This window comes from Tripterygium wilfordii, chromosome 21, assembly GCF_013401445.1.
Source record: "Tripterygium wilfordii isolate XIE 37 chromosome 21, ASM1340144v1, whole genome shotgun sequence".
NCBI lineage: Eukaryota > Viridiplantae > Streptophyta > Magnoliopsida > Celastrales > Celastraceae > Tripterygium > Tripterygium wilfordii.
In genome coordinates, this window is record NC_052252.1 from 5,285,602 (window position 1) to 5,556,741 (window position 271,140).

At 37.6% G+C, this 271,140-nt stretch overlaps 43 protein-coding genes, 4 long non-coding RNA genes and 5 pseudogenes across 78 annotated transcripts in view; 30 read left to right on the plus strand and 22 right to left on the minus strand.

Annotated features, from left to right (window-relative positions):
• Positions 1-2,759: 2,759 nt before the first annotated feature.
• On the plus strand, positions 2,760-6,251 carry LOC119988584. Its single transcript, XM_038833666.1, has 9 exons — positions 2,760-2,937; positions 3,170-3,297; positions 3,379-3,447; positions 3,591-3,620; positions 4,367-4,399; positions 4,699-4,769; positions 5,274-5,355; positions 5,709-5,798; positions 5,953-6,251. The coding sequence occupies exons 2-9, from the start codon at positions 3,193-3,195 to the stop codon at positions 6,007-6,009; spliced, it is 537 nt and encodes a 178-aa protein (XP_038689594.1). The 5' UTR covers positions 2,760-2,937; positions 3,170-3,192; the 3' UTR covers positions 6,010-6,251.
• A 654-nt stretch (positions 6,252-6,905) lies between these two features.
• On the minus strand, positions 6,906-11,006 carry LOC119989290 (serine/threonine-protein kinase D6PK-like). 2 transcript variants are annotated; one of them, XM_038834722.1, is made up of 4 exons: positions 10,768-11,005; positions 10,616-10,655; positions 8,841-9,927; positions 6,906-7,983 (listed from the first exon to the last, which is right to left on the minus strand). In XM_038834722.1, the coding sequence occupies exons 3-4, from the start codon at positions 9,785-9,787 to the stop codon at positions 7,137-7,139; spliced, it is 1,794 nt and encodes a 597-aa protein (XP_038690650.1). In that variant the 5' UTR covers positions 9,788-9,927; positions 10,616-10,655; positions 10,768-11,005; the 3' UTR covers positions 6,906-7,136. The 2 variants fall into 2 exon arrangements, with proteins under 2 accessions (XP_038690650.1, XP_038690651.1); XM_038834723.1 differs by lacking the exon at positions 10,616-10,655 and having other exon boundaries at positions 10,768-11,006.
• A 986-nt stretch (positions 11,007-11,992) lies between these two features.
• LOC119989328 (DNA-directed RNA polymerases I and III subunit RPAC1) lies at positions 11,993-15,927 on the minus strand. The gene is made up of 9 exons (XM_038834771.1): positions 15,632-15,927; positions 14,940-15,125; positions 14,620-14,749; positions 14,435-14,515; positions 14,145-14,332; positions 13,680-13,775; positions 13,476-13,569; positions 13,119-13,235; positions 11,993-12,426 (listed from the first exon to the last, which is right to left on the minus strand). Exons 1-9 carry the CDS (start codon positions 15,779-15,781, stop codon positions 12,323-12,325), a joined length of 1,146 nt encoding a protein of 381 aa, XP_038690699.1. The 5' UTR covers positions 15,782-15,927; the 3' UTR covers positions 11,993-12,322.
• A 1,148-nt stretch (positions 15,928-17,075) lies between these two features.
• Positions 17,076-19,317, plus strand: LOC119989326 (pentatricopeptide repeat-containing protein At5g66520-like). Its single transcript, XM_038834769.1, has one exon. The coding sequence runs from the start codon at positions 17,176-17,178 to the stop codon at positions 19,033-19,035; it is 1,860 nt and encodes a 619-aa protein (XP_038690697.1). The 5' UTR covers positions 17,076-17,175; the 3' UTR covers positions 19,036-19,317.
• Positions 19,318-19,428: 111 nt separating this feature from the next.
• LOC119989327 (coiled-coil domain-containing protein 22) lies at positions 19,429-23,074 on the minus strand. Its single transcript, XM_038834770.1, has 6 exons — positions 22,747-23,074; positions 21,422-21,850; positions 20,986-21,209; positions 20,672-20,818; positions 20,003-20,227; positions 19,429-19,921 (listed from the first exon to the last, which is right to left on the minus strand). The coding sequence occupies exons 1-6, from the start codon at positions 23,005-23,007 to the stop codon at positions 19,681-19,683; spliced, it is 1,527 nt and encodes a 508-aa protein (XP_038690698.1). The 5' UTR covers positions 23,008-23,074; the 3' UTR covers positions 19,429-19,680.
• Positions 23,075-23,759: 685 nt separating this feature from the next.
• LOC119988630 lies at positions 23,760-26,647 on the plus strand (annotated as a pseudogene).
• Positions 26,648-26,696: 49 nt separating this feature from the next.
• Positions 26,697-29,930, minus strand: LOC119988631 (protein CWC15 homolog). Its single transcript, XM_038833737.1, has 8 exons — positions 29,780-29,930; positions 29,401-29,561; positions 28,653-28,759; positions 28,491-28,532; positions 28,334-28,418; positions 27,565-27,664; positions 27,103-27,203; positions 26,697-26,995 (listed from the first exon to the last, which is right to left on the minus strand). Exons 2-8 carry the CDS (start codon positions 29,529-29,531, stop codon positions 26,872-26,874), a joined length of 690 nt encoding a protein of 229 aa, XP_038689665.1. The 5' UTR covers positions 29,532-29,561; positions 29,780-29,930; the 3' UTR covers positions 26,697-26,871.
• A 644-nt stretch (positions 29,931-30,574) lies between these two features.
• On the plus strand, positions 30,575-32,961 carry LOC119988557 (E3 ubiquitin-protein ligase At4g11680-like). 3 transcript variants are annotated; one of them, XM_038833636.1, is made up of 4 exons: positions 30,575-30,919; positions 31,002-31,781; positions 31,997-32,369; positions 32,491-32,637. In XM_038833636.1, exons 2-4 carry the CDS (start codon positions 31,282-31,284, stop codon positions 32,635-32,637), a joined length of 1,020 nt encoding a protein of 339 aa, XP_038689564.1. In that variant the 5' UTR covers positions 30,575-30,919; positions 31,002-31,281. The 3 variants fall into 3 exon arrangements, with proteins under 3 accessions (XP_038689564.1, XP_038689566.1, XP_038689565.1); XM_038833638.1 differs by having other exon boundaries at positions 30,576-31,155; positions 31,329-31,781; XM_038833637.1 differs by lacking the exon at positions 30,575-30,919 and having other exon boundaries at positions 31,282-31,781; positions 32,491-32,961.
• A 721-nt stretch (positions 32,962-33,682) lies between these two features.
• LOC119988297 (farnesyl pyrophosphate synthase-like) lies at positions 33,683-37,550 on the plus strand. The gene is made up of 12 exons (XM_038833279.1): positions 33,683-33,900; positions 34,797-34,821; positions 35,011-35,126; positions 35,244-35,330; positions 35,541-35,657; positions 35,737-35,825; positions 35,932-35,983; positions 36,172-36,267; positions 36,637-36,681; positions 36,778-36,867; positions 36,960-37,031; positions 37,209-37,550. The coding sequence occupies exons 1-12, from the start codon at positions 33,790-33,792 to the stop codon at positions 37,335-37,337; spliced, it is 1,029 nt and encodes a 342-aa protein (XP_038689207.1). The 5' UTR covers positions 33,683-33,789; the 3' UTR covers positions 37,338-37,550.
• Positions 37,551-38,239: 689 nt separating this feature from the next.
• On the plus strand, positions 38,240-38,731 carry LOC119988970. Its single transcript, XM_038834239.1, has one exon. It carries the CDS (start codon positions 38,240-38,242, stop codon positions 38,597-38,599), a length of 360 nt encoding a protein of 119 aa, XP_038690167.1. The 3' UTR covers positions 38,600-38,731.
• Positions 38,732-38,937: 206 nt separating this feature from the next.
• On the minus strand, positions 38,938-46,182 carry LOC119988967 (actin cytoskeleton-regulatory complex protein PAN1). Of its 3 annotated transcripts, XM_038834236.1 has the most exons (11): positions 45,864-46,182; positions 44,789-44,881; positions 44,109-44,239; positions 42,869-43,346; positions 42,601-42,760; positions 40,988-42,444; positions 40,196-40,275; positions 39,973-40,068; positions 39,824-39,897; positions 39,451-39,586; positions 38,938-39,234 (listed from the first exon to the last, which is right to left on the minus strand). In XM_038834236.1, exons 1-11 carry the CDS (start codon positions 45,946-45,948, stop codon positions 39,151-39,153), a joined length of 2,874 nt encoding a protein of 957 aa, XP_038690164.1. In that variant the 5' UTR covers positions 45,949-46,182; the 3' UTR covers positions 38,938-39,150. The 3 variants fall into 3 exon arrangements, with proteins under 3 accessions (XP_038690164.1, XP_038690162.1, XP_038690163.1); XM_038834234.1 differs by having other exon boundaries at positions 42,601-43,346; XM_038834235.1 differs by having other exon boundaries at positions 42,601-43,346; positions 44,518-44,881; positions 45,864-45,919.
• A 142-nt stretch (positions 46,183-46,324) lies between these two features.
• LOC119988969 (calcineurin B-like protein 3) lies at positions 46,325-50,467 on the plus strand. Its single transcript, XM_038834238.1, has 10 exons — positions 46,325-46,508; positions 48,162-48,262; positions 48,350-48,504; positions 48,868-48,950; positions 49,070-49,129; positions 49,268-49,376; positions 49,602-49,654; positions 49,737-49,817; positions 49,962-50,074; positions 50,243-50,467. The coding sequence occupies exons 3-10, from the start codon at positions 48,381-48,383 to the stop codon at positions 50,298-50,300; spliced, it is 681 nt and encodes a 226-aa protein (XP_038690166.1). The 5' UTR covers positions 46,325-46,508; positions 48,162-48,262; positions 48,350-48,380; the 3' UTR covers positions 50,301-50,467.
• A 157-nt stretch (positions 50,468-50,624) lies between these two features.
• Positions 50,625-51,913, plus strand: LOC119988971 (protein RALF-like 4). Its single transcript, XM_038834240.1, has one exon. It carries the CDS (start codon positions 51,330-51,332, stop codon positions 51,669-51,671), a length of 342 nt encoding a protein of 113 aa, XP_038690168.1. The 5' UTR covers positions 50,625-51,329; the 3' UTR covers positions 51,672-51,913.
• Positions 51,914-52,387: 474 nt separating this feature from the next.
• Positions 52,388-56,154, minus strand: LOC119988968 (heat shock cognate protein 80). Its single transcript, XM_038834237.1, has 3 exons — positions 55,904-56,154; positions 54,605-54,746; positions 52,388-54,503 (listed from the first exon to the last, which is right to left on the minus strand). The coding sequence occupies exons 1-3, from the start codon at positions 56,024-56,026 to the stop codon at positions 52,669-52,671; spliced, it is 2,100 nt and encodes a 699-aa protein (XP_038690165.1). The 5' UTR covers positions 56,027-56,154; the 3' UTR covers positions 52,388-52,668.
• A 1,839-nt stretch (positions 56,155-57,993) lies between these two features.
• LOC119988500 (regulatory protein RecX) lies at positions 57,994-61,455 on the minus strand. Its single transcript, XM_038833560.1, has 7 exons — positions 61,282-61,455; positions 60,679-60,938; positions 60,179-60,386; positions 60,003-60,095; positions 59,101-59,188; positions 58,535-58,822; positions 57,994-58,439 (listed from the first exon to the last, which is right to left on the minus strand). Exons 1-6 carry the CDS (start codon positions 61,353-61,355, stop codon positions 58,541-58,543), a joined length of 1,005 nt encoding a protein of 334 aa, XP_038689488.1. The 5' UTR covers positions 61,356-61,455; the 3' UTR covers positions 57,994-58,439; positions 58,535-58,540.
• A 621-nt stretch (positions 61,456-62,076) lies between these two features.
• On the minus strand, positions 62,077-62,934 carry LOC119987777. The gene has a single exon (XM_038832693.1). It carries the CDS (start codon positions 62,932-62,934, stop codon positions 62,077-62,079), a length of 858 nt encoding a protein of 285 aa, XP_038688621.1.
• A 543-nt stretch (positions 62,935-63,477) lies between these two features.
• Positions 63,478-69,592, minus strand: LOC119988112 (kinesin-like protein KIN-14F). 2 transcript variants are annotated; one of them, XM_038833034.1, is made up of 18 exons: positions 69,340-69,592; positions 69,050-69,245; positions 68,261-68,424; positions 68,002-68,145; positions 67,465-67,824; positions 67,248-67,316; positions 66,945-67,160; positions 66,781-66,862; positions 66,607-66,702; positions 66,349-66,528; positions 66,164-66,270; positions 65,911-66,089; positions 65,654-65,818; positions 65,307-65,560; positions 65,050-65,213; positions 64,761-64,955; positions 63,962-64,680; positions 63,478-63,856 (listed from the first exon to the last, which is right to left on the minus strand). In XM_038833034.1, exons 2-18 carry the CDS (start codon positions 69,219-69,221, stop codon positions 63,676-63,678), a joined length of 3,447 nt encoding a protein of 1,148 aa, XP_038688962.1. In that variant the 5' UTR covers positions 69,222-69,245; positions 69,340-69,592; the 3' UTR covers positions 63,478-63,675. The 2 variants fall into 2 exon arrangements, with proteins under 2 accessions (XP_038688962.1, XP_038688963.1); XM_038833035.1 differs by having other exon boundaries at positions 63,478-63,838; positions 69,340-69,591.
• A 2,672-nt stretch (positions 69,593-72,264) lies between these two features.
• LOC119989709 lies at positions 72,265-74,258 on the minus strand (annotated as a pseudogene).
• A 124-nt stretch (positions 74,259-74,382) lies between these two features.
• Positions 74,383-82,503, minus strand: LOC119989708 (uridine kinase-like protein 3). Of its 2 annotated transcripts, none has more exons than XM_038835382.1 (15): positions 82,345-82,503; positions 81,883-82,046; positions 80,643-80,734; positions 80,220-80,289; positions 79,506-79,624; positions 79,310-79,406; positions 78,506-78,585; positions 77,592-77,786; positions 77,334-77,417; positions 77,172-77,232; positions 76,529-76,589; positions 75,634-75,727; positions 75,463-75,535; positions 75,097-75,179; positions 74,383-74,984 (listed from the first exon to the last, which is right to left on the minus strand). In XM_038835382.1, the coding sequence occupies exons 2-15, from the start codon at positions 82,034-82,036 to the stop codon at positions 74,793-74,795; spliced, it is 1,455 nt and encodes a 484-aa protein (XP_038691310.1). In that variant the 5' UTR covers positions 82,037-82,046; positions 82,345-82,503; the 3' UTR covers positions 74,383-74,792. The 2 variants fall into 2 exon arrangements, with proteins under 2 accessions (XP_038691310.1, XP_038691311.1); XM_038835383.1 differs by having other exon boundaries at positions 81,883-82,038; positions 82,345-82,483.
• Positions 82,504-83,539: 1,036 nt separating this feature from the next.
• LOC119989711 (sufE-like protein 1, chloroplastic/mitochondrial) lies at positions 83,540-84,902 on the plus strand. The gene has a single exon (XM_038835384.1). The coding sequence runs from the start codon at positions 83,625-83,627 to the stop codon at positions 84,699-84,701; it is 1,077 nt and encodes a 358-aa protein (XP_038691312.1). The 5' UTR covers positions 83,540-83,624; the 3' UTR covers positions 84,702-84,902.
• Positions 84,903-87,371: 2,469 nt separating this feature from the next.
• LOC119989712 lies at positions 87,372-88,778 on the minus strand. The gene has a single exon (XM_038835385.1). The coding sequence runs from the start codon at positions 88,354-88,356 to the stop codon at positions 87,490-87,492; it is 867 nt and encodes a 288-aa protein (XP_038691313.1). The 5' UTR covers positions 88,357-88,778; the 3' UTR covers positions 87,372-87,489.
• A 3,862-nt stretch (positions 88,779-92,640) lies between these two features.
• LOC119989714 (BTB/POZ domain-containing protein At1g55760-like) lies at positions 92,641-94,899 on the plus strand. The gene is made up of 4 exons (XM_038835388.1): positions 92,641-93,143; positions 93,255-93,403; positions 93,862-93,980; positions 94,153-94,899. The coding sequence occupies exons 1-4, from the start codon at positions 93,025-93,027 to the stop codon at positions 94,753-94,755; spliced, it is 990 nt and encodes a 329-aa protein (XP_038691316.1). The 5' UTR covers positions 92,641-93,024; the 3' UTR covers positions 94,756-94,899.
• A 999-nt stretch (positions 94,900-95,898) lies between these two features.
• On the plus strand, positions 95,899-97,886 carry LOC119989715. Its single transcript, XR_005465888.1, has 3 exons — positions 95,899-96,037; positions 97,556-97,660; positions 97,750-97,886. It is a non-coding gene; the product is annotated as an uncharacterized LOC119989715 (long non-coding RNA).
• On the minus strand, positions 96,037-99,227 carry LOC119989713 (COBRA-like protein 6). The gene is made up of 6 exons (XM_038835386.1): positions 99,151-99,227; positions 98,963-99,042; positions 97,782-98,232; positions 97,523-97,676; positions 97,062-97,336; positions 96,037-96,917 (listed from the first exon to the last, which is right to left on the minus strand). The coding sequence occupies exons 1-6, from the start codon at positions 99,194-99,196 to the stop codon at positions 96,634-96,636; spliced, it is 1,290 nt and encodes a 429-aa protein (XP_038691314.1). The 5' UTR covers positions 99,197-99,227; the 3' UTR covers positions 96,037-96,633.
• Positions 99,228-100,575: 1,348 nt separating this feature from the next.
• LOC119987778 lies at positions 100,576-105,770 on the minus strand (annotated as a pseudogene).
• A 1,042-nt stretch (positions 105,771-106,812) lies between these two features.
• Positions 106,813-114,201, minus strand: LOC119989350 (protein DNA-DAMAGE INDUCIBLE 1). Its single transcript, XM_038834800.1, has 16 exons — positions 114,042-114,201; positions 113,905-113,937; positions 113,297-113,424; positions 112,209-112,317; positions 111,627-111,743; positions 111,052-111,117; positions 110,784-110,846; positions 110,639-110,683; positions 110,396-110,457; positions 109,588-109,681; positions 109,168-109,260; positions 108,986-109,055; positions 108,726-108,793; positions 107,726-107,783; positions 107,446-107,471; positions 106,813-107,130 (listed from the first exon to the last, which is right to left on the minus strand). Exons 1-16 carry the CDS (start codon positions 114,105-114,107, stop codon positions 107,002-107,004), a joined length of 1,227 nt encoding a protein of 408 aa, XP_038690728.1. The 5' UTR covers positions 114,108-114,201; the 3' UTR covers positions 106,813-107,001.
• Positions 114,202-115,230: 1,029 nt separating this feature from the next.
• Positions 115,231-123,348, plus strand: LOC119988901 (enhancer of mRNA-decapping protein 4-like). Its single transcript, XM_038834144.1, has 12 exons — positions 115,231-116,074; positions 116,713-116,762; positions 116,843-117,002; positions 117,140-117,358; positions 117,775-117,903; positions 118,240-119,838; positions 120,785-121,144; positions 121,215-121,334; positions 121,482-121,652; positions 122,282-122,446; positions 122,583-122,708; positions 122,872-123,348. The coding sequence occupies exons 1-12, from the start codon at positions 115,397-115,399 to the stop codon at positions 123,178-123,180; spliced, it is 4,086 nt and encodes a 1,361-aa protein (XP_038690072.1). The 5' UTR covers positions 115,231-115,396; the 3' UTR covers positions 123,181-123,348.
• Positions 123,349-123,899: 551 nt separating this feature from the next.
• On the minus strand, positions 123,900-128,913 carry LOC119989481 (vacuolar cation/proton exchanger 5). Of its 7 annotated transcripts, none has more exons than XM_038835034.1 (14): positions 128,693-128,913; positions 128,492-128,543; positions 127,808-127,933; positions 127,436-127,696; positions 127,294-127,361; positions 127,183-127,211; positions 126,361-126,557; positions 126,055-126,267; positions 125,828-125,965; positions 125,159-125,275; positions 125,020-125,073; positions 124,689-124,805; positions 124,359-124,455; positions 123,900-124,252 (listed from the first exon to the last, which is right to left on the minus strand). In XM_038835034.1, the coding sequence occupies exons 3-14, from the start codon at positions 127,850-127,852 to the stop codon at positions 124,242-124,244; spliced, it is 1,347 nt and encodes a 448-aa protein (XP_038690962.1). In that variant the 5' UTR covers positions 127,853-127,933; positions 128,492-128,543; positions 128,693-128,913; the 3' UTR covers positions 123,900-124,241. The 7 variants fall into 7 exon arrangements, with proteins under 7 accessions (XP_038690962.1, XP_038690964.1, XP_038690963.1 ...); XM_038835036.1 differs by having other exon boundaries at positions 128,677-128,913; XM_038835035.1 differs by having other exon boundaries at positions 128,672-128,913.
• A 4,187-nt stretch (positions 128,914-133,100) lies between these two features.
• On the plus strand, positions 133,101-135,535 carry LOC119988388 (probable amino acid permease 7). 3 transcript variants are annotated; one of them, XM_038833409.1, is made up of 8 exons: positions 133,101-133,235; positions 133,720-133,818; positions 133,889-133,956; positions 134,043-134,136; positions 134,214-134,437; positions 134,510-134,631; positions 134,743-134,970; positions 135,073-135,535. In XM_038833409.1, exons 2-8 carry the CDS (start codon positions 133,787-133,789, stop codon positions 135,472-135,474), a joined length of 1,170 nt encoding a protein of 389 aa, XP_038689337.1. In that variant the 5' UTR covers positions 133,101-133,235; positions 133,720-133,786; the 3' UTR covers positions 135,475-135,535. The 3 variants fall into 3 exon arrangements, with proteins under 3 accessions (XP_038689337.1, XP_038689335.1, XP_038689336.1); XM_038833407.1 differs by having other exon boundaries at positions 133,720-133,956; XM_038833408.1 differs by having other exon boundaries at positions 133,720-133,956; positions 134,223-134,437.
• A 1,412-nt stretch (positions 135,536-136,947) lies between these two features.
• LOC119988559 (probable amino acid permease 7) lies at positions 136,948-139,529 on the plus strand. The gene is made up of 7 exons (XM_038833641.1): positions 136,948-137,079; positions 137,617-137,853; positions 137,938-138,031; positions 138,131-138,345; positions 138,450-138,571; positions 138,685-138,912; positions 139,020-139,529. Exons 1-7 carry the CDS (start codon positions 137,007-137,009, stop codon positions 139,419-139,421), a joined length of 1,371 nt encoding a protein of 456 aa, XP_038689569.1. The 5' UTR covers positions 136,948-137,006; the 3' UTR covers positions 139,422-139,529.
• A 126-nt stretch (positions 139,530-139,655) lies between these two features.
• Positions 139,656-141,290, plus strand: LOC119988560 (transcription factor MYB80-like). The gene has a single exon (XM_038833642.1). It carries the CDS (start codon positions 140,532-140,534, stop codon positions 141,168-141,170), a length of 639 nt encoding a protein of 212 aa, XP_038689570.1. The 5' UTR covers positions 139,656-140,531; the 3' UTR covers positions 141,171-141,290.
• A 78-nt stretch (positions 141,291-141,368) lies between these two features.
• Positions 141,369-155,482, minus strand: LOC119988558 (proteasome activator subunit 4). Its single transcript, XM_038833639.1, has 35 exons — positions 155,312-155,482; positions 154,373-154,475; positions 154,164-154,276; positions 153,684-153,806; positions 152,479-152,580; positions 152,217-152,382; positions 151,933-152,049; positions 151,775-151,842; positions 151,584-151,685; positions 151,281-151,497; positions 150,820-151,053; positions 150,595-150,713; positions 150,339-150,456; positions 150,027-150,251; positions 149,793-149,948; positions 149,579-149,655; positions 149,216-149,424; positions 148,873-149,089; positions 148,703-148,782; positions 148,429-148,546; positions 148,165-148,335; positions 147,265-147,433; positions 147,139-147,182; positions 146,989-147,031; positions 146,761-146,906; positions 146,467-146,561; positions 145,455-146,353; positions 144,599-144,880; positions 144,422-144,517; positions 143,763-143,941; positions 143,371-143,452; positions 142,961-143,085; positions 142,509-142,601; positions 141,636-141,789; positions 141,369-141,538 (listed from the first exon to the last, which is right to left on the minus strand). Exons 1-35 carry the CDS (start codon positions 155,470-155,472, stop codon positions 141,497-141,499), a joined length of 5,445 nt encoding a protein of 1,814 aa, XP_038689567.1. The 5' UTR covers positions 155,473-155,482; the 3' UTR covers positions 141,369-141,496.
• A 2,001-nt stretch (positions 155,483-157,483) lies between these two features.
• Positions 157,484-158,514, plus strand: LOC119989584. Its single transcript, XM_038835200.1, has one exon. The coding sequence runs from the start codon at positions 157,673-157,675 to the stop codon at positions 158,342-158,344; it is 672 nt and encodes a 223-aa protein (XP_038691128.1). The 5' UTR covers positions 157,484-157,672; the 3' UTR covers positions 158,345-158,514.
• A 1,741-nt stretch (positions 158,515-160,255) lies between these two features.
• LOC119989797 lies at positions 160,256-161,326 on the plus strand. Its single transcript, XR_005465896.1, has 4 exons — positions 160,256-160,301; positions 160,418-160,488; positions 160,591-160,633; positions 161,269-161,326. It is a non-coding gene; the product is annotated as an uncharacterized LOC119989797 (long non-coding RNA).
• A 1,389-nt stretch (positions 161,327-162,715) lies between these two features.
• On the plus strand, positions 162,716-170,608 carry LOC119989044 (KH domain-containing protein At5g56140-like). Its single transcript, XM_038834335.1, has 7 exons — positions 162,716-163,027; positions 164,158-164,243; positions 167,105-167,250; positions 168,072-168,191; positions 168,269-168,385; positions 169,674-169,817; positions 169,919-170,608. Exons 1-7 carry the CDS (start codon positions 162,879-162,881, stop codon positions 170,066-170,068), a joined length of 912 nt encoding a protein of 303 aa, XP_038690263.1. The 5' UTR covers positions 162,716-162,878; the 3' UTR covers positions 170,069-170,608.
• Positions 170,609-181,438: 10,830 nt separating this feature from the next.
• LOC119988323 (ubiquitin-conjugating enzyme E2-17 kDa-like) lies at positions 181,439-185,614 on the plus strand. Its single transcript, XM_038833316.1, has 5 exons — positions 181,439-181,523; positions 182,358-182,436; positions 184,210-184,337; positions 184,897-185,001; positions 185,203-185,614. The coding sequence occupies exons 2-5, from the start codon at positions 182,367-182,369 to the stop codon at positions 185,344-185,346; spliced, it is 447 nt and encodes a 148-aa protein (XP_038689244.1). The 5' UTR covers positions 181,439-181,523; positions 182,358-182,366; the 3' UTR covers positions 185,347-185,614.
• A 4,545-nt stretch (positions 185,615-190,159) lies between these two features.
• Positions 190,160-195,547, plus strand: LOC119988322 (phosphatidylinositol/phosphatidylcholine transfer protein SFH13-like). 4 transcript variants are annotated; one of them, XM_038833313.1, is made up of 15 exons: positions 190,160-190,500; positions 191,180-191,331; positions 191,489-191,795; positions 191,915-192,014; positions 192,187-192,453; positions 192,825-192,902; positions 193,035-193,139; positions 193,229-193,278; positions 193,358-193,457; positions 193,603-193,701; positions 193,795-193,908; positions 193,989-194,151; positions 194,332-194,726; positions 194,809-194,883; positions 195,159-195,547. In XM_038833313.1, the coding sequence occupies exons 2-15, from the start codon at positions 191,325-191,327 to the stop codon at positions 195,177-195,179; spliced, it is 1,881 nt and encodes a 626-aa protein (XP_038689241.1). In that variant the 5' UTR covers positions 190,160-190,500; positions 191,180-191,324; the 3' UTR covers positions 195,180-195,547. The 4 variants fall into 4 exon arrangements, with proteins under 4 accessions (XP_038689241.1, XP_038689240.1, XP_038689243.1 ...); XM_038833312.1 differs by having other exon boundaries at positions 191,238-191,331; XM_038833315.1 differs by having other exon boundaries at positions 190,161-190,500; positions 191,238-191,331; positions 194,344-194,726.
• Positions 195,548-196,139: 592 nt separating this feature from the next.
• On the plus strand, positions 196,140-199,135 carry LOC119988324 (GPI-anchored protein LLG1-like). The gene is made up of 4 exons (XM_038833317.1): positions 196,140-196,379; positions 196,466-196,522; positions 197,502-197,815; positions 198,192-199,135. The coding sequence occupies exons 1-4, from the start codon at positions 196,292-196,294 to the stop codon at positions 198,249-198,251; spliced, it is 519 nt and encodes a 172-aa protein (XP_038689245.1). The 5' UTR covers positions 196,140-196,291; the 3' UTR covers positions 198,252-199,135.
• A 1,564-nt stretch (positions 199,136-200,699) lies between these two features.
• Positions 200,700-205,511, plus strand: LOC119989621 (uncharacterized WD repeat-containing protein C2A9.03-like). Of its 2 annotated transcripts, XM_038835261.1 has the most exons (11): positions 200,700-200,928; positions 201,661-201,741; positions 201,910-202,071; positions 202,211-202,378; positions 202,521-202,607; positions 202,854-202,988; positions 203,097-203,207; positions 203,899-203,990; positions 204,072-204,177; positions 204,525-204,611; positions 204,701-205,511. In XM_038835261.1, the coding sequence occupies exons 3-11, from the start codon at positions 201,931-201,933 to the stop codon at positions 205,112-205,114; spliced, it is 1,341 nt and encodes a 446-aa protein (XP_038691189.1). In that variant the 5' UTR covers positions 200,700-200,928; positions 201,661-201,741; positions 201,910-201,930; the 3' UTR covers positions 205,115-205,511. The 2 variants fall into 2 exon arrangements, with proteins under 2 accessions (XP_038691189.1, XP_038691188.1); XM_038835260.1 differs by lacking the exon at positions 201,661-201,741.
• An 884-nt stretch (positions 205,512-206,395) lies between these two features.
• LOC119988349 (high mobility group B protein 10) lies at positions 206,396-211,651 on the plus strand. 3 transcript variants are annotated; one of them, XM_038833352.1, is made up of 6 exons: positions 206,396-206,736; positions 208,859-208,937; positions 209,395-209,545; positions 209,648-209,734; positions 210,628-211,038; positions 211,416-211,651. In XM_038833352.1, the coding sequence occupies exons 1-6, from the start codon at positions 206,555-206,557 to the stop codon at positions 211,454-211,456; spliced, it is 951 nt and encodes a 316-aa protein (XP_038689280.1). In that variant the 5' UTR covers positions 206,396-206,554; the 3' UTR covers positions 211,457-211,651. The 3 variants fall into 3 exon arrangements, with proteins under 3 accessions (XP_038689280.1, XP_038689279.1, XP_038689281.1); XM_038833351.1 differs by having other exon boundaries at positions 206,397-206,736; positions 210,628-210,992; XM_038833353.1 differs by having other exon boundaries at positions 206,491-206,736; positions 208,840-208,937; positions 210,628-210,992.
• Positions 211,652-212,518: 867 nt separating this feature from the next.
• Positions 212,519-219,614, plus strand: LOC119988157. 2 transcript variants are annotated; one of them, XM_038833095.1, is made up of 4 exons: positions 212,519-212,862; positions 213,616-214,052; positions 214,601-215,777; positions 216,154-219,614. In XM_038833095.1, the coding sequence occupies exons 2-4, from the start codon at positions 213,877-213,879 to the stop codon at positions 219,220-219,222; spliced, it is 4,422 nt and encodes a 1,473-aa protein (XP_038689023.1). In that variant the 5' UTR covers positions 212,519-212,862; positions 213,616-213,876; the 3' UTR covers positions 219,223-219,614. The 2 variants fall into 2 exon arrangements, with proteins under 2 accessions (XP_038689023.1, XP_038689024.1); XM_038833096.1 differs by lacking the exon at positions 212,519-212,862 and adding an exon at positions 212,972-213,429.
• A 2,764-nt stretch (positions 219,615-222,378) lies between these two features.
• On the plus strand, positions 222,379-225,709 carry LOC119989364 (WPP domain-interacting protein 1-like). 2 transcript variants are annotated; one of them, XM_038834835.1, is made up of 3 exons: positions 222,379-222,493; positions 222,740-223,951; positions 224,865-225,709. In XM_038834835.1, the coding sequence occupies exons 2-3, from the start codon at positions 222,820-222,822 to the stop codon at positions 225,572-225,574; spliced, it is 1,842 nt and encodes a 613-aa protein (XP_038690763.1). In that variant the 5' UTR covers positions 222,379-222,493; positions 222,740-222,819; the 3' UTR covers positions 225,575-225,709. The 2 variants fall into 2 exon arrangements, with proteins under 2 accessions (XP_038690763.1, XP_038690764.1); XM_038834836.1 differs by having other exon boundaries at positions 222,389-222,493; positions 222,621-223,951.
• Positions 225,710-225,911: 202 nt separating this feature from the next.
• LOC119988187 (COP9 signalosome complex subunit 6a-like) lies at positions 225,912-229,219 on the minus strand. The gene is made up of 9 exons (XM_038833145.1): positions 228,794-229,219; positions 228,606-228,694; positions 228,399-228,492; positions 227,958-228,019; positions 227,792-227,870; positions 227,599-227,691; positions 227,105-227,205; positions 226,720-226,775; positions 225,912-226,288 (listed from the first exon to the last, which is right to left on the minus strand). The coding sequence occupies exons 1-9, from the start codon at positions 229,065-229,067 to the stop codon at positions 226,207-226,209; spliced, it is 930 nt and encodes a 309-aa protein (XP_038689073.1). The 5' UTR covers positions 229,068-229,219; the 3' UTR covers positions 225,912-226,206.
• A 2,162-nt stretch (positions 229,220-231,381) lies between these two features.
• On the plus strand, positions 231,382-236,151 carry LOC119988918 (probable protein phosphatase 2C 6). Of its 5 annotated transcripts, none has more exons than XM_038834171.1 (6): positions 231,382-232,356; positions 232,893-233,263; positions 233,997-234,263; positions 234,521-234,638; positions 234,804-235,027; positions 235,232-236,151. In XM_038834171.1, the coding sequence occupies exons 2-6, from the start codon at positions 233,000-233,002 to the stop codon at positions 235,772-235,774; spliced, it is 1,416 nt and encodes a 471-aa protein (XP_038690099.1). In that variant the 5' UTR covers positions 231,382-232,356; positions 232,893-232,999; the 3' UTR covers positions 235,775-236,151. The 5 variants fall into 5 exon arrangements, with proteins under 5 accessions (XP_038690099.1, XP_038690098.1, XP_038690097.1 ...); XM_038834170.1 differs by having other exon boundaries at positions 231,483-232,356; positions 233,880-234,263; positions 234,527-234,638; positions 235,232-236,085; XM_038834169.1 differs by having other exon boundaries at positions 231,860-232,356; positions 232,874-233,263; positions 233,880-234,263; positions 235,232-236,085.
• Positions 236,152-236,310: 159 nt separating this feature from the next.
• On the plus strand, positions 236,311-239,858 carry LOC119988919 (uncharacterized protein At3g52155, chloroplastic). Of its 2 annotated transcripts, none has more exons than XM_038834174.1 (5): positions 236,311-237,011; positions 237,277-237,376; positions 237,475-237,654; positions 237,943-238,060; positions 239,297-239,858. In XM_038834174.1, exons 1-5 carry the CDS (start codon positions 236,723-236,725, stop codon positions 239,360-239,362), a joined length of 753 nt encoding a protein of 250 aa, XP_038690102.1. In that variant the 5' UTR covers positions 236,311-236,722; the 3' UTR covers positions 239,363-239,858. The 2 variants fall into 2 exon arrangements, with proteins under 2 accessions (XP_038690102.1, XP_038690101.1); XM_038834173.1 differs by lacking the exon at positions 239,297-239,858 and adding an exon at positions 238,198-239,278.
• A 424-nt stretch (positions 239,859-240,282) lies between these two features.
• On the minus strand, positions 240,283-250,226 carry LOC119987779 (annotated as a pseudogene).
• LOC119988456 lies at positions 244,750-246,129 on the minus strand. Its single transcript, XR_005465616.1, has 3 exons — positions 245,923-246,129; positions 245,801-245,851; positions 244,750-245,702 (listed from the first exon to the last, which is right to left on the minus strand). It is a non-coding gene; the product is annotated as an uncharacterized LOC119988456 (long non-coding RNA).
• Positions 250,227-250,322: 96 nt separating the features above from the next.
• LOC119988454 (snRNA-activating protein complex subunit) lies at positions 250,323-254,617 on the plus strand. 2 transcript variants are annotated; one of them, XM_038833500.1, is made up of 12 exons: positions 250,323-250,588; positions 250,657-250,706; positions 250,777-250,843; positions 250,932-250,987; positions 251,335-251,512; positions 252,195-252,283; positions 252,369-252,459; positions 252,621-252,686; positions 253,126-253,221; positions 253,683-253,808; positions 253,891-254,151; positions 254,252-254,617. In XM_038833500.1, exons 1-12 carry the CDS (start codon positions 250,430-250,432, stop codon positions 254,534-254,536), a joined length of 1,524 nt encoding a protein of 507 aa, XP_038689428.1. In that variant the 5' UTR covers positions 250,323-250,429; the 3' UTR covers positions 254,537-254,617. The 2 variants fall into 2 exon arrangements, with proteins under 2 accessions (XP_038689428.1, XP_038689429.1); XM_038833501.1 differs by lacking the exon at positions 252,621-252,686.
• An 853-nt stretch (positions 254,618-255,470) lies between these two features.
• LOC119989333 (ras-related protein RABB1c-like) lies at positions 255,471-262,389 on the plus strand. 3 transcript variants are annotated; one of them, XM_038834776.1, is made up of 7 exons: positions 255,471-255,793; positions 256,071-256,210; positions 256,528-256,610; positions 257,106-257,310; positions 257,418-257,486; positions 257,965-258,886; positions 258,973-259,127. In XM_038834776.1, exons 1-6 carry the CDS (start codon positions 255,748-255,750, stop codon positions 258,055-258,057), a joined length of 636 nt encoding a protein of 211 aa, XP_038690704.1. In that variant the 5' UTR covers positions 255,471-255,747; the 3' UTR covers positions 258,058-258,886; positions 258,973-259,127. The 3 variants fall into 3 exon arrangements, with proteins under 3 accessions (XP_038690704.1, XP_038690705.1, XP_038690706.1); XM_038834777.1 differs by lacking the exons at positions 255,471-255,793; positions 256,071-256,210; positions 256,528-256,610; positions 257,106-257,310; positions 257,418-257,486 and adding exons at positions 259,242-259,460; positions 260,720-262,389 and having other exon boundaries at positions 258,067-258,886; XM_038834778.1 differs by lacking the exons at positions 255,471-255,793; positions 256,071-256,210; positions 256,528-256,610; positions 257,106-257,310; positions 257,418-257,486 and adding an exon at positions 259,242-259,657 and having other exon boundaries at positions 258,067-258,886.
• A 947-nt stretch (positions 262,390-263,336) lies between these two features.
• Positions 263,337-266,617, minus strand: LOC119990036 (annotated as a pseudogene).
• Positions 266,618-268,494: 1,877 nt separating this feature from the next.
• LOC119988379 lies at positions 268,495-269,847 on the plus strand. The gene is made up of 2 exons (XR_005465589.1): positions 268,495-268,971; positions 269,577-269,847. It is a non-coding gene; the product is annotated as an uncharacterized LOC119988379 (long non-coding RNA).
• LOC119988378 (DNA-directed RNA polymerases IV and V subunit 4-like) overlaps positions 269,834-271,140 on the minus strand; it is a 4,078-nt gene continuing 2,771 nt past the window's right edge. Inside the window, exons 8-10 of the mRNA XM_038833397.1 lie at positions 271,056-271,089; positions 270,900-270,968; positions 269,834-270,141 (exon numbers count right to left, since the gene is read on the minus strand). Of these exons, the coding sequence (XP_038689325.1) occupies positions 270,067-270,141; positions 270,900-270,968; positions 271,056-271,089 (178 nt within the window). The 3' untranslated portion in view covers positions 269,834-270,066. The remainder of the gene's footprint in view (positions 270,142-270,899; positions 270,969-271,055; positions 271,090-271,140) is intronic.

Sequence of the window (271,140 nt, forward strand, 5' to 3'; positions counted from 1 at the left end):
CTTCCGTCTTCTCCTTCCTTGTGCCTCCATAAAGTAAGTTTGTCGTACGGTCATCGTTCCCAAGGAACAAACCACCAAAATGAAACACCATGACAATCCGACCAAATCCCAATCATCACCTACTGTCGATGATCACTTGAATCATTGGAAAAGCTTGGTAAAATTGCGGACCACCGTTTGAAAAATAGTTCGATCCGACTGATGTGGCTTCATAGAAACCCAAATTCCACTCTCTAAACTTTCATGTTACTCGTCTTAATTAATGTGATACATTATCATTTATGATACATGAATATATAGAATTAAATATTTTTTTTAAAATAACAAATGACACTTGTGAAATATGTATAGAGTGTTCATACTTATGTGGTCTCATAGAAAACTCACATTGCATTCGTTAAGCTTCCATGTTAGGTTATACTACGGATGTTTTATGGTTTACTTGTGGATTTTCAATAGACAGAATCCAAATCAAGGATTTACTATTGAAATTAGTAAATAGCTAGATTTTGATGGTTGTGGACGAGAATATTTGCTTTTTGCATGATTATGGTCAATGGTGTTTTGCAAAGCCTCATTTTATATTTTTCAGAACACTTGTAAATATATAATGAATATAAAAAATAATAATTTAAAACTATGCAAAAAATAATGATGACAAATCATTATATTCTACTCAAATTATTACATTAAATATATGGAAAATTTAAAGATGGTGTCTTTTTCAAATTATTACCTTGTATTATCAAAATGGGCATCTTCATATGCACATGTAAATTAGGGTTGTGGAAAGAATTTCAAGGGTTCCCTAAAAAAAGGTGTTATTTTAATGTTTTGTAGGGCACTAATTAAAGTCTTGTATCATTAAAATGGGCATCTTCATATGCACATGTAAATTAGGGGTGTGGAGTGAATTTCAAAGGTTCCCTAAAAAAGGTGTTATTTTAATGGGTTCTTTTAGATGCACATTATTCATAGATGCAAATTTGGTCATTTTGTCGAATGGGAATAAAATAAGATTAACCAATTCCAACTTAATTTAGTGAAAGTTGTCCATCCATGTTTTGTTAAACAGAAAAAGAAAAAGACACAATCTTCCATTGGCATTAAACATAAGAATCCAAAGGGCTTTGGATTGGTTTTTAGGTTATGAATTTCTAATTTCTACATAATTTTTAGCATACTCATAATAAACAATTATTTTGCTTACTTAATTTTAAACAATAGTTTATATGTTTATTCTACCTTTAAAGTGCCACTTGGGTACCACTTAACAATATAATTAGGATTTAGAATTTGCAACTTAGCCATTATTGAACATAGTTGCTATGGTATATAATTCATCACTAACTTTTAAAACATTATTGTAATGTTTTCATTAACCTTTAACCCATTATGATTGGTACAAAATAATCAAATAACTTTTTTTTTAAAACAATGTCATAGAGAGAATTATATTCATTTACTCAATAATTTAAACAAGAGAATTTGAGAGTCATATGCACTCAAGCCACTATAAAGATGGATTACATCTGAAAACTACAGAATGAGTGAGCTTAACTGTAGATGTTGTGCACTCAGCATGGGGCACCCAGAGGGCACTATAAACCGTGACGGAAGAGAATGATTGAGAGAGAATGATTGAGTGACCATGACATTAATGGAGTTTGGTTTCTTCAACGAAACTTTAGTAAAGGTTCAAGAGGAAGGGTGCAAATTGTTTTTTTTTTTAATAAAAAAACACAAAATGGATGTGCTTGATAATGTTATGTTTTTTTTTTAGAACAAAATACTATTGTATTAAAGCATCACACCACAATACAAAGAGGAGTAACCTCCTCGAGAGACATTACAAGATAAAAATACTCTTAAATCAAGAGCAAATTATTTACCCAAAACAATAGTAGGTGCCACAAACAGGCTAAAATAGAGATAAATCTCGTTTGAAGAGGCATGCAAGGGCCTTGGAGCAACAAAAGCATGATTAGGGACTATCTTAGAACCTCGCCAGAGAATGAAGTATGTGCTGCAGCTTTGAGACGAATCCTTCACAAACTTTATCAAAGTGGCCAAAAGGCGGCTTTCATCGTCGACGTCGGATAAAACCTCATCGACGCCCAGAAAAATCAAATCTGAGCTAGAGATGGGTTAAAACACCTGATCGGTGGGGAGAAACATCATATCTAAGGAGAGAATCATCAGATCTGGAAAGAAAACCATAAAACAAAAGAAAAAATGCACGGAAAATAACAAGGTGGAGGTGGAGGAGGAGGAGGAGGAAGGTCCTCTCCTCCAGGAGAATGACTGATAATGTTATGTTTTTAAATGAGGTGTATTAAGTTTAGGGTATACTTGTTAACATATAGGATGTATAATGCTTATCCAGTCCCCTCAAAAACACTTTTATTAAATTTATTAGGATTAAAATAAGAGTATTAGAGCAAATGCAATAGGACATTTTTGTTGGATCAACAAAAATCTCTCTCTATTACACAAAAAACCAAGTCAAACATATATTCCAATACAATCACATCAACAAAACACAAATTCATATACATTATTCATTCCCACCCAACATGAAGACCAACAACATTTCATATCTCCATGTTGTCGTCAACAAAACTACACAAAAACACAAAATCTCAATGCATCCACAGTAGTAAAACATATTTCCCAATACAATTACATCAACAAAACACAAAATTCAATATAATTTTGTTGGCCGAGCAAAATTTTACTATTTATGCAAGCAGAGCTCGAGTTCATGGTTATTGATTTCTAGTCCCTCAAATTTCAAAAACACTTTTTTCCCCCACAGTTTCTCTGGAAAAAAATCGAAACTTTGACGGGAAGCTCCGACCTTCCGGTCTCCAGACTCCTTTCTCCGGTTGATTCGCCAGCGAGCTGCACTCTTAACGCTGAAATTATCGATATCCGGTGAGTTTTCTTACTGAAACGCTCTCTCCATTGTGATTTATACGCAGACGGAGAAGCTTCTTCTCCGAACTCGAAAACATGCTTAGGCGTGTTGAAAACTGGTCCTGGTCCATAGAATTTCTTTTAAGCTTTTGCTATTGTGTAGAAGGGGAATTGGAACTGTTGTTTCATTCATGAATTGTGTGCAGAAACTGAGTTAGTCATGTTTAACATTAATGTTATGGTGCATTAGGTATTTGAGTGATAAATTGGTGTATGATGGAGAAAAATGGAAGTACTTTTGTGGGATCGAGGCAATCTGATTTGAAGAAATCCTTCAAACTTGCGCTTCGTTCTCTTCTAACAACCTGTTCTAAGGAGGTACTGCATTTATATTGTTTTGATTGGAAGCAAGTAATAATGTGAGGGGAATACCGATATGATATATTAACAATTGTATAGGAATTTGGCAAAGTATTTTCAAGGTTCACTATTGCTGAGCAAGAATGTCTCCACCGGCTCTTTGTTCAGGTATTTACACCTTTTTCAGGGTTGGTTTGAGGTTATGGATGGGAAAAAAACTCTATTTTCGTATATTATGTATTTCCGTACACATTCCTTTCAAAAAGAATATTTCTTTTTGACGACTTCGGCTTCTGTTATGAAACTTTCAGGTCATTACATCGTTGCATGAAAGTATGGAGGTACATTTTCTCTATGCCCTGCTCTTGGTTAGTGTTTTTTGGTAATCCTGTTGAATTGAGGCACTTAATTGTGGAACTTCTTGATTAGTCTCTCTTTTCTTGTGGATTATATATTTCTTTAAGTATCATTTACTTAATGCTTAGTGAAAACGCCAAATTGGTTTAAGCTTGATTTTCTATTCGAGATGATTTGTAAAATTTTGTATCTTTGGGGTTAATTGTGGGACTTTTTGGGTGAATGGTAAAAGGTTCGAGTCTAGGTCTCAAATTTGTCCGCGTGGACATAGTATGTTAGTAACCAGCAGAATTTGGCTTCCACATTATAGTCTATATGTCAACCAAATCTCCAGGTCATACCCCTAATTCTCAAATGGCTTTTGTTGGAGCAAAGTCATTTTGAAAATGAATATAGCCTCATATTGCTATGGATTTCAAAAATGAGTTTGCCCCAACAAGAGATGTTTAGGAAGTGGGGACATAACGTGGAGGTTAGGTTAACATGTAGACTAACATGGAAGGCAAAGTAAGTGGGTTCCTTGTATGGGTTGGACCGGAGCTGCATACTATGTTTTTTTCGACAATTTTTACCTTTAGACTTAACAGTGTTAAAATTTTTTAGCTGGGTTAGAGCACCACCTTATTCCCATGGGGTGCACTTGAGTTTTGAAAGGTTCATGCATGTGAGATTGAAATTTTGGATTATATTTCATTCCGAGTTATGGCATTGCCTCTTTTGAATATTACAGGAAGAGTTCGAGTCTTTGTTCCTCGAAACACAGGTACTGTTTTCTATTGTCTAACCTCTTGAAATTTGTAACATTTACTTCTATGTGGATTTTTTTAAACTGATGATGAAGAGGTCCACGTTAATTCAGTTTAAGAGGTTCCCTGACTTTTTCACAATCGGTGAATTAGCCATCAGTGTAAGCAAAGTCTGAGACTTATTTAATTTGTTGCTGTGATGATACAGCTTCTCACCCTAAAGAATTATCTATTATTGCCATACATTTTCTTGTTAAATGTTTTTGGACTGCATTACTGTTTGTCTGTGATGGAAATGCTGGTTATCTCTTTTCAGGTCGGACCTGCTCTCAATACTGTGGAGCAACTTGTGGAAAAGCAAGCTCTGGATCCTTTGTTTTCAGAAAAGTACGCTTCTTTAGAATATGCTTGGTGACTGAGATAACTGTTAAGAACAAGTCTAAAATTTAGTAGTTCCACTCTATCAGTAGATCTTGTAACTGGCAAATGCAATCATGGTATATCTTGTGTCTTTAGTTTTCCTTTAATATTTACTGTCAGTGATATAGATAGTTAGTCAAAACCATTACATGCCCACAATCCACATGAACATTTGTGGAGGGACAGGCAGCAGAACGAGTGAATACTAGAATTCTTCCCTCAAAAACTTCAATTAGAGGTAGAGGGCAGTGGATAGACAAGCTCCAAAACCACACTTGGTGTTAGAGTTCCTGAAGTGTCCTAATGACAGTACATAAGCTGATAAGCATAGTCTCCTGGCCAACATGTTCTTTGTGATCCTAGTTATTGAGTTCATCAATGATCTTTTATTTGTTTCATGTTATGTAATAGTAATGACATGAAGTCTAATTCTGAGGAGTCCTTAGTTTGAGAAAGCGAATTTGAATGCAGGACTAACTTCATTGATGTTGCACGTGATCTATCCATGGCAAAGAAGAATGAGATCCATTATCTGGAGAGTATGCTGAATAGGGTAAGTAACTCGTTGTAGGACTGTATCACCTTTCTTTGAAATATGACTAAAGCGAACGTGATCTTTTAGTTTAATGAAGTTATAGAACTTTTACCAATGCATGTTACGCTACCCTGAGAGTGTTTGAATTTATGTCGAATGATCACCGAGATCTTGGTAAACTAATGAGTAATGACCGACTCTTTATCAAAACAACTCTCTAGGACTAACTTGTCAAATTAGTTTATTTGTTTTCGTGAGCTTATTGAAACTCTTTTGGATCAAATTTACCTTTTTTAATCCGCGCTCTGCTAGAATCCTATCTAATACAAAAAATGCTGGAGTAGAATTTCTAATTTTTCTTTGTTAACTAGGCAATGGAACAGAAGCGCATCATCGAGGCTCAGATCATTGAACTGAAGAACGGAAGGAATGATGTCCCAAAGGCAGTAGATATTGAGAAGGTGCAACAAATGCTTCTTTTGGATTTTCCTGCCAACTTCAGGGGAAATGAAATAAGTTAGCATAGATGAACCTATTTCGATGCTGTTGGCGAGCGTCTTGCTGTTTACGTTTTAAAATTGGGTGCTAACTCTTGTTTATATGCTTATATTGCAGCTGAGAAGCGCAGTTGCAAGTTACGGGACATGCTGTAATGGGATTCAAGGTCCATGATGGAATTAGGAATATACACCCATTTCAAGTGCTTTCCTATTCTTGTGATGTGCATTTAGCGTGTATGGGAGTCCTTGTATAATTCTGAAGGAATGCATTCTCATGACTGGACCAATATATTCTTCAATTCTGTTTGTTGCTTTGTTGAAACATGATATCAACTCATAATTGCTTTTATCTGCATTATGGGTTTCATGCTGATTGGGGATTCTTATTGCTTTGGTTCTACAAGTTAGTGATAATTCACATTCTCTACTCACTCATCATGACATTTCCCTTTTCTATCACAGTACAAACAAGTCTTATAGGCCAAACTATGTATGCTGGTCATGCCCGACGTGGTTTTCTTAACCACGAGGAGGAAGGAATTGGGTGTCGAAGGTAGCCACCCAATTGGAAAATGCGACTGGATCACCTCCTTCTCGGGGAAAAGTATTGCTTGTTGCGTATTTTGGTTTAACAATGTTTTACACCCAAAAATAATAATAATAATACCTTGCATTACTAATGGACGACTTCAAGTCTTCAACATTGCACCAAGGCTCGTCCTTTGCAAGTCTATTACACTCATAAAACGTCCATGGTGGAGTATAAACTATGACCGGATATATATTGTATATGTTTGGTAGTGTGTTTGTACTATGTATGGTGCACCTCACAGTACCATAGTTTTTTGTGACACGTCAAACCCTTATATGCCGATAATGAAAGGCAGATGTATTATAGTGGGGTTTAAGCTCCATGGATGGCTTCTATCATCAACTACTAAAACTTCAATCAAAAGTTCAAAAGCCGGCTCCAATGCAGTGATAAAGTTACTGAATTGCAGTGATAAAGTATACTGCATAAAATGCAATAAGTGTAAATATTTGCTCTCCACTGGACAAATGAAGACATGGCAACCAACTCTTGTGCTATCATTCGTATGGCAAAATGAAAGCTAAACCCACATCATAGATTAACATCATTATCACTGACTTCTGAAATACAAATGTGAAACTGTTCTGAGGACAACATCAAACATGTGACGACATTATGAATGTTATGAGACCTAATTTCCACGTCATCAACATTGCAGAAAATCTATATCTCCATTAAGAGCGTAAAGAACTGAACAATTCTGAGAGCTAAAAGAAATCAAATTCAAGATAGTTACTCTGATCAGGTGCAGGAGTGGAGGCAGATGTTGGAACAGGAATTCGCTCTATTTCAACTGGTTTCGGGATATCAGGTGGGCTTGCACAACGAATTAAAGCCCAGTTTATCCCTTCAAAGAAGGGATGCTGTTTGATCTCTGTTGCCCCTCGCTTGTACGCCAGCCTATTTTGTGGTTCTTTCACCAGTAAACCCCTGATCAAGTCCCTTGCTGAAAAACTAACGACCGGTGAATCTGGGAATCGTAGTTGCTGACCGACAACATTGAAGAGGGTTGCCCGATTACCAGATCCTTTGAAAGGAGTTTTACCAAACAACAGCTCAAATAGAAAGATCCCAAACGTCCACCAATCAACAGCACTTCCATGTCCTTCACCTTTGATAATCTCAGGTGCCAAGTACTCATGTGTTCCGACAAACGACATGGAGCGAGCATTTGTTGGCTCAGCCATAAGCTCTGGCAATGGACTGACTTGGTTCCCCATTTCGACCTTAGGTTTTTGGCCTTTCTTCGACTTTTTCGAAAAGAAACGTGGGGAGAAGCACGTCGTAGGGGCCACACATGATGGCTGGATACAAGATGGCTCAATGCAAGCAGGCTGAGCACAATAAACTGGGTTCTTTTGCAAGAGTCCAGACTCGGGCATTGAAGACTTGACTAGTGTTGGGCTGACGACACAACGAAGGGAAAGATCAAAGTCAGAGAGCATTATGTGGCCATCTTCCCTAACCAGAACATTTTCCGGCTTGAGGTCTCGGTAAACAATTCCAAGCATGTGAAGATATTCAAGAGCAAGGAGAACTTCTGCTACATAGAATCTGCACATTAAGATCAGAGACAATAATTATAACTACCAAAACCCATTTTCTGAATTGACATGTCAACTACAATCAATAATGAATAGAAGACACAACATTGTTATTTGGTTTATTTTTAAGAGAAAAACCATGTCCACTTAAAGTTAAAGAAGAATTAGTACTGGCACGACCAGTTGAAAAACTCAACCATATCTTGAATGACACAGGCTTGATAATGCATGAAACAAAGTGTCATATAATATCAAAGGAGATAGCTGTTAAACAATGGTCATGAAAGAAGAAAAGGTCTCAAATGGTCAAAGACTCAAAGTTATTTTGAAACCATTGCATTTTTATGGCCTTGATTGCTAATAAAACTAGTCACAACTAGATTCAGCCAAGTTGGGGTTATCCTCAAACAAAGAGATTATTTAGAAGATTTATCTAGCCATATCACAATGTTTTAATACCATTGCACTTTTCATCGATTCCTCCAGTTCCTATCTGAAATTAGCTCTCACTCTATTAAGTTGGGCATAATCAGTTCCTAGTTAAGTGTAAGGATTCAAATACGTATTATACAGAGAATAAACCCATTTTTTTACAAACCTCAACATACTAACAAAGAACTTAATGCATGCAAACATATAAAGAAGATCCCTTTTTGCAGTATAAGACAAACAGATTATCTAACCCGACAATCCAAACTCCACCTATTAACAATTGCAGAGTGATAAGAACTACAATGCAGGACAGAGGACTAAATTCAATAAAAATAAGAAATTTCCACAGAAAGCACAATCAAAATAAAAAACACAGATGTGATTACAAATGCACAATTAGATACAGAGAGATTACAAAGAGGAACAATTTCATACTTCACCGCTTGTTCTGTAAAATGCTTCCCTGGTTGCCGCTGTCGAAGTGTGTGCAAATCACCTCCAGGGCAGAACTCCATAACCAAGCATGAGAACTTGTCAGTCTCAAAATGAGTATACAAGGTTGGAAGGAAGGGATGGTCCAGAGACTGCAGTATTTCTCGCTCTGTTTGAGCTCGAAGTAGTTTCTTACGGCCTGCTAAAGACGCTTTGTCCATAACCTTCATTGCAAAATAACACTTTGTTCCTGTCAACTCTGCGAGATATACACATCCTATATCCCCACTGCCCAACCTCTTGAGCAGTCTGAAATGATGTAAACCCAAAACACCATCTTTTGCCCGAAAAGCCTGTATGGCTTCCCATTGTATATTGTTCGCCTTGTGAGGTTTGTTTGCACTGCTAAATAAGCTGCTACAAGTACTCTCGTCACTCACATCAGTGCCAGTGCTACCTCTACAGATACTGCTCTTGCCACTCTCACCAAGATCAGCTCGATCACTAATCTTAGCACTTTCACTCGTCTTGGCAAGGCTGCCAGTCCCATTGCTGACCTTGGCTGAAGCTCCATGGTCTGTGTTTTTTTCTTGATCAGTAGTAACCTCTGGTGAGTCCCTTGTCTCAATAACTTGAGTTCCCACATAAGCTAGTACTTGCTTTGGGTCCTCCAAGGATAAAGTTGAATCCAACTTATTGCCTAATGAATCAACATCCCCAGTTTTATGACTATTCAAAAAAATTTCATCCTCTTGGGTTTCAACACAAACCAGCTTTGACGCAACTTGGTGAGAGCTTTTTGGTGGTACTCTAGGGGTAACCGGTTCCGATTTACTAGTCTTTGTAATCTGTAGCTGTGAGGGCTTCCGAAAACTCCCTTCAGTTGTCTGACTATGGAGAGTATTCCTCTGGTTTTCTAAGCTAATTCCAGCACCAGTTCTCGCAGCCATCGGAAGAAGAATTTTTTTTTATAAAAATCAGATCAAACATGCCCATCACTCTGCCCTTGGCTTCAGCTCATGATCAGCTCCATCAATGGAGCTAACAAATTTCATTTCGGATTCCCTCAACACCAGGGCAACTCGTACAACTGATCGAATAAAAAGGTCATGAGTGTGCAATACAAGATACTGAAAACTGATAGCATATTCAACTGAAATTTCCAGAAACAACCAGACCCAATATCTAAAAAATCATGCAAATAAAGAGGAACTAAAAAATGAGACAAGTTAAAGTCACCATTTGATTACATGATAAAGGTAGTGGAACATAAAATCAAATTGAGTACAACATTCAAAGATTCATAGCAGCAAATAAAAGAATAAAACCGACAGATATCTAGTTCAAGTCTTCAAGAGGCAGTGAATCTCTTGCCCTAGACCCAATGAGCCAAATTTCACAATTTGTATATATTTACGCAAAATGAAAAGGCCTTTTGGTGAGAACAATGGATATAAGACTCACAGCAATTGCATGCAAACCTAGATCAAAGACCATCTTTCCCAAAGCTAAGATATCCAACTATGAACTGGGAATTGTACCCTAAAAGCAATTTAGCAATAATCAAAGCAGCCAACAATCAAATGGCACTCAGGAACCATGAAAAGTGGAACTTTAGATGAGAAGCATAAAGAGCAATAGAAAATCAAATTAACTCACGAGGAAATGTATTTTTCTCAAAGAGCTCTAGAAAAACACGAGAAACCCAAATAACAGAAGATAGAGAGCAAAGTAAAGAAGATTCAAACAGATCTCAAGAAGAGAGGGGCTTTGAGTACCTAGCACCGCGGATCCAAAAATCCCAGAAAAACCCAGATGCTGAAATACAAAACAGCATAGAGTGCCCAGAGAGACTAGCTTAGAACCCACCAAGCAAATCACGGGACCAGTTAAAAAGTGCAGAGAAAAGGAAGCCCAAAAAAGAGAGTACCTGATGGGGGAGTTTCAAAGATCAAGACTTTGCTTTAGCTTGCAGACAGCGGGCCAAAAAAGATACCACTCAACCACCCACTACTGAATAGAGGGATAGAAGAGAGCAATGTGAGAGTCCCCTCTCCCTGAAATGTGTGGAGAAAGACGAAGAAAGAAAGATGCTTTGGAAGTGTTAAAACGAAATTTGGGTCTACCATAGAAGGGGAGAGGGGGGCGAGGGGTCAAAGCAAAAGTGGTTATTGTTTCAACAGTGTTGGCTCTTGGCATTTTCTATGCAGTATAACCCTAACCTCGATAAAATCCTAGTCTTGGACCAAAAAAACATTATTAATTAAGCAAGGTATTAAGTAATCAATAAATTAAAAAATTATTAATTAGTCAATTAATTAGTTTATCGATGTAAGTATGTAAGTACATTTTATGTGCAATACATTTATGTTATTTTTTGCTAGGTGTATTATTGCTTTAACCAAGTGAAGTTCATGAATGTATTTATTATTTCCAAATATATTGTTTCATATATTACATTATTTCATTTTATGCACATTTAACCAAACAAAAACTCTATTTAAATAAACAAAAATAATATATTGTTCCTTATTATGTGGGAGGAAAAGGTCTACGTATATCATTGCATATTCCTGACTTCGCACACTACGAAAACATTGTACCCACCCATGAATTTTTTGTAGACGGTATGTTAAAAGCATCTTACTATTTTTATTTGACATTTTTTATATTGCAAATTTGTCCTGTTAAATTCATATATATTTATATACACATCTACTCACTAAAAATCCCTTCTTTTAATTGGGGAGTAGTGAATACACCCAGATTCATAATAGCACCTTGAAATTATCTGGCACATTTGCATAACTATTAACAACATACTTTGGTGGTTGTAAGCAATCGGTGTACAATTCAATATAAGGCCTTGTATGTGTGCTGGATGTCTTTCTTTCCAGGGGAGGAGGACCACGGCTTGTGGCAGGCCTAAGGGCCCTAGCACTTTCTGGTGTCCCAGAGACAGTATGTTCCTTCACTTTTGGGTAGAGGATGATCCAGTTGATAATTAACACCCATCTGATCCAGATGGAACCAAGAAAAAGTACTCAAATCACTCAACCTTCAAGTATGGGTAACATAACTCAAAAGGTCATTGTCAAGTAAGCAGAACTGCAGAAGCATGTGGATATAAGCAGTCTTGAGCTGGAACCAATGTGAACTCAAATCTCACTCCAAGAGTGAAAGTAAATTGTCCAGATTTTCTTGCTGTAACTATATGATTAAATGCCTTGAGTCATAAAAGTTCTGTGAAAATGCAGCAGCATGTGTTTTGTAATAAACTTTACAGATTATGATTCTCTAAATTCACCCACAAAGGGGAAAAAAAGTTTCACAACAAATGAGGGCATAGCTTCAGAAACTCTAGCACAATGAGGGCATCTCCGGAAACAGCTGATAACAAGAACCTCTGCAATCCCATCAACTTCATGTCTTGTATCTTTACAGTCCTTAGCTGCTTCATTTGTATTCTTCTGACTAGCACAGAATCAAGAGAGTTCAGAAATAACGCGCTCACACTTGTCTTCCAAAATCTTGACAGCTTCAGTGAACAGCATTTCCGGAGGTAATGCTCCCGTGGATTCGATAGTAACTAAAGAGTGAGAGAGACAGCAGATGAAATAAGAAATTATGATCTTGAAACCTTTCAACAAATAATAATATTCAAAACAAATGTAAATAATTCCATTTGAGCAACTACAAACCAATTGGTGGTTTGTATCATCATAAAGTTCCGTCAATATATACATATATATATATATATATATATATGAATAACGCCCGTGCGGGGTCGAGGACAGGTAAGATGTATGCAAACCTTACCTCCACATAATATGTGGAGAGGCTGTTTCTAGAAATTGAACTTGTAACCTCTAAGTTGCACCCCCGCAACTCTACCACTGTCTACATCAATGCAATACTGAAAAGACTGATTCCAAGCTACTGGAGATGTATAATCTGATTCCCATTCATGTGGTAATTGCTTTATACGCTTAAAAACATAGACAAGTATGGACGATGGTGTGCATAGCCCGAAAGGTAAAGGATGAAGTGGGTTGGATAGCTCCTAGGTTCAAAATTTTCCAAGCAGTAACCCAATAACATAATTCATATGTTACTTGATGAGTAGATAAACTCAGAAGCTCAAACTGTTGCAGGCTTTTGGACTCTTCGCTGTGCCACTGATAATGGGTGTATCATATTAGAGACCTTGATATTCAAGATAAAGCTTGTATCAAAAAGAGACCCACAGAATCACGAATACATGCAAGCCATAAAACTTACAAATGAAATGATCTTTAACACGACGTAGAGCCACATGCTTCTCCCATTTTGCCTCCCTGATGCACTCCCTACATAGTGTGCATTGTCGTGGACGGGCCACAGTTGCCTTCTTCTTACCTGCTCAATCACCAAAACAACATTCATGGAAGTGCAACCGACCAACATAAGCAAATCAAATGGTGAAAAGTTACGTGGATGTATCAGTTTAACAATAATGTGATTTATAGGCTTCTAGCAAATAACAAAAGACACAAGCATGTGAAGAGAACATATATCCTGTTCACAGAAAATGTGCCAGTTTCCTTTTCATATTCACCATGCATGAAGCAAATACTGAAGGGAGATTAAAAACTTTACCATTGCCAAAATCCTCAATATCGAAAACATTTACTGGGCATATTTTTTTCAGTTCCTTAGCATCCCCATCTTCAATATCTTCCAGTAACACAACCTATCGCAGATTATTTTATTCAGAAAAATAATTATAAATATTATACTAAGAGGAAATAAATGAGTAAAATGTCCGTTTCCAGAGCCATCAAAGATTAGGTATGCCCTGACCTCGGGAAGCATACGATACCAAGCAGTAGCTACAGGCGACCACTTTGCATGTGTTTTGCCAATGCCTTTGACTGCATGTGCTTCCAGTTCAATTTCCTATATGAAAACATGCTAATTGACATTGATGAGGGGTTCAATAATTACATCTTTTAACTACTGACAAGTTTAACAACAATTTGCTGTGATGAAAATTAATATAGGAAAACTTGTCCCAGATATGTATCTATATCATCCTGACTTTTGATAACAAATCAAGAGGCACTCTCAACAATATATGAATTCTGTATAGCAAACACCAAGTCCAGGTTACAAGTTTGGATTGATAATTCAACCTACTAATAGTAGTAATATACTCAAGTCAATGCCATCTAAACCTGGACTCCAAATCTGTAGAGTATTCCAGTGCAAGTGTATGCCAAAAGGCCTAAACAAACACCTAATAGTAAAACTGTAAAAGATCATTACCTGTCCCGGGCCAAGCTTGGCAATAATGATATTATCTTCAGTAGGGGAAATTGGGTTGTTGGAAAATTCTGGCATGGAATCTTGACTGGAACTAAATGAAGTGTAAGTTACTGGCTTGGCATTGGGATTATCTGATTCCTGAATAAACTCACTCCCTTTTGGTAACCACTTCAGTTCTTTGGAATATACTGCATTAAACATTGAAACAACCAGCAGCAGGAAAAGGGATCAGAAAATAAATTTATTGGGGAAAAAACGGAAAACAAAAGAGATGATCACACTAAACGCACCTGTCATACGGGGGTCGCCTCGTTTGCACCGTACATGGAGTTTAAAAACGATTGTGTTCTTTTCATTTGGCTGATCATTTGCTACAGAGTATAGGGAAACTAAATAAGAGCTTCATAAAATTCAGGCTTTCTGACTTTTGTTTAAACAGCCGGAATGTTGAACAATGCAGATCAATATACCAGACCTGATAGATACTCAAACAGCCTTGCATCGACATTGAGAGGAATGAGACCCAATCTGTGGGCAAGCACTTCATCTTGGATTACTGATGTGTTGTTAGCAATCAGAACCTTTTCAATGGCCATGGTAGGAAGCTGCAAGCATAATTATCAAGAGTGAAAAGTTTTGATGTGGAACAGGCATATAATGTGTCTCCACATGTTTAGCCAACAGAAAAGACCCAAAGTTAGTCGTTTAAACCCAGATGAACAATGTGAAGGATAAAGAAATCAAGCAGTTGAAGGTTTTTTTCTCTATCCCAGCCATTTTTTGTCCCAGTCATACCTCTGCAATCAAGATTCTCCGAAATGCATTAGCAATTGCTGCATCAATACCAATCATATCAAACTCCATATCTTCCTTATTAAGTCTTTTAACTTCAACTCTGAAATTATCGCGAAAATGATCCAGCCGCAAACTATTATCAACTCCCATCGATGCATAAGCACCAGAATACATTATGTTTTCAGTCTGCGTGCAACAAGATCATAAAATGTGAGAAATTGGAAATAAATCACATTAACCAAGAATATAACTGTTAACTAGAAAGAACAAAATTCTGAGAGGTTTTGTAGGTTGCAATGCTTGCTTACCTCATTTCCAAGCAAAGTAGAAAGCTTACTACACCAAGTTATCAGTTAAACCATCAGAAGGATTTAAACTATGGACTAAGGTACCATAAAATTGACAAAACTTCAAAAGAGTAACTGTTTCAATAAAGGAAAAACCATTATACCTCAACGCCCAACAATTTCAACTCAACAAGTTTGATGACGAGCTATGAGATACTTAAATCAGTGGCTCTTGAAACTAAGATGGTAACTTACAGATTGAGGTACAGAGAATCAAACAAACAGTTATATATTATACATCGAAAAATTCAGCAGACTCATCAACACAGAGACTAAAGGCGGTCCATAAAGCAATGGTCTTTTCAAAAATAACCAGAGAGAGTAGGAAGGGTAGGCGAGATATACGTGAATTGGAGCATCAGGGTTGCAAACAACTCGAGTTCTTTGAAGCTCCAGGTGTGGCGGGAGCTTGCCCATTGGCACATCTGGCAAATCCCATATGGAAAATGGCTTCTTTTCTTCTCCTCCTTCATTCCCTACGTCTTGCTTATCCATTGACGATGATCGAAACAGGACACTCCTCCTTGTAGAATTCGGTGGTGTTAGGGTTTTAAGGTTCAGTTGGGCGAGGGAGGGAGAGAGCGAATGTCTTAACGGTGGTGCTAGGGTTTAAGGTTTAGCAGACACTAACTAAAGGCTGTGTTCTTCTCAAAAAAAAAAAAAAAAAAACAACTGAAGGCTGTGTTTGTGGTAAAAAAAAATGGAAAATTTTGAATAAATGCCACCGTATTTTTTTTTAAAAAATAATTAAATTTGAACATTAAAAAAATGCATATCAATTTTAGACCATCAAATATATACTCTAAAATATTTGATTTTCAATCTCAATGAATTTGATCTGTGTTTATGATACAAAAATATCATTAAATTCATCATGCTAAATATTATATATTTAACATTTTAAAAATTATTTTGGTGCACTGCTTGTAGTGTGTGGAGATGTACATTATAACTTAAAAGGTTCATTTTTTCGTCATTATTATTAATTTTTTCTGTTTTCAACTAAATTGAAAATTGAAATCTACTATATGCATGTCATAATTTGATTTTACTTTTTTTTTAAAGAGTTTAAACCCAATACTTAATTCTATAATAGCAAATATTGCATCTAACGCCACGTTAGCAGCATAGGAATTTACAAACTTTGACACAAGAATTACAAACCTAAAGAACAAATGTCGGACTAACGCCGGGCAACAATGGGATGTACCCAAATGACCATATTTTGAGATAAATATGGACAAACTAAAGAAAAAACAAAAAGCAAAAATAACACGCATGGATTAGATCAAGATTATTGGTTTCCCCTTCATCAAAAAATATATATCTCCACCAAATCTAGGAGCCCCATCACTGTACACCAAAGTTGTGGAACACATTAGTAGAACCAATGTTGTGGAGAATCCACGCCAGATGAATGATAAGAACCATATTTCATCTCTATGAGAAATGGTTTGGTGAAGAAAATTTACATATTTCTTTTTGAATAGAACATAGAAATTGTAGACTAAATCTACAAGTCAATAATAAAAAAAAAAGACATACTATAAAAAGGTGTATGGAGGAGGATCCTCTTCAGATAGATATGTATTATGAAAGAAACTTTGGTTAAGAGAAACTTTAAAGAGAGAGGTGCGACTTAAAACTTTAAGAGAATAATAGAAGCTATTAGTAGTTTTCAAATCTTTTTGGCCAAAACAAGTTTACTAAAGTATGCATTTTGAATATCTTTTGAGAAATAATTTGTTGTTCACCATGTGATGAACCATGATAAGGGGATATGTGAAATCTTTGCCAAAACAATTAGTTGGATTTATGTTGCATATTTGGTGATTTTTACATCTCCAACAAAAAGTTACAAAACAACCGTTCTTCGCTAACCACCAAAAATGGTGTCTTTTATGTCGTCACTACACCTTTCCCTTCCTCCTCCTTCACAGCCCAGCAAAGCCAATCTTCTACACAGCTTCAGCTCTCCATTTGAGCTCAAACAAGTCCATGCCAATCTCATTAAAACCAGCACTCCCCTCTCTGTCCTCCCTCTGCAGCGAGTGGCGTTGGTTTGTGCTCTTTCTTCTGATCTCCCTTATGCCCACCTCATCTTTGATCGCTTACAAAGACCCGCGATTGTTCTATGGAACTCTTGTTTGAAATTTTTCGCAGAGAGTGAGAACCCATTTGATGCAATTTTGTTGTTTTACATGTTGCGCGAAGTTGATGTCTTGCCTGATTGTTTCACTTGCTCGTTTGTTTTGAAAGCGTGTACAAAGCTAATGGATGTTATGAATTGTAGAATCGTTCATGGGTATATAGAGAAACTTGGGTTTCAATCGAATGTGTTTTTGCAGAACATGATTGTGTATTTGTATGCAGTGTGTGGGGAGATGGCTGAGGCTGGGTTGTTATTTGATAAAATGCCTGAAAGAGATGTTGTTACATGGAATATAATGATTACCCAGTTTGTGAAAAGAGAGGATATTGACAATGCATACGCTTTGTTTGCGAGGATGCCTGAGAGGAGTGTAAGGTCGTGGACATCTATGATTGCTGGATATGTTCAGTGTGGGATGCCAAAAGAAGCTATTGATTTGTTTATGGAGATGGAAGAGGCTGGGTTGAGGCCTAATGAGGTTACTGTTGTGGCTGTGCTTGCTGCTTGTGCTGATTTGGGTGCATTGGATTTGGGGAGGCGGGTTCATGAGTACTCAAACAAGAGCGGGTTCAAGAAAAACGTAAGGGTTTCTAACACCTTGATTGATATGTATGTTAAATGTGGATGCTTGGATGATGCAAGGAGAGTTTTCGATGAGATGGGAGAACGAACAATTGTGTCGTGGTCAGCCATGATCGTAGGTCTTGCAATGCATGGAGAAGCTGAGGAAGCTATAAGACTATTTTCTATAATGATAGAGAGGGGGGTGAAGCCGAATACAGTTACTTTTATTGGCCTCTTACATGCTTGTAGCCATATGGGGTTGGTTGATGAGGGTCGTGGGTTTTTGGCCAGCATGTCTAGAGACTATGGTATAATTCCGCGGATTGAGCACTATGGTTGTATGGTTGATCTCTACAGTCGTGCAGGACATCTTCAGGAGGCGCATGAATTTATCATGAACATGCCTATTAAGCCAAATGGGGTTGTGTGGGGAGCTCTTCTTGGCGGATGCAAAGTTCACAAAAATGTAGAACTGGCTGAAGAAGCAATTAGACACCTTGCTAAGTTGGATCCTCTTAATGATGGATACTATGTGGTTTTATCAAACATTTATGCTGAAGCACAACGGTGGGAAGACACTGCAAGAGTAAGACAATTGATGAGGGATCGGGGGGTGAAGAAGACTGCCGGGTGGAGTTCAATCACAGTAGGGGGAATGGTTCATAAATTTGTCGCTGGGGATGAGTCGCACCCTCAGATTGAAAAAATATACAAAACTTGGAAAAGACTACTTTGTGAAATGAAGCTGAGAGGTTATGTACCTAACACTTCAGTTGTTCTTCTGGATGTGGACGAGAAGGAGAAGGAAAATTTCTTGTTCCATCATAGTGAGAAATTAGCATTGGTGTTTGGATTAATAAATACTCCACCAGGAACTCCAATTAGGATTATGAAGAATCTCCGCGTTTGTGAGGACTGCCACGCTGCTATGAAGTTGATATCAGCAATTGTTAATCGTGAGATAATTGTTCGAGATCGGAACAGGTTTCACTGTTTCAGAGAAGGTTCTTGTTCCTGTAGGGATTATTGGTAGAATCGACTTGTAAACTCAGATTTTCTTTATCAGCTTTGACGCAAACACATCCAATTGAGATCCTGATCGGTAATTTTTTGCGCTTCTGGTGAGCCAAACGAGTAATCGTTTTGTTGAGAACATTGAATTTGAATAAAGAAAATTTAGCAATGCAAACTGTGATCGGTTGTGAGGCTATCTTTGAGACTATATACCAGTCTGTCTTCTCTACTTTGTCAGTCATTTGTCTAAACTAGGCTAATAGTTTCCTATAGTTAACATTTGAGATTGTAGTTTAATATACAAGCAGAGAGTTCCCTCAAAGTCTCAGTTGGATAGGGTTGTCGAGGATCAAAATCTAATACAATTCTAGTCTCCAACAATAAGTTACTTGCATAATAAGAAAACTGTAAGTGACTGGAATTGTATTTGTATCATATAATAGGACAATTCAATAAACAAGCCTGGTATGGAAATTTGTTGTGATGAAAACTGTCACATGAATCTGTGTATGAGAACAGATAAAAATTACTCGAAAGGAGTCTCCGGTAACGAGTCGAGAAACAGAATGTATAATACACTGTTAAGTGTTAACCAGGGAAGTTTGTTGTGATAAATCAAGCAAACTGCAGAAATGATGTAATAACGGATTCTGAAGGAGGGTCATTAATCTCGAATGCGTTGCTCAAGATACTCATTTTCCTTTACAATGGCATCAATATCAGCTTGTAGTTTGTGCATATGCAAGCTTTGGGATGTCATGGTAGATAGTTTTTTTTCATGTTCAGCAACTTCCCTTCTTATTCTATCAGTGGCGAGGATTTTGTCGGAGATCTGTTCAAAGGTATCGTGTATGCTTGTGAGGAGCTTGTAAGCCTGTCGGCCAACTGGGTCTTTCTTTGCCTCCCTGCAGAAACATGATTCTTTTCAGCAAAGCAAGTAACAGACTAGATGAGATTTGAATATTTTGACGATGAATGATGAATACCTGAACACTAACTCATCGACAAATGCAAATGTTCGATGAAGGCTTTCTTGGATAGAATTACTCTCTAACTGAAGCTTCCGAGTTTCTATCAAGATCCTCTCTATGTCAGCATCCTGCTTCCGACTGTTCTTGGTGATCTCTTTTATCCTCTGAATATACGATCCTCTGGATGCTTGCTTGGGCTGCTTCTTAAGGTCTGAAGAAAGTTTGGCGTGTTCTTCTTCCCTATCGGATGACAAGATAGCCATGTTTAGGAACAAAAAGAAGGCAAATGATGATAGTAGTTGAATGAAACAACAATATTCAAATAATCACTCAGCAGAAAATTCATGGGTTTTGCAAGAAGATTTGCTAGGTAAAATTTCAACCACAAATCAAAAGCTATAACCAATGGTATGGGGAAAAAAATCAGGTGCGACACTGATGTCAAATCCCCTCCTTATAACTAAAAGTAACTAAATAAAGCTTGACCAGCAAGGTTAGCATGCAAGATTAATTCACAAAAGGCCCCCAGATAGTATTCCCAAAGATAAAGACATAAGAAAGTTACAAACTTTTACCATTTCTGACAAAAATATATAAAAATAATATACACCATCCACTCTCCGTTAGAAATAGCATGGACAAGGAAGATTTAACGGATTTCAGACATCAATTTCAACGACATACCTCTTTTTAACTTCAGATAAAACGGACTGCTTTTCCAGCTCGACTTCACTCAACTTATGGAATATTTCCAGTGCTTCTGGATTGTTCACACACAAGGACTCCAGAAGACTTTTCTTTTTCTCTGCCAAGGGCTTTTTAATTGCTTCCCTGCAAAATATTATGGGTGAAGGATACAAAAATACATCAATATTCTTTCAATGAACGAATATAATGTGCTATTTGCAGGCACGATTGGAAAGAAATCATGCATCAAAACAGTTGCAAAGCAGATAGCATCAATTTCAAAGAGAAGTAATAGCACAGCCATATCCTACCATTGCAACTCCATTTCAGTAATGTTTTGCTTCTTCGCATCTATTTGCTTATTGAGCTGCTCAAAGTAGTGGTCAATAGGATATTGGTCATCAAATCCCATTTCAGCTGCTTCCCTCAACAGTTTTAACTCTTCATCTAGATGCTGTAGTTCTGAAGTTTTAGCCGTCAGCTCCTCCGTGAGATCCTTTCCTTGATTCTGTAACATTTCAGTCTCTTCTATTATCTGGAAAGAAACATTATACTGTGAGAAAAATGGTAGAACTGTTCCTTGGTCTTAAAGAAGAAAATTATAGTCTTTCTTATTTCATTCTGACTATTCCTCACTATCACAATTAAAGTTCACTTTTCATACTGTTGAAATTCCCGGCCCAGAACCAATGGATCACAAAGTAAGTTTACTGGTGCCACTCCAAATTTATATTTATTCAAACATACCTCCGAAGCCTGTTGTTGAAGAGAAATTACTTGCAATTTATTTTCCACCACAGTTCCTTCAACACCAAATGCACCTTGTCCTGACTCTGGAGGGTCTTCAGTTGAATCATTACCTCTACCTGAACCTTGAGTTCCAGAATCCACTATACTGTTAACAGCCAAAGGATCCTCATAAGACCCACTGAGAGAGGAAACTTTGGCCTTGAAATTTGTTGATGGTTGCCCTTCAGTATTCAATCTAAGGTCTTCTAATCTTGCTCCAATTTCAAGATGATTTTCAATATCAGCCTCCACTATTAAATCCTCCGAGGCACTCTTCAATTTATTCTCCTTTGGTTTGACAATCTCAACACCTTCAGATAACTTGGGAAGCCTTTCCACCAAGAATCTTACCAATTTGTACAAGTCCTCTTCAGTTGGATATAGGAACTGCCGTAAGCAACAGATACAATCTGTTCTGAGCAATAATTTAAAAACAATAAGAAGAGCAAGGCCTAGTCTCAACTCTCAAAAAAAGAAACAGAGGAAGAATAGGCTAAAACATAAAATAAATATAACAACCAAGAGATAAATAAGAAGTTCCATCACACACAATTGCAAACTTCCTCAATACCAAGATAGTCCTGCCTCTCAAAAGTTCGTTTGCATAGATATACTAATGACGATCTGAAAAAACAAGAGGTCCCAGATAAAAGAAAACTCATATCAGTTTCCAAGAGCTCAATATTCTGCTTAGCTTCCGACGCATATATTAGCAAGTTACACAAGCAAAGGCAAATACAAATGGGATGTAAGATACCCAAAACTGGACACTGTTATGTGGACACGAATCCTCGAAATGTATAGATAGGTAACCATAAAACATGATTAATCAACACTTTTAATAACTTCGAACACGGAGAAAAAGACTCGGTCACCAATTTCCAATCTATTTCTAATCAAACTTTCAAAAACTTTAATTAATTTTCTTTAAGCTATGCCTGTTAACAACACAAAGTATACATTAACAAAGAACACCATCACACAAAAGCAATATCATTCAACATCACTGGGCCCATCAAAAACTTGAATTAAAGCAATCAAAAATTATTTCATACACTGATAAGCTCCGATCTCGCCAAATGCATATAATAGAAATACGATCTTTACACTAAAACCAAAGCAATCAGGAACAGAACTTCACCACATAGCACCATAACGCTAAACCCATTTGATTAAACATAACTGGGCAATCGGAAACTAGAACAAACAAAAACACAAACAAATTTCATATCTTATATACATCTATGCACAGACATATGTGTATATGAATTCACTGAAAGTACCTTGTAATAGCTCATATCTCCAGAAAAGCCGAGCTTTTTTACTGCTAATGCCATGTCCGTGCAGACCTTGAACTTGTCCACCATTGAATCAGGAAGAGTGGTTGGAAACGTCGCCGTTCGAGGTTGGATTATATTCAGACACTGAGCGCAGATCGACGCCAAGGCCATCGGCGACAAGTCACGGATCGAAGCGACGTCATCGGGGACCAAAACGCCGGCGTTCTCGAGCGAGTTCAACAAAATCTCCTGAGACTCTTCCATCTCTGCTCGCAAGTATCGAAGTGTGTGTGTACGGCTTCTGTTAATTTTGTTTCAGAGCGATCGTTGAAAAGCTTCAAACGGTGTCGTTTGGTCAATGACTTCTACAACCTAGGAGTTCTAAAATAAAAGGTTTTTTTTTTTTTGAAAAATTTTATTATTCCTATTTCTAGGACAATTTAACTAATTAAAAGGCTTTTTATCTGAGAAAAACTCAATAGGCGAGCTCTTTGGAGTTTGGACATTCCACTAAAACCAAATTCCAGTGGGGTTACACATGAGTAAAACCACCCAACAGGTTAGTTGATCCGAGATCCAACGCAAATCACTTGAAAATAACTGAGCTAGCTTTGAATCGAACTTCCGACCTCGGGACGAGATTCTTCACATTGTAATGAGGTTACTTCCTTTAAAAGAAAAAAAAATACACCAATTTGTTGTGCTCAATAGTTAATACATATACACTTGCTTTGTTGTGGTTCTCTATTTTGACAAGTAAAAAGGGAAGACGACTACCAAATGCTTCTCAATAAGCCACTGAATATTGCCATGACCTTGGCATGTTCAATTGGTTGGTTTCAAAGCCAAAATGGGCTAAAAGGGCATATGAGAACTAATACAGCCCTTTACATGGTTCTAAAACACCAGGCACTGAAAGCATGTCTATATTAAGTTTTATATCTAGGCAAGTTTTTGGTTTGGTACAGTTGATTCACTTATATATTGCAGGTTTTGGGAAGTTTTGGGTGTGGAAGATGGAAATAGAGAGAGTGACTGAGATTGAAGACATGCCATTGTCTGTTCCAACAATGGGGTCTATGCCATTTGCAGGAAGCACTGATTTTGGTCGCAACATTGAGTTCATGTCTCAAGTTTACCTCAGAAACAGATTCTCAGAGATTGACATAGAAGATGACTGCTCAATCATCAACAAAGATCACCCTCTTCCCATATTTCTCAAGGTACGTAGCGAGCGATCCATCATTCTCCTTGTCAAGACTAAAAATTTCATATTGGTCTGCCATAACTCATCCGAGTGGTTTATAAGTAGAACTCAGCTCCTCCCACATTGAAAACGCATTTTCATGCTTACAATAAAATGCCCCAAATCCCCATTTGTGCCGTAATGAGCCAAATCCCACATATTCATGTTTTACTATTGATAATGCAGTTTGAAGATGTGGAGTATAAGGTGAGAAACAGCCAAGCTTCCCCTATAAACCCAGTGAAGGCGGTAGTTTCAAAGCTGAACTTGGAACAAGACAATTACAAGCACATCTTGAAGGGTATAACAGGAAGCATTGGACCAGGTGAAATCCTTGCTCTGATGGGTCCTTCTGGTAGTGGTAAAACAACCTTATTGAAGATCATAGGAGGGAGATTAACAGATAGTAATGTTAAAGGAAATGTGACTTACAATGACATCACATATATTCCAGCTCTTAAGAGAAGGTTTGCCAACTGTTTGATAAAATGCTTCTGAAAATTCTTTATATTCAATCTGTTATAATTAACTTCTAAACCACACAGGATTGGGTTTGTGACACAAGAAGATGTGCTATTCCCACAGCTTACAGTGGAAGAAACCTTGGTTTTCTCTGCATTTTTGAGGCTTCCAGGGAACATGAGCTCCCAGCAGAAGTACGCCAGAGTGGAGATGATTGTGAAAGAGCTTGGCCTTGAAAGGTATATAGATATGTCACAGATGGGAATGTGAACTACAGCAGATTGGTAGAAGTCTTGTTTTAAGTGATGATGATTTGAATAATTTGCAGATGCCGCCACACGAGAATAGGAGGAGGATTAGTCAAGGGAATATCGGGAGGGGAACAAAAGAGAACGAGTATTGGTTATGAAATTCTTGTTGATCCTTCATTGTTGTTGCTTGATGAACCTACTTCTGGCCTTGATTCTTCATCAGCAAATAAACTTCTCCAAATTCTTCAAGGAGTTGCCAAGGTTTTAGTACTACTACCATAACTAAGTGAATGTGCTTTGAAGTCTCTCTCTTTACAAGCGTAGAAAGTGTTACAAGGATTGCATTTTGGTCTATTCCAGGCTGGAAGGACTGTAATCACAACGATACACCAGCCTTCGAGCAGAATGTTTCACACGTTCCACAAGTTATTGCTGATATCGGAAGGGTACCCTGTTACTACGGGAAGGCTAGAGAGTCCATTGAGTACTTTTCTTCATTGAGGTTCATCCCGGAAATTGCCATGAATCCTGCAGAGCTTCTTCTTGATTTAGCGACCGGACAAGTGAAGGACATAAGTATTCCTGATGATCTATTAGCAGCACAAGGGACTGGTCTTGATTCTGAGAGGACAGTAATCAAAGTAAGAGAGTACTTTCACAACACTTCATACATAGACTGTCTGATCTTTCTTTTTCAAATTTAAGACTTGTATTCTGTGTCATATTAGTATCTTCAACTTAAGTACAAGACCAAGTTGGAACCAAAAGAAAAAGCAGAGAATCATCGGAACACGAAAGCACCAGAGCATCTTCAACTGGCAATTCAAGTTAAGAAAGACTGGACATTAAGTTGGTGGAAACAATTCACAATACTGTACAAGAGAACATTCAGGGAAAGATATAGAGACTATTTTGACAAACTAAGATTAGTTCAAGCTCTTGGAGTAGCCATCCTGTTAGGCCTTCTTTGGTGGAAATCACAAACTGCAACTGAGGCTCAACTAAGAGACTAGGTAACATTTGCATAACACAATCCATATATTTCAATCATAGTAATGCGAGCGTAAATTGATGCCTTTTGCCTCCGCTGAGTAATTAGGCTTTTCATTTCAGGTTGGATTACTATTCTATATCTGCATTTTTTGGACATCTGCATCAATCTTCGGAGCAGTATACGTATTCCCATTCGAAAAGATCTATCTGGTGAAAGAAAGGAAAGCAGACATGTATCGGGTAAGCGTGTATTATGTTTGCAGTACTTTAAGTGACATGGTTGCTCATGTATTCTACCCTACATTTTTCATGGTCATAGTCTACTTCATGGCTGGTTTTAAGAGGACAGTCCCTTGTTTCTTCTTGACACTCTTTGCTATACTATTGATAGCCATCACAAGCCAAGTAAGTAGTAATGCAAAACCCTAATTTGGCATTTTGGTATGACAATTGAATCAATTTGTTCTCATAAATAGGGAGCAGGAGAATTGTTAGGAGCTGCAGCTTTGAGTATCAAAAGAGCAGGCATGATTGCTTCTTTGATACTAATGCTGTTTCTCCTCACAGGAGGTTACTATGTCCAGGTATACACATCAAAACTCCACAGTTAAGTGTGTTTGGGCCGATCTTCATACCGGACTAAATGAGTCTGAATTTTTTTTTGATAACAGCATATACCAAAATTCATGCAGTGGTTGAAGTACTTGTCATTCATGTACTATGGCTTTAGACTGCTATTGAAAGTGTAATACTCAGGAGAAGAGTACTACACTACTACGAGTGTGAAAGCCATGGTGGTTGCAGAACACTACAGAGTTCTCCTTCGTTTGACACTGAGAACTTGAAGGATGGATTGCAAGAAGTGTGGGTTTTGCTGGCAATGGCTCTAGGGTTTCGCTTGTGTGCATACTTTGCCCTAAAAAGGAGAATCAATGTATGCCATCTTTGAATCTCTCATTTGATGATTCAAACTCACTCAACACACTACCATGTAAAATGAATAAAGCAAAACATGAGCTTCACTCACAGGACCACAAAATAAGGGCATTGATTAGCCAGTGAAGACTTGGATATGTCTTATACATGAAATGCATTGGACTTCCCCGCCCGAATCCACTGCCCATACCCTTTTACAATTCATTGTTACTGGGGTTTCCCCACCTTGACTGCCGTGAGTTATTTCATGTATTTCTGGAGGAACTTCCGGTGAAAGTCGCTCCTTATGGTGTCATTGATGAAGCGCTTGGGAGTTTTGGTTTCACCTCGGGCCTGGTTCTTGAAGACCACATCATCGTCCCACCTGAGCCAGGAAAGGAAGAATTGGGACATGAGTATGCTGAAATTTGCATAACAATTTGTACACGTGCATACACCATTAGTGGGAACTTAGATCGTAGAGCTACTTACCTCCTCTTTACATTAAATGAGGTTGCATGATTTATTAGCGGGTTTCCTCGAAGAACCTCTGTCTCCTTGGCTTTTAGTTGTTCCTCCATCTGCTCTTTATCCTGCATAACCATAAAGCACATTATCAAACGTGTTATGCAGGGTTTCGTTATACATTTAAAGGCATATTACTAGTTAGCTTTATGCACAGTATTCACCACTAAACAAGGGCCCATCAACATAAAATAACTCCAATGCTTTCAATGTAAACAAACTAGTCCCAAAAAGGAGATATTGCCTGGCTTCAATTTTATCGGACGTTCCTATATTGCAAGTTTGACAGCATGAGCATGCTAAGTAGTTGATAAAGTAATCAAATACCACAGAATGATAGATAGCACAAGATAATGTCTTGACAGCATATCAAACTCCAACCAGCAGCAACACAGAGAATACGGCATTCCTAAATTAAATAAAACTTACCCTCCGGGCCTTTTCCTCTGCCCTTTCCTTCTTGATTTGTTCAAGCTCAGCCAGAAGAGCTTCTGTGTCATCCTCATCGTCGTCGTCATCCTCATCATCACTGACAGGAATGAGAGAAAGGTGTTAATAGATGAAACTGTGACCCAAGAAGGGAGACCATTCCAACCCGAAAAAGATAAATTAGAGGTAAAGTCAAACAGCAAAAGTTTAAAGGGGGAAAAAAAACTTCCAATCTTAATGCACTTTCAAACAAATATCTTCAAACCACAGTTCAAAAGCAACCTACTTTCGCAAAGGATTTTGTCTAAGACATAATATTGCCAGTGACTTCCGAAACTGAAACCATGGCACAGCAGGCCAAAAAAAAAAAAAACCATAGGCACACTGCACATGCAAAAGAACCCATCTGAACCAAAAGAAAGTACTTCAAAAGAAAAGAATAAAGGAACACTGAGACTCGGCCGTTGGGGTTATGTACATATGCATATGAATAGATCTCTCAGTTCCAACAAACACCAAACAGAAAACAAATAATGGAAAGCAAAAGACAAAATCTGCAATCAAGCAACACAAACTCAAGTAGATAACAAGAAATGGTTTTTAGTATCTTTTCTTCAACATAGTAAACAATCACACTAACATCATGTGGTAGAGCATGCTCTCAACACCAAGTCAAAGATATTAAAATAAAATGGTTCCATTCAGAAAATTCCATTATTAGAAAGGTACCACTGTGTATAATTTAGAAATATCGACCAAGGACAACAACCTCTCGTCACTTTTGACTTCAACATCCGAATCATCAGCATCCACACTTCGTGGAACAATGCGGTCTTCAGAATCCCTCTTTGTTCCTACAAAGTAACTCCATCAGTTAGTAAGGTACAGTTATCCGATATCTGACTTAGAAGAGTTAGTAAGCTCACCTTCCAGTAAAAGATGATTTGCTTTCCTGCGATCTCTGTCATCTGCACCAATATACCACTAGAGTAAATTAGAGGCATGCTAATATAAAGAAGTAATAACCCGGACAAAATTTTTTTTATCAATTTAGTCACAATATAATTAAGGATTCTTAAAAAAAATACCATCGTGAGATTTATGTTTTGAGGAGAAGTGCCTGCGTTCACGCTCTTCAAGCTCATCACGAAGATTTCTATTCTGCAATTCATCATGGCTGGCCTGTCCTTCTCTCCTGCAGTGTACACATTGAATAAGACTAAAAGGTTCCCATGCAGAAATCTAAAGAATACACAATGCCAACTCAAACAAAGAGACTCATAGGTACCAACGGGAGCATCCCAAGTACATAGACAACCAATTTACACGGATCTACAGGAGAGAAACTTCATCACAATTAAAGAAGAATTTCACCTAGATTACTTAGATTCCATGCCAAAAACAAAGACAATGCAACCAAGTACCACAAAAGCATGACAAGTGACGAAATACGAAACATCTTAAGTTGGAATGATACACATCGGTATCTCTTCCTTTACCTGCTTACCATGTAAGGAGGGCTATAATTGCTACATCTTGTTTATTTTTACATTCTCTTAAGCAATTTTTCTTTAATTAAGTTAAAATTACTTATTCAAGCAAAACATATACTTGCTAAAAAAAGAAAGAGAGATAACACATACAAGCAAAACAAAGTCCAGCTAACATGAACAATTTACAGAATCTAATCCTCATCTTCAAACCAAAATAGTACCTTCAAATAACATAAAACACACAAACATTCCAAACACGCTCAAACAGATAACAGCATGAAGCTCGTCTATCCAACCAAATATCACACAAGCACATCCACATACTCCCACAATATCAACTTACCTGGGTTTTAGACTGGTATGAGCCGCAAGGTCCCTCGAGGAATACTTCTGCGACGGGCCAAAAATCCGAGTACCTCCCTGTTCGTTGCCACCTTTAGCAGGTGCCCATGTAGGTCTAGCTGCAGTCGTCATTGCTTCTTTTCACAGAATCCCTAAGATTACCTGAATATATATGTATATATAAGCAATAAAAACCCTAAAAAGAAAAGAAACCCACAAAAATATAGCCAAGAAAACCCTAATCCACAATCAAGATTCCATTGTTTGATCGAAAATAAGTTTGGTATAAAGGGAATAGATTAAGGTTTCGATGCAAACGCAGATTCTATATAACAACGGAAAATTACACTAAAATTCAGGAAGCAGAATTGGATACTTGCCTGTAAAAGGGAGCCCTTGAGAAAGAAATCGGAACTATTGTAGTCAGATGAAGAGGTATGGGTCTCTAATTTCTATCTGGCTCTGTCTCCTCTTCGTCGATTTCTAGCAAAACAAAAAGAGATTGCTCCACTTTAAACCGACAATAGAGGAAGCCGGAAGGGCTTCTAGGGCCTAGATAGGCCCATTAGTTGTGGGCTATTAGGCCCAGATAGTGGTGGTTGTGGGCTGCTTTGGGGTTGAGATTTGTTAAACTTCTAGGGTTGATAATTTTACTCCAATGTGATGCCAAGTTTTTTAGAAGGGGATGGTAACGAGATTATATATTCTTATAAGTTATAATCAGATAATTTATAAGAAAATTCCTATATATATATATATATATATATAAAGTTATTTTATCTTGAATGAATGAATTGATCATTTTTTGTGAAGTTGTAAGCCCTAAAGGGGTAGAAAATGACTGTTTGTCCACCAAACCACCCATACATGACACACACAAAGAGGGACATGGCTTTTCTGTGACAACAAATGTACAAACTGCTGGTTGGAATTAGGTGGCCAACCAGACTATACCCGCCTCAATTCAAAACACATTTCTTCATTTTCATTTATGAATCATTGTTGTTTATTACTCCACTATTAAACAAGTATTTTGCATACTTAATTATCAAATAATCTCTTTGCCTCTTATCCAATTAACATCCAACTGATGTTAACTTGACTACTTATTATATATACCATTACCATGTATATATTTATTTATTTATTATAATATAAACAAGAAACTGAAAAAGAAAAAAACTTGCGTTTATCCTAATTTTCTTTTGAGTAGACAGAAAGAGAGAGAGAGGGGAAGTGATTTGCAGTTTTGAGGAAGCTGTTGGGTTTCTCAGCTTTGCTTCTATAATAAACAAAAACCTGAAGGAAGTTAGGCCAACAGTTAGCTTCCCTCCAAACCATCTGATTCTCTTGGAACCAAAGCAAACCCCTTTTGCAGTTTGATTCTTGGTCACCATCTGATACCCAAGCCTCACCTTCTTCCTGTCTTATTCATCCAATAGTTTGCTTTCTATTGGGGCTCTATCCATAAATACCCAATAGAGGTTTTCTAGTTGTGTCATATGGTGTTGTGGTTTCAGGTGTGAATTATTTCTCAAACTTTGAGTTTGGTTTCTGTGTTTTTTTTTTTTAACAGTTGGGGTTTTATTGATTTGTACTAAGGTTGTTCACTTAAGGGAGTGTTCTTGAAGTTGTGAGCTTTTTCAAGCTAAGAGGTATATAAAGCTTCAATATCCACAATACTTGGCCACAGCTGCCACACCTTCTAGGTGTTTGCATATATGCTTAGCCCAGATGAATTTTCATGATTATTCAGGTTTTTCGATCAAAACCCTGTTGTCAATTGTCCAGCTTTGTTTTTCTTATTTGACAAAAGTTCATGCTATCATAAAGACTATTTGAAAGCTTGAATCTTGCTTGGATCAATACAAGTTTTGTGCCAATGAATAACCGTTACTTTTTTGCAACGGATACCTCGTGTAATTCAAGTTCTGCAGTTCCATCAATTTCTTCACCTGAAGAAGAAGATCCTATGGTTTTAGAGGCACCGAATGGTCCTTCCCGTGCCCCGCCTCCTTCGTTCTTGATAAGATTGGCCATGAGGGTATCTAGAGCAAGGTGGTTCACCTTCTTAAGGAGGGTTTTCCACTATCAGAATGGATCAAGATCCAATCTTGGGTCGAACCCTTTCAATTCCAGTACTTGGATGATGCTTGAATTGATAGCTTTAGTTGTTCAAATAAGCATCACAACCTTCACCGTGGCTGTTTCCAAGGGGGAGCAGCCTGTTTGGTCTATGCGAATTTGGATTGTTGGTTATGATATTGGCTGTGTCCTTAGTCTGCTGCTGCTCTATGGACGTTGCCGGCAACTTTATGTTCCTCAAGGAGATGGTCTTAGCCTTGCTGATTTGGAGCAACAGAGAATCAGTGAAGAATCAAGGTACCCTGCCCTTTCCACTCTATGTGAATCATTTTAGTCGGCTTAACTTTTATACTTTCTGATTGAAAAAGTAGAAATTATATTTTGTCATTGAATGACTCAAAAGGTGTAGAAGCCTTCGTTCCGAGAAAAGTTTTGTTAAGGGTCTTATTACCCACAAAAGACACAGAAACCTAAGACAAACTTCTGATCTTATCAATGGAAATTTTTTGTAGGAATTCACATTTGATGAACAAGTGCCGGACTTCATTGGAGTTGTTCTTTGCTATATGGTTTGTGATGGGTAATGTCTGGGTGTTTGATTCTCGCTTTGGATCATTCAATCGAGCTCCAAAGCTTCATGTGCTCTGCATCTCTCTTCTTGCTTGGAATGCTCTCTGCTACTCATTCCCATTTCTCTTGTTTCTACTGCTATGTTGTTGTGTGCCACTCGTTAGCAGCTTGCTCGGTTACAACATGAACATGGGTTCTGCTGAAAGAGGAGCTTCCGAAGATCAGATTTACGGGCTACCCAGTTGGAGATACACAGAAGTTAATACCAAGTTAGCACTTGACAATGATGTTGAGTCCAATTCAACTGATGATCCAGTAAGTTACAAGCTTTAGATTAGTACCATTGCATATGTTCTCTACACATATTTAATATATGAAAAATATATGTTCTCTAATTAGTCTTTGCTGGGTTGTTTTCTTGTGATGGGATTGACAGGAATGCTGTATTTGCCTGGCCAAGTACAGAGCAAAGGAAGAAGTGAGGCAGTTGCCATGTTCTCATATATTTCACCTCAAATGTGTGGATCAATGGCTCAAAATCATTTCTTGCTGTCCACTGTGTAAACAAGAATTGGAGAGATAGAGAAGTAAACAGAATGCAAGAAGATTAAAAAAGGCTACATAGTTTATAATTTGGTTTTATTTGCATTTTTTTTATATATGGTGTGATTGTTGTGTACTCTTATAAGGTTCACTTGCGTGAGTTGTATTTGCTTATACAGTTGATGCTCACCAGGGACCTAAACTATACTAAACTATACCATCTTTGAGTTCATAATTGTACATGTGTCAGAGGAGAATGTGTTAAAATGGCCTTTTGCTTCATAAAGGGGGCAAAGTCCTCTCTACTCCTCAAGAAGGTTTGTTTATGAATACACAAAAATAATGCGAAGCTATTTATTGTGTAGATTTGTTGTGCTGTTCTTTTAGTATTGATATGTTGTGTCAATGGTTCTGATGTCTTTTTTTAACGGATAACGATGTCATACAAATTTATCGTTTAAATATTTAATATGAGTTTAAATTCAAGTCGTCAGGGTAGCGCACACAAAAGTTGACCACCTAAGGACATGGTAAGTTAAGTAAAAGATTAGTGTATGATCACAGAAATATTGCTCCTAATGTAAATCAAACTCAACTCAAGAGTAAGACCTTCTAAGTTCATATAATTTAATAAATTTATCAATTAGAGTATGATTTTTCTTTTGGTGCTTTCTTGTTACTCTATATTTTGATCCGTTAGTAGTCACTTGACTAACAGTTGATAAAAATTAATGGGTTGTTTGAATTTTTAAGACACTTTACTTTTGAGCAAACTTTGACTTCCTCAGCAGCCTCCTTGGACCCCTTTTCGACATAAATCTCAAACACCCAAGTTGTTGTGACCATGGTGACAATAGCATTATTGGAACTTTGATAAAATAAGGTTAACGTCCAAACCAGTAGTCACAAAGGACTACTCTGCCAATTGTGTTAATCAAATCATGGAATTAGAGATTGTGTCCAAAATTCCAAAATCTTGCCTAACATTTGATGATTTTCTTGAGATATACTGATATATGTGGCTAAATAGTTTATTATAAAAGAATTTTCTGTACGGTTGAAAATGAGACTTCCGTATATTAGCAGACGTTTGATCACCATTTACGTCTCCATCGGCAGCCATACCATCAATTTTGTTCCTCTCTCTTTCTCTATCCACACAGACGAAAGTACGAAACCCAGAAGGGGAAAGATGAGCGACACCAAGTCCAAGTTCTTGGAAGTGTACTCTACATTGAAATCAGAGCTTCTCCACGATCCTGCTTTCGAATTCACTGATGAATCTCGCAAATGGGTCGAGCGGGTATGGCCTTGTATTATTTATTTATTTTGGGATTTTTTGAAGTAGAATTCACATGGTTCATTTCTTTATGTGTATGATTTGAATCTTTCTCTTGATCATGGAGCTTGTGTATCTGCTTTTTGTTTAGCATTTGCTTCAAAGCGGTTCAATTTCGTAGCTTTGCTTTCTGGGTTTTCAGATTGCACTGTCATTCACTGTTGCTTGTTGACCCTCTGCTACTTGAGACGGCCCTCACAAAAATTGGGGTTTATTTGGGTGAAAGCTAAGGGAAGTTCTGACCTTCATTTATGTAGCTCAAATAAAGTATAAACTATCGATATGGCTTACTAGAGCAGAGAGATGAAGATGACGACTTTGATTATAAATCTATAAGGATCATATAGTGGAAGCACCCCCCAATCTAGAGACTGATAAATCATCAGTTTAGAGATGACACTACACGAGATAGAGTGAATTTTGTATGTATTGACCGAATTTCTGCCTTTATGGGGTCAAATTTGATGCTTTACATTACGGCAACAAGAACAAGCCTCCACTTCCCCTGGCGCTGGGAATGCCGGGCATTGTTTTTGAACCCATGTATTACATGAATAACTATCAAGGTTTTGTGGATGTAAGAGCTATTTCCCTTGCTATGACTGAGGCTGTGTATGGGGAAACATTATACATGTGTGTCTGTTTGCATGTATGCTAAATTAGACTGCGGTGTGAGCTTTGTCTTTCCCTGACTTGGTTATTGGAGCTTATATATGTACTATTTTACGGTTAATCTATTACTTTGAGTTCCATAACTTCCCTTTTTTTATAGCTGTAGATTGTAGAGTGCTCCATCTTTCTATCACATCTTGCAGAAATTATGAGTTCTGAAATACGTATGTAAATATTTTATCTTGCAGATGCTGGATTATAATGTTCCTGGAGGTGGGGATAGAAATCTTAGATCTTGTACTAATTAAGATATATTCTTGGCTTTTTCATTAGCTCAGCTGCTCAGGTCCAATGGGGTTTCCAGTTTCCACCCACAAAGGAAGAGGAACTGAATTTCATTGATGTTGTTCATGTGCAGAGTTTTCTGCTTATTTTTGCCGATACTGGTTGTAATGTTTGCAGGAAAGCTCAACCGAGGACTCTCTGTCATTGACAGTTACAAGTTATTGAAAGAGGGGAAAGAATTGACCGATGATGAAATATTCCTTGCATCTGCACTTGGTTGGTGCATTGAATGGGTACAATCACAAACTATATCTTGTTGTTTTTCATTAAGCCTGGTTCTATTAAATGGAAGTGTGACTAGAGTGATTGTTTTACTTTGTTGTATGTGGGCCTTCATGCCAAATTTGCAGCTTCAAGCATATTTTCTTGTTCTTGATGATATCATGGATAAATCTCTTACTCGGCGGGGTCAACCATGTTGGTTCAGACAGCCAAAGGTACGTAAAAGAAATGTAAACAATTCCTCTGCACACTCCCACATCATATGTGGAGAGACTTATTCCAGTAATTAAACTTGTGATCCCTAGGTTACATCACTGCAACTCTACCACTGGGCCACATAAAACAATTCCTTTCAAAATCTTAATGATTGTCTTTTTTTATGGTGTTGAAACTTGAAAAGTGACTTTATATGTTCTTTGTTGTAGATTGGAATGATTGCTGTAAATGACGGATTGATTCTTCGCAACCATATTCCCAGAGTTCTCAAGAAGCATTTTGGAGGGAAACCTTATTATGTGGATCTGCTTGATTTGTTTAATGAGGTAGGATTATCTTTGTGTGAATTGTAGAACTAGCCAGTTGATTTTCATTATGGCACCAATCATGAATTATTCTGTGTAGGTGGAATTCCAAACTGCCTCCGGACAAATGATAGATCTAATCACCACACATGAAGGAGAGAAAGATCTATCAAAGTACTCTTTGCCTCTGTAAGTGATAGTGTAGATATTTGTGATGTCTAATGTTTCAATTCCCATCAAATTAGTTTCTCTTTTGTTTTGTAACACGTATCAGTTTTTCCTTCTTGTTTTGCAGTCACCATCGCATTGTTCAGTACAAAACTGCTTATTATTCGTTTTATCTTCCTGTAAGTGAAATCATATGCATTCATAAACTTTTCATTTTATCTTTCTAGTGAAGTTATGTCTTGTATTGTCATCTAAACTCCCACAGTGTATACAGTGAGAAAAAAATTATAATCTCTTTATTTCTCTGCTCTCAAAAACTGTTTGATTATTTCTTTTCTAGGTTATTAAAATCTCTTTACACTTGCAGGTTGCATGTGCTTTGCTTATGACCGGTGAGAATCTTGACAATCATATTGAAGTGAAGAGCATCCTTATTGAGATGGGAACCTATTTCCAAGTACAGGTACTAATAGTTGTGCATTAAATTCATGACTTCTTTGCCTGATTGCTGAGAAATCAAAGTGAAAGAGTGCAAAAGGAAAGGCTTCTGATATTGTCGTGCTTCCAAGGGCCAATGTATGCATTCTGAAGAGGGTATTCTTGTATGTGGAAAGGGTAGAGTCACCTAATCATTCTATCGAGTCTCACCCTCGTAGGAAGATAGAGGGATTGTGGAGTTCCACAAATGCCAATCACATTATTAGTCTTTACACCGAGTTCCACTTCTTTTATGTATGATTACTTTGTTGAAAGAAGACAATACGTGTTTGATATTCCAAAGTTCCCTATTTTATCAGTATGAATGATGCGCTGCTGTATTACTATTATGTAGGATGATTACCTGGACTGTTTTGGGGATCCTGAAGTAATTGGAAAGGTAGAGTTTTGAGACCATTTACCGGCTGGCATGTTGTAGTGCATTTTGATATATTTTATGTCGTTTTGTATAGTTTCTTACTCACTGTCAAACCAGGTTGGAACTGATATTGAAGATTTTAAGTGCTCGTGGTTGGTAGTAAAAGCACTTGAACGGGCTAGCGAGGAGCAAAAGCGATTGCTACATGTAAACAAGAAACTTAATCTTCTGTACGATCAACTTTAGGATGATAGTAATTCGCCTTGCTTATCTATCTCTACTGTCTACTGTGTTTCCAGGAAAACTACGGGAACGCAGATCCTGCTTGTGTTGCAAAAGTTAAAGAACTTTATATGGCTTTAGATCTTCAGGTTTGTTTCTTTGATTTGGCTATTTGCTTCTAGGTTGAAATCGTCAACTCCGAGATGGACCCGACTTATCACTAAAACTAGTACAATTAATCCAAAACTGTGCTCATATTCTGATACCGAAAATGTCATTCAACTTCGATTATTTGTTTGTAATTATTTTCATGGGTTATTCTATAGGGTGTATTTGCGGAGTATGAGAGGACGAGCTACGAGAACATAATTAAACGCATTGAAGCTCATCCAAGTAAGGCTGTGCAAGATGTGTTGAAGTCCTTCCTGAAGAAAATATACAAGCGAGAGAAGTAGCAACTTTTGACAGAAAGAACGAAGACTGGACCGTATAAATCTCAAAATCCTGTTAACCTCATTTAACATCTATGTTTCTCCATTAGATTCTGCCGTAGCTTCTGAGACATTTACATGCTATGGATATATATATAGAGCGAACTACTTTCTGCATGTTGCTGAATAATGGTTATGACTTGATATTGAATAAGATTTTGATATGGTTCTAGTAAATTTTATTCTCTCTGTGCTTGTACAAACAATATGCCTTTGATGAAGATAGTAAGCTAGGACTGTATCGGAGCACCCGGCTCGAGTGGACGGGGCCACAAGACTTTGCCGTGTCAAGTTTGGTGGTACTCGATGAGCTACCAAGTAACGATGGGGCTAAGTCCGAAGATGTGAAGTACATAATAATAAGTCAATACGCTTTTCTTAGGCTCAAACTAATATGGGTTGGTAGTGGGCCTAGGAAGACAAAGTCTTGTATGAAACCACACAAAGCGGACAACGTGTTACTAATACGAAGGAGCGAGCTATTACAGCATCTCCAAGAATCTCACAACCAATTTAAGAATGAATTTGTTCTGTACTGATTAACAGCATATTCCCATAATTAGAATAGAAAGCTATTATTACGGAAGCAAGAATTAGTGGCTATAAGTTGATTTAAGTGTTAACCACATATTTGCAACCACAAACAGAACCCATAACCAAAAATCAAATCTCTCCCCTATTAATCTTCATTGCAAGAACCAGAAAGCTCAAATCCTCATCTGGGTTCTCTTGCCAATTCCTTTTAATGATCAGGTACTTTAATTTCTTTTCTTGTTCATCAAGTAATGTAGTTTAAGCAATCAAATTATTGATCATATATACACTATATGTATGTATATATATATATGCAAGCTATGGAAGCAAACATGGAGGAGAAGATGAAACCATTGATATCAGTGCCTAAAATCAGTCTGGATTTGCTCAAGAAAGAGTCAACAATGCCACCAATATCACCAAGATCATCATCAATTCATGATGGAACCAGTAATGCTTCTGCTGCTGCACAGCAAATGGCAGCTATAATTAAAAGGACTACTTCATTGCAGGTATCACCAAGAGGAGGCTCGACGAAGGGGAGGTCGAACTGCCTTTGCTCGCCCACGACACACGCTGGCTCATTCCGGTGCAGATACCATAGATTTTCCGGCATGCACCGGGGAGGTTCTGTTGGTTCCAATCTCTCAGAATTGGCTGCTAAGCAGCAATCCATAAAAGACTTGGCTTAATTTCAATTTTAAGTTAATTAATTATGTGATTATTTAGAGTTCATTAACTATCTATGTCATATTTTAAGATTCATATCCAATGTATGAGTGAAGAGAGAGCATAAGGCGTTCTCATTGTGTTGTAAATTTATTACCTTTATTAAGGTTTTTTTCGACGTTAGTGAATAAGGAGTTAATTATTTACGACATCCGATATGGACATAAACTTGGTCTGTCTCTCGTATACATAAATTTCCCACCTAATGACAGGATAAACATAAAGATAAGAACTGAACTCCAAGATCTTTTTGAGTCAATATGATTTGGTACACGAGAGATTCACGACTTGGCTATCCAAATTGATGATGGAACTTGTGGTGTATTCTCCTTCCATGGTACCATCCTAAGACTCCGAACGTAGTTCACAACCATGTCCCATACAAAAATGAAGGGTAGAAAGAAAGCATTTAACCCGAGAAATAGAATCCTCTGGTTTACAAACTAGATCCCAAAATTGAATATACAACCAGTAACAAGATGATTTCAATCTATCTGCTAATTTCACTTATGGCTCATTTTGTTGGTCTGGTCCAAGATGTCTCTGAGGTGATTGTATTTCCATAATATACCTGTTTTGTAGTTTCATCCCAATAAGCCTGAAAAAGAAGAAAACAAGTTTATAGTTCAGACAAACATTTGCGACCAACAAATTTTATTTTCCATGGAAAAAATGTCACAGAAGCAAAAGAAGCTTATCTCAAACATCAAAGTTGATCAAAATAGCAAATAACTCTTCAGATAGTACAGGAATGATAACAATGATTTGCAGCACTTCCAGTTTAGTTAAAGAAAGCAAGGTCAGCAAATAATACCTGCCATCCAGAAGGAAGATTCCTCGAGACTTCGGCTAAATCAGGTTGCCGGTTTTCATGAATAAGTGTCTGTGGTGGACTCTCATTAGCTGTTTCCTTGGCTGCTTTAGCTCTCCTACGCTTCACCCGCTCACGCCTATTTTAGAAAAAGAAAGAAAGAAATAAGTGCATCATGGAACTCGCTCATGTCCTAACAACGAAAGCGTCATATAGTAACCAAAATATATGACTTTTAATTCCTATTTCGAGACAGTAACAAGAAGTTTATAGTTTCAAACATATTCCACGAGTAATACATTTTTTTTTTGTTCCATACTTCCATGCCATGTGTGAAAATGAGGAAATTGTAAATAGAGATGACAGAACACCATACCAATCTCCTCCCAGCGGCTGAAAATTTGCATTGTCCCTGGCCTCTCCACTTGCAATTTGCTGAGCATACCATTCCTATAATAAAATATATGTAAGGCACCAAAAGCAGGAACAGAGCAATTTAAAAGCAGAAAAATTCTACGTGCAGACCTTGATTTCTCTTTCCCGCTTATTCTCTAAGATCTCAAGAGCATTTTCAGGTTCATCTTCCTCGTCCTCATTCAACTCCTCTTTGGCTGCTTTCCACTGAAAAATATAAAGGTATGAACTTAATTAATTTCAAAAACTAGCAGTAATTTCAGAAGAATATCTCTAATTAATCATATTGAGCAAAAAACTCAAAATAAGTAACGAACAATGGAAAATAATTTACCTTGTCCACCAAACTAGATACCTTCTTATTAGACCTCAAGGAGGATGCAGAAGCTACTGTCCGCTTTTTACTTCGCAGAACTGATACAGAAGAAGAAAAGACAGTCATCAACTCACTACAAAGTCTTATCTGCAGCAGAAATAAAGCTAACATCCACGTTTGGGACAAGGCATACTTAGTCACCACACTATTAGGCAAATATTTTTGTGGAATGAAATAGCTACAACATTTCAACCAACTAATATGGCCAGGCAGTAGAATGAACAGAGGCATTTAGAAAAGAAACACCCACATTTCTCAAAAACTTTTATCTTTGGCCAAGGAGAAATCTTTTTAAAAGACTTGTTCAGTCCCGTCAAATAGTATTTTACAAAAGTAACAAAACATGGCACTTTTTTTTTTCCCCAGTTTCAAACTGCATGTCATTCATTTCAACAAAGCTCTAATTTCTCAAAATACTTAGCCAAAGCTTAAAGGAGTTTTATATAATCCCCCTATCAAATGATGTTACTTAAACTAACAAAATATGTCCTCAAATCTCCTCAGACATAATCTCAAACCTCTCAAAGCATTCCTCTGACCAAAAAAAATGGAGAAAAGAAGGGTCAAGACCAGTAGCAGCCTGCCATCTAAATTACTAGAGGACTGCCTGCCAAGTACAATATGAATTTGTGGAACTTAGAGATGATTACTAGAGGAGAACTGTCTGCCAAGTATAAAAGAAGTTTTAAATATGAACATCACGAGGCTGAAATGAAACTAGTTAACAGTCTCGGTTTCCAGAATGTTTACCCTTAGACTGAACATTGGAAGTTGTTGATGACACAGCAACTGCTGCATTAGCAGCATTTGCACCGGTTCCCAGTGCAGACCCACCTTCCTTTGGTAAGATAGATGCAGAAGCTTGGATGGTGGCCGAATTAAAAGGGACCGCTAGTGATGCCGTCAAAGCCTCTCCACGAACGGAAGATATATCCACATTCACATTTGATCCCACATCAGTAAAAGCATCAACAGACCCAGTGCGATTAGAAGAAATCATACCACTCTTGGAACTGGATTCACTTTGAAACTGTGAGTATTCTGAACTTGAAGTTCCAGGTACAGGAGGCACAGTTTCATCTTGAAAATATGGGACAGTCTCAACAGGGTTAACTAAGACTGGAGCAGTTTCAGCATACATGTTAGGAACTCCTTCGTAATATATTGTTGTTTGGGGCACAGCAACTTGATATCCATCAGCATGTCCATAGAAATTATTACCCGAGACATCAGTAACCACATGTCCATAGTATTGAAAATTAGAATCTGGATAAGTTATACTGTATTGTCCAGTGTAGGAGAAAGGTGGTTCAGTCCCCGAATAAGATGGCAGCGTAGGATATGAAGGGTCAGGAGGCTCATTAGGAAGCGGTGGAGGAACCTGTTCATTATCCGGAGGGGGTGGAGGAACCTCGTCATTATCTGGAGGTGGTGGAGGAACCTCATCATCATCGGGTGGAGGTGGGGGAATCCATCCTTCTTCTCGAGGAGGTGGATGAATTGATGCATCATCAAACACCAAAGATTGGAACTCCGTAGGTGGCTTTGGCTGAATTAGTAGCTCAGATGGAGGACGTGAAGAAAATTCTCCAGCATGTGATGCATCTCCAACAGCCGTACTTCCTGTAGTGATTGCATCTTCAACTTCCATGTCCACATCCATGTCAATATCTTCCCCGGCATGGTAACCGGGCTCAGACATTGGTTCATCAGGAAGAGCAGTCTCATTAGATTGTTCACTAGCGATGGAACCATTGACCAAATCCCTAGTGGGTGATTCAAAAGAAGAAACATGTCCACCATATGCAACATTGCTGTAAGGATTTTCATTACATAAATTGTTGTCAGCTGCTGTTGAGGAGTCCACACCAGTGGAAACAAGACCTAATTCATGAGTAGAATAAACGGCATGGTTTCCATGTTCCTCTGATTCTGATTCAAGCCCCTTGCTTCCCTCTAAATTGTCCCTTTCTCTAACAGGATGGGAGGAGGTCGCTTCGACTAAATCCATTTGTGCAGATATAGCAAGCTGGTATATTTCATGATTAATGGTATCTTCTAGCCGTTTAAGCTGCCTTTCAGAATGCACCCAAAAGGGAAGTACAGATGAGCCACTAGAAATAAGAGACCTTATATCAGAAAGTCTAATCTCAATTTCTAACATATACTTTGTCATCCAGTCATGACGTTCTAGGTGGCCCTCAGACCTGAAACATACAATTTAGATATTATAAATTTAAATAGAAAACAATCTAACACTAGGAAATCAAGAGTCCTTCCCCAACGGGTAACATACAAAATTGATATGGAAAGTACATGAAAAAGATCGAGTGATAACTATAAGCAAACCAAAAGTTTCTCACCCTTCCAGTGACTTGAGTCTGCCCAGCAAACACTCGCACAGATTCACAAGACGAGCAGAAAGATTGACCCCTTCGTTACCTTCTTCATCAGCTACTGTATCATGTATACTGTTGTCTGCACCAGCTAAAGCTCCATAATCCAAAGGAGCATTAATTGCATCTGGCTTGCATTTTAAATCAATTTGATTAGAATCAGCTTTCAAAGTTTGCTCATCTACATGGGGACCATCATCGTCCACCACTTTTCTTTGAGAAATCAAATCAGCACCTGCTGAGCCATCAATATTAGTTTCAGCAGTGGAAGCAACTGTTTTTAAATCGAACACATGTGGACTCACTAAAGCAATCTCTGTATTTTCATCTTTGTTAGTCTTCTGTTCAAATGCCAATTCAGTTCTTTGAGCCAAATCATCAGGTACTTCCCAAGAAGTTTCACCAGTCTCTGTATTCCAGTAGTAATATTGATTGCTCTCCTCATGCATTACTACTTTCCAGCCTTGAGCATTACTATTTCGAATCACCTGTGCATGAGAACCGGCAATGGAATTCTGCTCCATGGAACCCAATTCTTTGTGTAGGTCATCATCATCAGTAGCATCAGTAGCTCCTGTGACATCAGTTTCCATGGTCTTCGAAACATCAATAGAATCCCCATCCGTCTCCTGTTGTTCATTATTATGAGAAGCAAGGTCTTTGACTGCATTTGCATCAACATTTTCCCATTGTTCACCAAGTGGTCCTTTATCCTAATCAAAATAAAATACTTCAGTTCATCATTCGGATGCTGTTTCACTAAAAACACACACTGAAACAGTGGCTTTATTCCAAGGCAAACAACAATTTTTTGAATGTATGAAGTGAAGTGAACAACAATTCAAATACACAAATAAGAAATCAATATTAGAGAAAGAAGAAGGATTGGTAAGAAAACAGAACACCTAAAGCAGTGTTCATGGTTAGATGACATATACACTACACTGTTATATCACTTATATGTCCCATAACTGCGTGTCGAAATCTTTGCAGAAAAAAATTCAGCACAAAAATCTCAGTAAATGCCTTTGAAGAACTACCATAAAGAAATTGAGCAACTGAATTGATTAATTGACACGCATATTTCAGCAGAATCCACTGATTGGAGTCAATAAGCATTGAGTTCTATGATTGATTACCATTAACATTTATCAAACAGTAAAACTAACACTTAAATAAAATATGACTAAGAACAAGTTTAACAACACATTCTGATGCATGAAATGCACCCAATTCAAAAATCATATTGACTGAAATATAAGCTTCCAACCATAAAGCTTGTAAACATGCCAACAATTTATGTATATAAATGAAAGAGCATATGTATTTAGCGCATGTGAACGTATGAGGTATTCCTCATTTAAATTTCAATGTAAAATCTAAGCTCAAGCTCATGAAAATTAAATACTAATCTCACGAAAAATCACATTGAAGCTGATTGGCCACCAACAAAACTTGCAAAATCAGTTAGTTACCAGGTTATTAGGATCAGAAATGGATCCATCCAAAGTGGCATTGTTAGAACTTGACAGGTTATTTGACTCCTCGTCCAATTCATCATCACTATACTGCCCAAGTAATTGAAGAGGATTCTGTGGTTGTTGACCTGAACAAGTAAAAAAACCTCTCTGTCAAATACATGAAAAACCATAATCCAGCTACTTACAAATCTCTAAACCTTAAAAATTAATGCACTAAATTATCCACTGAATCAGAGTACAACAAGAAAGGAATAAAGGGTGCGCCGGGGGAAGGGTGTTCTAAAACTGATATTGCACTTCCAACAAGTATAATGAGAAGACAATTCATCACAGCCACCTGTGTTGCACATTGAAGAACATGTCAGTGGACGCACAAAGCAATTAAAGCCAGAAACATACGAACCGATGGAAAATTTTCCAGACGAAATCTCCAAAATGCTTTGTTGCTGCAGAATATGGCATAACAGGTTGGGAGTCATTCAGAATTTCACAGTGACAGGGCCCGACCTGATCTCAAATGAATGTTCCCAGGACCACAGCCACCCTACAGTCCGTAAACAAATTCCGGGGGCAAACAACATAACATGGCTTGTACATATAGTTCCACACCAAAATAAGGAGAGCACTCATGCCCTCTCTACTTAGTCCATTTGAAGAAAACTGATAGAACCCACCTGAAGATGATGGTGACTTGGGTAACCCAGGATGTTGTGTTGGATCTATATCCTCTCCGACTTTGTCATGTTCAGAGGAGCCACCCAAATCTCCTACATAAAGCAAAGCAAGCACTTAAAATTATAAATTGATATATGTAGCAGTGCAAAAACCGCCATTCTTTCCCAAATGTCAAAATACGTGTAATGCTCATAGAAAACAGATGCAACCAACTAGGTTACCTGTATGAGTAGTGTCATCTTATTGTGATTGATTATCAAGTAGTTCATCATTAAAACGAAGCATAAGATTCACCAACTGGTGATTCCAAATGTAATCATTAAAGCAAAACACCCCATTTCCATTGTTCAACCTCATAATCATTACCCAAACTGAACATAATGATCCAGAACCAGCACTCCTAGACACCGATTCCAACAAGACTCCACTTTAATATATTAGGAAGCTAATGTAATTTAAGGGGGAATCCTTTATCGCCTACTCCCTAGAAGCCTCAACAATACTCTAACTAGATAAATTTGATCTCTCTCATATTGCTGATCAACAGCAGAAATTTACTCAGAAACCAATAATATAACCTAGAAAGCAGTAGCTTTAGTATCTACAATACTGGGACAGTCAACACTACCAATTCATAAGTTCCTTAATTTCATTCCCGACTAACCATTTAGTTTGCCTAGCAAAAGTACGCAAAACCTCAAGTTTATCTCATTTTCTATTCCTGGCGTACTATACTTATGGAAAACAGCCAACACAACCAGTTTCATGTGCACAAAGAATCGAACAAAACAGAGAATCCAATAAACTAACAAGAAAATAATTAGAACCCTAACCCAGTAACTGCTGATTAAATGAGATACGGAAAAAGGAGAAAACGAATACTCACGAACAACTCGAATTAAGCAAATTAAGCTAAAAACAAATCCAATATGCTCCCATCAGCCTTCTAAACACAATAGAAACTTCCAAAAAGCTAGCTTTCTTCAACTTTGGTTCGTTGCTTCTATTACTCAACATCAACACAAACGAACCCGTAAACAAAAAATCAAACAGAGAAAAAAATAGAGAGCGTACCAGAGGGTTCCGGTAAAAGATCGAGCTTGACACGGCGGCCGGCGTTGGCTAAAGCTGCGAGGCGGCGCTCTTTTCTCTTCCCCATCGTTGTTTCCCAATATTAAAAAAAAAAAACCTGCTTTTGCTTCCTTGATTTGGAGATTTTGTAGTGTTTATTGTAGGATTTGATTTGTATAGTCTCTCCGTCTCCGTCTCTCCCTCTCCCTCTCCCTCTCCCTCTGCAACTACATCGGCTCAAGTCTCTATATACACAATCTTGAAACGGCGTCGTAGCCAATTCTACTACAACATAGCCTCTCTTTTTTTTCTTTTTTTTTTCCCAGATAAGTACGGAGTAAATTGTTTTTGCTTTCAAAGCCCCACCAAGACTGCCATAAACCAATTGCCTACATATCTCTCACCATCATCATGTTGTCAACTTTCTTATCAATATATATATCATTGCATCTGCTTTCCTCAGGAAAAAAAATTCATCTTTTAATTCATTATTGGTTTATTTTATTATTATTTTCTTCTCTATACAAGCTCATATCCAGCTCCAACTCTATCACAACTCATCACCATCTTCACAATAAGATTCGGCAAACCGATTGCGATTCTCATAGAGTTTTGTGTTCTTCCAGAGACACCCAATTGGAGAATAAGGTGCTGAAACTTCTGCTTTCCTTTGATTGTCTGAAAAGATTCTGACTTTTCTGTTACTCTTCTTTTTTTTTTCTTTTTTTTTTCATTTCGAGTGTTTTGTTTGTTTCCCGTGAAAATAAGTGAGAAGATAACAAAGGGAAGAAAAGGAAATAACTTGGAATCTGAGAACAGTTTCTAAGTTGTTGCTTGTTATCTCGGCCGCTTATCTGTGAGCAACCGGGATCGTTTTGAGTTTGCCTTCCTATGTAATCGAGTCAAGCTAGCTCCTTTTGTTATTTTGTTTTACATTTACATATGTAGATTGAAGTTTGTGTTTTGGTTAGATCTGAGGGGCTGATTCGATACTGATCTTGTCTAATCGTATTGGGTTTGTTACGTTTTGGCTGCTTTGACTTTAGATCGGGCTTGATTCATGATCATTGTATGTTAGAATTGAAGTTTTCTCTAATGTGAATTAGCTGTGGATGGGTTTAACACGAATGTTATTGGGGTTTGAAACAACTATAAATAATACAAAAGAAGCTTTGTAGTTGAGAATTGCCACTTTATGAAGCTTTGCTCATTAGACATAAGATTCTTCAGGCTTCATTTTTCAGAGATTTTAACGCATAGTTGGAGTTGAGCTAGGCTGCTTGCAAGTTAGCTGTGTAGTTGTGGATTATTGGTTTATATTGGAGATTCAATTGCTTGTCAAATGGGATGAGCTGAGATACAGCATAATTGTAATTCGGACTGTGTTTAGACAGTTAAATTGAGCAACATTGGATTTCGTTCTACAAACTGAACTTTGGCATTTTCACTGCATGGATTGTTGTGGTGGTTAGTGTAGAGGCCTGCTGAGGTGCTGCTGTGTTGTGCATCTACCGAGCTCAATGATTTCCAGCACACTAGAGAATTAGCTGTGCCCTAGGCAGAGGATCTTTAAGCTTGTTGGAGCTTCTATCTGTCAGGGACTCATGGGATTCATGAGTTGCAGTTCCATCTAGTAATGGCAGCCAGGCACCCATAGGCTCCCCTGTTTAATCTTCCTAAAATCCTAAAGTGCTACTGTGCTAGTGCTCTAAGCCATGTGAACTGCCTGATCATGCAGGGACTTGAATTTTCCAAATCTCTTAAGTAACAATAACATCAACAATGATAAGGTGGTACACAAATCATATGTGGGACCTGAGCACTTGCATAAGCTATTCTTGCATTTCTGTATCTGGTAATTGTGTTCGGTAGTTGCTCAAGGATATGCAAAACATTTAGCTATAGGTATAAACTTATGACACGTTGACAAATCAATTTGCTTTGTTCACTTGACAGAACACAGTGGATGTAATTGATTTTGCACTCATGAGTTTCTTTCATTTTCTTTTACCTCCTTATCATGTCTCCAGTATATGGGTGTTTCTGGTTGTCATGCAGCATAAGAAATTTATGGATGCTTTTAGACTGAGAATAACTCACTGAACCATAGCATGTGTTCACTCTTCTCATGTGTATTTGAGTATAAATTGGTTTAATTACTCCTTAAAATGTTGTGTACTTTTCATTATGTTTTCAATAATTTATAAGTCTGGATATGCGCATGGTATATGTGAATGTCCTAGTAAAACATGATGTTCGGTCATTATTCTTTCTCATGGTGGACTGTATCTCTTTCTGTAGGACGTCTTTGTTACAATCAAAAGTGGATATATTTTGAGCTCCGTTTATTCTGAATGTTGCGATTTGATCTTGTCTCTAGTAATTCAGGAAATGGTTAAAAGGTAATTAGTTCTCCTGCATATGGTCCTCCGCTCCTTTCTAATCAGATTGCTTTGAACGAGAATCTTATTGGTTGACTTACTGAGCAGGTATGGAGTGTTTTGATTTGCTGAAAATATCATGTGGCAGTGCGTAGAGGGAATCAAGCATGCATTTGCTTCCTTGCTCCAGTGTTGTGATCTAGATTTGTACAAACAATCAAGAGGCCTTGAAGATCCTGCAATTCTTGCGAGAGAGACAGTGTGTATGATCTCAACTATTTTTTCCCATGATGTTAATCTTTGTCTCCTCTAGATTGCTGACTGTTTCCTTGATTTCCTCAAATATTCCCTTTAATGAGTATATTCTAAATGTTCATTCAGTAAAGGGAAAAAAAAGTTTTTCTACATTATTCTGCTACAGTCATTTTAATTTTCTTTTATGATCGTGTGTAGAATACAGGAAAGAAAGATGCAATTAAATTGCCTACAGTTTTGTGGTTGTTGCTTGTATTAATTCATTATATTATCTTTTCTTCAAAGCTATGATTCTTTCAACTCTCCATACAGAGCAAAAGAGGAACACTGTTGACTTCCTGAATCTTGTTATTTTGCTAACTTGGATGCAGTCAGTGTGAGTGAGATAGAGGCACTTTATGAACTTTTTAAAAAGATCAGTAGCGCTGTCATCGATGACGGCCTGATAAATAAGGTTTGCTGTCGCTTTGCAATTTGTATATATATTTTTTCCGGATAGAAATGTTATTTTTGCCTTAATTTATCTGGAAATATTAGAACTGTTATAATATCCTTGTCAATACTTTGTGGCAGGAGGAGTTTCAATTGGCATTATTCAAGACAAACAAAAAAGAAAGCTTGTTCGCAGACAGGGTACTCCTCCATGATTGCTTCTGTTGTCTGTTGACGTTCGCTTCTCACTTGAGTCAAGCCAGTTTGATGCTGGTTATAGGGCATGTAAACCATCATTTAGCCTCTGACTGAGGTTCTTCTGTTACTTTTTCATGGCAGGTATTCGACTTGTTTGATACAAAGCACAATGGGATATTAGGTTTCGAGGAGTTTGCTCGTGCTCTCTCTGTTTTTCATCCGAACGCTCCCATCGATGACAAAATTGAATGTATGGTATCTGTACTTGAAAAACGTCCTAACATATATGAGCAGAGTTCGTAATCACTTAAGCATAATGTGGATGTCTATTGGTTGGTGAGAGCATGGTTTACATATATGAAAAAACAAAATATACATCATGTTGCATTGTTGCCTAGGATTATGCACAATTATTGTCCTACAATGTATTTGCTTGTGGCTTTTGTCATTAAGCATCTAATGTCATGCTATGCAGTTTCTTTCCAACTTTACGATCTCAAGCAGCAAGGTTTCATTGAGAGACAGGAGGTGAGTATCTTGATTCAAGATTTATTTTTTGTGACATATCTTGACAGGACTTTTTCCACCTTATCAAATATGTGAGATGCAGGTGAAGCAAATGGTAGTGGCTACCCTGGCTGAATCTGGAATGAACCTTTCCGATGATGTTATAGAAAGTATTATTGACAAGGTTCTCATCTTTCTTAATTCGATTAATTTCTTATATTTTTGTAAGCTTTATCTTGGTGATGTAAAAGGAATACGAATATCCCATCACCTTTACAAGAACTTCTTTGGCAAACCTAACATTCTTAATTTCGGGGGTTTGCATCAGACCTTTGAGGAAGCTGACACAAAACATGATGGGAAGATTGATAAGGAAGAGTGGAGAAGCCTTGTGCTGCGGCATCCATCCCTTTTGAAGAATATGACCCTTCAATACCTCAAGTGAGTTCCGAGTATTTTATCATCATCCGTGACCCTTAAACTAAGAATATAATTGAATTTCTTACAGTTTATAGTTTCTGAGAGATCAAAACACCCCTTTCAATCAGTTCTTATTGAGATCTCATTTGATCGTAATGTGTTCTTATCGAGATCCATTTGATCATGCAGGGACATTACGACAACATTCCCAAGCTTTGTGTTTCATTCACAAGTCGAAGATACTTGAACTCATAAGATTTTGGCTTAAAGCTTTCATGTCCATATTGTTTATGGTTGCTTTGATAGACACCGTGGCCCTCTCATATGTGAAGGGCCGCCCAAGCCAGAGGCTCGACATCTTTTGGTTATTTGTCATGATATTAATGGTTATTTGTTCATGTTTTGCACTTGTTACTTGATTGCTTATAGAACAGGAAGGATGAACTAATCAGAATTCAAGTGAAGGTGATATTTTTCACAAGTTTAGTCCAACCCTAAGCCTTAAAAGGCTTGAACTTTAAGCTCAACCAGGTTATATTTATTCCTAATCAAACTAAACCTGACCATGTTTTTTACCACTAAATAGAGATGAATATTATATGATCACAGCAGGAAATTCTTTGGCACCGAGTCAGGTATTCAGGTAGAACAGGTTGTTTTAGCTCGACATCGTCAAGAATTCATCACTTTTTCATGGGACATGTTCATCTTCGCATTATTGTTCGCTTCCAACATTTTTCTATTCGAGCTTCCCTTGTTCCTTTTATCCTTTTATCGAGCATAATGACGCGAATCGAGCTTGAATTCATATGCAACGTCAAGCAGTTCCGCTATCTCAGTCCACCTGCCGAGCTTGTCCCAGGAAGGAGGAATTGTTATGGTTGAGTGATTAGTACTTTTTGAATGGTGATTAGTACCTGCCCAGCAAAACCCAAAAAGGAATTGTTATGGTTGAGTGATTAGTACTTTTTGAATGGTGATTAGTACGCAATTAGTATACGCCTTTTTCCCGATGTCATAAACTGTTTTTTCCATGAATAGAAATCACATTGCAATCACAGGTACATATTGGCAGTTGATTGACATTCGGTAGACAGAAAAACCAGGAGAAAGAAATGGTCAAATCACCCAAATTAGGCCCTTTGAGAACCACCACTCGAGCCTTTTCTTTTTTATCCCAAATACTTCACCTCCTTCATTCTCTTATATTACTCTCCTCTTCCCCTCCCTCCTCTTATCAGGAAGGGCAGGGGCCATAGACATTACAAACACAACAATGGGTTCTTCTTCTTCTAAGCTCTGGCTGATTGTCCTGCTTTTGGGCTTGGCCATGATAGCTGAGGCAGCAACATCAATGACTAGTGATGATTCATGGGTTCTATCTCATGTGGGTGACAGAGTTGAGGATGAAACTGAGATGCTGATGGAGTCTGAGATAAGTCGTCGTACTCTTGGAGGAAGAGGAGGAAAATACATAAGCTATGAAGCACTCAGGGCCAATAATGTTCCATGTAATCGTCGCGGCCAGTCTTACTACTACTGCACCAGGAGGACAAGGGCTAATCCTTACAGACGCGGTTGCAGCGCCATCACCCGTTGCAAACGATACACTCGTTAAAGTATTGACATGGATTTGGTGTTTGCGGTTTGCCAGATTTCTTTGTCTAATTCATTCTCTTCCATATTTGGTGGGTGATCTATTATATGTTACAATTGTTTTATGTATTATTTTTCTAAACTGAGCTGCTGGTGTCTGAAGATGTAATCTATCTAATAGTTTATGTTTTTAAATTATCTGAATTGAACTGCTGGTGTCTACATTGTTGATATCTGGTGCAAATAAAGATGTAAGACTTTGAAGTTTTTTCTTCTCCAATAAAATGGATCGGATTTTGTAGTTTTTTCTTTACCTCGACGGGTCATGAGCGCGAAAGGGATTTAAGAATTAGGCCTCTTGCAGTTACTTATTTGAAGCTCTTTCTTCCATTAGCAGAAGGTTGAAAGTTTTGCTCACAATTTTCTTTCAAACATCAAATGGAACCCAGAAAGAGAGAATGCCAAGATTCTGAAGAGTTGTGGGGTACATCCCTTGTTCAAGACAAAACATTCCAAAAACAAATGCCCCAACAGATTCCCCCGTATGACATGACCAAATCACAAAAACAGAACAAACAGGACAATTTTATATTTTCCAGGTATCAGCCTATGTTTCTTAAGGTAGAACCAAAACCACTAAAAGAATTTGCACATAGCACCATTCCTGTTCACTATCAAACCACCAACGGGGTTCTAACTTTTAAGACATTTTGATTTTATGGAAACTGGAAGCCATACTGAAACCTGAATACCAGATAGAAGATAGATATACCAAATCAATGAGTGATCCTACATGAGCACTTTCCACAGCAGGCTAATCCAAACATGCCTCAAGAGAGCAAATATTGAGATTAAACATAAAAATGCATCTAAAGTACACTATACTATCGTTCCAACCACAAGATAAAAAAGAGAGAAAAACATCCAAAAGCCTCTCAAAAGAGGCAGCCAAAAAGAGCATAAAGTTACTAAACTACTAAAACCAATTGACCGAACGTAAGAACCAGTTAGCATTGGGCTTAATCAACTTCCTCCATCTTGCTGCCCTCTGCATCTGCATCAGCATCCTCAAGCGGGGGGATGTCAGCATCACCTTCACCAGCATCCTCATCGATGCTCAGTCCAAGCTTCAACATCCTGTGGATTCTATTGCCAAAAGTGTTGGGCTCATCAAGGCTGAACCCAGAGGTGAGTAGAGCAGTCTCAAAGAGCAAGAGAACCAGGTCCTTCACAGATTTGTCATTCTTGTCCGCATCAGCCCTCTTCCTCAACTCATTCATGATTGAGTTTTCAGGGTTGATCTCCATGGTCTTCTTGCTTGACATGTATCCAGCCATGCTGCTGTCCCTCAAGGCTTGGGCTTTCATGATTCTCTCCATGTTAGCAGTCCATCCATATTCACCAGTAACCAAACAGCATGGAGAATCAACAACACGGTCAGACACCACAACTTTCTCCACCTTGTCACCCAACACATCCTTGATCACCTTACATAGACCCTCAAACTGAGCCTTCAATTCTTCGTTCTTTTTCTTCTCATCTTCACTCTCATCAAGTTTCAGACCTTCCTTGGTAGCTGAGACAAGTTTCTTGCCCTCAAATTCCTTGAGTTGACCCACAGCATACTCATCAATAGCATCAACCATGAAGAGGACTTCATAGCCCTTCCTCTTCAACTTCTCAAGGAATGGAGAGTTCTCAACTGCCTTCTTGCTTTCTCCAGTGATGTAGAAGATGTCATTCTGGCCATCCTTCATTCTGGTCACATAGTCCTTCAGGCTAGTCAACTCATCACCACTCTTTGTGGAATGGTACCTAAGAAGCTCAGCAAGCTTTGTCTTGTTCTGTGAGTCTTCATGGATACCAAGCTTGAGGTTCTTGGAGAAGGCCTCATAAAACTTGTTGTAGTCCTCCTTGTTCTCAGCAATCTCAAAGAACATCTCAATGCATTTCTTGACCAGGTTCTTGCGAATGACCTTAAGGATCTTGTTCTGCTGCAACGTTTCTCTTGAGATGTTGAGAGGAAGGTCTTCAGAATCAACGATACCCTTGATAAAACCAAGGTACTCTGGAATCAACTCCTCACAGTTATCCATGATAAACACCCTGCGTACATAGAGCTTGATGTTGTTAGGCTTCTTCCTTGTGTCAAAGAGATCAAAAGGCGCCCTCTTGGGTGCATAGAGGACGGCTTTGAATTCCAACTGGCCCTCAACTGAGAAGTGCTTCACAGCCAAGTGCTCCTCCCAGTCATTAGTAAGGCTCTTGTAGAAAGCAGCATATTCTTCCTTGTTGATCTCCTCTGGTTTCCTCATCCAAATAGGTTTCTGCTTGTTCAACAAAGACCACTCATGGGACACTTCCTTAATCTTCTTCGTTTTCTTCTCTTCCTTCTCCTTCTCCTCATCGACTTCCTCCACCTTCCCTTCCTCATCTTTTTTCTCTTCTTCATCCTCATCATCGGAAATTTCCTTCTCTGTCGTCTTTTCAATCCAGAGAGAGATTGGGTAGCTGATGAACTCAGAGTGCTTCTTAATCAGATCCTTGAGACGGCGCTCCTCAAGGTACTCAAGCTGGTCTTCCTTGAGATGAAGAGTCATCTTAGTGCCCCTGCCAAGGTTCTCACCAGAGGTGTCTCTAGTAACAGTAAATGACCCACCAGCTTGGGACTCCCATACGTACTGCTCATCATCATTGTGCTTGGTGGTCACAATGACCTTCTCAGCAACCAGATATGCAGAGTAGAACCCTACACCAAACTGTCCAATCATGCTCACATCAGCACCAGCGGCCAATGCCTCCATGAATTCCTTGGTCCCAGACCTAGCAATGGTACCGAGATTGTTCACCAAATCTGCACAAATAAGAGTTCAAATTTCATTAGAGAACTACCATCAAAATAAGTGACTAAAACTTTAGTATGGAAAAGAGTAATGGCTTGTGAATGATGCTCACCAGTCTTGGTCATGCCAATGCCACTGTCAATGATGGTCAGTGTGTTGTTGGTCTTGTCAGGGATAATGTGAATGAAGAGCTCTGGCTGTCCATCTAGCTTACTTTTGTCTGTCAAGCTCTCAAATCTGATCTTGTCCAGAGCCTGCAAGCAAATCATATTACATCAATTCCAATAAAATTCCACCAGAAGTACATAACCACCCCACCAGGTCAAAAAATCTCACCCCACCGACCAGCATAACATTTAAGTCGATAACAAAAGTTCCCATGATACTAGTCATTTGTCAACCACAAATCCTTTGTCAACCACAAATCCAAATAAGGTCAAAAAAAAATTCGCAAAAATTCTATCTAATCACTCAATAACCAAAAAAAGCTCACGGTGGCCTTATGGTTTATCAAGATCACTTGTTCACTGTAATCACTCCATTCTGCTGCTCGAAATTTACTATGATTGTTTCTCAGTAAAACCACCAAACTATCAATGCCCTAACAAATCATATGAAAGTTTTACAAAAAAACAAACATGAGAAAGTGTATAGCCCTAGCTATTACTGTCCAAAATCAACAAATCACAACAATAACATTATGCTATGCACATACAACAAAGTTCACTTAAGTTTGTACTTGTTCTCTATGTCACTCAATTCAGTATAGCACAAAACAAGATACAGCTCGTCCACTAAATAAAAATTACATGTGATAACTTTCTTACAAAAGTTCTCAACACAACAAAAAACAGTGTCTAAAGCGGTCTGATGTTGAAACCTTCAGGGTAAAGGATTATCTCTAGCAAACAAATAAAATTTTTTATCACAATACCAGAAAAAAAATCCAACAATTAAATTCAAAGCTATCAGTTAGTTACCAAGCCCAGTAATTTAGTGCTTCTAAGATCTTATAAAAAGTTGGAACTTGTAACAGAAAATAGAATAGAAATAATAAATTCCATTGTTCTTCTACTGCCATTGACAACAGAAAAACTCCACGAGAGACCCTTGAAGATATTACTATATCATCGTACGATAAACCCTATCAACTACTACTGCAAATTAAGTCATACTCTGCAAAATTTTCCGACACCAACAACATAGCCTGACCTTTCAGGAATTGAATAACAGATAAAGCATCACATAAAACACGCAACATTAAATCAAAGGTTAGAACTTTATCAGCAATAGACAAAACCCATACAAATCAGATCTCAATATTCTAAATTCAACTAAATTTTTTTCAAAATCAACAACGGAACAAAGCCAAAAACAACATATTAATCCAGAGAGGGATACAGAGACGTACATCAGAGCAATTACTAATCAATTCACGAAGAAAAATCTCCTTGTTACTGTAGAAGGTGTTGATAATCAAACTCAAGAGCTGGTTGATCTCAGCCTGGAAGGCAAAAGTCTCTGTATCCGCCATTAGATCCCTCTCTCACCCTTTCGCTACCACAAAAAGAAAAAGATTATAGGCCTTGTAAGCTAGAGATCGAGAGAGAATAACGAACGAAGGAGAGTGAATTGAGGCTGGTTGGAGTGATCGGAATGCTGGTTATATATTGACGAGTGAAGACTCGACTAGGGTTTCTAGATTCTTCTATTGAGTAGGTTTTTTATTATTTCTCTTATAATTTATAATTCCTTGATTTTCCGTGGGGTTTCCTTTTAAAAAGGTAAACTATTCACATAATCCCTGAACTTTCGTGAATGGATTAATTTAGCCTCTAAACTTCATTTAAGATCAATTTAATCCTTTAACTTTCAAAATTGTATTCTGTTACAATTTCCGTCTATTTAGCTGATGTAACAGCAAGTCTGAAACTCACGTGTCATATAAGTAACAAAAAACACCTGCCACATCAACAAAAATTGACGGAAAATGGTCTCAAGGGCTAACGGACCACATTATTGGAGGTTGAGGGGTTAAATTGATAGTAAATGAAGTTTAGGGACAAAAATGATTCTTTCATTAAAGTACAGGGATCATTTGAAAATCTCTCTTTTAAAAAAGATGACGTGTTGAGGAGGGAGAAGAATTACATGCATTGTTCGTAGTTAAACACGTTTGAGATGCCCAATAGGATTCATGTGACAAGGATTTGGGAGAAATTATTCAATGGTGTTCACATGTCGATGTGATGTACCAAAACCAATGGTATGAAGTCGATTTAGGAAGAATTGTTGACAATGCATGGATAGGTGATGATTGCATTATGTAGTTGGCAATTCGAATTTAAAAAATACATCAACCATCTATGAATTGAGGAATTTTTCATTAGTTTTGATACACCACATCAATGTATGATATGGTTAAGAACTATTGAATAATTGCTCTGGATTTGGTACATTCACTAGTGATGTTTCCTTAATAATTACACACTCAAAATTAATAAATATAACACTCTCTCTTTTATTTTATGAAATTGTTATATGTATACTTTCATGGTTGGAATATAATCAAAAAGTAAAATAAACTAGTGATGAAAATAAGTTAATTACTTGCAAATTATGTATTATTATTATTGGGTTGTGTGAATGTTTCCCTTATTGTAGTACTAACATATTTGCAACCAAAGGGCGTTAGCCTGGTTGGTTCTACCATTGATCTTTGTGCACATGAGTGCACGAGGTAGGATGTTCGAGCTACACCAGCGTAACAATTCTGGAGGTTTATCCGCATAGGCTTTGGCCCGGTCTTAAGCGTCTGTCGTTGTGGTGCGGGCTTTGACAGTCAAACCTGGGTTTAGAATCGGCCCAAGGGTTCCGAAGGGGCCGTTGAGTCGGGGTTTCCCGGTATAAAAAAGAAAGTACTAATATATTTCCATTGTTTCCTTCCTATTCCTATTACACATCCACTTATATATTCAAACCACACTAGAAAATCGGTTTAGAATCAGCCCAAGGGTTCCGAAGGGGTCATTGAGTCGGGGTTTCTCGATATAAAAAAAAATACTAATATATTTGTAGTGTTTCCTTCCTATTCCTATTACACATCCACTTATATATTCAAACCACACTAGAAAATCATATGCAATTAGAAAGGAAACAATAAGATAAAAAAATAGTTGAAGTTTGGTGTTTAGAGAGTAATTGGATAGAAAATGTAACAAAGATAAAATACGAACTTGTTTGATAGTATAACAAATAATTGTTATTGTTTTAAATAGGGGAATCCACAGTCTATTTCGATCAATTCTTTACCCGTCTAGATAATATTTTTAAGTCGATTTACCCGTCTAGTAATATTTTTACTTATTCACTAGTAAATAGACTAGTAAAACTCAAGTTTCTACAAACAATTTGATCCCCGAGCATTCATAAAAAAGGCTCTTTCAAGCATGCCAACCTTGGCTTAGAATTCTCTCTGCATATTCTAAATTACAGTTTTCATGCACAAGCAGGACCATTATACACTACAAAAACAATACTCTACATGTAATGTTGCTTCAGGAATCAGGACAAAGGTGTCTTAACATAAAAGACTGTAATCAGGAAAGAAGACACTATTTTTGTAGTTTGAACCCATAAAACCTAGGTTACAAAGGAACAACCTCAACAACAGATTTGTTTTTCCTTTTAAGTACAAACAGGAGAACAAAACAAATATGTGAATGAGATCAAATATTGAAAGAAAACAATGTTGACCAGATTAACAATAACCAGCTGTGCTGCTTCTTTCTGTGTATTGGAGCCTTGTCAGAACTGGGGTAGGGTTCTTTCTACAAACTGGATGGCACTGGGGCAGGCTGACGCAACATGAAGTTCCCCAACAGTTAACGGTTTCACCTTTTGGCTCCGGCAATATATGGCAATGGTAGCCGAAACCTTATCCATATCTGAATCAAACATTCCAATGGTGTGGACCAAGGTGTGAATCAAAAGTTACTCTTTTCCATTTCTTGAATATCATGTAGAGGAGAGAGATTCTTACAGTGTTCTATAGAGGATACTGAGATTCTAACTTCTTCAATATGCTACCAACAACACCCCAGCTGAAACCACGGTACTGAAGCCACCGAATGATTCTTGATTTACGTGTCTCTTTAGGCACATCCTGCCCACGGAGCCACTGCTTTGAGGCCTGAACAAAAAGATGATCCATTGACTGTTTTGAGAGGCCGAGATTTGATTCTTGATCTTCATTGGATTTACCATCCTTGAAAACAAATTTCACAGCCTTCTCTGAGTCAACTTCACTGACTCCCTTCTTGAACAATGCCTGGACCAACGGTTATACAATGGTCTTTAATGGTCAAGGTTTTCCTTAAAAAGACGAATTTAAAGGAGAAACTAGTTGTTAAATGTCTGATACTGAGTCCACTTTCTTTGTGATTCATTTTTCTTCTCTAATTAATAAATTACCTGTGGAATATTTTATCAGCTACCATGGAAAGTAGAACAGCAAGCTAAGAACATAATCCCTTCTTTTATTGTCCATTTGTAACCCTATAACACAATTTTTGACATAAAAAATCAAACTATTGAAGAACAGCTTACTTGCTTGATCCGTCTTGGTCCCCAGCTTGAGGAAGAAAATCTCGATTGAGCAAATGTTTCCGCATACAGGCTGTCATTGAGCAGCCCTCTACAAAGAACAGCAAATGGCTAAGACTTGATATGACATCCACAAATTTCATAATATGCATTTCAATTCATGTGGAATGGAATTGCAAGAATTTCATAATTGAGACACCACAAACCACAATGACTTTACATGCAAGTGAGGATTTAATAGCAAAATCAATCAACCAGTAATATACTTATCACTATTCTGGAATCACCAGATATCCTTTAAAGTTAGTAAATTGACTTTAGAGAATCAAACCCGCAAAGTGAGTGAAGAGTATGCAAGTTGTAGGAAGAATATCCTTGCATCTCGCAACCGCCTGATGGGAAGATATCATCATTCCTACACACATTTTTGTTTGCTCCATTTATGGACCTCAATATAAGGTACTACCTCCTCAATAAGTAGGGGTTTTTCCAGCTTGGTTCATATAAGGATTTCAGCTTCTCTCAGGTAGGATCCAAGACGATGACAGAAAAGTTGGATGAAACAGCTTGTAAGCCTAAACAACTTTAAACATGAGCTGCAAGGCCCGGGGCTCTAAGCTTACAAAGCAAAATGACCTACCATAATTGTTGGGGGGAACCTAAAAGTTCTTAAATCTAGGTATTGATGAGAAAGGAAGTTATTTTCTATTTTCTGAAATTTGGTTAACAAAAAATGGCACATCAACAAGAAGAGCAAATGTACTTCAATAACAAAAATCAAAATGTACGAAAAATGTTCCATACGGTCATACAAAGTCCAACCTAGTGAAATCTCAGATAAGATTGTTTCTGAGAGAGTATCAGAAACAAATTCATTAAAAAAAAGTAGTTAACTTATCGCACACCTGCTCTGGAAATCAGTTATCACTGCCTCAACAGTATCAGGAGGAAATTTCTTTCCAAGGAGTTTCTTCCTAAGCTCAACTGCAGTAAATGCTCTGTTTCAAAAAGAAAACAATTGTCTTTAACATTGGAATGTTCATGATATACGGTTTGAAATGATGGAATTCTATGTCCTGACCTTGTTGCAAGTTTTCCAACAGCTAACTTCTCAGCATCTTTCATAGTTTTACCATCCTGTAAAATCTTCTGTTTTGCCTTCCCTTGATAACTTTCTATCTCCTCATCAACTTCCTCGGGCTCATCCATGAGTTCGAGGCCCACAGTCGCAAAATTCTGATCGATTTCTTTTCCTGACCATGCACTACCATCTGGAACATACTGCTCAACTTTAACACAGACAAGAAGGCATTGTTAATAAGAAGGAACACATATGAAAAACATATACTTTCAGTTCCAAAACGGGTGGTAAGGCAAGAAATAATTTCCTTGTCTCTGTTTGGATGGGGAAATCATAATATCAAGTTAAAACTCTTAAAATCGATATTCTTGTCAACAAAAAAAAAAAAAAGAGAGAGTAGAAACTAGAACGTAAATATAGTTTCCAATCAAAGCCCACCAAGAAAATGGCTTGCCTTCTTCTCAGATATCATATCTAACTGGGTAACCATAAAAGCCCACCTTTCTTAGCATCATCAAACGCGAAGTTTTTCTCTGTTATTGGCTTTCGACTTCCAGACTTCTCCTCGCTCAGAATTATACTTCTTCTCTCTACACCATTCCAACTTTCACCAACTTCATCATTTTCTCGAAAACTCTTCAAAGACGGAGAATTCTTCGGTTCTTTCGTCCTTGCAACTTTGTTAGGTATGTACCTGACCGGAACAGATGAGCTACACGCCCTGCCTTTCATGCACAACATTGACTTGTTTGTTTTCACCCTAAAATTCACTACTGTTAAAACTGCGACTACAAGTTAAATCACGATAAAAGTAAAGTGCTTTACGACCTTTTACTGTAACAGCATGACAGCATTCTGGTTGGTTCGTGAGAAAATGCAGGAAAGTAAAGTAGTTACAGGCTACAGCCTTAAGCTTGGGAACGCGACCTGATTAAACTAATTTTTAATTTCTCATTTATAAGCTATAACAGGAAAAGGAAGGGAGGGAAAAGGGTCAAGTAAAAGTAAAGATTTTGATTCAATTTCCTCCATTTTCTCAGCAACCAAACAGGGGCTAAGAAAATTATAAACCCAATTGGAAGAGATGAATCAGCAGCACTCACCAGGGTATCGAAAATACACGAGATTGAAGACCAAGCGAGAGTTTGGAGGCGAGATTTCTCGCGGGAATCGCCATTTCCAGCCTCGATTTCAAGTTTCCAACACAAAAGCCGTTTGCTTAATATGGAGTTCAAAACCCTAACCTCGAATGAAAGAAGGCGCGTGTTTTACATGGTCTCTAAACTCGAGTGAGAGTTCCACTTTTGAGAGTTATTATTATTATTTTGATTAGTTGGGTGTTAACGTCTTTGGCGGGAATACAAGGTTTAGCTACTTGTGTAGTTGTGTGAATCACACAATTTCTATATGTATATGTGAGGTCATATTATTGAAAAAAATCGATAAACAGTTTTGATTTTAATTTTTAAACCTGTCATGATTTCGGATCGATTTTTGTTTTTGATGTCGGGTTTTGAGTACCCGACAAATATCCGAATCAAAGTCGACCTAAAATCGAAAACGACTCTATATTCGAACCCCTCACTTGTACAAAGAAAATGTCTCAAGGCACTTTAACTCTACGCCAATTACTTTTAGGTGGTAAACGTTTATGGAACGGTTATGATCTTGGCAATTTAAATGGTTTTGGTATAAGATACCTTAAATGAAAATAATTTTGGTATTTCTTCATTGAAAGGGTACCCGAGCGCTTGCCATGGTTCTTATAATACATTTTGTCATTCTGTGTTTGACAGAACCACTGAAGAATGAAAACTAGATCTACAAACAAAACCCCCAACATTACAAGGCCTAATTAGTAACATTTCTGCATTCAACCATGAAATGAAAATACAAACCTAATCAGTTCTCCAAGCATATATAATATGGCAGAACCCTGTGATTTCATCGCCAATGTCGCTCCCAATGCTACTATTTCTGCCATGTTTAGCTGCAGATTCTACAGTTTCCGGCTTCAAAATGAACAATCCATTGCCTGCTCCTGGACTGCTAAACAACCAGTCATGTACATCCCAGAAAATCTGTAATGGCACATCTTTTACTTTGACAGTCTCATTCCCTCTAAATCTCCAATTTAGATTCATTATATGAATAACCTCAAACCCATCAATACTTATCCACAGTTCCGGATCTCCATGGCCGGATGGAGAGTTCTCAATTGTGAGATCATGTTCTTTTCTATCTAACATTGTTTTGGTGCAGAACAATCTCTTGCCGTAGACATTCTCTTTCTTGCATAACAAGGTAGGTTCTTGTAAAGATGGGGGTTTTCTGGTTCTCTTATAAGCATCCTTAGCCAAATCTCCTAGCAACAAAACAACCTCTTCGTCTGATACAATGGCGACGTAATAGTCTGAGGTTGGCTCCGGATTTGTGGAGAACTTTGCCTGTCGAAAATCCCAGAAAACATCTACTCGTTTATCGCCTACGTCGAATGATTTCAGACCCTTTCTGCCCCAAAACTGCCATGTCTTCATATCAATCTTGCAAGTGTATTGATTTTCATTATCAGACAGGCTTTCCACATTGATGCAGAGGGAATAGTTCATGAGGTTTTTGCTCCATGTAACGGTTACATTCCGACAGGATTCTGCTACTTTGGCTTCATAGATAAACGTGACCGAGCTTTGAGCAGCAGCTTTGTTGGTTGTTTGATCCTTTGTCAATGGTTTAGCTCCTTCAGCTCCAGAAAACATTGTCGCGGCCTTTCAGTACTCGATTGAGCTTGTTTAGATTCAGCCTCTGAATGTATGATTCTGAGAATGGCTTGACATTTCAGGTTTTAGGCCCTTTTGCTGCTAAAAATCCATTGAAGCCTTGAGGCCTAGAAATGAAGAACTCACATGTTACCTTGACTTAAAGGGGGATGTTTGTTGAGGTTTGTTGAATGTACAACACATTAACACAGATAGAATGCAGAAAACCCATGTACCAAATTTTTGCAGATAATGAAGCTATTAACCGTAGGACGGTCAAAGTCATCGATAAAGAATTTTGGAGAAACTGACATGAACAAGTAATAGCTGACAAAGGTGATATCCATAACAGGAAATTTTCTTGCTTTTGCTATATATAGATTCTTGTCCATGCTGGTTTGGGGTCTAAATTTGGCAAATTCTGTAACAACATGCTTAGATATTCTAAGCTATCTTTAGATATTCAGATTTGGATGCCATGAGATGATATCTCATAATGCTTTGAAGTAGGCATAATCCATCAACAAATCACACCTTCTCCAATCTACAAATTCACAATGATGTATGTAATCTTTGAACTCACAAACTACTAAAATAATATTTTTGCATTCATATTGTAGCACATGACGACAAACGAACAACATGACACTTACGAAATTGGTATGAAAACAAATCTCCAACATGAAAAGTTAATTTACAGATATGTGTGGAATGATTCTCATCACTATAAAAAGCAAATCCTCAAGGTAAAATCAAAAACTTTCCGCGAGGAGAAGATCTACTCCTTCTGAATTCAGGCATTGATGTGTTTCCAGTTTCCTTTATATTACGAATTACACCATTCTGAAGCTTGTTTTCTGTTTTCCCCGAAAGCAAGGACTCCGCAGCTTGCTGTGCTTGTCCTCTGTGCATGATTACAAATCTACATTTATCAGTATAAGCATCTGAACAAACTAATATTAAATAGATTATTGGGTTTTCTCAAATTTAGTACTCAGGAAAAAAAAAAGAAAAAGATTAATGATACCTTGGTTCAAGATTCTGAGAGTTCCTTGAGAAATTCTGTCGAAACTTTTTCAAATACAAAGCTCCTTTAACAGGTGATTCAACAAGAAAATGCTCATTTTCTGGCTCCGAAAAGTCACTCTTTCGACCCTCGTCAATCTTTGCACCAGAATCCATATCAGAAAGTAGTGTCATCCCCACATCAGTTTTCACAAACCTTGCTGGCAGTTGATGCTTAACCTTGACCTTACCCTCAGGTTTGCTTTTCCTAATGCCACCATGTCTCACATTAAGAGCTTGCCTGAACTGCTCGTCTTCATGTTCTGGGTATACCTTCCTGAAGCTAACCTTTTGGAGGCTATGCATTGCAGTCAAGTTATCATCATCTTTCTTTGCATCTTGTGATACCGGATTTGATATCTTTGAATTGTTTTCTGCTGATGGGTTCACAGTCATTGCAGCAATGGACTTGCTAACTGCTACTCTAGCCGGAAATGGTGCTCTTATTATCGGCTGGTTCTCAATTGTTTCAACCTTGGTCCTGCTTTTGACAAGGGCTCCTCTGAAGGCTCCTCTATCAGTGGACATCGATCTCCTGACCGGAGGAGATGGTGATCTATGTTTCCCAGCACTTGCTAATTTCTCTTCAGCGAAAAAAGGCATTTTAGGTAATGCTTCTTTGTCAGCAAGTGCAGAAGGAAACCTTGCCCTCCTCTGCTTTCCAGAAGAACAGCTTCTAGCCTGAAACATTTATCAATCTTGTCAGTATATATTTCAGAAAGAAACACTGAAACACTCTCGTTAGATAAATTTTCTTTTACCTCAGAGATTTTAGTCTCATCGTTGGGTTGTTGACACGTTTCATTTTTTGCATTTGCAGAGATACCATGTCTTGGTATCTGGAAAGGAGAGACTGCTCTTGTTCTTTGAAATTCCGATGTGGTTCGGATATTGCTGCTTCGCAGTTGCTCAATCTCCGCTTCTTTCTTCTCCAATATTCGTTTAAGATTTGACACCTAACCATATTGAACAATAACTCCAATGAGTTTCGTTTACAAATAACTAACACAAGTAAGTCATAGAAGTAGAGAAAGTGTTTGAAAACTACACCTCTTCTTTGAGTTCCCTGATTTCACCAGTTTCTTTGTTAGATCGAGCGGCCCCAAGCTCTATGGTGGCAACCCTTTCAGCAAACTTTAGAGTGCTAATTGTCTCCCCAATAGAATTCACTTCAGGGTTTATGTGTACAAACATCAACGTCTTAGCTTGCCCTCCTGTATTTGACAAGAAATGTCGAAAACAATGTTAACGTAAGAAGCAAAGTTGCCTGTAAAAAAGAGTATGAACCGCAAATATCAAATTTGTACCTAAGGAATCCTGTAAGACTTGTGTAAGCTTGCTATTTCTGTAAGGAATGTGTGAACTCTTCTGTGCGAGGGCTGAAATGACATCTCCGAGTGCAGACAGTGATCGATTAATATGTTGAGCTTCCTTCAACCGATCGCCTACTGCCTCAGATTTATCTACTCTCTCACTTCCAGCCAAATCCACTAAATGAAGGCAACCTCTAAGAATTGATCCAGAAACTAAATCTTTTCCTTGAACATGAACTGTCAAAATGCTGTCATACACAAAAGCATCACTGACCATTAGCAAACAATCATCAGCATATAAGAAACACAATTTTTTGGGGAAAAAAAAGAAAACATCTTACCTATGAGAACGGCTACTTCGCTCATTTAGAGCAGTAGCACCGACAGCACGATTTCTTTGTCCAATTTTCATCAATTCAAGAACATCTTGAGTACTTTTAACTGGAACCCAACATGCATCAGGTACATTTAGACCATTCAATTGAGAATTGTTACGTACGTCTAATGTACATGTGGTTAAGGTAAAATCTTAACAGACAAGAGAAGCTTAAAGATATTTCAAGTTATTAAATATAGAAAGTAACTTTTGGAAGGATATCTTCTACTAGAGCCATCGCTAACTAATAAGTCTCTCACTTGTTCATTATATATTTCGATCATCTGCACTCCAACCTCATAGTTTATCATATCTGCCCTCTCTTTTGAGATCTGAAATAAATCGCGCAGGGCTCGGTAATTTACTCCCCATGTATTCTCAGCCATCAAATCAGGGCCACTCTGTCAAAATCAAAGATAAACTGTTATTGGGGCACTTTATTACTAGATTTGAGAAACAAGAGAGGTATTTTTACCATTGTATATGTCTTCCCCGAACCGGTCTGTCCATATGCAAATATGCAGACATTATAACCATCAAGAACAGATCTGACTAATGGTTGAGTGTCGCCATATATTTGCTCTGCAAGTTTAATGATGTGGTTATTTGTAAATGACAATCTCAGCTGAAAATTTTTTAAAATGGAAATTGCTCACATACCTTGTGTGACATTTGTTCCAAAAACTTTGTTGAAGGTGAAAATTCTTCTTGCATCTTTTCCCTGCTTAAGAGGATTGACAATCATGATATTTCCATTTTCTCCAATGTAATCTACTGTTGACTGGCTGTTTGATTGTCCTGATGGGAAAGGTCTCACTCTACAATAAACCCGAATTGTTCCTGCCCATCAAAAGTAACTTTTATTATCAGATAACTTGTATGAATTACGGGTAACAAGTGTGAAGAAAAGATTTACACCTTTGAGGTCTTGGACTTGATTGTAGAGTTTGCGGTTCTCCTCTAAAACTTTGTGGTAGGAAGAGGAGGCAACTTCAAGACCCTTGAAATGATACTCTACGATAACAAAACGAATGAGCTCGTCTTTATGATTCATCATATAATCTCCAATATGAAAAGTCTAAGGGTTCCTACCGAGCCTTCGAAGTTCTGCTGCCCAATTGGCATGAATTTGTTTGACTTCCAATGTCGTATCTTCATAATCTAATCTTAGCTCCTATAACACAAATTTGAATAAGCAAGGAAATTCAGCTGAATAAACCAAAGGATTACCACTACCAATGTTCGATTATTCAAACCTGAATCTGCTGCTGTTGGAAATTAATTAGATCTACATAGTCTTGAGAATGATCGCTAATATGCTGGACGACTTCACCTTTCCCACCACAAATACAAAATCTGGAGAACTCATTTGATGCTGAAATTGTTCTTTGAAGTAGATACTGTTTGATAGCTTCTATGAATTCAGATTTTGAAATATCACTTTTCAATATTTTCTTCAGAAACAACCCAAGCTGTCAAGAATTTATAAAAAGACACAAGGTTACTTTGTATCAAAAAGAAATTATGTGAAAACGAGACAAATTAGCTATTGTAATTACCTGAGTGCCTTGAGAAACAAGCAGTGCCGAGAAATCCTTGACAATTTTACTGAGCAAAGTGTCTATTACCTATAATTCCAACATAATAGCCATATAATGCCCACAAAGAAAGTAAAAACTACAGTTTTTATTACAAAATTTTGTTCACCGTTCATTTTAAATCACCTATGAATAGTAAGAAAGTACACATGGAGAAACAGTAAAGGGTCTTACCTACCATTGCATTCAAAGGAAAGTCTTCGCTCCCAATGCTCTCTCTAAGGTACGCTTGTAGAAGTTGAAGCCCAAAATGATCAAAGAGGAAAGCTAACGCATTTGCAACTTTGGACTCTTCGATGGAGACCTCATTAGAAAGATGGAGAAACTCCATTAGTTGTTCATATTGTGATGATTCGGATTCATCCAATGACTCATCAGTACTTTCGCTGCCAATTAAGGAAGCAGGTGATCTCCTTGCAAGTGATGTGATTTTTACAAGCCCTCCATACCTCCAAACTCCAATTCCACCGGCTTGCTGCCATTCATGGTATCCTTTCAGGCAAAGAATACAGTCCACCACTTTATTTGATGAGCCTCCCTAGGAAAACATATCCCCAAATTTCAGAATTTATAACAATGTAGTTTCAAATGCCAAGTTAATACTATTATAAAAAATGTCATCTTGAATGAGATTGTAAGAGATGTCAAGCCATGATTTAGAAGATCAATAGGATGCCGAAACTGGAAATGAAGCGATTGAGAGAAAAGTTCAGACATTTTCTAAATCTGATGCTTCGAAAGTCAAGAGCTTCATATCCTTGACAGCCTGAAGGAAATTCCTCATATTCTCAAAGTACTGAATTGCTGACTGTGCTGCTCCCTCCATTGACTGCAAAGCTATTATTGGATTTTCCACCACCTATGTTTATATCAAAACAGAATAAATAATTTATCAAACAAATAAAATAAACTACCCATCTCAAACATTGAAAAAGATAACTTCTTGATTGCAATTTCTAACTTGCAAAGAGTACCTTGCGAACAGCACCGGGATTGACTTTGTTGAGGACATTGCAGAGAATGAGTCCATTGCGGAGTGAAAGACAGAAATCTTCTTCGGAGGGTTCTTTGGACAACGATTCTGATGCAACATGGTCCATCTGCCTCAGCCATTGCGCAGCTTGGTACCTCCTAGAAGCTTTTTATGAGAAATCAAACACAATGTATCAAAAATCCATCTTGGCATAAACCATGTTAATTTCTTTCACACATTAAGGCCATCACCATTCTACGACTTCTCATAGCATATCTCTCTATCCAAACATAATTCGTCGTGTATACTTTTTTTTTCCCTTAAAGGGGTTTCAAATTATGGTCACTAATAAAAATATGACATAACCATAAAAGGTCTATGCTTCTCAAACACTCTTAATGGGAATGAAAAAGAGTATCTCACCATCATTAGTTACAGTGTTCTCATTCCCTACACCAAGAAAAGAGTAATTGTGGAGGTAGGTCTATACCATAATGATCAAAAAAACTTGTGCGCTAAACTAGTGGATCTTTCGGCTAAAGCATTTGCTAAGAGAGGATTAATTAAATTTGACCCACATAATCATTCAAGTACCATAGGTTCACCAACATTAAACCCAACATCATGATCCACAATATAATCTTTTATATAAACTTTTCAAGGTAATTGCACAGGACCACCAACAACAATAACTTTTAGTAGTAGAGTCATAGGAGTAAAAATAATCAATAAATGAACAAAAAAGAAGAGACATTGAAGGAGATGAAAACTCTTGAATGCATCAGATTACCTGCTTCTTCTGCTTTTCTGAGAGCTAATTCATCATCATTGATGATCTCTTCAGTGTATGAAGCCTCATTATTATTGGTGTTGGGTACCAAAGCCTTGAGACCTCTCAAGTTCTTGGAAGGAGAAGTGAAGATTGAAGTGGGATTGGAATTGGAATTGGTTTCTTGTGGCATCTTCTAATCTTCTTTCAGACAATTCTACAAACACCAAGATTACATTATCATCAAAATGAAGTTGTTAAGAAATAACTTGAACTCAAAAAACCCGAACTTTAAATCCATGACAAAGAACCTCATCAAAAACAGAGGAAAAAGAGTGTAGGTTGAGCTTCTGTGAAGATCCAATCTGACCCAGAAACCAAAATTAGAACAAGTTTCTCGTGCTTGTGTATTGAATGAGAGACCATTCAAAATCAATCCCAAGAGCCAAACATTAAATGCTTACTACGGGTACTTCTCAGTTTGTGCGTGTGAGAGAGAAAATACCAGGAGAAAGAGAGAAAAACAGAGAGAGAGAGAGAGAGAGAGAGAGAGAGAGTTAAATGAAGTAGTAGGTGACTCTTGATTCTTGAAATTGAGACGTTAAAAGATTACAAGCGACCAACTATTTCTTTCTTCTCTACCACTTTGAGATTTCTGTTTCTTTGTTTGACCAGAAAAATATATTTGGGAGAGTCCAAGTGGCATGCAATGACTAGTGTGGGGTCTAGTGGCATGTGGGACCCTTTGATTGTGGCATTGAACGGCATGATCTTTTCAAATGATGAAATTGGGATGTGGGTGTTTGTGCTTTTTTATTTATAAAAGGTTTCTTGGATTTATGATTTTGTATGCCATGCCAATACTCTGTTTTGTCTATATAATTATGTGAAAATTTTTCAGTAGTGTTACAAGGTGTCAATGTTTCTTGTTTAAGCTATTACCAAATGCTAAGATAGACGTATACAATTTCATATCGATCATGTAGGGCATGTCAGACCCATAATTTCACATGGATATCCTGCGTCAATTTGGGATAATTGAAACAAAAATCACTGGATTCTTAATATTCTCGAAATTTTATTGCTTATGATGATGGGTGATGGATGTGGACCTTTGGATGCATTGATGATGAGTTATTGTGATACTACTATTTGATGCTTTCCTAGTGATATTAAATTTTCTTTTTCCAAAAAGAATATTCCATTAGTATAATAATGCTTAAGCCTAATATCATTTTCTTAAGTAAAAGATTTCCTTAGTGATGTTAATGGATGTTTCTTTTGATAAATAAGGTTATGGAAATGATTTTATTATAAAATAACACTCTTAACACGTTAAGCCATGCGTGAGGGGTATGAAGTTCACCACAGCGGATGAAAACTAACCCCTGGTGAGAATGGAACCCTGGACCTCAAGGTCCTGGGCAAACAACATGACCAACCAAGCTACCTCCCATTCTCATTATAAAATAGCACTTGAGGGTTTCTTCGTAATGATTTTTGACCAACAAAGATAAAACTACTTAAGGTTCAGGGTTAGTGTTTAAATTTCAATATTCAATAATTTTTTTTAAAAAAAACCTTATATATATGTGTTTGTGGTGTTAGATTATTAGATAATTAAGTCAAAATTATGATAAATAAATGGGATCTTACCTTCATATATACAAGTATTAATTAGTAATACATAAGAAAATCCAATCTCTTTTTCTTTATTCCCACCTAGAATACTAGATGTTTGGTGTAGAAGAAAACATATATATGGTAGGAAATTAAGCTCTGGCAGTAGATTCTCCTAAGAAAATATTTAGTGCACTATAATCTAAAAATTTCATCTTTTCTTTAATTGGTTGGTGGTTGTGTATTCCATACACCAACATGTGATGATGATCTTGATCACATTGCTTAATAAATTAAGCCAAAAAGAAATTTAAAATTAAAAAAAATGGGTTAAATAAATATGTGTTTGATTTTTTGAAATGGAAAAGGAGGCAAAGTCCAAGGTTAACGTTGGATCCCACAGTTCAAATGATTATGGAGGGCATGCCTTTTTCTTTTTTCTGTTTTTTGGTGGGTAGTGGGTAGGCCCAAATTAGGAGAAGGTTCTCTCTTTATTTTTCCCTTTTCTTTCTCACTTGCCAAACACCATTAGTGTCCTACATATATTACTTTAATTATGTGCTTTTGTTTTGGAATTAACCAAAGTTGTGTTAGAGAAGACCCGTTGTCTAAGGAATTAATAACATGTAGTCAAATTAATTTACTTTAGTTCTACGAGTGATTTTCCGATGATTTTGCGATAAAAAATAGTAATATATTTTTTATATGATCACTAATTTTCGTGGATAAATTTATAGGACCGTGTAATAATCTACAAATCACCCGTGCCAAACAAACATGCGAAAATTGAACCCACGGCCTCTAAAAATAAAAAAGTTCAATTCTAAAAATGCAATATTCTTTAATGCAACCCATCAAGTTGTCTTTAATGCAACCCATAACAATATTGGGTCTGTGTACCTGTTGTTACTTTTTTTTTTTTTTTTTAATGTTATCAAAGTTTTAAAGATCAGTGTATTTATTTCACTCTAATGACATATCTCTCTCATTTCACTGCTAGTTGCGTACTTGCGTTGTTGTCTGGTTCTGTAAGACATTAATACTCCTTAACCTAATGAATTTTATGGGCCTATCCACCCAAATGTAAGGGTATAATTGTGTAAACGAGCTGAGCTTAATAAGGGTGTTCGTGTTTGGTTTGTTAAGTTTTTAATGAGTTCGAGCTCAAGCCGAGCTTTTAACAAGTTTCTAATATTGTCATATTCGAGCTCGGTTCGTTTTCAAAACAAGCTTAGAAAAATTACTCAAACTCATTGCATTAATCTAACCGAACGAACTCATTTCGTTTCCAAAACAAGCTTAGAAAAATGTCAAAAAAACACTAAATGCCCATTTGAGACCCTAAACAGCGTACGACAAAAATAGGGTGGGGCTAGTAACATAGCAACTATTAGTCTTGACAATCACATCGAATCAAGTCTCTCGGTCAAGTTTCGCACAATTTCGACAACATGACTTTTTCGATCCTACTAGTTGGTTTTTTTTTATTTAATTTGCCACTAATCCTACATCAATGCTCTATGTTCAGCTGCCTCTGAATTGGGTGATACCACTGTTCTCAAGTTTACCATGTAGAGGGAATTCATGGTGGACAGTCAAAAGATTAAAACTGCATTAACAATTATCAAAGAAAAAAAAAATGGACAATATGAAGAACTTGAATACAATATGTACCAAAAGTAAGCATGGTAAGGAAGAATCTAAAACATTTTGATGTTTGATTTACATGACAAATTTTTTCATACAGGCCTCCTAACAAACAACTAGTACTTGTAACCCTCCACAAACAAGCTCTCAGAGGCCAATCCACCTGCATTTCCTCCACTATATTTCCCAAGAGTGGCCTCTGAATTGCCCTTGCACCTTCCCAAGAATGCCTCTTGAGCTTTCTCTACATTCTCCTCTTTCCCTCCCCATGTCTTGAGTGTGCTTTGCTGCAATGCTCGTCCGAATGAGAACGAAAGCGTCCACGGCTTCAACACCTCTAGCTTGTTCATTGCGTTTAGGTTCACCGTCGCCTCCTCCTCGCTCTGTTCACCGGACAGGAAAACAATTCCTGGCACTGCTGCTGGGACGGTTCGGCGGAGTGCTGTTACTGTGTACTCTGCAATCACCTCTGCTGCCACCTATACATATATGTTTTCTTAAGCCTACACAAAAGAAAATAGTACTTGGGTTTTTAGATTTTAATGAAAAAAAAGGTGGTGATAATATATATACCTTGGGGATACCAGAGCCTGGAGTGAGTGACCATGTTAGGCTTGAGGAGTGTCCCTTCAAGAAGAACATGGTGATCATTCAATGCCTTGAAAACGGCAGCAAGCACAATCTCAGTTGTTGCAGCACATTTCTTGATGTCATGTCCTCCATCTGTTAGAATTTCTGGCTCAACGATTGGAACCAGTCCATTTTCTTGACAGATTATTGCGTAACGAGCCAATCCCTGTGCATTCTGTTGAATTGACAGTTCAGAAGGTTCATTAGGACCAATTTTGAGTACAGAACGCCACTTAGCAAAGCGTGCACCAGCCTTGTAGTACTGCTGGCACCGAGTTCCGAGTGAATCAAAGCCTTGTGTGGTGGTCTCACCATTGGTTCCTGCCAATTCAACAGTGCCCTTGTCGACTTTGATGCCTGGAACTACGTTGTTCTCTTGGAGGACTTCAACGAATGGTTTCCCATCTGAAGTTTTCTGGTAGAGAGTCTCCTCGAAAAGGATGACACCAGAGAGGAAAGAGAGGGCATTCGGGGAAGTAAAGAGGAGCTCGCGGAGAGCTTGGCGGTTGGACTCGGTGTTCTCAACATTGATACTGGCTAGACGCTTCCCAATTGTGCCAATACTCTCATCTGCTGCCAGAATTCCCTTCCCTGGTGTGGCAATGTGCTTTGCATTCTTGATCAGCTCATCTGCACAAAATCTACAAAGACTTAACACAACTGTTAGTGAATAATTAAGCTAGAGGTGTTAATCAATGGATACAATATATGTATATATGTGTATCTCTATAGTAAAAACAAATCTAGAGCACAAGTTCTTGCTACAAGTATCTCTATATGCCACTGACATTAAGATTCACTCACCTTTGTCTGGTTTGATAGAAAATAAGCAAAATATATGGTCATGGCGAGCCAAAACACACGACAGTTCGACCTCTAGAGGCTAAACATTGTTGAACATTACACTAAAAAGAGCAGGCTATGAAGGAAAGAGAGAGAGAGCAAGGGGGGGTACCTGCATATTTTCCAACGAAGGCAGACATGGTTTGAGCTTTTGGAAGATATAGTGGACAGAAGGATAGATACAGGACGTAGCTGTGAAAACAAAGGTCACACAGCCACCATCCCTATATATATCAGCTTCAATGGAATATTCCAAACTGACAGAACCCCCCAAGTCTCATGTTAGCAATCGACACGTGGTGAGAGATTAGCCCAAGGAAGAAGATCAACCTTGGATAAAGCAGTGAGTGATGAGTCTTCTTACCAAGTGACAAATCTTCAATCTCTGCTCTTTATCTCCACCCTGCAAATATTGTGTGGAAAGAGTCTCAACTTGCTCCTTCTCAATATCTTCAAAGAGTTAAAACTCAAAATAAAACCTGAATTCATTTCTTGAGTTGCATTCAAAAACATATGCTATACTGCAACATATGCTATACTGTAACATAAAGCTGCTTATAATTTGAACGATTAAGCTCGAGTAATCTCGATGGTATGCTCCAAAAAATAGCAAATACTCGACAAAATTTCATCATATTAAAATTGAATATCTGGGTTCAGAATTACATAAACTTTGGCCACTTCATCTCAAGTTGTCTCTGTATAATCGCTCCCCACAAGGCACGAGTATAATGGACAGCGATGTAACCGTGGATATTTCCACTACCTAAAGACCTGGCTATTGAACTGTAATAGAAAACTGTGGTAAAAGCTTCTAAATGTAAATCAAAAACCACTCCCTTCTCTTGTATGAATCAAGAGTTTCAGAAAAGATTAATGTCTTGAAACTCAAGGTCTAAATGGTTGTCAAAATTGCTTCAAGAGACACAGTGCACAACCCAACAAATGAATCAAGCATGTTCAGTTGATTCCTCAGTGGATGATCATCTGAAAAGTGATTTATATGGGCTGGACATGAGCAACTCTACTTGGACGCTTGCGAAGGTGCTGCTGCCATCACATCCAGGTCATCATCATCAGTACCAAAATATCGATCTCCAAACTCCCCCATGCCAGGTATGACACGGAAGTCTTCGTTTAGCCCGTTGTCAATCTCAGACGTCACAATCTTGATTCTTGGAAATCTTTTACACACCACATGCACTCCCTGAGGTGCCTGGGGCAATCAAACAGATGACTTTTAGCATTGCGATGAACTACTAATCACAGGAGGATAAAGGAAAACAAAACCAGAAACAGATTTATTACAAGTAATAAAGAGGGCTTACAGAAATCAGATTGAGAAATATGATGTTGCCCTCTGGTACACCTTTGCTTATGAGCAACAGAATAGCTTGAACAGCCGAATTACCTGAAGAAGAGAGAGAATAGTTTTCAGTTACTAACACAGGAGTCATCAGATTGTTTAGCTTATTCTTTTACCATAGTATATTAATTGACTTGCAGTTGTCCAGCAGGAATCTAATTTCTAAGGAATTCTTTGATCACATGGAAGTGGCTCTAGAGAAAACAGTGTTAGTTGTTAAGGAAATACATTTCCAAGAGGCAAAACTAAATAAAGAAAAAAAAGTTTTATGTTCTTCGGGATGTAAAAAACGTAAACCCACTTTTTACGAGAAAGATAATATACAAACCTGTGCCTAAGATAGGATCCAATAGTAACACATGCCTGTCTGATATGTCTAGTGGCAATTTTTCATATATTAGCTGCCAAAAATTGCAGCAGAACAGTATTTAGAACCCAGGAAATAAGTTTCACATATGGGGCCACACACAAGCAAATAGAATAGGAGGATCTTGCTTACCTGCTGACCGTTGTCACCTTCCCTATGAATAAGAATCTTTCCAATTTTGATTCCTTTACAGCATGCTCGTAATGCATTCTCCATACTTTCACCGCTGGTACAAATTAAGACGAGAACATTTATTACTCCTTGACACCATAACATGAATATGAGGAAGTGACTAAGATGGTCTTCTTTTGCTCAGGGGAAATTTATTGGCAACATACTTGGGCTACAGAAACACTCAGCCTCTTACCTCGGAGAAACAAGATCTAACATCCAATCACAAGGCTGACTATTTATCGACAGCAAACTACATACTGTCTAATCATCATATTCACAACAAGCAGCAAACAGCCGGGCTTGACAACACACTTCCGAGAGCAGCATGAATTCACAAATGTGACTATGTAAAAGTGAATAAGCATATATTTGAAAACAAAAGCTTTCTATCTCTTTTCTATCATGGCCACCACTTGTACAGAATTTTTGAATGAGTATGACTTTTTCTTCCAACATCATCAACATATCGCTAAGCCAGCAGCTAAATCACATCACCACCTTCCACAGAATCCTTGGCCACATACCCATCTTACAGTAGTGCCATAACCGTCCCATGCCTTGACCGCTCGAAAACCCATCTAAATTTAATAAATGAATGTTCATTGAATCACCCTAATTTTTTTCAGTAAATTATTTGTTTCTCTCAATCTTTTCTTCCAAGCTGTCAAAAGACTAGTTAAATGTCTAATGCAACTAAAACTACACAACAAATCAAAGTTCAATCATGCAAATAAGAGACAGATAAAGAGAGAAATGGATATCTACCGCCTAAACAGAGAAATTTGATGTACGAAGTGCCAGGACATTTCAAGTATTAATCCAAACTTTTGAGAATTGAGACCAAAAGAGATACCTCCTAATAACGGAGACGCCGCATAACCTCTTACAGAAATCCACACCAGTATATACAGAACCTGCACTCATACAACAGCAGATGTTCATGATGACATGCATCAGTGCAATTACAGCAATATAGTATCATGGCCAAGATAGATTCTTGAGGACACTATAGCAGCTCAGCAGATGAAGCAAACACATATAACTAGGGGAATAAACCAGAACAAACAAAACTAACAGATTCCATGTGCATCACCCATGTTGTTAAAACAAAGTAGAAAACTAGCATAGATAATTTATGTTTGATATGTAAAAAAAATCTACTAAACCGAAGACAAACAACAAGAAGCAAATACAATCTTAAGCAGCAGAATGAAAAATAGGAATACTAGCCAGCTAAGATTAGGTCTCCCTACAAACTCAACCGTTGTTTTATATGGAGTGTCTACTAAGCACGAGTACTATTCTTTACATAGAAGTAAATAATAATCGTAATACTGTTTTAATAGCTAATAATAATAGAAATACAGCATGTAATACACTTCCCCAAATGCAAAATTCACAAAATATAAGTACTGTGATAAGATGATCTATTGGAGAAGTAAATAGTAACAGAGTACATGCATATCATCAGCAAAACTAGAGTAACATCAGCTTACCAGTCGGAGTGACCACTGGCTTTTCTGTAAAAGGAAGATGCCCAAGACCATGTTCAACAACCTGAAAGTTGAGCAAGACTTGTTAGTATTTGACTATTTGTGGTCAACCACCACGAGGTGATATAATAATGAACAATAATGCAAAAATAAGGATTTACCCACCAAACGGATTAACCGATCAGCATAAAAGACAAAGTCATGCTTCGTTGTTTGCGAATCACGTATGAGGGTATGCATACCCCGTATCTGCATGAAAATAGTAACAGTGGATGGACTGATAATAAGCAACTAATGAAACATTGAACGCCCAACGCCATAACCCTCCAAAGAAAAATAAAAAGCTGGGCCAGTGCATCATAATTGGAAGCTCAGCGCTTCACAACCCATTATTAACTAGGTCAGAAAGAAGGATGTTGATACCTGAAAAGTTGCTTGAATGACATACAAATTAGGATATATTTTACAAAGATCATGCTGGCCAAGCTTAGTACGGATATGTTGTACAATCAAATCAACAGCTACGTGATTATCTCCTCCTCGAGGAATAATGATGTCTGCATACTTCTTTGTTGGAAGAATGAAGTCATCAAAAGCCGGTTTCACAAATTTGGAGTACTGCATCAAAACTGAGAGTCAACACCAACCCAAGGAAAAGTAGGCAAACCCTATGAATAGGAACAATGTGTTTTGAAGAAAAAAAAAAGTGGGTGAAATTAAACAAGCCAGGTCATTTTTTCTTCTAAATTTAAGTATTTGGTGATTGCTCTGTTCAATGCACCATAGAATATAAACGAGTGTCAAGTGAGAACAACAAAATGAGAAAGCTCTTCTATAATATACACTGAAGAGAAAAACATATAAAAATCACTTTTCTTTCCTCTACTTGGCTTCTACCTTTTCCTCTAATTTTACCCATCCTTCTGGGATAAACCTAAGCGAGTTACAGGTAAACAAAATGAGAGAAATATCATTAACACTAGATTTTGTCGATTTATTTACTTAATATTTATATCACCTCAATTAGCTCCAACGACAAAGGACAACACTGGAGATGCTTACCCTCCCTAAGTTCATTATCCCAAGGCATAGGCTGTACCATACGATGGCAGAGAAGATAATAAATTTAGTTTTATGAGGTTAAACCCACTACCTAAAATCAGCACATATAACTCGAGAATTATAAGCTATCCATAATATTTTTTTCCTTCTACCTGAGATTATAACGTTACGAATTCCATCCACCACATTTTTTGGCATCCATTTCAACATGTTTTAAAACAAACTATATTGAAAAGAGGAAAAGTTTCTACTAAAAAAGAGTAGAGGATGCTAACCTGGTCAAGGACTGCAGCAATATCTCTACCCTTTTCAACAGTATCACGCCTTATTCTCCTAGCCAGACGTACATCAGCATCTGCACTGAAAATTTTGCAAGGTGAAGTACAGCCCAACTTAGTAAACACAATAATGTTCCATAAAAATACATTATTATCACTTTTAACACCAAAGTAAAGGTAAACAACTCCCGTACACAAGACTCCCGCAGTGGACGGGGTCGGGAACAAGCAAGATGTACGCAAACCTTACCTTCACATAATATGTAGATAGGTTGTTTTTTAAGAATTAAACCCGTGACATCTAGGTTGCACCCCTACAACTCTACCAAAGTCAAGCCTCAAAAATGAAAGCAACAAACCCATTTACCAAAAGTTGCACAAAGTTGGAGGGCAGACACACATTGTTAAGGAGACAACAACACCACCTTTACACCCCCTTCCTCAAAAAGGAGATGAGAAAGGGAAAAAAAAAAAAAAGCTTTTTTAATCTCATTAACGTACTAGAGCAAAAAGATATTTGGAAGTCCTCCGACTTCCCTACTCGGATTTAACTTGCCATATGGAGACACTAAAATATACTAAATCCCATGTCCTCATATAAATATGTTACATGCTGTGAAGGCGCCAAGCATTCAGGTTAAATTATCCCCCTTCTTAGCTAACCAAAATTCTTCGGGTACTCCAAGACATCTAACAGTTATCTATATACCTCCAGCCCTTGCGACTTGCTCTTCTAGTAAACTATGACGAACAAAAGTATGAAAAATATCTAGTTATCAAAACAGGAATCTAATGAACAACCTGTATCAACAAATATCTTCATGTTCATCAAATCCCGAACACGTGGATCATGGAAAGCAAGTATGCCTTCTAAAAGGATAACATCTGAAGGATTGACCTGAAAAAGAAATCCTTTTGAGCTGAGATTGACTGCTGCGAGAGATAATTGCAACTACATGGTGTGAGACATAATTTATGGGCCATAAAAATTAATTACCCTCCTTGCTGGAAAAACATTGTTTTTATAACTCTTGAAATCGTAATTTGGAATATCTACAGCTTTCCAATGCCTCAATTCCTCCATAGCAGATAATAGCTTTTCAGTGTCAAATGCATCTGACAGTAAAACCAATATCAAACTCAATTAAGTACGAGATGGCATATATATACAATGAATGGTCTAGAAGCTAAATAATATGTACAATTTCTTAAGTGTTTAAATGTGACAGCAACAGAAGTAGGTGTACTTACATCTTTTCCTGAGACAATTCTATATGAAATTAAAATCATTCATGAAAGAAAGCTATCATCATTGTCATAAAATAATTAAATCCATATAAGTCTTCAGCTATGTAAATGAGATATATCTTGAAACTAATTAAATCCAAAAACATTATCACAACTTAATACCATGGGCTAAGAAGAAAGAAGATAATGACAATAATAAAAAAAGCCAACAGGCGCAGCTTCTAACCTTCAATCCTAAATCCAGACATTTAAAAGAAAGATCCACACTGGAAAACACAACGGAAAAGGGCAAAGTAAATTTTTTACGTAACACATTGTTATTATAACATCAAAGTCACCATCCCATTAATAAGGTTATCCACTTTAAAAGTTAATACTTAAGAAACAGAAGATCAGTCAGGATGGTGTCACGTCATTCACATATACGGATATACCTCAAGTTTATATATAGAAATATCCTCACCAGGATGGTCAAAGTTGTACTCATGAACTCGAGTTAGTTCCACCTCAGTAAGATTGTGATAAAAGGAGTCCTGTCACATCATTCACATTAAATCAGGCATTGCTTAAGGGAATGAATTCATCTAATTAAAAATAGGTAATAGGGTGACATGTGGTGAAGATCTTCTATGAACTGGAGCTATCTAAAGAAAAGCAGAAACCGCAATATATGGGAGAGCCGAAGGCTAAAGAGAAATTATTAAAATAAGAATCAAGAGAAGTTCCCAAATCCAATAAGGGGATGAGACAACATGTAGTGTTTGTGCAACTCAATGAACTTGAACCATGACAATCCCATTTATTTCTTTTTTTTCTCTGATAAACTCGATAATGGACATTCTTTAATCCATCACCAGAATCTTTCTTAAAAATATGAGATCAACACCTGGTTAACGAGCACGACACGCTGATCATGAAGCTGTTGTATAATCAAATCACAAACTGTTGTCTTTCCAGATGCAGCTCCTCCAGCAACTCCTGCAGCATATAGTAGAAAAATCAACAATGCCAAAAACCTGAATAAATAAAGGTTAAAGGTTTTTTCCAGCTTGAGTTTGAATAAAACTTAATGTTTCTGCTTTTGTGTAAAGAAGTACATTCCACGACTTAACACGTTGAAAACCACTAAAATAAATTTGCATGATTTTCTCAAGGTTTGTGAATATTCAAATTTCAAACTCAATAGGAACATTATCATATATAGGCACTTGAGATGGACCCTTGGCATGATACATAAATCTAGAAATAAACTTTTCAGAAAATCATAAATCTTAGACAACACATAAAACTTTAAGTCCTTCCATCACATGTTAAGAGATGAAATACATTATATCAGATGTCAGTAGATACGTGTTGATTGTAATAAGAAATTTAGTAGGCAGCTAATCCTTTGTTGAAAGAGAATGTGTCAAGACGCAGACCTAAGACCATAAGGTTTCAAGCTCAGAAGTCCATATAACAAACCATACGTGGTTCATGTCCATAACAATCAATTGCGGAAGTCATCATGAAAAAAAAAAGTAAAGAGCAATTGTTTTTTATTAACAAAAATCAGACAAACTATTGGTCCAATCTGAGTAGATAGATGCCAATACAAACGCACCAGTGCAATATACGTATCTAATATAAGTACAAGCAGCACCAATACCAAAGACTAGTTATTCAAAGTGAGCTTGAAGTCTCGAACGCATAATATAAGTACATGATTTGCCAAGAAGCTATTTCCATTTCAATAGGAGTTTATGAAAGTATGATCCTAAATAGAAATGAGTGACGGAATCGAATACACGTAGTGGATTCCCGTTGATTTTCTCATAGATTCATATAGCCGACCCAAACTTTTGGTATAAAGACTCGAATGATGATGATGATTTGCCAAGAAGCTATTTCTATTTTCAGCTTTCCTATGTTCCCAGAACAAAAAAAATAGCCCCCACAGATTCAAGATTCGTAAACTGCAAAAAAGACACATAATGAACTTCTTAAAACTACCAATCAAAGAGATTAGAGACTTATATTAAAATTTTTGATGTTTGCCAACGCCATCTCATATCAGACTTTTGAGTGCCAGGTAAGCATCAAGTAATACTAAATAAAGAGGCATACTTTCCAACGTCAATGCTTACCAATTACAAAAGGTTGTTTATGCATATTGTCAGCAGCGGAGGTTGTTGGTTGTCCCATGTCTGGATCTCTTGTCTGCAAACCATTCATATGAAACCCAGAAAAATGCACTCCAGAGGAGGCCTCTATCATGTCCACGACAGATTTAGAACCCATATCTAGATCCCTAAACAGAATCCAACAGATAAAACAAGTTAACATTAATCCATCAAAAGCATTCCCACAAAATGTTTGCCTTCTACTGATAAAGAGATCAACACAAGATCAGGCATTTTAATAACCCACCAACATCAATCTATCTAAGCTCAATCGAAAGCATCCATACCCAGATCCATCCAATGGAAACCACAATATTCAATGAGAAAACCAACCAATATTCTATCAAAAATATGATCTTTACAAATCAAAATCAAACTTTCAATCAAAAAGAAGAAGAAGAACATAGATTCTTCAATAGAATATACCTTGTATAAAGAAAGCTTGGAATAGAGAACTCTAGAGAGAGAAAACAAAACAGGGATTTTTATTGTGAGAGGTGATACGGGCGGACACAGAGTTCTTGATTAGAAGGATTATTTATAGTGTGGGAGAGTGTTCGATGAAGCTCAGTAAATTGCGCTGGTTTTTTTTTTCTTCTTTTAAAATTTACATTTCAAGCGTAAAATAAATAGTGAATAATTTTTTACTCTTCATGAACACAGAAACCAATGTTACATATAAATCAAAACAAATACATATAAGCACATAATTTATTGTGTTTTTTGGGGAATCTTTTATCTGCATATTCATTAAAGATTTTAAGACATTGAAGCTAAATTGCATATTAAGAAACCATAATCATAATTAAGAACAGCAGTCATTAAATGTTTCAATAGGATTCCATTGAAGAAGACTTTCATCAGTATTTAGTCTTCCTTAATTTCCAAGTGAAGGGTGAAGGCACAGAGGAACATGGATTGGGTCTTGAGGTTCTGTCTGTCTGTGGATGTACACCCACTTGTGACTTTGAGATTGAGGATCCACGTAATTACTGAATCGGATGTGGGCCCTTCTGGGTCCCACTTACTTGGATTTTGCCACAAATTTAGCATAAATTTGTACAATTGTGTGTGAAATGAATATTAGGAAGTGATTAGGTTAAACCACTGATCATCAAAAGCATAAATTGATCAACCACAAGAATCAAAACTATTCATCAATCGAGACTAACCAAAATCAGAAGATGTTAACTTTTCTAGGATAACCTCATAAAAAAAATTTCTTTATGATCCCAAAATTTGTAATCATCAACCACATAAACTTATTATTAAGGCATAAATTGTTTGCTAAACTAATCAACCCCAAGCCACATTGACTAGAGAAGCAACTTGTAGCAACAATTTGATGTTAAATGGTGTAGAAAATGATACTCATATCGATAAGATATAACACACATAAGTATTATCTGAGTTATTTGTGGTTAAAAAAACTTATTGATTTGTTATAAAATTAGATTATATAAAAAAATTTCAAATAATGCAATATCAAGTATAAACATCTTGTTTTGTGGTTTTGTTATTTTATAAGGTTTCAATTATCTGTATTTCAACTTGAATCAACAGATTAAAAACCCACAAAAGTTGGTGTAAATTATGGATTTAAATATTTAATTATAGATTTATCTCCAGAGGCAGAGAGTACTCTGTTCAAGTCAGGGCTTTGGAGTTTGAACAATCAGGACAGGTAATCAGTAACCACCGCCGCCATGTCTTCCACAATCATCTCCTCTCTACGCTTCCTCGCCACCAAAATCCCCATCTCTCACTACCCACCAACCACAACAAGAACCCTAACAATACCCATCTCTTCAACCATTACTTTCTTCAAAAGACCAATCTTTTTCCAAAGAATTCCCACCAGAAAACTTCCTACGGCATCATCATCACCATCAAGCTCTGTGGAGATTCAACCAATCGAAGAGCTCCCTCCCAAGCTCCAGGAGATCGTGAGGCTCTTCCAGTCAGTGAAGGACTCGAGGGCCAAGTATGAGCAGCTCATGTTCTACGGCAAGAACCTGAAGCCACTCGATACCCAGTTCAAAACAGAGGAAAACAAAGTGGAGGGTTGTGTCTCTCAGGTCTGGGTTAGGGCGTACCTCGATGCGGAGAAGAACGTTGTGTTTGAGGCTGATTCTGATACGGTGTTGACAAAGGGGCTTGCTGCTTTGCTTGTTCAGGGGTTATCGGGGCGTCCTGTGGAGGAGGTTTTGAGGGTTACTCCGGATTTCGTGGTGCTTTTGGGGCTTCAACAGAGCTTGACGCCTTCGAGGAATAATGGGTTCTTGAATATGTTGAAGCTGATGCAGAAAAAGGCACTCGAGGCATTTGTTCTGGCCGAGAGGGGTGCTGGGTCTGTTGAATCGGATTCTATTCAAAATCAAATTGAGGATTATTCAAGTCCAAGATTGAAACTTGATGGCAGCGATGGGAATACGAGTGCTGGCTTGAGTACTGAAGAGGGCAGTGATGATTCGGAGAACAAATCGGATTTGGGTTTATTGGGAAGTAGAGGATTGAGAATCAGGGAGAGATTGGAGAGGGAGCTTGATCCTGTTGAATTGGAAGTGGAAGACATCTCTTATCAGCATGCCGGCCATGCTGGTGTTAAAGGTAGTGATGGGGAGACACATTTCAACCTGAAAGTTGTGTCTAAAGAGTTTGAAGGAAAGAGCTTGATTAAGAGGCATAGGTTAATTTATGATATTTTGCAAGAAGAGTTGCAGAGTGGACTACATGCACTGTCAATAGTAGCGAAGACTCCAGCTGAGGTTGCTCAAAAATAAAGAGTGCCAATGACTCATGACTGCTAGGTTCATTTCCCCCCTTCGTATCCATTTCTGCGAGAGTTTATTTTCTTTGAATTTATTGTAGACAAGGGGCTTAGAGTTTCCAATATTTTTGACATTGATATTTATATCTTTACAGGAATAACTTTGATATTAGTGGAATTTTGCAATAAACTCACTGCACTTAAATTCGGTGTTTTTGGCTACGATTTTTTCTTCCTTTTCTGCTAATGATTTGTGCAACTTTATTTTGTGTGATTGTCCATAAGTAGAAAATGACCTAAACGAATAATGCTCATAGTTTTTACCAAAACATGATCAATAACTAGGGAAAACATCTAAACCTTGGCTAAGTATACTTATATGATTTTAAGTTTGAATTCCTTTGTGTCCATATGTAGGAAAAGTTGCCGATTCTTGTTATATCTAGGTGGTTTGAAGAGAGAAAGCTTTTGTAGATGATGAGGATTGTCATGGTAAAATGTTTGTGGAGGAAGATAGTACATAAATAGGAATAGAGAGGTGGTGATGGAAATAAACTCATGGGAGATACAGTGAGGGGAATGTAGACAGCAGCAAGGGCAAACGCTAACACTGGAGGTTAGGTGATGCCTTGTCTGCTCCCAATGAGATGGGCTCGTATAAAAGGGATGGCACTTTTGATTACCATTCCCGCTCTAATCCTCTTATGCTGCTTCTGGTCTTTTCTAAGTAATGTAAAAAACTCATTAATACCTGTGTATACTACATACAATCTTTTGATCATTTCTTGAAGCGCTCAAAAAGATGTAGAAATTGATTAACAGGGAATTGAGATGAATCCATAAAGTTAAGTTGGGGAGTAAGTCCATTGGAGCAGGTTTTGGTATGCAGTTATGAGTGATAATAGCAAGAGATAAGCGGAGGACTGAAAGGGCCAATCTTTTGGCCTCTGAGCCTCTGTGAAGTTTGAATCTGCAAATCCTTTTCCCCCATCTTGGTATTCACTAAACGGTAAATTTCATGGGATAGGTTCAGGTTGCAATGCAGACCAAACTGTTGGCATTTAAAAAGAACATTGAAATTTGTGTGATGCTTATTTTGGAGAAATCAGTGACAGTATTTGCACTAATAATGTGTCAGAAATTGAAAGATAATAATGCTTGTTCCATGGGGAAGAAGATTTCAACCCAGTCCTTGGGGCAAGGTGGTGAGGGGCTTGACCACGGGAACTAGTGTGCTGGATATTATTTGGCCATCCATGTTCAAGGTTATTGATTTATGAGTTCGTATCTAACATCCTTTACTTGTCCAAAGAGTGTAGGCCGGGGTGGGGGTGTGAAGGGTTTGTTGTATGATTAAAGTGTTTCAGCCTTTTTTCCTCCCCTGTTTTGTCGTATATTTTTGTCTCCCACACAGTCCTATGAAACCATGGGCCTTTTGGCAAGATGTTTTCCACTACTACGCTTTGATTGCTTGATGTTCTGAATTTGTAGAACATGCTAAATAAGCTGCCTAAGAGGGAGGGAAAATTAGGCTTGTTTTAGTGGAATCCGACAATTATTTTGAATATTCAATGTTTGTGCATCTCCTGTATTAGATCCCTCGAGAGGTCTTTTGCAGTTAAATTAACTATTTATCACATGTATCCCAACTACTGTTTGTTGTAGGACTTGCAACTCTACTAAGAGGTTTCATAGTTAGTTGTTTTATTATCTTGTTTTGGTCACATAAATTTCTCTGAATGAGTATTGAATAGCCAGAAATTTTCCTAGACATAATTTGCTCAAGATAAAGAAAGCCACTTATAATGAATTTTTCCTTGAGTGTCACATTCACACATCTATAAAATGAGGACATGTTTTCCTTTTCCTTTTGTTTCTGTTTTGTTGCTTGTTTGACTCGATTCTCCTGCTCATCAACTCTTATGACTATGGAAATACATACTTTTTCATGTTGGATTGTGGGTTTGGTTGATTGACTAGCAGATCCTGTGCTTTTTTCTTGCTTGGGTCTGTGCAATTGAATATCTGTTTCATTTCCAGCTGTAGCTTTAGCTGCAGCACTTCTTGAATGACTCAGGGCATAGCAGTGAATATTTTGCTGGGCCACTGGGGCAATTTGGGGATAAAATGACCTAGAATTTCTGCTAACTTCCTTATGGCCGAAGTTATGGATTGGGGCAATAAAGAAAAGGAGCCGTTGACTGCCTAACAAATGATAGATTAGTTGCATGAAAGAAAAAGTAATGCAGGAAATCTGGATAGGAAACTTTATTGATCCCCACTTAAGCTTTATGTGCTTTGAACCTCCTAGAGAACTGCTAGTTCTTCTAAAGCTGATCTAGTTTTAAATTAGCCATTCTAGAAGCAGTTCTTCTAAAGCATGCTGGTGTCTTCATTTTCTTAATCAATGAATCTGATCTGAATCCATTTGCGTAAACTAACCAGATACTCTTAATGGGATTTCTTATATTTCTCTTCCTGTAATTCATTTGAAATGCTTGTTTGACTGGAAATAATGTAGGTTAATTGATTTCGTCCTTGACCTTATAAACTGGAGTTTCAACCTAATTTGCAACAATACATAATGGTTATTTAAGATTTCTCTGAATTTATCAGATTTGATGGTTCTGAAGAAAAGGGCTCGGTGCTTATACTTGTCACAAGTCACAAACTGAAAGAATCCTTTTTGTTTCACGAGCATGGAACTCAAAAAAATTGCTATTTTCACACAAAAAGTGCTACACAGATTTCAATCCAGGCATGGTTGATATAACAGAAGAGGAGAACATTGTTTTGGTTCTTCATCTTTTTGTTTTGCAGCTTCGGGCTACTAGAATGCCAGTCGGTGGACCTGTCATCTCTATCTCACACCTACCATGCAACCGGTAAGAGAAGTGAAGAAGACCCAATGTAGCTGTCACTTTGAAAGTTGCTCTTACGTTGTATTTGACTCTGTTGCTCTGCACCTGCATTCGCAGTTCAGTCGCGAATTTCTGGGGCAAGTAGACCAAGCTTGATATCATATGAACTGATTCCAACCTTGTCTCACCTCGTCTCAGAGTGAAAGGCTGAGAACCTTGAGTTGCTACCAGCTTGTCAGAAAAGTAAAGCTCTATATCAGCATACTTGAATCTCACATCAATCTTCCGGTTCGGGTTGGAAAAGTTGGCAAGGAGGGTGAAGTCACCATTGAAGTACTCCGGTGAGTCAAAGTAGATAGTGCTGAGGATTGCGTTGGGGGTGTCAAACACCGGAATTCTTGGCTTAACGACAAGGAAGGTAATCAAAGTTGCTATTCCAAAGAAAATGAGAATAAGGCTGAAAATTAAACACAGGATTGCACAAAACCATATGATTGGATTTGTCCGGCGAGGTTGAGGATGCCTAAGTGTTGTTTGCTCTCCTAACTTGTTGATTACAGGATCCGGTGACCTGACTGCTGGACTTAGCTGGTTTCTGGGTTGCTTTGATATGACAATTTGGTTGTGGAAAAGCGGTGTGCCCTGCGTTTCGTTTGGTGACAGAGGCACTGCTGGACTTAGCTGGTTTCTGGGTTGCTTTGATATGACAATTTGGTTGTGGAAAAGCGGTGTGCCCTGCGTTTCATTTGGTGACAGCGGCTGCGGTGAGGAAAGTGGACGCGGCGGTGGACGTGGGAGGGGTAGCATCTTTGGGGAAGATGTAATCAGGAACCAAAAACAAAAACAGAAAAACCCTCTGAAGCCAGTAATGAGGAAGGAAATGGAGATCAAGTTTATTGTTGGTTTAAGTAAACCTGGGAAAGATAAAGAGGAAAGGGGGAGGCTTTTGATTGAGAGGTAGTGGGACCAGTTTGGTGCTTTTTAGATTGGGAAAAGGAGATGGTTTCTGGGTTAAAGCAAAGAAAACAACACAGGTTTTGGTTTGAATACCTTTTTCTTTGCTTTTGAATATGCAGACATGTATTAGAATAGGCAAAGAAATTGATCTGGCTAAGCAATCAACCTTGTGAAGTATAATCTGCATGTGAAAAGCTGCATCATTGATATAATGGCTTTCATTGGTTATTTATGTTGTATTAGGCTAAGTGGAGCATTTTATTATCAAAATAATGTATTAATGTAATAAATACATCTATAATAATAATAATAATAATAATAATAATAATATATGAATCAGCATTCATTTTCTTGTTTTGCCCTTGTCTTGCCTTTAATCATCTCCAACTTTCTTGTGCATGAGCCACTTAAGAGCTATGCGATCAACAAACCAAAGATCGGATTGAACATTGATAGAAAAGAAGGCCCATGCTCCGTCGAGCCTGACAAGCCATGGTCCGGGCTGAGCCCCGGCCCATGGTCTTCATTGCCCATTCATGGGCCCATCGCCAGGGAAGCTTCTTTTCAAGCCCAATAGCAAACCATTCTACAGTGCCAACCAGTTCAGGCTGAGCACACCACATTACTAGAATCCCTATAAATACATGGGGTCCCCGCCATAAGAGCCTCGAATAACTCTCCCTCTTTCTCTCTAAATTCTTCACTTCTCTCACTATAAATCCAATCATCGTCAACTAAATTAACCGTTAGAGATTTCACAGCCAGTACCACACCGATATCAAGCTTCACGGTCTACATTTAGTATGATCTTTGCAAGGTTATCAAAGGTCACACTCGACAAATCTTGATTGCAGATTTTCGGGTCTACAATTCGACGCCAATCGTGAGGCCTCGACAATCTATTACTAGCTAAGCTCACACTACGTCTCATGACATGACTATGGCAGATAACGTATTGCAAGACTTTGTTGCTCAACTCACCACGCTTGTTGCTAAGCTGGAGGAGAACATGAACACATCCAAAGCTCTAGCAGGGACAATGATCGACGCTCGACTAGCAAACCCCAAGGTCCGGGATGCTCACTAGACGATAGCAGGTCACACGATCGATCTTGTTCAACAAAGCGTCTCTAGAGTTTTAAGTTGAGCTCACAAGTATAAACCACATCGTTAGCTTACACCAAACTAAATCTAATAGTTACATCTTAATATCAAGTGTCGCCACCAATAGATGATATTTTCCTCGACACTTGTAACTAATAATGGTACGAACGAGGGAAAATATCATAGGATAGGTGAATGTTAGGTGTGTACGTGGTAGCTAGGTTGAAATATAATCTTAATTAGCCCACTAAATATTCCTTCATCATCAAATTAATAACAAGTCAACCAAGCAAACCTAACTACTTATTTCGCTGCCCGAATTTGGAGACATGACATTACATTTTTTCAAAGATATATATATATATACATACACACACACTGACACACACACTATGGTGGTAAATTTGATTTGATGATACACCTAAATATATAGTTGGCACGTGATTACCTGACTACAACTACCATTCCTACTTTGAAGAAATGCAAGTTCATATACCAAAATTATTGGTTGCAATTTATACCAAATTGTCTCTTTCCATCTATTTTTTGTTTATTTATTTATAGTATTTTTTTTTCTTTCAATTACTATTCCTAGCTAGCTAGATTTGCTAGATTATGCATCCAATATAAAATAATAAAAACCAAATTATATAAGAGCGTGATATTATTGACCTCCTTCAAAACTTTGTAATGATTTATTGAATTGAGTAAAGATCAATCTTGTTTATAAAATGTTTTAATATTAAGACTCATGAGCATACTAATTAAAGTTGGGTAGATATATATAATATATTACCACTTGTATGTAAAATTACTATGAATTATTCCACAATAGCAATTGAATCTTCTATTAATATGTTATTAATTAATCCAAGATCTAACCATTCATTAGAGCTATAATTGGGCCCAATATGAGCACCTAGTCATCCAAAATGGTCAAAACAAATTAAATAGAGAGAAGAAAAAAAAATGATGAATAATCATCATGTCTTATCAAAGCCCCTATATGTTTCCCAATTATAAGTATCCTATTCCCACCAATATAATGCATATGTGTACACTATAAACACACAATCTATTTCTACATTTGCTGATGTGTATGGCTTTGATAATTCTAAATGTCAATTTTATTGGGTTACTTGCAATATTGGAATGCCTAATGGATTCATTTCATTGGGTATGTCCCCACAAAAACAGATAGATACATTTCTTGTCAAATTAGTTACATGGTCTTTGTTATGCCCTTATCAATATATTAATTGTGGTAAGATACAAGATTCCAATTAATGCCTCCAAGACAATTTGATTTATTTCTTGTACATTTTATGGCCATTTCATCTAGAATCTAAAGTAATTTGTTTTGCTTGTATATAAATTATATATCATGGATGCAGAAATCGGGATTTCTTACCTTGACATTTCAATCCAGCTAAGGTATTGTATACTTTGAACCCTCATCGGGCCTGCACGTATTTATCCGAAAAAATATTCTTAGTTTTTCGCCTTCCTCACTGCTAGAATCTATCACCTCTTTAGTAATACAGAGTGAATACACATCTTACCATCTATACTTATATATATAGGCTACTTGATCTTTGGTCAATCATGTTATATGGAAATATCAAGGATTGGATGTTGTGTATAATGTCATCAATTTAATACTTACACATCACAAAAGCTTTGATGCTACTAAAATGGGTAAATAGCTTACAAGTCTCTTTCCTTTATTTTCTCTTACTTCCAACTTTCAAGTAGGGGAGGACCAAAGACACCTTTCAATGTTACACTTCATTCTTTTTCTCTAACTTGCCCTCTTTTTCATGGCAGAGTGTTGTTGACTCCTCAAACTCTACTAAATTTCAGCACAATTTTTTTTAAAAAATTTTAATGTAATTTGTAATCACCATTAAAATGTCGAATAATTAAAAGAGAACTATTATCTCTGAAGATTAACGATAGGATACCATCTATCCTCTTTTCAAATCGATAGTTTGACTCCTATCTAAACCTATATAGAAAATTTTCATATGTTTGCCTGACATGCACAATCCCCTAAATTATTGTGTGAGTATGTGTTTATCTAACGTATACTTCAAATATAGTGATATTGAATTCCCGTGAAAAAATCATTGTTTAAGGATAAAATATGTGCTAGAGAGCAATGATATTTTTTTTAACAAAATCCTAAGAATCTTTTTTGAATTGGACATTTATTAAAGTAGATACTTTGTTTCAAAGCACCAAACATTCAAGCAATATTATGTGCTTTTCCTCCCCAACCAAGCTTTCCTTACAAATAATTAATCAATATTGGTAAGAATTCATGCTCTCCTTTTCGGAAGTGTGACCTCGCACATAAATTTTTCATGAATTTGATTGACATGTATAGTTTGTGAACTATTATGCAATCCAAATGAGTTTTATTAGTACATCCGGTAGTTATCAAAAAATCCACTCCATTCACTATAAACCAATATTGTTCAGTTTGAATTATCCAGTTTCCATAGATATATCTGTCCTGCACATCTTTATTCTTCCTGACAGACTCACTTAATGGTACTTAGGCCTAAGGAAAAGGCATTGGATGTGTGTGAGGATGTGAGATCCTTACTTATAAACCACATCACTTGGGTTTACCTAAGAGATGTGGGACAAGTCTTGACACTCCCCACACTTGTAGGTTGAATTATGACAGATCCAATAAATGGACAGGTAGAGGCCCGTCCAACTAGGCCAAGACCTCCTATATCATTTCAGAAAATTCACCATACTCACTATAAATCAATTATCCGATTTCCGTAGATACATCATACCAACACGACTTTATTATTCTTGGGTCGTCTCACTTAAGAATACTTAAGCCCATGAAAAAGACATTTGATGTGTGAGAGGGTGTGAGTCTTTTAACCGTTGATTTAAAACATATAAGACTTGAAGTTGTAAATCTCACTTATCATTTTACTTATTTACACCTTAAAAAAGTGATCATTGTATTAATTCCTTGCTATATAAAAAGTACCTTCCATCTTCCATAGAAGCAGCAGGAGTAGACAAAGCAAAACCCAAAGGCCAAAACAAACACTCCCCAACACAAACAGCCAACCAAAAACTTTCACAAGTCTCCATTAATGACGTAAAAGAAACCTTTCGTGCCCAAAATCCTCCATTGAAAGAAACTCCACCCATTAAACTACAAACCAGAAGAAACCCATTTTAGCTCTGTACTTCAATTCTCTGTTTCTGGAGGGAGAAGAGTGAAACCGAGAATGTGTGTGGGTGCTTTTTAGGTGTCTGTGTATATGCGTATGAAGAGTGAAAGTGGGAGGAAACCTGGGGAAGCCCGGAGAGCACCTGTTGGAGGGTTTACTGGACTGCATCCATGAGGTCACGACCGCGATTGCCTTGGCTAGTAGGATGAACGCCTCCGCTTACAGAGTCGAAACCACTTCTCGTCTTGCACAATGGAGGATCGAAAACTTGGCCTCCTGCACCTACCGGAAATCCGACCCGTTCAAGATCGGGTTATGGAATTGGTGAGATTGCCTTAGCTAAACCAATTCAGGGCCTTTTTCTACCTTCGCATGGTCAAGCTTTTCGTGAAATTTTGTTCTTATCTTTCTGATGAGCTTTTTGTGGATTTGAAGGCATTTGTCGGTGGAGAGGAACCGAGCTTTGTATGTTAAACTTTACCCAGAAATATCGAATTTGACCAAATACAATCCTCCAATAGCATCTTTCGTCATCAGAGTTGTGACCTGCTCTGTGGGAGATCGAAAGGCCTTTACTCATCCGGGTAATCAGCAAACACTGTTACACTGGAACAAGTTTTCAAATTTTATTATTATTTATAATTTGCAACTATTCTTGTGTAATTTAAATGTCTGCCCAGTTAAAATTGATTTCTTTTAGCTGTTAGTGGTTGTGGGGAGAGAGTTTTGCTTGAAGTTTGAAGGTTGCCATTTAGAATTTAACAGTCTGTATGTAGTAATCTGTGCTTCATATACAATTTATTTACATGGGTATGAAGTAATTTCTGTTTCAAATTGATGTAGCTGGCTAAAGTTCTGATTTTGTAGCTTGTTGGGATGCTATCCGAGATGGATTCTTGTATTTTTGTTGATAACTAGTACTCTTGATTGTGCAAGAGTCTTTATGAGATTGATGTGATATTGTTCCTTTGTTCTTCTTATTGTTCTTTCTTTTGTTCGTCTTTTCGGTATTTGTTGACGTTGTTAATTGCACATGTGCCAGGGATAACAGACAAGCAGATCAGGAGTACCGACGATTTTGTTTGGGCAGTTGAGGTTCCATTAATAGGGAAGTTCATCATCGACGTTGAATTCCTTGATTTGAAGACTGCATCTCCAGACGTATGTGTTCATTTTCTATCTTGGTGTTCCCACACTGATTGAAAATGATTATTAGTTTGAATGATAATGCACTCTGTTATCCGGGTTGTAATTGTATGTTAACAGTATGATGGTGTTTGTGACTATACGAATGTTGGATTTTTAAAAAAATTTCTTGCTATGATTATTACAGGGTGCAGAACCTTGCTCTATCTGGTCCGAAGGGCTTACTCAAATACGGTCACATGCAACAGCGCTTACATCCCTTGGTCGAATGCTAACAGAAAGCATCCACACGGATATAACCATAAATGCTTCCGATGGCAGCATTGGTGCTCATCGTGCTGTTCTTGCTGCACAATCACCTGTTTTCCGCAGCATGTTTTCACATAACCTGAAAGAGAAAGAAATGTCAGCGATAGATATCCCGGACATGTCAATCGAAGCTTGCCAGGCCTTTCTCAATTACATTTATGGAAGCATCCAACACGGAGAATTCCTGATACACAGGCTGGCGCTTCTTCGTGCAGCTGATAAATACGACATCTCTGACTTGAAAGAGGCTTGCCATGAGAGTCTTATGGAAGATATTGACGCAAAGAATGTACTCGAGAGGCTGCAAAATGCATCTCTGTATCAGTTGCCGAAACTGAAGACCAGCTGCATGCGGTATCTTGTTAAGTTCGGTAAGATATTCGACATACGACCTGAGTTCAATGTCTTCTTGCAATGTGCAGACCGAGAACTGATCGCTGAAGTCTTCCACGAGATTCTCAACGCCTGGAAAGGGTTCTAAAAATGAAATAAGAGATAGAAAGTTGGCATCAATTAGTCAAAATTGCTTCTGCCATTCAATGATCTCCAAGGCTTATAACTACCCCAACATCTTAATCAATCCCTGTTTTGGGAACTGAAGTTCATTGAATCAAAAGAAAAGATAATAATATTATATGAAGTTCCACTCCTTAAATTTCCAAGATGAATTAGCAGATGAGGAATAAAGTAAACTTGCAGGAAATGTTATGGAAGGCACACACAGCCTAGATCATACAATAAGCTTCATTGAGAGCCTAGTTTTGCAGAAATAGAAAACTAGATAAGATTTGGCACAAAAAGCAGGGAAAGATGTGTAATGAATACAAGATTTCTCCTCTACTAGCTAAAACAAGTACAAAAAGAAAAAAAAAAAAGATGGGTATGCTTTAGATTTTGGAACACATACTTGTTATTGAATTCAAGGAGGATAAAACTCACCTTCAAGGCTTAACAAAATACTCAGGTGTAGCCTTCTTTCTATGAGGAGAACAGGTAGACAAAGTAGTTATTTGTGAGAGAATGGATAGAATATGGAAGGGAATATTATTGGGATCTTTATGTTCTGTATTTTGTTGCATTTCTAAATGAGTATATAATGGCCCAACAAGGCCCAACAAGTACAAGCCCAGTAGACTCGTCAAAAATTTAGATTGGCCCAATATGACCTTTTTATGGCAAGGGAGGCCCATTAATTGCTCTGTTTTCATGCAAGATAAGATAAAACCTCTGTAAATGTTGAAAATCTAGGCATATATTGAAATCCATGGGACAAAACCAGTTATGGTAATTGGTAAATGGTAAGTCTGTAAACTGTGAAAGTGTGTAACCCTATCTTTAGCTTTCTCTCGATATATACCTACGAACATCAGCTTTCGTATGCAGCCACCCTCATTTCAGCAACGGTGATGCAAGTGTCCTTGCTAAAATACATGGTGGTGTTGAAAAAGAGGGTTGTGTTTTGCCATTGATTGCATCAGTAGACTTTGAATTCTCTGTAGCAGGATTCCAGAGGGCATGACAAGAGATGATAAGATCTGATGCCCTCTGGATTCCCTCTACCAGGAAATTCAAGCCGCCTTCTTTAATTTGTTCCCCCATCAAGCAGAAGCATGTCTGGGTTTGGCAACTTTGTCAGCAGACTTGGATTCTCTGGTAGCTGGATTCCAGAGGGCGATAGTGAATTCTGCTTCCCTTTGGACTCCATCTAACAGGAAATTCAAGCCTTCTGCTTCAGTTTTGATTGCAAAACTAACTACTACATGGTAAGACTGTTTTCGGATTTTGCAGAGCTGATTTGGAACAAAACTAGAAAAAAGATGAAGGAAAGATTTGATTTTTAATTGCTATGCTCATGTTTATTTTCATCTGACTATGAATTTGTGGTGGTTTTTATTCATGAACTCAATTGAGCGATCTTGGTTTTTCTTGCTGGTGATTGTTCTGTCATCTAGTCTGCTGTTTGCTTAGATCCTCTCAAAGACTATCAAGGAAAGAATCAATAGGTGCAATAAAAGGTTGTGTGCAAGATAGAAGTATTGAGTAATAAATCAACCACTCGAATAATAATCTAGTTAAAGCTAACTGTATAGATTTGAAAGTTCTTGTGTTCGATTTCCCATGGCAGCAATACCTGAGGCCACTCGGACTCGGTTACCCAAAAAAGGAGTAATAAATCACTCTGATGTTATGAAGAGCAGGAAGTGATATTTAGCTTTTTTAAGCACAAACAATGGCAGCTGCCACTCTAGCTATAATAATCTTTGACCAACAAGACTAAAGAAGAAGAATATATGACTCTACATTTCATTCTGCTTATTTTTTAAGAAAAATAAAAAATGCATTGCACTCTCCAATCTGTTTAAAAAATTGCTGATGCAAGAACAAACAAAGGGAGGAGAATCATGAAATTCCTTATTGGGGCATCATATGCAGCATTAGGAAGCCTTGGGTAGTCCTCTGGCAGTGGCATCACACATTCATCACCATTAAAGAGAATTCTTCTTGGGAGAGCCCATCCTGCTTTGAAAGTGAATATCCCTTCATCTTTGTGGAGTAACACTTCACTCTGTACATTTCCATTCTCTCCTGATTGTAGTAGCATGTCATTGTAGTACTTGATCCCCCAAAACATCCCGCTATCGTCTGCCAAGATAGATTCGACAAAACTCACTCAGTACTACCATCGATTTAATCTACGACTGGGTGTTACTGTTAAATGTAAGTTGTATATATATATAACTTACTACAAGAACTAAGTAATTTTATTGGGAGTTTGAATGAACTTACTGATATAGCTATATTGGTCAAGAGGTTTGTAGTTGAAGCTGAAAACTTGTGTCAAACTTTGCAAGTTGGGATGCACCACCACCAAGTTCCACTGAGAATAATTCTTGATCACATTTAGGTTATCAATTGTAATCTTAACCCGCCAATACTCCTTGTAACTTTGTTTCACATGCCAGTGCACCTTAATCGGGCACATGTTTTGCGAACACCTCAACATTGGCGCAGGCTCTTCGTTGGGGTCGTGACTTTTAAGCAACAGCGGTGCTTCACCAGGCCTGGATGTTTAGGAATAGTGCCAAGTATAGTTTAGTTTAATATCAATTGGCGAAACTGAAATCACATAATTGATTTCCAACAAATATGCCTCGTAAATTCATGTAGCCGATCACAAAATGTTCGGGATTAAGATTTCAACTGTTAGCCTATTACCACTAGATAATGATGCAAGTAGTAGTTCTTACTTGACACAGCTTTGTGCATGTTGCTCTTCGCAGCCACAACTACATAACGGGCAGGGAACAATCGTATCATTGTAGAAAGCAGACAAGGAAACACAACATTTTGGGGAGGATGATGCCGCAAATTGGGAGTACATGCAGGTGACATTCCATGTACCTGCAGAGAACACATGCGCCATCTCTAGTTCAAGAATGATCTCCATGGCTAACTACTGTCTATTTCATTACAGAAACTAGGTGCGAGAAAAGTAAGTGATCTTACTGAGAGCTTGTGTTCGTCGACGCCCTGTACCAACACTAAATTTGCTAGATGGAACCTTAACTGCATTGCCACAGGTATAACCAGGAACCACGAGGGAGATGTTATGTGGCATCAGAAACTGTGAATAGGTCTCATCGCCACCGACGTCCATCTCGAAAGTGGCACCATATTTTGAAGGGTCTTGTGTCATGGAAGATAACACACCTCCTTTACAACAATTCTGAGATTGCATGTTGTAAGGGGCTCCAGGTAAAAGATCAACAATCACCGGCTGCTTCTCACAACAATGAGGAAGCTGTCCAGTCCTAAATGCAGAGCAATTGCCCTGCTCCGTGGCCTCCGCACCCCGCATTGCCCAAATTACCTCAGACCCACTCCACATCCACTGTAGCTTCCAGCCAGGCTCATCGACATGGTGATAGAGATAGTAGTTAAATATTGACACCCTCACCTGAAAATTTTGAAGAAAGTTGACATAAACGGATCAGGAAATGCACACTCAGTCACACAAACACAATAGACACTTACACATTGCAACTTGCAAGAGTTCTTTTACCAAATTTCTCTTGAACTTTGAATGACAAACACCAACAGATCACTCTCCATTAAGCATTTCAAGAATGTATTTTTTTTCCATTCACGCATAAGAAAAAGAAAAGAAGATGCCCAATTTCTGTAGGTAGATTCATCAAGGCCTTTCACTCACTCTATTTGTTGTGAGACATAAATTGGGTTGGGCCAAAGCCCATATTGTCACAGAGTGGAACCCACCAGTTTGATTAATTCAATCCAAACACCCACATGAACAATCAGACAAACAAGTAGATTCTGCCTTTCTGCACTCAAAACTGATTGAAACTCAAATACATATAAACTATTTTGGGGTAGGTAATTGGAAGTGAAGGTTCGAACTTGGGTACTACCCAGGTCGAGTATATGCCTTAAATAACTCAGTTGAGGGGTGCTTGGCTCAACGCCTATGACACCACTCGGCCATTGCTTCCTAGAACTTCACAGCACTCAATGCTCCCCTCTTTTCAAATTTACAAAGCATAGAAAAGATTACAGGAAGAAAGAGAGCTCTTCTTTTATCTGCCCTAATCAAATTCTCTTATCAGCATTGTCCCCAATTATTCCAAAAAGAGAAGAAAAACTGTACAGAAATGATTAACACATCTTACAGAATTTGTGACACTATTCGATTGCATGAGATCCCATTTGATTGTTACGTTGCCGTACGGATCCAAGGAATCATACCCACCTGCATTTCAATCAAAAATTCCACAAAATCCAATCAAAGATTCGAACTTTTTTAGTGTAATTAACAAAAGCAAGCATCTTTCTGATCAGAAAACTAAGGGTACCCTACAAGATGGTGATATGAAAGAGAGGAGAATCAAAACCAAAAGCACCATAATCACTGATCTTCAATTGTAAAACCCTAAAATCAATAAAGAAATCAGTCACTAAATTAAAATTACAATCAGTACTAAATACACAGGAGGTAATGCAATGCAATGAACAGTGCCAAGGATTTGTTTAGCCAACCTAAATCTCTGAAATGGCCATAGTGAATCTTACTGTCGACAATCACAGTCATTTTAAGGAAAGAATTGATTGTGTACAGCTGGAATGGACTGCAGAAAAGCTTAGGAATGTAACAAACGGTCAATATTCTCTGATTCCGTGTGCTCTTGTGTACCTCTCTTGTGGTTTATCAAACCCTCTTTAACAAGTTATAACTTAAATGTAAATGGTAAAAACCTATTGTTCACAATGCTCTCGGAGTGGATGGGGTATGAGACAGGTAAAATATATAATATACGTAGATATTATGCCACATAATATATGATTATATAGAGAGGTTGTTTTTATTGAAACTATGACCTCTAAATTTCACTATTACGATTCTATAAATTTTTATCTTTCATTGGAAGTTGTGAATTAATTGCAATCAATGAATTACAAGAGAAAGAGCACTCAAATAATTACAGGAGAGATAGCGCTGAATTAATTAAACATTTTCATCTTCTGTCAACTTTATATTTATCGTAAACTTAGTTTCATATATTTGATTGTTCTTACAAACAATTATGGTATGTAAATCATGAAGAGGAATTCGTATATATAGAATAATCCAATAATGAGAACTAGTAGTGAATGACAATTCTTGGTAGCTAAGCAGATTTGACATCTTAGCAAACAATTTGGTAGGTGTGATTGTTTCTCAGTGTATGTGTGTGTGTATATATATACACACACACACATTTGATTGTTCTTACAAACAATTATGGTATGTAAATCATGAAGAAGAATTCGCATATGTAGAATATTCCAATAATCAGAACTAGTAATGAAGCTAAGCAAATTTGACATCTTAATACACAATTTGGTGGGTGTGATTGTTTCTGTGTGTGTGTATATATATATACACATATGATTGTTCTTACAAACAATTATGGTTTGTAAATCATGAAGAGCAATTTTCATATATAGAATAATCCAATAATCAGAATTAGTAATGAATGACTTTGTTTTTAACAAATTCAGTTTTTGATAGCTAAGCAGATTTGACATCTTAACACACAATTTGGTAAGTGTGATTGTTTGCTAGTCATGTGAGTTTCTTCAATTTTTGATTAATGAGAGATCTATTAAAAAGAGTTTAGCATCTCACAAAGAAAAGTATCTGTGACAAGATTGGCCAATACAACACATTCAATCTACCATCAGAAACCAATTCTGGCCTTCTGGGTCTGTGATTTAGTATTTAGGCAAAGGCTAATGCTAGGAATGCAGCAGAAGGCCTGTCAAAACATTCCATTCACTAGTCGATCTGAATCGAACTTATATAACAGGTAATACAAGAAATGACCAAAGCAGGAGGATCTGTCAACAATTGCATGTCATTCTCTCTATTCCAAGAAGCTATATAAAAGTACATATTTTCACATTTTATGCGCGGAAGCTATACTCTTAAGTCTTGTACTTGCGCAGGTGCAACCAACTAGAAGACATCAATTGCAGTGAGTGATACCTGATGAGCCATCACAATACAGAACTTGCTCTCAACGTTTACCAGAACGTATCAGCGCAAGGAATCTAGCATCTCGAGTCTTTCTCATGCAATGGCAATGGAAACAACAGCATCAATCAAAAGCTCACAGAGGATAAGCGAAACCAATGGAACGTTCCACGCCTGGGGAAAGCTAGTACCATGAGAAGAAAGTAGATAATGTATAGTGATATAAAAAGAGTGAAACTGTTTCTGTTAGCTTAAAAATGAAAACCAGTCAGGCTAACTTACCATTTTACAGTAATGCATTGTAGTAGAGATTAGAGAATGAAGCTGGTTCTGTTTTCATCAAAAGAACTTCGCAGATTTTAATCTCTTGGCATTTGGATCATCTTCCTTGGCACTGAAGCTGAATCTTTTGCTGGTCTTATCTCCAATGTTCTCGGTATATTTTACCACTGGTTCCATAAGATCTTCATCCACAAAATCATGCTTTGAGGACAACCCCTTTGAATTTAAACGGGAGTTAGGTTGGACGGCCATAGGATTGGAGCTTTCACGGGCTTTGGCCTCATTGTAATAATGAGTATCAGTAAAGCCTCCCCACTTTTTGGCATCTTCGTCCATCTAGGAATGCATCAAGGACAATGCAGTTGGATCACAAGGAACAATAGACCGGATTCCTTTAGCACATATAAGATGCACCCCACACATTTTGACCTCACAATGGCTTTCGTCACGATTTTCAGGATAGAATTTCAATGAGACAGCATCGAAATAGTTTTCCTCAAATTCCCTACAAAAAATGTCTGGTGGTAGTCCATAATGCAAGAGGACATGATATGAATCAATACTTGTAATTGAAGCCATGTCAAAACGATATACGAAGCTATTGCAATTGAGGCTGCTACCCCTGTAGTACTGAATTTGGCAATCACAACAAAGACCAGAAGTTTTCCAGTCTCGAGGAACGTCCTTGAATTCAACAACAATGCATAGAACCAAACAGTGAAACCTACAACAACATGGAGGAAGCTTGGTAGTCAAGGAGGATCCCACGCTTTTATAGTTGAACCAAGTTGGGATTTCACTTCCAGGATAACAAACATCAGCTGCAAAGCGACTCTGCATCTTGATAATCAAATTTTATTAGTAGCTATGTCTATATGTGCAAAGAAAAGATAGCGAGGGTTCCTTAAAACATTAAGCGAGAGAAAGAGAGAGGATACTTACAATAATTTTTGGATTTGCGGTGGCGAAATACTGAAAAATCCATTCTCCATAGGCCAATGTTGTTGCACCAATTTTGATCCAATTTGAAGCAGCGGGGAAAAAAGAATTTAATGCTATTGAAATAGTCAAATCCTTCTTCACTGGTCGGAGCAAATGAACTTGGCACGAATTGTAGTGATGAGCAATTAACTGCGAGGATGCATCGGATACTCATTGGAAGCTGAGGTAAAGATTGAAGTTTCTTACAGTCTGATATGTCAAGATACTCAAGGTTGATCGTGGCAGGTATTTTCTTGACATTGCTTCCACTTAGGTGTAGAGTAGTCAATGAGGATAGGGAACCAAGACTGTCTGGTATGTTCTGGATATTGCACTCACTTAGGTCTAGACTTACCAAGCAGGACAAGCAACCAAGACCGTCTGGTAGGTTCTGGATATTGCACCCCCGGAGGCTAAGAGTTGTTAAGGAGGATAAGCAGCCAAAACTGTCAGGTAACACTTTTATGCCTATTTTCATTATCTCTGGAAAGCTCTCTAGTTTTGAGCATCCCGATAGATCAAGCTCCCTAAGGGATTTCAACATACAAATGTTGGTGGGAAGACTTTTAAGCCTTGAGCACCCTGAAAGGTCAAATTGATTAAGTGAAGTGAGACAATCGTCGATTGATGATGGAACTTCTTCTACTGAAGTCATGCTGATATTCAAATATCTCATGTTCCTTGCAACAACCTCTGGAAACTTTGTGATGCTCCAGCAATCCCTAAGATCAAGATGTTCAAGCGATTTCAAGTTACAAAAACCATTGGGAATGTTCCCAAGTCTTCTGCAATCTATAAGGGACGGTGTTTTGAGCTTGAGGAGATACTGCACTGAGGAGGGAAGTTCGACCAAACTTTTACAACCATCGAGATTCATAGTCTCCAGATTTATAGCCAAGGAGAGGTCTGGGATTTTCATCAATTTGCTAGAGCCCGAGAGGTCAATCTCTTTCAAGTTCGCAAGATTCTATGACAAGACGGGGAAAAAAGACAAAAGGAATAAAATAACACTGTCATAAGACAACAAATAAGATAATCCAAATAATGCTAATCCTCTATTCTCTAGGTGAGAAAAAATGGTGGTGTATAATTCTATTATTACCAACTGTTGTAGGATAGTTTTGGTATCAAAATTTGGTTTGGTAGTCTTTTATGATTTACAAAACCGAAACATATTAATGCATACCTTTCTTCCATCCCAAAGTTGTTCCACATGGCTATTTATCATCTTAAGCACAACTAGATTCACTGGATGAAATTTTGACGGAAAAGATGGGCAGTGGTAGTGGTCCCAATGGAGATACCTTAGCGCATTAGGAAGGAATTCAAGACCTTCAGGAAGTTGCACCCCCTTGCCAACAATTTTGAGTAATCTAAGTTTGGACATCCTAGCAAATGCAGCAGGAGTCAGGCTTATGTCTTCTTCTATATTATACGTGTGTAAGATTATGCCTTTAATTGCTCTAGTCCCCTACAAACAGAGTTACTAAAAAGTTGACAAACATGTAACAGAACAAAGCATGCTAAAAATCATATCAATATATGTCTTTTAAATCAACCATCAGATTTCTTGTTTGCATATTTATTGTATAGTTTTCCTGCCAAGTATAAAGCTAAAATGACTGGTCCTTACCGTATCTGTTGTCAATACATGACAGATATCGCTAGGATCCCATAACCTGCTGCGTTCCCCAGGCTCTTCAATGGATTCTTGGCGAACAATTTCTTTGCCCATTTCTTGTGATAAATCATGCATCCCTAACTTGTCATCCCGAAGTGTTACAAGTGATTTATCAATCAGAACACGCATTCCAATATCTGTGGCAAAACCACAGCCATTGAGAAAGTATCTTACTTCGTCCATGGAATAACCGTTAAAGAAACAGGCAATGTCAAGAAATATATTTTGTTCTTCATGATCTAGTCCATCAAAACTGATACGCAGCAGTGCAGCACATTCTGAATATCAATGTTAGCACTTCTCCACAATTTATCCAACGCACTTTCCATCTCTTTCTTGCTCCTGTCAAAAAGCAAGGAACCCAAGAGTTTCAGAGCAAATGGATTACCATCAGCATAAGTTATTGCACTTTCTGACAGCCCAATATAACCGTCTGTGGGATCCCTTTGCTTGAAAGCATGTAGGCTAAAAAGACGGAGGGCATTTTGCCCATCTAGTTTCTAAACCTCATAAATTCTGTCAACTCCATTCTCAAGCACTTGTTTATCTCTGCTTGTTATGATGATTACGCTTCCTGAACCAAACCAATTATGCCCCCCGACCAAAAAGTCTATATGTTGCAAATCATTCACATCGTCAAGAACAAGAAGAACCTTCTTATGGCAGAGCCGGCTCCGTATAAAAGAAAGTCCTAGAGTGGGAGTATCAACATTTAGTTCATTTCCCTCAGATATTTCAATTAAAAGTTTCTTCCGCAAATCATATAGTCCACCACATTTTTTAGATTCTTCTCTGATATTTGCAAGAAAGCAATGTCCTTCGAATTGCGCAAAGAAACGATTAAAAAACACTCCTGCAATGGTTGACTTACCTATACCGCCCATGCCCCACAGTCCTATGATACGAACATCCTTAGCAACCATGGATAGCAACAATTCAATTTGCCAAATCTGTGAGTTTATTCCAACTAGATTATTAGAATCGCTTGAAGATAGATTATAGAGTTTGTCCAAGATATCTTCAATAAATTTCTCAACAAGTACAGATTCGGGCCTGAAAAATATGGAAAAAAATGTGGGAAAGTTTAATGATCATATACCAAAAGAAGTCCAAGAAAAGAAAACAAATAATAAAAATAGAACATCAATGCATCTTTCAAAGACCATAATGAGCTCCTAATACCATAGTATCCCATAGGCAACTCCAGCAGAAACTCTTTTTTTTTTTGAAGTTTTAGACCTCCTTGATGATTATCTAATCGGATACTTCAGTAGTTGCGCAATCCTCAGACGACCCAAGAGGGAAATCTTTAAAAAGCAACATGATATGATAATTTGTTCTTAAGAAAGTGGTGTTGTTAGTCATTACCTGGTGACGTTTGAATCCCATCCAGATATATTAGATGCTTCTGTTAAAGCCTCTCTCCATTTCTGTATCTTGCCATAAATCTTCTTGGAACAACACTCTCGATGCTTCACAAAAGCTTCAGCATAACTCCCATTCTGATTCCGTACATCTGATGGATCCACTTTGTAGAAGACTGGTATAACAATTTGCCCATTCTCTTTAATTCTTGCACTCAAGTATTTTCACAAGTTCGTCCAAGCACCATGTGGAAGAAGCGTAACTTGGGGAGAAAATGATTATGGATACCTTTGATTCCTGGATTGTTCGCAGAAGCGCCTCTTAAACATCATCTCCTCTCCTGAGGTCGTTATCTATGAAAGTTTTTATCTTTTCTTTACACAAAGCACAATGGATATGACTGAGAATGTTGTCACGAGTGTCACTCCCTCTGAAACTAGTGAAAACATCATTCTTTACTTGACGAGTAGGTGTGGAAGAAGAATAAGCTGCAATAGCCGGAGTCATTAGGAGGAGGTTGGTCTTCTTGTGGCAAAATCAGTTAAAAAGATGCAGAAATTATTGATTTTTCTGGAGAGGATAAGGTTTTCTCTGTGGGGTTTGCTTTGGACAAAAAAGGGTTGAAATCTTCCATGACATGACAGTAATGAGTGAGCGAGTGCTCTACTGCTGTAAAGAAACATTTTGGAGTAAAATGAAGAAATAATTTTGGAACTATACCAAAATGGTGGCTGGGACTGGGAGGCCAATTTTGGAGCAATTTCATTTTTGTTTTCTAAACCATCCTCTCCTAATTATTGAACAATGTTAGGAATCCCAATAAAAAACATCTCAATTATCTTATTCTTTGATTGATATAAGTGTAGGGACCCACAAAATCTTATGATTGAACCAGAGAGTGACACACCCACTACTAGAATGACTGAGATGCTTTTTCTGAAATCCCTATCACTTCTATTATTGAACACCACTACCTAAACCGCCACACATCTCGCCTCCGTGATCAACTACCACCTAAGAGCAATCACAATGGTTGCAATTTGTTAGTGCATGATTGTCAAAAAGTGATATTCTAATAGGCCAACAAAAATTTTCATGTACCAACAATGACAATATGTTGGCTCAATTTTGGTGTGACATGGATACATCTTTGCTCTCATGTGGGCCTCATAGCGCACACACTCACATTTTTACACAAAAATCAATATCAGACCCCACCTCTGTTACACAAAAATCAAGCCAGTAAATTTATACCATTGTATTAATACATTTTGTTGACTAACCTACATCAACAAAACACATCCCTAATACACCCACATAAACAAAACACAAATCTCCATACATTATCCATTACACATTCCCCATCAAAAAAATCATAATTGTTGTTACTCTAACCATTACCATTCTCGCTACTGTCGACAATGCCGCCATGTCATCTCTATCTGCCTGACGATTAAGAAATTTACGCGTGCATTCTATTGAAATAATTTTCAACTTTGAGTTCTCAAATTTAAATGTGTGCACATTCAATAACTCATCGACAACTCTTTCGATCATCAAAAGTTGTATTACCCCTCACTTCATCTACACCGATTCTTGGTTTGAGCGAAAAATGCAACGAAAGAGCCGCCAAAATTATCCATTCACTACTCATCAATTAGAGAACCGCATTACAGGTGAAAAAATGACCTCGAGAATAAGGAGAGTGCAGAGAATTTGGTTTGCTCTGCATTCCACTTGCAACACAAATTTGTGTGTAGTTGTAGCTCAAAACAAATGCTCTCAGTATGGAATATTAAAAGACGCACATTTGTCACTAAATGACTGAAACGAAGAATATGTCCCACAATAAATGAATGTTCTGAGAAATGCAATAAAACTATTCTTCAGCCCCCAAAAAGAAATCCAGCTGCCTGCTCTTCATTGCCATCGAATAACTTGAGAGCTTGTATCACTGCTTCTCTTCCAAATCCTAGCTCAACAAGCTTTGCAACTTTGGCTTCAAAAGCAGGTCCCTGCATCCAAAATATTTGTGTTAATAATGAGAACATCCCCAAATCAAATTATGTTGTACAGTAAGGCTTCTTCCCCCTTTTCTTTTTTTTTCGTTTGTTTGTTTTTCTACTTAGGGGAGGAGGACAGCAACTCCACAATTTATCAAGTCCCCCACGAATAGTTGAGTCCTATTTCATTAGGTAAACTTTCATAAACAATCTGTGAACTTCAGAAGAGTCAGAGCAACCCAATGTGGCAAAGATTAAGTATTGAACAAATTTCAACCAAGGAGTTAGGTAACACAAGGCTAACATAATCAGTGGAAGCATATGTACCTGTGTCACATTACCGCGTGTGCCTCCTACGAAAAGAGTAAGGATACACAAAGACAATCAGTTGCATGTGATGGTGGTTTTACTAATGAAAAAGCTCCATGCTAACATGTTTTAAGGAGAGACAAAAGATTCAAACCCATCAAATATTCAACAAGGAATCTTCAACGCCAAGCCAGATCAATAGAAAGCAAAGCCAAACTGGCTGATAAACTAGTGCTTACATTTAATACATGTAGATTAGAGCAGTCTTCAATGCATATGATCAGATATCAAAACTTACCAGAACCTTGTCCGCTGGTTGGCATGTTACTGTTCTTATCTGTTGCTCCTGAAGTTGCCTGAGAAATCACAGGTTCAATGCAGAAATTACAAAAAGGTACAAAAGCAAATAATTTTCGCGCACTTCCCCGTAAGCTAAAGGGAAGAAATGCATATAGAATTTAAAGTCAAGTTAAATAATCCTTCTGTCATCATCACACGTCTATGTCAACTGGCATTTGAAACAGTATCCATGATATTTCACTTTCGGTATTTGTTTCGCTGATTCTTCTTCTGCGCTTAACATTAGTCTATGTTCTTGTTGATTAAAATTTTCCATCTCAAAGAAGTAGTTCAATCAAATAGGGATGTATAGAGGAACAATAAACTATCCCAAGCCATACCTTAACAATCTACTTTGTCAAGACCTATAATAGCACAGAACATAATTTTTAGCCCTCCTTTAATTTACTCGATATTTGGTGGAATGGCTCTGAAATCGGTCATGTGTAGGACTATTCATGAAGCTCCAATACGTCACTATTTCACTTACTTGCATGATTAAAAGCAACCAATTTTAAGCAGTCGTATTTACATGGTATGCACCTAAGATGAAACAACTTATTCGCTAGTTTTGTTCTTATGCATATGTGACCAACTAGAAAAAATAGTAGTTCTAAAAAGCGCTACCTGATAGCCATCACAATACAGGAAAAATTCATTGTTTAAAGATGGTACAAAACCACAACAGGTAAATAACTCCCACAGTGGCTGGGGTCTTGGCCAGACAGGTTATACGCAGACCTAAATTCCCCACATAATATGTGGTGAGGCTGTTTTTAGGAATTGAACCTATTGCACCACTACAACTCTATCACTAAGCTACATGTTTGCACGTACATCATAATTTGAAGCTGTACAAAACCACAACATAACAACTAATCTTTCCCAAGGTCAACAGGCAATAAAACATCAAGGAAAGATTTGCCTTAATAAAAGGACACACTTAACAGTAGACTTACCACAGCTCCCGAGCTTGATGCTTGTTTGTGTCTATCTTCATCTAAGAAACGAGATGGAAGGTCTTTTTCTGAAACAACACATATTTTAGTTTCCATTTTGATTAAAAAATTTTGACAGTAAAAGAAAACTGAAAATTCACAATCTCAAATGAAAACGGGGAAAAAACTATTGAGGGATAAAAGAAAATATCATTGGTCACTATTAAGCAAAGAGTGACTAAAAACACAACTAAGAAATCCCAGCAATTAGAGAGATATACCATGCAAAAATGGTACTGAAACCTCTCCTCCACCAACTCTCAAAACACTCTCTTTCAAATCAATTATGCACTGCAGCAAGTGAATATATCGTTGGTAAAAATTTAAAAAAATAGACAAAGTAACCAGCTAGAATCACCAAAGCAAAAGGTCCATTATCTAATCAGCCTAGGGAGAAGGATACCTGGTGCTTGCGGAGCATATCTAGACCAAAGAGGAATTCCATATTGGGAGAATCCAATACCAAGAAGGAGCAGGGGTAGAATATATTGCCAATCTAAAAGCGAGCGAGGAGAGAGGGAAAGAGAGTCAATAAAGAAATTAAAAACACACAATATGTTACTAAATTTATTATGGCAAATAGATTTTCTTTGTTTTCCCATTGAACAATAGAAGTAAAATTAATATGACACAAATTATAATTAATACTGACGATGAAATTCTGTGTAAACGCACAGATAATACAATGAACCATTCAGGAAAACATTAAAGGACAAAACAAATGTAAATGGAAAAGAAAGACATGGTTGTGCAGTAGCACCCTCTCAACATGTAATCACACAGCAGTGAAATTTACCCTTTATGGGCTGCTAAGCTTAGTTACCTTGATTGGAGCAACATGTATTCTCCCCAGTATCTCAGATTGACCAACCCCATGAGCAATACCTTTATAACGTTGATCCAGAAGCCTCAGCAAGCTAGAAGAGATGATGCCAATGGTAAACGATAGTAAGCCTTCGAAGTTAAACCTCCTTTCTGAAATGCAAAAACGAAAAATCCTACAACACTACAAATAATACCCTCCATCACTGTAAAAGGTATGCAAGGCCATCTTCAATCAGTGATATTGCCCTCTTCAGAATAATGACCACGAACAAACAAAGGAATGCAAAACAATCTATAACAAATTAAATACTAATTGCAAATTTTAAAGCCCAAAGTTAAAATACATAACCATCTCTTATTTGGTCTAATTTTAACCATCGCTGTAAAAAGCCTTAATCATCTCTGCTAAAAAGTAGCTCATATATATTTGACTGAATGACATGGAAATTTTCTCAAAAATTGCATATCACATATCTATATACCATCATGAAAAAATGCTTATTACTGGAGCTCAGTTGCTTTCAACCTAACTAGTATGAATATTATTCAATACGGATGCAACAACACAGAACTTGGTGTCCCCAAGCAAATGCTCTAATACTCTAAGTGTAATACCAATCCATATTCATAGTGTGGAATGTGGATATCATTTAATACATAGACATAGGAAAAAGGAAATATAGAATTTGTATGTCCTATCATACATACTCTAATTCTAATCATGTTAAACCAAATGATATCTAAAACAATTGCTTAGATATATAACATTACTGACACCGGAACAGTGAACACACAACGGAACATACCCACATCTTTCAGCACAGCTTTTTGATATGATTGTTGACTGAGCACCAGTATCAACAAATGCCTGAAATGAAGAATGCACTAAGTTCTTTTTGCTTCATCCAAGAGCAATAAAAATGTGCACTCCAGTAAGAGCATATATATAAGAATGGCAAATATCAAAATGACTCCAATAATATAATAGTTATAAGTACAACCAACAAAAAGATCACATCATCAGCACAGCACTAGTGTTTCATCATTACCTTTAAAGGGACACCATTCACCTCCATGTCAACATACAACATGACCTGATGAAGCCATAAACTGAAGAGTTAAACGAGAGATTATACTTAATAATTTCACAACTATCAGTGCCGGGGGGTTTTAATGGTTTATGAGCACACATACCACCCTAGCAAAACCTTCAGGGTTATGTTCCAATGCAGCCTCCCAATTCTCATCAATTCCTTTCTGAAAAAATTAATAGAACAATTCAGAAAAATTTAGTCAGAAGAAAAACCATATCATCCAAAAATCAATCCCATGAAGAAAGAGACTATTGCAAGTATGAAGGGACTGACGAATGAATGATGTTGAAAAAAGGGAAGTACCAGATGCCTTTTTCATTTTTGTCAGAAGAAATAGGGAGGGAGAATGATTACTCAAAAACACTGACCTGACGGATGGCCTCTTCAATTTTCTTTTGAGCTTCAACATCAAAAGGATCTGCATAGAGTAGTGCCTACAATACAGTGGGTAAAGAGTTAAGGTACCTCAGCTTTCCCTTTAAACAATCAACAGTTCGTTATTATGGTGCCATCATTATTCTCTCAAGATCTATAGTAAAATAAAGTGGAAAGAATTGTGGCCATGGAAACACAATGTCATCCCATATTGAAGAATGATGATTCTCATAAGAATCTCACAAAATATAAATAGATACCTTTATGTATTTATAAAAAGAACTGGATAAAGTTGTTCCAAAGCAATCTAGGCACACAGGTTTAAACTACAAAAACAGCTTCTTTGCAACGCGGGAATACAGCTGAGATCATCTGCCCTTTTCTGGACCCCACCATCACTCTAGAAGCTTACACCAAACGTTATTCCATTTATTAATACAAGTAAATTTCTAACAAAAGAATACTAAGCCAAACGTATTTATTTAGAGTGACACCTATCCAATTAACATCCTATAACTTAGGAAAAACCAGGGCCACCAAGCCACGAGGTCAAAATCCAACCACTTACAAGCTCATCTTCCTGCCGACGCCTTAATTCAGATCTTTGGCGGTGGCGCAGTCGTAACAGATCCTGTAGCTTATTGGGATCACTGCCAAGAATTGCTTGTGCTAATTCAGGATCATTCTGTAAATTCAATAGAAATTAGAGCATTAAAAACCCACAAAATTAGAACAGAAACAAAAGGACAAAAAGGGTATGGTGATGAATAAGTCTCCACGAAAAGTTCAACTATTAAAGTTTAATTTCTCGACAACTACAGCAGTCCAATTAGGATGACTTCAGAAAAGAACAAAGTTCACAAATTTCCACAACCATAGTAAAGAGTAAAGACAAGTTTCAGGTTAAGAAATATTGGCGAGAAAAAAATTATGAGTTTACAAAGGGGACCAAAAAAAGATAAAAATTTACGAAAAAGGAATATAAACATAACAGTATTGAGGTATAGTGGTATACATAAATGAAAAACTTAGTCATTTGTGCAGCAATACTATCTCAAACACAAAAAGTGATAAGCAAATAGTTGCTAAATATAAAATATTCCTGATATGTTCAATGAAAGGCTTTGAAGGAAACGACAATTCACCCTACCTGATAGAGCTGTCCCATCATGTTAGAATCACGCCGTAACTGTTGCTGAAAAGCACCGGGGTTCACAGCAGACCCATCAGGATTGAAGCCCAAATCCTTGGTAGATGCACTGAAATAAATTCCACCTTGTCAGCTACAACAATATTGTAATGCACGGGTGCAATTGTTGGGTTTATATACTAAGGCAAATGATTGAGATAAGTATAAAATAAGATTGCAGGAGAAAATGTTCGAGGAAAACAATCAAAAGCTGCATATGAAGCTTTCCACACAAAATGTACGTAGAAGCCTTAAAAGGGGATTCACAAGGTTCTCGGCTTCCCTCAGAATGCAAGAAAATAAAGAAGAGAAGACACTGCCATATAATCTTCAATCCTTCTACAATTAAATCTAAAACAGAATGGTACGGGCAAAAACTTTTGCTGAACAATTTGGCAAGTCTTGATGTCCTGTCCTTAATTCTCATAACAACATGCAACCAATCTATTGCATTCTAGAACTTCACTTGCAGCAAAACAATGTGATATTGTTACCTCAGAAGCTAACCTCACAAAAAAAAAAAAAGATCCAAGAGATGTGAATGAAAATATGATTGTATAACTTGTCTCCCATATTCTAAATTATGGCTGCTAAAAGAAAAATAAGAATGATTAAAAAATTTTGAATCCAGCGATTCCAGGCATCTCCATGTGGCGTTCTTATTTTTTGGAGTAAAAACGAAACTTGATTGCAGGGCACCAAGGGGGTGTTCCTAAAATAAACAAGGCAGAAAATACAGAGTGTAATTACATATAAGAGTTCAACCTTCAATTTCTTCATTAAGGTATACATATGTTTTCAGTACCATAAGAAATCATAGATAGTGTAGTTCTGGTCTTATGGTTCATCAAAGCAATTAAGGCAATCCTACATTCCAAGGGCATCAATACATGCATCACATACATTGTTCAGCAAACAAATTTAAAAACCAAAGCTGATGCCCAAATCACACTAAAACAAAGAGATTGCTCAAGCTAAATACTAGATAGGCCAATGTGATTCTCTACATTCAGAGGAAAGCAAAGCTACCATATTAGCAACGTGCATACCTGGATGCAGCATCAGAGACCATCATTATCAAATCCTCATCCTTAACACCCACAGCGCTCAGTTTCTCATCATTCCTAATCTCCCTTCCATTATATAACAGCTGCTGCTGCTGGAGCGGCACTTGCGTCTGCTTAAACACATACAAGTCAACATACCATCAAACTCAGCTAAATATGAAGTATGTACATACAAGCAACAGAAGCCCCCAAAAAAATGGGTTAAAAAGAGGAAAATTAGCATTGGTAACTTGAAATTGCAGTTGACATTAATTTAGTTTAATACCGAAATAAACCTACGTAACCGAAATATAAAAAAAAATTAAAATCAAAACCGGAGTTTGTCATAAGAAATCTGGTTCAAAGTCAAGACATTTAACAGTCATAAGTTGAACTTACAACTGCAATTCAATTACCCTTTTAATGACTTTCATTATCATTATAAACTAAACATCTTTTAAAAAACCAACAAACCGCTAATCCCCAGATAGTAGCTGGGATAAAATAGAGGAAAATATGAATAAAAATACGACTAAACTGAGCTTCATTATCCATATAAGCTCTTACTGCCAGTGCTTAATACAATACAAAGACAAAGACAGATCGCTCACCTCCACTTCGAGCAGAGCTTTGACGTTCTCAACCTATGAATGTTAATCAATCAATTAATCAAGCATTATAAAAACGGAGAAATAAGTACATGATATGAGATTGTGGGAGTGAAAGAGGGGTTTTTGAAGAAGATTACGGATTCATGGGAGTCAACATCCAAGGAGACGATCTGCTCGTCGGCGGTCATTACGGTGATCCGCATCTTCAAACTCTGGCTCTGGCTCTGGCTCTGGCTCTGGCTCTGCCTCTGGCTCTGCTGGTTTTCTTCCACAACAAGAGAACTCCTCTTGACGATTTTATTTCGCTTTTTGTGAAGAAGTTACCATCAACGTATCTTCTTCCGTTTACCCTTTACCGTTAATTTTTTTTAACTACTTTCAAGCTTAAGGCCAGCCGCCAGTAGGAAGGCCCAAATTCATTAGTATGCTTTGAGTCGGCCCACCTACTGACCAACAGCGGAAGCTCTAATACACTCATCTGCCCTGCTCTGCTCTGCTCGTCGAACAATGAAGCTTTGATTTTTGATGGAAAGTTTCGAACTTTTTCAGGAGTTTTTTACCGTACGGGCACTTTGTCAAATTTTAAATACCAATATAACACCCATAAACTTTTTGTTTTATCAAATTGATATTTGACGTTTTTACAAAAGAGTCATTGTAAATTGATGCTGTTTGAAACAGCATCATTGAGGTTATTTCTAAAAAAAATCGAATGACGCATTTTGCAATAGCATCATTCAATTTTATTAAATAATAATTGATTTTTTAAAAAAAATATCTGCAGTTCATCAGAACTATTTTGAAGGCACAGATTCGGAATCACCTCATCTTCTCATCTCCACAGATTTAGCCATCTCCAATTCATGCCCATTTAGCGTCACCTCATCTCCGATTCATGCTGATTTACTCATCATCTCATCTCTGATTCATGTCGATTTACCCGTCGCCTCATCTCTTTATGATCGTTCATGTAAGTGTTAAAAATTTGCTTGATGGGTTTATAACATAATTGTCTAACATGGAAATTGAGTTTGACGAACTCGCCCGTCGAACTTTTCTTTTCTTTTTCAATTTTATGACTTTTTTAAATAATCTTACAAATATGAGACGTTGTTTGAAAGAATATCTTTAGATAAAAATTGTTATCATTTATAATGATACTGTTTCAAATAGCGTTATTAGTGCAAAAATTTTTAAATGACACTGTCGCAAATAGCGTCAAATTGTCAATTTGGTAAAAAAAAAAAAAAGTTTGTTGGTGCTACATTGTATTTCAAATTTGACAGAGTCCTGTACGGTAAAAAACTTATTTTTCAGTATTCGATTGTTCCTTGCGCTTCTCAGACTCACTTCCTTCTTAACTGTTCGCTCCTCACAATCCCTTTTCGTCGCTCGAGTTTTTCTCTCCCAAGCCCACGCCTTTTTCTTCACTGTCTTCTTTGTATTTGTATACAAGCAAGACCCAAATACCACACTCGTCACTATTTGTTATATGTGTATAGATATAGATACATTCAATCACGTGAAGCTCAATTACAGATCTTCAATGGCAGCCTCGTCAAACCTAAATCAGGTGCCCACAAGCTCTATTCCTCCCTATGACGTCCTCGGTTTGTACAAACCATCACAGCCTCAACCAGACATGTCGTACCCTCCTCCCCAGCAATACCCGTTCCACTTCCCCAATTACCCTCAAAATCCTCACCTCCAAAACCACCACAACAATATCCCGCAGCGGTCTCTCTCCTATCCAACGCCGCCTTTACAGCCGTCCCCGAACTCGGGTGGAGCCCACATCATGGCCCTCCTCCGTACTCCTTCCTCCAGTTCGAACCCTGAGTCAACTGTGCCATCCACGGCACCGGTGATGGAGTTTCCAGCGGGGTTAGTTGGGCCGCCCCGTATGCCGAGCAGCAAAGTGCCGAGGGGGAGGAGGCTGGCCGGAGATACAGCGGTGGTGGAGTATGACGTCGACGTGAGGATGCCAGGAGAAGCGCAGCCGCAGCTGGAGGTCACGCCGATCACCAAGTACGGCTCTGATCCTCAGCTTTTTGTGGGAAGGCAGATTGCGGTGAACAAGGTGTACATATGTTATGGGTTGAAGCAGGGTAATGTGAGGGTTCTTAATAGCAACAACGCGTCGAGGGCTCTGTTTCGTGGTCACGGTCAGGTCTGATTTCATGTTTTTATGAATATTATACTTGTTTTGATAGGCTTGAGAACAGGTTCAGTGAGTTGGTTTACCCTCTGTTGTTTTTGGCGCAGCAAATGATGTTGATATTACTTTTTGTTTGTGTTCAAGTGAATTTTTAATTTTAACTTAGTAACTTCACATTATCTCGTTTCTTTAAATTCTGTTGTTGAAATAATTGGAATGATTACGCATGGTAGTTGGAGGCTGTGACTGATCAAGTTCAGAAATGGAAAGTTGGGAGAAGGAATGTTTACCTAGGCAAAATTAGTTTTGATGATTTTGCTTGTTTGGTCCTGGTTATGTCCAACTCTTTATCTTTCCATTACATATTTTTGATTACTTAGTTAGAGTTCGTTTTCTGGCTATTTTGGTAGATAGTTGAGGTGTTCGGAATGTCTCTTTTTAATGCTTATTGAGTGCCCATTATTTGAAGGATAGGATGAGGTAAGAAGTTGTTTTTCATATTTGTATAATTGAGACATTTAGAAAGTAAGTGTTATTTATTGTCCACTGTATCTGCTTTATTCTTAGGATAGGATAAGAAAATTTTTCTTATTGATTTTTACTCTCGTAATCTACTCTTTATTCAAAAGTTGTATTTTTTTTTCCCTCAGAGGGTCACAGACATGGCTTTCTTTGCGGAGGATGTTCACCTTTTAGCTAGGTAGCTTTCTCTCTATCTGCCAGTATTACCTCTTCTTGTTTCTCTTTGAATTATTGCCATGCATATGTGCTTCTGTGCAGTGTGAGCATAGATGGACGGGTTAATGTATGGAAGATCTCTGAAGAACCTGAAGAAGGAGACGAGCCAGTGGAGATTACAGGAAATATCGTGATTGCTGTTCAAATTGTGGGAGAGGGCGACGTTGTACACCCAAGAGTTTGCTGGCACTGTCACAAACAAGTAATCCACTATTTACACGTTTATCCTTTATAGAGAAGTTATGCCTTGCTTCTAATGCTTGAGGGCATTCTGTTGTGTTGTTCTTTTTAATCGCCATGAAGCTACATAATGTTCTGTTTCTTGAATTGTATTTGCAGGAGGTTTTGGTAGTTGGGATTGGTAAATGTATCTTGAGAATTGATACTACAAAATTTGGTAAGGGTGAAGTCTATTCAGCGGAGGCTCCTCTGCAGTGTCCTGTTGAAAAGCTGATTGATGGAATTCAGATTGTTGGTAAACATGATGGGGAAGTAACTGATTTGTCAATATGCCAATGGATGATCACCCGTTTAGTTTCTGCCTCAATGGATGGCACGGTCAGTCTCCACATTTTACTGCTATATTTTATACTGACAACCAATATTTTGGTTGCTGTTAGAGGAAGTTGTATTGTTGGATAGACTATTTGGTGCTCTTAAATTGTGGTTCTATTGGCATGTTTACAAAGACCTCAAGTGCCATGTACTACTTTTATTTTTGATTAATTGTACTTGAATGATGTTCTTACAGGCAAACGTGTGGCTCAGTGTTAGAGTTGCAAGGGTGCAACCTAGAGGTCACAGGTTCAATTCCTGGAAATAGCCTCTCCACATTATGTGGGGTTAAGGTCGTAAGGTCTACATAAATCCTGTCTATCCCCAACCCAGCCTTGTGCACAAGAGTTGTTTAGTTTTTTTTAATACTTGAATGATGTTCTTAATAGATTCCTTGCGTATTTGATGCTTGGCTACAGATAAAGATTTGGGAAGATCGTAAAGCACAACCACTTGCTGTATTGAGACCATACGATGGCCAACCTGTTTACTCAGCTTCATTCTTAACTGCTTCAGATCGGCCCGATCACATTATACTCATCACTGGTGTAGGTTCCCATTAAGTTATTTCCTTTGTCGCAGGTCACTTAATCATGTTTCAGTTGTGAATTCTTTAATGTTGAAGTTATTAGTAGTTGGGATCGTGTTGGTCAGAGACTTTGCATATTTCCTTGTGAAAGAAAGATGAAATATCAAATAAACGAAGAAATATCTGTGATTTATACTTCCATAGCTTCCATAGTTCCATTACATATCACTTTGAAGTTTATGAATGGCGTGTTTTTTTTACTTTTCTTATGTCTTTTCCTGGGGATAAATTTGCACTCTGTTGATCTTACATTTCTAGCATTTGTTTGATTTGCTCTTAAAAAACATGTTCATAGGGACCCCTGAATAGGGAGTTGAAGATTTGGTCCTTGACCACTGAAGAAGGCTGGTTGCTGCCTGGCGATGCTGACTCCTGGAAGTGCACACAGACTTTGGCATTGAAGAGCTCAGCGGCCACTCAAGTTGAGGATGCATTCTTCAATCAAGTCGCATCAATGTCTCATGTAGGCCTCCTCTTACTTGCGAATGCTAAGAAGAAAGCCATATATGTTATACATCTTGAATATGGTCCTAATCCAGCAGCAACCCGAATGGATTACATAGCAGAGTTTACTGTCACAATGCCAGTCTTGAGTTTTACCGGGATATGTGACATGTTACCTCGTGGCATATGCGTTCCTCAAATCTATTGTTTCCAGACGCAAGCTATTCAACAGTATACTTTGGACTTATACCAGTGCCTTCCACCGCCTTTGGAGAATGTTTGTTTGGAGATGTCACGTTCCAATATTTCACAGGATGCATCTAACTGTGAAGAACTTACTGCTTTCGACCCATATGAAAGCAAAACTTCTGAGGTTCCTGTAATTGCTTCAGCACCCAAACCAATCGCACAAGTTGGTAGCTCTGAAAGTGGGATTTCTGTTAGGTATCCTCCAACCTCAGATTCTGTTGAGGCAACTTCTTTGCCAGAAATCATGACCTCAAATTTAGAATCTAAATCTGTTTCTTTGGCACCAGCAATTGGCAATACTGACATTGGTGGTATTAGGTCATCACCTCTTCCTTCTAGTCCTCGATTGTCTAGGAAACTTTCTGGTTTTAGAATGCCATTAAATAGCTTAGAGGCTGGTGTCCCGCCCAGTGATCTTGCTGCAAAACAACCAAGTACGACTTATTCAGGTGACCAGCAAAACGATAACACGCCTCCAAAGTTGTATGAAATGCCTTCCTTTAATAATGACTCAGCCAAAGATGAGAGTAAAGGAACTCAAGCTGATAATACTAATTTGCTTGCATTTAGACACCCTACCCATTTGATAACACCTTCTGAGATATTAATGGCTGCCTCTTCTTCTGATGTTACTAGTCTTATTGAGGGAAAAAGTGAGGTAGATGCAAATACTCAAGATGTGGCTGTCAATAGTGATGGGGGCAATGCGGAGGTGGAGGTTAAAGTAGTGGGTGAAACATCCTCTTGCAATGATGAATTTGGTCCCCATGGAGAACCTTGTAGCCGTGTTTCTGAAAACAAGGAAAAGTTCTTTTGCTCCCAGGCTTCAGATCTGGGAATTGAAGTGGCAAGGCAGTCCTCTGCAATATCAGAATACAATCTCGTTGAAGAGGAGCCTCAGCAAGTTGATAGTGTTGAATCAGAAATTCTCACCCAACTTTCCAGAGCTGATGATGAAATCCATGATTCCATGAAAGATATGTCTGTTAAATTTTCTGAGTCAGTTGTATCCACTGCAGTAAGGCAATCACCATCTCCAAGTTCGAAAGGGAAAAAGCAGAAGGGGAGGAATTCACAAGCATCAGGTGCACTTTCTCCAAGTGTTCTCAATTCTGCGGATTCTTCCAATGGACCAGCTGGTAGTTCTAATCCCATTTCAGTAGAAGCTGCTCTTCCTCAGGTGCAAGAGAAGCTTAGCCAGGTGAATGCTTAGATATGTTCATTTTCCTGAATTCTATATCTTTGTAAGTTTCTGCCTTCACTTTTGATGCAAGCCAGACTTGGAAAATTGACCTGTAGGTGTTGTGAAAACATCTGGGGTTTAGGATTGAGAACAAGTATACAAAATTTTATTTGTAAACCATAAGAATATGACAGAACTCTGGTTGGAAAAAGTTAGAAAAATGAAGAATCAGGGAGTAGATGATGTAGTGACGAAATATGATAATGAACAATAACACCTGTTTGCTGGGTGATGTGCCAAAAAAAGGGAGTAGAAGGAAAAGAAGGTGTTCAGTATATCAGAGAACAACAGGCACAAAGCCTCAAAAATAAATCTGATAATCATTCTTCAAGTCTTATGAAACAAAGTAAAAATGTAGGATTTAGAGATTGCAATATGAACCTTAATTATAATCGGATAATACTGTTTGATATAAAGCTAAAATATTAAAACTCATTGTAAGCTCCACAATCTGGACACATCCAAATTACAGATTTGAACTTGAAAAGAAATTACTAGAGATGCCAAATTTTAAATGATTTGTCACTAGTTTAGCATGACCAAAGAAATATGTTCCTTTTTTTCATGAACATATATTCATTTTAATGTTTGTTAATTTTAGCTTGTGGAGGATTCAAACCTTCAACTTGTTTCAAAATTCAAATCCTAAAGGAGTGGCTAGTGGCTCATTTTTTAAGAAATATGTTTGTATTTACAATGTCTTCTTCTTGGGGTTACACCAGCTACCTATCTAGTGATATTGTCATTTGTTTTGGCCTTCCATGTATTCCTAAATCATATCTTGAAATTAGTAATATTATATTATTACTGAAAGTAGAGTTTGAGGTGGCTTTCTTATGCAGTAGGTTATAAGCAATTCTGTCTACTCATCAATCTTGACTTCTTGCATTTATTGTCTCTGCAGCTCATGCACATGCAGAAGGAGACCCAGAAGCAGATGTCAAATATGGTTGCTATCTCTGTTTCCAAAGAATGTAGGAAATTGGAGGCAGCTCTTGGACGGGCCATTGAGAAGGCTGTTAAGGCAAATAATGATGCTCTGTGGGCTCGCATGCAAGAAGAGAACTCCAAAAATGAAAAGTTATTGAGAGAACGTACGCAGCAAATGTCAAACTTATTCTCGTCATTTATGAACAATGACTTGATGGCTATGTTAGAGAAAGTGGTGAAGAAGGAAGTGACTGCAATTGGACAAATTGTAATCCATACAGTCACTCCAATCATTGAGAAGACAATAGCTTCAGCTATTGCCGATTCTTTCCAGGTTAGAATTCTGAAAATGCTAGTATCATATGAGAAATATATTCTGATTTGATTGGTGCTTTGTCCTGCAGAGAGGAGTTGGTGATAAGGCAGTGAATCAGCTGGAGAAGTCTGTTAATGTAAAACTTGAAGCTACTGTTGCAAGGCAAATTCAGGCACAATTTCAAACTTATGGAAAGCAAGCCCTTCAGGTGAGAAGAGCTCCCATCTTGACTAGATAAACTTGAATGATTGGATAGTATTGATTCATTATCTTGATATGAGTTATAATGAATGATATATATTATTTGACATGATTTATCGAGAGATGATGCATCAATGATAATCTTTTGGTGCAGGATACTTTGAAAGCTGGTATTGAAGCTTCGATAATTCCTGGCTTTGAGACCTCATGCAAAGCAATTTTTGGCCAAATAGAAACTGCCTTTCAGAAAGGAATGGTTGAACATACAAATGCAGCTCAGCAGCAATTCGACACTGGTCATTCTCAGTTGGCGATTTTATTGAGGGTTCGTACTCTTGTTCCACTTTACAGTTTTCAATGCAAAGTGGATGAACTTTTCTTCTTCTCCTGCCTTTTCTTAATTCTTCTCTCATTTTTTCTTGGACAATGCTAGAGACCCCCAAAAGTCCCCCAAATCTATGTGGCATTAAAATAGCCATTGATTAAAAACACACATGTAGGGTCCACTTCACATCCAATGCTCCATATTAAATGGGGGTCTTTTGGGGTCTCAAGCATTATCCTTTTTTCTTTGATGATTCAACTGCGTTCTTCCAATTATTCAAAACACGGCTAGGTGTTGGGGTTTTTTATGATATATATTGTGCAGGCAAGTTTTTTTTTTTTCACAATGAGATGAGCATTAGAAATCTTTTCAGTTTTTACATTGAGTCATAGAGTTAGGAAAGTTGAGTTATAATTTTGAGGGATTTGGCAATTGGGAAGTACTTCGGAATTTTGATCACAGCTGTCTTTAGGTCACTGCATGTTCAGTGTGTTTTGACTACTTTAGTATTCTTATTATTCAGTGTACTTATGAATGGCTCCATTATGGTTGTCTGTCTGATGCTGTTGATGCTTCCTCTTGCATTTTGGTATGGTTTTCCACTTCTTTTCTTTTTTTTTTAAATTCAGGATACCATTAACACAGCATCATCTGTGACTCAAACCCTAAGCACGGAATTAGCTGATGGTCAACGAAAGCTGTTTGCTCTTGCAGCAGCTGGAGCAAACCCAAATGTACTAAACCCCTTGGTCACCCAATTGAGCAATGGATATTTGGGTGGTCAACATGAGAAGGTGTGCCAGTCTTTCTTCTTTTCAGCTTCTCTAGAATGACATATTGTACCTGGATGTGAGGCAATATCTCCCTGCCATGTATTATTTGAAGTTGTTTTTACTTCTAATTCTAATCATTTTCCCATTCTTGCTTCAGGTTGAGGGGACTTTAGATCCAAAACAGGAACTATCAAGATTGATATCTGAATGCAAATATGATGAGGCTTTCATGATAGCTCTGCAAATAAGTGATTTGTCAATTATCTCCTGGTTGTGTTATCAGGTATGCAATAGATTCCGTAGCTCATATGCTTGCACTGTCCAATGGCCAGTCTACTTTACTAAGTCTTGAAGTATCTATGTACTAACAAAACGGGAAAAGAAAACAAAAATCTCTTTTGTCTACTTGTCCGAATTTTTATCCGCTGGCTGTCATCTTTTGGCAGGTTGATTTGCAAGCCATGTTGTCAAAAAAGCCGCCTCCTTTGAGCCAACCAGTGCTGCTCTCTCTTTTGCAACATCTGGCCTTTGACATAAACACAGATATACCCCGGAAACTGGATTGGATGACATCTGTAGCAATTGTTATAAACCCGGCAGATGAAACGATCATTGCGAACGCCATGCACTTTCACAACATCATTGATCAAGTATACAAGATACTGCACAATCTACTCAGTTCACCTAATGTTACAGATAAGACCCGCGTTCGAGCTCTCATATTCATTGTCGATTCCCTAATGATGAAAATGTAAAAAAACGAAACTAGATGTGTAGTTATCATTGTGCAGAATATGGGTAGATGTTTGTACAATTTTTAACTGATGTTGTTTGAAAGGTTTTTAGCTTCTTTTCCCTTTTGGGAAGGCCTGTTGAATTGTGAAAGTAGTAGGTCAGGATGCTTTTTTGCATTACTCCCATAACATGAGGCCATTTCTTTCTTTCCTGGAGCAGACAACATGCGTTGCATATTGTTTGGCCTCCAAGAAGTCCAAAGCCTAAAACTTGGCAACTTTTGGAGGCCACGTTTCGCTCCCACAAACAAACAAACTAGAATAACCAATGCAATAACTTAATTGGTTATTTCTTCAGGATGTACACCAACTAGGATAACTTTCTTGTAAAATTCTGGTTGCGAGTTTTTTTTATTTTATTTTATTTTAAATCTTGGTTACATGGGTCCCGATCTGCATGAGCTTCATGGCTTGTCACCAGCGTGGTGTGAATTATCTTAACAGCACAAGATTTACGCTCACTTAATTGTTCCATCCATTTACTTCTTGTTCGAAGGACAAGATTTACACTCAATTGGTTGTTCCGCCCATCTACTTGTTCGAAGGAAATACCGGGCTGTATGGTTACTCGATTAACCAAAAAAACTAGAATAACTGAATCTTAAAACATAAATGTTGTTGTTAGAACTTAGAACCGTTGGTACCAATGCTTCTGGGTTATGGCACTGGAAGTAAACAAATTATAGGAAACATAAAAATGATCTTATATGAAGAAATAATGCGAGAATTCTCAAAATTTTCTGCACTGTACACAATTTTTTTAGAACTTCGTTTCTAACCAAACTAACCATGAACTTTGTTTCTAACAGAAACCCGCACGGTACCTGCTCAATAACATAACTTCAACCGGCACACAGTGAAAGATGGGAAAAATATGGATTGTTTTAAAAATCAGGTACATATACAGAAGCATCGTGGACGAAAGCAATCAGCTATCCACCTTGAATCGGCTGCTTCTCTTGCTCTTTTCATATTTTTTTTAGGTTTCTTTTAGGGTCCGGAATTGACTGCTTCTTCATTGACTATGTTCGGCCTGCAAAATCACAATTGCATTCCATCTCAAGCGTTAAATCCGACCCCATTTTCATACATTGCTACATGATTAAGTAGTTAGCAAGGAAGCTTCATAACAAACCAACCTCTCGCATCAGGATCTTCATGCACAAAGAAACTTGCCCCCACAATCAGATAGCAGAGAATGAGCATTAGTCCTTTAAAGTAATTAGAAGTTCCCTCCTGAGTAGAAGACGTAAAAAAAGTATAAGGAATCTTGCCCCAAGTTGGCATACCAGGAGAAAATTGAAAGCCAAAAAGTAACATAAGAAATGAAACACATGATTGAGGATGATCACTGCATACAGATACATAACCAAGTTCGTCATTTAGTTCCTACTGACTATTGATAAATGCTCTTATTTACATGGTATGCGGAATAGTCTTTCCTAAGAGTCGATATTCAATATACGAACCTGCAGAAAGAAAGCCACGACTATGACGGTTATGAAAAGAGTTGCTGTCTCAAAAAGTTGAAAGTTCAAGTCCATAGGACGGCCCATTATCCACCCAACGACCACACAAAAGGGAATCTGCAGAAATAGCAGCAGCATGGACTTTAGAAAATATACATGCCAAAAAGGAACTCCTTTACAATGAGAGCAATAATTACCACACATCCACCAGTTACAGAAGTTATGGATCGATGAACGAGATTTAGGGTCAGTATCTATAATCCGTAAATCAAAAAGGGATAAATATTACTGCAATTACGCAAGCAGTAGTTCTGTGAAGCATAAAACCTACCCCAAACATAGATATCTGTGTTGACGAACCTATTGCCACTCCCAAAGATAAATCCTGCAGATGAACGTAGAATCATAACAACGCATGGCAATCAGCACTAAAAGACAAACAGACAATGAAAATTTTAAGATTCTCCTACAAGCTTGTCTTTCATGGCGAACATAATGGCGCTTGCATGCTCTGCTGCGTTCCCCACTATTGGCAGCAAGATGACACTAATAAACGAAATTGGCATATTCCAAGCAACAGATGCTCCCTGAAAAACAATCAGAAGACCAGAAAGAGCTCACGACCTGTGGAATAGACAATTTACAAGTACAAAACAGTACTAACCAGAATGTCCGAGTGATAGAAAATGTGCGAAGAATATAATACACAAAACATGACCATCACATGGTAGCTAAGCAAATAAATTAAATCACAAAAATCTCAGCACTTCCATCTTACAAATAATGCATATAAGCCCTACATACCTAGATTTTCTTTGCATAGCTGTCTGCCTAATTTAACTCTGATTGTTCAGAAAATGGACTTGATGATGAACTAAACAAAAGGTAGATGGAATAAAAACTGCATGCTAACATCTATAGAAGCAAGTTCAAGTAAGCATTCACAATATCACATGATATGATTTGAACTAGTAGTACAAAATAAATACAATAAAAGATGCAGGATAAATGTTTCTTAAAATTATAAGGAGAAAAAAATTTCTCTAGTTTTTAAAGTCCTTCAAGTGAAGCATAGCTAAACAGTAAACACATTTCATAGCGACCCTCTAGTTAACCAGGGAAAGTAAAAAACGTGGTACCTCAAGTGCATTAACTAAATATTCTGATAGGATGGAGATCCAAATGGTCATGATTGAAAGCCAGATAATTGATTCCCATTTCGAAATCTCTGGAACCTCATCATCGTCATCAGAGCTCTCACCATTCGGGCTCCCTTCCTGGGTTCATACCATTGATCAATTTACACATTACTCTATCCCAAACTACTAACAATTAATAGCATTTTAATAATATTAAAACAACCAACCTCATTGATAGGGACATAGAGATCTTGTTGACTCTTTAACTGGAAAAAGAGATAAGCAGCATATGCCAAAAGCATAATACAACTGCTAAATCTCGAAAGAGCTAATTCTGATTTCCCAAAATGCACCTCAGTGTGTGTATAATGAAGGACAGCAGGAAATAAGAGGCCCATGACTGCCATCAACAGTAATCCTGAGTTCACAACAGCAGTAGCCTGTGTGCGACATTTGGTAAGCCATTACAGAGAACAATAAAGACAGAGTAAAATTAAATATGCATATACATGTGAGAGATGCTCACTAGATACCTTGCTAAACACTTGTTCCTTTCTGTAAAACACAAGCCCGCCACAGAAGAATGCACATCCAAGCACCAGCAACATGTTCGACAAAATTGAACCAAGTAATGAGAGCTGAACAACGCGCATCATTCCGTTTTTTAGTGCATATATTGATATAATTAGTTCTGTAGCATTTCCAAATGTGGCATTTAGAAGACCCCCAACTGCACATTCCATTTTAATAGTCAAAAATCAACTTCTCCAGATCGATCTGTGATAGACAATAAAAAGAAAAGCACAACTAGATGAAAGGCACTATTGTGCCACAAGATTAACTTAAAATTTTCGAGCACAAAATACATATATGAACCTTAGGCATTCAGGCATACTTTTTATGACCCCATAATAAGATAACAAAAAACACTTTTCATCATTTAGCATCAGTGGGAAACATGGTAACTAAGCCACACCAGAATCAGATATCTAAGAAACAGAAAGTCCAGCATAAAACAGCCAAATTCACACATTGACTTGTATTCAAACAACCAGAATTTTGCACCAAAAAGAACTTGGGGCAGGGTGGTGGTCAAATAGGAATAGCAAGCTCAATGCAATTATGCCATCAAAAAATAAGCCAAGAACCTCCCCCACTAGCAATTGTTTTTGTATAGGAGGGAAAAGGCGGAGAAGGCCAATAAATGATCTTTAATTGGTAAACGTAGGAAAACTACCAGCACATGGAGTAGAGATTTTATATTCGCCAACAAAGAGTTTAACAGTACATATCTCAATCTTCTTAAACAAAACAGTACTACAGTTTTCATCGTAATTCCATTCAGTAACCCATACCTGTTGGTCCAGTGAAAAAAGCCAGTTGCCTACATCATGGCAAGAAAGGCATATGAGTACCAAACAACATAAAAAAGAGGATATTTTAGAGGGAGACGTTGAGAAGCTTACTCTGTAGCATAACCTAAACGCTCAGCGAGAGGTGTTATCCCCATTAAGGTCAAAAAGAATACCCAGCCCTGTAATCCATGCCAAAAAATTAGCATAAACAAACTTTAACAACCAAAAGCAAAAATGAGATATGAAAACTCACCTTATGACCGGTTAATTTATAGATTAAAATTGCCAGAGGCCCAAAAGGCATAAGCAAGTTAAGTTTATTTGAGAATACTACAGTCTTTATGCTCCTGCGGACAATATTTGTGTACGAATTGCCTCTAGCAGCTAGCAGACCTACAGGATATAATCCTTGTTCAACTGCGTGGATAGGTTGCATCTTAACACCTGCTTCTGGGCTAAAAAGACTCTCATCCTCAAACTCATGAGTTGACCTTTCATCTAGAGATCCCATCTGCTGCAATAAAATTCTTTAGATTTGCAACTTGTTGAAACCCAGATACTTAAATTAAATTGTTCGATGACAAGGAAACAGGCAGTTTTTAAATTGTTGACAAGAAAAACATACTTCAAGGTTGGATTGGACTCCAACCATTTGTAACTTGTAATCCATCTATTTGCATAAAAATTACATGAGCCTTCCAATGCCCATGAAGGCACAAGACTGCATGATATTGTAGCTGTAAACCATAAGCTGATGCAAGCAAACAACAAAAATAGCATTAACCACTGGTGTAAAAGGAAATTTCAGAAAAAGAAAAAGAAAAAAAACCAAAACCTGACAGTAATTGTTTACTTATTTATCGACTAGTTCTAACTTCTAACATATCATACAAGTAAAGAGATTTTATTCATTAACATGAAAATGTAAAAAATAAAAATAAAAAAAAAACCCTGATCAGAGACTAACATCTGCCCAATAAAATCAATCCCAACAGCTGCATCTGGTTTCACTACTAATCCAAAAACATCTAGTGTCATAATATATAAAGGCTTCAATTTTCAAATTGAAATCCCAAATGGCAAGTGTTTCTGAAAAATGACCCTACTCCACCACCTACCCTATGGCACAAAACTGAAATGACCTAACCAATACCAAAAACCAACATCTGCCCGGACAAATGAAAAACTCGCATGCATCAAGTAAAAGCAGTTACAGATTTTTAGACTTTGCAAACAAACCCATCAAGCGAATCGAGACCCAAGTCAGGAAACACACAGAACCTCGGATCTAGGATAGAAGAATCCAAACCTTATCAGTTGGAAACTGAAATCTCTGCCTCTGCTACAGCCAACCCAATCAGCTGCAAGAATCACAAATCCATTCAAAAAGAAGCAAAATTTCGAATACTTTCCTTTACCACAAAGATAAAAACAACGAAATCAAAAAGAAGATTTGCCAAAGAAATCTCATTTCAAACGCTAACCGTACAATACTTAGATTTCACCGTACTCTTCGCAAGTGGGTCTTTATTTTAGGGAAGCTATTGCGAGAACTCGCTGCCGCTATTCCTAGCAAAGCCGGACAAGCATAGTCATCGAATCCATTCCAAAGTAGAAGCTTTGATAAATATAGTATAAATATACATGTATTTCATTGAAATCTCAGATTTCTCTATGAATGAATATGTGGGGTCCTGTCTCTGGTGAGGATCGTTCCACGAAGCTTCTTAAGCCAAACAAAAATAATTTTCTCACTTCGTGTAGACAATTACGGCAATAATATATGTATATAATAATTTCTATAATCTATATTTGTATATGTTCAGTCGGCTACACGGCTTACACAGCGGTTACCCGTTTTAACACTTCTGTTTTAAAAAATTTTCTTGGATACTCTTAACGGACTGCATAACTTTCCACCATTTTTTCTTTCTTCCATAATTTTATGGTGAGAGGTGGTTGTCCCGTGTAAATTTTGACAACCTTTGTAACTATTTGTACTAAATAAATCAACAATCTCAAAAATATCTTTGTAAGAGTATCCGCACCAATAGATTCCCTGAAATAAAGAGAAAATGTCACTTTTTTTTATTTTATAGATTCTCTATCCAACAAAGACTATATCAGATTATCTATCATATCATCTACATCATTAAAATAATATTTATTTCTCAATTCTTTATTGTTCTATTAATATAATTAATTTTATTGAAAAATCTAAAATAATAAATAATTTTATATTAACAGAATGTCTCAACCTCATAATAAAATAATATCATACTATTTTAGATAATAAAAAATCTAAAATAAAAAATAAAATCAGAAGGTCCTGATCTACCCATAGAAATCAAGATATTTTCTCTATGAAACAAGCAAAGCAAAGACACCGTCGATCGCGTGCGCGTGGTTGCGGCAAGCAAGCCACAGGTCGTGAACGCTTCTCTGGGAGATTTTGTCACGGATTTTATCAGATTCATGTAGTTTCTTCTTCATTGGTTGTGACTATCCGGATCCTCTTTGTGATCCGAGTGAATTGCGGTCATCCTAGGGCCTTCCTTCGAGATGTCGGAGCCAACGCATTGCTTTCTTCGATTGTTGCACTGCGCCGGAAGTTGGATGCAGGTCGCAGTCCACCATCGTCATCGTCTCGGTGTAGACGTTGTGTATGAGAGAGAGGATGGGGAGAGATGAGAGACGAGAGATGATGAGACAGGGGAGAGAGAAAATTAAAAATTAATATTTTATTCTTAAGTAATGTTACAATAGTTCTCTACATATTGGGAATCACTATAGCAAATCTTTAAAATAGGGGAAATTTAGGGAATCTAATGTGAAGGTGCTTTTTGATTAATTCTCTATTGACAGAATTATATTTAGATAATCTGACGTGGATGCCCTAATTAACTGTTTTCTTGCATGTTCTAGTGGGATTGTCTTCAGAGTAACTTGTCCTAAAACAATAGGCCTTATTCTGAATAGATCAACATTTTTTTTTCTTTCTGATTGATAAACGCGTTTTGACTTACATGCATGTTATGCTTGAGAAATTTATTCAATTAGATATAAATCCCTTAATTATAAGTTTTCTTCCAATAAGAACAACCAAATAAGTTATAAGTTTTGTCCCATAAAATTTAAAACAATATTCTATAAAAAGGCCAAATGTTAATATAACTTGTTTTATTGTCTAAAATGCACTTAACTTCCCAAAATTAGAGAGAAGGTCGATGGAATATATTAGAACAAATTATTCACACAGCACGACCGCTGAAACCGAACATCAAAATTAACATTGACCTCGTATCGTTAGATTTCGATGTAGACTCCATTGCCGTTGATCTTTTTACAAACGAAATTGGGTTGAATTAAGAGAATCGAATTCCAATCGACCAATAGTCTGAATCTAGATCTGCTCATTTTCACCATAGGGCTTGTAAATCTTGTTATTCTCCTTCAATTTGTCATCACATAAGTATTTTAGACAGTTTCTGTGGTAATTTTTGTGAGGTTTTTTCCATACGTGTATGATATGATATATTCGAATTTGGGATCTATTTACATGTTATCTGTTTCAACTCGGTCATATGCTATTTGTTTATTATATAAGTTGTATTATATCTGTCTGAAGATTGTAACACGAAAATTTCATTTAATAATGTCTTCATAATAAAAGATTGAAACACAATAATTTTATCATTTTATCTTGGGAGAAATTTTTTTCCTGTAATAAACACCAAATATGAATAATGAGACTATTTTGTAGTCAGAACTCAGAACCATAAATAGTCAACAAATCAAGTCTCCCTTGAAAGTTCAACAATCAAAACCATAATAATAATAATATATTAATTACTTAAAAGAAGAATTAGTGATGGCACTGGAGACCCTTCACCATCAGCAACGACTCTTCAATCCAAGGAACATTGAAGCTCAACTTGCCATGGAACAACGACCCACCCATTTAAGCAACATTTCTTAGGAGCCACGTTTGAATAGGTCAAGAGATTCCCACCACCTTTAACCTTAATCTGGGCTCCAGACTCAGTGTACTAATTAATGGTTCCACCACTGCTGAACGTGTTGGTTAGTCCAATCGGTGCAAATTTGGCGTCGCTGGCGAGGTTCTTGGCCGGGATGAAGCTGAAAATCTCCAATGGAGATGGGACTGGATAGTGGATAGTGACTTGAAGAGCAGCATATTTTGGGGTCATTAAATGGAGAATCTCAGCCCATCTCGGCAGTTTCAGTGTTTTGGTCCAAGCTGCATGAACAGAAGATATTAACGAGATCAAAGTCATGGCCTCACTAACATAGACTGGACCACCACAAATGGCTCTTGAACCAGCATGGAACTTGGCACAACATTAATGGTCAGGTTGGTTTATCTAAGCCATCCACATATATGGCTTTGTATGGCAAAGCGGAAAACTGGATTTTCAATACTAGCGGAAATCCTGTGAAAAATATGCTGAGCTTAAAGTTGTGAAATATGCTGTGAGGTGTTTGGCGAATTAAAAATTGACGCTAGATGAAATGCTGTAGAATTATAGTATTATAATATTGGATTTTATAATTTTTATATCAAATTTTGTTATTAAATTTAATATAATAAATATAATTTTATTAATAAAACTAATAAAATAATTATTTTTATTAAATATTAAATATAATGATTGTGTAATAATTTTTTTTTATTAATCTTACATTTAATTTACTGATAAAATTAATATTACGTATAAAATTTAAATATTTTAAATATTATAATAATTATTTATGTAAAATTAATTAAGATAATGTGGTAAGTTAAAAAATTTGAAAATAAAAAATAATGTTGTAAATATTAATAAAAAAGTAAAAGAAATTAATATTGTAATACATGTGGGCCCAACATTTATTAAAAAAGTAATAAAAGTGTAATCATTATGTGGGACCCACATAAAAAATTTTGAAAAAAAAATAATGGACAGCGGAACCCAGCGGAACTGCACAGCGGAAGCCGAAAGCGGATCCGCTCCGATTTCTGCTGTGCCAAACAGGCAGATAGTGTTATCATATGAACACCTTGTAACCAGTACACTCTCATTGGATCCCCATCTGGCTCCTGGAACCAAAAATCATCACCTTAAAAAGAAAGACCTAGAATAACATATATAATTGGTTTGTTTGGATTTCGGTTCCCGTAGATATATCGGATTATCTTCACGTGTTTATTCCTCCAAAGCCCAACTCACTAAACTTTGAGAAAATGCCTAATTATATTTTGCCCATATTGATAGACTTGTGTCTAACCAATGTAAAACTTTTATATTCTTAACATACCAAAAAAGCCGTTGTGAACGGCAGTGTGTGTATATATATATATATTCTTGAAAATACCAAACAATATGGTGATGATGAGGTATATATCTCATCATGCATTGATGGTTGGTAGTTGATATAGAAATTAGGAATAGAACGGTCATGTCAATTATTAGGCAATGACTATTATGTTTTGGACTGCCTTACATCTTCCTCAGTCATACATAATTTCTATTGCTGCAATTATTCTATGGTGACCTTAATTTAGTCTATATTTTAGGTGTTAAAAGACTGTCTGAAATGAAAAGGAAAAAAAAAACAAAAAACAAAATCAACCCATTGCCAAACTTTGGGCTTGTGACAATGAAAGTGATTGCTCTGTTAACACCAATTAATTAGACAAATTTTGATGACGTATTAGAGCTAATTAACACAAGATAATGCCCAATAACTTGCATTGCTAGAACAAGCAAGAATGATAGAGTCACGCTTAGGTGTAGGATTTTAGCCAATAAAGAAATGACGTGTGTCTGGGCTGACTCAGACTCAACCAACTTTAACCACAATTTGTGCACCAAAACTACTTCTTTGGCAGTATAAAGGCGGCCGGCCACCTATCTTCTCTATGTATCTTACCAAGAAAAAGGGAAGACAGTGGTGAAGTGCTTTCCAAAGGAGAGACGATATGGTAGAACATCAGGTTCCATTACTTGGCAGCTTCTCTTCATCAGATGAAGAATCCCTCAAAAGAACTGGTAATATCTTCACTTCAATTTTAGCTAGAATTTCAATCTGTTTTTCTTGAATTTTCTAGGCATAGTGAATGGTGAATGCTTTCTAATGGCAATTAAGTGTGATGATCCATTTGGGTCTGGCGTAAGTGTGATTCAATTCACCCTGCAATTTCATGACTTGGGTTCTGGTTAAAATTGTCTCCTGGATTTTTGTGTGGCTAATTTTTCCGATTTTAAAGATGCATGTGTGGATAAGGGAGACAAGATCTAGCTGTACAGATGCTTCCTAATGGAAATAAGGAGCGATTAGCCCCCTTTTCCTTCTTTTTGTTGTTTTTTTGCTTAGTTTGTTCAGAATTGGGTTCTGCAGTACTTTCATATGATCACTTGGGTTTCATACTTTTGGTGTGTGGAAATTTGTACCATTGCTTCTACCGAATCCGTGTCATTTCGAATTGTAAATGGAAAGAGTGAGGCTAATATTTTGGTTTGATTGAATGTGAAGGGACAATGTGGACAGCAGTGGCACATATCATAACAGCAGTAATAGGGTCTGGGGTACTATCTCTTGCATGGAGTGTAGCTCAGCTGGGATGGATTGCAGGTCCGTTGTCATTGATCTTCTTCGCTGGCATCACCATTGTTTCCTCATTCCTTCTCTGTGATTGCTACAGACATCCAGATCCTGAATATGGGCCCAACCGAAACCCATCGTACGTGCAAGCAGTCAAGTTATTTTTGGGTAAGAAATTAGCCATTCCCAAGCATAAAGTCTCTTTGCTTTTGCTTATCACTACAATTTTAACATATGTGATGATGTAAATTCAGGGGAGAAGAGCCAAAAGTTGTGTAGAATATTTGTCTATGAGTGCTTTTATGGGGGTGGAGTTGCTTACACCATAACAGCAGCAATCAGCATGAGGTATGACACTCCCACACAAAAAAAGAAGAAGCAAATTCTGGGTTTATGAGATGGCATTTTCACAGGATTTTTTTTGGTCGATGCAGAGCGATACAGAAAGCAAATTGTTATCACATAGAAGGTCATGAGGCTAAGTGTGAATATGGGGATAGTTTTTATATCCTGCTTTTTGGAGCTGTTCAGATTGTAATGTCACAGATACCAGACATGCATAACATGGTTTGGCTCTCAGTTTTGGCTACAATCATGTCATTTTTCTATTCATTTATAGGATTTGGACTTGGTTTTGCTCAAGTTATTGGTATGTCTCTAAACTTGTATTCTTTTATAAGCTTACTTGCTGTATTAGCTCTTAACATCCAAGTTACTGCAGAAAATGGGGAGATCAAGGGAAGCATATCCGGAGCTCCGGCAGCAAATCTTGGTGACAAGTTCCAAGCTCTTGGAGATATCGTTTATGCCTATCCGTTCTCTCTCCTCGTTCTTGAAATCCAGGTCTGCAGTTTTTCAATTCTTCATTTCATAGCTTAACTTCAATCCCCATTAGCTCAATTATATACCAGAAAGGGAAAGAATTCGACGAGTTTTTGATGATTCATTGTCAAGAATACTCTAAGATCACCTCCTTCCGAGAACAAGACCATGAAAAAAGCCTCAATGACTGCAACTTCTCTTGCCACCTTTTTCTACTTCTGCTGTGGATGCTTCGGATATGCAGCTTTTGGCAACAACACACCTGGAAATATCTTGACTGGATTTGGTTTCTACGAGCCTTACTGGCTTATTGGCTTAGCGAATGCTTGCATTGTTCTTCATCTGATTGGAGGATATCAGGTCCTCCACATATTCTTAATAGAACTTTCCTTTCTGGATACTAAAAGCCATTAAACTTGTATATATTTCTTATGTAATAATTTGAAGTTTCTTGTCAATCAGATATACAGCCAGCCAGTGTTTTCGCTCTTTGAAAGATGGTTTGAAGAGCAATATCCGAGCAGCGGATACATGAACACTTCCTACAAGTTCAAACTCCCATTGTTGCCACCATTTCGGATGAATCTTTGCAGGCTATGGTATCGAACTGTATACGTAGTATCAACAACTACAATGGCAATGATGTTTCCATACTTCAACCAAGTATTGGGAGTGTTAGGGAGCTTCAACTTCTGGCCTATGTGTATATATTTTCCTGTTGAAATGTACCTTGTGCAGAAGAAAATTTCACCTTGGACGACAAAATGGATAATGCTCAAGACCTTTAGCCTTTTGGGTTTGCTTGTATCAGTAGCGGGATTAGTTGGCTCTGTACAGGGAATTTTACGTGCCAAATTTGGCTGAACTGCTGCTATGTTGGACATATGCAGAGATGCATTAATGGGGAACAAGTGTATTATATAGATGTGAAGTGTGTTGCTAGTGTAAAAGTCGAACAAGTAATAAGGTGGCCACGAGAATTAATTGAGTACCAATCATGACTAATCCTACCCTATTTGGAGAATCGATTGATTGGGTGTTTGCACTATTAAATTAAAGAAAACAAGGTAAAGAAAACTAGAATCCAAGAAAGCAAACACAAACAAATTCTAGAGTTAAAAAGATTCATTGATTTAGGCATTAGGGGACTTAATTTCACATTCTCTCCTCTTATTCAACTCCTTCGACTTATTATCCTCTATTTTTCATTTAAATTGATAATCGATAATCGATTTTCCTATCCTATTCAATTCTCAATTTCTGGTGACGTCGAAAAATATTTTCATTAGTAACCCCCTATTAGTCATAACATTTGAATTCATGCAATGAAAACCCATTAAGATTATCACATAACGACTGCATAGGTCATATCTATATAATCCTATGATTCATGCCAGGGGCGGAGTCAAATTCTAGATAAAAGGGGGCAAAAAATTTTGGCCAAGGTTCGAGGCAACACACCCAAAAAATTTTTTTTATGACTATTTACATAATTTTTTTAGGCATTGTATATATAATAGATATGTCAAGGAACCATGTCACAAGTTAAATGGTGTAGTAAATAAATTTTATGTTCTTGAAAATACCACACAATATGGTCATGATGAGGTATATCATCATCATGCATGTATTATTGGTGCTTGATATATAGGAATAGGACGGTCATATCAATTATCAGGGAATGACTATTATTGTTTTTGCCCTGCCCAACATCATGTTACTCAATAGTTTTTATTGGTGATCGAGAATGATAACATACAATATCAATTTTTGAACATTTGATATAGAAATAAATTCTAATGTCCAAAAATTCGGGTCGTTGGGTTTGAGCATACAAAAATTTCTCACTTGACAACATGATAAATTGGTTAAAATTCAATGCATGATCACAAATGTATTGCTCTCGAGTCCATACTTTGACCCCCCACAGAGAGGTCACCATTGGATTATCATCCAAACAGTTCCCCGTAGTTATACATCATTTCTATTGTTGCAATTATTGTATGTTCACCTTGATTTAGTCCATATATATAGTTGAGGTATCAAAGACTTTTGGAATGAAAAAACAAAATCAACCAATTGCCTAACTTTGGGTTTGTGACTCTGAAAGGTGATGACTCTCTTAACACTTCAATTAATTAGACAATGAAAGATAATGACTAAATCTTGCATTACTATAATAAGCAAGAATGGTAGTCTCACATCTGGGTGTAGGATTTTAGCCAATAAAAAAATGACGTGTGTTTGGGTTGACTGAGGCTCAACAACTTTAACCACCATTTGTGCACCAAAACTTCTTCTTGGGCATTATAAAATTGGCTTGCTGTCTATGTTTCTTCCCAATCCCAAGACAGAAGAAAGACTGTGGTGAAGTACATTCCAAAGGAGAGACAAATATGGTAGAACATCAGGTTCCATTACTTGGCAGCTTCTCTTCATCAGATCATGGAGAAGCTCTCAAAAGAACTGGTAATATCTTCACACTTTAATTTGCTTCTGCTCTTTTGTTTTTCACTTCAATTTTTGCTAGAATTTCAATCTTTTTTTTTTTTTTTTTTCCTTTTCTTGAATTTTTTAGGTGTAGTGAATAGTGATGCTTTCAAATGGTTAATTAAGTGTAATGATCCATTTGGGTATGGCTTAGTTTCAAAAAAGGCTTCACTCTCCAATTTCATGAATTGGGTTCTGGTCACTAGTGTCTCCTGGATGGATTTTTGTGTGGATATTATTTCCTATTTTAAAGATGCATGTGTAGATAAGGGAGACAAATACTAGTACAGATGCTTCCAAATGGAATTTAGGCACAATTAGCCGGTTTTTTTTCTCAGTTTTTTGCTTAGTTTGTTCAGAATTTGGTTTCTGCAGTACTTTCATGTGACTTGGGTTTCATACTTTTGGTGTGTGGAAATTGGTACCATTGCTTCTACCGAATCCGTGTCATTTCGAATTGTATGCTTTTTGAATGGAAAGAGTGAGGCTAATATTTTGGTTTGATTGAATGTGAAGGGACAATGTGGACAGCAGTGGCACATATCATAACAGCAGTAATAGGGTCTGGTGTACTATCTCTTGCATGGAGTGTAGCTCAGCTGGGATGGATTGCAGGTCCGTTGTCATTGATCTTCTTCGCTGGCATCACCATTGTTTCCTCATTCCTTCTCTGTGATTGCTACAGACATCCAGACCCTGAATATGGGCCCAACCGAAACCCATCGTACCTGCAAGCAGTCAAGTTCTTTTTGGGTAAGAAATTAGTCATTCCCAAGCATAAAGTCTCTTTGTTTGCTTATCACTACAATTTTAACATATGTGATGATGTAAATTCAGGGGAGAAGAGCCAAAAGTTGTGTAGAATATTTGCCTATGAGAGCTTTTATGGGGCTGGAGTTGCTTATACCATTACATCAGCAATCAGCATGAGGTATTGAAACTCCCACAGAAAAAGCAAAAGGAAATTCTGGGTTTATGAGATGCATTTTCACAGGATTGGTTTCGTTTTTTCTTTTTTTTGTCGATGCAGAGCGATACAGAAAGCCAATTGTTACCACATAGAAGGTCATGAGGCTAAGTGTGAATATGGGGATAATTTCTATATGCTGCTCTTCGGAGCTGTTCAGATTGTAATGTCACAAATACCAGACTTTCATAGCTTGATTTGGCTCTCAGTTTTGGCTGCAATCATGTCCTTTTCCTATTCATTTATAGGATTTGGACTTGGTTTTGCTCAAGTTATAGGTATGTCTCTAACTTCTATTGTTCTTGTGTTAATTTACAAGTGTTCATTTTCTTTTATAAGCTTACTTGCTGTATTAGTGTCCTTAACATCCAAGTTACTGCAGAAACTGGGGAGATCAAGGGAAGCATATCTGGAGTTCCAGCAGCTAATCTTGGTGACAAGTTCCAAGCACTTGGAGATATCGCTTTTGCCTATCCGTTCACTCTCCTCGTTCTTGAAATCCAGGTTTGCAGTGTTTTGATTCGTAATTTCATAGCTTAACTTCAATCCCCATTAGCTCAATTATATATACCAGAAAGAGCAAGAACTTGATGGGCTTTTGATGATTCATTGTGAAGGATACTCTAAGATCACCTCCTTCCGAGAACAAGACCATGAAAAAGGCCGCAATGACTGCAACTTCTCTTGCCACCTTTTTCTACTTCTGCTGTGGATGCTTCGGATATGCAGCTTTTGGCAACAACACACCTGGAAATATCTTGACTGGATTTGGTTTCTACGAGCCTTACTGGCTTATTGGCTTTGCGAATGCTTGCATTGTTCTTCATCTGATCGGAGGATATCAGGTCCTCTACATATTCTTAAATAATAGAACTTTCCTTTCTGGATACTAAAAGCCATTAACTTGTATGTATATTTCTTATGTAATAATTTGAAGTTTCTTGTCAATCAGATATACAGCCAGCCAGTGTTTTCGCTCTTTGAAAGATGGCTTGAAGAGAAATATCCGAGCAGCGGATACATGAACACTTCCTACAAGTTCAAACTCCCATTGTTGCCACCATTTCGGATAAATCTTTGCAGGCTATGGTATCGAACTTTATACGTAATCTCCACAACTACAGTAGCAATGATGTTTCCGTACTTCAACCAAGTATTGGGAGTGTTAGGGAGCTTAAACTTCTGGCCTATGTCTATATATTTTCCAGTTGAAATGTACCTTGTGCAGAAGAAAATTTCACCTTGGACAACAAAATGGATAATACTGAACATCTTCAGCCTTTTGGGTTTGATTGTATCAATAGCGGGCTTAGTTGGGTCAGTACAGGGAATTATAGGTGCCAAATTTGGCTGAACTACTGCTAATGTTGTACATATGCAGATGTACATTAATGGGGAACAGGTGTATAATACAGTTTTATGTCAAGTGTATGAAAAAAAAAAAAAAAAACAATTTAGTTTACTCCAATGGATCCACTTCAGAAGCCTAAGCAAAGATCGATGTGTTCTTCAATCACCACACTCGAATTGAAGTAATCAGAGCAGCAAAAAAAAAAAAAAAACACTCATAAACGTACTATTTCAATACCTTCACTAGAATGCGATGTGCTAAGACTAACGGGTCCGAGTTTGAGGAGATGCATAACTTGGTGGAGTTGGATTTGCAGTGGTCCGATTCTCAAGATCCAACAAGCAATGCAAGTGGAGAAAAAAGAAGAACTAGGAGGAGCTGGCAAGAACCTTCCTGCAGTCCGAGGCTGGTGCACTCTATTATGCGGATCAGACCGGTATGTAGGCGGTGGAGGCCTTATTGTTGGCTGAGTGAGCAAGGAAGAAGCTGAAATGGTGTTAAAAAGTTTTTGCTGACTTGGAATCCCACATGGTAGAGATGAATGACTGGTCGCAGACACAGATGATGGTCTGAAAGGTTGCAAGCGAGGGACAGGCGCATGGATTTGGCTGCCACCGCGGAGATTACTTGCAGGAGTGGGGTTGAGGTCTTGTTTAAGTGCCTGAGAAAAGAGCAGAGGAGCGGTGAGCAGCTTGCCGGAATAGGGCTGCTGTCTGTGGGCGGACCGGAGCAGGGGAAGTAGTCGGTTCGCTGGTGGGCTTCGACCCTTAGTAGTTGGGCTAACGAGAAACAAAACTGTACGGATCCAATGTATAGATTTCTGATATGATATCCGAACAATTCAGTGATATCTACTCCATTAACTGGATCTTGGCATAACTCAGCACATCAAAAGTTGTGGCTTTACACTTGAGGATAAATCCTCCCTCATTAAACCAACAAGGCCTTTTTCTAACTCAAGAGATGGGATTCAGCCCTTAACAGTTGAACTAGGGAGGAACAAAACCGTACGGGTCCAATATATTACCTCCGCCCAGGCAATTGGAGCCCGCCATAGTCGGGCTTCATTCTGTTGTTGGCATCCGAAACAAACGAATCTATCTGGTGCTTCAAATGCTTTCTGAATTGAACAAAGACTTACCACTCGTTTCTAAAATGGTGTGCAGATGGTTACTGATTGCTGCTCAGTTACCTGGACGCACAGACAATGACGTGAAAAATCCCTGGAATACCAAGCTGAAAAAGAAGCTTTCCGGGATGGGTATTGATCCTGTCGCCCAGAAGCCCTTCTCGCACCTCATGGCTGAGATTTCCATTACTCTAGCCCCACCGCAGGGAGCCTGTATTGCAGAAGCAGCTCTAGGTGGCTTCAAAGATGAAATGCTTCATCTCCTAACTAAGACGCGGATCGAGTTTCAGCCCCTGCAGTCTAATCCAGTAACAGGAGACACAACAGCTAAACCTGGGGGAAAAGACGATACCATTGAGAAGATCAAGCTTGGTTTATCCAGGACCATACAAGAAACCAGAAATGCTACTCATAAACAAGCCTTTGGGACACAGGACACTAATGCGGTCACATCTGAAAATTTTACAGGGACCTGCAGCACTTTCCCAGGATCCATTACTGGATACCAAGGCGGTCTGTCTTTGGGCAATGAAGCAGCTGGATCCCCATGGAGCCAGAGTATGTGCAAAGGAAGCACATGCACAGAGGGGGGATCAACAGGGCCGATTGCATGGGCAACTTGAGGATGAAATGGATAGGAATCTAAGGGTGGAAAAGATATGAGGAATGGGTCCAGCATGTTTAATACCGATTGTGTATCATGGGACTTACCATCTGATGATCTTAGGAACCCCATAGTCTAAGAAATATCACAAAAACAATGCAACAAAGGAAACAGATCAAACTTTATGGGTAACAATAGACATACTGACAATGAGAAATTATGCAAATGTAAATAAACTCATTCTTATGAACTATGATATTATGTATCAGGAATTACAAAGATTTCTCACTATGATTTTCATTATTCGTCTACTGTATTCTTTCGGGTCCTATAAGGCAATGTGAATCAAGCAAAATAAGATGATGAGGACGATGTATCAGCCAGAACCTGCCAATGCCAAATATTCAAAAAAAAATCCCAATAATTAATAAGATAAGAGAGATTGATAATCCTCAAATTAAAGCTACTCCATTTACAAAAGTACCTCAAGTTGTTCTTCAGTAAATGAATCTCTCTGTACATTCCATGTGTCTGCATGAGTCCTCCGAAACTCAGCTATGGCTTTTGTAACTGTAGATTTTATAGGGGATGGCTCTCCACCAAAGCGAGCAAGTAATGTAACATGCTCAGGCAACCAACTGAAAGAAAACGACCAATATTATGCATGTAATAACTCTTTGAAAACTACAGTAACTAACAGAATGGCAGTAATTAAAATCATTAGTTATTTCAATATATGCACACATCATTCACGTAGGCTTTTATCATCTACTCTAGCTGAAAATCTGTCATATATGATTTCTCAAATTAGGCATAGCAGCCACGTTAAAAGAACTCATGATTTTCCCCGACTCTCCCACCAGCATGATTAGAAACCCTAGCGGCACTTCATTTAATTATAAACCTTCACTGCTTCACACAACATGAACAATGCTAATAAAATAACTTTAGAGCGAAACAAGACCCAAAAAAATCATCTCGAATGATGAAAAGTCGGGTCTTTTTTGAGTTAGTGCAGATGCTAGAATTCAAACTCTTGGCGTAACGTCTTTTCTGAGGGGGTGATCCCCTGGACTCAAACTTGAAATCGAAGATCAATTTTGATAGAATGAATGATGTCAAGACTGAGAGCAATGGAGATGCCACACCTCAAACTACTAATTGGCTAACATGATTGTTAAGATTAATTACTATGTCATTCAACCCAATAAGTTAACTTGTTGGGTTGAGGTGTTTCACATCATTTACATATATTCTAACAATGATTATTACATCACATGCAAAAAACAAAGGCACCATTATTAAATGACATGATAATATCAGGCTCCCATAATTTATGAAGGCAGACGCAGCAAACCTGGGCATATCATAAGGGACTGATAATACAGAGGCTGCCAAAGCAAGCACAGCACCATGGATAGCAGCTATTGACTGACCCGCTTTTGAACTCCTGCATGCATAATCCAGTCTTCAGATCAGAATTTGATTTTATAAAATGGATTTTGAGAACCAAGACTAGTTAGTGAAGTATCCAAAAAAAGCCCTTGGGAAGTGTACATAAGAAAAATCGGAATGTGCTCTACAACGAATGGCATGATTTTAGAAATAATTCCATGTGTCAACTGGTATTAGTTTCAAAAACATTATTTAGAAGAAAGAAAATACAGAAAGTACACACATAAGTGCTCATTTCACAATTCATATAATAACGTGCATATTCCAGGAATGAGACCATCAATGAGCTTACATGCATTGGTCGCTTTTGGAAAACTAAATAAACTATCTGAAATATCCTAAACATAAAATAACCTCTGCTTTCTCTTTCTATGTATTGAAGTTGCCTCTGTGTAAGCTCTATCTCGGAAGTCTCTGGCCAGATCTTCATCCCCACCCTTCATTAGCCCTGCTAAAACCGCTGCAGCATGCTCCCTAACCTGTGGATTATGGTATCCATTTAACTGGAAGGTAACTTGCTACGATAAGCAGCATAAAAATCCACAAACAGCTATAAATTTAACTCTCTCTTACTTGAGGATTATCAATAAAAACTTGTCAGACTTCAGTCTTTTTGGAGCTCATTTTATTTCATAGATAAGAAATTCAGATAACAAATTTGAGTACACAAGATCAACATTTTACATACTGACGCACAATTCATGCAAAAGCATGAAATAGCATGCACCCATTAGTATCCACATAAAAAATACGAAGGAACTTGCCTCCACTTGATTGTCTCGAAGGAGATCTTCAACAGCCCGCCAAATTTGTTGTTTCTCAACAGTTGAGAGAATGAAGGTATGCCTTTCCAGAAGTAGAAAATTAAATTAGCACCCATATCATAACAAAAACACAGACAAAGATTGTTCCACTTTAACCTACAATCTTTGGAATGAAGAAGACGACAATGCTTACATGCCAAAGATAAATTGTGAACATGAAAAAAAGTAGATGCTAAAGATAAAACTTCCAATGCAGGATTTGAATTTGAATTATGGGTTCCCAAATGAAGTCATTACGAAGCAAAAAAGTATAATAGTCTATAGGTATAGCTAAATCTTATTTATTTGAAAGTAACCCAATGCATGAGATGAGAGTTCATGAAGCAGCATACCTGTACATAAAAGTTCGCAGATATGTCAGGGTGGCAGATCTAGTCCGCCAGTTTGAATCACCACAAGAAGAAAGAATAATGGAAACAGCCTTCTGGAGATGAGGTTCCTTGAAAACCCTCCATTTTAGCAATTCAAAGGCAGCCTTGGCCAGGGTTGACAAATCCTTATTTGATGTTTCCTTCAAGAAGTCAACAAGATCTTTTTAAAACAGGTGTAAAGAGGAAAGCCATTATGCCCACCACACACACACACACACACACACACACACAACCCAACCATAAGGGAAAAAGATGAAGTAAATTATTAACATCAGATTTCAAATATAAGAAACAAAAAAGTTAAAAGATTCAAACTGTGTACCCTTTGGGTGAACTATTTGATCAGTAAAACTGAGCATCAACGCACCAATATTGATGGAAACAAACTGAAATTCGATTAAATTTGCAATAATCATTCAAGTTACTCGTATGAAAGCATAACCAAGTTCATTGGGGAAACAGATGATAGTAAGAGATAGTCAAGTGCAGAAAGACCAATGACCATTTAATAGCACATCAAACTACACAAAGTAGAAATGTCAAAAATTGCGTGTAAGATTCAAGCGGCATTCTGATGCAAATCACTCAGTAACTGAGAACTAAATTTTCACTCCACATACCTGCAAGGAAATTACAGGATTCAGAAGCTCTACGATGACAGCTAGTAAACAGGATGATCTTCCAGACTTCAAGGTTGATATGATAAAGTGAAATATCTACAAACATATTTAAAATACATCAGAGACTCCAAGGTTTAAAGAAAAAAAATCCATAGAGAATTATCCAAAGATAATTACCGTTTCCATCCATTTTATGTCATCGCGTGAATCTCCATTCAAATGCCCATTTTGTGGACCTGAATCCGCTGAGGGCTCCATATTGTCAGTGTGGCTGATCTTTTGAATATTTGTTACTGCGTCAGATGCTCGTTCTGTGAGAAAGCGAACCCAATTTTCCTCCTTAAGTTGATCATCAATGTCACTGTTTCCCTCTTCATGAGAATGATTGTGGGCAAGTGATGTATACAGCTGAATGTTAGAGCACAACACAGAAAGGGTAACACCTATAGCTTCCCTTACCTGTCCCATATAAAACTGATGTGAAGACAAGAGCAGAGAAAAAATCCAAAGGTTACAGGAAACAAGTTCTGCAATAGAACAAGGTCTCCAATGGACTAGCTAAATCTCAGTAACTGAAGAAACACATACATACTAGAACAAACACACAAAGTAATACAGATATACTATAAACTAGTCAATCATGAATGCTAGCAAGCAAATTTGCAAAATCCACAATCCCCAACTTCTAGTTATCCTACGGCCCCAACATCACTTTGAAAGGCAAATCACGTTCCTACACAAAATGAGGTTACAACAACGGAAAATTCTTTCTAGGGATTAATAGGAAATAAATACCAACAATGAACATCTTCCAAACACTGTAATGCCTTCCCACCAAAATTTTGCAAAGATTAACCACTGCATGAGTGTTGCTAAAAGCGATTAAATGGGGTCAAGAGTTTATGCTCGTGCTATTTTAACCCTGGAACTTTATTTAAATTTTGCCAAGAAAAGAAAAGAAAAGTACAAACTAAACCCTCTACAAACAATAATGGATATAAATGTTAAGAGTTATGAAAAGAGGGATGCATACTTGGGCCGACGAGTGGCACATATTGGTCTTCAGCTCATTTAGAAGTTTAACATGGAGATGGACCTCAGCCACCGTCATTCTCTGTGGGGATATTTCAATTAGAGCAGCTGATAGAAAAGCATAGCGCTTCGCAACTATGGTGGTAGTCACAGTTGGAGGTAAGGGTGTCATCAAACAGTCCAAGATTGGTTGCCTCAAAAGAGGAATTTTTGTACCATATTTTCCTTTTCCAGTAACTGCGTAGCGTATACAAGCTGCCCATTCAGGTATTGACTCCACTGACCGAGCAAGAATGATATTCTGCAATTGAACCATCATCCAGCTGTCCCAAGCTCCTAAAAGACCATTGACATCAGAGTGCAACATCCCAGCCAATGCTTCAGCAGCAACACATTGCTTCGACCGTTCTTTGGCATTTGCAAACTCCACCAATGTACTTTTAAGTGCCAACAAAACCGGCATACCACATTCTTGTACAAGCCGCTTGAAAATTCGTGCAAAGTTGAAGTAAAACGTATCATTTCCTAATAATGAGATCCAACTAGGTGTCCGAGGCCATGAAGATGAAAAGTCGAAATAAAAACGGGTGATTGATTTGTCAGCTAGACTTTGAAAAGAATTTCCATGATTTCCTCTTGAAGATGTGCTGTCACCATCGGTAATTATGTGAACATGAGAAAGACTACTCAAGGTGTCATGAAAAAATCCCTCTTTCTGAAAAATCTCTGTTAATGCTTCTTCAAGAGATGATTTGGTAATTCCTTGTGATTCCCCAGAAGCCACTAGTCCGTCCTGAGCTGATTGTTTGTATGGCGACTCTTTCAATAGTGTATTTAATGCCGAAATTGCAAGTATTCTTGTCTGAGGTAGCTGACTTTTTAAATTCTTTAGAAAGTGACCTGCAAATGAACATCCAAAAAATGTGCATGGTGAGTAGTCAACTAAATTAATGATGACAATAGAAAGCTAACAAGCAACAAGCTATCAATGAATCAACACAAGTGACGCTGACCTGCTGTTTCACTAAGGATCTTTGATGAGAAGTTTGCTACATTTCTAGATGCCATTGCCAATAAAAGCAGAATTCTATTAGCCATGAGATTATACCTGATAAAATACAGCCAAAAATTTGTTAACACTAGCCTAAATTAATTTCCAGGACTAATTATAATCTCTATATTTGAGAGTTTGCAAACAAAAGCAACTATTTTCTAACAGCTAAGAGAGTAGATGATGCCAGTCAAGTGAGTCAACAAAGCAAAGTCAAGACAAGAGTTATCAGGTGCACAAACAATAAGATAGTTACCGCCAATGCAAGCCATTAGAATCAAAACTCATAGATCCAATCTGGGAAACCAAGTCTGTAAAGTCTGGTCCATCTATAGCATTATCTGGAGTCTTGAAAATGCTTCTAGAAACTCCAGCAAAGTGGATGTTGTATTTGACAAAAAGCTGTTGGCAGTGACAAAACTTTAAGCAAGAAGATCTCAGACATATCGCCTGTATATTATCCAGTGGCTATGGGAAATTTTACCTCATTGATTGCTTTTTGAGCTTTGAGAGATTCATGATGTGAGCTATAACAAGAGAATGAAAAGTAAGGAAGATTACATCTGAAAATATTGACCTATATAAAATATTAAATTACATGCTAGCATAGCAAATAGCATTGTGAGAGAGATACCTAGAAAGAATTCCAAGAAGAAATGACGAGAATGACTTTGCATCCTGAAACAACAGAAGACATATTAAACAAGATAAGCTTTTCGTAACATGTTTTAAGCACTCCATGTTGAACGTTACCACTTACCATCATCAAATGCTTAATAACTGTCTGTGTAGAAAGAACAGCACATGAACCAAGAACTTCAAATTCTTGTGCGTTGGGGTTCCGTAAATTTTCAGTAAGGGAGACCACACACTTTGAAATCATTGCTGGCCACCTCTTAATCATCTTTGTCAGAGATTTGCCAGCAAGTCTGAACATCAAGCAAACAGATTTCATCAGAAAGGATTTTTGGATGTCAACATTAAGAGAGATAAATATATGGTCAAGCAGAAACATCAAAACAAGCAATGGTTAGAAAACTGCAGTAACTACAAGATGGGGAAGTTGAACAGTTCTTAGAAAAAGTATATACTATTCAGCCATCACAAAAAGAGGTCGAAAAAGAAATAAGATTGCGCGAACATAGCTGAAGACAAGGCAATTCATGATGTTCGACCACTATTCTTCACCAACAGTCAATCAATATATCTGCAAGCAAATGAAATATAAGAAGTTGCACACAACAAAGGTCTGGAAACCAAATCCTCGCAGAGAGAGAATGCTGACTTCTCTACCTTGAACTTATCATCTATGCTCAGTTCAAGAGATAAAACAGAAATCTACTACCAAAACATAACCCAAACTGAAACTAATTGGAGCCATATATTTGTTCGACCCTGCTCCCTGAGAACTTCACAAGAAAATTTCAACAATTGAGAGGTTGTAATGAAAAAATAAAAAATAAGGGGTTGTAATTCACCACAACGCCATAACGGAAGGTAGAGTACATGAAATGGTTAAATACAAAGCATTACATTGCGTTGACTGTCTAATCATAATCAAATGTACAGTCATATTCATGGTATTGCATCCAAAACAAGTAAAAGCGATTACAAAGAAGTTTGACCATGTGAGATGATCAGAGGAAAAGAATGGACTTACATGCGAACAGTTTCATAGCTATGTAAAGAGAGGTTTAGAAGATCATCCATCAAAAGATTAACATGCTCCGGGGGAGAGAAACTCCCTGTTGTACGAAAGACATGATAGGAAGACTGGGAAGACCTCCATGTACCATGCATGTATGCTTTGTCAATTAAAGCCCACCTTGGCCTGGAATGAAAGAGTAAATACAGGACTCAAAGACCAAAATCTCGATGCATCCTCAAGAAATTACAAAAGGAGTTTCATGATGGATCCTTTCACCTTCGTTTTCCTTTACAATGAGAAGAAACAATAAAGTTTGTTGAAGGTTCTACAATGGCAGCAGATTCTAACTTCCAAGCCTGCCTGTGATTTGCCCATTCATCAAACTCTAAACTCCCTGAACGACAATTATTACAACACAGAGAGACATGAGGACATGATGCCAAAGAGAATGCGAGGAAAATAAAGAAATAAAAAGAGAATAGCAAGATCTACAAGATATTGCTCCCAAAAGCACCAGTAATTTAAAACTTCTGGATGCAGTGTTCATTACCATAGTTTCCTAAAGCATCCATTATGCGGGTAACGAGTATCAACAAGATGCTGTCATCGGATTTTTCCTCTAACATATATCTGTCATGCAAATTCACAATATTTAGCAGATAATAACCCATCAAAACTAAAAGAATCATGCCCAGATAACTATGACAGTAAATCATTTACTTGCAGGCTACATGTATGATCTCAGAAGCTCTTTCCCGGAGTTCAGTGCTACCAACACTTGACCCTGTTGCTCCAGCTATGAAGAAAGGAATATGACTTGGATCTTCATCCATTCCATTCCTAGGAGTTGGGCTGAAATCAGGTAAGCAGGATAAAACACCTTGTAAGGAAGAATCAATTCGCAGCAGAGTAACTTTCAGGTGCTCTTTCTCATTTCCTGGCCACAGATAAAAGGCAGAAGTCACATGTCAGAAATCTGTCCCATTATATAAGAATAGGATCACTTCATATACTATCTGTCTGGATCCCACACAAAGCAAAAACCTGGAGGAAGAAATATTACCTGGGTCAGAATGAAGTTTGGTCTGGCAGATCTTTAGAAGATCATCTAAAGCTGATCGAAAATGCAGGTTCAGAAGTTCGTTCGCAAACTGAACCTCTTCATCATTCGGAACATGCCATTTTGGGGCTATTAATGATTCACCATTTGAATAATCTTTTGTGCTTATCCATTCCTCCAATGCAGCTGCAGAGGGGTGTCGCAAAATGCATCTGGGAAACCAATATTTAAGTTAGTCCATATTCTGATGGTTTGAGAACAAGAGGGAAGCACTTTAACTCAGTGTTGGTAAAAAGATATCTTCTAATAGTAAAGGAAAAAAGTTGAGCTATAACTATGTATGTCAGAGAAAAGATGTATATTTACTTATACTGATCGATGGGATAATAGAGGACCAGACTCCCAAGGAGGGAACGAAGAAGATGATCCCCAGCTCCATTAACCTAGCATATAATGGGAAAAGTATTCAGGTTCTAGACACATAAATACCAAGGTTTTCTAAGACCTAATTTAAATTTATACATTACTCAAGAAATCTCTCAATATGTAGCGAATAAATAAACCAGATAGTAAACAACACCTTCCATGATGGGCAATCAAAGGCCGAAGCTATAGCTTCTTTGAACAGCTCCTTGTAACGAAGAAGAGAAGCACCACCATAACTGATTGCAACTGACAATATTTTCAATTGGTAATCAATTGAAGTTTCAAGTGCTGGAGAAATTGTAGGTTTAGCCTGGAGAAACAAAAATCTACTATCATAACAAGGATCTAGCTGATAAGAAGCAAATAATGAATAACGTTAGCTGAAAACCTTAGTTGAAAATGAAACTGAGGCCTCAGAGGTTCCTCTTCCTCCAAATCCCGTTGAAGGTGTTCCTTTAAAGGATGATAGAACAGATAATAATATTGGTTCAACAAAATACGAAACTGCCTCTCCTGGATTCGAATGAATACATGCACAACAGAGCAATCCAACCTCCGCAATGGCCCCAGGAAGAATATTTGTTCTGACAAACTTAGAAATTTTCTTCAGAGCCTATCAACAATAAAAGAAATAGGTTATGATATCTGCGTTGAAAAAAAGGATCTACTGAATTAACCATTTGGAGCAAACAACTGAGACCTGACTATATAGTGATTTTGAGAGTCTCCCAAGCAAAATTTCAAGCATGCAATAGTAATAAGGACCGTCCTCAACCAAAAAAGTTCCTGATGTAGCTGATGAATGTAGGCCTTCACTCCTACAAAAAGAAAAATCAATCACATTGACCATAAGAACAAAAGAGAAAAAGGGATGACGTTTTACAAAATATATACTAGCAGATGCAATTAGGTATGCAGGAGTCTAAAACAGAAGGGGTAAAGATTCCACAACTTACAAAACACTACTTGTCTCCAAATGTTGAAGCAATGAAAATAGGCGACATAAGAATTCGTCCAGCCAATCAGAAAAACAAATCATAGGTAGTTCATCCATATTGTCATCCAAAGTGGCCATCTGAAATCATAATTATATTAGAAACACCCTGATTGGCTATTTATCACCATATAAACCATGTTTTCTGTATCAACTTGTGTATCAACTTGGGCTGTTCAGAACTTACATTGGAAAATATGGAACCAATTAACTGCAAGGTTGCCAAGGTTTTTGGAGGATCATTGGCATCCATACCAAGTAACGCATTGGATAATGAATTCATCAGAAGATCAATGAACATATTTTCACCACCAAGATCCACTGCTTCCTTGGACGTGATTGATAGGGAGGTCAGAAACAGTGAACGCCCAGCAAACGCCACTGACATCACCGCCGTCTTAAGCTGATGTGTGGCAGTCATCTGACTAGAAGCAAAAGTCAGTAAAAGATAAGTCAGCGTGATAAAAGTAGCACAAATTCAATAGAAGATTGTTCAGTATCCAACCAATTAAGCATGCCCTCTAAGATTAACAAAGGCTAATCAGTTCAATTTTTCCCTTTTTTCTCTTTGATGGTAAGGGAAAAGTGCCTTTGAGCAATATAAAAATTTCAGCGAAAGTAAGAAGTAAAAGATAGGACATAACGAACCGTCTCTAATGCCAGATGGAATCGAGATGCTAGAAATGGGAGAACCATAGAGGGCTCAACGTAAGACAGAATAGAAGTTGCTGCAGCAACAGTTTCAGAAAGATGTTCATTCTTGCTATACTGCCCACGATCGATTAACTTCAGCACAACCGCGACAAATGCAGTGCGTTCTGGTTTCCCTAGAAACAGGCCACCCTCTCTACCTTTATCTGTGTTCCTGAAACAAACAGCATTCAAGTATAAAGAGCGAGCAATAAGTTGATAAAATCACATCTTATGCAAGTAGTGCAGATAAATACTTACTGCTGTTCATGCTGCAAGCGTTTCTGGAATGTTATTACCAAATGGAGGAGAAACCGCTCCAATGAGTAAGTCCAACGACCACCGTTTGAGGGATGGTAATATCTGTAACAGTCACAACAGTAAAGAACCAATGGCAAGAATTTATGGACGAATCATCAAAAATCAGAAGATTAAAATGTTGGAAAACTAACTGCTCCAAGAGGTTGACCAATTTCTCAAAGTGCTCTAGCGCCAAACTACCAGGTTTCAACAAATACACCTGCAATTGAAAATAAAGAAAGCGTGAAAATTTTCTTAAACATCTACATGTTATCAGCCAATAAATGTCGCTGACTTATTTCCGTCTTACTATTGATTTTGCAATGGCTTTTGTAGGAGCCATTGTTCTATTTGAGAACAAGAATCTTGTATTTCTAGGGACATCCACAGAAAAAGGATATGATCCACTTCCATTTGCCACAGGAACCTGTAATTTACGGAGCAAGGATAAACAAAGTCATAAAAATCACAGGAACCAGTGATTTACACATTTGCAAAATGGTGTTGCAGTAATTGCATTCCAAGATAGACAGCCTTTGACGCAGAAATTCAATGGGTTCCAGAAACTATTACTTGAAGCGTTCATGAACTCACCTCAAACATATTTAAGTATCTGGTGAAAAGTGTGGGTAGGAAGCATTCCCAGACAATAAAGCTGTAGTTCTTTACAACACGGGCAATAACAGCAGCCCATTGACTGTTCCAGAATTGGCAGTTCGGGATTGAGTCCCAGAGGTCTATGAATTCTCTAATACGATCACTGCAATTACCAAATGAGGACATAAATATGTTAAAGTAATATTCCAAAACCGCAAAGAAAAACAGTTGCAAAAAAAAAAAAATTTGTGCCCCTCACTTTGAAAAGAAATCCTGGTTGTCCACATTTGTAGGAAGAAACAGTCTCAGAAACCCGGACCCTTCAAATGATGAATTGTGCCAAGGGTTTTCCAATAGAGTCCTGCAAATTTGTGACAACAAGATCTCAATAGAGTGCAAAGCAACATAACATTTTACTGCTCCAACCTAGCTAAAGACTCTATCAAAGCGGGCATTCATATCTCAAAATTTCAGGGAAGAATAGGATTCACTAGAGCTACTATGTCAAACGAATCAAGCATTAAATTATAAAAATTGAACCCTTTGATTTCTCTAGTGAATAGAACAGTGTCATGCTCGCTTCTATGATATCAAACAATCATTAAACTAATTTTAAGGAAACTCTACGATGATTGACACATTTTAGAGCTCTGTTAATGCAGGAACTGCCCTATAAGCAAATTAAAAAAAAAAAAAAAAAAGAGGCTGATTTAATTATTAATGGCTTGTCTTTTAGCCAGCACCCGCAGCCTTTGTAGTTTGGTAGTTTTTTAACCTGTATGACAGCAGAAACTGTTTTAGCCAGTACAGAAGTCAAAGGCATCCCATCCAACAATTGACTCCCAATGGCTTGAACCTTCAAGGGTATTGCTCCCATCAGAGTACAGGGGTGGAAATTTGGAAACAGTCCTATGCTTGAGAAATTCTGCACAAATGTGCTACTCTAAAGACTTAAAACTCTAAGACCCCGAGGTCATTTTTTAAGAAAAGTTATGGGATTATATTCTTTCTTTTTTTTGAGGGAGAGAGGAACCGAAACTTGCACCTTGTGCAAGAGTAAATTGTGAGCCCAGGGTGACTTTCTCAACACATTCACCATTGTACCAGACAAGAGACCTAAGAAAGCTTTTTGGTGTTTTAATTCTCAGGCTGTCAATCAAAATCTGCACCACCTCTCATTTTCCTAGAAAGCTTAAACCCATGAGGGTCACAACTTGGAGGGTCCACCGAGGTACAACCATACAATGTTGTCGATCGAGGATCATCATTCATCCCCTAATCACTAAATGAAACATATCCCAACCTTTAACCACTTGCTAAAGAGGGGGAAAAAGACTGGAGAAGATATGAAATAGTCTTTAATATAGTTGCTCACACTGATTTAAAATGTGATTACACTAAAAGTGGATGATATGCACCATGAACTAAGTAAAAATAAAAAAGATAACAACTGATAATACTTACCTAAATTCAGACCATATCTCAAACGCAGAACCTGGTAGAAAAAATCTCCGACAAGATCGAACAAGGGAAGTAATTGCCTCAAAATGCCTCTGTCTCAATCTCCACCCTTCTGGACCTGTATCCCTGCATCATTTCCATAGTCCAAAGTCACCACCATATAAGGTTTCCGAGACTAAGAGGTACAAGAATATGAATATTGTCCCATATGCGGCACTAGTATCAAATGTGTATCAAAAAATAAAGAAAAGAAATTACGCTACACACTTCAACAGAAACAATGGGAACAAGTATAGAGGTAAGAGACAGTTTTGACTTGAACAACAGGCATCAAGCATCAGAGTACCGTAATAGCTCGCATCAGAGTTTGAATGTGATGTACAAAAACCAAAATCTCCAGTTCATAATATTTTGTCTGTGAGATCATTCTATCAATGTCCACAAAGAATCATTAGAAATGAAAATTGCAAACATGGAACTCACCTAGTGAAATGTGTACGAACCAGAGTATCATACAGAGGCCGCCACTGAACTTTCAAGGACAACTTCTTTCGATATTTGTTAAGAATTCTGACTAAGATGTTTCCCCATCTAACCTAATCCACAAATGAAACCATCATACTGGGAAAGAAGAAAGACAGTAAAGTAAATTTCAAAAGTAGGGATTCAATTTGTAAGGTACAATGTAAAACCTGAGCATAAATTCTGCCCTGCGAGTTGTGAAACAATTCTAACCCAATTTCCACAATTTCAAGAACATCTTCTGGGGCTAGTTCGCTTCTAGCCTTTATGAAACTGCAGAGTAATAAAATTCGTATCATATTCCAGCTAAAAAAAGCCCATATATTTGGATCCACATTTGCATAAGAGACTTCATGACAGCTTTGGACTTATGATAATAAGAGAGAATAAAATAAAATAAAAGACTAATTTACCAAACAACACAGAATCAAACAAGAGAATTATCTACTTAGCTGAGTTTTATTTGAGCATAACTAATCATAAAAGGTCAAGAGTGACCAAGAACTGTAAGCACAATTGTAAAACAGCTTCAAATGCTTCAATTCTACTCATACATAAAGCATGCCAGCTGCAACTGCAAAGCATGAAATGCATAGTCCTAACCGATTTCCTTGCTCTTCGATTTCCAAGCTAAACTTTCCTCTATATCATTACTTTAACTAAAAATCGGTTTTCCTTGATTTCAACACAAACTTTACCAGAATTCAGTACCGAAATCAGCTCAGTTTGGGTTATACTATAAGATCACCCATCCTATGACATCAAGAGCGATCGAAAATTGTATGCACATGTTACAAACAAGGCCAGCTCCAAATGCTACAGACTACAGTTCCTATTTCTAAAATGAATCAAGGTCCATACGTAACAGAAAACTCCTAGTTGACTAGTTCTAACACTCCACCAGAATTCAGGGCCAAAATCCGCACAGTTGATTTCATATAGTCTCAAAAAATCCAATCTAACTTCAGAGCCTAATCAGAACCAAATTGGACAGAGTCACAATTCACACAGTAAGTATCAGGAATCAAAACTAAAAATCAAGGTGATATTAATATATTATAATTGAAAAAGGAAAGGAAAGGCTGCGACGGAAGACTTGAGAGACTTGCAGGTCAATGACGGAGATCCATTTGAGAGTGGCGTAGACGGAGTCGGGATCGTCCGAGTTGTAGGCGAGCTTGACCGAGGTGACGACGCTAGTGAAGGACTCCTTCTCTCGCTTGGTCTCCTCCGCCACAGCCGGCGGCAGCCATGCATTGTACAGATGCATCTCCTCCTTCTGCTTCCCGTGAGAGCTGAAATGTAATCAAAACTACCTGATCTCTATTCAGTATTTATATATTGATTTCTTGTGCGACGGGTTAAATAAGTCGGCTCCTTATCTTTTTTGACAAGAAATTAAAAAATTAAAAATAATTAACAATATTCATATAAATGGATTTAGTTTTCTTTAAAATATATTATATGGTAGGAATAAGATACAAATGGAATATATATATATACATATATATATATATATATATTTAATATGTTATTGTAAAATGAATGGTAAATTAGCTTCAAATATATGATTTTTTTTTTTTTTTTTTTTTTTTTGAGAAAAAAACAACTTCATTAAGAAGAAACAGAAATACAATCAATAGCCAAAACCGACCCTATGAAGTGCGGAGGATCTCCGACCCATTGTCTAGTCCCGAAACTCAAGGCCTGTTTGGCAAAAATATCAGCTGCGCGATTTGCATCACGCTTGACATGATGAGGGAGCACATTACAGAATAAAGGAAACAATTCCTTGGCCCTACTAATACATAAACCAGATTCAGATAGATCACTAACTTGGCTATTTAAGCCTGAAATGGCTAGCAAAGAGTCACCCTCCAGGATGATAGACTGGTAGTTGAAGTCCTGCGCAAGAATGAGAGCTTCCTTGGCAGCTAGACATTCCGCGAAAAGGGGGTTTGAAGGACCTGCTATACACTTGGAACGAGAGACAATATGAGATCCAGACTCATCCCTTGCTATTAGGCCCACGCCTATCTTGGAATCCTTAAGAGCTGCGTCAAATATATGATTTAGAATCAAGGGATTTACCATGCTAAATAGACATCATAATATTTTCATTAAATTAAATATATTTTAAATCAATTTTAGAGTGTAGAATGAACAAGCCTCAAAATCAATATAGAGTTAAAAATATTAACATTTTCTAAATTTATTATGAATAATTACATAATTAAGTTTGTCTTAAAGACTTTTAAAACTCTATCTATAATGGTTAGATTTTGAGATGTCTATTACTTTTATCTATATAAATCTCGAACATTTGACTTGATCGATTTTTCTCTAGTATTTTAATAAATCGTTAATGTAGATAGTTGAACTTGGATCTTCCAAATGAGAAAGAAACTCAATCATCTTGAGCTAGTTGCTAAAAATAAAAGGATGTTAATGAATAATTTGAAAAAATGATTATTCATTTATATTCATGAAATAAAAATTAGTTTTATTTGTTTACCAAGTAAAATTAAATTAAATTTAAAAAATGGGGGAAATGGAAGTAGTAGACTAGTCGTCCATGGGGTTGCTGTTCAATGGCTGATTGCGTTACACGTGGCTTCCAATAAGGCCATTAAAGGCCCAAATCATACTTTTTTGGCTTGATAGTGGGCCTTTCAGCATCACCACCATTCCATCAATTTTCCGGTCAAGACGTTGCTAGAAATTGATAACCCGAGTTTGATCCAAAACAATGAATTTTTAGACGATTTTTTATCTAGAATACCGACTCTTAACATAATTACGAGCCGGAATTTTACGTTTCTGACAAGCTTCAACTTGAGAATGACCCCAATAGACTATAATATGATCGGCAATGATAGATTTGATTACGGAATATGTTTGTAAAGTGTCTCAAATTTATATAGTTTGGATGTATTTATAAAAGTTTAGAATTTTTATGAGTTACTAATTATTAATAATGAGTGTATTGTGACTAGAGCTGTCCAAGGGGGAGTTAAGGTCCATGTTTCGTATAGTCAGCTCCAGCTGGTAAAGTCGTGAGTGGGATTCATTCAGTTCACATTTGTTTGGGCTGGACCCCACAGACAGATTGGACTATGCTTGGGCTTAGCTTTGGGCCCACAAATGAACAAAAGGTAGCCGTTGAAGGAGAAATTAAAATAATTGAAGAAATGGAAAATCTGACCGTTGAACGCGATATGTAACCGTTGAGTCTCAAAAGCTTTTTCAACAACAATTTAAATATCAGACACTCCTCACTGAAGGATCACTAAAGAAACGATCAAAGCGAAGCAAAATTAAAAAAAAATTCATAACTGCTGCAATCTTCGAGCTCTCTTCCTACATTTTCAAGATTTTGTTTGAAATTTAATCTTAGAAATCCGCTTTCAATTTTTTCGTTTCATTTTTTGTTGGTATTGAATTTTCGTTGTGTTTCTCTCTGTTCATCAATGGCGGAAATGAAGGATGTTTCTCATGTTGTCGAAATCCCAGTAGACGAAGAGCATGAACAAAAGAAGCTAGTTTGTGTCGTGGACACAATCTCAGCCATCCAACACCACCCATTAATGGAGATATCTCAAAGCCCTGGCCATCTCTTGCTTCTAAAGCTATGGCAAAGGGAGGAAGATATCTTTGGCCGCCGCATTGCGGCTAAAGAGTCCAGTATGGACTCAATCAGAAGAGAATTGTTTCAACTGTGTTGTTTCTTCTTCGTCTTTCATGGGTTCTTCTTCACCAGCTTGTTTACCTCTTCAAAGGAGGAGGAACACCACACTTGCAAGAAATGGTGGATCCCTTGTGTTCTGTCCTTGTCAACTTCACTTGTGTTTGTGTTCTTGGTTCAGGTCAAGCTTTGCAGGTACTGGAAAGTGTGGAAGAAGTTGCAGAGCGAGAGGAACGACAGCCGAGCTCTCACAAGGTGTATTCAGCAGCTGAGAATGAAAGGGGCAACCTTTGATTTGTCAGAGGAACCACAGACTGGAAGGAGAATGAAGAGTTCTAGTGTGGAGATCAAATGGAAGTCTCTTACTTGGTTTTCGCAGAATCTGATATCCATTTGTCTTGTTTGCTTTGCAGGTCTGGTGCTTCCTCCTGCCAAATTCATTCTCTGCTCGTTTTGATCAAGGATTCTGGAGGAGGCCTAGAGGACTCCACATCACTAGGAAAAAAAAACAAGTTCAAACAGAATTCATAATACTATTTGGATCTGCAAAGAACATTCAAGCACTACCCATCTGAACATCTGCAATATTTGGGGGAGGCTTCTTGTGCTTCAATAGAACCAACCAAGCTCTGGACTTAAGTGGAGGGGATGAAGCATCTCGGTCCGATCATCGCTACACTTTACACAACCATTTAAAGCTTCGATAGAGAAGACGGATCTTTCTACTCCGAATTCTGCTACTGCATACAGCATATACAGCATATATTCTGCACCAGTTAAGCTGTGATTTGTGCAACATTGCCTCCTGAATTGCCATTCTGAGATTGGTCCGAACTGCGCAAACACCACTCGTGAGCTGATTCATTCGGATCATGTTTTTCTTTCCTCTTTTCTATTTCACATGTTCACCACAGAAAGTGCCTCCAACTCATTCAGTTGTTCACATTGCTGTAAATTATAATGCAATTTCAAGCAATATGGATCGAGCATTCTTTTCTTTTTTACGATCTGTTCCTTCGCCAAGTTATTTTAGCTAGTGCCTCAAACATATGTGTTTGCTTGGGACTAGCAGCAGACAAATAAATGTATCAATCACTATACAATCAAAAGTTAAAATCTTAATAAAGAGGCTTCCGTCGAACTAACTTGAACCGGCAGCACTCAATAACAAAAAACAGATGAAATATGCTTGTTTTAAAGTCGGATTCGACAAACGTTATCAGCTGATTAAATAATAATTCAAATGTCCATTGGAAACTCTATCATGATCGAAATGCTATTGAGGTATTGAAAAATCATTTCAACAATTGTTTGTTTATCCATTCTCGAAGGGAATAAAATATGGTCGCAGATCAGCTAGCTAAATCAAGGGGTTAATGGAGTTTCAGAGTTCGTTGCTTGGATTTGAGATAGACTCTTTCTTTCTTCGGGTCTTTGCCTTCCTCTTTGGAAATTGTTATCTGGTTTTTGGTTCCTTTTGTTTCTGTTTATGTTGTTGCTGGTTTGTTTCTTGTTTTTTTTCTTTCCTTCTCCTTGAAGGTCTTTTTGTTTATAACCTCCGTATTCCTCCGTCATAAGTGAGAGTTTTAATAAAATCTTGAGGTATCATCCTCTTTATAAAAAAACAAAAAACAAATGAAAAACGAAATTTGATAGAATGTATTTTCTATGTGAATTAGGACTCTAATCAAATTTTGACCAAAAAATATAATATTGTTTTTTATTATCTTGGTGGTGTACGTGTCCCAATGGCACATGAGGTGGAGAGTCGTTACACCACAAAACCCTTGAATGTCCTTGGACCTAAATGATAAGTCCAATGCTGCCTCTTTTCAAGTGCTAAGTTTTCAACATGGTATTTTTACACACACACTTGTCTTTGGGAGCCATTCATACCATGCCTACTTGCAATAAAAAGCTCTAAAAAAAGTGAAAATTGTACGAGAGGAGAGCATAACGTACTAGTCAAGCTTGCTAGATGAACTAATTCTTGTCATTGTTCGTGGCTTCGTGCTTGTCGTGGGTGGTTGGACTTAAGACTGAAGGATCTTTCACATTGGGCTTGGTAGCTGGACTAGTCTTGGGCCTACTCTTGTTGTGAAAACCCAAATTAAAATAAAAAAAAAATGTGAAGTGTCCGGACACCTCGAGCAGTTTTTGAGCAGATATGCAATCTGTCTCATTTTCTTCACAAAGTGTCCGGACACTTTATGAGCCGTCCGGACACTCGACGATAAATTTCGTTTTAAAACACATTTAGACAGTTCTGGGTTACTATTTCTCACACATTTGACAGAGAGAACGCCGAGAGAGAGAGAGAACTAGAGAGAAGAAGGATTTTGGTGTGAATCAAGGAGAAAGAAGCTTGTTTGGACTTTCTAAAGCTTGGTTTTCAAGATTTCTTCAAGATTGAGGTAAGATTTCCATGGATTTCAAGCTAGGGTTTATGGGTTTTGTGGGATTTCGTGAAATTGGAAGTTTTGGGGTAAAAGATTGTTGAGTAATCAAAGTTTATGTATATTAATGCTAGATTTGAGCTTGGATTGAAGTGTGGAGATAGGAGGAGAGGTGGTTGTCCTAGGGTTTGAAGATTTGGGCAAGGTGAGTAGTTTACCTTGAAATTTTGAGATAAATGTGAGTAGTTGGTTTGGAAAATAATAATTTTGGGATGTAAATTGAATTGCAAATGCGTGTATGGTTTAGGTTGATTGGGCTTGGAAGAGTTGTGGTGTTTGGCCAAAACGAGGTAGGGATTTTCTTAACCCTCAATTTCGAACACTTTTGGCTACCCGAATTGTGGTTAATTTCATTCGTTTCCGCCTTATTGTTCAAGGGGAAACAAACCTTTGCATGTATACTATTGTGCGTGAGATACCCTTGTTGTTAAATGATTGTGTTTGAGGCATTACCCTTGGACACTCGATCACCTATCGAGTAGTCAATGCTCCTTATCATATGTTTGAATGAAATTGCGCGCAATTGAATTTAGTTGCATAACATTCATGTGTGATATTACATTTGATGCATGGTGGAAGTGGTGGATTGGATTTGGTGCGTACATCAACGTGTACTAGTAGTTCCGGTTATTTGGCTCTAGTGACACGGTTGATAGTACTTGTATGGACATGCACTAGTGGTTCCGGTTAATTGGCTCTAGTGGCATGGTATGGAATATTTGTGAGAGCGTGTGCTAGTGGTTCTGGTTAATTGGCTCTAGCGACATGGCTCGGTTAGATGTAAGAATTGCATTTGTTTAATGACATGGCATATTGTTGCATAGCTTTATTTCTTATGACATTCCGGCCTTATTACTTATTTTATACTCATATTCATTATCCCTACTGAGCCTCCTGCTCACCGTTTATTTTCCCCCCTCCTCAGGTGATATAGGTACTAGCGCTAGTGCTCCGACTACGGATCAGCAGGGACGAGCGTGATGGCCTGGACTTGTGGTGGTTTGTTGTTTTATTTTGTGTGGTGTTGGTTAGTCTTTGGCTTAATGGTATATTAGGATATATACAAGTATGTAATGTGTGGGATAAATGAAGATTTTGGATGGTTAGGCTTGATGCCTTGGTATGTATGTGTGTATGATGATTTATGTTTGGGATGATATGGCCTGAGGCCCTGGATATTTAGTTGGTGGTATGGGAATTGTTGGTTTAAATTGTTATATGTTGTGCAGGAGGCATTCTCAGATATACGGGGAGGTGCTGCCGGATTTTTGTTTAAATTTGTGTTGGTATTATGGTATTTGAGTCTTGGTATTTTAGGTGGCGGCACGTGGGTGCACACACGTGTTGCCAATAAGTCACGTTCCTGGGACAGGGCGTGACACTTGTTGCCTAGGCCGAGTACTAATCTAGTAATCCTAAAGGAGAATTTTATTTACAAACCACTAATCTATTATCTCTACACCACTCTTTACACATAATAAGTTTACACCATAAATTTATAAGTCTACACACAAATTTGTAGTGAAAAGACAAAATTACCCTTGTTTTATATAATATTAGAAATATTAGTGTTAAGTTTAAACACATTTAAACTAAGTTTGCACCATAAATTTATAAGTCTACACACAAATTTGTAGTGAAAAGACCAAATTACCCTTGTTTTATATAATATTAGAAATATTAGTGTTAAGTTTACACACATTCAAACTTCAAGTCTCTTATCGATTTTCCCATATTGGGACTCCAGCTGCCATCGATTTTCCACACTTGAATCGACGTCCAAAACCGTGCAAGTAGAGGACTAAAAATTTCTCATCATCAACGTCCAAAAGCTTTAGAGGATAGGTAAGGTATTGTGAATTCTCTTTTAAATATTTCTATATCTAATGAAATCTCTCAAATTGAACATGTGGGTTTGCCGATTTCTATATGTAGTACGAGTGAGTGTGTAGTTGTTAAACGTTGAGCGATTTCTGGTTAGAATATGGCTGAAATAAAAATCGGCATACCAGGTCTGTTTCTCAAGTTATAAAACGATAACACAATGTTGTTTATCTGTTAAAAAAATGACACCATCCGTCGTTTTTCTTTGCAAAAAATGACAACTTCTGTCGATTTGTAATCTCTCAAGAAATCGATAGGGTTGTGTTATTTTTTTGAAAGAAAAACGATAGCCTAGGATGTTTTTCTTCCATAAAAATGACATCTTGGTTTTTTTCCCCTTTGAAAAATTATGCTGTAGAATAGTAGTGTGCTTCGGATTGGGCCTTTTCACTCAGTCTAGGCCCATTCATTCACGCAAGTGAAAGTGATTTCGAGTTGGACGCTTGAAATAGGGAAAAAAAAAATTTGAGGAAAAATTGCAGCCAGCAAGGAAGCCGATGTATTGTGTGAATCATACCATGATTGTATGTGGGTATATATATGTATACGAGTGAAGCGAGCGACGCTGGATAGACAAAAGGCGTCTGGTCGGGATCGTTCCCCCACCAGCCACAAAACCACACTGCACGACGACCGACGAGAGGAACAAGAATGACATCGTCGGGCGTCGGCGGAGGAGGAGGTGGCGGCGGTAGGTATATGACTTACTCTCCGTCACCGTCTGCTCCCCACTCTCCTCATATATCTGGGCTACGGTCCGCTCCTTCATCCACCTCTGCCATGATCCTGGATAAGGAGAAGTAACTTCTCATTCCCTTTCTGGTTTTACAGTTTCACTCATTTATTATAACTGATCGGAGATCTAGATCACTCTTATGTTTACTTCGATCTAGGTATTTTTGATGCAAGTCTGTGACTTATGATTTGCTCAGTGTGTTCTGGTTTAATCCGTGAATCTTGACTTGTTGATGCTCGGCAGGGATCTTTATTGTTTATACCTTTGAACTTTATAGTTTATACTTCGATCTATTTTTGATGCAGGTTTGTGACTTATGATTTGCTCAGTGTGTTCTGGTTTAATCCGTGAATCTTGACTTGTTGATGCTCGGCAGGGATCTTTATAGTTTAATCAGTGATGGATGTTTGAGTTTAGTATGCAAGTGTTTGATTGGTTTGATTATTGCTAGTATATCAGTGATCATTGCCATCATGAAAGTTATTAGATTATCCAGCATACTTGCAGCTGAGATTCACTTCTAGTTTCACTATGAACCCTTCATTGTCATCTTAGTTTGTGAAATTGAGTGTCTCCATTATGTTCTTTATTTTAAAATTTTTTTTTTTGTTAAAGGCTTAAAGCCTTACAATATATGATCTAGTTACAAGGTGGATTTAGTTGAATTTCTCTTACAGTACAGATGATAGTATATGATCATGTATTTTTGCATAATGGCCGTGCATGCATACCATACAAGTTGATGTTGATTCCGCAATTTGCTTTTGGGTGATATGCCAACAGCGGTGCTTATTTTTTTTGCATGTGCTATACTCGCGAGTCACAACACAACTTTATGGCGATGTCTTTGTCATAAATGGAATTAGGCTCTTTGATGATGCTTATCTTTAAGTATTTAATTCCATCTGTTGTAACTTAACCTTGCAGGATTACTTATGAGTATCGTATCTTGTTATGAATTCAATGTTCGTCTTTGGTCTAGTTCTCGCCATTTTTGTTGATTCTACTTTTTCTACATGTGGCCATGCAGTTTTCTCTGAACTCACATGCACAGTGTGTAGCGTGTTCTACTTCATAAAACTGCACGTTTTTACAATATGTTATTATTTTCTTAGAAGTGTTTCTATGTATGGCAAATATTCAGTAACTGCTGAAATAATTGATGCTACCTTTTCTTTATCTCTCTATTGGCAGATATCTCTCTGAGTTACTGGCAGAACGGCAGAAACTTAGTCCATTTATGCCTGTGGTACCAATTCTTTATCGATTGTTAAATCGAGGTGAGTTTTAAGCCTACAATGTCCTGGCATGTCAAAAGGGGAACCATTTGGGATTAGACTTGAAATTGTTGTTTGCTTTTGTTTTCCGTTTATGGTTGTAGTTCTCTGACTGAAGCAACTACTTTAGTTGCTTATTACTAACTATAAATGGAGAATAAAGATTAATAAATAGGACAATAGTCACTAACTATCTCAAAAGGATGAATTGGTATCTGATTTGTCGCTTCTGCATGCAACACATCAGGAAGAAGTTCTTCAAGTTAATCTTCCCAAAAAAGAAGACTCGATTTCCTTTTTGAAAGTAAAGGGAAGTGGTTAAACAAAACATAGATATACAAGAAGCTAAACACTAACCAAATGCCTGAAGCGGTGACGAAGATGATCATCTTCTTGCAGGGCTAAATAGAACTTTTGCTCTCTTAAAACCTTATGAAGCACCTGCCTTTGATGTAACACCCCTGTGAAAATCAATTTCAAAAGTTGGGGTGCATTTTAAACAAGCCGTATTGTTCTATTGGATACTAAGCAAATCTTGCAGTCCTCACTATTCCAATCCTCAGCTGTCCGCTGATAACTAACTATTCAGCTGAAAAACAATTGCGACGATGAAAGAATGAACCCCAAATTCATAGTCTGGCATATTTCATCCTAGTATAATCTTTTTTTACTTGAAACAAAATACTAATCAAGTTCACAGCACTGCAATCCACAAAGAGAAGTTGGATATGATACCACAAAACCTCCCACACTTCTAGTTAATACATTATACACCCCCTACCAAACCAAAAAACAAGGCTCTCTCATCAAAATTTAATCACAGGAAAAGAAATTATTAATAACTCCAACTCTAGTTGCCTCCATGCTCGTCTTTCCTTGATGAATTGTGCTGGTTTTTCTAAAATAGTGATATGACTTGTCAATTGCTGACATTAAGTAGATTATGGATTTGTCTCTATCTCTATCTAGGTTTTGGGATGATAACGACTTTTCTTAACAAATGAGCGTGTCTCTAGTATCGATGAGGCAATGACAGAAGCACAGGCACCCTATTTAGGGGTTCTATCAAATGTCGAATATGATAAATTTCAAAAAGGGTGTTTCACAGTCGTACTCGTAGCCAACTCCAGTGTGGGATAGGCAACAATTTGCTTGAGGCCATTAGTTTGGCCTCTTTGTAATGCTCTTGGATGCTTTTCCTGGTGCATTATTTTTCCATTAAAAAAGGATATATTTTTGGTGGATTCAGTTAATTTTTACATGATCAATATGCGCGCTCTATAACTCTTGAAAAGATTGTATTTGTATCGTGAAAAGAGCCTCTGACATGTTATCTGTTTGTGTATGACCTTGAGATTTGGTCCATTCTCTCTTTCGTTGTACTATTTTAGGTTTGAACTTCGAAACTCAATCAAACTTCTGTAGCTTTTAAATGTCCATTTTTTGATGATTTGAGAATGTTCTGCAAGATACAAGTTATCTAGGTCAAATGGAATTTATATGATTATGACCTATAGGGATAGTAGATTTTATATTGGATTATAGTCTTAGCATGAGTGTATGGTCGCGGGTATCCTACAACTGATATAATCATGTTATAGCTGGTTAAAATGCATTTAGTTAGGATTTGAGGGCTCTTAGAACATGTATAAATGATGTGAAATGCCCCAACCCAACAAGTCAACTTATTGGGTTGGATGGCAAAGTAACTAATCCTAACATGGTATCGGAGCGGAAGATCTTGGGTTCAGACTTTAACTTTCGCAATTTAAACCCCTATTTGTCATTGCCTCAAGTGTGGGCTTTTGTGTATTTGTTGTTGCCCCAAGTAAGGGCCTTGTGTGAGAGTAGCCCTAGTGTTGGGCCTCGTTTGTTGTGCACATGTTGGGCCGTCAGATTTTTCAGCCTATACGTGAGGGGAGTGTTAGAATATGTATAAATGATCTATAATGCCCCAACCCAACAAGTTAATTTATTTAGTTGAATGAGAAAGTAACTAATCTTAAGAGGCAATAGATTATGGCTCCGCACTATAGCACTTTTGGGATGGGCAATTGACCGCTCGGTTATGTACACCTACCCTTAGAGGTAGTCTTATGTTCTCGGCAGTATACAGCCGTTTGGTCTTTGGCTGTTGTGAAAATTGAATGGAAGCATATATGCAATGAGACTTTTATTTCACCTTGCTGACTACTGCAACTATTTTTCTCTTATATTTTTTTTTCTTCTTGATACTCCGGATCATGGAGCTTTTTTTATTGGTATGTAGTAGCATTTTTTTTGGGAACTAGCTTTGCTATTATTTATTCAGTGTTTTGTATGGATTATGCTGATGAGGATAGACTTGGATTTGGACATGTAGGCAAGTAAAAGGTGTAGAGACATAAGATCTTTGCACTTATCTTGGCTCATATAGTCATATATTCCTCTCCCCCCCCCCCCTTCCAGGGTCACACAGTCCACTCTCAAGACTGATTCTCAACCTTTTTGAATCGGCTCTCAGTCTCTTACTTCACATACATCAACACCCATTAGAAAAGGAAATATAGACTTCCTCCATATCACTAATTACTGGCAATGTCAGTAATGTTTTGAGATCTTGATTCTGGAGAGCACCAATTGAGGGTGTGTTAAACTGAGTTCTTGAAACTTAAACCATGCCTTTGTCTGCAACCATCTAATTCTTGCTGTGTATTAATATGACAGGATGGGACTGTAAATGTGGTATTTAAGCTTTCATCCTATAATAAATTTGCACTTTAACTTTCATCCATCTTGTCTGCCCATTTTGTGGTGACTGCTGACTAATTTGTTAACCCATGCTAACTGGTACATGTTCTTGAAAATTGACATTTTTGGAGCAGAAATATTGCATGTAACCACGCTGTTGGGGAATGCATCAGTTTTAGGGCATAGTGGGCTTGAACATGCTAGCCCCCTGGCTTCTGGAGGGATATTTTCAAATGGAGGAGCCGATATGAACGGATGGGCATCACGTTTTCAATCAGATGTACGGATACTGACCATTAACATAACCCTTTTTTCCATCTTATTTTACTGTTTTCTAGAAGCATTTCTGACTAAATTGTTTTTGTACACTTGTTGCTAACTTACGAATTATGCTTCCGTTTATGTGAAGTTTGCTGTGACAGAAAGTATGAGGTTACCATCGCTGTGATAATAGATCTTAGCTTAGCACTCTGTTCCAGGTTCTCTTTTAATTGGATGGCAGTCCATTCAATTTGTGGCTGTCAAGACAAAAGAGGCATCTAGGAATACCTTCATTTTTCTCAAAACATTCTGGTTTTTGCTGAATTTCTTGCTGAGCCTAATTTGGAGAAATTAAGCTAAGGGCTGTTCATGGTTTAGGAAGATTGATGGGAGTCTTGTATTTTTCATGTAGAATGCTGATCATTCAATGAAGTAGATGGTTGTTTTTCAGTTTGTGTTGTAAGACGAGATGTTGGAACAATTTATGGAAAAGTACCTACTGTTTCTTTTGCTGAAGCAGATAGAGTTACTCAGTTTGTTTATCTGGAGCAGTTAGCCAAACTCTTATGGCTGTTGAGCTTACTATTGATTGGCAAAAGAAATTTACCTCTTTTTACTGCAATTCTTTATCTTCGTGATTACACTTCAATGTCGGCATGCTTCAATCGTTTTACTTCATTTCCTTTAAGACAATAAGTTTCTAAGGTTTTCCAAGGCAGTCGTGGGAATCTGCAAAGCTTCTTTTCCCTTTAATTTTTCGATCTTTCTCATAATGGTACAAATCAGGGCTCTGTTTGTATGCTACTATGTTTCTGACTCTATAGGAACTATAATGTGCAGATGTCGGGTTTATCACAGCCCTCAACACCACAAAACTGGTTGAGTTCTCAAGGTAGCTCATCTGGCCTTATTGTTAAGAGAACAATCAGGGTGGATATTCCAATCAACAAATATCCTAATGTATGGATGTTCTATTGTGATCCTGTTTGTTTCTACTTCATTATTTAGCATCTTCTGAAATTACTTTAGTGTTACAGTACAACTTTGTTGGGCGCCTCCTTGGCCCTAGGGGCAATTCTCTTAAGCGAGTGGAAGCAAGTACGGAGTGCCGTGTTCTTATCAGAGGTCGTGGTAGCATCAAGGATCTAGCAAGGGTAACAATGAGTTTTTTTTTTCCTTTTTTGCTGATGATTGTTGTTTGCCTGTACATGTTTGCACATGCATGTAGGGGTGTAAGGGCTGGCCGTTAGTGAGCTAACCCCGTTGGGCACCGGTAAGGGCTCGGCTCAAGCTTGACCCCATTAATAAATGAACCGAGCTTGAGCCTCTTTTCAAGCCTGTTAATTAAAGGGGCCAGGCTTGGGCTTAAGGAAGCTCGGGCCATCGGGCCATATGTATTGTTTTATACATAATATAAAAAATGTGTCTTTATATAAACAGATTTTATCATGACTCATTGATAACAGTTTTTTTTGTGATAGAGATTATTATAAATAAGAAAGATATGAGAATATAAGATAAACTGTTTGATTTTTTAAAATTTAATGTAAATGGGCTTTAACAAACTGATTTTGAGATTTAATATGTTTTGAGGAGCTGAGAATGAGCGCAAGTTTTCTAGGCAGCCTGAGTTCGGCTCGAGCCTGACAAATGTGGCCAAGCCAAGCCTGATCACGACAAAGTCCCTTGGCCCCACCCATTTACCCCCTTACCTGTATGTTTTGTAGCGAGGGTCCAGTCCAGATGATCTCAGTATGGCTCAGGATCAGCTTTACCAAGCTTAGGTAAACAAATCCGTGCCCAAGTCTTTCGCACATAATATGTGGATATTGAACTTGTGACCTCTAGGTTTACTATTGCAACTTTACCATTGGGCCACATGTTAGCCTATAAAAAGGTAAACAACTCCCTTGCACAAGGCTCCCGCAGTTTTACCAAGCTTAAGCATAAAATAAGGTCAACAATTTTGCTGGAGCCTGGTTGACCAAACTTTGTAATGTATTAATCTAACAGAGAGAGGATCTATAATGAAATCGTGCTGCATTAAAATGGTAAAACAGAAGGATAATACATAGAATATTGCAAATGTATGAAAAAAAAAACTGTGAATTGAGGGTAGCCTTAAATTTTTTGTTGAGACTTGGGCATTTGTCCAATGGGGTTAAAACTGTGACTGAGCCTTCTAAAAAGGCAGGCCAGCTCATTTGAATGGGGTGCTCGGCCCATGATTAAGTTTAGCATCCACCTGCAGTTGCCATATGAAGGAAAAAGATTAGTGTCTAACTAACTGTGGTTTCCATAAAAAGAACAAAAAATTAGTATCCACCTGATGTTCTTCCATGTAAATTGGGAAGTCATCTCTTCCTTCTTCCTTCCTTTTCCATCTTATTATCTGAAGTCTGAACATCAATACTAGTTTGTTGGATTTTTTATTTATTGAAGGAAGAAATGATGAGGGGGAAACCAGGGTATGAGCATCTGAATGAACCTCTCCATATCCTCATCGAGGCAGAATTACCAGTTGAAATGGTTGATACTCGCCTAATGCAAGCACGTGAGATACTTGAAGATTTATTGAAACCTATTGTAAGTTGCTTGTTCCTTTATTTGATGCATAAAGCTTGCAAGTATCATTTCCATTTCTTCCTGAGTTAGACCTTGGCATTGGTTTTACTCTTCTTTATCAGGACGAATCTCAGGATTTCTACAAAAAACAGCAGCTAAGAGAACTAGCATTGCTCAATGGTACGCTTCGTGATGAAGGTTCTCCCATGTCTGGTTCGGTATCCCCCTTTCACAACAGCCTTGGTATGAAGAGGGCCAAGACCAGAGGGTGAAGGATTTCTGCTTCGAGTGGCATTTGGAGCATGATTTGAGATAGTTTCTGCCAGTACACAGTAATTCCCACCCAACAGGTATTGCCGTTGGCCAATGACTCCACCTGCCATCGGGGCACTGGCTTTTCTAGCGTGCTGGTTCCAACCTGTTGTTATATGAAGTGTGTTTATCATATTGTTCGGAGGAGAGGTGAATGGCAGTATCATGTGGTGAAGGACTGAGTTCGAGGATTTGCTTTTATACATGTGGGTTTTAGGCTGTTTGGGTGGAGCAGTGTCGCTCTGAGATTGTCAATGAATTATTAGGCTTATCGTATGCGTTTAATGACAGTTCTGATATACTGCTGGTGTTATCAGTTATGCTTGGTAATATCCTAATAGTGCACTGTTTGTATACACAATAGGCAGTCGAACTGCGATGGAAATTTATGCCTGTTGTCTCAATTTGAGGGTTCTGTATCATTGTTCATGTTTAGTTTGAGGGTTATGTATTATTATTCATGCTTAGATTGGAATTGAAATTGGTTAAGGTGTTGTTGCTGATGGATCGTACTTAACACAAGAGGGGGGGTGAATTGTGTCCCCAAATTCCGATAGGAATCTCTTTTTATAATTTAAAAGGAAATCAATGTCAATTAACAATTAGCACACAAATTTGGACTCTAATAATTATCTTAATTAATATTCATTTCAATGCAAGATGTGATACAATATGGTGAATGATCAATTATCAAATAATCAAGGAATTGCAAAAACAGATTTTTTTAAACAACACACTGCGCACAGATTTTACAACTTAAATTTCACCTAGCAAATCAAGTTAGAATTCAATGAAATTTGGTATGAAGTATCACAACACCCTAATGAATACTATATCAAAAATTCAGATTAAAATTCAAAGTTTAGCTATGTGAACAGTGCACGGACAGATTAGTGGTTCAGAAAATTCTGCAATCAAAACACTTAATCAATCAACAAGCAAGCAATGCAATCAAGAAAGTCCACACAGTAATTTATAGTAGTTCGGAGACTCTTCTCCTACATCTACTACCTAGGTTCACCAACCTAGGATTTTTCAACCTCCACTAAGGATGTGGTTTTCTCAAGAGCTCCACAAAACTCACAAGGGTTTTTAGGTCACCCTTAAAACTGAAGATTTCAAGATAATCTTCAAACTTTACAACCAAGGGTTTCAAGCACTCCCTTAAACTCAACCTCAACAAGGTTTTTGCCCAATGAAGGGACTTTTACAAGTGTTCGGTATAAATGGTTCACTCAAGGTTTGCACTAAGCAAATGGGGTTGAGGAACACTCAAGAATCACAATATCACCTCACGGGTTGGATAGAAAATGAAGAATAATGAGGATTTTCGAATCTGAAAATAAGAAGCCAAATGAGAAGCACTCCCTCTTTGCAAAAGCAAAATAGTGAGGAAGCCTTTAGAGTGGCTTGGGTGGAAGCTTGGATTCAATGGCACAAACTAGCTTGAAAGCTTTGAGAGCAAGAATTTCTTCAATGTAATTTTGGCTTCTCCAAGTTGGAATGAGGAAGAACCCCTCTTTATAATTTACCAAGCTCTTGTGATTTCCACCATTGGATCTTTTTCCATCTTCAAATCTCGACCTTCAATTACATATGCAAATCTTGGCCATTGAATGAATAGATCATTAAATCTTGACCTTACAATATGTAGCCGTTGCACTTGCATTATTTTCCAAGTCTAACTTTGCAAGATTTGAGTTGTCATGTGCACTTGCAGCCATCTTTGACAATTTGATTAAACTTGCACCAAATCTTGACCTTGGTATCTCCAACAATTTTGTCATCTTTGACCATTTGATCAAACTTGCACCAAATCTTGGCATTGGTATCTCCAACAATTTCCTTTTAAATGTGTAGCAACTTGCAGCCATCTTTGACTCCAAAAATCAAGTAAGATCTTCTTTTAAGTCAAAAATTGCAAGCAAGAATGTTGTCTTATGCACAACCATTGGATTCACCTTTAAATGATCATCTTAACCCTTCAAGTCTTGTTGTAATATGATCCATTCATAATTCAAAACAATTCAATCTCAGCCATAGATTAGTGTACCGTTGGAGCTTGTAGTCTTCAAGAATATCTTCATAATCTAAGTCTTGTCTAGTTGCAAAATATACTTTCTCATCTCTTACAAATTTCAACCATTGCATTTGTCCTTTAGCTTCATCAATTGTCTTCTCACAAAAATCTTATCATTGACCTCAATAAAGGAAGCATGTGCAAGATCTTGTTTGATGAAGATAAGAGATCCTTCACTTGACCAAACATGTCCCTCCAATCTTGACTTCAAACTCTGAATTTGACAGCACCAATATATCCATATTATACAGCCCTAAAGCTAATTCCAATCATCAATCAAAATGCCTTAGTGGAAGGTTGATGAACATAGGTTTTTCTTGGTTTTCTAGAGATCCAAGCTCATACTTGAAAACCGGACTTCAATTCACTTGAGAAAACTGAATTCTGAGTGATATAACATCCTCATGATGATTAACCTACAAAGAAATAGGAGGTAGAACTCCCCAATTGCATGTAAGCTCAAAGAGCTTCATATAGAGCGCATAGGTTAATTACATTAGAAAAACAACCCAGAAAATTCATATTACTGCATGATAAATCATTTTATATATATTAGAATGTCCATATAAAATTTCATAACAATCGGAAATCGTTTGGTCACTCAACCAAGCAAATAAGTCACTAATAGTGAAACCGATGAATTCTAAGTGTAAATTCAATGTCATTTTGCAAACTCAGTGTAAATGACATTTTCTCTTAAACTTTACTAGGTCAAATATGTTCATAGTGATAAAACTAAGATGCACACGAAATTTCATTTAAATCGGAGTTCATTTGGCTCACCACGTTCACGAAGAACACATATGCACAAAATTAGGTAAAACCTAGTTTTGGCGGAATTTAAGCATATGACCAAATATATATGTGATGCACTTAATTTCTCATGATTATAGTCCTAGAACATATATTAAACCTTCATGTGCATGTGGTTCAAGTTTCAAGTCATTTGGACCTAAGTTGGTTAGGATATGATAATTGGAAAATTGATGCCCTAACTTAGTCCATGTATGTTTGTTTCCAAAACTTAATTTCCAGCACTATCTCAAAAATATATAGATACCAAATTCACATAGAGATATACATAAGCCTTCATTTGTATATGCACAATTAAGATATTAAACAATTAACCAAATAACCATTTAAGCATGTTTTCTAGCATTTTAGGATATGTTCAAGTCAAGCATGCTCACACACATTTTAGTATACAATCATACACAATCATCAAAAACACAATGTTGACCTAGACACTAAGTCTTGGTCCAACACTTCCTTCATATTCCATTCGTATAAATATTCAAAAGTAAGAATCAGCATAAACCAATATCTTCCTCAAGAAATCTTCAAGGATGGATACTCCTAACTCTCCACCTGCAAAAAGGTCTAGAACTGGTGAAGGTTCTACTTCTAAAGAAGAAGAAGGTGGAGATGATCCCAGATTCAACCTCTCCCCTATAAGGGAAGACGTATACGAGGACGATCCCCAGAAAACCATCGAATCTCTACAAGAAGCTTTGATGGAAACCAAAAGGAGACTTAGAAAAGCAACCGACAAAGTTCAAGACTACAAAAGGCAACTTATGGTTTCAAGGTATGCCATACAAGGTGTTCGATATATGTCATGGGGCAGACAAGCAAGTACTCATGACCCAGATAAATTGCACGAAGCAATCACTGAGATCACAGTACAACTTGGATCTGTTGCAGAGGGAATAGACAGTGTTCTTTATACCCTAGAATAAAATTCTTGTCCAACAATCTCCCCCTTTTTGATGATTCCAAAATGTGCAATGTAGTTTTCTAAAGATGTACCATTTTTTCCAAGAACTACAATCTTTATCCAAAAACTATATTCTTTCTCCCCCTTTTTGTAATTATCAAAAAGATCTTAAGGTTTAATTGAAATTCTCATTTTATACTCAAATTCTTAATTGTTTCCAATCATGCAAATGAAGTGAGCTATATATCGAGTACAAAGTAATGTTCATATTAGCTCCCCCTCACTTCAAGCATAGTAGCATACATACTTCTCACCAAAACATGACAAATGCACTCCCCCTTAAACTTTGGTCTATAAATCATTTCATATGTCAATTCAAGTACTAGTTTAAGGATGCACCATGCTTGATACAAGATAAATATGTTTCGTCAATAAAAGCTCGAATACTAAATATCGCATGAAAGTATATCAATTTAGAATATGTCATTTTAATGCATCTTTTCTAATCATTATCTCTTCCCCATAATGTAATCAATCAAGAGGGAATAGGGAGAGGAGTTCACACCAACCAAATACATGCGTTCATGAATAGTAATAAAAGCACACTAGAAGTCATGTATTCCACATTTTGCTTCCAAATTATAGAGATGCAACAAGTTCACTTAAGAAACTTAACATACGTTCTATCTTTTTCAATTAATGATAAAACATGAATTTCTAGACTTAGGGCATGCTCCCCCTTCAATCATGCATACCAATGAATATTTGAGAAAATATGCATACCACATATCATCAATGTATTCCAATCCAATTAAAAACAACAAGAGATACCAATTAAGCAAATATGCACCCATGATGCTTCATTCAAACTTAATGCACGTATCATCATCATTTAATCATGTCTAAAGCATATATCATCCAAAATCAAACATTCCAAATGCAATTGAGTTAAAGTTAAGCATCTAACAAAAATAATGCAAAGGAGTTTAAGGGTTTAAGAAATGACCGTCGAAACCCTCCTAGCCTTTTGTTTGAGCATCTTGATGATATTCCTTTAATATTTGTTCCTTCCTTAGAGTGTTTGTGCTTGTCCATGTTTTGAATATATTTTCCTTGATTTAAAGTTGCTCCCCCAAGGGTTGCACACTTTCCTCACCAATTGGTGTTGCTTCATTATTTGAGATCTTCATCTTCTTTTGAGCTCTTCACCAATGGTGCATCCTCATCCAAGATAAGTACCCCACGGGTACCATTTTAGATTAACTCCTTGGGATGTCCAAGGTCCTTCAAATCTGAAAATTATTTCTCTACAAGCACATTGACCTCAAGTGTGGTTATATCATAAAAATTAACACAAACACTTTCCTTAACCATTCTAGGCTTAGCATCAAAAGCATTGTGTGCACTAGAAAGAAATAAGTAATCAAGAAGCATACAAATATCACTTTTATCATCAAACTTCTCCAGATTTTCTTTTGTATTCAAGAAAAAACATCTTTAAATTAAAACTCCTAAAGTGGATAACTTTAGGTTTTCTCTTCATACAAAAATTACAAAAATAATTTGTTCAATGATTTTCTCATATTCAACCTTTGTCATACATATCATGCATTTCATGCTTAATTTGCAATCTTTTTCACTAAAGATTAAAAATAGTATAAATGCATAACTCTCATACAACATCCAAGCATCATATAACCTAATAAAATCGTTTTCAATGACAATCATTAAAAATCATATTTGGGCAGCCCCTTCATTTAGGTTCTAGCATTCAATTTTTTTTTTTATTTTTTTTATTTTATTTTATTTTTATTTATTATTATTTTTTTTTTTTTAAAAGAGAAACAAATCAATAAAGCCTAGTATCCCAAACTAATGCATAGCACATCTAAATAAAATGTGATCAAGACGTTTTAGGTATCCAAACCTTTGATCCTTTAGGGTTAGTGGCCACAATTGCATATACATTAATATTAAAAGAATTCTTCACATATTCTTTCACATCAATATCACACAAACCCTTTGGCACCCACAACCTCCTTAGGTGAACTCTCCTTAGTCTAGGATGAGTTTCCCTAGATGTACTAGTCTCACCCATGGGATGAGCTAGCTTGGCCTTGCCTTTTGAAGGCTTGACTATGGTACTAACACTACTCAAGGTTTCTTTGAGTTTCGTAGGATCAAATCCAAGTCCACTCTTATCAAGGTAGTGTCTTTGAGAGGCAAGCAACTCATCAAGCTTTGATGAACTCATAGAGAATTTAGAAAATTGAATTTCTAACATCCTATACTTTTCTTTCACATCATCAAGCTCAAGTTGCAAAGAAGTAGAGTTGTTCAAAATTATACATTCATGCTCATCCCATGTTCTCAACTCTTGTTCTAACTCATTCACTCTAGCATGCAAGGCATCCAAATCATGAATCTTTGAAGTACTACAATTTGCGATGTTACTACTAGAAGCATGCATAGATAATTCATTTCTAAGATTTTCATTTTCTTTCATCAAAGCATCAAGAGATAAATATATATTATCATGCTTTGCATTTAGATCAACATACTTATCATTCAAGTCATTAATCTCATCCACATGTGATTTCTCAATTTTCACAAGCCTAGATATTTCTTTTGTAGCATGCTTGTATTTAGAAATTAAGTCACCATGAGCATCACATAATTCATCATACACATTACTCAATTCATCATAAGTGGGTAGTGTAGAATCATTTACCATATCATTCGGAATGGATGATAACTCTTCTTCCTTTGCCACCAAGCAAAGGTTGGCCTTGATTTCTTCCTCTTTATCACTAGAGGTCTCCTCCACTTTGGTCACTAGGCACACTTCGCCATTTGACCTTTCATACTTTCTTTCCATCATTTCCCAAACTTGCTTTGCATTTGTACATCCGGAAATATGGTCAAGTCCACACCTACTAAGAGAGATATGAAGGAGATTAATAGCATAAACATTTAAGCACATTAATTCAATATCCTTATTTGTCCATTCATCTCCTCTACTCCTACTAGGACAATGAGGACCATTCTTTACTACCCTCCATACGTCTATGCCTCTAGATTTAATAAATATTCTCATTCTATTCTTCCAAAATGGATAGTCACCATCAAAGATAGGTGGAATATCCATAGAAAGGCTTTCGGCCTCAATATGCAAATTTGTGTAAGTCATAAAAATGCTAATAAGGGTGTTAATCCTATGTTTTAGCAAACCTTGCTCCGATACCAATTGATGGATCGTACTTAACACAAGAGGGGGGGGTGAATTGTGTCCCCAAATTCCGATAGGAATCTCTTTTTATAATTTAAAAGGAAATCAATGTCAATTAACAATTAGCACACAAATTTGGACTCTAATAATTATCTTAATCAATATTCATTTCAATGCAAGATGTGATACAATATGGTGAATGATCAATTATCAAATAATCAAGGAATTGCAAAAACAGATTTTTTTAAACAACACACTGCGCACAGATTTTACAACTCAAATTTCACCTAGCAAATCAAGTTAGAATTCAATGAAATTTGGTATGCAGTATCACAACACCCTAATGAATACTATATCAAAAATTCAGATTAAAATTCAAAGTTTAGCTATGTGAACAGTGCACGGACAGATTAGTGGTTCAGAAAATTCTGCAATCAAAACACTTAATCAATCAACAAGCAAGCAATGCAATCAAGAAAGTCCACACAGTAATTTATAGTAGTTCGGAGACTCTTCTCCTACATCTACTACCTAGGTTCACCAACCTAGGATTTTTCAACCTCCACTAAGGATGTGGTTTTCTCAAGAGCTCCACAAAACTCACAAGGGTTTTTAGGTCACCCTTAAAACTGAAGATTTCAAGATAATCTTCAAACTTTACAACCAAGGGTTTCAAGCACTCCCTTAAACTCAACCTCAACAAGGTTTTTGCCCAATGAAGGGACTTTTACAAGTGTTCGGTATAAATGGTTCACTCAAGGTTTGCACTAAGCAAATGGGGTTGAGGAACACTCAAGAATCACAATATCACCTCACGGGTTGGATAGAAAATGAAGAATAATGAGGATTTTCGAATCTGAAAATAAGAAGCCAAATGAGAAGCACTCCCTCTTTGCAAAAGCAAAATAGTGAGGAAGCCTTTAGAGTGGCTTGGGTGGAAGCTTGGATTCAATGACACAAACTAGCTTGAAAGCTTTGAGAGCAAGAATTTCTTCAATGTAATTTTGGCTTCTCCAAGTTGGAATGAGGAAGAACCCCTCTTTATAATTTACCAAGCTCTTGTGATTTCCACCATTGGATCTTTTTCCATCTTCAAATCTCGACCTTCAATTACATATGCAAATCTTGGCCATTGAATGAATAGATCATTAAATCTTGACATTACAATATGTAGCCGTTGCACTTGCATTATTTTCCAAGTCTAGCTTTGCAAGATTTGAGTTGTCATGTGCACTTGCAGCCATCTTTGACAATTTGATTAAACTTGCACCAAATCTTGACCTTGGTATCTCCAACAATTTTGTCATCTTTGACCATTTGATCAAACTTGCACCAAATCTTGGCATTGGTATCTCCAACAATTTCCTTTTAAATGTGTAGCAACTTGCAGCCATCTTTGACTCCAAAAATCAAGTAAGATCTTCTTTTAAGTCAAAAATTGCAAGCAAGAATGTTGTCTTATGCACAACCATTGGATTCACCTTTAAATGATCATCTTAACCCTTCAAGTCTTGTTGTAATATGATCCATTCATAATTCAAAACAATTCAATCTCAGCCATAGATTAGTGTACCGTTGGAGCTTGTAGTCTTCAAGAATATCTTCATAATCTAAGTCTTGTCTAGTTGCAAAATATACTTTCTCATCTCTTACAAATTTCAACCATTGCATTTGTCCTTTAGCTTCATCAATTGTCTTCTCACAAAAATCTTATCATTGACCTCAATAAAGGAAGCATGTGCAAGATCTTGTTTGATGAAGATAAGAGATCCTTCACTTGACCAAACATGTCCCTCCAATCTTGACTTCAAACTCTGAATTTGACAGCACCAATATATCCATATTATACAGCCCTAAAGCTAATTCCAATCATCAATCAAAATGCCTTAGTGGAAGGTTGATGAACATAGGTTTTTCTTGGTTTTCTAGAGATCCAAGCTCATACTTGAAAACCGGACTTCAATTCACTTGAGAAAACTGAATTCTGAGTGATATAACATCCTCATGATGATTAACCTACAAAGAAATAGGAGGTAGAACTCCCCAATTGCATGTAAGCTCAAAGAGCTTCATATAGAGCGCATAGGTTAATTACATTAGAAAAACAACCCAGAAAATTCATATTACTGCATGATAAATCATTTTATATATATTAGAATGTCCATATAAAATTTCATAACAATCGGAAATCGTTTGGTCACTCAACCTAGCAAATAAGTCACTAATAGTGAAACCGATGAATTCTAAGTGTAAATTCAATGTCATTTTGCAAACTCAGTGTAAATGACATTTTCTCTTAAACTTTACTAGGTCAAATATGTTCATAGTGATAAAACTAAGATGCACACGAAATTTCATTTAAATCGGAGTTCATTTGGCTCACCACGTTCACGAAGAACACATATGCACAAAATTAGGTAAAACCTAGTTTTGGCGGAATTTAAGCATATGACCAAATATATATGTGATGCACTTAATTTCTCATGATTATAGTCCTAGAACATATATTAAACCTTCATGTGCATGTGGTTCAAGTTTCAAGTCATTTGGACCTAAGTTGGTTAGGATATGATAATTGGAAAATTGATGCCCTAACTTAGTCCATGTATGTTTGTTTCCAAAACTTAATTTCCAACACTATCTCAAAAATATATAGATACCAAATTCACATAGAGATATACATAAGCCTTCATTTGTATATGCACAATTAAGATATTAAACAATTAACCAAATAACCATTTAAGCATGTTTTCTAGCATTTTAGGATATGTTCAAGTCAAGCATGCTCACACACATTTTAGTATACAATCATACACAATCATCAAAAACACAATGTTGACCTAGACACTAAGTCTTGGTCCAACACTTCCTTCATATTCCATTCGTATAAATATTCAAAAGTAAGAATCAGTATAAACCAATATCTTCCTCAAGAAATCTTCAAGGATGGATACTCCTAACTCTCCACCTGCAAAAAGGTCTAGAACTGGTGAAGGTTCTACTTCTAAAGAAGAAGAAGGTGGAGATGATCCCAGATTCAACCTCTCCCCTATAAGGGAAGACGTATACGAGGACGATCCCCAGAAAACCATCGAATCTCTACAAGAAGCTTTGATGGAAACCAAAAGGAGACTTAGAAAAGCAACCGACAAAGTTCAAGACTACAAAAGACAACTTATGGTTTCAAGGTATGCCATACAAGGTGTTCGATATATGTCATGGGGCAGACAAGCAAGTACTCATGACCCAGATAAATTGCACGAAGCAATCACTGAGATCACAGTACAACTTGGATCTGTTGCAGAGGGAATAGACAGTGTTCTTTATACCCTAGAATAAAATTCTTGTCCAACAGTTGCATCATTCGTCTGTACTATTTATGCAGTGAGGATATCTTATTATCGACGCTGACTGAATTTTGGGGTATTTGCATCATTGGCTGCTCTGATAACCAATGAAGCCATAGTGTATCAGCCAAATCATGAAAGTAATCTCATACACATAAAAAATAAAAAAATAAAAAAAAACCACCAAGTTACCAATACTCTGCATAAAACATCACAGTTAGAAATATTACATCCTTAATTTCTCATCAGGAAGTGTATTATACTATTATTATGCAATTTTTTTTTGAAAGGCTCATAGGTCACACAAACGCTAAGCGCTAAGCCATGCCCGAGAAGCATGAAGGCTACACAGCGGATGGAAACTATCCAAATCCCAACTCTCTGGTGAGAATAGAACTGCGCTAAGCCATGTCCGAGGGGCATGAAGGCCATCACAGCGGATGGAAACTACCCAAATCCCAACCCCTGGTGAAAATAGAACCTTGGACCTTAAGGTCCTGGACAGGCTACCTCTTATTCTCTATTATTATGCAATTGAAAGAGATATATTGAATTTTTTTATATGCTACAGAATTTATTTTATTTATTTACGATCGAGTAATCACTCAGCCCAACTTGATTTTTGAATAATTGGGTGGACGTTTGAGCAGTCAGAAAGCCTAGAACAACCAAATATTTGTTACAAACAATTTTTAGAAGAAAATGATTGTTCTAAATCTTTTTTTTATTTGGGTGAAACATGAATAGAAGTTTCAACTATCATTCTTAAAAAATAGGATGATTAGAATTGAATAAACCTAAAATATTTTTTTTTTGTGACATGATGCAATAGGTTTTGTCACTTTTGTGTTTAATTAAACTTGATTAGTTTTAGTAACACAAAAACTAAAAGGGAAAGCTGTTGGAATAATAACAGGCAAATAAACTTATGACACGTACCCCCCAGCGAGGCACAGACACAGGCACAAGGAGCTCGAAACTGCACTCGCGCACCCTTCAGACAGAAGCTCGAAATCGGTGCGAGACAGAAAGCCCTCAACTGGTAAGCAAAAGATTTAGCTGAAAACTAAGTCCCTGTCTCTTTAGATTCTTATTATGTAATCAATTCAGGATGGGTTTGATTACTCGTGGGTATTGATCTGTTTGAAGTATTTCATGTTTTTTGATTGTTGACATGATGGGTTTTCTGATTTTTGTGTGGGTTTTGATTGTCTTTTTATGGTTGGGATTTTTTCGTTGAGAATCTTGAGCAAGCCATGAAATACTCTAATAATATTTGTATTTTTTTAATGTTTCGTCGTTTATGATATATATATTTTGATATGTGGATAGATCTTCAAGTTGCTTTTGATTTTGTTGATGTTGTTTTTTTTTTTAAATACCTTGGAGGTTCTTAGTGGCAGTAAATGTTTATGGTGAGGCCTTTTGGTTGATGAGTGAACTGTGGAGATTTGTATGCTTGAGAAAGTTGAAAACTCAACTACAAATGGGATGGCATATAATTTTTACTTAGGATTGCTTGGTTTTTGTGGTCTACGCTTCAATAGAGTGCGTTAAATGGTGAGAAACTTTAATTTGTTTCCTTTTGGGTGCTTATGAGATAATGCTTTCGAGAAATATGGATATGGGGATCTTGTATTGATATTTGATAAGTGGTAGTGATATTTGAATTTGTTCCTCTACTCTCTAATTCCAGGCAATCAGTTGCAGGTTTGGTTATTTCACTTATTTGAAGTTCTTTTATTTAGAAATTAGAATTCTATTGGAAATTACAGTTTATTGTTTGTACTTTTTTCGGCTCAACTCAATATAAGACATGCCATGTGATTATAACTCATTACAAGTGACGGAATATTATGAATGATTTGATCTTCAGAACTTTAGGATGGCTTCAAAGAGGATCAACAAGGAGTTGAAGGACCTCCAGAGGGACCCTCCAGCTTCATGCAGTGCTGGTGAGTGTTTTTCTCATTCTTCACAGATTTTAACATTCTCATGATAAGATTTGAATAGACTGATAGTCAGCGGTTCTCTTATGCGGTACAAATTTACGGTTTTATTTTACGGTATCAAATTAAGGCCGTTTGATCAATCCGACGGTTTCAGAAACTCTCTTGTCTCTCTCCTTCACTTCTCTCTCTCGTTAACATCTCTCTATCATCAACGCGATTTCCCACCTCCTCTCAATTGAACTCCCAAATCGCCTCCCAAGACGACCACCTCCGACTGACACCACCTGCTAGAAAGACCACCTCCGACCACCCCCTCTCAATCGAACTCATTGTGTTCTATCAATGGAGTCTTCACCACATCACGATTTTGAGATCCTTTAGCAGTAAACCTTATCTCTGTTTTCACAGTCACGATTTGGGACGGAATCGACCCATTTGAGAAAAGTAAATTCGATTTGGGAAGGAGAAGGTTGGATTTTGTCGAATCCAAAAATCAACAAAAAACAAGATGATTTTGTCAAAGAGGAGAATGTTGGATTTGAGGCTCCTTTTCTCAATTGGGTCGCCACCTTTGCTTAGTTTGACACTTAAATGTCGAAGCTGGGTGCAGTTTTTGGTTTTGATTCTTATCCCACAAGCTTTGAGGCCAAGGAAGAGCCAGATTGGTAATTTCACTGGGCTTGGAGGCCTTGGATTTGGGCTTCGGGGAGCTTGATTTAGGGCTTCCCATTGACCTAATGGAGGTGGTCTTCTTGTTGAGTGTCGTCGATCGGAGGTTGTCTTCCGTCGGAGGTGGTCGTCGGTCGGAGATGATCAATCACAGAAAGAGGCGATGGAGGTGGAAACGAGAGAGAAGTGAACGAGAGTGTGGAGAGAGAAGGAAATTGTGTCAACCGTACGATTCATCTAACGGTCATTAATTGATACCATAAATTAATACCGCAATTTGATACCGCATAAGAGAACCGCTGGACTGATAGTATAATATATGTGGGGCATCAAATATGGTGAATAGTGTAGTGAACCTGGATAAAATATAGTTTTATCCCACATTTCTTGACTTCTCTGAACTCAATTTAGCTGCCACTGGACACATTAAGCACCTGTTTTTCCCTTTTAAATAGTAGAAGTTTATTGAAGCACCAAAAAGGTGCAAGCAAGGAACTATGGGGAAGTACACAGAGAGCTTCAAGAAGTTGTTAGATGAGATTGGAAGCCATAAGTTCAACCAGATAAGACTCCTTTCAACAAAAAATTCAAAAGATGTTCCCCTCCACTGTTGAACGTTTTATTGTTTCTTGCTTTCCATAATAGTGACATAGGTGCCAAAGGAATAGACTGGATAAGCTTCTTCTTTGCTTCATTTTGCAAAGAGAGCTCAAGGCCCTAAGCTCATATGCAATGTTGCCATTTATGGCCCAGTTTACACCATAATCTTCCATGTGTTAAATCCGAATTTTCCCTGACCATGTGCAATGAAGAAAAATGAGGTCAATTTTACTCCAAATCCTCCTTGCACGAAGAATATATGTTCACCAGATGGTAGGTAGTACATGGGTCATTGTAGAGCACTTGATTTGCTTAAAATATAGGCCTGAGCTTGGAGACAATCGGCAAAGGCAGCACATGGCTCATGGTATTCCAATTGTTGATATAGGAAACCAAAGAATAAATTTTGTTTTTGTAGATAATCGATATGAAAATGTCCTCTTTTCTTGGTTAATTTTATTTTGATAAATTGATTGGAGCTTGTGATCATTGTCATCTGTTTTTTAGGTCCTGTTGCTGATGACATGTTTCACTGGCAAGCTACAATTATGGGCCCTGCAGATAGCCCATTTGCTGGTGGAGTGTTTCTTGTGTCTATCCACTTTCCGCCCGATTACCCTTTCAAGCCTCCCAAGGTAACAGCTATAAGCTTATAACCCTTTTTTTTACCTCTCCAAGACATGCAATTCACTTTCAATATATGTTCACCATTTCTTTAATATCTAAATGTAAGTGGGTTTAAATTTTGATTCGGTTGTGTGTGTTTTTCTTGCCTTCAATACATTTTTCTGGTTCTTCCCCCTGCCCCCCAAATCTCTTCCCCCGACCAAGTGGAAATTTTAAAGCAAAAAAAATTATAGGAAAAAGAGAGATGACATGAAGAAAAGAAAAAAATAATTAGTTGACAGTTAAAAATTGAGTGGTGAATGGGGAGTGAAATTGCTTCCATTTGCTCTTTTGTTGGGTCACTGAATTGTGGAACCTGGCCTTAGGTTGGTGATGGAATATGGGGTTGGAGTCTCTGTATGTAACACATTATTTGATGTTTGTTTTTCTACTTCACGTTTTCTCCTTTGTCGCATTATGATTTCCTTCATTCCCATCTTATATTCCAAGAATGTAGCATATGTACTCTTATTTTCAATTCCTTTGAGGACTCACCTCTCATTGTGATTTGATTTTTGTTTTTCGTAGGTTTCTTTCCGCACGAAAGTTTTCCACCCTAATATTAACAGCAATGGCAGCATCTGCCTTGACATTCTCAAGGAGCAGTGGAGCCCTGCCCTTACAGTATCCAAGGTACTCAACCTGATTGACCCTTTCATTCATGTGTTTAGTCTTTATGCTATGGAGAAGTCCCATGGTAGCATCCTACTTGTGTACGAATCAGAACCCATGTCTTTCTTTGACATGGCCATCACGCAATTTTTGAAGAATTGGTTATATGTTGATGATTTGTTTCAAAATTTTGTAACATGCCAATGATTGCATCTCTCGCAGGTTCTTCTGTCCATCTGCTCGCTGCTGACAGACCCGAACCCAGATGATCCTCTGGTTCCTGAGATTGCTCACATGTACAAGAGTGACAGACTCAAGTATGAGTCGACTGCCCGCTCCTGGACGCAGAAATATGCCATGGGCTAATACTGCTAGGTTCTGCCTTAAGGGAGTTTTAGTGGCTACTGATAATAATAATAATATGTAAATGATAGATACCTATTTGAGGATTTTAAGAAACCTGTGTGGGTGGTTCAATTGTGTTTGAGAGAAGTAAGTTACTGGCTACGGAAGGCTTTATGAACAAATTGATTTGTGTATCTCTTTGATATCTCTGTCTGTGTTTGGCATGTTAAGAGTAGGGGCAGGCATTATATGCATATGGAACGTATAATAAATGTTGTTTGAGCAGCCATCTCATCTGTTGAATGTTTTCGGGATGCAGGGATGGGATGGGTTACAATTCACATGAGAAATTAAGAACTGTGGCTGGTTCTTCCTTTAAGCATTGGGGTGGTTCTACTGGAAGGCCCATCTATCCTTATATTTTGATGAAACAGATGGGCTGTTGAAAATGGGATTGGCCCTAGTTCATTCGTCTTGTTGTATGGTTTGGGCCTTTGTGTTGTCCAATTGAAACTGAAAGTGGGCTGGCTTGGATCTCAAAGAATTATGAAAATAAGTCGAGAGCCCAAGTGTCCCTGCTGACAGCCTGACACTGTGGGGTTTCCATGCCCATCTGACCTATCTGATACCTCTACATTGTTAATAAATGCACTGCAGTCGCAGAGGCAGATGCAGGGGCAGAGGCAGATGCAGGGGCAGAGATGATTAAAACCAAGAACACACAGACACAGAGCGAGCAAAAAGAAGTTGCAGGCATGAGCATGAGGGATGAGGCCTAGCTCTTTTTGCTTTTTTGTGATGTAAATTAAACTAGCAAGGACAATCTGCCACTATTTCTTTGGCGTTTCTTCTTGTAATAATAATAATAATAATATTTATTACCAACAGGAGGCAGAGACACAGAGAGTGAAGTACTTGTTGTCTTAATTTGTGCAGTCCACAACAATTGCTCAATTATTTACATATCATATCATTATCATTCTCTAATTAACTCATAGTCATGTGGCTACTCATCACACATTGTCGTACGTGAACTGTGATCAATTACGCAAAAAGAAAAAAGAAAAGAAAAGAGAGAGTTGGGTCTATCCGTCTATTAATAAGGCTCATAGTTGCTTTATAGCATGCAGATAAAAACACATGCATGTCAGCATGTGTAATGTGTAGTAACTAGTCTCAAGTTCAAACACGTCTCACACTCTCTTGTGTGTTTATATATATATATATATATATATATAATATTTGAATATAACGTATGACAAATACTAAATATTAATTGACTAAGTGTACATTTTAGTTTGTGTTATTATAGCAGAGAGATGTGAATGTCACAAGAGCTCAGAGATTATCACTGCCATTGAATTGCCCTTGCTCTTTAGTCTTCAGTCTTTCCTTTGTGAAAGGTAAAAAGATAGTAGGAGTTACCCCAAACAGCAGCAAAGAAAAATACGAATCAAAAAGTGAAGAGATCAGTGTCGTCTTATATAGTATTATTTGAATTATATTGTCTTTAAATTCTAAAAAATGCAGCAAGTACGTACAAAGAGAATCACATCCCAAATCCCAACCTTAATTGCCTATATATATATGTGTGTGGGTTAATGTGTGTGTCTGTTTGACTCTTGAAGGCAAATAATAGGTTAAGGAGAGCGAATTAATGAATGAATGAGAGGGAGAGGGGCATGCAATATGTAGTATGTACAATGAAGGTGACTAGTAACTGCAACATTTATTTTTCTCTCGGGGACTGGGAGTATATATATAATTATATATTTATTTATTTATGCGTTGAGAACTTGAGATATGGTTGTGTCTTGTTGAAAGAGACTTATCTACTGACGGCTCATCACTCATCACTCATCACTCATGACTTTGTCTTGCTTTTCGACACCTTCCATCCAGCAACCAACAACCCCATTATCTTTATACCACACACACACATGCATATGTACACACACACATGCATATGTATATATATGTGTGTGTAACTGTGTAAGGCAATGTAATGCAAAATCTTTTGGACATATGCCTTAGCTTCTTGGATTTATGCATAACATTATAGCTGGCTACGTAGGTAGGTAAACTATAGTCTACAGGGGCATGCAGAGATGTTTCATTTCATACATACATACATATATATATATATGCATCTTAGCATCTTTGTGTTGTTACAAATCAAAGAGAACCACAGGTCAATTATATATTTATATGTCGTGGGTTTCAAGATTTGCCATTTTCAATTGTCACCACCACCATTGTTTGACAATTTTGTTTTCTTGTATATACCAATTATCAATTTCTCTCCAATCTTGTCGACATTATATATATATATATATATATTATTCACCAATTAGCCTTGTTTACTTAGTATTAATTAACAATGTGCACGACACTACTTCCAATTTATCAAGTGGGGTTGATCGATGGATGGAGCACAAGCATCAATATAGAAAAAGTAGTAGTAGTAGGACAAAATTAGGTCAAAAAAAGGCAATTCTTAGGCTCATTGCTGGTGTGGGTTTTTCTTGGCCAACCAAAAACCACATGATCATTTTTATCCACAATGTAAATACTTGTTGCTTGGTAACTCCATACATGTTATTGTTGGTGGTAGGGTGAGGGTGGATAATTAATTAAGCATGTTATAAAGACATCACACGTTTGCTTGCCTAGAAGAAATTAAATTAAAGGTATTAACTTTGGTCAAAAGGGTATCCAAATCACCTTACAAACTTGGCTCAAAATTACTCTCATTATTTGTACTATTATTTACTACAGTATATATTTCGCGCATATATATATAGCAATTTGGAGTTGAAATTTTGGCAAGCTACACGGATATATCACTAAAAAAAAACATGAATTTAGTGACGGAAAATAGTGATGGAATTTTTTCCGTCCCTAAACCCTAAATTAGTGACGAAAACTCGTTGATGTTCCGACGCTAAAGTCAAAATAATTTAGTGAAGGAATTAGCAACAGAAACTAGTCATCGCTAAAATCAAAATCATTTAGTGACGGATATATCCATAGCTAATTTATTTATGGTGGCCTTTATTTACTCTCTACAAGCAGCTTCACCAAGGCAATCATCCAACAACACTCACACTCACTACATTTATTGGAACTCTATGAACCAGAAATTAAGATGTTGACACCTTCAGCCATTCTTAGTTAATTTCAGTAGCTAAGTATATACACTAAAAGCCTTGAAGACAAATTAAGCAATGATGGCCTTATCATCATATATATAATAGCCATAGCTTTTGTGGGTTTTCTCCATCTCCCAAAGACTGAAAGCTACATTCCAATTAAGTAAAAGAGAAAATTACTATTTTTTTCTTGTAAGGATACAAAAATATGATTAATGTTTTCTACAACATAAAAATACATATGAAATGAAGAGAATTGTTACAAAATTTGGTAAATGAAATGAAAGTATGATGATGATTACTCTCAAATTGATTATAATATAGGACTATCTCAAAGTTGGAGTTATTTACTAAAAATACCAGTTAGTATAAATCATTTTTGAACCTTGGTTTGGTTTGGTTGGAATTTCTTCAACGTTATCAGAATCCAATGAAATTTGACTGGTTGAAGCAAAACGACGTTCTAAAAGGCCACTGGCCCCATCATAGTTTTGCGAAATTCCACTAACGGACAGTTTTTTCACTTTTTGTTTTTAAGGGTATTTTTATAACTTTATGTTTTATATCATATTAGGGTTGTAGTCGGCCCTAGTGATCATCATCTTCTATTTTTATGAAATATATCAAAACCCTAGAAAGTTTTCTCTAATTTCTTGTGGATTCCAGTGTTATTTATTCTTGATCAAATATTGGTTTGATTCCACTTGCAATGGTAAAGTGTTATTGGGTCAACAAAGATGTTGTATTTTGCTGATGTGGTTGTATTGTGAAACGTGTTTTGCTTATGTGACTGAATTGGGAAAAGTGTTTTGCTGATGTGGATGTATTGGTATTTTATGTTTTGGTGTAGTTTTGTTGTGGATAATATGGAGGAATTGAATGTTGTTGGCCTCGATGTTGGGTGGGAAGAGAAAGTGTATAGAAATTTGTGTTTTACTGATGTGGCTGCATTGGAAGATGTGTTTTGCTGATGTGGCTGTATTAGAATATGTGTTTGACTTGACTTTTTGTGTAATAAAGGCAAAGTTTTTAAAACCGGACCGGTCATCAAACCGGAAAAGTCTTCGGTTCACGGTTCAAAGGTTCAACCGGGGTTCAAACCGGGTTCGAACCTGTTTTAACGTAATGAATTATTTATATATATATTTATATTATATGCATATAATATATAAGAAAACTTCATAAAAATACAATATATTCAAATAAAGTACCATTTTAAACAAAGAAAATCTCATAGGCTAGTGGTTAAAGCATTTTTTAATGAACAAAAGATCATGAGTTCAAACCCTACAAATAACAAAATTTCAAAAATATTTTATTAACTTTAATAAATGACAGAACCGGTCAAAACCGACCCGGTTCTGACCGGTTCAACCGAATATATCCCGGTTCATCAATTATCGGTTCTGTCACCTCAACCGGACCGGACATGTGGCCGGTCACCGGTTGGACCGGTCAGTCTGATCCGGTTTTCAAAACCTGAATAAAGGTGGGACCCAAGATTAATTTTGTTGGGGACATTAGCCCTGTTGTTTTGCATGCGACAAATTATTATTTATTTATCAGTACTATACAAAATGCAATTAATTAAAGATAATAAAATCTGAAAAAGGAGAGGACAGCACCGGAGATGTATCTAGAAAAACAATTAAACAACGTAAAAATTAAGTAACAGTGACAGCGGTGACAGAGAAGCCAAAAAAAGCCAAGCAAAGCAGGAGGGCACTGGAAGCTTCACTTCTCTCTTCCCCGTCTCTCTCTGCTTTTTGTTATGCAAATCCTGAGACTGATTTGAATTGAAATGAAAATGGAAATTAAAAGAAAAAATCTGTAATCTTAGATAAGCAGAGAGAGAAAAACAGAAGAGCCCATCAATAGAGCCACATGCACCTGCAGATACTAGATACAGAGATTTAATCGCCAGATTATGTTGTTGTTATTGAATCAAAAATCAGATCTTTCTCCTCCTCCTCCTCCTCCTCCTTATTCTTCTTCTGAGTTTTGGCGATCCGCTGTTGAGACGGTGCGTGCGTTTATTCGTCATTTTCTCTTTCTTGGGTTGTGTTTATTAATTGGGATGGAATTGGATGCGAGGATCGTACGGTGCGTGTCGGGATAGTAGGGGATTTTAATGCGAGGGGCGTTACTTTATTTTGCGTTAATTATTCCTTTTCTAGAGTTCTCTGTAGTTTGATGGGTTTACATGTAATTTTATTGAGCTTGGGCTGATTTACGGTATCTCTTCTTTGCTTCTTCTGAAGCTGAGTTTAGTATTTGGGCGCTTTAAATTAGTGTGCTTTCTTGTTTTACGAAGGAATGCAGAGTGTAAAAATGGTGAGAATTTGATCTTTTTAAAGTGATGGGCAGTGATACAGGGAAATGGGTTTAATGTTTGGCATTGATCCTGGCCTCTAGCTATTTCAGATCTATAATTGTTCAAGTTTTCTAATTATTCATTTAAGAACTTTCTAATAAATCATATGATGGGAGGATTATTGTTTTGTGTTTGTTTTCAAACTTTTTCTGTTTGATGGAAATCGGCTACAGAGTGAGTTTTTGGTGAATTCATATACAGCCGCCTTGTCATTTGCATCGTAGGGAAAGGGTGTTTAATGTGTTGTCTTCTTCTTCTTCTGATGTTTTCCGCCGTTGTGATTTCTGGAGTCCCGAATTGGGTTGTTAATACATATAATATGCTTCAGGTTTGATGCTTACGAGGTTCTGTATTTTTATCCTCATGTCCACTTCTGGTTTTCACAGTGCAACTGCTCATATATGCATGAGCAGGCAGCGGTTTTGCCACTTCAAAGATTGAAGCCAAGATACTTCCTTTCATATTGAACTGACATGTCAGGTATTTTCCTGAGTTCATGGATTTTACTAGACATTACTTGTTATTGAACTGTGATTTATCCTTCCATGATAATTTTGAGAGTGAAGCGGAAATTTTGGAGTTGATAACAATGAATGTAAAATCTTGATTATTAATTTTTCTTCCTTTCATGTTGAAGGCCTAGAAGGATTTGGGGCTTATGATGATGAACGTAGAGAGAGGAGGTCGGACTTTGAGAACTCTGAAGAAGATAGACGGCGATCTAAGATTGGAAACCTCAAGAAAAAGGCTATAAATGCTTCAAATAAGTTCACTCATTCCCTTAAGAAAAGAGGTAAAAGGAAAATTGATTACAGGATTCCTTCTTTCTCAATAGAGGATGTGCGCGATGCAAAAGAGGAGAGTGCAGTTCTTGAATTGCGTCAAAAACTTATTGACAGAGATTTGTTACCTCATAGACATGACGATTATCATACATTGTTAAGGTTGGTGAAGTCTTTCAAACAGTGTAACCCTTTTGGCCTTCCATGTGCTAGTCGACTACTTCAGTTGACCTATTGAAATTAAATCATATGAACTCACTATTTGATATTTCATTTTGCAGATTCTTGAAAGCCAGGGACTTTAACATTGACAAAACGATTCATATGTGGGAAGAAATGCTTAACTGGAGGAAAGAGTATGGAACAGACACCATATTAGAGGTGGAAAAACCATTTTCTTCTGCTATCGTCATCGGTTTTGTTTGAGAACGAATCTTTATTTTTCTACTTGAGCTTCTGCTTAACATCTATCAATAAATTTGTGTTCTTGAGTACTGTTGGAATACATTTGGCTCTTAAAACTGTACCTACTGCTGAACTTATCAATACTCAGGATTTTGACTTTGAGGAACTGGAGGAAGTCTTGCAATATTATCCACAAGGGTATCATGGTGTTGATAAGGATGGAAGGCCTGTTTACATTGAGAGGTTAGGAAAGGCACATCCAAACAGGCTTATGCATATCACCAGTATAGAGCGATATCTGAAGTACCATGTCCAAGAGTTTGAGAGGGCTCTACAAGAAAAGTTCCCTGCCTGCTCAATTGCAGCAAAACGACGGATATGTTCAACAACAACAATATTGGATGTGCAAGGCTTGGTATGTGAATTGCTCTCCTGCCTAGATTATTAGTGTGGCCAAATATTTTTTTCTTACTGGAACTCTAATTCCAGCATAATTCTGCTATCTAGTCAGCTTTTAGAAAGAAAATGTTGTCTTCAAACAATTGAATCCTTGTTAGGTTCTTTAATATTTACGGGTGTTCATAGTTCTGGCATCTAGCTTCCTTGCCTTGAATATCAGTCTTCTAAAGACATTTGCTGCATTAGTCCTTGGAGGGGGCAAGAATAAGAACTCCACATTATTTTCTCTGTCAATACATTATTCTTCCGCTATTTATGTCTGGATGGTTATGTTAGAACTTCTGATCAGTGAAATTTTGACGGCAAATTTATATCATGTAAATATAGGGCATTAAAAATTTTACAAGGACTGCTGCAAATCTGTTGGCTGCCATGACAAAAATTGACAACAATTACTACCCTGAGGTATCTAAGCATTGGCTAAGTTTGACTCTTTTATGCTAAGAATTTTTTTTTTGGTAAGTAAAAAAAAAAGATTTAAATACTCTTTTATGCTAAGATACTTGTCTCCTAATTGTTCTTTTGTATGAATCTTAGACTTTACATCAAATGTACGTTGTCAATGCGGGTCCTGGCTTCAAGAAAATGCTTTGGCCTGCTGCACAGAAATTTCTTGATGGAAAGACTATTTCAAAGATACAAGTAGGGCATATTTGTTTATCTATATATTTTTTTGTTGCCTTTATTCTCCCTCAATGACTCAAGTGTCTATTTAATTTCTGCGATTGCAGGTTCTGGACCCCAAATCCTTGTATAAGCTACAGGAAGTCATTGACCCAAAGTGTGTTTTCGTTTTAAGTTAAATTCCATCAGAAGATGCATTTTAACACATATTAATCATTCTTACCTTTTCCTTTCAGTCAATTGCCTGATTTCCTCGGTGGTTCATGCACTTGTTTGGCCGAAGCAGGGTGCCTTAGGTATAATAAAGGTCCATGGAATGACCCTGACATAATGAAGGTATCATCTCTTTTTCCTAGAGGTGTTTTGTCCAAGTTATATATCAGTTTTTTGCGTTCAAGACATAATGTTTGCTGGCATTAATTTTTACAATGAAGTATGAAATGTTTTAATAAAATATTAACTTAGGATTCCCCTTTTGTAGCTTGTGCGTAATGCAGAAGCAACATTCGTGACGCAAACCACCAGAGTGTCTGATGACCCTCAAAAATTTGACTCTTATACTCAAATACGTCCATGGAAGGTAAATGTCTTTTTGATGAAAACCCAAATGTTGATTTTTCATGGGATTTATACTCCCCCATCCAGCAGATGTAACAAATTGTCGGGTTATTAGGGAAGATGTAGTGACACATCAACTGCAGAATCGGGGTCAGATATTGATGATCCTTATTCTCCAATTGGAAGAAGGAGCTCTACCATCCCTCGTTTGGCTCCTGTTCATGAAGAAGTGAGTCAGTGATTCGGTGGAAAATTTTCCTTTAAAGTTCTTTCCCTGTATTATATTATGTAAGTTACCTATATATGCAGCTCAAGGTACCAGATTCAAATGGCTACTTCAGCTGTGATGATAATTTTACCCTGGCTGAGAAAGCCAGTAAAGTTGACAAAGGAGTGGGAGATTCTTATGGTCAATCACTTAAAATGAATGATCTGGGGAGCATTATGTGTAAAGCAACATCAAGCACAGCAGGTATTGCTTTGTTTTTTGGAAAGGAGATTGCTTAATTGCTTTTCTGTAGAGATATCATGCACTTTTTATGAGAATGCTAGGATCATTCTGTTTGTTCAGCTTTAATGCAGATTCTGGGCATCAGAGTTCCGTTGTCACTCATGCATATGTCCAGGGACTTCCGTTTAACTTAAACTTTAGGCCTCTTTTCAGGAGTTGCTTGTTGGATTGATACTGTCAAAGAAAAGGTTGATAGAAGCAGTGTCCAGTGTACATCAGGAATGCTGATAAATTTGATATTCAAACTAGTTGCGTTTTTCCGTGGTTTGCGATTTGAATTTCGGAGAAGGCCAAACAACGTTCACCCTTCCAATTCTGTTGAACACCGCATAAATGTTGATTCACCAGCTCTAGGACCTGCGAATGAAGAAGAAAAACGTGTTCATCCATGTATTGAACGTCTTCAAACACTAGAGAAAGCATTTGAGGAGGTTAGAAACAAGCCTGCAGGCATTCCTTTGGAAAAGGACCAAATGCTTAAGGAATCTCTGGACAGAATCAAGTGTGTTGAGTATGATCTTGAGAAAACGAAGAGAGTATGCCTCATTCTACTTGTTTTGAACAACTGATAAATTTTTGAAGATTTAAACCGCACTCTCACACTTTTTCTTAATGCAGGTTCTGCATGCTACAGTGATGAAGCAACTTGAGATCACCGAGCTGCTAGATAATTTACGTGAATCAAAATTCCGGGTGAGTCAATTTCCAATGGTTAAGAATTTTGCTGGAAACTTGGTATAGAAAAGATATATCATATGTTATCCCATTTTTGGGAAATCAATATCCTTCCTCAACTCAAGGCCAGGGTATCTTCCACTTGAATAGACAGATCCTCCGAAAAGCTACATTTGGTTATGGATTTAATCATGTTTTTTGTTTTTGGTTTCACTGCATGTCAAACGTTATGCTCGGCGTACCAATGATAATATTGGGCAAATAATTGATGCAATTTTGCATGTTTGTTGCAGCAAAGGAGAATGTTCTGTTAAGTATGTAAGTCTGACAGTGACAAAATCAAAAGACAAAACAATTAAGAAAATGCATTTGAGGACATTTGCAGTATCCGAGTTGGGACGGAGGAGTTGAGCCTGAAAGAGTGCCATTGTGAGGGGATCTTCGAGTCCTGGTGTATCGGAGGAGGTAGAAACTTGTTTTTCCACTGTTTCTTTTCTTAATGGCCCTTTTACAGTTATAGTTTTCGACCCGAATTACAGTTGAGCTGTTAGGGGTATTTCCCCAGGAAAAAAGTACACAAAAAAATCTTACACTAAACGTCCTGTTCTTCACTTGACTAATAATGTAGTTCTGTTTGCCTGTATATTATGAATGAATGAATATCAGCATCTTCCAACTAAAACAACAATGGCATTGTGAGCCCCAATTCGTTTCAGCTCTCTTTGGAAATGCAGATCAAGCATGTCTCACCATGTTTTGATAGGATCAAAGAAAAAAAAGAAAGAGAAGAACTTGACCATGAAAGAACAATTAGGTTCTTGTAAGACTTTTTCTGTTGGAGAGTGAGTTCTCCTTGGGCATATATCATACCGTCAATTTCTTCATACAAAAAAGAAGCAACTACAGAAGGACGTGCCTTCCCCAAATGGGAAATACAAAGGGACGTGCCGCCTTCAAAGGCAAAAAACGAAAGTGCCTTCAACTAATACCAAATTAAATAAAATCATATCCATTAATGGAGATTACAGAAGGGACGTTGAGTTAGTTGACCAAAACGACAACGCGTATCGGTGAGAAAATTCCAAATATACCCAGACAGACGGCACTACGAGCCCTTGTTTTCAAGTCATTCATGATTCATCACTATCCTTTGTTGCCAAAAAACAAAGAAGAAAAAAGAAGTCCCAGTTTTCGCGTGATTAGCTGTAACCTCAAATTCATGTCTGTTGACTGTTATTATTTTCCATATTTATTACGTTATATACCACCTTGCTTTCTTTATATTAAAAAAGAAAGAAAAAATTATGACCCTCTCCACATCTCTCCACTGATTCTGTTGTAACGCAAACAAAAGCGTGTTGTTCGCTTCTTTTTTCTCTGTTCTCTTCACAAGCTGCCAGAAATTTAGAGGAACAGCAGTAAAGATATGATTTTTTTGATGAAGCTGAAGATGGGGCTCCTCTTCATCTTGTTTCTCTTCATGGGTTTCTCTGCTTCTTCCACTTCCATTTCAGGTATTTTTCAGTTTTATCTATTTACTTTGCTATTTTAGCTCTTCATTTGGTTTTTCTTCTGATTTGGGCTTGATTTGGTGATGCAGATGATGTATTTGACTCCCACGCGTTTACTGGCAGAAATCTGCTTCAGGCCAAGAAAGGTCTTACATGCATACCCTACTGATTTTTTTTTTTCCATTTTTAGTGATGAATCTATGGGTTTCAAATTTCAAGTATTATGCTTTGTTGTCTGATCTACGTGCTCAATTTTTCTATATTTGGGAAGTCATTAATTTTCTACGTTTGCTGGATCATGTTGAAAAAGAAAAGAATGAGATTCTGTCTGGGATGTTCTAAACCTCTGCTGCTTATTTGATAAGTCTAGCTAACCTTGTCACCTGAGCGGCTGAGCCTGTTTCCATTGGCTTTAGTTAGGGATACCTCTTTGAATAGACAGGGATAATGCAACATTAGGATATTGAATTTGCTACCCTAGTACCCTAGTATTTGGAAGCATAAATGAAAGCATAAACTTTTATCCTTGGAAAACAACTGCAGAAGTCAGTGCTACTGATTCACTTATGTTCTGCGGCTGAGCCTGAAGCAACGATCATTTTTGCTGCTAAAAGTAATTTTTTGAGGGAAACATGTACTATCTCATCATCCTTTCCTACCTTAACAGAGTTGCTGTGCGTTATAATGTTCCTGTTTTCTTTTCTGTGATATTGTATGTCAAAAGCTACTGATCTGAGAGTCTGCAATTCTAATAGCATGAGCTTTGATGAAAACTGACTTGGGGTTCTTCTTATACAACTTTTCATTGAATTACTTAAGGACGAGCACTTAAACTGTCATGAATTGATGGACTTGAATGGGATTGTCACAAAATTTAGCTGTGCCATGTTGTCTTGAACAAAACTGCTTTAGCCCTTTACTTTAACTAGTTGAGAAATAAGAATTTTGCACAAGTTCATTTGGTTATTGCTTTGATTTTGTGCCTTTTCAATGTATAGAGTTGGTATCATTATATCTCTTTTATGGACTAGGAGAAAATCAATCTGAAAGTTCACTGCCAAATATAAGTTGGTATCATTATTGCTCTAATTATTGTTTTAACTAGAATTTTAATGTTCTCTGCAGCTTGCCCTGTGAACTTCGAATTCATGAACTACACGATTATCACAAGCCAATGTAAAGGCCCTAAATACCCACCGGACAATTGTTGTACAGCTTTCAAACAATTTGCCTGCCCTTATGTAGATGAGATCAATGATTTATCCACTGATTGTGCATCAACCATGTTTAGCTACATCAATATTTATGGGAAATACCCGGCTGGCCTTTTTGCTAGTGAATGTCAGGAAGGAAAGGAGGGACTTGCATGTCCTGCATCACCACCATCGACATCAGAGAATGCAAATGCAGGTCATACGATGCATACTTCAACCTCACTGGTAATGCTCACTGCTGGATTCCTAGGGCTTTTATTTTTGCTGTTATGAGGATTTAGTGACAAATATCATTTTCCTTTTCTTTTTCCTCGCTTGGTTCTTTACCATTGTCATTGGCGGTGCTTTTTTATTCGATTTCCAGAAACATCTGAGGATATATTTCCTTTAGTACTTATTCCAACAAAAATGTACCAGTTTGTGTTGCTGTTAAGAATTTGTTGTATGAAACGAAATACTAATTTTTGCTTTACAAAATTGATGTGCTGCAAATTTGTTTCCATGTGCATTACCTCATGGACCGTCTTTCTGCAATGTGGGCCTGCAATGCAATTTCCTAAAATGATTTGTTTCTTGACATGGTTTGTGCGGCCATGAACAGTTCATCCAACCAAAGCAGAACAGAAGACGAAGAGAGAATTTGAAGCTCAAAGTTACTTGATTAGAAGGACCATTGGCCATCATAGCAGATGGCTCTCCCGCTAACTTCAATGGCTCTTCCAAAACATATTAAACTGCCTCTCTCCTGGAGTCGTATGTAACAACGTCTCAGATTGCATCTGCTGATGGCTTGTCGGTTTTCGAGGCAATAGCTTCCCCTGATGTGTTTGCTTACAACACTATGATCAGAGGCTTAATTCAGGGAAAAATGTCCTTATGATGCATTGTTAGTTTATCAGAAACTCTTGCTTGGTGGCTTTACACCAGACAACTACACTTACACCTTTGTCCTTAAAGCTTGCTCCCACCGAAGGCTCTTTCTGAAATAGCTCCAGATAGTTATGTTCACAGCTCGCTAATACATATTTATACAAATTCAGGCAGCAAGGATGATGCAGAACAAACGTATTCTCGCAGAAGAGAGAAGGCTTGCTTTGAATTGTGTGATTTCTGGGTACTTGAGTCTTGGTCATGTTGAGAAGGCTAGGGCATTGTTTGATAACATGGTAAGAAAAGACCCATGTTGGTACTAGGAGTGCTATGGTGACAGAATACACAAAGAACAAAATGCATGCTGAGGCATTAACTGTATTTCAAGATATGATTATATATCTGAGTACTAGTGAGCTCGATCGCTACTTGCCTGTGCAAATATCTTGGAGCATTGGATTAAGGAAGATGGATTTGTGGGTACATAGATAGAACTGGTATATCTAATATCTCCTTGGCCGCGCTGGGAACCATGGTAGCTAGATCTCCTTGGAAGGGCTGCCTTATATACTGGACTGGGGTTGTGGCACTGGCATGTAACTAAATTTCGAGTACATACACAAACCAGAGTAATTCATTACATTTGCATACTATTCATTATTACTCTTCAACCAACTTAAGTATAAAAATGAAGCAACAAGGCAGGCAGGCAGGTTTTCTCTCTTAGGATTCTGATTCATCATTCATGTTACCAATCCAAATGTCTTTTTACACAAAATAAATAAAACAGAGTTTGTTTGAAGACTCACTCACGTCCATCCGTTGCTCAAATGGCAACAGTAAAAAGGACAGCTTTAATATCTAGTTTTAAGCTAAATAAATCCTTTTTATTACAGTAATTTATTTTTGAGACACGAATCGAAATAATTCCTGAACTTTGATGACCCAGTTAAGTTAAGTCTCCCCTGAACTTCAGTTCGGGTCAAACAAATCCTTGAACTTCGATGAATGTACTCCGTTATATGTTTATGACACCCTTGACCCAACACATTCATATTTGACCCAAAATGAAATTTAGGGTTAATTATACTTTTAGTCATCGAAAGATCGGTTTTGTTCACATTTAGCATCGAAAGATTTTTTGTTACAAAGTGATCACTCATTATTTCAAAATGAGACAATTAGGGGATTCGGTCACATTTGCTACAGTAATAGACAGCTTCCCATTGACGTGACATCCATTCAACATATTTGGGTCAACATTTGATTATGTGGCAACAAAAAGAAAATTAATAAAATAACAAACTTCTCTCCAACTCTACCTCTGCTCTCTCTCATCTCTCTCTAGAACGCTAACTTCTCTCCAACTCTCCCTTCAGACAGAGATCTGTAACCGCAAATCGAGAAAGGAGTAGATCGATGGTGAACAAAATCGATAACCACAATAACTCCATAATCATCTGATTTCCTACCCGATCCGCAATAACCCAGACTTTGGATCTTATCTTCTCGACTTGACCGAAGCTCCGTTTGGGAGTAATGATCCGTTCTACCAGCGAAGCGAGATGACAATAATGAAGAAGCTCAGGATGTTTGAAGCACAAGAGTTGTTGTCGCTGCTTCTTGTCTCATGATGTTTTTGGTGCTTCCATTTTCTCTTCCCCAATTCAAACTTTGTAAACCCTAGAACCCCCTGTTAACATCTTTATCATTCAAATCCATTTTCAGTTAGTTAATATCGCACAGTTTTGTTATATTATTCTCAATGGTTCTACTCTTATATAGGAAATTATGTTCCATTTTACGTGATTATACTTTGTTACAGATAAGGAGGTTAGGAGAGAGAGGTGAGGGTAGGAGAGAGTAGAGTTTTTTTTAATATATTTTAATGACATGTAAGCAGCTGTTGGGTGCCAAGTTGTCATTCAAATAAGCAAAATAAATTTTGCAAACGTTGATTATTTGCCATGTCAGCGTTGAACCTGCCCGAAATTGTATCAATTCTGACCGAATCCCTTAATTGTCTCATTTTGGAACAATGGATTATCACTTTATAACAAAAAATCTTTTGATGCTAAATATGAACAAAGTCAATCTTTCGATGACTAAAAGTATAATTAACCCTAAAATTTAAGGGCCGACTCGCCGACTCGATTGAGTCGTTAACAATCACGGGCCATTTCAATTCTACACCCTTTATTTTTTTATATCACCAACAACTACAAGCGGATAAAGATTCGACCTTTCTCTTTCTTTCTTTCACTCGCTGTATATATCCTTCTCTTCCCTTGTTGCCCTCGATTTCTCGCGATCCATTCCATTCACCGTCAGAATTATTAAATTATAATTTCCTTTTTAAAAAAATATATTTGTAGGTCTTGTGCAATTACGTTTATCATTTGTATAAATAAATAAATTCCCCCACGACGGTATGCAGCTTCCGATCTTTTTTGATTTGCAGATCGAAGGTAAGCTCCTTTGGCCCTCAAATTGCGAAAAGGCGATTTTTTTTTCAACTGCCATTCTTGGGTTCTCTTGTTTGATCTCTTCTGCTCTGTTTATGTCTTCATTTCATCGATTCGCTCGAGCTTTGTTGTACATATTGATCTATCGTCTGCTAATGTCTCTTAGCTGTAATAATTCGTGTTTTTTAATGGACTTTTCTTAGCTGTGATATTTTTGATATGTGGCTATAATTGTTGGGCAAAGGGATGAATTCCTTTCGAGGGTTTTTGGTTTCTACCCAATTCCATTTTGTAGTGTTTAGAATGTAAATGGAATAGTGAAATTCAAAGAAAGGGAAAATGAAAGTTAAGTTTTTGCTGCAGAAAATTAGAGCTTTTGCATGTATCGTTTGTGGGTAGCTTTGGGAAGGAATTAAATTGGGAGTTGAAACATCTGGAATAGCGGAATTCGTGTTGCGGGGACATATATTCTTGTGTTGTGTGTGTGGGAAATGTTGTCTTGGAATTGTGTAATTGTCCTGGTTAGCTATTCCCCTTCTTGGTTGCACCAAAGGTAAGATGTGAAATAGAATATAAGAGCTGAAATGTCGGTAAATAATTATTGGAATCTGGAAAGTGCGTGAATCAATCTAAGCATGACTATTTTTATGATCAATTTCTATATTTCTTTGTTGAAATGAAAAATATGTAGAATTTGTTGTTTGAGAATCAATTAAAGTATGCACATTTCTGCAGTTAAGATTCTTTAGCATAGTTTGTCCATTGGGGATTCTCATTTCTGGTCTTGCCGCCTGGTTCTTACTTTCGACTAATCAGGTTTCTACTCTTTCCCCTTGACAAAATATTATCACATGATATGTGATATTTGTTTATCGCCCACATTGCCCTCTTATGTTAATTAGATTGTTATCTTATATAGTGATGAATCTTTTATGTATTGTCCATACTGATTCGTGAGCAACTTGTTTAACTTATATGTTGCAGTTGTGGAATTGTTGGGAGAATATGTCCCATTACCAGGTGGAAGATGCTGAACATATGGCGGAGGAATATGACATGGAAGATGTAGAGGATGATATGGATGAAGAGTTTCGTGGTAGAGATATGGGTGGCTCAGACTCTGATGTTGATGAATTTGACTACTTGGTCTCTGACATGTCCTAGTTAGATTTATGTTGGCGTACCCCTCATTATGATCACTATTGTTTATTTATTATGTAGCTAGAATTTGTCTTAGCATATCAATTCATTATATTTTAATTATTTGTTTGTTGCATTGGTGCAGAATAGTAAAGTAGCTGATACTTCTGCTGCTGAAGCTAGAGAGGGAAAAGATATTCAGGGAATTCCCTGGGATAGACTTAGCATCACTAGGGAGAAATACAGACAGACTAGACTAGAACAGTATAAGAACTATGAAAATATTCCTCATTCCGGAGAAGGGTCAGGAAAGGTAAATGCTACGATCTCTGAACAATCCCCTGCCCCTTCCCCTCCTCTATGTACCTGCAGGCTATTCACTTGAAAAGTGGTCCAGTACTTCAGGATGTGGATCGTAATTAAGTTTTTCTGTTTCCTTATTTTGCTTTGTACAGGACTGTAAAGTTACTAAGAAAGGTGGCTCATACTATGAGTTCAGACGAAATTCAAGTTCTGTGAAATCAACCATTCTTCATTTTCAGGTTAGCCGAGTGCAAGTTTGTGCCTGATTTCTTGGGGGATTATGTTATTGAACACTCTGTAACTTAGATGTCCATTTTCTCTCACATCTTGCAAACCTAATATCCTCTCGTGTCGTGACTGAAACAAAGTAATAGTATTATATTCATTGGGATTGGAGTATGAATATGATGCAGCAAGGATGTGGGTGATTTGGGATCAAAGTTGTATTGTTTGACAGACTGATGATGTTATTTCTGGCAATGCAGTTGAGGAACTTGGTTTGGGCTACATCGAAGCATGATGTCTACCTTATGTCTCATTTTACTGTTGTTCATTGGTCTTCATTAACTTGCACAAGGTCTGAAGTTCTCAATGTTTCAGGGCATGTGGCACCAACAGAGGTGATTGCTTATGGCAAAGACTTGTATATGACAAAATATGTTCCTTTTGAACTTTTCTCTGTCTTTAAGGTACTTAACTCCCATGGAATTAATTTTATATTTTCGTAGAAACATCCGGGAAGCTTGTTGGAAGGGTTCTCGCAAACCCAAATTAGTACTCTTGCAGTAAAAGAAAATTTGCTAGTTGCTGGAGGGTCTCAAGGAGAACTTATATGCATGGTAAGACTCTTTTTTTCCCTCTTGAAATCTGTTATTCAAAGTGTTGGAAAATCCACCCCAAACACTAGTACACTACAAATCAATATTGTCCGTTTTGGGTCTGAGCCCTCATGGCTTTGTTCTTCTGGGCCATCGGTTATGGTAATTAGGCCTAGCTAAGGCTTTGATTGTGTGAGAGGGAGTGGATCTTTGCTTATAAAGTACTCGGATGGGTTATGCTAATCCGACGTAGGATTTTTAGTGTTGACACTTCTCTACACTTGTGGGTTGGGTTATGCCAGACCCAACAAGTGGACAGGTAGAAAATCCACCCCAAACACTATACAAACCAATATTGTCTGCTTTGAGCCTGAGCCTACACGAGTTTGTACTTATGGGTCGTCGCCTATGGTACTTAAGCCAAGAAAAGGCCTTTGATTGTTTGAGAGGGAGTGGATATTTGCTCATAAAGCACTTGGTTGGGTTATGCCTATCCAATGTGGAATTTTTGGTCTTGACACAAAAAAACAATACAATGTCAGGCAATTAGAAGACAATGTGGAACTAGCGATACTTGATGGAAAGCATCTTCACCTAGTTTTTAAAACCATTATCGTTTTACTACCGTTCTGCATGTTCGGAATTATTTTAACAGTCTTCAATGTACATAATCAGTATATGTTAATGAGATTTCTTCGTTGACTGATTGCAGCACCTAGATCGGCCTGGCGTTAGCTTTTGTTTCCGGACAACTTATGATGATAATGCCATCACTAATGCCGTTGACATATATAGAAACCGCAGGTATTTGCTTGTACTTGTACTGGAAATGGAACTGCTCCTTTTAAAGATAAACCTGATACGGTTTTTGTTTTGATTCTTCAGTGGCGCACTTCACTTCACCGCTTCAAATAACGACTGTGGAGTCAGAGACTTTGACATGGAGAAATATCAGCTCATTAAGCATTTCTGTTTTCCTTGGCCAGTGAATGTGAGTTCCTTGCATTTTATTTTCAGTCACTTAAACATATAATAACTCTCTCATATTAGATACAGTTACTAAAGATGATGTGTTCGTCTGATTTCAAAGTTCAAACCATGAGCCATTTATGTTGCTTGTTCATTTAATGTACTATAACACTGCATTATAGTAAAAACTATAAAGATAACAAATAGATTATCTGTGTGTTTGTGTGACTATAGTGAGTTTTCTGCTTGGTGAAATGTGATTATCTGCACAATATGCTCGAGTATAACGCCAACTAGTCCCTGTTTTGTCAGTGATATTAGTGGGCGTTTTGAATTGTGGCTTTATGTTTCTCTTTGCTATATTTGCAGCATACTTCTCTGAGTCCGGATGGTAAACTCCTTATAATTGTGGGAGACAACCCAGATGGTATGTTGGTGGATTCTAGTACTGGAAAGGTACTCTTATGATACCTTTGTCAACAATGCTATATTTATGAAGCCTGAATACAGAAACATGTTCTGATTGATATTGACAATATTTGCAGACAGTCATGCCCTTGTGTGGGCACTTAGATTTCTCATTTGCCTCAGCATGGCATCCAGATGGTGTCACCTTTGCTACAGGGAACCAGGACAAAACCTGCCGAATTTGGGATGTTCGGAACGTATCAAAGTCGCTCGCTGTTTTGAAGGGCAACCTTGGAGCTGTTCGGTCCGTCCGATACACGTCCGATGGTAAGTATATGGCAATGGCTGAGCCTGCTGATTTTGTGCATGTCTATGATGCCAAAAGTGGTTATGAAAAAGAGCAGGAAATTGATTTCTTTGGGGAGATATCTGGCATATCGTTCAGTCCGGACACCGAGTCTCTTTTTATAGGAGTGTGGGATCGTATGTATGGTGGCCTGCTTGAGTATGGTCGCTGTCGGAACTACGCATACCTGGATTCTCTAATTTGAGTCCGAATGGTATAACCTGAAAGTAAGTTTGTGTGGTTGGTTGGTTGGTTTTACATTATGTGATGGATTTGAGAAACCCCAATAATATGCCATGCTGCATTAGAAGATGGTTGTAGGTGTACATGATGTGCAATTGTAGGTCCTTTAGTCTTGGTGCCATAAAGCCATTGTTGTTGGGTTGTCATAAGATGTGTAAAATGGGGGAGTTGTTGTACAGAAGGCTAGAAATATTTTCATCATGCAAATGAGAGAATTTGTATTGGAACCTCTGGTCTCTTTTAGGAAAGAGGACAATTTCATGACTGCCTGCCTGCCTGCAATCTTTGTACTTGAGTGTCAGTGTTATTTAGAACCTATCTTATGTGAATTTATCAATGATCAAAGCTGGTTTTCTTAAGTTTTAAAGTGTATTTTGAGATTGATAATTTTTTGTTTGAGCTGGTAGGTATGTTAGATTGTAAAAAAGTGAAAAGTTCTTTTCATGATTGTTGATATATAATTATAACCTTCTTGACTTTGGTACCCAACTCTTAAACCACTTTCATTTCTGAGTCTCTAACAAGACCACTAGCTGAAATTGTACATCGCTACCTACATTTCCATCAAAATTAACCATTTTTTTTTATCTACTCTTTGAAGTTTCGACTCCACCATTGATTGCTTCTTGACAGTTCTTGTCCATAAAAGGGAGCATTGATGTTGTGTACAAAAAGAAACAAGAAGAGTAAAACCATTGGATACTCCAAGAATACATCAGCCAATAGTTATTTTAGTGTTTTTTTTTAATTTAAGTGATAAAGTTGCTCCAACCAACCTTCTCTCCTTGTTTTTAACAAAAAAAAAGAAAAGAAAAAAAAACCCTTCTCTCCTTGTATTATCAAACAATTTCTTTGAAGATGACGATTAACTAATTAAAGGATGTTTTGGTAACATGACAATTGACATCAATCCTACCATCAAAACAAGAGTGTAAAGTTGACCTCCAGGTTATTCAAAAATGGAGATTTTTTATACCAGAGCCACAAAATTCAATAAATTATTTTGTTAAAAGAAACAACTTAGTAATTACAAAGGGAAATGAGGGATAAGTTTGGCAAGTTGAGCCAGAAAATAAAATTATTTGCTATATAAAATAAAACCAATACATATCCAAGTAATAAGCTTTCCTTGATCCTTATTATAAAAAAAGTAATAATATTTATTATTTATTTGCATTTACAGTGTACCGTCATGAGAAATTATCCAACCTAATATCATAAAAAATGGGGTCTTGTGAGAATATCCCTTACCCATAGAGAGAGCTTCAACAAGAAAAATTGAATGGTATTAGTAGGCTATTTATAAGGTTTAAGGGCATATATTTAGCTGTTATCAATACACGAATACGATAGATTGAACAAATCTCTCCCCCCCTCAAATCTTTACCTCTCTGTCTAAATTATGTCTACTACCCATAACCAAACTTCTACTAGAGTCTTATCATTGCACAGTGACACCCAAAACGGCCACAATACGCCTTCTTACCCTCCAGCTGAGGCCAAGTATGAGGAGGTTGCTCAAAGCTCGGACCTTTTCTGGGAAAAGCTCAAGGCTTTTCACAAAGCTTTGGGAACCAAATTCATGTAAGTCGGTCTCTACGCTCACCCTTTTGCTGTTGAGTATATTTATTGCGTTCAGATCATTTGGGTCTAGCTTGTTTGTTGTATCTCTTGCTTCTGCTATCTGTTTCGAATGTAGCTTTGAGACATGCAAATTTCACTGTGATTCTTTTTTATTTTGAATGCAAAAAAAAAAAAAGAGAGCAGATTTAGGATTTTTTTTTTGAGATAAGCAGATTCAGGATTTGGTAACTGTAATTCCCAATTCTCTAATAATGTTCGCACTGAAGCTGAAATCGCTACTTAGGTTACCAATCTGTTTTTTTATTGTTGCTGGAATAAATGAATAATGATTTTGGTGGGTAATTGAAGATTTAGTTTAGTCACAGGTTTCTGGTTTCCTTTGGTGTAGGTGACTGTGCATGAAATTCTTATGATTCATGCTTTTAGGACAGCAACACATTTTTAAAAAATGTGTGAATCTTGGCACAGTGTATGGTCGATTCATTCCAACCTAGTTATCACAAGTTCAAACTACAGGAACAACCTCTCCTTAATATGGGAGTAACATTGTCTACATCTATTCTTCTTGGATCCCATCACCATTTTGGGAGCTTGTGTTACTAGAGAAAATTAGTCCCCTTTATTGTCTTCTGGTAAATACTTGGGGTTGGGCTTCTCAAAAATTTACTTCTTTTGCAGAGATTGCTTTATTGATAAAATTGAACTAAAATGTTGGTATTATATTGAGTATATTCCTGCATTTTATTGGCTGTCTATTATGATACAGTTTTGAACTTTTTAAGATGGTCAAACTCTCTGTACTGCTAGAAGTCATTTTCTATGGGGCTAAGTAACAACTGAAGATATTGATCAGTGCCCTTGTGTCTGTTGGTATATCAAATGCTTGAAAAGTGAAGTGGTTGGTTTTGAGAGATTATGAAAAAAAATGCCCATTGGCAGATCTGCTTATGTAGCTTCTCATGCTTTTTGAATTTCTTATATTCTTTTTTTTGTTTTATTTATTTGAAATTCTCATTTTTATGGATGACATGGTGCTTAGGGAAGTAATATGGTGGATTTTACAGAAGAGAGGAGTCCCGATTAATTATATTACTATGATAAAGGATATGTATGAAAGGGTGGCAGCTATTGTTAGGACTAATGCAGGAGTTACAGGAGAGTTCCCCATCACAATAGGTTTGCACCAGGGATTGACATTAAGCCCGTTCCTATTTGTTATAGTGATGGATGAACTCACACGACATATCCAAGGTGAGGCACCTTGGTGCATGTTGTTTGTAGATGATATAGATCTAGTGGATGAGACAATATTGGGAATTAACTCAAAACTCGAGATGTGGAGGCAAGCCTTAGAGTCTAGAGGATTTAAATTAAGTAGGACTAAAACAAAATACATGAAATGTAAGTTTAGTAAGAGCAAATGAGAGAACAAACAAATGATTGAATTAGATAGAAAAGAAGTAACAAAAAGTAAGATTTTTAAATATATTGGCTCGATTTTCCAAGATGACGGGGACATAAGTGAAGATGTAGGTAGAAGATTAAAAAGAGATTGTTGCAGAGTAGGAGTTCAGGGGATTTTTCTTTTATCATACAAGTTTTAAGAAAAGGATTGACATATGGGATAACTTTTTAACAGGATCAGATCCTTTGTCCTCTGATGGCATTCATTGGGTTCCCTTCGAATACGCTCTTACGGTGATCGTATTTGGTGTAAAATTTAGTGCTGCTTGACTTTGGTGGTATCGTTGATCCCATCTCAAGGAGAATGATTGATTCAGTTTCTGTCGTTAGAACGAGAATAGCTCAAGTGGAATCTCTTTCTTTTGGGAGGGTGGGATTAAAAACGGGTAGATGAAATGGATGAGTGCAACCGGGGTTTTATGCGATCGAAGGATTCCTTTAAGGTTAACGGAAAAATTCTATTGGTGCCTATATAAGCATGCACAATTTTTTCTTTATTATACACATGTTGATACAGAAATAGTAAATAAATGAAACCAACATATCCTATTTGGTTATCCATTTTCTCCTTACTCCTGTTATATTGTGTTACCATTGTGATTTTCTTCTGTTTCTGAGTTAAGGCTTTCATCTTCTCAGCTTATGTTTTCTTGCACAGTGTTCCTACAGTAGGAGGCAAAGCTTTAGATCTGCACCATCTTTTTGTGGAGGTTACATCTCGTGGTGGCATTGAAAAGGTACGAGTTGTCTTTGTCATCTTCTTTATGTTTTGCCCCTTGTTGATTACCATGAATGCTGCTGCTGTTTGCTTTGTAAATCAAATACGGGACTAAGAAATTGACATAAACATGGTCATGGCCTCACTTTTTACCAGTTTACTGGAGTTCAGTTATATACTGGAATCTCCCTTGCTTTCTCTATCTGGGTAATAATTAGTATGTGGTTGTTTAAGAGGGCCTATGGTCACACCCATTGTGATGCTAAGATGATTTAAATTTTGTTGCTAAAGTTTTGCCGCTGTGAGCTGTCTTTCTCGATTATTCAAAGCATATCCATGAGTTTTTGAATTGCTGGAATTTGACCTTATGTGTGTAGGTATTGCATCAGGATTTTTACTATTGTTTCTTCTTTTCATTTTTCCAATCCTTGTTCTCTCTCGTTGAAGTTGTTTTGATTATCTTTAAATGGTTACAGGTGGTTAGAGATCGCAAATGGAAGGAAGTGATTGTGCTATTTCAATTCCCATCCACAATAACCAGTGCTTCATTTGTCTTGCGGAAGTATTATCTTTCTCTGCTGTATAACTTTGAGCAAGTGTACTTTTTCCAGAAACAAGTTCCATCAGGTTCAAACTTCAAAGCCTGACATTTGGCATATCACTCTCGAATTTTTGTTTAATCTTCTTCCTGTAGATTGAAGTTCATATTTTTGTTGTTTAATTTTACAGATACCACAAACCAGAGCCTTGTCTATGTATCTGGACCTGCAACCATAGAGGAAGAAGGTGCAACAAAGAGCCATTTACCTGATCAGGGTAGGTGTGACTAACCTTTTGATATGATTTATCCATTGTATTGGGCTGTGGTTTCAGTTTGCCGCAGTCCTGCTTGTATTTGAAAATAATACCAGTTGTTACTTGTTACCTTGTTTATCCTATAAGTAGAGATAAGTGTGGAGTTCTTGCCTTCTTAGGAAGGAGCCCTTGAAGATCAGATTTTGTTCGAGTACTCTGTCTCATATGTGCATTTTAATTTTGCAGAAAAAACTGAATGACAGCATTTCACAGCCCAACTAATACATATGTTTTCTTGCTCTGGCCATATCCGAATTGTTCTTATGATTTGATGATGAAGTTCTTTTTGACCATGTGTTTTCATCATTGTTATTTATTTTGGTGGAAATGCCTAAAATTTTATGATGCTTTATTATATTTTAAATAAAGTAGCAATTGAGTTGATTCAGATTGTAACTCTCTGTTAAGTGTTAACACTGCTTAGGCTTGGCTTATAGTTTTTGGTTTCTACTGCTGTACTGATCCGAGTCGCTTGCAAAGTTATAGTCTCCAGGCTTCATGTTTAAAACTCAAATGCAAATCATGCTCCATATGAAATTGCATTTAAATGTGTTTGCAAGCGAAAAACTCCCCTCGCATTGTTGCAGTTTTCCAATTCCATCTGGTTGCAAGCTGTTGGAATGCCTATGGAGATATGGAGAAAAATCAGTTGGACAATATGAAAAGAAAATCATTGCATTAAACTACAGTCAATACTCAACTTCTGTAACCGCTCATTTATATCCATAATTAGCCTTTTTCCTCATCTTATTTATCATAATGTATTTATGTTGTTTCTTCTTTTTCTTTGAGTTGTATATATGTGGGGTGCTGAGCTGCATTAAAGATACATTTCTGTGACTTGTTACTTGTAGGAAATCAGACATTGCAGATTGGCAGCTCAGTGGCTGGAATAATCGATGGAAAATTTGATAACGGATATCTTGTAACAGTTGACTTGGGTTCTATTAAGCTTAGAGGAGTCCTGTATCATTTTCCTTCAGCAGCATCTCATGTGTCTGGGAGTTCTTATACTTCAGCTGCATCTTCTCGCCGTCGCAGGAAGAGATCCTGGCTGGCTTTACGGGATCCTTCTCACCCCAAGTCAAACAGGAGTGGCTATAATTTCTTCTTTGCTGAGCACTATGCGAGGCTAAAGCCTATGCACCATGGGCAGGAGAGAGTCATCAGCAAGAAAATTGGTGTCTTATGGAACAATCTCACAGATGCTGAAAAACAGGCATACAAAAACATCCCTATGCTTCGTTTAACTTCTAGCATTGCTGGTGATTAAAACTTCGATCATTGATGTTTCCTTACGTTACTTGTTTCCTCACGTTACTTAAGCTTGTTTCCTCCTGTTCTACCGGTACTTAGATAGTTTCCAGCAATCAATCTGTTCCTTCTAAAGTTTTTGGGTTGACATGCTTCTATTTGGATAGATTGCTGATACGGACCTTGATATCGAATTAGTAGTATAAGAGTTTATAATGTTTTCAAATTTGTTAATGCTCATAAACCAGGTGATGATGAATTGAAACCTACATTAAACAGTCCTTGGACAGTGTTGCACTTGACATTATAATGCTGCACTCTTGTTACTAAAAAGGATTGGATTTATATATATAGTAAATAACTTTCTGCAACTATATGTATGTTGCAGGTTTATCAGGAGAAAGGGTTGAAGGACAAGGAGAGATATAGGAATGAAATGCTGGAATACAAATCTTCTCATGATTCTTCAACACTACTACACCACTAGCTGTTTAGCTGCTTGTCTTTACAGAACTTTCTGGAGAATCCAATGTGCACAATCGCTAGAATAGAATATTTTAGGAGATCAAAGTGCCATAACAAATTTTATTTTTTTTAGGTTGAATGTTAGTTGCCCATTTGTGATGTGCTTGTTGATACCATGCAATGGTGGGCTTGGTATCTTGAGGTATAATTTTTCTTATGCAAAACTTCACTCAGCTTCAGAGAGATTTCTGTAGCAGCCTTCACAACAAAAGTAAGACAGAAATGAGTCCAGTACGATTTCTGTTTGGGAGTAGATCTTGGGCTGAGTACATGTTAACGGGCCGTGGGCTTTGCATGAGATGTTGGGCTGGACATGTTAATTGCAGTGAAATGAGTCCAGTACGATTTTTGACCACTACATGTATGAATATCATGGTAAGTATCTCATCTCATGCAAGTTTTTCACACACACAGAATTCATGTAACTTGAAGAGGCAGAAGAGGATGCTTTCTCCCTTACTAGTTATTCCTAGGAGAGGAAAAAAACCACATAACTATACCATTTTTTTAAACAAAAAACATACATGGCTTGCTGATTACATTTAGTGTAAAAAAAAAATACAAATCAAACTCAACAAAATCAATAGTAATCTCGATCCTTGGAAGGAACACTCCATTTTCGAATAGATCAAAGCCTCAATTGTCGAAATATGAGTTGAATTTAGATGTGAAAAAAGAATCTCTTACAAAATTGAAGAGAGCAATTTATAAAAAAAAGAAGGAATTCTTAATTCATATTTTACAAGAAGGAATTTCTTTAATCTCATTTTTTTATTTGTGAGTGGTGAGATAATTGTCAATTTGAAGAAAGGGCAAGATTTTGTCGTGTAGCAGAACACCAAAACTGACATTTCACTATTATTATCTCATTAAAAAAAATCAAGAATAAAGAAATGATAAGAAGTGTGAGAGAAGGGGGGGGGGTAGGGTAGGTACATGACAGCTTTGTATTTGTACAGAAAAGAAAAGAGGAGAAGAGAGAAAAAAACCACACACTCATTAATAACACTCATAGACTCTCTCTCTTGCTTTCACTTTCCTCTCTCTTTCTCTCTCTACTTTGCAAAAGAGACTGAACGCATATTCACATAGGAGGTGAATCGTGGGTGATTAAAACCTGCTTTTTTGTGTGGAGAGAACCAGATGCCTCCCTTTTGATGTGTTGTGTGTGAGTGAGTGAGTGGTGCCTGTTTTTCTTCTCCCAAAAATAAACTCTATCCCTCCACAATCCCTCCTTTCCTACTCCTCCTTCCACCCTCATTTTCTCTCTTATTTTTCTTCTGAAAATCCTGGAGATAAAAAGAAACAAGGTTTGTGATTTCCTTATGTAGTGATCCGGGTCATCTCTGTTTTGTTTTTTTGTTCAAAGACCGTTCATATTTTTTTCCTTGTTTTTTGTTTTGAAAAATCATGATCTCTATGTCTTTGGCTGTTTTTAGTTTTTGGGTGCCTATAATCTTTCAAAAATTGGAAGGGGTCTTCTTCTGTTTCTTCTCCCGAAAGGAGACTTTGAGTTTGTTCTATATCATTCATGGTCAGTTAAACTGTTCACTATTCCGGGACCAAGATTTGGTCTTCTCGATTTGCTTTACTTAGCTATGCCTGAAAGACTCTTTTTTTGCTCTGATTTTGATTTGTATTTCTATTTGGTGGTCTTTTTTTTTTCCTTCTCCCCTTTAGCTTCAATTGCCGACGGGCTCATACTTCTTTCTCATCAATAACTCTTGCCTTTTCCCCTAATTTTCATTTTCTAGATTGTTTGTGTGAGGATGTTGCTGGATGTGTGGGGGGTGGCGTTGGAGTCTCAATTGGGTCCTCCACATAAAATAACGCTCCCATCCAAAGCTTTTTCAATGCTTGTAACATCATCTTTGCTTGTGGGTTTTGTTCTTTTGCTTATTTTGTGCTTTGCTTGATCGCTCAAAACGTAGATGCTTCAGTTTCACTCGTCTTTATCACATAAAATAACAATATTGGGAATTTTAGAATCTCCTAATCTTCTGTTTTCTTCTGGGGTTTTCTTAGAACTGTTGATCTCATGCTCTTGCTTATATGTCTTGCAGGGTGATGTATGAAGATTCGAGTTGGGTTTCTTTGATCTTATAATAGCTAGCTTGTTGTGTTGCTGCTACATACATGGTTGGTGGTGGGGTTTGAAGCAGAGAGAGAAAAAGTTTGTGAGATATAGAAGGCCTATTGTTGTTATATATGCTGAAGCCTAAGAAGATAAGGCCCAGGGCAAGAGAGAGTAGAAGCAGTGGAAGTAGAGGAGCTTGTGACTGTTTCAGAAACAGCACAAGAAGAGAGAATCTTTCCTTCTTCAGATGTTATCCATTGAAAACCCTCCACCAGATCTCCCATGTTCTTGCCAAATTCTTCATCTGAAAAATTCTAGTGATGAGAGGGAATCTTCTCATAATTTTCCCTTGCCAGAGGTAGATCTGTCTAAGCCACCATCACCCCTTAATGATCATACCCCACTTTCTAATTTCTCTATAAGGTAACATATTTCTCTTGCTTAATTTTCTTTCCTTTCCTTTGAGGATATGCATAGTGAGTCACCTTGACTGTTGGGTCTCTTTCTCTGATGGTGAAGTCATCTCTGGGATGCTTGTTGGGTCAGATCCAGAAGTTGGACTTTGCCTGTGTGTCAGTTCTATCTTTTTAGGGCCTGATTCACACCACCGCTATCTTTTCCTATTTTCGGAGTTTGGGGATCTTCCTGGGTTTCGATTTGTGTTTTCAATACCATATTTAGTCAGTATTTACTTGATTGTTGCTTGTGATTTCATGTCACTTTGTACAATCTATCATTCAATCTCAAGTTTTTAACTGGATCCTACAACTGACTCACTGACTTTTTCCTCAGTTAGTTAGATTGTGGAATCTTGTTTCACTTGGGATTGGGTCTCCCTTTGGCTGTTTTTTCTCTACTGTTGATAGTGCTACTTACCCAATCACATGATTCATGTCTTCTCTTCCATGACTTACATGTATAAATGCTGTTATTTTAGTTTATCATGACTCACATATTGATTTGTACTGCAGGGATTATGTATTTACTGCCCGGAGAAAGGATATCAAGACCAACTGGCCTTTTTCTCTGAAGAGTTTGCAACTTTGTTTCAAACATGGAGCTAAGGATGTATTGCCACCATTTCAATCAACTGACAGGGTGAGGAATCAGTCATTAAAGAGATGTATGGTTGAAGCTAGTGGTTCGTCTGATAAGCAAAAGATTAGGAACTTTGATGGAGAGAGTTGTTGGGAGGACAATCACACGGTGATAAACTCTTCGAGCAATGCCGAATTGAACGGTCACATAGCAGAAGCTTGTGCGGCCGCAAGTTTGTGTAGATCTGGGGAAGTAAATGATTTCCCATCAACAACAACTATTTCTCAATCTGAAATAGAGTCAGATCCTGTTAACAGGCCATTGAGTCCATTGTTCGAAACTGATACATTGTTGGACTCCCCAGCTGAAGTTGAGGCTGTTGGTCCTCCAGTTAAGCGCAAGGGTGAAAACCATACTCAACCAGTGAAGAAGAAGTGCAGATTGATAGTGAAATTTGGTGCCAATTCTGATCGCAGTTCCATTGAAGATATCAGCTCTAGTTTAACCACTGTACCAGAAACAATGGCTTCTAAAGTTTGCCCTGTTTGCAAAACATTTTCATCTTCTTCAAACACTACCCTGAATGCTCACATTGATCAGTGCCTTTCTGAAGAGCCAACATCCAAGTGGACATTGGATTCTAAGCTAACGAGGCATAGAATCAAGCCAAGGAGGACGAGACTTATGGATGATATTTATGCTATGGCTCCTAGTTGTACGTTGGAAGAGCTTGACAGAAGAAATGGCACAAGCTGGGCTGTATCTTCAGCTTTGCCTGCTCAGGAAACTGAGAAGCTCGAGAGAAAATCTGAAGGGAAAAAGCAAAGGGTGTCATTGGTTCATCCCGAGGATGTTGGTGATGTTGGCGATGTTGGCTCCGTTTACATCGATGCCAATGGCACCAAGCTTCGAATTTTGTCAAAATCTAATGATATACCTTCCTTCTCAAAATTAGAGGCAGATTCTGGACCAAAGAAATCTTTGAAAGGCGATAAAGGAAGCAAGTTGCTTTCAATGAAAAATAAACGACATGCACAAAAACCTCTCAAGCATCTGAAACTTGCTCCTAAAAGCAAAAAATATTTCTCCCACAAGGCCCATGGTTCTCAGGTAAAGTTTCAGCTTGCTCCCTATGCACATCTTTTCATTGCTACCTTCAGCTGGCTTTTTGAATGATCAAATTTAGGATATATCTAGTGCACTAGCTGATATACATTGGCTATTTTAATGTCACCACAAGCAACCTTATTAATCCTTAATTAGCAACATGTGCTTTCTGCTTAGTTCTTTCATTGGGGATCAGTTTCACTATGATTCCTGACTATCTACATTATGCTAGAGAAATATTCTAGTTCTTCCCGTCAAACATGTACTTTGTTTCTTGTATGCTGCACTTGCATGTATTTCAAGTTCTCAATGATCTCTTGGTTGTGAACTGGTACCATGAGAATTCATTGATGTAAATTTGGTAATTACTGTCATGCAGATTTGTGGGGATCAGAAGCAGTATCTTGGAGTGGAAAGAAGTCGTGGGGAAGAACCACTAATGATGAAGCAATTCAAACCCATTGATGCTGGGACTCTGACGCAATGGATGTGTTCCAAACGTCGAGGTTTTACAAAGAAACTCGATGATCAAGACAACAACTATCCTTCCAGATGCAAAAGGCATGCAGCCCAGGATTTTCCAGCTGGGTATCGCTATCGATCTCTAGGTGATTCTTCTTCAGAGAAGAATTATGTTCATAAATTTACAAATCTGTCTGAGGTTCCAGTTTCTTCTCCTCGAACCAATTTGGGAATGGAGAAACTATTTTATGAAGTTCCTGTTACTGGCAATAAAGAGCTGTCTCCTGGAAGGACAATGGTGGGAAGTCCCTTAATTGAAGCTCGGAACAGTGATGATGTAGAGAGGTCGTTACCTCTTGCTAAAAAAAAATCGAATAAGTTGAGCAAGGAAGCCACCTCTTTACATGATAGCTTTATGTCAAGCTCTGCAGGAAATCATGTATCTTCACTGAGCAAGAAGTCAACAGATATTTCTGGTGTTGGTTCAGTTGCTATCACAAAATCATACAGGAGTAGTCAAGCAGTTGTTCCTAAACTTTTGAGGTTCTCCTCCGGCAAGGAAGATGCCTTGTCTGCCAGCAGCCAGCTCCCTCCCAGTGGATTTACCTCTGGTGCAATTAAGAAAGGTTCTGCCCTTAAGCGATCACAGGTGCATTTACTGGCAGGAGTAGACAAAAAGGTATTGACTTGGCATTCAAAGCCAGGTTATGGTGGAAATCTAGCTGAAGAGCTCACAAATGAAGAAGTGTCTCTGGGGAGATCTCGAAGAAAAGAAGCCATGGCACTGAATAGTTCAAGATCCACATCTCATCCTTTTCGTCATGCTGAAGGGGTTCACATGGATGGTTCCATTAAAGTTGGTAATGAACTTGTAAGAGTTGGTGATCTTGAATCTGCTAGAGATGAGGTTGGGTTCCATGAGGACACTGTCATTGAACCATCATCCATGATAGTTGATGTGGGAAGTTTTACTAAATCTCCAGATAAAGAACGTGACAAGCTGGGTAAATGCTCCAACGTCAGCTCCATTTCTCACCATCTCACTGATGGTTATGATGGCCTTTTGCATGGGGCTGAAGCACCAAGTAGTCTGAACGAGCCAGGTTGTGAGGACAAACAAGTGATGTATTGTGCTGATGAAGTGAGCAGTGGCATGATTGGACCAAATGATCATTTGGGGGCAGAATTAGATGTTGAGCAACAAAATTCTTTTCCTGGGCTTGATCCAATACCCATACCAGGACCACCAGGATCATTTTTGCCGAGCCCTAGAGGTGTGGGATCAGTAGATTTTCAAGCAAACTCATCATTAACCACAAATCAGGTCCAGTCTCCTCAAGATCGGCGTGACTTGCTCCATGGAGATTCGTCAGATTCCCTTCTATCTGCGGCATCTACTGTCTGTAACACCATCGCAGGCATGTCCGACTATAAGTATCCAGAACCGTCATCATTGGTGGGGCCTTACGCCGTTCACAATAAGCATGGATCAGGCGCGCATGCTAACATAAAACCTTCAGTTGAAAATTTTGATGCACTCCCACCGATCTCAAGTACTGGAGCTTACAATGAGGAGTGTCCTAAATTGAACAAGTCTTCCTTTGAAAGGAGCTCTTTTGGTTTTAAAATGGATGATCTCCCATGCTATTGCCAATGGAAGGAGAGACCTAGTCAGGGCATTACTTTAAATTATCAAGAATCGGAACTATTAAGGCGAAGGAAAATGGCCTCAGTTACCGTGCCTACCATAGGAAAGCAAATGGGCTACAATTTCAACACAAGACCCACTAATTTGGATGAGAGGTTTCCTCTGAGTAGTTGCCCAGGGTCTGAAAAAGAAGTTCGCCCCATATTTAAATCTGCGACAGGCTCCGTGTCTTCAAAGGACTCTCCTGATGCAGGTGTGACATTTTCAACTCATGATGACTGTAATTCTACTAGTGCATCAGCTGCTTCTAATCCTGTACTAAGGCTGATGGGAAAGAACTTAATGGTGATCAACAAAGAAGAAGATGCATCTACACCACATGGGCAGTCTGAACAACTTGCCCCAAACGACCATGTCGCCTCTCAGTTGAACTTAATGGTGATCAACAAAGAAGAAGATGCATCTACACCACATGGGCAGTCCGAACAACTTGTCCCAAACGACCATGTCGCCTCTCAGTTTCCCGCAATTTCGAGAAGCTCTCCTGTTGGTGTAGAATATCAGGAGGGTCATTACTTTCATAGTATGGTCCCTCAAGGTTCTTTGATATTTGGTCAAGATCATAGCACAATGGGGCAATGGTCAACTTTTAGAAGCCACTGTGATTTGGAGTCAAAACAAGGACCTGAAAGAGTGGCAGCAAATATTTTCATAGACCCTTGCATGGGTGGCAGCTTCGGCAAGTCATTGGAGCCTCCAATGCATGAAGGGGATTCGCCAAATCGACTGGCTAACCCGAAGAACAGATTGGTAAATAAAGCGAGATCAATGTTGGATAGGGAAAGAGGTAGAAGTCGTCTTGATCAGGAATGCAAGCATGCAGATTCGTCTCCCAATCACATGAAAGAAATTATCGTAATTGATGATACTCCCGAAGGTGAAGGTGAAGGTGAAGGTGAAGGCAAAGGCACTGTGAGTACTGCTAATGTGGCCGCGAAATACTCTGATGACTGGAGGGGAAGCCAAGTGGTTTTTTCGGGCAAGTCAAATGCAGCAACAGCTTCGAGACGTTTGATTAATCCTTTACCTTGTTATCAGTCACGGGACCTTCCTCTCCCCGATCATCATCGGTCAGTGCTGCAGAATTCCAACTTTCATGCAACCACCTCAAGGATAGGTGTTGGAAGTAGTGGTGGTGTTAGGTGGAGTACTTGTATCAAAGAGGGTTCGGGTTCGGGTTCAGGTTCAGGTTCAGGTGTGCTGCCACAAGGTCTTTTTATGGGTCAATCGCCAACAACAGTTCCGCTGAGATCGGTGCTCTATTATTCTCCAAGCTAATTACATTTTCTATCGACGGTTCTTAATTCCTGATGGGGACTTAATTTTGTATGACATGCATGTCCTTCTTCTGATAGCTAAATAATGGTAATGGTGGCTTGAGCAAGGAAAGGAAAGCCACTATGAGTTGAGCAGTAGAAGATAAGATACTGGAAATTAAATCGACTAGTTTGCATGTACTTGTATTAACTATTGTAATGCATATCAGGCCAAGTTAATTAATGCTAGCTGTTTTTAGGAGTTTGCATACATACCTTAAAAAGATTTTGGATAAACTTGACTATGTGTTATAAGCTATCTCTGAATAATGGCTTACCAAAGAGGAACCTTAAGTTGTCCGAAGCCAGTGAAAGAAAAGTTCATATAAATATATACATATATATATGGTTCTACTTCTCCCATCTTTAGCTTCTTTCATTAAATGGATTATCTCTGCATTTTGCTCGAGCAAATTTGATCGATCTATCTTCTTTTTCTTGAGCGGCTGAATACAGAAATTCATAGCTAGCATTGATGTTAATTTAATAGATTATATTAATGAAGCGAATGTATTAGTGGTAACCCCGATGATTGCATGAATATATATGAGTTGATTTCATGCAACTTAACTGATATACTCTATATACACTACATATTCAGGAGCATTGATAATCTTATAAATCGACACATTAGTACAAATGGGCTGATCATATACATATATATATACACACACACACACACCCGATGATTGCTGGTTCTGATATATTAGCTTCTGAGTTTTGATGATGATTAAGAATTCTTATCTGTGTCTGCATCAAAGTGGGGGCATAGAATACATGTATTATTTATATGGAATGAGTAGCAGTGTAGCAGCAAGAGTAAGTCAAGACTAATGAAAAAGATGATAGGAGGGAGGGAGGGAGAGAGAGAGAGGGAGAAGACAAGAAGGTTGGTCAAAGGATGCCTGCCGCTGCCACAAACAAGAGTCAAGACCCACAAGTCACTAATCACATGCACTGAGTATAAAATAAATAAATATAGTGGAGTTGGGATTAAGTTTGCCTGTTAATTAGAAAATTAAAGTAAAGCTAGCTCTGTTTGACAAAGTCATAATTTTAGCATATATATATATATATGACTATCTCCAAAACCATAAAATTAAGTAGGATTTCGAAATCATTTCACAAATTGACCCCAAATTAATATCATAAATAACTATCATTTTTTAGTATTTTCTCAAAGAATTAATACCTTTTCTTCTTTTTGTATAATTTGTTATACAGCTATCTATTATCAAGGAAAAAAATGATTAAAATAATGCGAATAATTGAAAATCAACTATGAGACATAAGTCCAAATAAATGTCAAAAATGAAACGTGGGAAGTGCACATTTGCATGCCCAAAGCTGGACAGCTTCATTAAATTCTTCTTCTGTAACAGTAGTGTAATGTGCATTTACGTGTTGGGCCATTTCTCTCTTGTCCCCACTTTGTCTTTTGAGACAACCATTCAAACAATCAATGCAAGTCCTTTATTTTATTTTTTTTATTCTTTTGGTGAATATATATATTGGGGTTAAGTTAAACTCACTGCATATATAAAACCCACTGCATAACAGCAGAAGACATACATACATACATACATACATACATACATATATATATTTATATGAGAGCCAAAAGTTGATTCCATTGCAAATTAAAACAACACCATTCGTCCATTCCAAAAACCTTGTTGATTTTGAAGATCTGAATCCGGAAACCCCAACTCCACCATTTCTCATCCTCACCAACTTTTCTTGGGCAGCCAGCCAAGGTTTCTACTTCACTGCCCCTCATCCTGACTCGATCCCCGGCAGCAGGTACGTTCTTAAGCGGCAGGCAGTAGCCAGCAAAGCCACTGAAATGGGAGCTGGGGCAAACTAGCTAGGCACCAACAAGAAGCATTCTAGAGGCTTTAAGGTTCCTTCCTAGATCCTGCATGCTCTCGTTGGTTAATTAGCTGCAAGATTGCCAAGCAAAAAGAAATCAAGGTGGGCCACCAATAACCTGCAAGATACGTAGACAAAAGATAACTAGAAGAGTCTTGACACCGGAACTACCAGTCAAAGAAGCTCCTACGATCAAGTCTTTAGGACGGAAAACCAAAGAAGGGTGCTTTGAATGCACATGAGAGTGATATGAACCGTAGAGGAGGGCACGGTAGGAAAGGTGCTTCAAGGATTAAAGCGTGGATGCACCAAAGGCAGTTGCAATGGTGATTTATAGGTGTTTTGGGAAGAAGTGAGAGTATTTATAATTTATGTGAAGTAAATGGAAAGTACGTTACAGCATCTCAAATATGATTTGGATTGAATGATTTGTATTTGTAAATGAAGTGTGTCAGAAAATGAGTCTAATGTGTATCCTGTGTGTGATTGGTGAATGAAGAAGTAAGTCACTTATTACAGCTCGTCCTCTTTCTATTATACAGAAAGGGTGCAAGTCTCGAGATTGTTCGGGGTAGGTGACCTAACAACCTTGCTTAAGAATGAATTATGATTAGTCAATCCCGAAGTAGATATCAAGATTGAGGCCAATGTAAAAGCAAATGATGAAGGCGAATTGAAGGGAACAAGTGGGACGACAAGTTGCCTAAATCTGACGGTTTGGATAGAGTGTCAAGTCATACCCGTGATGTAGACAGTAAAAGTAGAAATCTTAGATGTCGGTAGACAAAGGTATGTAAAAAAAAAAACTTATAAGTAATCCTTGCACTTCTTAGAGCTTGAACTACTAATCAAGGAGCAAATTAAAGAAGCTAATAATTTCCATACATATTATGAAAATATTGGCAGCTCTTGATTCTTCTATCATGCATGTTGACAAATGGGAGTAAATATTATTAATATTATGTATTACTAATTAATGGAGCATTAATTCCACCAACTAATCAATAACATTTTGACACGAGGCCCAAAAATATCATGACAAATCTGACCCAATTATTAGATCAGACGGCCACCAAATGCCCATCACGTTCACGGTTCATCATAACTTGTGGCCCACCACCCATGTGGCCCAGCACAATCTTCCCCAAGTCTGTTTCTTTTTTTCTTTTTTTAAAAAAAATGTTATTGATAATTATAAAATAATATTAGTTCCTTCCTTCGCATTTCCTTCCAATTTCTACAAAACGTCAAATTTCAACCATAATTTAGGGTTTCCACCACCCCCCCCCTCGGATTCATAATCAAATCATATTCATCGAACCATTCGAAAAGGTGGTTTCTTTGATGGAAATCTATATAAGGTACGCTTGAATGATAAATATATGCTCAATTTGCCGCTTCACAGGAAGATTTTTTAGAATAACAGATGTGTTTAAATGCTACTTTGATTATATCAATGCCGCTATCCATTTTTTTGTTTGTATTCAGCTCCAGTTTTGACGAGTAATGGATCCGATTATGCCTAGAATTAGATGTAACTGAATTCAAATGAGTCATTTTCTCTTTTGATTCATAAAGTATTCAAGACATTGAATTCATCTTTCCAGATTTAATCCATGACACTGCTGGAATGAAAGTTATTTGTTCTTGATATTCATCTCTTGCTCAATTTTGAGGATTTGGTATTATGGAATTCGGAAGCCAAAGTTCTGCACTTGAACCTGTTGAAGATAATGGAGTAGAAGTAACCACCACTGAAACTGTATCTCATGGTGATGATGGTAATGTTAGGGATATTAGGTCGCATGTAAATGAGGCTGAGCAGTTGGGTACAGGTGGAAGTTTTGATGGCGATAGATTGTCACCACCATCTGATTTGCCAATTGGGGGTGTTGAACCTGAGAATGCATTGAATTCTCCACGGTCTGGAACAAATTCCCCTGGTGGCGCTTCCCCTCCTACAACAAAAGGGCATGGTTTGAAGAAATGGAGGCGAATTAGGAGAGATGTAGTTAAGGATGCCAATCGTGCCAATATGGATGGCAGTAAAGTTTTGAAGCGGGGCTTGCCTGGTTTTGGAAATTCTTCCAAACCTCTGAACATGACATCGGTTGATATCAAACAAAATAGTGAGGGTTCTGTTATACCCACAAACATGTTAAAAAATGTCAATGTTCATGATGGTCTTGCGGTCCATGGATCAAGTATGGATTCTATGTTGATAGTTGGTTCTACATTTACAGCAGGTACAGATTCAGGGAATAGTGAGGACCGGAGTAGCAAATCCTCCACAGCAGCCAGTGCTCCGAGGGGCAGGTATGAACTTCCTGCAATGTTGGGGTTTGCACGGGAGAAGAATAAGATGAAGAACTTAAGTGGGAAGGGTTCAGGTACTTCACCTCAAAGGGGTCAGCAGGGAAAGGGACGGGTTGAAAGCAGTAAAAAGCATAGAGGAGAAAGGATCAAAATTGAGAAGGAAAACTCTCATTCCAGCATGGAATCTGACTCAAGAAGCTCCAACTTTGTCTTTACGCAGGTTGCATATTCTGTAACCAGTAACGGGATGCAAAGCAGGTCAATGAATTATGATGGAGAAAATAGTGATGAAGCGAGTGAGCCACTGTTCAGAGAGGAAGTTCATACCGGATACAATAAAAAGAATGTGGAGGACGTTGACCTCTTGCCAGATGATGTAGCTGCTGGCTCGTCTTGGGCAGATAAGGGGGAAGACGGTGAGAATCACCGGCCTGGAACAGATCAGGATCCCTTGGTTGAGTCCATCAATGGTCTGCAGTCCGTGCAAGAAGCCCTTGAAAATGGTGAGTGTGGCATTCGATAGTCTAATTTAATGGATGCTTTTATTGATGAAGCAATGGGCTATCATGATGCAGAACACTTTTTCTCTTAAATTTATATTTTACTTGTTTGGTTGTCTTGAGACTCAAGTCCTGATATATAGCAAATATCCCATATGCATGTGAAGAAAAGTTGCTGAAGTGTTTGTCTCAACCTGTTCCATTTTTATCTATGTGTAGGAAAAACAAGTGTTGTTCATAGAAAAGATTACTTCTTTTTGTGCAGATCATGGATCTAATCTATCATGGCTCAAATTTTATTAGCCCTAGGAGGTGAACTCTTAGGTCTTGTAGTAAAGTTGTGTTTCAGCAACTTAGTAATCACTTGTTTAAATCCTGAAAATTGCCTCTCCACATGCATATACAATACTGCGTACGTCTTACTCTTCCTTGAGCACACCTTCATTACAGGAGCATTGTGCATGGGAGTTGCCTGCGAAGGGCAGAAGCTACAAATTTGATAAATCTATAGTGAAAATTTAATATTAGCCGCATGAGGCAAGTATAAGTTTGCCTAAATTTATATAATTCCTATGCATAACTTAAGTCTGCTGTTTATTGATGGCAAGCTCAGCCTCTTTTTTTTTATAACAAATATTAGGCTGAGTTTGGAGAGTTCTTAACATGGGCCGAGTTTAGGTTGCCTTCAAATCAATTTTTGGCATAGCTTCTAGCTTCCTTTATTACATGTTTTCCAAAGAAGTAGGAACAAAGTCTAAACTAGAAATCAACCAGCAAATGTAAATTCATAAAAATATGATTGTCTTTTGTAGTTTTGTTTAGATTGCTATAAAATGCTATGCAAATGAGGTTTTATTTAGTGATTGAAAATTTATACTTGTTTATTATGTTTATGGAGCCATTTATATTCTTTCAGAGATACGGAAATTTGTGGAAATTGGAAACTATAGCAGCATACCTTTAGAGTCCACCATCATTGATCCAGATGTCCGTGAATCCAGCTCACATGACCAGTTCAACACTGTCAAGATGAGGCAAAGTGCTTCAAGTTCCTTGGAAACTCAGATAGTAAGTTTGACACAAACTGTGAATTATTTGGAGAACAAACTGGATGAGACAAAGGCTATGCTGGAGGTGAAGGAGTCCAGGGTTGCTCAACTTGAAGTCATCTTAAAGAGTTCTGAGTTTCCAGCAGAACCTTTGGGAAGCACCATACTGTTGCAGCAGCAGAGAGAGGGAGAGACTGAGCTTGAGGGTCTCCTCAAGCAAATGATTGAAGCTGAGATTGAATATCTGGCAATAACAAGTGCAATAAAGAAGTTGAGAGTTGCTGCAGGTGATCCACTCATGCTCTTTGAGAAACAAGAAACTCTGGCTGGTGAGCAAGCACAAATGCTGAATAAACTTGAGGAAGCTGAAAGCAAAGCAACAATGCTAAAGAAACAAGCTGAAGAGCTGGAAAAAAGTTGTGAAGATATTAGGGGGACTGAAAAGGTTTTAGATATGCAGATGAGGGTCTGTAAGGTTTCTTCGTGTTTTCTTCTACAGCTTATGTTACTGTTGGTAGCCTTCTGGGTGTTGGTCTTGCGGTTAGCTCCCCATTCTGGGAGCGCTTTACCAACCTAAGTTTCTGAAGAATATGTCTTTACTTGTGTAAGAGTTGATGTTGTGCACATTTGTAGCTCATTTGCCAAAGTTTTTATTTCGTCTGGATTATACGAGATAACTTTCTTTGAATATGATCTTTCTTGATTTTATTTATTTTTTTCTTTTCTAATCTCTTTTTGATAATATTAACCTACCAAGGAAACGGACATGACCCTCAGCTTGCAATTTTTGCATTCCACTGAGGAACAAGATACATCTTTAAGCCCTGCATTTTTTGTACACTCGGGAAAACTGGGGAATTGACTTCAATCAAAGCCGCCTTAGCTTTTGAACCTAACATAGCACAGCTTGTAGCTCGAACCTATATTAATCAACTTGGTATTGGAATAAAAAAAAGCACAGCTTGCAGCACATCAATTTCAAGATCATTCCAAACAAAGGAAATTTTTGACAAGAACAGTTGGCATATTAGGCAAAGCCAAAATATTAAAGCTAATAACTCTTGCATCTATATTTCTTTTTGAATTTTGCAGGTTCGGCCGTTCAGTTACTATAAAATCTGTGGCTTCTATGTGCTATGCACATTGAAAAAACAGCAGCACTCGAGCTTTGTCAAGTCGGCAGGAATCCCATACAAGGCTTAGTAGCTTTCATATAAAGGCAGTCCTTCCACCTCTTCGACTATGTCGGTCATATGCGGTGTTGAACTTGTCAACTAACTCATTCATAGTGCTGAAAATTAAGAAAAAATAAAAGGGAACATTGTCATCTTAAGTCATACTATACATATAGCTTTTTGTCATCAAAAAATTAAAGTAGCAATTACAACCAAACAAACTTATGCGTTCTTGCATGCCTGCAACTATATATACACCCTTCAGAATTTGTGGGTAATATATATGAGAAATACGCTAATCTCTAAACCACAACCTTGAAGAGAACTTTAGGTTACACAATTAAAGGACAATTTTATTTTCCGAGAAAAATGTGTATAATACAAATCCTTTTTTCAATGCAATTCGTTCAAGGTAACCACAAGTTCTCAAAAAAGTGAAAAATAAACACTTTTACGATTCTCAAATTTCGCTGAACTTATTGAGAGATAAAATGTGCAAATGTCAAATTCCCTCACAAGATGAACCTCAAAAAAAAATAAATCATACCTTGAGGAGTTGGTTAACATGGCTAGGTAAGTGATCAATAAAGTGTCATTGTATTCCTAAAAAACAATAGAAAAAGAAATCATTCAATCAAATAGTAAAGATACAGATCAATGATTGCAATGTCTTTAAATGAAATATAAAATTTATGAGCAAGCACATAACGCCAACAACATTTATTGCTATCAGATTCAGCAATGCAATCATAAATATGGTAACCGAATTCTTATTTACAGTCATGAATGAAATATTTTCAAGCGCAAACATATTATGTCAATTAAACTATTATAAAGAAGCCTGCTGCCCCTCAATATAAATTATTAAAGAGGTTGTTAACTATCACAAAGGGAAAAAAAAGGGAAAAAAAAGGAAGATAGAGAGAGCTCACCATCAAGAAATCATCTTGAAATTTTTGTGACTCAATGGCAGGCAATCTTCTTAGGAGACTAGATACCTGTCTTAGAAGTGAGTTTTCAAATGGAATTTCACCTGCATTGAAATATAAAATGTGATCAGAATCAACTCAAGGACTTTGAAATCCATATAAGTGCAACCGCCCGCCTTTTCCTTTACCTTCCTCATGAAAAGCAATCACACATATCTTGAAAGTTGAAACCACAGGTATACTGGATTAGAGTTAAAAAGAAGAAGAAGAGATATATGGTTATCGAGTGGGTGAAACATGGACATAGTGGAGCTTTGAGACTTCATTCTATGGAAAGCAAAATGCATTGAACATCAGGGATTTCAATGTTACCAGCAACTTATTGGGATACTAATCAGTGCATTGTCCCAGTCCAGCCAACAAATATACTATGGCCTTGATATTGCAATAACTCTATCTTTTAATAACTTCAAACTTCTTTAAGAAAGTAACACTACCTTTTTGCATTAGAACAAGATAGTGATGGAGTACCCGAATTCTGCTATTCAGCATCTTGATGGCACTGTGAATCCCTGTAAGATGAGCCGCCACTGCAAACAAAAAACCAAGTTATGAGCTTTATTTTTTGAGCTAAACTCCTAGTTCCCCCACTCTATTTTTCTTGATTTGTTTTGAGTCTAGGAAACTCACGTTGAGTAGCTGCTGAGCCTCCATCAGATGGCTTAAGATGTGCAACATGATCAACAGAAATCCTTTCTGCCTCTACCGTCTTTAAAAATCACAAAAGTAGCAATTCACAGCACCATATGTTTGAACTAAAAGGTGCAATAACAAACATGCAACGAAAAGGCCATACCTCGATAGTGTAACTAGAACGAACAAAAATAAGCTGAGGAACCCCATCGATGACATGCAGCTCTTGTGTCACCCGAAAAAAATTACAAAAGTCAGCATCAGCTTGGAAGCAGTCAGCAACCAAGAAAGAATTTTCAAGTAATGCAACTATTGATAACTTCAATAATTTCCAAAATTAAGAACAAAGTTGTTCCATAGCGAGGATGCCAGATGCCCAGAACATAGGTCCATGAGAGCACAATAATTCATAGATAATGAAATCAAAGAGCAACTAAGGACAAGAGAACACATGTGCCACAATGAACCTTTTGTGCCACATAAATCTAACACTATGAGCAGAACAGGAGAACACATAGGTAGCGGAATACTACAACAAAAACTAACCAGAAACGACATGTAATCAGAATTAGACACACATGGGACAGTAGAGAAGAAAATATACCACTCTCATAAATGGTGACAGGCAAATCCTTTTGTGCATGATTGATGGAAGGATTGAGAAGAATATAAACAGGGCTTTCATTAATATCCATCAACTGATACAATAAGAAAATAATTGTTGTAAGACATGCAAAAATCATTAAAAAAAAAAAAGAACTCATAGCTAAAACTAAAAATAACAATGAGAATAGGAGAAGACTGCACATACAGCTTTGTGGATATGCATATCAGCCTCCTGGGCATAACTCCCAGTAGAATACCATCCCAGTATGTAAAAATGCGGGAAGACCTTCTTATCTGCTCCAAACAAATAAAATCACCCAACAATAAAAGGAAAACAAAAAAAAAAACCCCGAAAAGCAAAAAAGAAGACAAAAAAAAAACAGAGAAACATACAGAGCTCTTGTTTCTTCTCAAGGAAGGAGCGGTCGAGGGAGTGAGTGGAGGGATCGTAAAGTAGCTCAAAGCTGTTGAAGATCTCGACGGTTCTGCCCTTCTGCACCCCTATAACGCATCCGTAAACCCTCGGAGCGGGCTGCGTCTGCTGTAGTTGGTCGCTGCCGCTGCCGTGGTTCATCTGGGATTTGACCCTCGTGTAGTGATCCGATATGTTAACTATCACCAACGGGTGCAGCTTGAAAGTCAGTCCACTGCTCGACGACGATGCCATTAAATTCGATTGCTCCTCTGCTTCACCGATTTGAGGACTTAGGTCTTGATTTTTTAAGGCTCCCTATTTCCCTTTCTTCTGTTATTTCTGCCCTGCCTTTTTTTCACTTATCGGAGTTTAATTACGGGGGTTGGAGGTTTTAATGCCGCCCGATAATGGGATGGCTAGGGCTGAAATTTTTAATCTTAAAATTACTTGAAATGTTTTCAATCCTAGCCATCCGTTTCATCTAACGATCAAAAATGTCAGATATCCTTTTCTTTCTTTCTTTCAGTTCGACTGAACTCTCTTTTCTAGAATTGGTTTGCATCTCCAATTATTGTGCCAGATTATCCGATGATTCACATAATTAATTGAGTGTGATGTATCTTTGCAGCAGGAAGAAGATGCGTTCTTCCGAGATCAGTGCAATATGGTTTGCAATATGCGAGCTTCGACAATACCACGCAGGCAGCCAATACATGTTTCTTCTGCTGCCAATGGACTCCGACCTCTCAGGAAACCTTACTGCTCCCTCCAATCTTGATTGTACACCTAGGTCTCCTCATTTTTTGAGTGTGGCCAACTCGTTGAATAGGCAGAGCTCAAACCTTCTCATTTTATAGGCTGAATGACAATTAACTACCTCGTTTAGAAAAACGAAGCGTTACCATTAATGCCCTAGTATAATGAAATTCTGGAATTAGGTTCTCCCCTTGTCGACTTTAGTTGATTGAATTAGGTTTGTGGCCCAAAAGCTGTATTTGGCCCACCGTTCACCAAACTCGATTGAGACCCAACAGGGACTAGGCCCAATAGCTATTCTTTCATTCAGAATGAGGTAAGATTTCCCGTCAAATCTCAAAAAGAATCCAGTCACATGGTCAGCCAGGCTGAAGAAACAAGTTATCAGATCCAATGATGAAAGATGGGCAGTAGCCTGACAATAACATGGAAGGAAGGTAAAACAGACATCCTTAAAGCTATACAAAAGGTCGTCAGAATTTAGTATAGAAAAAAAAAACAAATGGGAGACAACAAGCCGAAAAGGTGGAAGAGAAGAAAAAGAAAAAAGGAGAGATGGAAAAAAATAAGATAAGGAGTGAATAGAGCTCTGGAAAAGCAGGGGGCTTGGAGAGGATGCAGGGAACAATGGAGAGTTCTCTGGAAGAGAGGAAAAGATCAAGAAAGGAAGAAAATGGGGGATCCAAAAGGAGAATGGGGTAGAAGAGGAGAAGAAAGAGCGAGAGATAAGGAGGACTCAAGCTCAAGTCCAGTCATTCCACGCTCAGGTATACTCTAAACTGACAACATGTAGTTTTAATGCATAAAAAGAGGAGAATATTACGACGACCACTGGATATTACCGTGAAGGTGGTAATCGGATATCATCTTCAAATCATGCATCTTATGAGTCATTACCATTAGGTCAAATTTCCATACCTTTGTGATTTTTGCATAAATCTTTTTCTAAAGTTGTATATTTTACAAACATTCATCATTTGCCCGAGTCCAGCACTCATTCACATCACGATAGGTAGTATTCCATGTGAATTGCATATGTATGTATTCCATATTTACCACTTAAAAATAGACAGTGTCTCACGTGTCTGGCATCCACTCGTGACCCCTATATCATCCCTATGTCATCATCACATCATGCATACATCCTCCATTATAAATCACATTATTCCCCTAACAACAAGACTCTACGTCTCATAAGTCGTGTGCGCTTTCTTCATAAGGTTGCACAAACCTCGAGTGGTACATTCACTCTGACCAATCCCTAATCCTGTTTTTTTAATATTTTATACTGTGAATATACATGTATATATTTTTCATAGCAATGACAACACCCGAAACTCTCCAGATCTCAGATGACAACTATTCGAGTAGGACAGATGTTGTGGGGTCCTTAATACCTTTTCCACACATAATAGATCCCCCGAGCCCCTGTGAATCTTAAGTATATATGCAGACCATGCCTTGACTGTCAGACATCCAATTGCGTTTATAAATATCAATTGGTGGCGGTTTCATATACATTCGGATGGATTATAATGACATATCCTAGTGTGAGCCTGCATCGTAATCTCGTTTATGATAATCTCGTTTATGATAAGGAGGATAAAGAAGAAGATGATGATCAAGATAACTAAGTAGTTATTGATGGGTCAAAGCCATTGAGTAATAAAGTGTTCAAAACTGACTACTCCTTTTGAGGTTGTGATGATTATGCACATACCCGAGTCGAGTAAATACTATCCACTTTCGACGAACCTCATACTACCCTGCATATGTATTTGTTCTTTTAGGTCCTTTGGCCCATAAAATATGTTCGTTAGGTTAGGAAATTTGATATATTATATTATACATTTCTCTTCTTCTCGTGGGCGATGTGGAGTTTAAAGACCCGAGTACATTTGTCACTCAGTAGCTTGTCCAGCACTTGGGGTGACAAAACTCTGTCTAGTCCAAATGATCGAATTTGTCAGATCCGGATAAAACTAAGCTTGGACAAAAGTTTTATATCTAAAATTTGGGTCTAAACACAAAAATTTTGTTCGATTTAAAATCAGGTCCAGGTCCAAACACATAAATCTTGTCCGAATTTACTTGTCCGAACCCTAATCCGAATTAGGTTATTGTCCGATTTACTGGTTTATAGTTAAATCAATCCAGATTTAATCAATTAAGTACGTTCGAAATCCAATCCGAATTAAAGTCCGAACATATAAATATTTCATAAATTATCTGTTGATGTTCGACCTACAACTAACTACTATCCGGCACCCACCAAAATTAATATTGAAGAGGCTTGTAGGGGCCTAGTGAAGGACCGGTGTTACACCGGGGGGCCATTCCACCTCCCGTAAGGGAAAAAAAAAACCTTTTGAAAAGATTTACTCATTGACCGCGCTACCTCCACCAACGGACTGACGGAGCCCACGTGTGTATCACAAGAAGCATTGAGAATGGGGGAAAGAACAAGGGTAGACCATTCTCATCTATCAAAGTTGCGGCGGCAATCTAACACTTGTCTTGATTCCTGAATCCTACTAATGTCCAGCCTCATTGTCATCAAAAACCACTGTAATCTTTCAGCCTCCCCCTTCGTAAAATCCCTTTTCTTACACTTTTTTTTTTGGGTATAACCTATTTCTTACACGATCCATAGGCCATAGCTCCCACCCACAAGCAACGCGATCCTCTAGTCTACCTAACACCGAAATCGGCTTTGCCTGGAAGTTGTGTTTCATAGTAGATCAAGCTTTTGATGATCACTGCATGATGCACTAGCGTATTTCAGGTAACTTCACTTCTTTCTTTTTAAGTAAACTCGAGTTGGTATCTTTGGATAGCGAGTCCTTCTCACTCTTCACCGTAATTTAAGACTATTAAGTTTAACGATTTAATAGATTCCACTGTGAGCGTTAATGATCCAACTATTTCTTCAGCTTAAGATCAGTTGTTTTTTTTTTCTCCCTAACGTATCACATGATGGGAATTACTTTTGAGTTTTGACTTTTTCTTAAACATAGTATCTTAACACAGAAAATCTGTGTTATTTTGTCTTACGTATGCCTCTTCGTAAACAATACAGACTTCTTTGCTCTCTTTTATGTCAGAGAGTTGCATACTTTCTTCCGTAAGAGGTTAATGATATTGTTTGGTTACATTTGTTTATTTAATTCCATGCATTGTCTAGCATAGAAACTAGTGATAATTTTGGCCAATTAAAGTGTATACCAGTTGCCTTGATGTCTTTACCATTTTTCTCCACATTACTTTGATTAGCCGTCATCAATAAAATAGTAATACTATAGTGATTGTATAGACATGGAGATGGAGGAGGAAAATTAATGGCAGTGCTATTTCTACTTGGAGTGGGCTGCACTGGACTTGATTTCAGAAGGCATTCAGATTTCTGAGTTAAAGTGGTGAATTTATTGATGGGATCTTGCTACTCATCCTCAAAAGGGAAGAAGACTATTGACCCTGATATAGTGAGGAATGGTGCCTCAAACTCCACAAAGAGGCAGAATAGTATTGTTTCATCTTTGTCAGGGAGGTGGAAGAAAAGTAGAGATAATGCCGAGGGTGAGCTCCATTGCATTCCTGGCAGGATTTCTACCAATGGATCCACTGAAACCTCCTCTTTGTATACCCAGCAGGGTAAGAAGGGAATCAATCAAGATGCCATGCTTGTTTGGGAGGTTGGTTGCTCTTCTTTCCTGGTTTTGTTCTTGCTCTGCCTCTATTGATGATGCAATATTTTCTGTTTTGACTTTTGAGAATCAAGTTCTTCTACCCAAAAAAAAGTGGGGTTTTGAGGATGAGAATTGTCTTTGCCTAATTTTTGTTGTTCTTGGAGAGTAGGAAAAACAACATGGAGCTCAACAGTCATGAAGGCTTTGCCTGGTTTTGTTGTCCTTGGAAACTGGATTTGCATGCAACCTGCATATCTATTTTTGAATAGGCAACCTGCGTATCTATATGCTGGTAGTATCAGACATAACTTCATATAATTTAAATCAAAAGTGCTGTGAGTACTGAGTAGTAAGGGAATGAAGCACATACTAACTAGAATTTCACTTCTTTTTATTCTGGAGACAACACCTTTGGTACTCTGTGATAAGCATTTAAATAGTCTTCTTTTTTTGGACTGGGCAATGATGATCTATTGTTGCATCTTTCTCCAATTTCATCCACGACATGATTATACTTGCACATTGTATATGCCGTATCCTCAGATATTATCTTTCAGTCACATGCATTCCCCACTCAACTGTAATAATAGATGCTAACTTGATTAATATGTTTCTAAAATAGAATTTCAGCCCAAGCAATGATACAGTTTTTTGTGGGGTATTTGATGGTCATGGTCCATTTGGTCATATGGTTGCAAAGAAAGTCCGGGATTCACTCCCTCTTATGCTGTGTACTCAGTGGAAAGCCAGTTCCAGTGGTGAATGGAGTATTCCTAATGGCACTGGAGATGCTCCTTCCTGTGCGTATTCTGATGAAGCTGCATCTTTGAGAGCAGATGAATATGAGCATTTGGAGGTTGAAGAAAATGAAAAACTCCCAGAAAACTATCTGCCACTTAAAAGGACCATCTTAGAGGCTTTCAAATTAATGGACAAGGAATTGAAGTTGCATCCCACTATTGATTGCTTCTGCAGTGGAACAACAGCTGTTACTTTGATAAAGCAGGTTTTCTCCACCTTAACATGCTCAAATTGATTTGTTATCATACTTATGAATAAATGCCAGCTGTTTTTTATTTATTGCTTGAGAAATTGGGTAATAATCTTGTTTATTTGTTTTACAATGAAAATTTTGTTACTAACTACTGTGACTAGTGCTACGATTTGTGTACATTTCATGAAAAGATAAAATCTTGGAATAAATTAAACCTTGGTGGTACAAAATTTAACCATTACTTGAATAATACATTTTTACTTTTTTAGGGACAGGATATAGTAATTTCAAATGTTGGCGACTCCAGAGCAGTGCTAGCGACAAGAGACATTGACAAGTCTTTGCTTGCTGTGCAATTGACCATAGACTTGAAGCCTGATCTACCAAGTCTGTTCCTCTCTTTCTCTCTTAAACGTGCATGCACACCGCACTACCCAGTTTGGTTATAAACACAAAAAACGTGAATTTGTAGTATAATATATTGGAATATTTCGTGACTCGTCTGCTTATATCTGTTAAACTTAAAAGTTTCTTCGCCTGTTTTGTATGTAGGGGAAGCTGCTAGAATCCAGCAATGCAAAGGAAGGGTTTTTGCGTTGCAGGATGAGCCAGAGGTTGCACGTGTATGGTTGCCCAACAGTGACTCACCTGGTTTGGCAATGGCTAGAGCTTTTGGGGACTTCTGTCTAAAGGATTTTGGTTTAATTTCTGTCCCAGATATATACTATCACCGCCTCACTGAAAGAGATGAATTCATCATTCTTGCCACTGATGGGGTATTTAGTTTTTGGAATTAATTTGTGGAACCTTGATATGATCCCTTGTGATCCATGATTCTTATGCTGCCATTTGGCTTTTTTTGCCAAATAAGCAATGCTACAATGCACTGATTATTTAGCACCCTCGTACCATCACATGAATATTTCCCTTTTCCCTTTTGAAAACCTTAGTAATGCTATGAAATTCAATTTTTGATGCAGGTTTGGGATGTCCTCTCGAATAAGGAAGCTGTTGATATCGTGGCCTCGGCCCCTGGCCACGCAACAGCAGCCAGAGCTCTTGTAGATTGTGCTGTTCGGGCATGGCGGCTTAAATATCCTACTTCCAAGAACGATGATTGTGCTGTTGTGTGCCTCTTTTTTGAAAATATATATTCAGCCAATGAGGTTGTAGAAGGCGGTGATGCAACAAAGGTTCCTGAAGAATCAATAGAGAGCGATATGGTAACCAATCAGAATATTGGAGGAATAGAAGGCAGTGAAAGGTCTCATACTTTTGTTCTTGAGCATTTAGATACTTTACTGGCGGCCTCAGATGAGATTGTGCCTGTCTCTCAATCTGTGGAGGACAAGTTTCCCGTGAAAAGCCAGGTCCATAAGAGGAGCCTGGCTGAATGTATTTCAGCTGCCGAGGATGAGGAATGGTCGGCCTTGGACGGTCTTACTAGGGTTAATAGTCTCCTTAGCCTTCCTAGATTATTCTCCGGTGACAAAGGAGCTGCCAGTTGGAGGAAGTGGTTTTGAATAATCATTTGTGTAGTGACAACAAAAAGGAACTCCAAAAGTTGGAAGCACTGGAATTCAATGACAGTAGGGTTGTACATGTTTGAGGTTGTTTGCTACAGATTGAGAGTCGCTCCGCATCGAACCATATAAGCTAAGTTAGCTAACCATGTTTCAAGACTGAAGTTTCAATACCAGAATTATTTTACTCAAGTGCTGTTGCTGGTTTTGTTACTGCTCTACCCCCAATGTTATATTGTGATATAAACTTTCTGGCAGACTTTTCTTTCTTGCCTGCCTTTTTGATTCATTTTTGTTTTCATTTGTTTGTCTTTCGTGGAGCATGTTTGGCCTTGTATATTATTGGATGAAGGAAATTTGTTTACTTTGTGAGGGCATGGTTAAGGTATCAAATTTCTTCCGTATTTGGCTTTTATGCAGAGGGAGGTAGCGAATTATATGCGTAATCCTAATCCCTCCATCAAGCCTTTCTTTTTGGATATAACGTTCTTTTTGTGCTTCCAAACTCCAAATCTAAACCCCTAAATTCCTAGACCGAAGAGCAAAGTTGGAATTTTACTTTCAAGAACATCAAAACACTGGAAAGTGTAGCATATTTTTGACCCCAACCGGTACAAAAGGCTGGGCTTTACATATTTTGGACTCTTTTTTTATGTCACTGCAATGGGCCGGCCATGGATGGCTGAATGAATGTGGATGTCATCTTCTTTGTTGGTTCTCACTCTGTTCTCAGCTTTGGCTCTGCTCTGCGGCACTCTTATCCTCCTTGTAATCCATCCTGATTCCTGAAGCTGCTCTTCTTTTGTTTGGGATAATCTTCTATGGAACATGCTTAGAAACTCGTGACTGTCGTCGGATTTGTTATGGTGTGGCCAACAACCAACTATAGAGCCAAAATAACCGGAAAAGTTTTGCGTTTTGAGAGATTTCCGGTTTCAGGTTGTGAAGATGAATGAAAAACTGGTCCTGGGTCTCGGGGGAATTGGGACTGTGAATGTGAATTGGAAAGGACTGTCATCGATGAAGTATGGTTCAGCTTCGGTTTCAACGAGGAAGCCAAAGTCGGAGCCGAATCCAAGCCGCCGTTTGCGGTGTCCATCATTGATGATGGAAACGACCGCCTCCCAAGTCACTGGCTCCGAATCTGGAACTAGTGCATCCACCTCAAAATCCATGCCTCGTCGTCTCATTCTCCTTCGTCATGCGGAGAGTTCCTGGGAAAATCCTTCACTGCGAGGTACCACCACACTCTTGTTTTTATTAATTAAGTAGGTATTATCATACATTAGTCCTTTCTTTAAAATTTCCATGCTTCAATTGTGCTCACCGCCTTGTGTTCTGTGCTTCTCTGTTGGATATCTAGTAATGCAATCAAGAAGAACCCTTGTGTGCAAAACTGTGATTCTTTTGTTTTTTTTTTTACTAGAATAGTAAGGCAATCTACCATCCATTAAACTTGTCAGCAGCTTTCCTGATTGGAGGTTTTTTTCCCCCCTCTTAAGATCATGATCGTCCCCTAAGCCAAGCTGGGCGTGCTGCTGCTGTCAGTGTTTCTCAAAAGCTCCAACAACTGGGTTGGATTCCTGAACTCATTCTGTGCAGGTTAGAGTTATTAAAATAAATCTAGTTTCAGCTTCTTAGCTGGTTCAAATTATTCAGTTTTACATTGAAGGAGATTCTTAGTTGCCTTGTCACTGTAGCGATGCAGTGAGAACAAAGGAGACGTTAAAGATTATGCAGGAACAAGCGGAAGGCTTGTTGGAAGCGGAGGTCCATTTCATTTCAAGCTTTTATTCTATTGCAGCTATGGATGGCCAAACTGCCGAGCATCTTCAACAAGCTATTTGTAAATATTCAAGGGATGACATCCTCACCATCATGTGAGTTTTGACAAAATTTTCTGCTTTTTTTTTTGGCTGTTTGAGCTTCAAGGTTTCCATCTACTCACCTTTGGACACTGAAACTGTAGGATTTTTTTTTTGTGTTTTTCTAGGGATATGAAATTTCCTTTTGTTTTCATGCAAAATGTTGTGGGTCTACTGTGGTGATGCATGTACCAAATAATGGTTTTTGACATTTTGATTTATGCTTGTTGAACATATTCTTCCAGTTCATCGTGGGAACGGATAGGAATCTGAAAAAAAAAGTGTTCAACTTGGTTAATACAGGTGTATGGGACATAATAGGGGATGGGAGGAGGCAGCGTCAATGTTTGTAGGAGCCTCCATAGAACTGAAGACATGCAATGCTGCTTTACTTGAAGCTGCAGGAAAATCTTGGGAAGAGGTAAATGTTTCTTTGCTTCACAGTTGTCAGCAACTTACCCTGTGCCGTGCACTGTAGACAGTTATTTTTTTGTGTTTGATCACCTCAAAATTTGCGAAGCCACTAACTAATGCACTTATATGTGTTCATGATTTAAGAATTCAGTGCTGCAAATTTCACAAAGGAAACATTTTCTTGGTGAGGGAGACACGGATAAATATTTTCATTTGTTGAAAAGTGCCGCAAGCTTTGCAAAGGAAACGTTTTCTTGGTGAGGGAGACGGATAAACATCTTCATTTGTTGAGGGCGCTAACAAAGCAGAGATTTTACTTTTAGACAATAATGTTTGCTATTTACTTCTGCTAGTTGCTTATTAATGTGTTATTTTGGCATCTTTTGAGCAAAAATATTTATAGAGTAAGTTTAGACTAATTACCTGCAATCAGGCAGTTGCCTTGGACCCCAACATCTTAGGAAGGCCTCGCCAACAAAGAGAATTCATTAAGTTGGTAAATTATTTTTCTATTCTCCTTAGTCAAAGACCTAAATTTTCTCCAAACCCTTAAAAGATGGTAGGTTCTTTCTCTCTAAATCCTTAACAAGTTGGAGAATTTTATACTCTCTCACCCTCATATGCCTTTCTCATTCTCTTCTCTCAGACACATGCCCCACTTAAATCAGTTCATCTCTCCCATCTTTCTATTCTCACGGCATTTTCTCTATAATCCACACCTCTACTTTTTTTTTAATAAATAATATAGATTTTAATATTTTACTATTAGTTGTATTTTAGCATGTGAGGATTTGAATCTTCAACCTGTTCAAACTTCTAACAAGTGGCTACCACAACAAGGCTAAGAGCTACTTCTTTATAATCCATACCTCTACTTGAAAACTCCATTGCAGAAGATCATTGTATCTTTTCAAATTGTGTTCATATTGCTTGTGAAAAATTTATTTTGTAGTTTAAAGCATATCTAACTCTCTAACAAGAGTTCAACTGCATATTTTCCTATATTTGGTGTTTATGATACTCTCTTAAGCTCTAGGTAGGGTTAAAAACAAAGATTGTTGGTTTTCGAATTTTTTTTTTTTTTTAAAATAGGTATTGTTTAAATTCTTGCCTTTTGCCTAAAACTAGCATGATACGGTCCTGTTGCAGTAGCTCACTCTTATTGTTCATTGGACAAAATTCATTACTCAATATTTGTGAATTTTCCTCAATATTTATCTACACCAGTGTTTGCCACCTGCAGGCGTTTGTGTCGACAGGACTTGGTGAATGGAGGCTTCAGGGCATAGTGAAACCTAGTAGCATGTAGCATGTAGCATTATGGGAAATTGTCATTACTAACACGAAATTGATGGTCAAAATTACCCGAACATCCCGTTTTTCGTTCTGTATAGTAGTTGATCACTCTGGCCATTGAAAAAATAAGAAAAAAAGAAGAGTTGGTAGGAGGCAAACAGGATGTTATCCTTCTTCTTGAGATTTGGGATTAGTTGAAGTTTTAGATAGCAACATACCATCATCCAGACTGTCCTGATGGTAAGGGTGGCAAAGGAAAGCTTGGCCAACTTGAGCAGGTAGCTACCAGCTGTGGACGGAGAATCAGTGTATAAAAGCAGTGGCAACATGCAAGACAGCAAGAGTGTAACTATATATCTTGTGCTTTTAAAGTGGTTGGTATTTAGTAGTTTTTAGCTGGAAAATACTGAAAGGTAATACTTGAAGAAGGATAGAAAATCCTTTTGTTATTTCCAATGGTGGATTTTGTATGAGACCTTACCAGAAGAAATTAAACAATCTTTCATGGACATTTTGATATCTGCTAATATCAAGAACCCTACTTTCATAGCAATAAGAGACAGGTAAAAGGTCAAAATATGGGGCATGGGCATTTGCAATTAGGTTTAGCAATTGGGTGACTGAATGTTCTGAAATTCAGTAATTGGGTCGCTCTAATCTAATTCCGTTCAATTTTATGCTGAAAATGGCTGATCTTCAACCATTTTTGTTGGCGTGAATCGTACATGTCATTTTTAATTAAAAATAAGTAATACATTTTAGTTTTTTAGAAAGAAGGGGAAAAAAAATACAAACCCTAATCACTACCGCTTGTTGCCATCGGTGTTGAGTGCCTCGACACTGGACAGTAATCGCAGCGTTTTCTTTCAAGACAATGGACCATAGCCAAGAAATGTGAGTTCATAAAAGATGGTAGAGCTTCACATCAGACACTTAATCATCAGTATCTGAGTTAGATCAGTTGCAACAATCACTATGCCAGGTACTATCCATTAGGGTTTAGAATGTTTTACTTGTGAGGCAATTGAAGGTCTTGGCAGTTGGCACACACAGCAAGAGATTCAAAGCAAGCTATCCACTCCCAGTACTCTTCCCATTTTAGTCCAACGCTCATGCCCTATAAAAGCTCAAAAAACCTATATATAAGGTATCTAAAGCATCTAAAATTACCAAGTGCTAGTCCGGATGAAAGATGTTTCCTTTTCAGTACCTGCATTGAAAAGGCAAAACGAAGGGCGCGTATCAAAATTACATATCACAGCCTGACATTTTCCCCAGGTGATCTTCATTTCCTACTGATGAGGGATCAAAGTGCTCCCTAGTCATAAAAACAGAGTGGGGTTGCTGGTAGGCGGAACTTAAGCTCGACTCTAGTATCTTGTGTGTAACCACTAGCTCTGGTTTAGCATATGTTCCACTCATGCTCACTCTTTGTTTCTTCAATGACCTCTCACCTTTGGGGCTTTCAGTAGTTGAACCAACATTGCAGCCTGAATCTGGAGTCAAGGGTTCATGGTTCGATAAGAAAGGATCATCAAGCGAAATTGTTTTCCTGGGGGCACGTTCCTTTGCAACCTTATCTTGAAGGGGAGATTTTGAAGTTGGGGCAGGGGTTGCTGGGTCTATCTTGTTGTCAGATTCCGGACAGGGTTCACCTGATACTGGGGCTGAGGCCCCTGAGTCAGGAGCTTCAGCAAAAACTCCCCCGAGTCGTTGTTGCTCTTCAATAATTTTTTTCAGGTACTTCCCTTGGGCTTCTATTCGCAACTGTAGTTGTCTCTGCACCTGTTGTAGTCGAGCACACAAATTGCAAATTTGGTGAGAGTTTGGCACATTGCAAACAATGATGGCAAAACACTTCTTTTACTGATTAGTTTTTGGCAAGAATTAATAATTGAATAGTTTCAACTTTCAAGTAAAACAATAGTAATGAGTGGAAACTGTCTTCAAACACAGGTGAGTTCAAAATATTGCAATAGCAGGTACACCCCCAAACTCTTTCTGCCTATGTTTCTACCCTTACATTTTTGTTAGACTACTTGTCAAGTGTGTAGCATACTTGAAAGAGTAGCCAGCGGTGACTCAGTCTACATTGTGTAAATAAAAATAGAAAGGCAGTTGAAAGCTAGTGTGACAAGTATTAATCATGAACATGAGGCTAAAATTAAAAGACAATCGAAGATTGATTCTGACGTTAACAAGGTGCAGTGATCAAGATCTCTAAGGTTGACTTGACAATCACTTTTATTACGACTCATGCTCACCAAATTCCATACATTTTTTCCCTGATAAGTAATCACAATATAAGCCGGAATGTACATTTAAAATGTGTACGCGTACATATAAAAATACATATATGTGTGTGTGTATAAATTTCCTTTTTTTTCCTTTTAATTTGAGCATGATATATATGTAGATTTTTCTTGCACAACAGTATCACAAGAGCAAAGAAGCTTATATGAAGGGTAACTAAATAAAGCCCAAACCAATGAGATTGTTGTTTCTTTATGTCACTTGTCAATGTATTTCCTCAAAAGCCTTGAAGTTCTCACAGGGTATAGGGTTTTCTTATTGTTGGCATTTATTTCAGGTTTTATAAATTTCTGAATATATTGTAAAAATAATGATAATGGAAAATGCTCAAAATTGCGGAACAAAAACATGCCTCCAATTGCTCATGAAGTCGCTTTTGAACCTCCATCTGTAACTTAAGTGCTTCAGTAATTTGCATCCCACTGCAAATGTAAAATATACTTCTACCAATCAATAAGTCATTCCATAAATATAATTACTCAAGGCACTTCTTGATGTAGAAAAAGAGTGAGGTATTTTTTAAAGAAAAATTATATTACAGCTCACCAATGGGTGCAACAAGAAATTAAAAGGCAGATAAGCTGATGCTGTGAAAAAAAATTACTACAACAACCATGAAGCCACAATTTTTTTTAGGTAAGGCTTCCTACCAGCTAGAGGGGTAGGGGGATTCGAGCCTCTGAGCTGGAGGAAGCAAGGTGTCCCTTAACCAAGTAGGTTATTACTGGAGGGACACCATGAAGCCACAAATTTACAGTGATTAGCCAATTGTCTAAGAATAAGTCCAGAGAGCGTGGGAATTGTGTAGTTGTTTGAGCCGACATGGTAGGCATTAATTCTTCCATCATAAACATTTGCAAGCATATGCCTATACTGACATGAAGTATCAGACAACATGCAACGAAAAAGAGTTGAAAACACAAAGCATAAGTGGTAGTTCTACTTACGTTGAACCATCCAAATTAGAAAGCATGTCCCCAGTTTCTTTCTTGTCAACTTTTTTCCCTAACACGACATTTAAAGTTGCATCAGAAAGCAAAATCTTGCAAGTCATACTAACAGAAAACCCACTAGTTATCCCCAAAATAACTTGAGAGAACTAGTGACATCCGCCCCCACCCCCACCAAAACACCTTAAGGACACAACCATCTACATGGTAAATCTGCATAATTTCTCCAATCAAAATAATGAAACAGTTACTATACTTGGTTCCAGTTTAATTAACAAATGGAGATCAGACAACCTACCATCAGATGAAGAGTCCGGCAGGTATTTCGCAAGTCGATATTTCTGGATACATCAAAGCATCAGAGTCAACAAAACACAAATGAGAATGTTTAGTGCATGACATAATCTGCTTCAGCAATTATATATACCTGTAGATGGCTTTTGACATGATATATCGTTAAACCTTGCACACCCATGACTCTAAGAACACCCTTGGGCGTGGCCCCTGGGGAAAGGAAAATAAAAATATTATCAAAATTTTCGCAGTTGCACATTCATTTCACATAAAGATCATTTTGCAACGAGGAGGAACCTAAAACTTCCATCTTAATGCCCAAAATAATCCATCTGGAATAACAAAAGAACATATTCTTCGTTTCAGTAACTCCCGAAATTCATAAAATACTTGCAAGTTCTCTAATATATCATATATCATAAAGAGTAATTGGAGTCACCATGAACCGTGCGAAACTTATATACCTATATTTATATTTACATTGATTGACAAGACCTCAAAGGAATATATATATTAAATAATGACTAGACGGGATTCTCAGTGATATCAATGCATTTTAAGACACCGAAAAGCCAAGTAGGAAGTATAGAATACTTGTTCTAGCCTCATTTTTTTCCCTTTTGAGAAGCAAAAAAATATGGAACTGGATTAAAGAGCACCAAGGAGGTGAAACCCACATATAGTCCTAAAGAACGTCTGCAAGAGAGTGATTCTACTACATCCAAAAACCGCTTTTTATTCATGCCGCTACTTCTATAAAACCAAGTAGAAAGACTTAAAAGCCATCATCAATGATATCAAAAGTAGTTTCTTCCCCCTGGAGGGCTCTTCTACTCATCTATTTCCATAACATCCAAAAAATGGTTGTAAGGAATGGAGGATACAATGTTTTTCCACTGATTGGCTCCCATACAAAAGCTCCAAGCAAATAACTCTTCTTCAGCTGAATCAGTAACAACCACTTTCATCCCAAAAAGAGTAGGGGGAATCGCCCGAATCTCAGTAATCCATTTACAGTAACCCATTTGTTGTAGCTTGTTATGCAGCAAACCGCATTTACTTCTCAAGTTAAATCAATTAAAAAAAATATGGATCACCTTCCACCAAAATCAATACAGAAGATTGATCAAGTTGAGGAAATTACCAAAATCATTCTTCACCCGTTTCAGTTACATAAATAATCCACGCAAGTAGACATTAGAATTTACAAATAAGTTCAAGCCATATGAATCTGTTTACATGCTTCAAGTTGTCCAGCACTAATTGATACACAAATACTGTTTTATCTCTTTGCTATTCCCATTGGCAAACTATACGCTAGAACCTTGACATTTTTACTCTAATAATTTAAAGATAGTGGAATATTTTACCGTTAAAACAACCAGGGGCTAAGATAACTTAAAGGTAAGTTATCAAAGTCCACATTTCAATTGATTTATTCTGCTAACAGTAAACCTGGTCGAGTCTATGTTTACTCAAAGACTTGCAATACAAGCTAGTTGATGCATCACTTCTTTGGCATGTTATACCAAATATATGTTGCAGTTACAACTCAAGGGAAACAACAATAGAATCAAAGAAACAATCATCTACACAAAAGTTGAGGAGACTCACTATCTGGTCCACCAAGTTGTGCCACGGCATCAACAAACCGTTCATGAAGTTCATGTGTCCAACGCAATCGTTGCTTTGATGAAAGACTAGGGTTGTTGTTGAGACTGTTGCCTCCATTCATGGGTTCCATCTTGCTAAAACCAGTCCAAATGCTCAACATGAACTAAAGAAATTGAACTTTGTGACAGGAACACTCTTTGGCTGATACGGACGTCATTTGTCAAAGACGAACAAGTCAAAGAGTTTTCAAAAGCAATAAAGAATAAATTACGTCACACTTCATCGAAAACTATAGTATACATTAAAAGGGTAAAAACAAAAGATCAAACAGAAAACTTATCAGGAAAAAAAAGAGAACAAACATTCAGGTAGAAAGAAAGAAACAATTACATTTCATGTTTTCTCCCTAAAAAATATTCTCTTCTATTAGGTTTTTGTGGTGATGGGTATCAAGGATTGTGAGAGGTAACACGACAATTTGCAGCAGAACTGTTATTTTTCCATCAATTAGCAGCAACGCATTTACCTTGTCAAGACAGACGCATGTCATCGTGCATACAAGTGGTGGGGGATCAATTCATGACCCAAATCTATATTGTATATGACTACAAAATGATGGAGCATGTTTTACCTACAAAGTTACTGTTCACAGCCTTTTAACAAACCACAGTTTGCTATCCTGCATAAGAACCCCCTAGAAGGATGATAGCAAAAGCCGTGCAATGACATGAGCCTTTGGCATTACTATATTTCGAAACTGAAACACCATAACAGTTAGAACAACAGACTATCTTATCATCTTATATGACATTACAAGCATAAATTATTGGACAAATAGACCGAGAACACAGAAAACAGTCAGGGAAGATCTATGACCGGCCGCTGTTGGTGCATTTAAATATTGTGACCAAATAAGTTAAATTCCAGCTATCCCTGTGACCTCCTTGGAAATTGATTGGCATAGAAATCATCAACTTGAGAAGAAAATCAAATTAATGAAGAGTAAAGAGCCCAATACGGAAGGGTAATTGCCTAAACCAACCATTGCTGCTAATAATCGACAACAATCTTCAACCCTAAAACCAAACTGTGTTTTTCTCCTCGTACGATATATCAAACATAATATAGTATCGGGAAAAAAGACGTACATTTCTCCAATCGACTATATATTGTGCCCAATTCCTTCAGGTATGTAATTAGAGTTGCAGTCAATAAATAAAATAATGTAACTTGTTTATGAAAAAGGAAAAAGAAAGAGAAAAAAACTGTAAAGAACACACCTCCATCTTCGGAGGAAAGGGTGGCAACAGTCGTCTAAGACAATCTTAAAGCTTAACACAGGACAAGATGGTTCAGAAAATAATCAACTTAAAGAGTCAACCAGCTAAAAAAATGGACGTACCCAGATCTATTGCTCAATCGGGGGGGCTGCTGTATTGTCTTGTGTTCAGTAGACTGATATATTTGTTGAGATTACGAGAGAGGACACAAGGGAAAGGCTGAAAGAGCTAAATTTAAGGTCTGGAAAATGGGGAATTTTGTTGGTGCTGCTTTTTGGGTCTCCCTCTCTCTCTCTGAAAATAATAAGTGAATTTGCAGTCTGAAATCTGGAATTGTTTTTTTTTCTTTTTTAATTATATATATATATATAATGTTATATTTATTTATCGATATAGTAATAAACTAATAATATTAAATGGCAGATTCGAGTTAACCGACCGGCCTTTTCAGGGAATCCTCTCATGTTATATTCCGTTCCTTCTCCGGCGGATCTCGTCTCTTTCTTTCTATCTCTATTCTCTTTCCTACTTGATTCATTCGTCTTATTACATCACATACGTATATCGGTATGCATGTATACGCCATTATTTATGTCAAAAAAAATTACGGATATCGAGGTATATATAGGGGTGACAAAAAATCGATTCATGTGAGAGGGACAACATCACGTGTTTATGAAATATTTACATGTCCGAATCCTAGTCCGGATTGAATTTCAAACGTACATCAAACTCGGATAGATTTAAATCCAGACAAATAAATCGAATAATAATCTAATCTGGGTAAGGATCCAGACAAATAAATCGAATAAAATTTATGATTTTGAACCCTGACCCGATTTTAAACCGGATAAAATTTTATGTTTGGATCGTATTTCAGACATATAATTTATATCCAAACTTATTTAATCTGACAAATTCGATCATCCGAACCAGACTTAATCTTACCACCCCTAGTTATATATGTCCAAACTCCAAAAGTTTTATCGTAATAATACAATGGAGGGCATTGAACAACCCAATCCAATCATTGGATACCAAACCGGCCTCTAAAATGAGAGAGTATTTCCTCCAATCCAATCCAATCGTCTCAATACTTCGAGTTTCTCATATGTTAGTCCGTCATACACTTGGCCTCACAAGATTTCGTATGATAAAGCAGAAAATAATTAACATTTAAATCCTAAGCATCTAGGAATTGACAATTCCATCACCATTCCTCCACAGCGGTTGATATGAACAGAATTAGCATTTGTGCAGCTACAACTCTGATGTCTTCTCCTCAACTGAAACAAACACAATATGTATTAGCACTGGTAAGTTTCTGCTCTATATACCATATCTAGTGATTCCTCAAGTGAATTAAGTTTGGTCACTTTAATGAATCTCTTGGGTGGTTCTCATTTTCACTTCAGTCCGCATCAGGGACGATGTTGTATAATCCAACCTTTGGCATCTTCTTCCCTCCAACTGAAGATCCCGCCAGGGTTAATCCTCAGGTGAAGTTAAGCAGCTTTTATTGGAACAATCAGCACCTAGGGGATGGATTAGTAAGTAGGTGGCACTTCTTCAGCCAACTCAACAGACTGCAAGGAGTAAAAGCAAAATGGATCAAGGGAGGACCTTCTCGATGTTTCCCTCCCCAGTTCTAGACTCTTTTGGAGCCCCATGTCAAAAACTGCACTTCCAATAAATTGTTGGGCAAGCATCTCGAGCATGGAAAAATACTTCCGCTCTGCATCCTGGCGGATCTGCAGATGCTTCTCAGCCTATACAGAAAATATAAGATCATCAGCTAGCATGTGAACTTCCTCGTTTCAAAAGTGCAACTTGAAAAAACAGCATTCTACATATAGTAATGAGTTTTTATGTGAATAGAAGCTGATTCCAGATCATTAAAGGCAAATTCCACAACCTAAACAAGGAATTACCAAAACTTTGAGGAGATATGGATCAGCGTTTTATTTATCTGAAGTATATTTCATTGCTATTGTCTATAGATAACAATGAAATCAACATGTAACAATTCTCCAGTGTTGAAAAGAATCTTACCTCAACTTGCAGATGTAATTTACTTTGCATTTCCATTTGCACTCTTAATGCCTCTTTGACTTCATAACCCCTATAAACCAAGTAGACTAATAACTTTCCGGTATTTTTTTATGAAGAAAATACAGCAGGCACTACTGAAGCTTTGAATGAAGGATGGAAATCTCCCTTACTCATTTATATCAGGAGTCATCAAGCAGGGTGTAGAATTACTGCTCCCAAGAGTTGCTACAACGTAAGAATCTGTCGTTCCTTTCATGAAATGGAAACAAGAAATGAGTTCACAGTTCCACATTGCAGATTCCTTCATTGTTATTGTTAAGATTAGTTACTTTGACATTCAACCCAATAAGTTAACATGCGAAGTTGGCCCATTTGGCATCATTTATACATCTTCTAACATTTATTATTTAATTGATTAGGTATCTGATCAAAATATGATCAGCCCATATGACATGAGAAGTTAGTCCGCAACAATTCTTTTTCTTTTTCAATTTCCCAATAAAGAGAGAAAGAAACAAGACACCTAAATTATCCTTAAGAAGAAAGAACCTTCAGATCAATATCTGCTTACAGCAAAATTGATTAATGATATCACAATTATGACAACTAAAAAACATATTAGTAAAATACATAAAGAGAAAACAATGAGAAGACCCACCATCCTTGGGTGCCTCACCCATATCCTTTCTTAATTGCTTACCCAGTCTGTATTTCTGCAATATTTCAAGAAACATCATAGGTTACTAAAAGGTCTGTGCTCATATATGATATAACATCACAGGTAATTAACAAGTCCATTAGACCCCCTCTTTTACCACAATCTTCAATCAATGACTTAATAGTCTGACATCACAAAGATAGTTCAACCAAAAAAAACCTGCAGATGGCTTTTTAAATGGAAAAGAGTTAGTCCCTTCACATTCATTGTCCGCATAATGGCCTTTGGTGTAGCTTCTGCAATGACAAAACACATCCCAGTAAGAACTTCTTTTACTGAGAAGTCCTAGTCAGAACAAAAATGGCATATATGCATTTAAGAAGCTATCAACCAGGGCATGTCAATACTTTATGATGGACTGAAAATGAAAAATCTATTGCAAAAAGATTCGAGCAAACAACATAATTGCATCAAACTCATGTAGAAAGACCGTGAATATAATAAAGTGCCACTAGAGTTGGCTTTCACTCTACTTTCAACGTAGTAACTCGACTGTAAGGAGAAAGAGACAACTTGCAACTGAAAGATGAAACTTGCATGAAAGCAAAAAGAAGGGAAGGAGAAAGAAAAGAGGATTTCAATAATGTAAGGCATGAATTTTTTTTTTCTTTACATGGAAAGAAATACAAGAATTCACACAAAACATAAGAAACAGAAAAGAAAAACAAAAGATTTTTCAAAATATCATTAACAACATAAACGCCGGTGAGGAAGAATAGATTTAGTCGTGATAGTAAAGAGAAAAATATTTTGTTGCCATTACTTAAAAAACTTAGAAACAATACAATACCCTGCAATAAAGTAATTGGTAAAACATACACAATTTAACTCCTAAAATGGCCATCGACAGTACAAAGGTTCCTACTTCAGGCACCACTTCAGCAAACATGCCAGTGCAGAGCATAACCATTAGCAGTTATTTCAATAACAGTCCAACACTACTTTCAAAAGTAGATTTTTCAATGCAATTAATAAGGAAAAATGCACATCAAATTCTATAACCAACCGAAACAAAGCCTCATTTAGGTGAATGATTTCTCAGAATTCACTAAAATTGAAAGAAGTTAAAAATGGAGAATGAAGGCACAAAGTGGCTCCCCACAGATAGGTGTCTATACATACAGTCTCCAATATCTAATTCAAACGCAACTCACGAGAAGAAGTTGAAACAAAGAGATGCAAAAAAGAAAAAGGAAATAAGGAATAAAATATATATAAGAGAAGAAAGGAGAAAGAAGGAAAAGGAAGAAGAACAGAAGACAAACTCTCGGCACCGCCAAGCTGAGTGACTGCGTCAATGAAACGGTCGTGGAGATCGGCAGTCCACCGGAGGCGAGGCTTGGGATCGGAGGTGAGGACAAGAAATGGCTCTCCTCCTACTACTCTCTGGTTCTGATTCTGAATGAAAGAAGCGGCAAGACCACCACCAACGCTCCCTTGTATTTGCATTTGACCTTCGAGGGGCTGCTGAATCATTCTCGAGTACATCTTCTCCTTCTAAAGCTCTACTGCTACTATTCTTCCCGTCTTAATATTATGGCGGAGCTCACATCCACCCGCCCCGACAACCCTCGGATGAAGAAGGATAAGACGGACGATGCGAGACCCCTAATTCAGAAGATGATGAAGACGAACGAAAGGATAGCCTTCATCTGCACGTCGCAGTAAATATCTGCCACTGACAAGCTCAGATTAGCTTTTCATGGTGAAAAACAGTAACTTTAGCCTTTTGGGCCGAGGACAGTAATTGGGTTGGGTTAAATGTTAACTTGGGCCTACTTATAAAGACGAGTTCCGTGCCCCGCAGCGTTCGAAAACGATTCTCTTTCCCCACAACCTGGCTTTCTCCCCGCACAGAGATGACAGAAGAATCAATGGAGAATGTGGAGTTCGAGCAAGAGCATGTAAACGATTCGAACTTTTCGATTCCTCGTGGTGGTCCTATCTATATTCCGAACATGGTAGGCTCTCTCACTAGGGTTGCTGACTTCGAGGCCTCTGCTGCCCGCCAACTTCAGGTAATCATCAATTGTTTGTTTGTTATTTGTGTTATAAATCGAACCAATTCGACGCTGGTATCTTTCAGGATTTAGAGTACGAGTTGTTGACAGATTCTTACGTTGACGAGGATATATGGTACGTACCCTCTCATTGTTGCTTTTGGCGTGAGGTTTTAAGAATAATCTCATGTGCTTCAACTGTGCAGTGTTGATGAGCTTAAAGTTTTCACAGAGGAAGAGTTGGTTGATATGGCTTTGAAGGAAGCTTTTCAAGTATGATGCTTTATTTTTTCTCTATTTATTTTAACTAGTTTCCTTAGTGTCTAATGATTGTGTTCGCTGCTTTCATGGATGAATTTAGGATGCTGAGAATACTGAGAAATCTTTGCAACTCTGGGAAGGGAACTCTGTTGCAGGGTAATTGATACGAACATCCTGTCTGCTACATGATCTCTGGAATCAACCAAATTGAGATCTTTGAATTCAATGTGTTTATATTATATTGAATATGGGTGTTCCACTTGTGGACAGCAGATTTTTGTAGCATGTTCCACAATGTCTCTTGAGATCTTTTCATTTAACTTTCAACATTCTTCTTACCTCAGTGAAGCCCTTGTTTTCCCCTGTAATGTGAATATTAAGCATTTGTATCCCTTACATGCTCCAGTGTTTGTCTTATACACCATTTTAAGTGATAAAAACTATCTCAGTTTTCCTCTTCTGTATCTTGAAAGAATTTTCTTATCTCTTTGAATTATATGCAGAAAAAATGATACATCTGCCAATAAAAATGGGTGTTCTAATTGCTTTCAAAGAGGAGGGAATGCTTCTGCTTCATTAGTACCAGCATATGGATCTCAGTCCGACAACATTCTCAATGTAGCTGCAAATAATACCGAATCAAGAATAAAGAAAAGAAGAGTGAATAAGTGTGCTCTGGAGGTGTCTTTTCCGTCCTATGATGGTTCTATTCTTTGCTTCACTGTTTGCGGCTTTAATTTCTTCTAATTTTCTATAATAGGTAGTGGGATTTCTCAATGTCAAACTATATAAAGTTTAATTAAGATTGTGATCGTGTTCTTCAAATACTTTGCTAACCAAATTAATGAATATACGATGTCTCTGTGTACTTGCTAAAGTATATTGTATACATTTAAGTGAATGTTATTAACTTTAAAAAATGATACGAGTTCATATTATTTTAGTCATTCATGTCAGTCTCTCTTATCAGCAATGCTTATATCTTAATAATTTTTCTGAAGGTTGGACTCTTGTTGGTTGAGCTTATGCTTTAGCAATCTACTTGTAAGATAAATGGAGTTTCTTTTATTCTTTTGAGACCATGAAACTTCTCCAAGGTAGGGCCATATTAGACTTGTGTCAACCATTTAATAAATGATAGTAGTACAGACTATAACCTTCTGGCCCCAATAATTTGTGCTTATACTTACATTTTCTCTTATGCTTCAGTGAGTACGTACGTTGCACTGTGGAATGCTTTGTCAATAATATCTTCTGCTGTCCTTGTTTGCATCAACAATTTTAATTCTTTTTCCAATTACATTTTTTGAATTTTGTTTTTTATCCTATTGTTTATTAAGTTTGATCTCTGCTGCTTATTCAGGATAGTTATATTGAAAAGGTGGAGCAACTTGCAAAAATTAAACAAAAGCAAGATGAAGACAAAGCAGCAGCTAGGCTTCATTGTTTCATGTTTGTAATATGACATATGTTTTCAACTCATTTATGGTGCATTCTTTCTGTGTTCCGGTTATTATGGACATTTATTTTGGTGCAGCCCTAGCTGCAAGGCCAATGAATCTGCCGTTGCATCGTCGGAGAAAATTGAAAGGATGCAATCGCTCAGGTCCATAAACTCTGAAAGAAAGGTTCCTAATAACGCACTGTAAATCTAATTTGCATATGTTGTTCTTTGAATTTATATTCAGGAGTTGTCTTATCCTCCGATTTACGTATTTGAACATTTTCATATTATGGGCACAATCTACTCTATTTGATATTTACCTCTATCTGAAATTTATTGCAGTAGGTTTGGCAGCCACCCATAGTTAGCAACGATGTCAGTGAAGGCATGGCTTTATTGATGTATTCATGGGTGATTATCATAATTTGTATTTGAAAAATTCTTCCTATATAGGAATTAGGAAACCTCTTTATGTATGATCTCACCGAGATGATGATGTGATTGCCAAATTTATATTATTCTGATTATTAGTTTGCTAGTGAATTTCTTCGAATTTCGTTTATCCATATGGGCTGAGTAAGGTTTCTTATAAAGCAGAAGTAGAGCTCCTTGAGCAGAAGTGCATTTGCTGCCTGTTTGATTTGAATATAGAAACACAATTCTAAAATCTTCATTGTAAAAGCTTCGATTATTGAAGCTTACATTGACAATTTTCTAGTTAAGGTCTTATTTTCATTAGCCTAGACATTATCACGTAAATATATATTGATACATCTACCTTTGATTTGTTTACCGATGTTTACTGTGTATTGTTTCATTCTGATTTTCTTTGAATGTGTTGTACTTGTAGATGAAGCCATCAAATATTCAGGAGCATATGCCTGTGTTATATCCTGAAGTTGTGCTTTGCATTGAAGTTTATCATGCTGTACGAAAATTGGCAAAGGTATCGAATTTTCTTTTCTTTTCTGTTTCCTGGTAAGTCATAAAAGATTAGGCTACCAGTAGGCCAAGTGTTCCATGTAGGTATAGAATTTTCTACTTTGGTGTTGTGCTGAGTTGTAAATTATTTGGGTGATCTCTGGGTTCTGCTGAGTTGTAAATTTTTTGGGTGATCCCTGGATTCTGCTGTCGATCAGATAATGGAGATCATATAATGTTTCATTCAGGATGTCTGGTTCTTGGATTTTCTCATGGATGAAGTGGCTCTGATAGGTTTTATACCCATTTTGTAGCTGTTCTGTAACTTCTCTTAATTTTTTTTCTCAAAGTTAAGGATTAATGGAGTGTAGATGTTTAATATATTTTGTTTTATTTTTTCCTGCTCTGCATTATTAGCAGTTTTTGTTTCATTTGTTTTGCCCTTACTAATCTGCCGGTCATATCTTTTTGTGAAATTGGCTGCAGACCCAAGAGCTTTTGGTCCTAGGGCGACAAACCTTGACTGAACTAAGGGATAAGATTTATTGTTTGACAGACTCTGTGATGCAAAAGGCGGGGCAGCATGATCCTTCGGGATATTTTCTCATAGAAGTGAGAAGCTCTGTTTGCCAGTTTCTTTTTCACTGCAAATATTGCTTTTCACTGTATTTTAATTGTATGTTTCATCTTGTAGGATGTATTTTGCAATGATTTAAGAGATCCCTCAGCCATAGATTATAGTGAACCTATATTCGATTGGCTTAGGGACTCGAGGGATGAAGCTCTTAGAAAGTGGGACTGCATTATAAGTGGCGATTTACAAAAGAAGCAAAAAGCAATTATAGGCGAGGTAAAATCATCAGATTTGCCTCATTTCAAGGCCGTTGCAATGCAGAACACACAGTTTTGTGACTTGAGGTTTCGACTTGGTGCTGGATATTTATACTGTCATCAGGTGCAGTACTCTTTGCATTGTTTCTGAATTCTTTAGGCGGCAATATCATTATGGGCTTTACTTTTCTGAATTCCCTCTTTTTGTGATAATACTGGTGCAGGGAGACTGTAAGCATACTATAGTAATCAGGGACATGAGGTTGATTCATCCTGAGGATGTGCAGAACCGGGCAGCTTATCCAATTATCATCTTTCAAATGAAGTTACGCGGCCAAAAATGTGATGTTTGCAATATCTATAGAGCGACCAAGGTTAGTGTAGATGACAAGTGGGCAGGGACAAACCCTTGTTATTTCTGTGATGATTGCTATTTCCTTCTTCACCACAACAAAGATGGCAGCCTTTTGTACAGTGACTTCCTAGTGTATGAACATGTGCATGATTAGTTGTTTTCGGGTATGCACACAGTTGATGATAATTCAACTCTAATTTGAATCAGGCCAAGCCGAATGAATTGATTAAGAAAATGATTGCTGTGGTTCTTCTCCCATCAATTAGCTCTTCCCTTGAATTTGTAATCCTAGCTCTTTCTCCAACTCAAGATGCAAGTGTTTGAAGCTAATATGTATATGTATTAAGATCCTATAGCCATGTAAGTGCTTCCCCCATCTTCTAGCATTATGAGGGTCATGGTAATCCCAGGACCATTGGTGCTTGCAACCAGAACTAAATCTGTGGCTGGCTATCGTGTGCTACCTTTACTGATAGAGATGCAGCTCTCCTACTCGATGCGGAATGCAGGAGGTAAGGCTTTTGATGATGTTTTTGGCAACGATTGTTTGAGTAATTCCCATTCACTTGCAATTTGCAAAGGTGAATGGAGTGAAGGCAGTTGGGGATTTTGGGATTTGGGTGTTTTTGGATATTTGGTAGAGGTGGATGACCCATGTAAAAATAGCATATGGGATTTCGTAATTCGTTTAAAATTATAAAATTTATAATTTGATTTCAATGATTTGGGTTGTACCATATCATATTACATTTTTGTTTTTCTATTTTTAAAAATTTATTAGACTTTTTCACTATCATTATATGTGAATTGTAAATCATAGGTAATTGCGGAAGCTCCAAATCTGTAAAAATACACCATGTAGGTTATCAAAAATAAGGATGAAAATGAAAAGAGTCTAAGACTATGGTTGATGGGTTAAATATTATTTATTTATTTTTTTTTATAAATCGTTTAATTAAAAACACATATGAAATACATTGTAAGATGCATCTAGGGTCAAATTTTAAGGGTCTTAAACATTATTCAAAATAAAATAAGGGAACAACCCTATGATCTGCTTAGGAGGACTCTTCTTCCATCCTGTTGAGAGATTGAGATTGTGGTATATGAAATTAACGTGTACTTTTGCTCGACAGCTCACGCTGGAAAGCTAATGCCTACGGCGTCCATGTGTCATGAAATAAAGTAGATGGTTCCTTCAAGTTATTGACTTTCCTTTCAAACCCGTCTTCCTATTCGCCTGAAAATCTTGTATTCCTTCCTGTTTCGAAGATCCGGACTGCAATTGGGTCCATCTATATTCCTTCCTCTTTCGCATTTGTGAATTGAATTGAATTGAAACACAGAGCCACTTCGATTGAAGATATGTCATACGCTTACCTTTTCAAGTACATCATCATCGGCGATACTGGTATTCCTCTCTGCGACTCTAATTCGGTTGTTTTTTACGTTGATTTGCTTGGATGCTGTTACAAAAAGTTTCGCTCTTTCGTTCTTTCTTATTCATGCTTTATTCATGATTTGATTTGATTGCTTCTATTGTCGCTACAAAATTGAATCTTTGTTGATTTTAATAGGATAAATCTCCGCTTTAGTTTCACTTATATTCTAAGATCGTTTGAATCTGTGTGTTGGGAATCTAGAAATTTTTTATTTTTTTTTCTCTCTCTATTGTTGTCGATCTGCAGGAGTTGGAAAGTCATGTCTTCTCCTTCAGTTCACTGACAAGCGTTTCCAGCCCGTGCATGACCTAACCATTGGTGTTGAATTTGGGGCCAGGATGATCACCATCGACAACAAACCTATCAAGCTTCAAATATGGGATACGGTTTGTTTTTTATCCTCTTCTCTCAACCCGTGGTGGTGGTGGTGTTGTAGAATAAGTCCGCGGCAATCTTTTTCTTTTCCCATAGGTGACCCTAATGTTTTGTTTAGTTGAGAAATAATCACTTGAAGCCTTCCTCAAATGTTTCTTATTGCTGTTTTTAACGGGGTTGCCTTTTATTCCATGCCTTTCTATAAGCTGTAAATGGAATAATGTTTATCACTACATGCATTTAATTTCAGTTGATTGTGGTTAGGTATCATGATTCATACATGTTTGTATGTGATTTTGTATGCTGATATTTCTCTCAACTGTTTTAGGCGGGCCAAGAATCTTTCAGATCTATTACGAGGTCCTACTATAGAGGGGCTGCTGGTGCATTGCTTGTCTATGATATTACAAGGTATAATGTTGTCTTGTTTTATTTGTACTATAGATTTGGCATATGCTGTAAAGACTTTGCGTGAAACGTACAGATTTAGTGACAATTAATATACCATAATTTTGTGGAATATTGTTGTTCTCTAAGATGCATGTTTTGTCAAGGTCTGTTTGAGGTACTTATTTTAGATGTATCTATTACTGATGTTGGGCGTGATTATGGTCAAGATAAGTCTTATTAACATTCGATCAACTGCCATTGGTTGCCACCCCTGGCCAGTTTTAACTTTCAGGTTGCCAACTATATAAGATGTGGTATAAATAAACAGCATGAAATGCTAATGGCCTTTGAATAAATTTTTCTCCATTCACTTTGAATAAATTTGTTTTCCATTCAAAAAAATAAAAGAAATGAGATTTTTGGATGCTACCCAGTCGGTTTCTTTTCATCGATTTTGTGTGTAGTAGGCCTGTTGTGCTGAGATGATAGTGTTGATGTTCCACTTTCACACTTCAGGAGGGAAACTTTTAATCACTTGGCTAGCTGGCTGGAGGATGCAAGGCAGCATGCTAATGCAAACATGACAATCATGCTTATTGGCAATAAGTGCGACCTTGCTCATAGACGGGCTGTCAGCACAGAGGAAGGTGAGCAGTTTGCAAAGGAGAATGGGTTGATCTTTATGGAGGCTTCTGCAAAAACTGCTCAGAATGTTGAGGAGGTATGAAGAATGTTCTGTATTATAAACCCCGCCATCTTCTAAAACCATGGTAATTCAAAGCAGTCTATTGTCTTTTTTACATCTCTAATGGTAAATTTCTTGTACAGGCATTTATAAAGACGGCTGCAACAATATACAAGAAGATTCAGGATGGGGTATTTGATGTATCAAATGAGGTTAGGTTGTTTCTCCCTTCTGTAGTCTTCTTTATGAGGATTCCTTGCATGTCAGTTAAGCACATATGGTTTGGGCTTCATGTTGATTCTCTTTATTTACTAAACAATTCATCAGTGTTCTGCTGGCACCTAGTTGGCACCTTTGCACTGAAAGCTTTTTTGAGGAAAAAATTCTTTCATTTTAAGACAATTGTAAAGATAATTATTCATCCTGACTTTTTTGATTCGCTCTTTACGTTTCACTTGTAATGAGAAATTATGGTGCTTGGCACCGACTTGAGAATCGAGTTTCAAAGCACATTTCTTTTCTTTGTTTAACATGGTTTACGGGGTTGATATTGGCCCATTTCCTTCGTTTCCAGTGTCACTTGCTCAATTACCTTAAAGTTTAATGGATTACACAATTGATCTGATTAAGTGTTGGTATGACAGGGATGTATGTAAATGTTGATGGCATCATTTTGTTGATTTTTTGCAGTCCTATGGAATAAAAGTTGGATATGGTGGAATCCCAGGTCCATCAGGAGGCAGAGATGGCTCTTCTTCTCAAACCGGAGGCTGTTGCAATTGAAGACTTTTCAACATTTCATTTACTATCTTGGATGCAAGCTGTCTACTTCTCAACCTTCTTTGAAAGTTTTTTTTTTTTAAATATTTTTTCTGGGTTCTGAAAATTTATGACTTTGCTTTGTATATGTAGGCCTTCAGGATTTGGCACACTTGTCTAATTTCTTCTTGTCTCAATTAATTTGTAAATTACTACTGGTGTTCCACTCTCATTCTTCTCTTAGTTGTGCTTGAAGAAAAACTGTGAATTGTGCTAATGGGAGTGGCAAAATGATTTGCTCTTTATGTATTTCTCTATGTTGGATTGATGTTTATATTTACTTATTTGCTAAGAAAATGGATTCCCACTTCCCAAGATCTATATCCTCCTGTAATGTGTCTGGTTTTTGATGAGTTTGTGATAGAGGCAGTTGAACTGTGTAGACAACATTTTGTGGTTTTGTTGGTTGAAATGAATTTCTCCATGTGAAGTGGATTATTTGATTTGGGAAAGAGTTTTCTTTAAGAAGCATTACTCCTAAGTTTTACTTTGCTAAGCAAATTTTTTATAAAGTAATCAAAAGTAGATTATTTGCCTTCGATTTTTTGTATTGGAAGTCATAGTTTAGGCATTCAATGTCATTATGCTATAACAGTGGCTACAATAGCTAATGCTCATAAAAGAAAATTCAATTGTCTGTGCTTTTAAAAAATAAGTTGTCTTTGTTGTCTGCTGTCATTGTTACCCATGCTGCATTCCAAGTTTAAAAACCCTCTCTTTCAGAATCATGGCCTTTGTCTTATATTGAGGATAACAGATATGGCTTCGCAGAGGATGTTCATATTTTGGCAAGGTAACTCTTTAACCTTGGTCTCTGTTTTGGGTTTTTTTTTTTTTTAATCAGAAAAAAGGAAGTTTCTTAACTCTAATTTCATGCAGTAAGTGTTGATGGCTGGGTGTTCATTTGGAAAATCAATGAAGGCCTAGATATAGAAGACAAGCCCCAGATTCTTGGTACGGCTTCTCTTGCCCTGAAGATCATAGTTGAGGGAGAATCAGTCCATCCTCTAGTTTGCTGGCATCCTCATAAACAAGTAAGAACTTCTTGTGGCCAACTTCATTGAATAACTTATTCCATCTTTGCTTTTCATCTTATATGTTCGGTTTTCTTGGTTATTACTTGCACTAATCTAAATTTGGCTATTCAGAAAATCTTGATGGTTGCCACGGAAAATCGTATATTGAAAATTGATACACTGAGAGTCGGAAAAGGTGAAGCATTTTCAGCCGAGGATCCTATTAATTGTCCCCTTCATAAGCTGATATATGGGATCCAGCTTGTTTGTAATCATGATGGTGAAGTTACTGATTTATCAATGTGCCAATGGATGACCACTCGCTTAGCTTCAGCGTCAACAGATGGCATGGTTTTTTTTTACTCCTCTTTTCCCCGGTGTGCATAGTGATATCCCAAGTAATAGTGAATGGATGTTAGGCCCTGCACATTTACATTTGGCAATGCTATTAGACAGCGTGCCAAATGAATGAGTGTAGCTGAGAATGTTGTGGTGAGTATGATGGAAAATAATGAAGGATAGGATAAGAAGCGAGACTGTTCGATCTAGGTTGGTGATGAAGGCGGGCCCCACCCCACAGAGGTCCTCCCTCTCGAGGGCGTGGGCTGTCAACCCCGAGCCCGTCGAAACCCACGCATGGGCCACGGGCCTAAGGGCCTAGCCCAACTACATCAGGCCTGCAGGCCGCACACCCCAACCCATCACGAGCCTTGCGGCCACGCAGGTTGTTGATGCTGGGATTCGAACCCCAGCATCCTTTAACACTAAGGCGCTAGGCCTTAGCATGCACTTTTATTGCAGCTTGATGGTTGATGCTAAGGCCTAGCGCCTTAGTGTTAAAGGATGCTGGGGTTCGAATCCCAGCATCAACAACCTGCGTGGCCGCAAGGCTCGTGATGGGTTGGGGTGTGCGGCCTGCAGGCCTGATGTAGTTGGGCTAGGCCCTTAGGCCCGTGGCCCATGCGTGGGTTTCGACGGGCTCGGGGTTGACAGCCCACGCCCTCGAGAGGGAGGACCTCTGTGGGGTGGGGCCCGCCTTCATCATAAAAGTGCACTTTTATGATGCAGGCGGGCCCCACCCCACAGAGGTCCTCCCTCTCGAGGGCGTGGGCTGTCAACCCCGAGCCCGTCGAAACCCCTCCATGGGCCACGGGCCTAAGGGCCTAGCCCAACTACATCAGGCCTGCAGGCCGCACATGCGTGGGTTTCGACGGGCTCGGGGTTGACAGCCCACGCCCTCGAGAGGGAGGACCTCTGTGGGGTGGGGCCCGCCTTCATCAGTTGGGTAGCACCAATCCAAGATAAGTTAATAGGAAATGGCTTTTAGATGCCCATCTTGTTGGTGGTGGTGGTGATCTTTTATGGTATTGCAGGATTCTTGTCTTCTTCACGTTTACGTTCTTTATAGATGTAGTGTACTAATCCTGCTTTAGCATTTTTACTTTTTATCAAGGCATTTTATGTAAAAACCTGTGAAATAGCCTTTGACGTTTTGTGATTTCCATTCATGTTGAAATTAGTACAATCATATATTATGTTTTTTTATACCCAATGTCTTGTTGAATGGTTGTACTGTTGGGATTTTAACCTCAAAGGGTCTTTCTTGGCAGGTGCAGCAAAAACTTGACGATTCATTTAGTAATAAATAGAAACATGGATTCGCTGGAGGGGATTCAGAGGGTATCCGTGCTGCAGTTCTGGATGAGGCTTCCATTGTACGTAGACCTCTTGCTAAAACTTGAGAGTTCAATGCAGCGAGGGGCTGCACCCCCCATGGTGCCTTCACTGAAATTTCTTTTACGCTTGTAGAAAAGAGATGTTATCATTATGGTTTTCGTATGATTGTAAGTAAGATCTTTGATATCATCACACGAATGCAATTTATGAACAAAATCTATCCATTGACTAACCAATGTATCCGATCAAAATGGTGGATACAAGCAGATGAGAGAAATACATGTAACTGAAGCTGTCGACATTTTGCTAGGCATGAAGGGTGTAGTGCCTAGGCACATCATTGCCGGCTGGGTCTGATGCATAATGGCCATCTGTAGTAACAGACTCTGCTGTCCCAGGATTCTCCCTTTCTTCGTTCTCGTCACTCACCATTTCCATAACCATGGGCGCTCCCCAGGGAAGTCTGAGGGATACCGAAACAGGGGCCATCCGGGATGAATCATCAATTGCCGTTGAAGGTGCAAGGGCGGATCTTGACAAGACAGGTGTAATCTCCGGCGAAACATCAATTGTCGGTGGATGTGCAAGATTTGATCTTGACAAGAAAGGTGCAATCTCCGGCGAAACATCGATTGCCGGTGGATGTGCAAAATTGGATCTTGACGAAGCAGGTACAATCTCCGACGGCAAGTGAACGTCATGAAAAGCAGGCTCTGACGCTGGAGCAAGAACCTTACGATTAACGCCGGGACTGATGATTGTGCTGTTGTCGGTCACCGGAGGAGGCGAGCGAAGAGTGATTTGTGCGATTCACAGTACCGTTACTTATATTTGGAAGAATCGTGTCAAACGGCACCGGTCTGAGAACTGTACGATTCCAGTGGCTCTCGAACGGATGAGGAGGAGGATTGAACGGACGAAAGGGAATAAGGCCGGCCAAGCTGTGAACAGCGACGTCTCTGGAGTAGTACAACCCTGGAAGCACCACTTCTACTCCATCGAAACGGAGGGGATATCTGGTGAGGCGGAGTTCACGCGAGGGGAGAAGAGTAGGGATGGAGGAGTTATCGGGGAGGGAAAGGGGATTGTCAAGGCGGAGGAGTTGGGGGAGGACGTGGATGAGAAGGACGGACAGGTAAAAGGTGGCCGTCTGAGTCATATCAAGAGCGAACAGGGTGGGATCGGAGGGGACGAGGAGGGTAAAGGAAGGCAGGGACAGGAGGTCGAAGAGGAGGTCAGAGGTGGATATGGCGTTCGAGAAGAGCGCGTTGCCGTGACCGCTCATGAGCCTGAGGATGGATTCCAAAGACTCGGTGGAGATGGAAGTGGTGGTGATGATCGGAATTGTCAAGATGATCAGTAGGATAATTACGATCTTGATCTTGATCTTCATGGACGCCATTTTTACACTGGCTGGGCGAGAGAGAACAAGAGGAAAAACAGAATTGTTCGTTTGATGAGGTTTTGGCGGGCTTTCGGTTTGGTTTTTAATTTTTATTTTATTTTTTAGGGTTTAGTAGTTGAGTTGGTTTTCCTTCTTACGAATGCTCTTTGAATTCAGTTGGACAGTAATATCCCTGGTTTAACAGTGAGATTGAGCCCCAAGATCATCCAATTTTAATTGGTTATGGTGGGAATAACTAGGGGTGGCAAACAAAAATTGATTTTGAATCGGTTCCGGTTAGACAACGTCACGTGTTTATGAAATATTTATATGTTCGGACTCTAGCTCGAATTGGATTTCAGAAGTATGTAATTGACCAAATCCCGATTGGTTTAAATCCGGACAAGTTTATCGGACAATAACCTAATCTGAGTTAGGGTTCAGAAGAGTAAACTGAACAAAATTTATGTGATTAGCTCGGATCCGATTTTAAATCGGACAAAAAATTTGTATTTGGACCAGGATTTCAGACATATAACTTATATCCAAACTTTGTTTAATATGGGTCAGGAAAATTCAGTCATCCGAATCGAAATAGAGTTTTGCCATGCTTAGATTTTTATTTTTTTTTTGAAATACTATAAAGAATTATGTTTGTGGTTAGATTGTTCCTTCTAGAACTAGTTTATGTGGCACAATAACAAACATACGATAAAATCACAAAATAGAACAAAGCCATAATCATATGACATGGCATTCAACAGACTCAACACATAATTAAAGTACAACCAAGTCAACATGCGCACACAAACATTGTAAACAAGCTCTCAGTTCTCAAAGAGTCAAACCTCAACAAGGTTCCCTCGCTTCATATATATGATCCATATCCTACACACTCCATGTGTCCCCTCATTCTGGGACTAAAGATTTAACATCAAGAAGCAAACTTTCTGCTTTCTGCAGTTACTGGTTCTTTGAAGCCATCAGCCATGCATTGAGGAAAAAAGAAATGAAATGGAAGCACCATTACTAAAGAGAGATATATTTGAATTGAGGGCCAAATGGAAAAATAATAATAATAACAATACTGTGCAATCAAGCAAAATCTAATCCAAATATGATACTAACCACCATATTATAGAGCTAAATTAAGAAGAATGCAACCTACTACTAATTAATGTTTACTTATTAGCTAGCTGCAGTAACCACAATTGGACTTCTTACATAGTGTTTACCATCTGTCCATGTTAGTCCACCAAATACGTACTCCTTAGCTGCTGCACCATCCCACTTTGGTTTCAGAGTCATTTGAAACATCTTCTCTTCCCCAATCTTTTCAAATTTCAACATATTAGGCTCCACAGAAACTGAGATGCCATACGGTTCGCGTACATGGGCTGCATAGCTGCCTGGTGATCCAACATTCTTGAGTTTTCGACTCAAAGTGATGGAACCAGATAACTTAGGAACTGCCATTGATGGGTAATTGAAGTCAACTAAACTGGCTGACTCTGGACATTCATAAAGATCGTCCGAGACTTGTTTGATCAATGTTTTGTTGTAGCCTGAAGCACAAAGAAAGTCCAAGTAGTCGGTTGTAGTTAAGTCATAAACCAAGCCAGGATCCATGGCACGGTTTGGTCTAATATGTCCAGAACCGTAACTAAATGGTGTTGCTTCAGAAAATGATGATCCATCCAGCATCCCATTCACTGTGTTATCTCTTGTTCTAGCTGTAATACAAAGTTTCACAAAAGACTTATCAGCAGCTCAAGTGTTGAGGGTAGCAGAAGAATATTGAAATAAGAGAAAATATATATGATAAAATCTTACCTGTCGTCATGATTGCTGATCGAATTGCAGCAGGACTCCATTGTGGATGGAGTGTCTTGAGAAGGCCAACGACTCCAGAAACATGAGGGCAAGACATAGACGTACCAGATTCTGTGTTGAAAGGAGTTATCCTTGTATCTCCATCTTGGTCAGTAGCGCTTACACCTTCTGAGTAGGCAGTTATTATATTCACTCCAGGAGCAGTGATATCAGGCTGAAATTATATATCAAAAAATGTATGTATGTTTGATAAAATGCTTCAGAGTTATCAACAAACTGAAACTAAAAATTTGAAGGGGAATTAATGATTCCATGCCTTGAGGATCTCTGGTGTAACCGTGTTTGGGCCTCTAGAAGAGAATGCTGCCATGAATGGAGCTGGTTTAATGTTTGTCTGCGCCTTAGGAGTCGTAATATAAGCCAAAGGATGACTGTGACAAGAAGAAATTAATCATCAACACCGTCAAGGTAAGAAAAAGAAACACTGGAAATTGAGTAGAAGAGTAGAAGAGAGAGTAATACCTAGTAGAATTGATGTAGGCAAAGACAGCAAGGCCATCTTTGTAGGTGATTTGTGAAGCGGGAAGGAAATGAGGATCAGCAATAATCTCATTACCACTGATCTTATCATTGCAAAGAATCATTCCAACAGCACCAGCAAGAGCAGCTTGTTTCCCCTTATCGACTCTTGCATTTTCTCCCCTGAGGCAAACCAATATTTTGCCTTTAGCCTTCTCAGGATCCAGACTGCCTGACTTGCACAGGAGACTGTCATACATAACCAGAGAGAGCTAGCATCAGTTATCTTAGGGGATTAACCCACAACAACAATATTTAAACATTTGAAAAAAAATACTCAACGCGTCTTCGGCAGATGCATTAGCAGCTTTAGCCTGCGAGGCACTCATGAGCGGATAAAATCTGTCTTCTGGCGAAGGCCTAGAAAGACTTGTTCCCTGGCACCGAAAGAGAAGAAAACAAGTTAAATAGACTATTCTATTCAAGTTTTAATAGATAGATAAATCAGATCCGCAGAACCTTAAGTCTCTGTCCATTTTGGAGCTCTACAAATGTCTGAAACTCGCGGTCCGAAGTGCTTGCTCCAACAGTTATCATCCAAGGAGCAACATTTGAGACGGAACCAGGGGTTGGACCAGAGTTTCCGGCTGAGCAAACCACAACAACGCCATGCTTAACAGCATGGAATGCCCCAATTGCAAGACTGTCATTAAAGTAATCGGTTGGATCCCCTCCAAGTGAAATCGAGATAACATCAACACCATCATGAATGGCATGATCAAAGGCATGCACGATGTCTGCATCGAAGCATTCACTCCCATTTATAGGTGTCCAGCAGACCTTGTAAGCGGCCACTCTGGCTTTAGGTGAACCACCCTTGGCAGTTCCAATGCCTAAGCCAACAACACTTGCTCCCGGAACAAAGTTTCCACCGGCTGTGGATAGCGTGAGTCCCATGGCCTTCCAGGTCCCTGGCAGAGCTCTCATTAGACTTCATTGGTCCTCCTACATATGAGGCATAGCCGTCGTTGAAGAATCTTGCTCCAATGAGTTTCCTGCAAAAGTTTATTCACCCACAAATGGAAACAACTTCTTATAAGTACAATTTTGACTGGAAAGAAACTATGGGGGGGGGGGGGGTGGTTAGGAGGTGTCAACCTATTGCAAGGGACACCAGAGGCAGTGTCATTCTGACATATTCCTTTCCATTTTGAAGGAATTGGGCCAAAGCCATGGTCGCTAAAGCTCTGTGATTCAGGCCAGACACCTAATACATCAAAGGTTTTAAATTTAGTAATATCCAATACCACCACTGACAAAAAAAAAGAAGAAGAGACAAGGATTACCAGAGTCAAGGTTTGCTATGATGGTATCTTCACCAAATCTAGCCTTCTTCCACAACGAACTTGGGGGGACGGAACCATCTTTTTCCAGCAACATGAAATCCCATGAACGTGTTGTGTGTAGCTTTTTTCCTTGATTTAAGAAGACTGAAACAACTTCTGGGTGTTCTACATTGGCAACAAAAAATACAGATTGAATACATAGATACAGAGAAAACAGAAGAATTAATGAAGGTATGCATATATATGGATACAATGCAGTTGCTTACTTGCAATTGCAGCCGCCTCTTCCTCTTCAAGGAAGGCTGCAAAGCCATTGATATGCATTGTGTAGGAGTGTATGATGGCATCTCTTGCCCTCTCCTCACTGCATGAAAAGGCATAGGCGATGTTTGTTTGACAAGAAAGATCTTATACTTAAATTTTACAAGACTAAAAAGATAAGATTATTCCAAATAACAACACCTTCCCAAGATGGATCCGAGGAACTTATAATGAGACTCCGGTACCAGATCAAAATCGGCTTGAGAATTACCATATGGATGCGATCCCAGATACACTATATAAGACTACATCAAACCAACCAAGAGAAAAAAAAAGAAGAAACTAATCAAAACAGGAAAGGAAGCTCAGAGAAGTTTGTGATGATAATGTATAACTTGGAGTACCTTTTTTATTGCAAGAGCAGGCGTTTGATTCGAACGGTAAATGGTAAAGAAAAGCAGGAGAAGTGAAAGCAGAGCGAACCACATTCTTCTGCTTTTCTCAGAGAAAGTTTTGGCTGATGAAACACCCACTTGGGCTCCTCCTTTTGAAGAAAGAAAAATCAAAAGTGAAGAACGAACGAACGTCTGTTAATATATTGAAGCAGAGAAGAGAAACCTAGCTAGTAGTTGGACTGCAGAACTCAAATAAGTGCAGAGAGTCTTATCCTGGATGAAGTTTGTTGCAGAAAGAAGTGTGCGTGTATATATATTTCTTAAGAAGAATTACTTGTATAAAATTATATATGTGCACACAAACATTAATAAATAATGGCTATTATTAATGGAGAATCAAGAAATAATAAACAGGAAATTGAAGAGTAGAAAAGCGGGAAGTTGGTAGACTTATGAGAAAGAAATGAGTGAGGGGATCCCCATGCAATGCATGCACAAACACCAAGATCATGAGACCCCATCACCACCCACTTAACTAAAGAAAAAACACAAATTCTCAAATCATTCATCACACCAAATGCACTATTGGGACTTGCTCTAATCATATTACTAACTCCGGAAAAATTAAAACACCTAAACTAATAGAAGGAACTACATGTGACTGATTTCTTGCATTGAAAGCAAGAAGTATATACTATATACCCTATTATGATTCAAATATGATTTTATAATTATCATCCCCAAATCATAAGGAGATCCAATGCAATAATAAAAGTTTTAAAGAGAATGAATGGTTGACTAATATTGATTAGCTGGAATTAATATTCTTGTAGAAGAAGTTCTATGCATGCATAATCATAATGCCTTGCCTCTCTGTTTTTCTCCTAGACCCACCAAGGATTCCGGATATAAAGTTTGTCAATCCTTCATATATATATGTATATGTATATATAGCCAATTAGCCCTAACCTCATGCTGATAAAATCCATTTTTAGAACCATTAAAGGCAGGCATGCTTTCCTTAATTATCATTTATCCTTAACTATCAAATTCATATAATGCAAGTGACATATTTAAATTTCAGTAGTGCAGCTGTTTGATGATACAAAAAGACCCAAAAGTAAATTAAGATTACAAGCATGATCAAGAAAAATCAATAATTATCTGCATATATTTGTTAATGGAGTTTGGAAGAAATTTCCCTGTTTTAATGCCAAAGATTCTGCTTCATATATGATTGTCAACGGTTTTTGGAGACTTTACTTTTCCTTATTTGATCGATTATACTAGTGTATTAGGAAAATTAATACATGATATTCCATAAAGATTCTTTAATTCTTCTTTCTTTTTTGGGTCATGGTATCTCTCACTAATTAAGAGTTGTAGGTTGTAGTTGAATTGTCAGAAAGAAAAGTGGAAAGCAGCAGAAACAACCTTGGTAGTGTATTATTTTCCAGAACAAGTGCAATGATATATCTTCAGGTAAAAAGTTTTCTGATATATTTTTGAGACTAGTTGAATTTGATTGTGATCATTGTAGAAGCTAGCTTGGTCAATATCATTCCTCTCTCCTTTTCTTTTTCCTTTTTTTTAGTTTTGGGATTCGCTATAACAATCATGTGTGTATGTATGGTAATCTATGAAGGAAAATGATAACGGGTGCCCTTAGGGCACAAGATAAAGATGAAAAAGGAGTATTGGAGTTTAAAATCCTTATCTTGCGCCCTAAGGGTAGGTAGTGCGAGGTCAAAATGTTTGAAAACTAGTCCAGGAGGTGAGGGACCAATCCAAGTTGAAGAATTGAAAATTTAATGAGCCACTCCCAACCTATGCCTGCTTATTAGATGCCATCCCAAAAACCACAACCAATCAAGTGAAAGAAATGGAAAACAATGCTGCTGTTGGCTTACTTGTTGTCATGTTTCTCAAAATTACATGCTGCTTCTCATTGATTAATTGATAGACCTCCATCCATCTGGATTTTCATTTTTTTCTTGGGTGGGGTTGTGGGGTTCACCATAACCAAAAAGTTAGAAAATTCAAACAAAGTTTACCTGTAAAACCCAGGCAAGTTTGGCTCTATTCTATCTAATGGAACTATTATTTGTGAGAGAAACAAAGCCCTTTTTTTCTTGCCGCCTTCTCCACAACTTTGTATTCCTCCTTTCCTCTGTCATTTTTTGTCTCCTCTCTCTTTTTTCTCCTTTGTCAGACTCCTTAAACTCTTCTTCAGGGAAGCTTTCGCTAACATATCTGCTTGCAGAGTTTGGGTGAGATGAGAAGGTTGTGTTTAATTGTTCTGCCTGGCTCCCTGAATGCCATCTAAGAAGCTTGTCAAAGAGTGTTGGCAACCTTCCTACTTGGCATGAGGGGAGTCATGCAGGCAGCACCAAAAATAAATATCAGTCAGCGTCAGCTCCTCCACATCTGGAGTGGTCTCATGAATGGTATTGTTCCATTTTTCCAGAATTTTACATGCAACTTCATCACTTCAAATACTGCTGATTGTGATCTCTCTCTACTTAGCTTAAACTTACTACTTAGCTTACCAATTACCATCCTTTAATTTTGTGTCATGTGTTGGGCAGACTACTTGTCCATTTCTTGAGATGTGGATAGGAAAACTGTCGTGAAATGCAGGCAACTTATTGTGGGGCTTGAATATGCAATGCAAATGCTTACAAAACCAGTAGAGATAACTGATAAAGATTGATATCCTCCAATCAATCAATCTTTTCATATTTTGTTTTTCTTTTTATTCTATTTTTTGGGCATAGCAGACTATTCCTTTCGGCTAGGGAGTGGAGTCACAAAGTATCAGTAATCGTTGTTGGTACATGGTAGACTCAAGTTTAAGGTCAGCGTTGGCTGCTAACTTTGACTAGTCAAAGATAGTGACCAAACTAAATATGAAGGAAAGAAATTTGAAGGACTTGATTTCACACCTAGTATATCATTATTGTATTTATCAGTTAAAAGGGTGCCGAATTTTCCAGGAAAGAAGAGACTGGTATTGAATCTTGACTCTGTATTTAAGTTGTCTTGTTTGCAGGCGTGAGGCTCTGTGGGATTAGGAGAGGAGAAAGATAAGAGTTGTGGTGATAGGAGATGGAGTTGATCCGGTCAGGTTGATTAAAGGCTTAACTAAATGCTAATCATATCAACTAGAGACAGAGAGACAGACAGGCATAGAGAAAGAGGAAGAGATATACAGTAATGCTAAATATAGTAGTTATCGTTGTTGTAAAATTTGCAGTTTCCACTGTTTTGGATTGTTGAGAAATTGTGCAGAACTGCTGAAAATTTAGCTAGCAAAGAAATCAGTCATACTTCTTCATGATAGACAGCTACATGAACCAGTTGGTGCCATGGTCAATTCTTAACTAGTTGCACTTAGTAGACACATGCCAACTCCACCAAATTATACATAGTTTGATGCAAAAGGGACCAAGTAGGTGGGGTTTACACAATTACGAGAGTACTTCTAAACCAAAACAGCGGAAACTGCGTCCTGCATTCCCACTGCTTTGAGGTTTCATGGTTCATGTTGACATTTTAAGCTTAGACAGCTCAGTTAATGCATGGTTGAGGGGTTCTCGCAGCTTGCTTCTCTGCGCCTGAAATAGGTAAATAAATTACTTATGAACTTATAATGTCTTTGAGAGAGAAAAGTCGAGAGCAACATGTCATATTGCACATTATTCTGCATGAGCAATTTATGCAGGTTAATCCTTATATGGTTGTTTCATGACAAGCACGCATCTGAAGCAAAATAACAATCGAAACAGGGATAACCAATTTTCAAAATACAAATCAGGGAGTACTAAATTCACACAGAGTAGGACTTCAAAAGTAAACTTGCTGCTAAGACAATGCCATGCGTAGAGCTCAAAATAACATAGCATTTTGCACATTGTTTTAACAACATAGTAATCTTTTTTCATTGGCAAGAGTTTTATTGAAGTATCAAGGAGGTGCACACAAAAATAAATCAAGGCCAGCAATAGAATGGAATCACAATTTAACATTTTTCTGAAATGAGAGAAATCCTATGCGTTGCACAATAATATTAAGCCTCCATAGAAAAGAAATAACGAACATTTTCAACACAGGCATCTCCTTTCCAAAGAGCGGATTTGATCAGATACCAATTAATTCAGTAGCATGTTCACAAGTACAAAACTACAAGTGAAATGATATTTGATTTTTCGACAATATTAACTATACTAGGATTTCTTGATGGAACTAAACAAATTTATTATTTTTTTACAGAAGCCAGATTCCTTAATTTAGATTGTTTTGAAAAAGAAAAATTCTTGGTGAATTTGGCAATCTTGAAAATTTCCAATAAACCACAAATTCGAACAAGTCATACCTTCAAGGATGGAACCAGCGCAAAAACTTCCTCTACAGTTTCTGGACAAACATTCGCAATAACAGATATCTGCAACAATGAGTTTGAAATCAAGTAAGCTGTATGATGTTTTAAATATAAGTAAATGAAGTTGAGACTTGAGAGCAATAGCATTACTTCGCCATCAGAAACACCATATGGAATGAGAGTCCTGATATTTGAGTTAATATTTGCCAAACGATTATCGTAAATGTTATGTAAT

Excerpts from the sequence above, each read along its gene's own strand:
- LOC119988584 (XM_038833666.1), top strand. The coding sequence starts at position 3,193 with ATGATGGAGAAAAATGGAAGTACTTTTGTGGGATCGAGGCAATCTGAT. Across the intron at positions 3,298-3,378 it reads TAACAACCTGTTCTAAGGAG|GAATTTGGCAAAGTATTTTC; the intron begins GTACTGCATTTA and ends ACAATTGTATAG. Across the intron at positions 3,621-4,366 it reads CGTTGCATGAAAGTATGGAG|GAAGAGTTCGAGTCTTTGTT; the intron begins GTACATTTTCTC and ends TGAATATTACAG.
- LOC119989290 (XM_038834723.1), bottom strand. The coding sequence starts at position 9,787 with ATGGCTGCGAGAACTGGTGCTGGAATTAGCTTAGAAAACCAGAGGAAT. Across the intron at positions 7,984-8,840 it reads TTTACAGAACAAGCGGTGAA|ATTCTATGTAGCAGAAGTTC; the intron begins GTATGAAATTGT and ends CTTAATGTGCAG.
- LOC119989328 (XM_038834771.1), bottom strand. The coding sequence starts at position 15,781 with ATGGATAAGCAAGACGTAGGGAATGAAGGAGGAGAAGAAAAGAAGCCA. Across the intron at positions 14,750-14,939 it reads GGAGAATCTTGATTGCAGAG|CTTCCTACCATGGCCATTGA; the intron begins GTATGACTGGGA and ends TTATGCTTGCAG. Across the intron at positions 13,776-14,144 it reads CCAAGCTTGGCCCGGGACAG|GAAATTGAACTGGAAGCACA; the intron begins GTAATGATCTTT and ends GTTTTCATATAG.
- LOC119989326 (XM_038834769.1), top strand. The coding sequence starts at position 17,176 with ATGGTGTCTTTTATGTCGTCACTACACCTTTCCCTTCCTCCTCCTTCA.
- LOC119989327 (XM_038834770.1), bottom strand. The coding sequence starts at position 23,007 with ATGGAAGAGTCTCAGGAGATTTTGTTGAACTCGCTCGAGAACGCCGGC. Across the intron at positions 21,851-22,746 it reads GAGATATGAGCTATTACAAG|TTCCTATATCCAACTGAAGA; the intron begins GTACTTTCAGTG and ends TGCTTACGGCAG. Across the intron at positions 19,922-20,002 it reads GTCGATGAGTTAGTGTTCAG|GGAGGCAAAGAAAGACCCAG; the intron begins GTATTCATCATT and ends ATGTTTCTGCAG.
- LOC119988631 (XM_038833737.1), bottom strand. The coding sequence starts at position 29,531 with ATGACGACTGCAGCTAGACCTACATGGGCACCTGCTAAAGGTGGCAAC. Across the intron at positions 28,419-28,490 it reads AAATCATCTTTTACTGGAAG|GAACAAAGAGGGATTCTGAA; the intron begins GTGAGCTTACTA and ends GTTACTTTGTAG. Across the intron at positions 27,204-27,564 it reads CAGAGGAAAAGGCCCGGAGG|GATAAAGAGCAGATGGAGGA; the intron begins GTAAGTTTTATT and ends ATGGTTATGCAG.
- LOC119988557 (XM_038833636.1), top strand. The coding sequence starts at position 31,282 with ATGAATAACCGTTACTTTTTTGCAACGGATACCTCGTGTAATTCAAGT. Across the intron at positions 31,782-31,996 it reads AGAATCAGTGAAGAATCAAG|GAATTCACATTTGATGAACA; the intron begins GTACCCTGCCCT and ends AATTTTTTGTAG. Across the intron at positions 32,370-32,490 it reads CCAATTCAACTGATGATCCA|GAATGCTGTATTTGCCTGGC; the intron begins GTAAGTTACAAG and ends TGGGATTGACAG.
- LOC119988297 (XM_038833279.1), top strand. The coding sequence starts at position 33,790 with ATGAGCGACACCAAGTCCAAGTTCTTGGAAGTGTACTCTACATTGAAA. Across the intron at positions 35,658-35,736 it reads TGCTTGATTTGTTTAATGAG|GTGGAATTCCAAACTGCCTC; the intron begins GTAGGATTATCT and ends TATTCTGTGTAG. Across the intron at positions 35,826-35,931 it reads TCAAAGTACTCTTTGCCTCT|TCACCATCGCATTGTTCAGT; the intron begins GTAAGTGATAGT and ends CTTGTTTTGCAG.
- LOC119988970 (XM_038834239.1), top strand. The coding sequence starts at position 38,240 with ATGGAGGAGAAGATGAAACCATTGATATCAGTGCCTAAAATCAGTCTG.
- LOC119988967 (XM_038834234.1), bottom strand. The coding sequence starts at position 45,948 with ATGGGGAAGAGAAAAGAGCGCCGCCTCGCAGCTTTAGCCAACGCCGGC. Across the intron at positions 43,347-44,108 it reads TTTCTGATCCTAATAACCTG|GATAAAGGACCACTTGGTGA; the intron begins GTAACTAACTGA and ends TATTTTGATTAG. Across the intron at positions 40,276-40,987 it reads TTCCAATGTTCAGTCTAAGG|TTCTGCGAAGTAAAAAGCGG; the intron begins GTAAACATTCTG and ends CTTCTGTATCAG.
- LOC119988969 (XM_038834238.1), top strand. The coding sequence starts at position 48,381 with ATGTGGCAGTGCGTAGAGGGAATCAAGCATGCATTTGCTTCCTTGCTC. Across the intron at positions 48,951-49,069 it reads ATGACGGCCTGATAAATAAG|GAGGAGTTTCAATTGGCATT; the intron begins GTTTGCTGTCGC and ends ACTTTGTGGCAG. Across the intron at positions 50,075-50,242 it reads ATGACCCTTCAATACCTCAA|GGACATTACGACAACATTCC; the intron begins GTGAGTTCCGAG and ends TTGATCATGCAG.
- LOC119988971 (XM_038834240.1), top strand. The coding sequence starts at position 51,330 with ATGGGTTCTTCTTCTTCTAAGCTCTGGCTGATTGTCCTGCTTTTGGGC.
- LOC119988968 (XM_038834237.1), bottom strand. The coding sequence starts at position 56,026 with ATGGCGGATACAGAGACTTTTGCCTTCCAGGCTGAGATCAACCAGCTC. Across the intron at positions 54,747-55,903 it reads TGATTAGTAATTGCTCTGAT|GCTCTGGACAAGATCAGATT; the intron begins GTACGTCTCTGT and ends ATTTGCTTGCAG. Across the intron at positions 54,504-54,604 it reads CATTGGCATGACCAAGACTG|ATTTGGTGAACAATCTCGGT; the intron begins GTGAGCATCATT and ends TTATTTGTGCAG.
- LOC119988500 (XM_038833560.1), bottom strand. The coding sequence starts at position 61,355 with ATGGCGATTCCCGCGAGAAATCTCGCCTCCAAACTCTCGCTTGGTCTT. Across the intron at positions 60,387-60,678 it reads GTTTGATGATGCTAAGAAAG|TTGAGCAGTATGTTCCAGAT; the intron begins GTGGGCTTTTAT and ends TCTGTGTTAAAG. Across the intron at positions 58,823-59,100 it reads GACCAAGACGGATCAAGCAA|GCATTGTTCAAGAAGGGAGT; the intron begins GTAAGCTGTTCT and ends CCGTTGGTCCAG.
- LOC119987777 (XM_038832693.1), bottom strand. The coding sequence starts at position 62,934 with ATGTTTTCTGGAGCTGAAGGAGCTAAACCATTGACAAAGGATCAAACA.
- LOC119988112 (XM_038833034.1), bottom strand. The coding sequence starts at position 69,221 with ATGCCACAAGAAACCAATTCCAATTCCAATCCCACTTCAATCTTCACT. Across the intron at positions 68,425-69,049 it reads CAGAAAAGCAGAAGAAGCAG|CTTCTAGGAGGTACCAAGCT; the intron begins GTAATCTGATGC and ends TCTCATAAAAAG. Across the intron at positions 63,857-63,961 it reads TCTCAGAATCTTGAACCAAG|ATTTGTAATCATGCACAGAG; the intron begins GTATCATTAATC and ends TGATAAATGTAG.
- LOC119989708 (XM_038835382.1), bottom strand. The coding sequence starts at position 82,036 with ATGGGTTCTAAATCTGTCGTGGACATGATAGAGGCCTCCTCTGGAGTG. Across the intron at positions 79,625-80,219 it reads GTACAACTTTGACCATCCTG|ATGCATTTGACACTGAAAAG; the intron begins GTGAGGATATTT and ends TTTTACTGTCAG. Across the intron at positions 75,728-76,528 it reads GGCGTCTCCGTTATTAGGAG|CGGTGAAAGTATGGAGAATG; the intron begins GTATCTCTTTTG and ends AATTTGTACCAG.
- LOC119989711 (XM_038835384.1), top strand. The coding sequence starts at position 83,625 with ATGTCTTCCACAATCATCTCCTCTCTACGCTTCCTCGCCACCAAAATC.
- LOC119989712 (XM_038835385.1), bottom strand. The coding sequence starts at position 88,356 with ATGCTACCCCTCCCACGTCCACCGCCGCGTCCACTTTCCTCACCGCAG.
- LOC119989714 (XM_038835388.1), top strand. The coding sequence starts at position 93,025 with ATGAACGCCTCCGCTTACAGAGTCGAAACCACTTCTCGTCTTGCACAA. Across the intron at positions 93,404-93,861 it reads AAAGGCCTTTACTCATCCGG|GGATAACAGACAAGCAGATC; the intron begins GTAATCAGCAAA and ends CACATGTGCCAG. Across the intron at positions 93,981-94,152 it reads TGAAGACTGCATCTCCAGAC|GGTGCAGAACCTTGCTCTAT; the intron begins GTATGTGTTCAT and ends TGATTATTACAG.
- LOC119989713 (XM_038835386.1), bottom strand. The coding sequence starts at position 99,196 with ATGGTGCTTTTGGTTTTGATTCTCCTCTCTTTCATATCACCATCTT. Across the intron at positions 97,677-97,781 it reads TCGACGAACACAAGCTCTCA|GTACATGGAATGTCACCTGC; the intron begins GTAAGATCACTT and ends TGTTCTCTGCAG. Across the intron at positions 96,918-97,061 it reads TGACCAATATAGCTATATCA|ACGATAGCGGGATGTTTTGG; the intron begins GTAAGTTCATTC and ends CTATCTTGGCAG.
- LOC119989350 (XM_038834800.1), bottom strand. The coding sequence starts at position 114,107 with ATGCGGATCACCGTAATGACCGCCGACGAGCAGATCGTCTCCTTGGAT. Across the intron at positions 113,938-114,041 it reads ATGTTGACTCCCATGAATCC|GTTGAGAACGTCAAAGCTCT; the intron begins GTAATCTTCTTC and ends TAACATTCATAG. Across the intron at positions 107,131-107,445 it reads CACGCGGTAATGTGACACAG|GGACCTGCTTTTGAAGCCAA; the intron begins GTACATATGCTT and ends TTTTGGATGCAG.
- LOC119988901 (XM_038834144.1), top strand. The coding sequence starts at position 115,397 with ATGTGTATAGATATAGATACATTCAATCACGTGAAGCTCAATTACAGA. Across the intron at positions 117,003-117,139 it reads GCTGGCACTGTCACAAACAA|GAGGTTTTGGTAGTTGGGAT; the intron begins GTAATCCACTAT and ends TTGTATTTGCAG. Across the intron at positions 119,839-120,784 it reads TGCAAGAGAAGCTTAGCCAG|CTCATGCACATGCAGAAGGA; the intron begins GTGAATGCTTAG and ends TTGTCTCTGCAG.
- LOC119989481 (XM_038835034.1), bottom strand. The coding sequence starts at position 127,852 with ATGGATTACAAGTTACAAATGGTTGGAGTCCAATCCAACCTTGAA. Across the intron at positions 125,966-126,054 it reads TCTATGTCCCTATCAATGAG|GAAGGGAGCCCGAATGGTGA; the intron begins GTTGGTTGTTTT and ends GTATGAACCCAG. Across the intron at positions 124,456-124,688 it reads TCGTGGCTTTCTTTCTGCAG|GAGGGAACTTCTAATTACTT; the intron begins GTTCGTATATTG and ends TCTTCTACTCAG.
- LOC119988388 (XM_038833407.1), top strand. The coding sequence starts at position 133,166 with ATGGTAGAACATCAGGTTCCATTACTTGGCAGCTTCTCTTCATCAGAT. Across the intron at positions 134,632-134,742 it reads TCCTCGTTCTTGAAATCCAG|AATACTCTAAGATCACCTCC; the intron begins GTCTGCAGTTTT and ends TTCATTGTCAAG. Across the intron at positions 134,971-135,072 it reads ATCTGATTGGAGGATATCAG|ATATACAGCCAGCCAGTGTT; the intron begins GTCCTCCACATA and ends CTTGTCAATCAG.
- LOC119988559 (XM_038833641.1), top strand. The coding sequence starts at position 137,007 with ATGGTAGAACATCAGGTTCCATTACTTGGCAGCTTCTCTTCATCAGAT. Across the intron at positions 138,032-138,130 it reads ACATCAGCAATCAGCATGAG|AGCGATACAGAAAGCCAATT; the intron begins GTATTGAAACTC and ends TTGTCGATGCAG. Across the intron at positions 138,346-138,449 it reads TGGTTTTGCTCAAGTTATAG|AAACTGGGGAGATCAAGGGA; the intron begins GTATGTCTCTAA and ends AAGTTACTGCAG.
- LOC119988560 (XM_038833642.1), top strand. The coding sequence starts at position 140,532 with ATGCTTTCTGAATTGAACAAAGACTTACCACTCGTTTCTAAAATGGTG.
- LOC119988558 (XM_038833639.1), bottom strand. The coding sequence starts at position 155,472 with ATGCATCTGTACAATGCATGGCTGCCGCCGGCTGTGGCGGAGGAGACC. Across the intron at positions 147,032-147,138 it reads CTTCTTGGAATTCTTTCTAG|CTCACATCATGAATCTCTCA; the intron begins GTATCTCTCTCA and ends CTCTTGTTATAG. Across the intron at positions 144,881-145,454 it reads TGTGCCACTCGTCGGCCCAA|GTAAGGGAAGCTATAGGTGT; the intron begins GTATGCATCCCT and ends TATATGGGACAG.
- LOC119989584 (XM_038835200.1), top strand. The coding sequence starts at position 157,673 with ATGGCGGAAATGAAGGATGTTTCTCATGTTGTCGAAATCCCAGTAGAC.
- LOC119989044 (XM_038834335.1), top strand. The coding sequence starts at position 162,879 with ATGACATCGTCGGGCGTCGGCGGAGGAGGAGGTGGCGGCGGTAGGTAT. Across the intron at positions 168,386-169,673 it reads GCATCAAGGATCTAGCAAGG|GAAGAAATGATGAGGGGGAA; the intron begins GTAACAATGAGT and ends TATTTATTGAAG. Across the intron at positions 169,818-169,918 it reads AAGATTTATTGAAACCTATT|GACGAATCTCAGGATTTCTA; the intron begins GTAAGTTGCTTG and ends CTTCTTTATCAG.
- LOC119988323 (XM_038833316.1), top strand. The coding sequence starts at position 182,367 with ATGGCTTCAAAGAGGATCAACAAGGAGTTGAAGGACCTCCAGAGGGAC. Across the intron at positions 182,437-184,209 it reads TCCAGCTTCATGCAGTGCTG|GTCCTGTTGCTGATGACATG; the intron begins GTGAGTGTTTTT and ends TCTGTTTTTTAG. Across the intron at positions 184,338-184,896 it reads ACCCTTTCAAGCCTCCCAAG|GTTTCTTTCCGCACGAAAGT; the intron begins GTAACAGCTATA and ends TGTTTTTCGTAG.
- LOC119988322 (XM_038833313.1), top strand. Across the intron at positions 192,015-192,186 it reads GAACAGACACCATATTAGAG|GATTTTGACTTTGAGGAACT; the intron begins GTGGAAAAACCA and ends ATCAATACTCAG. Across the intron at positions 192,903-193,034 it reads ACAACAATTACTACCCTGAG|ACTTTACATCAAATGTACGT; the intron begins GTATCTAAGCAT and ends TATGAATCTTAG.
- LOC119988324 (XM_038833317.1), top strand. The coding sequence starts at position 196,292 with ATGATTTTTTTGATGAAGCTGAAGATGGGGCTCCTCTTCATCTTGTTT. Across the intron at positions 196,523-197,501 it reads TCTGCTTCAGGCCAAGAAAG|CTTGCCCTGTGAACTTCGAA; the intron begins GTCTTACATGCA and ends TGTTCTCTGCAG. Across the intron at positions 197,816-198,191 it reads TGCATACTTCAACCTCACTG|TTCATCCAACCAAAGCAGAA; the intron begins GTAATGCTCACT and ends GGCCATGAACAG.
- LOC119989621 (XM_038835261.1), top strand. The coding sequence starts at position 201,931 with ATGTCCCATTACCAGGTGGAAGATGCTGAACATATGGCGGAGGAATAT. Across the intron at positions 202,072-202,210 it reads TTGATGAATTTGACTACTTG|AATAGTAAAGTAGCTGATAC; the intron begins GTCTCTGACATG and ends GCATTGGTGCAG. Across the intron at positions 202,989-203,096 it reads GGCATGTGGCACCAACAGAG|AAACATCCGGGAAGCTTGTT; the intron begins GTGATTGCTTAT and ends ATATTTTCGTAG.
- LOC119988349 (XM_038833351.1), top strand. The coding sequence starts at position 206,555 with ATGTCTACTACCCATAACCAAACTTCTACTAGAGTCTTATCATTGCAC. Across the intron at positions 206,737-208,858 it reads GCTTTGGGAACCAAATTCAT|TGTTCCTACAGTAGGAGGCA; the intron begins GTAAGTCGGTCT and ends TTTCTTGCACAG. Across the intron at positions 209,735-210,627 it reads GAGCCATTTACCTGATCAGG|GAAATCAGACATTGCAGATT; the intron begins GTAGGTGTGACT and ends TGTTACTTGTAG.
- LOC119988157 (XM_038833095.1), top strand. The coding sequence starts at position 213,877 with ATGTTATCCATTGAAAACCCTCCACCAGATCTCCCATGTTCTTGCCAA. Across the intron at positions 214,053-214,600 it reads CTTTCTAATTTCTCTATAAG|GGATTATGTATTTACTGCCC; the intron begins GTAACATATTTC and ends TTTGTACTGCAG. Across the intron at positions 215,778-216,153 it reads ACAAGGCCCATGGTTCTCAG|ATTTGTGGGGATCAGAAGCA; the intron begins GTAAAGTTTCAG and ends ACTGTCATGCAG.
- LOC119989364 (XM_038834835.1), top strand. The coding sequence starts at position 222,820 with ATGGAATTCGGAAGCCAAAGTTCTGCACTTGAACCTGTTGAAGATAAT. Across the intron at positions 223,952-224,864 it reads GCAAGAAGCCCTTGAAAATG|AGATACGGAAATTTGTGGAA; the intron begins GTGAGTGTGGCA and ends ATATTCTTTCAG.
- LOC119988187 (XM_038833145.1), bottom strand. The coding sequence starts at position 229,067 with ATGGCATCGTCGTCGAGCAGTGGACTGACTTTCAAGCTGCACCCGTTG. Across the intron at positions 228,695-228,793 it reads TGAGAAGAAACAAGAGCTCT|ATAAGAAGGTCTTCCCGCAT; the intron begins GTATGTTTCTCT and ends TGTTTGGAGCAG. Across the intron at positions 227,206-227,598 it reads TCTTGTTCTAATGCAAAAAG|GTGAAATTCCATTTGAAAAC; the intron begins GTAGTGTTACTT and ends ATTTCAATGCAG.
- LOC119988918 (XM_038834169.1), top strand. The coding sequence starts at position 233,000 with ATGGGATCTTGCTACTCATCCTCAAAAGGGAAGAAGACTATTGACCCT. Across the intron at positions 233,264-233,879 it reads ATGCCATGCTTGTTTGGGAG|AATTTCAGCCCAAGCAATGA; the intron begins GTTGGTTGCTCT and ends TTTCTAAAATAG. Across the intron at positions 234,264-234,520 it reads CTGTTACTTTGATAAAGCAG|GGACAGGATATAGTAATTTC; the intron begins GTTTTCTCCACC and ends TTACTTTTTTAG.
- LOC119988919 (XM_038834173.1), top strand. The coding sequence starts at position 236,723 with ATGAATGAAAAACTGGTCCTGGGTCTCGGGGGAATTGGGACTGTGAAT. Across the intron at positions 237,655-237,942 it reads GATGACATCCTCACCATCAT|GTGTATGGGACATAATAGGG; the intron begins GTGAGTTTTGAC and ends TGGTTAATACAG. Across the intron at positions 238,061-238,197 it reads CAGGAAAATCTTGGGAAGAG|AATTCAGTGCTGCAAATTTC; the intron begins GTAAATGTTTCT and ends TCATGATTTAAG.
- LOC119988454 (XM_038833500.1), top strand. The coding sequence starts at position 250,430 with ATGACAGAAGAATCAATGGAGAATGTGGAGTTCGAGCAAGAGCATGTA. Across the intron at positions 252,460-252,620 it reads CCATAAACTCTGAAAGAAAG|GTTTGGCAGCCACCCATAGT; the intron begins GTTCCTAATAAC and ends TTATTGCAGTAG. Across the intron at positions 254,152-254,251 it reads GATATTTATACTGTCATCAG|GGAGACTGTAAGCATACTAT; the intron begins GTGCAGTACTCT and ends ATACTGGTGCAG.
- LOC119989333 (XM_038834776.1), top strand. The coding sequence starts at position 255,748 with ATGTCATACGCTTACCTTTTCAAGTACATCATCATCGGCGATACTG. Across the intron at positions 255,794-256,070 it reads CATCATCATCGGCGATACTG|GAGTTGGAAAGTCATGTCTT; the intron begins GTATTCCTCTCT and ends GTCGATCTGCAG. Across the intron at positions 256,611-257,105 it reads CTTGTCTATGATATTACAAG|GAGGGAAACTTTTAATCACT; the intron begins GTATAATGTTGT and ends TTCACACTTCAG.